Source organism: Lonchura striata, chromosome 10 (assembly GCF_050655825.1).
Source record: "Lonchura striata isolate lonStrDom1 chromosome 10, ASM5065582v1, whole genome shotgun sequence".
In the NCBI taxonomy this organism is placed as follows: Eukaryota; Metazoa; Chordata; class Aves; order Passeriformes; family Estrildidae; genus Lonchura; species Lonchura striata.
Window position 1 is genome coordinate 910,141 of NC_140712.1, and position 288,358 is coordinate 1,198,498.

The following is a 288,358-nucleotide window of genomic DNA, read 5'->3' on the forward strand; positions in this document are numbered from 1 at the left end:
AGCAAAACCTCAGAGTGGGGTCCCTGTCCCACCCCATCCCCCCAGAACTCCAGCCCACACCCGGGCAGCTGGGGGGATCCACCTCCATGGAATGGCACCGTACCTTCCTCAGGACAAATGTGAGCATCCTGCAGGGATGGATGACACAATCCAGGCCTTAGGCAGCTTTTGAGACTGATGAGATGAGGTCTCGGGGGCAGGAACAAGAAGGGTGACAGGAGCAGCAGGAGCAGCGTGCAGCGTGTGCTGAGCCCAGGGCCAACGGCTGTGTTGTGCTGCTTGCTGGCTGCTGGCAGTTCCAGATGGGACATGGATTGTGACATGACCACTGAGCTAGAGAGCCTTTGGTTCCATGCTTAGCAACGTTCCCCCAGACCATGGTGCTCAGAGCCCTGTTCCCAAGGATGGAGCATCCACAGCCTGGGCCAGTTGCTCAGCACCCTCAGTGGAAGAGAGCAGCTTCCTCAGATCCAACTTCAATCAGCCTCCTGCAGATGAAAGCCGTCCCCCCCTTGTCCTGTTGCCACAGGCCCTGTGGAACACCCTGTCCCAATCTTTCTTGTGGCACCCTTGCAGTCCTGCAGAGCTGCAGTGAGGCCTCCCCAGGGTCTCCTCTTTCCAGGCTGAGCATCCCCAGCCCCACGTGGAAAGCAGGCAGTGTGATCAGGGGGAGTCCAGGCTGGAGTCAAATGGCATCAGGAACTGAGAGACGGAAGCTTCAGGCCCAGGATTGCCTCTCAATGTACAAAATTAATAAGAGTGGAGGGCAAGATGGTGGGACACTGCTTCTGCTCTAATTGGTGAATATAGTCTCTGTTTTTTTCTTTTTTTCTCTCATGCCGTTGCAGTTTTGGCTGTTTGAAAGGAAGCTTGGCACAATATCCATTGTCTTCTCCATTTGTGAATCACCGAGCAGAGTCTGGGCAAGCTGATGTTGCAGAGCAAATCCTGCAAATGGACTGGTCATCCTGAGCCTGGAGAATGCAGTCAAACCCAGCCAAAAGTAATTTCTGGAAAGTCAAGCCTGGTGTACATTCTCTTGACTTTGGCTATGCCAACTTCACCTGAGTCTTATGAAAAAGCAAACAAAAGACTCAAACCAAAACAGACAAAACTAGAAACAAACGAACCCATGCAAACCAATCAAACAAAGAGACTAAAAAAACCCCAAATAAAACCAAAGGGAATGAAGAGTTAGTATTAGTTTTGAGTTCATCACAGCAGGTAAATGGCTGCTTTCCACAGGATCACCATAAAAAGCCACAGATAACAGCTGCTCCAAAATACACCCAACAGGAGAACCATCAAAGTGATACATAGCAAGTCTGGGGGCAGCTCCCCATGAAGGTGAGGGATGAGCACACAGTGCTACAGCTCCAGCCTTCCCCACCCTGCAGGCTGCTCTTTGCTCCTGATGTAAGAGCCTTGCAGGACTGTGGCCCCTCTCGGTGCATTATAAATCATTCCCACAGCTGTCACTTGAGCCACTGGCATGTCCAGAGCGAGATGCAGGCACAATCCTACTGCCCGCTGAGCCTCTCTGGGAGATCCTGAGCATCTTCCTGCCCAGAGCCACAAAAGAGCTCAGGCTCTGCCTGAACTGGGTTTTCAGGGGAGGTTTCCATATCCCTGCGAGATGTGCTCATCCTTCATCAGGCTGTGCCCAGCCTGGATCAGGGCAGGTTGGAGGCCACATGGGATCCCATCCTTTGCCCTGCCATGTGATCCTCCATGCAGTGGGGATAAAAAGCCCAGCACTGGGGAACCCCAGGTGCTGCAGCAGTGATATTTTTGGGAGAAACACGGAGCTGTGCATGGCCAGCTTGAAGTCTGCACTGCTGTGAGCACCAGGCCTGCCATGCTGAGCCCAGGGCCACAACCAGTGCTCACCCGGGCTGGGACATTGAGTCCCAACATGGGATCCCATGGGACAGGGCAGGCTGGGATTCGCCCCTGCAGCTCCCCAGTGTGTCCAGAGAGACAGCAAGGAGACAGTGACCTCTGTCAGCGGAACCCTCTGAGTGGGACGACCACTGCTGGGGTGGCTGTGCCAGCTCCCCCATGAACCTCCAGCCCTGGGAACCGGGAGCAAGTGGAAAACACAACTTGGCCAATACTGCCTGTGCCAGAAGCAAATGGAAAGAGAACTGGGGTGTGAAAACCCAAGGTTGTTTATTTCCATAAGAACAGCAATGAAAACACAGAACACATTTACTTTTGTAAGAATATTTGTAATAACAACAATTTATAGAAGGTATATACCTAAGAACATATCTAACAACAATATTTGAAATGTATTTACAGAAGACAAAACGAAGCCCTAAAACCTATATGCCAAAAAGAAGAACAAACTCTAAAAACTATGTACAAAAAGGTGCCATTTCAGTCCAGGATCTCCATAAGTCCGGGAAGAAAAGCAGGTGCCATGGTCACTCCAGTCAGGCACAGAGGGCTCTTCCGTGTGTCCCCAGGCTGGCACACTGGGACTCTGCTGCCAGAGCTGAGGCTGGCTGGGTCTGGGGGCTGTGCCCCAGGCACTGCCATGGGGCTTGTGTGGCCCAAAGCAAGAAGAGGACAGGCTGGGCATGGCCAGCAGAACCCAAGGCACTGGGTACCACGTTCCTGAGCAGGGACCAGCCAGCCCAATCCCGCCCCAGCCTGGCTGCAGGGAACCCACTGTGCCTGTGGGGACCACATGCCTGTCCTGCTGCTGGCATCGCTCTTCATCCCAGGACCATGGCCTCCTCTTCATCTTCCTCATCAATGTCCATCTCCTGGGTGTACTCTTCCATTTCCACGTCCATCTCCTCATCCTCATCAACCTCCATCTCTTCCTCTCCAGTCTGTTCTCCATCCACCTCCATCTCCTCCTCCGTATCCATTATGGTGCCCACCTCCATCTCTTCCTCTCCTCTCTTTTCTCCCTCCACTTCCATCTTCTCCTCTCTATCAGTCTGTCTGTCCACCTCCATCTTGTCTTCTCTACCTGCAACAGCCTGCAGAGGTAGCAAAACCTCAGAGTGGGGTCCCTGTCCCACCCCATCCCCCCAGAACTCCAGCCCACACCCGGGCAGCTGGGGGGATCCACCTCCATGGAATGGCACCGTACCTTCCTCAGGACAAATGTGAGCATCCTGCAGGGATGGATGACACAATCCAGGCCTTAGGCAGCTTTTGAGACTGATGAGATGAGGTCTCGGGGGCAGGAACAAGAAGGGTGACAGGAGCAGCAGGAGCAGCGTGCAGCGTGTGCTGAGCCCAGGGCCAACGGCTGTGTTGTGCTGCTTGCTGGCTGCTGGCAGTTCCAGATGGGACATGGATTGTGACATGACCACTGAGCTAGAGAGCCTTTGGTTCCATGCTTAGCAACGTTCCCCCAGACCATGGTGCTCAGAGCCCTGTTCCCAAGGATGGAGCATCCACAGCCTGGGCCAGTTGCTCAGCACCCTCAGTGGAAGAGAGCAGCTTCCTCAGATCCAACTTCAATCAGCCTCCTGCAGATGAAAGCCGTCCCCCCCTTGTCCTGTTGCCACAGGCCCTGTGGAACACCCTGTCCCAATCTTTCTTGTGGCACCCTTGCAGTCCTGCAGAGCTGCAGTGAGGCCTCCCCAGGGTCTCCTCTTTCCAGGCTGAGCATCCCCAGCCCCACGTGGAAAGCAGGCAGTGTGATCAGGGGGAGTCCAGGCTGGAGTCAAATGGCATCAGGAACTGAGAGACGGAAGCTTCAGGCCCAGGATTGCCTCTCAATGTACAAAATTAATAAGAGTGGAGGGCAAGATGGTGGGACACTGCTTCTGCTCTAATTGGTGAATATAGTCTCTGTTTTTTTCTTTTTTTCTCTCATGCCGTTGCAGTTTTGGCTGTTTGAAAGGAAGCTTGGCACAATATCCATTGTCTTCTCCATTTGTGAATCACCGAGCAGAGTCTGGGCAAGCTGATGTTGCAGAGCAAATCCTGCAAATGGACTGGTCATCCTGAGCCTGGAGAATGCAGTTAAACCCAGCCAAAAGTAATTTCTGGAAAGTCAAGCCTGGTGTACATTCTCTTGACTTTGGCTATGCCAACTTCACCTGAGTCTTATGAAAAAGCAAACAAAAGACTCAAACCAAAACAGACAAAACCTAGAAACAAACGAACCCATGCAAACCAATCAAACAAAGAGACTAAAAAAACCCCAAATAAAACCAAAGGGAATGAAGAGTTAGTATTAGTTTTGAGTTCATCACAGCAGGTAAATGGCTGCTTTCCACAGGATCACCATAAAAAGCCACAGATAACAGCTGCTCCAAAATACACCCAACAGGAGAACCATCAAAGTGATACATAGCAAGTCTGGGGGCAGCTCCCCATGAAGGTGAGGGATGAGCACACAGTGCTACAGCTCCAGCCTTCCCCACCCTGCAGGCTGCTCTTTGCTCCTGATGTAAGAGCCTTGCAGGACTGTGGCCCCTCTCGGTGCATTATAAATCATTCCCACAGCTGTCACTTGAGCCACTGGCATGTCCAGAGCGAGATGCAGGCACAATCCTACTGCCCGCTGAGCCTCTCTGGGAGATCCTGAGCATCTTCCTGCCCAGAGCCACAAAAGAGCTCAGGCTCTGCCTGAACTGGGTTTTCAGGGGAGGTTTCCATATCCCTGCGAGATGTGCTCATCCTTCATCAGGCTGTGCCCAGCCTGGATCAGGGCAGGTTGGAGGCCACATGGGATCCCATCCTTTGCCCTGCCATGTGATCCTCCATGCAGTGGGGATAAAAAGCCCAGCACTGGGGAACCCCAGGTGCTGCAGCAGTGATATTTTTGGGAGAAACACGGAGCTGTGCATGGCCAGCTTGAAGTCTGCACTGCTGTGAGCACCAGGCCTGCCATGCTGAGCCCAGGGCCACAACCAGTGCTCACCCGGGCTGGGACATTGAGTCCCAACATGGGATCCCATGGGACAGGGCAGGCTGGGATTCGCCCCTGCAGCTCCCCAGTGTGTCCAGAGAGACAGCAAGGAGACAGTGACCTCTGTCAGCGGAACCCTCTGAGTGGGACGACCACTGCTGGGGTGGCTGTGCCAGCTCCCCCATGAACCTCCAGCCCTGGGAACCGGGAGCAAGTGGAAAACACAACTTGGCCAATACTGCCTGTGCCAGAAGCAAATGGAAAGAGAACTGGGGTGTGAAAACCCAAGGTTGTTTATTTACATAAGAACAGCAATGAAAACACAGAACACATTTACTTTTGTAAGAATATTTGTAATAACAACAATTTATAGAAGGTATATACCTAAGAACATATCTAACAACAATATTTGAAATGTATTTACAGAAGACAAAACGAAGCCCTAAAACCTATATGCCAAAAAGAAGAACAAACTCTAAAAACTATGTACAAAAAGGTGCCATTTCAGTCCAGGATCTCCATAAGTCCGGGAAGAAAAGCAGGTGCCATGGTCACTCCAGTCAGGCACAGAGGGCTCTTCCGTGTGTCCCCAGGCTGGCACACTGGGACTCTGCTGCCAGAGCTGAGGCTGGCTGGGTCTGGGGGCTGTGCCCCAGGCACTGCCATGGGGCTTGTGTGGCCCAAAGCAAGAAGAGGACAGGCTGGGCATGGCCAGCAGAACCCAAGGCACTGGGTACCACGTTCCTGAGCAGGGACCAGCCAGCCCAATCCCGCCCCAGCCTGGCTGCAGGGAACCCACTGTGCCTGTGGGGACCACATGCCTGTCCTGCTGCTGGCATCGCTCTTCATCCCAGGACCATGGCCTCCTCTTCATCTTCCTCATCAATGTCCATCTCCTGGGTGTACTCTTCCATTTCCACGTCCATCTCCTCATCCTCATCAACATCCATCTCTTCCTCTCCAGTCTGTTCTCCATCCACCTCCATCTCCTCCTCCGTATCCATTATGGTGCCCACCTCCATCTCTTCCTCTCCTCTCTTTTCTCCCTCCACTTCCATCTTCTCCTCTCTATCAGTCTGTCTGTCCACCTCCATCTTGTCTTCTCTACCTGCAACAGCCTGCAGAGGTAGCAAAACCTCAGAGTGGGGTCCCTGTCCCACCCCATCCCCCCAGAACTCCAGCCCACACCCGGGCAGCTGGGGGGATCCACCTCCATGGAATGGCACCGTACCTTCCTCAGGACAAATGTGAGCATCCTGCAGGGATGGATGACACAATCCAGGCCTTAGGCAGCTTTTGAGACTGATGAGATGAGGTCTCGGGGGCAGGAACAAGAAGGGTGACAGGAGCAGCAGGAGCAGCGTGCAGCGTGTGCTGAGCCCAGGGCCAACGGCTGTGTTGTGCTGCTTGCTGGCTGCTGGCAGTTCCAGATGGGACATGGATTGTGACATGACCACTGAGCTAGAGAGCCTTTGGTTCCATGCTTAGCAACGTTCCCCCAGACCATGGTGCTCAGAGCCCTGTTCCCAAGGATGGAGCATCCACAGCCTGGGCCAGTGCCTCAGCACCCTCAGTGGAAGAGAGCAGCTTCCTCAGATCCAACTTCAATCAGCCTCCTGCAGCTGAAAGCCGTCCCCCCCTTGTCCTGTTGCCACAGGCCCTGTGGAACACCCTGTCCCAATCTTTCTTGTGGCACCCTTGCAGTCCTGCAGAGCTGCAGTGAGGCCTCCCCAGGGTCTCCTCTTTCCAGGCTGAGCATCCCCAGCCCCACGTGGAAAGCAGGCAGTGTGATCAGGGGGAGTCCAGGCTGGAGTCAAATGGCATCAGGAACTGAGAGACGGAAGCTTCAGGCCCAGGATTGCCTCTCAATGTACAAAATTAATAAGAGTGGAGGGCAAGATGGTGGGACACTGCTTCTGCTCTAATTGGTGAATATAGTCTCTGTTTTTTTCTTTTTTTCTCTCATGCCGTTGCAGTTTTGGCTGTTTGAAAGGAAGCTTGGCACAATATCCATTGTCTTCTCCATTTGTGAATCACCGAGCAGAGTCTGGGCAAGCTGATGTTGCAGAGCAAATCCTGCAAATGGACTGGACATCCTGAGCCTGGAGAATGCAGTTAAACCCAGCCAAAAGTAATTTCTGGAAAGTCAAGCCTGGTGTACATTCTCTTGACTTTGGCTATGCCAACTTCACCTGAGTCTTATGAAAAAGCAAACAAAAGACTCAAACCAAAACAGACAAAACCTAGAAACAAACGAACCCATGCAAACCAATCAAACAAAGAGACTAAAAAAACCCCAAATAAAACCAAAGGGAATGAAGAGTTAGTATTAGTTTTGAGTTCATCACAGCAGGTAAATGGCTGCTTTCCACAGGATCACCATAAAAAGCCACAGATAACAGCTGCTCCAAAATACACCCAACAGGAGAACCATCAAAGTGATACATAGCAAGTCTGGGGGCAGCTCCCCATGAAGGTGAGGGATGAGCACACAGTGCTACAGCTCCAGCCTTCCCCACCCTGCAGGCTGCTCTTTGCTCCTGATGTAAGAGCCTTGCAGGACTGTGGCCCCTCTCGGTGCATTATAAATCATTCCCACAGCTGTCACTTGAGCCACTGGCATGTCCAGAGCGAGATGCAGGCACAATCCTACTGCCCGCTGAGCCTCTCTGGGAGATCCTGAGCATCTTCCTGCCCAGAGCCACAAAAGAGCTCAGGCTCTGCCTGAACTGGGTTTTCAGGGGAGGTTTCCATATCCCTGCGAGATGTGCTCATCCTTCATCAGGCTGTGCCCAGCCTGGATCAGGGCAGGTTGGAGGCCACATGGGATCCCATCCTTTGCCCTGCCATGTGATCCTCCATGCAGTGAGGATAAAAAGCCCAGCACTGGGGAACCCCAGGTGCTGCAGCAGTGATATTTTTGGGAGAAACACGGAGCTGTGCATGGCCAGCTTGAAGTCTGCACTGCTGTGAGCACCAGGCCTGCCATGCTGAGCCCAGGGCCACAACCAGTGCTCACCCGGGCTGGGACATTGAGTCCCAACATGGGATCCCATGGGACAGGGCAGGCTGGGATTCGCCCCTGCAGCTCCCCAGTGTGTCCAGAGAGACAGCAAGGAGACAGTGACCTCTGTCAGCGGAACCCTCTGAGTGGGGCGACCACTGCTGGGGTGGCTGTGCCAGCTCCCCCATGAACCTCCAGCCCTGGGAACCGGGAGCAAGTGGAAAACACAACTTGGCCAATACTGCCTGTGCCGGAAGCAAATGGAAAGAGAACTGGGGTGTGAAAACCCAAGGTTGTTTATTTCCATAAGAACAGCAATGAAAACACAGAACACATTTACTTTTGTAAGAATATTTGTAATAACAACAATTTATAGAAGGTATATACCTAAGAACATATCTAACAACAATATTTGAAATGTATTTACAGAAGACAAAACGAAGCCCTAAAACCTATATGCCAAAAAGAAGAACAAACTCTAAAAACTATGTACAAAAAGGTGCCATTTCAGTCCAGGATCTCCATAAGTCCGGGAAGAAAAGCAGGTGCCATGGTCACTCCAGTCAGGCACAGAGGGCTCTTCCGTGTGTCCCCAGGCTGGCACACTGGGACTCTGCTGCCAGAGCTGAGGCTGGCTGGGTCTGGGGGCTGTGCCCCAGGCACTGCCATGGGGCTTGTGTGGCTCAAAGCAAGAACAGGACAGGCTGGGCATGGCCAGCAGAACCCAAGGCACTGGGTACCACGTTCCTGAGCAGGGACCAGCCAGCCCAATCCCGCCCCAGCCTGGCTGCAGGGAACCCACTGTGCCTGTGGGGACCACATGCCTGTCCTGCTGCTGGCATTGCTCTTCATCCCAGGACCATGGCCTCCTCCTCATCTTCCTCATCAATGTCCATCTCCTGGGTGTACTCTTCCATTTCCACGTCCATCTCCTCATCCTCATCAACCTCCATCTCTTCCTCTCCAGTCTGTTCTCCATCCACCTCCATCTCCTCCTCCGTATCCATTATGGTGCCCACCTCCATCTCTTCCTCTCCTCTCTTTTCTCCCTCCACTTCCATCTTCTCCTCTCTATCAGTCTGTCTGTCCACCTCCATCTTGTCTTCTCTACCTGCAACAGCCTGCAGAGGTAGCAAAACCTCAGAGTGGGGTCCCTGTCCCACCCCATCCCCCCAGAACTCCAGCCCACACCCGGGCAGCTGGGGGGATCCACCTCCATGGAATGGCACCGTACCTTCCTCAGGACAAATGTGAGCATCCTGCAGGGATGGATGACACAATCCAGGCCTTAGGCAGCTTTTGAGACTGATGAGATGAGGTCTCGGGGGCAGGAACAAGAAGGGTGACAGGAGCAGCAGGAGCAGCGTGCAGCGTGTGCTGAGCCCAGGGCCAACGGCTGTGTTGTGCTGCTTGCTGGCTGCTGGCAGTTCCAGATGGGACATGGATTGTGACATGACCACTGAGCTAGAGAGCCTTTGGTTCCATGCTTAGCAACGTTCCCCCAGACCATGGTGCTCAGAGCCCTGTTCCCAAGGATGGAGCATCCACAGCCTGGGCCAGTGCCTCAGCACCCTCAGTGGAAGAGAGCAGCTTCCTCAGATCCAACTTCAATCAGCCTCCTGCAGCTGAAAGCCGTCCCCCCCTTGTCCTGTTGCCACAGGCCCTGTGGAACACCCTGTCCCAATCTTTCTTGTGGCACCCTTGCAGTCCTGCAGAGCTGCAGTGAGGCCTCCCCAGGGTCTCCTCTTTCCAGGCTGAGCATCCCCAGCCCCACGTGGAAAGCAGGCAGTGTGATCAGGGGGAGTCCAGGCTGGAGTCAAATGGCATCAGGAACTGAGAGACGGAAGCTTCAGGCCCAGGATTGCCTCTCAATGTACAAAATTAATAAGAGTGGAGGGCAAGATGGTGGGACACTGTTTCTGCTCTAATTGGTGAATATAGTCTCTGTTTTTTTCTTTTTTTCTCTCATGCCGTTGCAGTTTTGGCTGTTTGAAAGGAAGCTTGGCACAATATCCATTGTCTTCTCCATTTGTGAATCACCGAGCAGAGTCTGGGCAAGCTGATGTTGCAGAGCAAATCCTGCAAATGGACTGGTCATCCTGAGCCTGGAGAATGCAGTTAAACCCAGCCAAAAGTAATTTCTGGAAAGTCAAGCCTGGTGTACATTCTCTTGACTTTGGCTATGCCAACTTCACCTGAGTCTTATGAAAAAGCAAACAAAAGACTCAAACCAAAACAGACAAAACCTAGAAACAAACGAACCCATGCAAACCAATCAAACAAAGAGACTAAAAAAACCCCAAATAAAACCAAAGGGAATGAAGAGTTAGTATTAGTTTTGAGTTCATCACAGCAGGTAAATGGCTGCTTTCCACAGGATCACCATAAAAAGCCACAGATAACAGCTGCTCCAAAATACACCCAACAGGAGAACCATCAAAGTGATACATAGCAAGTCTGGGGGCAGCTCCCCATGAAGGTGAGGGATGAGCACACAGTGCTACAGCTCCAGCCTTCCCCACCCTGCAGGCTGCTCTTTGCTCCTGATGTAAGAGCCTTGCAGGACTGTGGCCCCTCTCGGTGCATTATAAATCATTCCCACAGCTGTCACTTGAGCCACTGGCATGTCCAGAGCGAGATGCAGGCACAATCCTACTGCCCGCTGAGCCTCTCTGGGAGATCCTGAGCATCTTCCTGCCCAGAGCCACAAAAGAGCTCAGGCTCTGCCTGAACTGGGTTTTCAGGGGAGGTTTCCATATCCCTGCGAGATGTGCTCATCCTTCATCAGGCTGTGCCCAGCCTGGATCAGGGCAGGTTGGAGGCCACATGGGATCCCATCCTTTGCCCTGCCATGTGATCCTCCATGCAGTGAGGATAAAAAGCCCAGCACTGGGGAACCCCAGGTGCTGCAGCAGTGATATTTTTGGGAGAAACACGGAGCTGTGCATGGCCAGCTTGAAGTCTGCACTGCTGTGAGCACCAGGCCTGCCATGCTGAGCCCAGGGCCACAACCAGTGCTCACCCGGGCTGGGACATTGAGTCCCAACATGGGATCCCATGGGACAGGGCAGGCTGGGATTCGCCCCTGCAGCTCCCCAGTGTGTCCAGAGAGACAGCAAGGAGACAGTGACCTCTGTCAGCGGAACCCTCTGAGTGGGGCGACCACTGCTGGGGTGGCTGTGCCAGCTCCCCCATGAACCTCCAGCCCTGGGAACCGGGAGCAAGTGGAAAACACAACTTGGCCAATACTGCCTGTGCCGGAAGCAAATGGAAAGAGAACTGGGGTGTTGAAACCCAAGGTTGTTTATTTCCATAAGAACAGCAATGAAAACACAGAACACATTTACTTTTGTAAGAATATTTGTAATAACAACAATTTATAGAAGGTATATACCTAAGAACATATCTAACAACAATATTTGAAATGTATTTACAGAAGACAAAACGAAGCCCTAAAACCTATATGCCAAAAAGAAGAACAAACTCTAAAAACTATGTACAAAAAGGTGCCATTTCAGTCCAGGATCTCCATAAGTCCGGGAAGAAAAGCAGGTGCCATGGTCACTCCAGTCAGGCACAGAGGGCTCTTCCGTGTGTCCCCAGGCTGGCACACTGGGACTCTGCTGCCAGAGCTGAGGCTGGCTGGGTCTGGGGGCTGTGCCCCAGGCACTGCCATGGGGCTTGTGTGGCTCAAAGCAAGAACAGGACAGGCTGGGCATGGCCAGCAGAACCCAAGGCACTGGGTACCACGTTCCTGAGCAGGGACCAGCCAGCCCAATCCCGCCCCAGCCTGGCTGCAGGGAACCCACTGTGCCTGTGGGGACCACATGCCTGTCCTGCTGCTGGCATTGCTCTTCATCCCAGGACCATGGCCTCCTCCTCATCTTCCTCATCAATGTCCATCTCCTGGGTGTACTCTTCCATTTCCACGTCCATCTCCTCATCCTCATCAACCTCCATCTCTTCCTCTCCAGTCTGTTCTCCATCCACCTCCATCTCCTCCTCCGTATCCATTATGGTGCCCACCTCCATCTCTTCCTCTCCTCTCTTTTCTCCCTCCACTTCCATCTTCTCCTCTCTATCAGTCTGTCTGTCCACCTCCATCTTGTCTTCCCTACCTGCAACAGCCTGCAGAGGTAGCAAAACCTCAGAGTGGGGTCCCTGTCCCACCCCATCCCCCCAGAACTCCAGCCCACACCCGGGCAGCTGGGGGGATCCACCTCCATGGAATGGCACCGTACCTTCCTCAGGACAAATGTGAGCATCCTGCAGGGATGGATGACACAATCCAGGCCTTAGGCAGCTTTTGAGACTGATGAGATGAGGTCTCGGGGGCAGGAACAAGAAGGGTGACAGGAGCAGCAGGAGCAGCGTGCAGCGTGTGCTGAGCCCAGGGCCAACGGCTGAGTTGTGCTGCTTGCTGGCTGCTGGCAGTTCCAGATGGGACATGGATTGTGACATGACCACTGAGCTAGAGAGCCTTTGGTTCCATGCTTAGCAACGTTCCCCCAGACCATGGTGCTCAGAGCCCTGTTCCCAAGGATGGAGCATCCACAGCCTGGGCCAGTGCCTCAGCACCCTCAGTGGAAGAGAGCAGCTTCCTCAGATCCAACTTCAATCAGCCTCCTGCAGCTGAAAGCCGTCCCCCCCTTGTCCTGTTGCCACAGGCCCTGTGGAACACCCTGTCCCAATCTTTCTTGTGGCACCCTTGCAGTCCTGCAGAGCTGCAGTGAGGCCTCCCCAGGGTCTCCTCTTTCCAGGCTGAGCATCCCCAGCCCCACGTGGAAAGCAGGCAGTGTGATCAGGGGGAGTCCAGGCTGGAGTCAAATGGCATCAGGAACTGAGAGACGGAAGCTTTAGGCCCAGGATTGCCTCTCAATGTACAAAATTAATAAGAGTGGAGGGCAAGATGGTGGGACACTGCTTCTGCTCTAATTGGTGAATATAGTCTCTGTTTTTTTCTTTTTTTCTCTCATGCCGTTGCACTTTTGGCTGTTTGAAAGGAAGCTTGGCACAATATCCATTGTCTTCTCCATTTGTGAATCACCGAGCAGAGTCTGGGCAAGCTGATGTTGCAGAGCAAATCCTGCAAATGGACTGGTCATCCTGAGCCTGTAGAATGCAGTTAAACCCAGCCAAAAGTAATTTCTGGAAAGTCAAGCCTGGTGTCCATTCTCTTGACTTTGGCTATGCCAACTTCACCTGATTCTTATGAAAAAGCAAACAAAAGACTCAAACCAAAACAGACAAAACCTAGAAATAAAAGGAACCCATGCAAACCAATCAAACAAAGAGACTAAAAAAACCCCAAATAAAACCAAAGGGAATGAAGAGTTAGTATTAGTTTTGAGTTCATCACAGCAGGTAAATGGCTGCTTTCCACAGGATCACCATAAAAAGCCACAGATAACAGCTGCTCCAAAATACACCCAACAGGAGAACCATCAAAGTGATACATAGCAAGTCTGGGGGCAGCTCCCCATGAAGGTGAGGGATGAGCACACAGTGCTACAGCTCCAGCCTTCCCCACCCTGCAGGCTGCTCTTTGCTCCTGATGTAAGAGCCTTGCAGGACTGTGGCCCCTCTCGGTGCATTATAAATCATTCCCACAGCTGTCACTTGAGCCACTGGCATGTCCAGAGCGAGATGCAGGCACAATCCTACTGCCCGCTGAGCCTCTCTGGGAGATCCTGAGCATCTTCCTGCCCAGAGCCACAAAAGAGCTCAGGCTCTGCCTGAACTGGGTTTTCAGGGGAGGTTTCCATATCCCTGCGAGATGTGCTCATCCTTCATCAGGCTGTGCCCAGCCTGGATCAGGGCAGGTTGGAGGCCACATGGGATCCCATCCTTTGCCCTGCCATGTGATCCTCCATGCAGTGGGGATAAAAAGCCCAGCACTGGGGAACCCCAGGTGCTGCAGCAGTGATATTTTTGGGAGAAACACGGAGCTGTGCATGGCCAGCTTGAAGTCTGCACTGCTGTGAGCACCAGGCCTGCCATGCTGAGCCCAGGGCCACAACCAGTGCTCACCCGGGCTGGGACATTGAGTCCCAACATGGGATCCCATGGGACAGGGCAGGCTGGGATTCGCCCCTGCAGCTCCCCAGTGTGTCCAGAGAGACAGCAAGGAGACAGTGACCTCTGTCAGCGGAACCCTCTGAGTGGGACGACCACTGCTGGGGTGGCTGTGCCAGCTCCCCCATGAACCTCCAGCCCTGGGAACCGGGAGCAAGTGGAAAACACAACTTGGCCAATACTGCCTGTGCCAGAAGCAAATGGAAAGAGAACTGGGGTGTGAAAACCCAAGGTTGTTTATTTACATAAGAACAGCAATGAAAACACAGAACACATTTACTTTTGTAAGAATATTTGTAATAACAACAATTTATAGAAGGTATATACCTAAGAACATATCTAACAACAATATTTGAAATGTATTTACAGAAGACAAAATGAAGCCCTAAAACCTATATGCCAAAAAGAAGAACAAACTCTAAAAACTATGTACAAAAAGGTGCCATTTCAGTCCAGGATCTCCATAAGTCCGGGAAGAAAAGCAGGTGCCATGGTCACTCCAGTCAGGCACAGAGGGCTCTTCCGTGTGTCCCCAGGCTGGCACACTGGGACTCTGCTGCCAGAGCTGAGGCTGGCTGGGTCTGGGGGCTGTGCCCCAGGCACTGCCATGGGGCTTGTGTGGCCCAAAGCAAGAAGAGGACAGGCTGGGCATGGCCAGCAGAACCCAAGGCACTGGGTACCACGTTCCTGAGCAGGGACCAGCCAGCCCAATCCCGCCCCAGCCTGGCTGCAGGGAACCCACTGTGCCTGTGGGGACCACATGCCTGTCCTGCTGCTGGCATTGCTCTTCATCCCAGGACCATGGCCTCCTCTTCATCTTCCTCATCAATGTCCATCTCCTGGGTGTACTCTTCCATTTCCACGTCCATCTCCTCATCCTCATCAACCTCCATCTCTTCCTCTCCAGTCTGTTCTCCATCCACCTCCATCTCCTCCTCCGTATCCATTATGGTGCCCACCTCCATCTCTTCCTCTCCTCTCTTTTCTCCCTCCACTTCCATCTTCTCCTCTCTATCAGTCTGTCTGTCCACCTCCATCTTGTCCCCTCTGCCTGACACAGCCTGCAGAGGTAGCAAAACCTCAGAGTGGGGTCCCTGTCCCACCCCATCCCCCCAGAACTCCAGCCCACACCCGGGCAGCTGGGGGGATCCACCTCCATGGAATGGCACCGTACCTTCCTCAGGACAAATGTGAGCATCCTGCAGGGATGGATGACACAATCCAGGCCTTAGGCAGCTTTTGAGACTGATGAGATGAGGTCTCGGGGGCAGGAACAAGAAGGGTGACAGGAGCAGCAGGAGCAGCGTGCAGCGTGTGCTGAGCCCAGGGCCAACGGCTGTGTTGTGCTGCTTGCTGGCTGCTGGCAGTTCCAGATGGGACATGGATTGTGACATGACCACTGAGCTAGAGAGCCTTTGGTTCCATGCTTAGCAACGTTCCCCCAGACCATGGTGCTCAGAGCCCTGTTCCCAAGGATGGAGCATCCACAGCCTGGGCCAGTTGCTCAGCACCCTCAGTGGAAGAGAGCAGCTTCCTCAGATCCAACTTCAATCAGCCTCCTGCAGATGAAAGCCGTCCCCCCCTTGTCCTGTTGCCACAGGCCCTGTGGAACACCCTGTCCCAATCTTTCTTGTGGCACCCTTGCAGTCCTGCAGAGCTGCAGTGAGGCCTCCCCAGGGTCTCCTCTTTCCAGGCTGAGCATCCCCAGCCCCACGTGGAAAGCAGGCAGTGTGATCAGGGGGAGTCCAGGCTGGAGTCAAATGGCATCAGGAACTGAGAGACGGAAGCTTCAGGCCCAGGATTGCCTCTCAATGTACAAAATTAATAAGAGTGGAGGGCAAGATGGTGGGACACTGCTTCTGCTCTAATTGGTGAATATAGTCTCTGTTTTTTTCTTTTTTTCTCTCATGCCGTTGCAGTTTTGGCTGTTTGAAAGGAAGCTTGGCACAATATCCATTGTCTTCTCCATTTGTGAATCACCGAGCAGAGTCTGGGCAAGCTGATGTTGCAGAGCAAATCCTGCAAATGGACTGGTCATCCTGAGCCTGGAGAATGCAGTTAAACCCAGCCAAAAGTAATTTCTGGAAAGTCAAGCCTGGTGTACATTCTCTTGACTTTGGCTATGCCAACTTCACCTGAGTCTTATGAAAAAGCAAACAAAAGACTCAAACCAAAACAGACAAAACCTAGAAACAAACGAACCCATGCAAACCAATCAAACAAAGAGACTAAAAAAACCCCAAATAAAACCAAAGGGAATGAAGAGTTAGTATTAGTTTTGAGTTCATCACAGCAGGTAAATGGCTGCTTTCCACAGGATCACTATAAAAAGCCACAGATAACAGCTGCTCCAAAATACACCCAACAGGAGAACCATCAAAGTGATACATAGCAAGTCTGGGGGCAGCTCCCCATTAAGGGGAGGGATGAGCACACAGTGCTACAGCTCCAGCCTTCCCCACCCTGCAGGCTGCTCTTTGCTCCTGATGTAAGAGCCTTGCAGGACTGTGGCCCCTCTCGGTGCATTATAAATCATTCCCACAGCTGTCACTTGAGCCACTGGCATGTCCAGAGCGAGATCCAGGCACAATCCTACTGCCCGCTGAGCCTCTCTGGGAGATCCTGAGCATCTTCCTGCCCAGAGCCACAAAAGAGCTCAGGCTCTGCCTGAACTGGGTTTTCAGGGGAGGTTTCCATATCCCTGCGAGATGTGCTCATCCTTCATCAGGCTGTGCCCAGCCTGGATCAGGGCAGGTTGGAGGCCACATGGGATCCCATCCTTTGCCCTGCCATGTGATCCTCCATGCAGTGGGGATAAAAAGCCCAGCACTGGGGAACCCCAGGTGCTGCAGCAGTGATATTTTTGGGAGAAACACGGAGCTGTGCATGGCCAGCTTGAAGTCTGCACTGCTGTGAGCACCAGGCCTGCCATGCTGAGCCCAGGGCCACAACCAGTGCTCACCCGGGCTGGGACATTGAGTCCCAACATGGGATCCCATGGGACAGGGCAGGCTGGGATTCGCCCCTGCAGCTCCCCAGTGTGTCCAGAGAGACAGCAAGGAGACAGTGACCTCTGTCAGCGGAACCCTCTGAGTGGGACGACCACTGCTGGGGTGGCTGTGCCAGCTCCCCCATGAACCTCCAGCCCTGGGAACCGGGAGCAAGTGGAAAACACAACTTGGCCAATACTGCCTGTGCCAGAAGCAAATGGAAAGAGAACTGGGGTGTGAAAACCCAAGGTTGTTTATTTCCATAAGAACAGCAATGAAAACACAGAACACATTTACTTTTGTAAGAATATTTGTAATAACAACAATTTATAGAAGGTATATACCTAAGAACATATCTAACAACAATATTTGAAATGTATTTACAGAAGACAAAACGAAGCCCTAAAACCTATATGCCAAAAAGAAGAACAAACTCTAAAAACTATGTACAAAAAGGTGCCATTTCAGTCCAGGATCTCCATAAGTCCGGGAAGAAAAGCAGGTGCCATGGTCACTCCAGTCAGGCACAGAGGGCTCTTCCGTGTGTCCCCAGGCTGGCACACTGGGACTCTGCTGCCAGAGCTGAGGCTGGCTGGGTCTGGGGGCTGTGCCCCAGGCACTGCCATGGGGCTTGTGTGGCCCAAAGCAAGAAGAGGACAGGCTGGGCATGGCCAGCAGAACCCAAGGCACTGGGTACCACGTTCCTGAGCAGGGACCAGCCAGCCCAATCCCGCCCCAGCCTGGCTGCAGGGAACCCACTGTGCCTGTGGGGACCACATGCCTGTCCTGCTGCTGGCATCGCTCTTCATCCCAGGACCATGGCCTCCTCTTCATCTTCCTCATCAATGTCCATCTCCTGGGTGTACTCTTCCATTTCCACGTCCATCTCCTCATCCTCATCAACCTCCATCTCTTCCTCTCCAGTCTGTTCTCCATCCACCTCCATCTCCTCCTCCGTATCCATTATGGTGCCCACCTCCATCTCTTCCTCTCCTCTCTTTTCTCCCTCCACTTCCATCTTCTCCTCTCTATCAGTCTGTCTGTCCACCTCCATCTTGTCTTCTCTACCTGCAACAGCCTGCAGAGGTAGCAAAACCTCAGAGTGGGGTCCCTGTCCCACCCCATCCCCCCAGAACTCCAGCCCACACCCGGGCAGCTGGGGGGATCCACCTCCATGGAATGGCACCGTACCTTCCTCAGGACAAATGTGAGCATCCTGCAGGGATGGATGACACAATCCAGGCCTTAGGCAGCTTTTGAGACTGATGAGATGAGGTCTCGGGGGCAGGAACAAGAAGGGTGACAGGAGCAGCAGGAGCAGCGTGCAGCGTGTGCTGAGCCCAGGGCCAACGGCTGTGTTGTGCTGCTTGCTGGCTGCTGGCAGTTCCAGATGGGACATGGATTGTGACATGACCACTGAGCTAGAGAGCCTTTGGTTCCATGCTTAGCAACGTTCCCCCAGACCATGGTGCTCAGAGCCCTGTTCCCAAGGATGGAGCATCCACAGCCTGGGCCAGTTGCTCAGCACCCTCAGTGGAAGAGAGCAGCTTCCTCAGATCCAACTTCAATCAGCCTCCTGCAGATGAAAGCCGTCCCCCCCTTGTCCTGTTGCCACAGGCCCTGTGGAACACCCTGTCCCAATCTTTCTTGTGGCACCCTTGCAGTCCTGCAGAGCTGCAGTGAGGCCTCCCCAGGGTCTCCTCTTTCCAGGCTGAGCATCCCCAGCCCCACGTGGAAAGCAGGCAGTGTGATCAGGGGGAGTCCAGGCTGGAGTCAAATGGCATCAGGAACTGAGAGACGGAAGCTTCAGGCCCAGGATTGCCTCTCAATGTACAAAATTAATAAGAGTGGAGGGCAAGATGGTGGGACACTGCTTCTGCTCTAATTGGTGAATATAGTCTCTGTTTTTTTCTTTTTTTCTCTCATGCCGTTGCAGTTTTGGCTGTTTGAAAGGAAGCTTGGCACAATATCCATTGTCTTCTCCATTTGTGAATCACCGAGCAGAGTCTGGGCAAGCTGATGTTGCAGAGCAAATCCTGCAAATGGACTGGTCATCCTGAGCCTGGAGAATGCAGTTAAACCCAGCCAAAAGTAATTTCTGGAAAGTCAAGCCTGGTGTACATTCTCTTGACTTTGGCTATGCCAACTTCACCTGAGTCTTATGAAAAAGCAAACAAAAGACTCAAACCAAAACAGACAAAACCTAGAAACAAACGAACCCATGCAAACCAATCAAACAAAGAGACTAAAAAAACCCCAAATAAAACCAAAGGGAATGAAGAGTTAGTATTAGTTTTGAGTTCATCACAGCAGGTAAATGGCTGCTTTCCACAGGATCACCATAAAAAGCCACAGATAACAGCTGCTCCAAAATACACCCAACAGGAGAACCATCAAAGTGATACATAGCAAGTCTGGGGGCAGCTCCCCATGAAGGTGAGGGATGAGCACACAGTGCTACAGCTCCAGCCTTCCCCACCCTGCAGGCTGCTCTTTGCTCCTGATGTAAGAGCCTTGCAGGACTGTGGCCCCTCTCGGTGCATTATAAATCATTCCCACAGCTGTCACTTGAGCCACTGGCATGTCCAGAGCGAGATGCAGGCACAATCCTACTGCCCGCTGAGCCTCTCTGGGAGATCCTGAGCATCTTCCTGCCCAGAGCCACAAAAGAGCTCAGGCTCTGCCTGAACTGGGTTTTCAGGGGAGGTTTCCATATCCCTGCGAGATGTGCTCATCCTTCATCAGGCTGTGCCCAGCCTGGATCAGGGCAGGTTGGAGGCCACATGGGATCCCATCCTTTGCCCTGCCATGTGATCCTCCATGCAGTGGGGATAAAAAGCCCAGCACTGGGGAACCCCAGGTGCTGCAGCAGTGATATTTTTGGGAGAAACACGGAGCTGTGCATGGCCAGCTTGAAGTCTGCACTGCTGTGAGCACCAGGCCTGCCATGCTGAGCCCAGGGCCACAACCAGTGCTCACCCGGGCTGGGACATTGAGTCCCAACATGGGATCCCATGGGACAGGGCAGGCTGGGATTCGCCCCTGCAGCTCCCCAGTGTGTCCAGAGAGACAGCAAGGAGACAGTGACCTCTGTCAGCGGAACCCTCTGAGTGGGACGACCACTGCTGGGGTGGCTGTGCCAGCTCCCCCATGAACCTCCAGCCCTGGGAACCGGGAGCAAGTGGAAAACACAACTTGGCCAATACTGCCTGTGCCAGAAGCAAATGGAAAGAGAACTGGGGTGTGAAAACCCAAGGTTGTTTATTTCCATAAGAACAGCAATGAAAACACAGAACACATTTACTTTTGTAAGAATATTTGTAATAACAACAATTTATAGAAGGTATATACCTAAGAACATATCTAACAACAATATTTGAAATGTATTTACAGAAGACAAAACGAAGCCCTAAAACCTATATGCCAAAAAGAAGAACAAACTCTAAAAACTATGTACAAAAAGGTGCCATTTCAGTCCAGGATCTCCATAAGTCCGGGAAGAAAAGCAGGTGCCATGGTCACTCCAGTCAGGCACAGAGGGCTCTTCCGTGTGTCCCCAGGCTGGCACACTGGGACTCTGCTGCCAGAGCTGAGGCTGGCTGGGTCTGGGGGCTGTGCCCCAGGCACTGCCATGGGGCTTGTGTGGCCCAAAGCAAGAAGAGGACAGGCTGGGCATGGCCAGCAGAACCCAAGGCACTGGGTACCACGTTCCTGAGCAGGGACCAGCCAGCCCAATCCCGCCCCAGCCTGGCTGCAGGGAACCCACTGTGCCTGTGGGGACCACATGCCTGTCCTGCTGCTGGCATCGCTCTTCATCCCAGGACCATGGCCTCCTCTTCATCTTCCTCATCAATGTCCATCTCCTGGGTGTACTCTTCCATTTCCACGTCCATCTCCTCATCCTCATCAACCTCCATCTCTTCCTCTCCAGTCTGTTCTCCATCCACCTCCATCTCCTCCTCCGTATCCATTATGGTGCCCACCTCCATCTCTTCCTCTCCTCTCTTTTCTCCCTCCACTTCCATCTTCTCCTCTCTATCAGTCTGTCTGTCCACCTCCATCTTGTCTTCTCTACCTGCAACAGCCTGCAGAGGTAGCAAAACCTCAGAGTGGGGTCCCTGTCCCACCCCATCCCCCCAGAACTCCAGCCCACACCCGGGCAGCTGGGGGGATCCACCTCCATGGAATGGCACCGTACCTTCCTCAGGACAAATGTGAGCATCCTGCAGGGATGGATGACACAATCCAGGCCTTAGGCAGCTTTTGAGACTGATGAGATGAGGTCTCGGGGGCAGGAACAAGAAGGGTGACAGGAGCAGCAGGAGCAGCGTGCAGCGTGTGCTGAGCCCAGGGCCAACGGCTGTGTTGTGCTGCTTGCTGGCTGCTGGCAGTTCCAGATGGGACATGGATTGTGACATGACCACTGAGCTAGAGAGCCTTTGGTTCCATGCTTAGCAACGTTCCCCCAGACCATGGTGCTCAGAGCCCTGTTCCCAAGGATGGAGCATCCACAGCCTGGGCCAGTGCCTCAGCACCCTCAGTGGAAGAGAGCAGCTTCCTCAGATCCAACTTCAATCAGCCTCCTGCAGCTGAAAGCCGTCCCCCCTTGTCCTGTTGCCACAGGCCCTGTGGAACACCCTGTCCCAATCTTTCTTGTGGCACCCTTGCAGTCCTGCAGAGCTGCAGTGAGGCCTCCCCAGGGTCTCCTCTTTCCAGGCTGAGCATCCCCAGCCCCACGTGGAAAGCAGGCAGTGTGATCTGGGGGAGTCCAGGCTGGAGTCAAATGGCATCAGGAACTGAGAGACGGAAGCTTTAGGCCCAGGATTGCCTCTCAATGTACAAAATTAATAAGAGTGGAGGGTAAGATGGTGGGACACTGCTTCTGCTCTAATTGGTGAATATAGTCTCTGATTTTTCTTTTTTTCTCTCATGCCGTTGCACTTTTGGCTGTTTGAAAGGAAGCTTGGCACAATATCCATTGTCTTCTCCATTTGTGAATCACCGAGCAGAGTCTGGGCAAGCTGATGTTGCAGAGCAAATCCTGCAAATGGACTGGTCATCCTGAGCCTGGAGAATGCAATTAAACCCAGCCAAAAGTAATTTCTGGAAAGTCAAGCCTGGTGTACATTCTCTTGACTTTGGCTATGCCAACTTCACCTGAGTCTTATGAAAAAGCAAACAAAAGACTCAAACCAAAACAGACAAAACCTAGAAACAAACGAACCCATGCAAACCAATCAAACAAAGAGACTAAAAAAACCCCAAATAAAACCAAAGGGAATGAAGAGTTAGTATTAGTTTTGAGTTCATCACAGCAGGTAAATGGCTGCTTTCCACAGGATCACCATAAAAAGCCACAGATAACAGCTGCTCCAAAATACACCCAACAGGAGAACCATCAAAGTGATACATAGCAACTCTGGGGGCAGCTCCCCATTAAGGGGAGGGATGAGCACACAGTGCTACAGCTCCAGCCTTCCCCACCCTGCAGGCTGCTCTTTGCTCCTGATGTAAGAGCCTTGCAGGACTGTGGCCCCTCTCGGTGCATTATAAATCATTCCCACAGCTCTCACTTGAGCCACTGGCATGTCCAGAGCGAGATCCAGGCACAATCCTACTGCCCGCTGAGCCTCTCTGGGAGATCCTGAGCATCTTCCTGCCCAGAGCCACAAAAGAGCTCAGGCTCTGCCTGAACTGGGTTTTCAGGGGAGGTTTCCATATCCCTGCGAGATGTGCTCATCCTTCATCAGGCTGTGCCCAGCCTGGATCAGGGCAGGTTGGATGCCACATGGGATCCATCCTTTGCCCTGCCATGTGATCCTCCATGCAGTGGGGATAAAAAGCGCAGCACTGGGGAACCTCAGGTGCTGCAGCAGTGATATTTTTGGGAGCAACACGGAGCTGTGCATGGCCAGCTTGAAGTCTGCACTGCTGTGAGCACCAGGCCTGCCATGCTGAGCCCAGGGCCACAACCAGTGCTCACGCGGGCTGGGACATTGAGTCCCAACATGGGATCCCATGGGACAGGGCACGCTGGGATTCGCCCCTGCAGCTCCCCAGTGTGTCCAGAGAGACAGCAAGGAGACAGTGACCTCTGTCAGCGGAACCCTGTGAGTGGGACAACCGCTGCTGGGGTGGCTGTGCCAGCTCCCCCATGAACCTCCAGCCCTGGGAACCGGGCGCAAGTGGAAAACACAACTTGGCCAATACTGCCTGTGCCGGAAGCAAATGGAAAGAGAACTGGGGTGTGAAAACCCAAGGTTGTTTATTTACATAAGAACAGCAATGAAAACACAGAACACGTTTACTTTTGTAAGAATATTTGTAATAACAACAATTTATAGAATGTGTATACCTAAGAACATATCTAACAACAATATTTGAAATGTATTTACAGAAGACAAAACGAAGCCCTAAAACCTATATGACAAAAACAAGAACAAACTCTAAAAACTATGTACAAATGGGTGCCATTTCAGTCCAGGATCTCCATCAGTCCGGGAAGAAAAGCAGGTGCCGTGGTCACTCCAGTCAGGCACAGAGGGCTCTACCGTGTGTCCCCAGGCTGGCACACTGGGACTCTGCTGCCAGAGCTGAGGCTGACTGGGTCTGGGGGCTGGGCCCCAGGCACTGCCATGGGGCTTGTGTGGCCCAAAGCAAGCACAGGACAGGCTGGGCATGGCCAGCAGAACCCAAGGCACTGGGTACCACGTTCCTGAGCAGGGACCCCCCAGCCCAATCCCGCCCCAGCCTGGCTGCAGGGAACCCACTGTGCCTGTGGGGACCACATGCCTGTCCTGCTGCTGGCATTGCTCTTCATCCCAGGACCATGGCCTCCTCTTCATCTTCCTCATCAATGTCCATCTCCTCGGTGTACTCTTCCATTTCCACGTCCATCTCCTCATCCTCATCCTCATCAACCTCCATCTCTTCCTCTCCAGTCTGTTCTCCATCCACCTCCATCTCCTCCTCCGTATCCATTATTGTGTCCACCTCCATCTCTTCCTCTCTGTGAGAACCCCAGCCTTGTTTTGGGGCCACATGTGGTGGTGAAATTCCTCCTCCAACCCGTGCCTCCAAAGAAAAACTCTGCAGGCTTAGGTGTTCGGTCTCAAGGCAGTTTATTGCTAGTTATCTAACAGATTATGTTCTTGGACTGCAGCTATTTGATCAGTGGCCTGGGTAGAGGCACACACACACCCTGACATCCTCTCTATCTGCTGTCTTCTTCGTCTCTCTCCCCGCCCAGGGCTGCTGCTATCTTTTATAAGATATATTACGTATAACATGTTTACAATTATTCCCCAATACCTACTACCTACGTTGCCAAGTGTTTTTCTACTCTAAACCAATCTGTGAGTGCCAACATCACCAAGAACATGGAGGCAAGGAAGAAGAAGGAAGAAGGATGGGTTCAGCCCACTTTCCTCCATCTTAGAACTTCCGACCCCCATGTACAAAGTGAAAACCCCCCTGTACATGTGCTAAAACCCCCCTGTACAATACTAAAAAAATTTCCCCTCTACTTTGTAACTACTTTTACTATACTATCTAACCTTTTGTGATTGCTTGTTCCACCTCCAAAGTTGGTAATTCATTCCATGGCTCAAACTCAAAATCACAGTTGTTTTTCAGCTGTCTGCCAGGGTCTAGAATGCTTCTGACCAAGGCCTGGAACCTCTAAAAATGTCTGAGAGACATTTTGAGTTCCCACATCTCCCCTCCCTGTTTGAACCAGAAACACCTGCTTTGCCATGTTGTTCAAGGCTCTTTGAATGCACATGAAAATGCATGGCAGAACAAGTAGAACTATAAACGCTATAAGAATATATAACACTATTTTAAAAAGTTTTTCCACAATGGTGAAAGATTAAAAAAGCCAATGAAATCATTTCACCAGAATCTTGTAAGTTTCTTTTTTCTCAATTTGCTGATACTACTTTGCATTTGTTTCATATTTTCATGAATAGATTTTGAATGATCAAGCAAGTTCATGCAGCATGTCCCCTCAAATTTTTCACATCTGTGCCCGTGTGACAGCAGCAAATAACCAACTGCCGCCTTGTTCTGAAGCACCGCTTGTCTTGCACTGCTGATATCTGTTAACATGTCACTCAGTGCAGATGAAATGGCACGATTATGTTTACTCAATCCAGCATGCTATGTGGTCCAATTGTGTCAAGGTCACCCCCAACGCTGTTTTTGGGGTGAGAAAATCGCAACTGCAATTCTCCGAGCCTTGTCCCAAATACAGACATCATTATCACAATTTGGCTATATTGTTCAAAGGACCTTTTCTCTTTCCTGTGTGTCTGCTCCTTTAAAGTTTTCAAATCAGGTGTTATCAATGAGAGCTCCTCAATGCTGCATGGACTGCTTTTGACTTTTGCAGGGATAGCAGGCCAAATTCTGTCCCCGCAAATGAAAAAACACTCCCTTCGGTAAAGTGGCTGGGTGTTGAAGGGATAGTTTGCTCATCGCTTTGGTGTGATTGCACCAGGCATTTTTATGAAAGAACTGATTTGGAATGATATCTACTATCTGATTATCTATCTTTGCCACTCTCAATGGATTGAATTCGGTAGCAAATCCCATTTTTGTCGATCCAAAAATTTCCAACTCTGGAGGTTCAAAGTGAGCCATAGGAAGGAACTGTGTCCAGACACGCCATCCCTCCATAGGATCCGAAAAGGACTTCAGAACCTTTTTGGAAGGGTGTCCCCTGGAATTGGACATTCCTTCACTGGCACACCTACCAAGCATGTCAAAAATTGTTCCCCCAGTTCTGAATGGGTCAGGCAAATGCTGTCCAGACCCGCTGCCTTTGCCAAAGTCTCCCACACCTTTTCCCTTGGTTGTCTCATGGGAAAGCCTGTCCCATTGCCCAAGGCAACAAGCAAAGGAATGAAGCACATGAACACTATCTGTCTGAACCCCATGTCCATGTCCCCAACCTCTGTGAAAAACCCCGCAATGCAGCAACATCCAAACAACACTTGATTCCCCAGAAAAACCCCAAGTCTCTGAGTTCCCAGTCATTGTCTGATGAGACGTCTGCAGCGTTGCTGTCCATCTTTGTCTGCGTGCTTGCTTCTCTGCTTCTCTGGTCCATGTTCACTGGCATCTGTACCCGATGAGGTTTCACATGCCTTGTCGACACCCACTTCGATCCTCGTTCTATAGAAACACAAACAAAACCCTTGCCCCAAGTTATTAATGTAAATGAACTTTCAATTTGTCCTGACTCTGGGTTTTTGACCAAAACTGAAGAATTTTCCCTTAGCACTGCTCGTGCACTGTTTGTAAAATGTCTGACAATTCACATACAAAATTTTGTTCAACTGCATGTGAGATGTTGCTTCTGTCTCCTCCTTTTCTGTTTATCCAAATGGATTTCAAGGTATGATATATTCTGTGGTTTCTCCTGTATGTCATGATCCAAAAATTGCTCCTGAAAATGTGTGAACTGAAACATAAATGTGAAAACATATCAACTGAAACACAAATGTTTTCAAGGTTCTCAAAAAATGCATATTTTGTGACATCAGTTTGCCACAGCTGAAGACTTTTTTCAAACCTCTCAAATTGGTCACTCCTGTAAATACAGGACGCTGTACAAACTGACACTCTGACAAGCGTTGATGATTTCCTTTGCCTGACCTTTAGAAAGCGAAAGGATTCCATCAATGTTTGTATACTTTTGTGAAAAAATGCATGGCTCAATTTTTCTTGCTCAAAAATGTCTGGCAGTGTTTGTGAGATGGACACTGTGAATCTGTCTACATGAACATTTACTTTTACTAAAAACCTCAGAAATGAAGAATGCATTCTGATGTGCATAACAAAATATTTATGTTCTCTGTCTTTTAGGATTATTTTCATACATAATAGATACGAATATAAAACTTCATTGTCCATATGTTTTTAAAGTAATTCCTCTAATTGTTTGGCCACATTTGCAATATACACTGAATCTGTGATCAGATTGATGGCTTCTGAAATAACTGAAAAACCCTGACTATTACTACTAATTTTACAATTTGTGGTGAGTCTTTTACCATTTTTTACATATGATTCCCATTTCTCTATTTTTGGAATTTTCCATGTGATTTGTGAGTTTTCCTTGAACTATCAGTAAACACTGTCATCTTTTCTACTAATTCTTAACTTATTTTTGATTTTTCTCTAAAACTTATTTTTGCATTTAACGTATTGTGAGCTAAAAAATGAACTGTGCAAACTTCTGGGTATTCTAACAACGTGATTAAAAATCTTGTGACTTTGGATTATCCACTCAAAATATTTTTTCTTTCTTTAAATGTAAATGAATGATTAGGAAATCTCTGCCTGACATTGTCAGCAACCCAGTGTTTGCCTTAACAATGATCTGAGCCATTATCTCTATAAGAACACTTTTTGAGGGCCTGTAAGATAAAAACAAAGATCTATTTTAAACTTCATGAAAACATTACCACGATCCTTGCTCAAAGTTGTTAACTTGACTGATTTTTTCAATTTGATCCGTCCAGTGTCTGGCACTCTCCTCATATTTTCCTCGACAATCAGTGAAATCAAATCTACAAAAGAACAATCTCAAAAGATTAAAATATACAAAATTTTCATTGCTTATTCCAGCCTTATTTCAGGCACTTCTTCACTTCTCTTCTTTTCTCTCTTTACACCTTTTTTCTTTTTTCTCTCTTTCTCTTTTGAAACAAGAAGGTTAAAATATAAAACATAATATAGAACAAGACAAAATATCGTAATAATAAAATGCAGAAAACTTATCAAAATCAATAACAATTCAAAAGAGTTCAAAAGAAAGATTCTAAATAACATATATAAAATTGAACAAAGCATAATTATCAGAAACATTGTGCCAGTGGTTCAGAGTCTGCAAACAGCTGAAACACTTGTTTCAGTGAAACTTGACATTCCCTTCCTGGGCAGGGCTGACAAGTCTCACTCCAAAGCTGTGTCAGCTGTCAAATTTGTAGGATCGAATTGATGGATCAAAATGATCTATACAACATTCATTTTTGTGCAAAAACCTCTGAATTTTGCTGGCAAACTCATCCGTCCAAGTTAAAATCAGGGCCTGGCCAAAACCCAAACTTTAAATTGGAGTGATGCTCTTTATCATACTATCTTAAACAAAGCTTATACTAACATTACATATATGATACCTAAAACATAACAACTTATTATAACATTTTCATATAAAATAAACACTCAAAGTTCAAACTAATAAATTGATCAAATGACACGAGGATTCATTCTTCTTGAAACTCCTTTGAAGGAAACAGATGTTTTTTCAATTGAAAGAAACCATAAAATAAACATTGATAAAACATTGTCAGAATGCTTCAGGCATTTGTCTCTGAGATTTTCTAAAAAACATTCAAGAGTGTTAAAAAATAGAAATGCAATGATTCCACTCACGAGAAATATAAAAACAAACCAGAGAGTTCACCTAGAAAAATGCACAACATAGTTAAAGTCCAAAATGAAACTTCAGAATGACATGTAACCTGGATGAGATTACAAAAACAACAATAAAACATATGAAAATTCGCTATGAAATAACAAAGCACAGAGCTTCACCTGATATCATGATAAAATTTCTTAACAATAACATTTATAAAATACTTAAATAGTTAAACGCAAAAGAAAAATTTGGAAACAAACACTCTTTGTATCATTACACAAAGAAATATCAAAATAAACAAGTGATCATTAAACAATGAAATCAATCTCAGAAAAACTTAGAATAAATTTCCTCAAGACTCTTATACACTGATAAACTTACAATAAAACAGAAAAGACTAAAATAAAACCAAAAATCCGATAGACTGTTTTCCCTTTAACTTAATATTCATTATCATCTCATAAACTCTTTCAGTCAAAACCTTATTATTCTTAAAGAAAAACAACTAAACTTTGTTAATTAAACAAACTTAACCTTTGAAAAACTTAAAATAATTTTTTGAATTAAACACTACTTAAACTTAACATATAAAATATTGGTAAAAAAATCCCTAAATTATATTAACTTTATGAAACCTATATATATATATCAAATTAACAATATATAAATTAATTATTAATTAAACACTTATAAACTTAACTTTTTCAGGGCCCAAACTAAGATAAACTTAAAGTGATATACTCTAATTAAACAATACTTAAACTTAAATTAAACTATATATAAAATTCAATTCTATTATTAATAAAATGCTAAAATACAACTTAACTTAAACCTTAACATAATAAATTACTAAAGTTTCATGCTATTCAATTCTCTATCTCAATTCTCATTATACTATCTCTTTTTCACATTATGTTCTATAAACAATATCACTTCACCACACCGGATGGGTGCATGTGCTGATCAATTCTGTCACCTAACTAAAAAATCTGGGGTTAGCATTTAGAAACATTGGAGAAGTTAGAAGGAGACCCTTGATTTCAAGTGGCGACTTAGCTGTATCTTATTTTTTGGGTGAATGTTGGAATTCCATCTCATCATTGCTGTGGGACATTTGGTGTAATAGATGTGATTGCAAAAAGTTATTTACTTTGGCTGCTGTGGTTTCTGGGCTGTGCCGTGTATTTGTTGTTAATATTTGGATGTGCACTGCAGTGGAAAAAGCCTCAGCATCTGTCACACCGCAGCTCTGCTGTGGAGAGGCAGCAACCGAGGAAATCCCTGCCTTGGCTCTGCCCAGTCCCCGCTCACGCCCAGCGTCGGCTGTGCTGGACCCATTCCTGCAATCTGTCCCTCTCTGACACTTCTGCGTTCGCTTTAACTTCTGCAAACGCAGTGTGCATTCTGGATTCACCCGTCTCTGTCTGTGTCACCATGGGAACGAGAGAAGGAACACCAGCCCCGACTGCGCCCCGCCGCGCCGACCCCGGCCACGGCCAGGGGCTCGGGAATGTCCCCTCTCACGCCTGACTGAACCCGGCACCATTCCAGTCCCAGTCTGGGTCGTCCCGCCCAGCCCCGGTGTCTGTCCCTGTCTCAGCGTGGTTCGGCGCTCTGCTGACGTCATCAGCGCGCGACCGCCGCTTCCCGCCGCCGCCGCGCCCCGCGCCGCGTCCCGCGCTCGGGATTCCCCCCCGCGCGGTCACCACGCAGCCTGTGGGCACTTGGCTGGCTGGCGGCCGCCGCCGCCGCTGACGCTGTCAGTGCCTGTGCCGCGCTCGAGATGCGAAAGACCCCGCTCTACCGTTCGGCGCACTTCGCTCTCCAATATGTACTTCCGACAATTGATTTACATTCGCAAACCCTGTACTAATTCCTGATAAACTTTCAGTCTAACATTTCTTCTAACAACCGATTCATGTGTAACTAATTTTTGATGCAATAACTATTCTGTTCTGGCCGTGTCTGAAGCTGGCAGGGGTGGCTGTGGGTTTGTGCTGGCTGTTGCCATGGGAACCGCAACGGACCCGTGCCCTGAGTCATCCTGGCCACGCCCCGTCCCTGGCTGTGTCACCCCGGGGGTGAGGATGCTCCTGCTCTGGTCCCGGCCGTGCTTTCGCCTAACTCCGGCTCGCAGCGCCTGGTTCAGAGCCACTGCCGTCCCCCCCGGGCTGACGCAATCACACTCTCTGTTCCCATTCCGGTCCCGATGTTTCCCATCTCGCTTTGCCCCTCTCCTGACTGTCCCAGCACCCACAGCCCGTGCGCACCGGCCCCGCCCCGCCTGCGCCCGTCCCACGCGTTCCAGATGCGAGAAATTCCTTGCACCCGTGGCTCTCGGGCTTTGCTCAACCTTCACGCGTGTGCCCGCCGCCTGAGCTGCAGCAAGGGACGCCTCTCGCTGTCCCTCTGCTATTTCCTCAGCGGGACTGGCTGCCGCGGTCCGGGAGCTGCCCCCCGCCTCTTGGGTGGCCGCTCTTGCGGCTTCACGGATTCTGGACACCGAACGCGTCACGGGACGCTCGGGACGCCTGGCCGCTGCACCCGCGCCCCTGCCGCCCTGTGTCTGCACTGTTCCTGCTGTCCCCTCTCGCCTGCACCGCGGGCTGTTTTGGACTCCCAGCCCGAGCAGCCACGAGAGATTTCTCCTCTCCCCTTCTCTTCCCTCTCTGCTCTGCACTCACTCTGCACCCTCCCCCACCGGAGACGCCGCCGCCGCCGCTGCCCCTCCCGCCGCGGGTTTGGACTCGAGCAGCGCTTGGTCCCTTCCCCCACCAGGGGCTGCGGCTGTGCTTGGCTTATCTCTCTGTCTGGGGGATTTGCATTGGAGGAGCTCAGGGATTGAGGTTCGAGGGAAACTGAGGAACAGCGGGAACCCGGACACACAGGGCATGATGACAGACCATCCCCTGATTGTCCATGGAAGGCAGTCCTGCTTTCCCTGGATCTGTGGTGAGGAAAACCCCCAAGCTGCTGGCTGGACGATCTTCCCCCTTTGTGCTCCCATAGAAACCCCAGCTGTCCGGCTGTACGTGCCGTGCTGTAGAGCTGGCTATAATATTGTCCTTGTTAAAAGCAAAAGTTTTGCAGCAGTCTTATCTTTTTGTCCTTTTGTGGCTCAGTAATAAAGTTACTTATTGATCCTTTGCCAAAAATTCAATCCCAAGAAAAAATATATATCTGTGTGCGAGTGACTACACCGCACCTATGATAACAAAGCTTTCATTTCATTTGGGCTGTCTCTACCTGATGGGTAGAAGTTTTGCCCTATAGGGCTAAAAAATATCTTTGGTATGTCCTTGGGAAAATTCCTTCCCTCCCCATTTTCTTAATTTCAACCATTCTCACCAAAAGCTGAGTCAGCATGAAGTCAGTCCGGAGATGGCACTGTCCGTCGTCCAGCAGGTCACAGGCGAGGAATCCCAGGCGCGCTTCTGGTTTCTCTCCCCCTGGCTGTCCTCCAGATGAAATGCCTTGGTGAAGGTCAAGTTCTTATCTTGAGCATTCCGGCCCTCTCTTCTTGAAAATGCGGAGAGTGTGTACTGCGCTTCTTTTTTTTTTTTTTTCTTCTTTCTTTTTCTGCCGCTGAAGGTTGGAGGTTGTTTGGTTGTTTGATGTGTCTTTTTCTTCTTTTTGTTGATGGCCCACCCAGGGGACGCCAGATGTGAGAACCCCAGCCTTGTTTTGGGGCCACATGTGGTGGTGAAATTCCTCCTCCAACCCGTGCCTCCAAAGAAAAACTCTGCAGGTTTAGCTGTTCGGTCTCAAGGCAGTTTATTGCTAGTTATCTAACAGATTATGTTCTTGGACTGCAGCTATTTGATCAGTGGCCTGGGTAGAGGCACACACACACCCTGACATCCTCTCTATCTGCTGTCTTCTTCGTCTCTCTCCCCGCCCAGGGCTGCTGCTATCTTTTATAAGATATATTACGTATAACATGTTTACAATTATTCCCCAATACCTACTACCTACGTTGCCAAGTGTTTTTCTACTCTAAACCAATCTGTGAGTGCCAACATCACCAAGAACATGGAGGCAAGGAAGAAGAAGGAAGAAGGATGGGTTCAGCCCACTTTCCTCCATCTTAGAACTTCCGACCCCCATGTACAAAGTGAAAACCCCCCTGTACATGTGCTAAAACCCCCCTGTACAATACTAAAAAAAATTCCCCTCTACTTTGTAACTACTTTTACTATACTATCTAACATTTTGTGATTGCTTGTTCCACCTCCAAAGTTGGTAATTCATTCCATGGCTCAAACTCAAAATCACAGTTGTTTTACAGCTGTCTGCCAGGGTCTAGAATGCTTCTGACCAAGGCCTGGAACCTCTAAAAATGTCTGAGAGACATTTTGAGTTCCCACACCTCTCCTCTCTTTTCTCCCTCCACTTCCATCTTCTCCTCTCTATCAGTCTGTCTGTCCACCTCCATCTTGTCTTCTCTACCTGCAACAGCCTGCAGAGGTAGCAAAACCTCAGAGTGGGGTCCCTGTCCCACCCCATCCCCCCAGAACTCCAGCCCACACCCGGGCAGCTGGGGGGATCCACCTCCATGGAATGGCACCGTACCTTCCTCAGGACAAATGTGAGCATCCTGCAGGGATGGATGACACAATCCAGGCCTTAGGCAGCTTTTGAGACTGATGAGATGAGGTCTCGGGGGCAGGAACAAGAAGGGTGACAGGAGCAGCAGGAGCAGCGTGCAGCGTGTGCTGAGCGCAGGGCCAACGGTTGTGTTGTGCTGCTTGCTGGCTGCTGGCAGTTCCAGATGGGACATGGATTATGACATGACCATTGAGCTAGAGAGCCTTTGGTTCCATGCTTAGCAACGTTCCCCCAGACCATGGTGCTCAGAGCCCTGTTCCCAAGGATGGAGCATCCACAGCCTGGGCCAGTGCCTCAGCACCCTCAGTGGAAGAGAGCAGCTTCCTCAGATCCAACTTCAATCAGCCTCCTGCAGCTGAAAGCCGTCCCCCCTTGTCCTGTTGCCACAGGCCCTGTGGAACACCCTGTCCCAATCTTTCTTGTGGCACCCTTGCAGTCCTGCAGAGCTGCAGTGAGGCCTCCCCAGGGTCTCCTCTTTCCAGGCTAAGCATCCCCAGCCCCACGTGGAAAGCAGGCAGTGTGATCAGGGGGAGTCCAGGCTGGAGTCAAATGGCATCAGGAACTGAGAGACGGAAGCTTTAGGCCCAGGTTTGCCTCTCAATGTACAAAATTAATAAGAGTGGAGGGCAAGATGGTGGGACACTGCTTCTGCTCTAATTGGTGAATATAGTCTCTGTTTTTTTCTTTTTTTCTCTCATGCCGTTGCAGTTTTGGCTGTTTGAAAGGAAGCTTGGCACAATATCCATTGTCTTCTCCATTTGTGAATCACCGAGCAGAGTCTGGGCAAGCTGATGTTGCAGAGCAAATCCTGCAAATGTACTGGTCATCCTGAGCCTGGAGAATGCAGTTAAACCCAGCCAAAAGTAATTTCTGGAAAGTCAAGCCTGGTGTACATTCTCTTGACTTTGGCTATGCCAACTTCACCTGAGTCTTATGAAAAAGCAAACAAAAGACTCAAACCAAAACAGACAAAACCTAGAGACAAACAAACCCATGCACACCAATCAAACAAAGAGACTAAAAAAACCCCAAATAAAACCAACGGGAATGAAGAGTTAGTATTAGTTTTGAGTTCATCACAGCAGGTAAATGGCTGCTTTCCACAGGATCACCATAAAAAGCCACAGATAACAGCTGCTCCAAAATACACCCAACAGGAGAACCATCAAAGGGATACATAGCAACTCTGGGGGCAGCTCCCCATTAAGGGGAGGGATGAGCACACAGTGCTACAGCTCCAGCCTTCCCCACCCTGCAGGCTGCTCTTTGCTCCTGATGTAAGAGCCTTGCAGGACTGTGGCCCCTCTCGGTGCATTATAAATCATTCCCACAGCTCTCACTTGAGCCACTGGCATGTCCAGAGCGAGATCCAGGCACAATCCTACTGCCCGCTGAGCCTCTCTGGGAGATCCTGAGCATCTTCCTGCCCAGAGCCACAAAAGAGCTCAGGCTCTGCCTGAACTGGGTTTTCAGGGGAGGTTTCCATATCCCTGCGAGATGTGCTCATCCTTCATCAGGCTGTGCCCAGCCTGGATCAGGGCAGGTTGGATGCCACATGGGATCCATCCTTTGCCCTGCCATGTGATCCTCCATGCAGTGGGGATAAAAAGCCCAGCACTGGGGAACCCCAGGTGCTGCAGCAGTGATATTTTTGGGAGAAACACGGAGCTGTGCATGGCCAGCTTGAAGTCTGCACTGCTGCGAGCACCAGGCCTGCCATGCTGAGCCCAGGGCCACAACCAGTTCTCACCCGGGCTGGGACATTGAGTCCCAACATGGGATCCCATGGGACAGAGCACGCTGGGATTCGCCCCTGCAGCTCCCCAGTGTGTCCAGAGAGACAGCAAGGAGACAGTGACCTCTGTCAGCGGAACCCTCTGAGTGGGACGACCACTGCTGGGGTGGCTGTGCCAGCTCCCCCATGAACCTCCAGCCCTGGGAACCGGGAGCAAGTGGAAAACACAACTTGGCCAATACTGCCTGTGCCGGAAGCAAATGGAAAGAGAACTGGGGTGTGAAAACCCAAGGTTGTTTATTTACATAAGAACAGCAATGAAAACACAGAACACATTTACTTTTGTAAGAATATTTGTAATAACAACAATTTATAGAATGTATATACCTAAGAACATATCTAACAACAATATTTGAAATGTATTTACAGAAGACAAAACGAAGCCCTAAAACCTATATGGCAAAAACAAGAACAAACTCTAAAAACTATGTACAAAAAGGTGCCATTTCAGTCCAGGATCTCCATAAGTCCGGGAAGAAAAGCAGGTGCCATGGTCACTCCAGTCAGGCACAGAGGGCTCTTCCGTGTGTCCCCAGGCTGGCACACTGGGACTCTGCTGCCAGAGCTGAGGCTGGCTGGGTCTGGGGGCTGGGCCCAGGCACTGCCATGGGGCTTGTGTGGCCCAAAGCAAGAACAGGACAGGCTGGGCATGGCCACCAGAACCCAAGGCACTGGGTACCACGTGCCTGAGCAGTGACCACCCAGCCCAATCCCACCCCAGCCTGGCTGCAGGGAACCCACTGTGCCTGTGGGGACCACATGCCTGTCGTGCTGCTGGCATTGCTCTTCATCCCAGGACCATGGCCTCCTCTTCATCTTCCTCATCAATGTCCATCTCCTGGGTGTACTCTTCCATTTCCACGTCCATCTCCTCATCCTCATCAACCTCCATCTCTTCCTCTCCAGTCTGTTCTCCATCCACCTCCATCTCCTCCTCCGTATCCATTATTGTGCCCACCTCCATCTCTTCCTCTCCTCTCTTTTCTCCCTCCACTTCCATCTTCTCCTCTCTATCAGTCTGTCTGTCCACCTCCATCTTGTCTTCTCTACCTGCAACAGCCTGCAGAGGTAGCAAAACCTCAGAGTGGGGTCCCTGTCCCACCCCATCCCCTCAGAACTCCAGCCCACACCCGGGCAGCTGGGGGGACACACCTCCATGGAATGGCACCGTACCTTCCTCAGGACAAATGTGAGCATCCTGCAGGGATGGATGACACAATCCAGGCCTTAGGCAGCTTTTGAGACTGATGAGATGAGGTCTCGGGGACAGGAACAAGAAGGGTGACAGGAGCAGCAGGAGCAGCGTGCAGCGTGTGCTGAGCCCAGGGCCAACGGTCGTGTTGTGCTGCTTGCTGGCTGCTGGCAGTTCCAGATGGGACATGGATTATGACATGACCATTGAGCTAGAGAGCCTTTGGTTCCATGCTTAGCAACGTTCCCCCAGACCATGGTGCTCAGAGCCCTGTTCCCAAGGATGGAGCATCCACAGCCTGGGCCAGTGCCTCAGCACCCTCAGTGGAAGAGAGCAGCTTCCTCAGATCCAACTTCAATCAGCCTCCTGCAGCTGAAAGCCGTCCCCCCTTGTCCTGTTGCCACAGGCCCTGTGGAACACCCTGTCCCAATCTTTCTTGTGGCACCCTTGCAGTCCTGCAGAGCTGCAGTGAGGCCTCCCCAGGGTCTCCTCTTTCCAGGCTAAGCATCCCCAGCCCCACGTGGAAAGCAGGCAGTGTGATCAGGGGGAGTCCAGGCTGGAGTCAAATGGCATCAGGAACTGAGAGACGGAAGCTTTAGGCCCAGGTTTGCCTCTCAATGTACAAAATTAATAAGAGTGGAGGGCAAGATGGTGGGACACTGCTTCTGCTCTAATTGGTGAATATAGTCTCTGTTTTTTTCTTTTTTTCTCTCATGCCGTTGCAGTTTTGGCTGTTTGAAAGGAAGCTTGGCACAATATCCATTGTCTTCTCCATTTGTGAATCACCGAGCAGAGTCTGGGCAAGCTGATGTTGCAGAGCAAATCCTGCAAATGTACTGGTCATCCTGAGCCTGGAGAATGCAGTTAAACCCAGCCAAAAGTAATTTCTGGAAAGTCAAGCCTGGTGTACATTCTCTTGACTTTGGCTATGCCAACTTCACCTGAGTCTTATGAAAAAGCAAACAAAAGACTCAAACCAAAACAGACAAAACCTAGAGACAAACAAACCCATGCACACCAATCAAACAAAGAGACTAAAAAAACCCCAAATAAAACCAACGGGAATGAAGAGTTAGTATTAGTTTTGAGTTCATCACAGCAGGTAAATGGCTGCTTTCCACAGGATCACCATAAAAAGCCACAGATAACAGCTGCTCCAAAATACACCCAACAGGAGAACCATCAAAGGGATACATAGCAACTCTGGGGGCAGCTCCCCATTAAGGGGAGGGATGAGCACACAGTGCTACAGCTCCAGCCTTCCCCACCCTGCAGGCTGCTCTTTGCTCCTGATGTAAGAGCCTTGCAGGACTGTGGCCCCTCTCGGTGCATTATAAATCATTCCCACAGCTCTCACTTGAGCCACTGGCATGTCCAGAGCGAGATCCAGGCACAATCCTACTGCCCGCTGAGCCTCTCTGGGAGATCCTGAGCATCTTCCTGCCCAGAGCCACAAAAGAGCTCAGGCTCTGCCTGAACTGGGTTTTCAGGGGAGGTTTCCATATCCCTGCGAGATGTGCTCATCCTTCATCAGGCTGTGCCCAGCCTGGATCAGGGCAGGTTGGATGCCACATGGGATCCATCCTTTGCCCTGCCATGTGATCCTCCATGCAGTGGGGATAAAAAGCCCAGCACTGGGGAACCCCAGGTGCTGCAGCAGTGATATTTTTGGGAGAAACACGGAGCTGTGCATGGCCAGCTTGAAGTCTGCACTGCTGCGAGCACCAGGCCTGCCATGCTGAGCCCAGGGCCACAACCAGTTCTCACCCGGGCTGGGACATTGAGTCCCAACATGGGATCCCATGGGACAGAGCACGCTGGGATTCGCCCCTGCAGCTCCCCAGTGTGTCCAGAGAGACAGCAAGGAGACAGTGACCTCTGTCAGCGGAACCCTCTGAGTGGGACGACCACTGCTGGGGTGGCTGTGCCAGCTCCCCCATGAACCTCCAGCCCTGGGAACCGGGAGCAAGTGGAAAACACAACTTGGCCAATACTGCCTGTGCCGGAAGCAAATGGAAAGAGAACTGGGGTGTGAAAACCCAAGGTTGTTTATTTACATAAGAACAGCAATGAAAACACAGAACACATTTACTTTTGTAAGAATATTTGTAATAACAACAATTTATAGAATGTATATACCTAAGAACATATCTAACAACAATATTTGAAATGTATTTACAGAAGACAAAACGAAGCCCTAAAACCTATATGGCAAAAAGAAGAACAAACTCTAAAAACTATGTACAAAAAGGTGCCATTTCAGTCCAGGATCTCCATAAGTCCGGGAAGAAAAGCAGGTGCCATGGTCACTCCAGTCAGGCACAGAGGGCTCTTCCGTGTGTCCCCAGGCTGGCACACTGGGACTCTGCTGCCAGAGCTGAGGCTGGCTGGGTCTGGGGGCTGGGCCCAGGCACTGCCATGGGGCTTGTGTGGCCCAAAGCAAGAACAGGACAGGCTGGGCATGGCCACCAGAACCCAAGGCACTGGGTACCACGTGCCTGAGCAGTGACCACCCAGCCCAATCCCACCCCAGCCTGGCTGCAGGGAACCCACTGTGCCTGTGGGGACCACATGCCTGTCGTGCTGCTGGCATTGCTCTTCATCCCAGGACCATGGCCTCCTCTTCATCTTCCTCATCAATGTCCATCTCCTGGGTGTACTCTTCCATTTCCACGTCCATCTCCTCATCCTCATCAACCTCCATCTCTTCCTCTCCAGTCTGTTCTCCATCCACCTCCATCTCCTCCTCCGTATCCATTATTGTGTCCACCTCCATCTCTTCCTCTCCTCTCTTTTCTCCCTCCACTTCCATCTTCTCCTCTCTATCAGTCTGTCTGTCCACCTCCATCTTGTCTTCTCTACCTGCAACAGCCTGCAGAGGTAGCAAAACCTCAGAGTGGGGTCCCTGTCCCACCCCATCCCCTCAGAACTCCAGCCCACACCCGGGCAGCTGGGGGGACACACCTCCATGGAATGGCACCGTACCTTCCTCAGGACAAATGTGAGCATCCTGCAGGGATGGATGACACAATCCAGGCCTTAGGCAGCTTTTGAGACTGATGAGATGAGGTCTCGGGGACAGAAACAAGAAGGGTGACAGGAGCAGCAGGAGCAGCGTGCAGCGTGTGCTGAGCCCAGGGCCAACGGTCGTGTTGTGCTGCTTGCTGGCTGCTGGCAGTTCCAGATGGGACATGGATTGTGACATTACCACTGAGCTAGAGAGCCTTTGGTTCCATGCTTAGCAACGTTCCCCCAGACCATGGTGCTCAGAGCCCTGTTCCCAAGGATGGAGCATCCACAGCCTGGGCCAGTGCCTCAGCACCCTCAGTGGAAGAGAGCAGCTTCCTCAGATCCAACTTCAATCAGCCTCCTGCAGCTGAAAGCCGTCCCCCCCTTGTCCTGTTGCCACAGGCCCTGTGGAACACCCTGTCCCAATCTTTCTTGTGGCACCCTTGCCGTCCTGCAGAGCTGCAGTGAGGCCTCCCCAGGGTCTCCTCTTTCCAGGCTGAGCATCCCCAGCCCCACGTGGAAAGCAGGCAGTGTGATCTGGGGGAGTCCAGGCTGGAGTCAAATGGCATCAGGAACTGAGAGACGGAAGCTTTAGGCCCAGGATTGCCTCTCAATGTACAAAATTAATAAGAGTGGAAGGCAAGATGGTGGGACACTGCTTCTGCTCTAATTGGTGAATATAGTCTCTGTTTTTTTCTTTTTTTCTCTCATGCTCTTGCACTTTTGGCTGTTTGAAAGGAAGCTTGGCACAATATCCATTGTCTTCTCCATTTGTGAATCACCGAGCAGAGTCTGGGCAAGCTGATGTTGCAGAGCAAATCCTGCAAATGTACTGGTCATCCTGAGCCTGGAGAATGCAGTTAAACCCAGCCAAAAGTAATTTCTGGAAAGTCAAGCCTGGTGTACATTCTCTTGACTTTGGCTATGCCAACTTCACCTGAGTCTTATGAAAAAGCAAACAAAAGACTCAAACCAAAACAGACAAAACCTAGAGACAAACAAACCCATGCACACCAATCAAACAAAGAGACTAAAAAAACCCCAAATAAAACCAACGGGAATGAAGAGTTAGTATTAGTTTTGTGTTCATCACAGCAGGTAAATGGCTGCTTTCCACAGGATCACCATAAAAAGCCACAGATAACAGCTGCTCCAAAATACACCCAACAGGAGAACCATCAAAGTGATACATAGCAACTCTGGGGGCAGCTCCCCATTAAGGGGAGGGATGAGCACACAGTGCTACAGCTCCAGCCTTCCCCACCCTGCAGGCTGCTCTTTGCTCCTGATGTAAGAGCCTTGCAGGACTGTGGCCCCTCTCGGTGCATTATAAATCATTCCCACAGCTCTCACTTGAGCCACTGGCATGTCCAGAGCGAGATCCAGGCACAATCCTACTGCCCGCTGAGCCTCTCTGGGAGATCCTGAGCATCTTCCTGCCCAGAGCCACAAAAGAGCTCAGGCTCTGCCTGAACTGGGTTTTCAGGGGAGGTTTCCATATCCCTGCGAGATGTGCTCATCCTTCATCAGGCTGTGCCCAGCCTGGATCAGGGCAGGTTGGATGCCACATGGGATCCATCCTTTGCCCTGCCATGTGATCCTCCATGCAGTGGGGATAAAAAGCCCAGCACTGGGGAACCCCAGGTGCTGCAGCAGTGATATTTTTGGGAGAAACACGGAGCTGTGCATGGCCAGCTTGAAGTCTGCACTGCTGCGAGCACCAGGCCTGCCATGCTGAGCCCAGGGCCACAACCAGTTCTCACCCGGGCTGGGACATTGAGTCCCAACATGGGATCCCATGGGACAGAGCACGCTGGGATTCGCCCCTGCAGCTCCCCAGTGTGTCCAGAGAGACAGCAAGGAGACAGTGACCTCTGTCAGCGGAACCCTCTGAGTGGGACGACCACTGCTGGGGTGGCTGTGCCAGCTCCCCCATGAACCTCCAGCCCTGGGAACCGGGAGCAAGTGGAAAACACAACTTGGCCAATACTGCCTGTGCCGGAAGCAAATGGAAAGAGAACTGGGGTGTGAAAACCCAAGGTTGTTTATTTCCATAAGAACAGCAATGAAAACACAGAACACATTTACTTTTGTAAGAATATTTGTAATAACAACAATTTATAGAATGTATATACCTAAGAACATATCTAACAACAATATTTGAAATGTATTTACAGAAGACAAAACGAAGCCCTAAAACCTATATGGCAAAAACAAGAACAAACTCTAAAAACTATGTACAAAAAGGTGCCATTTCAGTCCAGGATCTCCATAAGTCCGGGAAGAAAAGCAGGTGCCATGGTCACTCCAGTCAGGCACAGAGGGCTCTTCCGTGTGTCCCCAGGCTGGCACACTGGGACTCTGCTGCCAGAGCTGAGGCTGGCTGGGCCTGGGGGCTGGGCCCAGGCACTGCCATGGGGCTTGTGTGGCCCAAAGCAAGAACAGGACAGGCTGGGCATGGCCAGCAGAACCCAAGGCACTGGGTACCACGTGCCTGAGCAGGGACCAGCCAGCCCAATCCCGCCCCAGCCTGGCTGCAGGGAACCCACTGTGCCTGTGGGGACCACATGCCTGTCGTGCTGCTGGCATCGCTCTTCATCCCAGGACCATGGCCTCCTCTTCATCTTCCTCATCAATGTCCATCTCCTGGGTGTACTCTTCCATTTCCACGTCCATCTCCTCATCCTCATCAACCTCCATCTCTTCCTCTCCAGTCTGTTCTCCATCCACCTCCATCTCCTCCTCCGTATCCATTATTGTGTCCACCTCCATCTCTTCCTCTCCTCTCTTTTCTCCCTCCACTTCCATCTTCTCCTCTCTATCAGTCTGTCTGTCCACCTCCATCTTGTCTTCTCTACCTGCAACAGCCTGCAGAGGTAGCAAAACCTCAGAGTGGGGTCCCTGTCCCACCCCATCCCCTCAGAACTCCAGCCCACACCCGGGCAGCTGGGGGGACACACCTCCATGGAATGGCACCGTACCTTCCTCAGGACAAATGTGAGCATCCTGCAGGGATGGATGATACAATCCAGGCCTTAGGCAGCTTTTGAGACTGATGAGATGAGGTCTCGGGGACAGGAACAAGAAGGGTGACAGGAGCAGCAGGAGCAGCGTGCAGCGTGTGCTGAGCCCAGGGCCAACGGCTGTGTTGTGCTGCTTGCTGGCTGCTGGCAGTTCCAGATGGGACATGGATTGTGACATGACCACTGAGCTAGAGAGCCTTTGGTTCCATGCTTAGCAACGTTCCCCCAGACCATGGTGCTCAGAGCCCTGTTCCCAAGGATGGAGCATCCACAGCCTGGGCCAGTGCCTCAGCACCCTCAGTGGAAGAGAGCAGCTTCCTCAGATCCAACTTCAATCAGCCTCCTGCAGCTGAAAGCCGTCCCCCCCTTGTCCTGTTGCCACAGGCCCTGTGGAACACCCTGTCCCAATCTTTCTTGTGGCACCCTTGCCGTCCTGCAGAGCTGCAGTGAGGCCTCCCCAGGGTCTCCTCTTTCCAGGCTGAGCATCCCCAGCCCCACGTGGAAAGCAGGCAGTGTGATCTGGGGGAGTCCAGGCTGGAGTCAAATGGCATCAGGAACTGAGAGACGGAAGCTTTAGGCCCAGGATTGCCTCTCAATGTACAAAATTAATAAGAGTGGAGGGCAAGATGGTGGGACACTGCTTCTGCTCTAATTGGTGAATATAGTCTTTGTTTTTTTTCTTTTTTTCTCTCATGCCGTTGCATTTTTTGGCTGTTTGAAAGGAAGCTTGGCACAATATCCATTGTCTTCTCCATTTGTGAATCACCGAGCAGAGTCTGGGCAAGCTGATGTTGCAGAGCAAATCCTGCAAATGTACTGGTCATCCTGAGCCTGGAGAATGCAGTTAAACCCAGCCAAAAGTAATTTCTGGAAAGTCAAGCCTGGTGTACATTCTCTTGACTTTGGCTATGCCAACTTCACCTGAGTCTTATGAAAAAGCAAACAAAAGACTCAAACCAAAACAGACAAAACCTAGAAACAAACAAACCCATGCAAACCAATCAAACAAAGAGACTAAAAAAACCCCAAATAAAACCAAAGGGAATGAAGAGTTAGTATTAGTTTTGAGTTCATCACAGCAGGTAAATGGCTGCTTTCCACAGGATCACCATAAAAAGCCACAGATAACAGCTGCTCCAAAATACACCCAACAGGAGAACCATCAAAGTGATACATAGCAACTCTGGGGGCAGCTCCCCATGAAGGTGAGGGATGAGCACACAGTGCTACAGCTCCAGCCTTCCCCACCCTGCAGGCTGCTCTTTGCTCCTGATGTAAGAGCCTTGCAGGACTGTGGCCCCTCTCGGTGCATTATAAATCATTCCCACAGCTCTCACTTGAGCCACTGGCATGTCCAGAGCGAGATCCAGGCACAATCCTACTGCCCACTGAGCCTCTCTGGGAGATCCTGAGCATCTTCCTGCCCAGAGCCACAAAAGAGCTCAGGCTCTGCCTGAACTGGGTTTTCAGGGGAGGTTTCCATATCCCTGCGAGATGTGCTCATCCTTCTTCAGGCTGTGCCCAGCCTGGATCAGGGCAGCTTGGATGCCACATGGGATCCATCCTTTGCCCTGCCATGTGATCCTCCATGCAGTGGGGATAAAAAGCCCAGCACTGGAGAACCCCAGGTGCTGCAGTAGTGATAGTTTTGGGAGAAACACGGAGCTGTGCATGGCCAGCTTGAAGTCTGCACTGCTGTGAGCACCAGGCCTGCCATGCTGAGCCCAGGGCCACAACCAGTGCTCACGTGGGCTGGGACATTGAGTCCCAACATGGGATCCCATGGGACAGGGCACGCTGGGATTCGCCCCTGCAGCTCCCCAGTGTGTCCAGAGAGACAGCAAGGAGACAGTGACCTCTGTCAGCGGAACCCTCTGAGTGGGACAACCACTGCTGGGGTGGCTGTGCCAGCTCCCCCATGAACCTCCAGCCCTGGGATCCGGGAGCAAGTGGAAAACACAACTTGGCCAATACTGCCTGTGCCGGAAGCAAATGGAAAGAGAACTGGGGTGTTGAAACCCAAGGTTGTTTATTTACATAAGAACAGCAATGAAAACACAGAACACATTTACTTTTGTAAGAATATTTGTAATAACAACAATTTATAGAATGTATATACCTAAGAACATATCTAACAACAATATTTGAAATGTATTTACAGAAGACAAAACGAAGCCCTAAAACCTACATGCCAAAAACCAGAACAAACTCTAAAAACTATGTACAAAATGGTGCCATTTCAGTCCAGGATCTCCATCAGTCCGGGAAGAAAAGCAGGTGCCATGGTCACTCCAGTCAGGCACAGAGGGCTCTTCCGTGTGTCCCCAGGCTGGCACACTGGGACTCTGCTGCCAGAGCTGAGGCTGGCTGGGTCTGGGGGCTGGTCCCCAGGCACTGCCATGGGGCTTGTGTGGCCCAAAGCAAGAACAGGACAGGCTGGGCATGGCCAGCAGAACCCAAGGCACTGGGTACCACGTGCCTGAGCAGGGACCACCCAGCCCAATCCCGCCCCAGCCTGGCTGCAGGGAACCCACTGTGCCTGTGGGGACCACATGCCTGTCGTGCTGCTGGCATTGCTCTTCATCCCAGGACCATGGCCTCCTCTTCATCTTCCTCATCAATGTCCATCTCCTGGGTGTACTCTTCCATTTCCACGTCCATCTCCTCATCCTCATCAACCTCCATCTCTTCCTCTCCAGTCTGTTCTCCATCCACCTCCATCTCCTCCTCCGTATCCATTATTGTGTCCACCTCCATCTCTTCCTCTCCTCTCTTTTCTCCCTCCACTTCCATCTTCTCCTCTCTATCAGTCTGTCTGTCCACCTCCATCTTGTCTTCTCTACCTGCAACAGCCTGCAGAGGTAGCAAAACCTCAGAGTGGGGTCCCTGTCCCACCCCATCCCCCCAGAACTCCAGCCCACACCCGGGCAGCTGGGGGGATCCACCTCCATGGAATGGCACCGTACCTTCCTCAGGACAAATGTGAGCATCCTGCAGGGATGGATGACACAATCCAGGCCTTAAGCAGCTTTTGAGACTGATGAGATGAGGTCTCGGGGGCAGGAACAAGAAGGGTGACAGGAGCAGCAGGAGCAGCGTGCAGCGTGTGCTGAGCCCAGGGCCAACGGTTGTGTTGTGCTGCTTGCTGGCTGCTGGCAGTTCCAGATGGGACATGGATTATGACATGACCATTGAGCTAGAGAGCCTTTGGTTCCATGCTTAGCAACGTCCCCCAGACCATGGTGCTCAGAGCCCTGTTCCCAAGGATGGAGCATCCACAGCCTGGGCCAGTGCCTCAGCACCCTCAATGGAAGAGAGCAGCTTCCTCAGATCCAATTTCAATCAGCCTCCTGCAGCTGAAACCGTCCCCCCTTGTCCTGTTGCCACAGGCCCTGTGGAACACCCTGTCCCAATCTTTCTTGTGGCACCCTTGCAGTCCTGCAGAGCTGCAATGAGGCCTCCCCAGGGTCTCCTCTTTCCAGGCTGAGCATCCCCAGCCCCACGTGGAAAGCAGGCAGTGTGATCTGGGGGAGTCCAGGCTGGAGTCAAATGGCATCAGGAACTGAGAGACGGAAGCTTTAGGCCCAGGTTTGCCTCTCAATGTACAAAATTAATAAGAGTGGAGGGCAAGATGGTGGGACACTGCTTCTGCTCTAATTGGTGAATATAGTCTCTGTTTTTTTCTTTTTTTCTCTCATGCTCTTGCACTTTTGGCTGTTTGAAAGGAAGCTTGGCACAATATCCATTGTCTTCTCCATTTGTGAATCACCGAGCAGAGTCTGGGCAAGCTGATGTTGCAGAGCAAATCCTGCAAATGTACTGGTCATCCTGAGCCTGGAGAATGCAGTTAAACCCAGCCAAAAGTAATTTCTGGAAAGTCAAGCCTGGTGTACATTCTCTTGACTTTGGCTATGCCAACTTCACCTGAGTCTTATGAAAAAGCAAACAAAAGACTCAAACCAAAACAGACAAAACCTAGAAACAAACAAACCCATGCAAACCAATCAAACAAAGAGACTAAAAAAACCCCAAATAAAACCAAAGGGAATGAAGAGTTAGTATTAGTTTTGAGTTCATCACAGCAGGTAAATGGCTGCTTTCCACAGGATCACCATAAAAAGCCACAGATAACAGCTGCTCCAAAATACACCCAACAGGAGAACCATCAAAGTGATACATAGCAACTCTGGGGGCAGCTCCCCATGAAGGTGAGGGATGAGCACACAGTGCTACAGCTCCAGCCTTCCCCACCCTGCAGGCTGCTCTTTGCTCCTGATGTAAGAGCCTTGCAGGACTGTGGCCCCTCTCAGTGCATTATAAATCATTCCCACAGCTCTCACTTGAGCCACTGGCATGTCCAGAGCGAGATCCAGGCACAATCCTACTGCCCACTGAGCCTCTCTGGGAGATCCTGAGCATCTTCCTGCCCAGAGCCACAAAAGAGCTCAGGCTCTGCCTGAACTGGGTTTTCAGGGGAGGTTTCCATATCCCTGCGAGATGTGCTCATCCTTCATCAGGCTGTGCCCAGCCTGGATCAGGGCAGCTTGGATGCCACATGGGATCCATCCTTTGCCCTGCCATGTGATCCTCCATGCAGTGGGGATAAAAAGCCCAGCACTGGAGAACCCCAGGTGCTGCAGTAGTGATAGTTTTGGGAGAAACACGGAGCTGTGCATGGCCAGCTTGAAGTCTGCACTGCTGTGAGCACCAGGCCTGCCATGCTGAGCCCAGGGCCACAACCAGTGCTCACCCGGGCTGGGACATTGAGTCCCAACATGGGATCCCATGGGACAGGGCACGCTGGGATTCGCCCCTGCAGCTCCCCAGTGTGTCCAGAGAGACAGCAAGGAGACAGTGACATCTGTCAGCGGGGCCCTCTGAGTGGGACAACCACTGCTGGGGTGGCTGTGCCAGCTCCCCCATGAACCTCCAGCCCTGGGAACCGGGAGCAAGTGGAAAACACAACTTGGCCAATACTGCCTGTGCCGGAAGCAAATGGAAAGAGAACTGGGGTGTGAAAACCCAAGGTTGTTTATTTACATAAGAACAGCAATGAAAACACAGAACACATTTACTTTTGTAAGAATATTTGTAATAACAACAATTTATAGAATGTATATACCTAAGAACATATCTAACAACAATATTTGAAATGTATTTACAGAAGACAAAACGAAGCCCTAAAACCTATATGGCAAAAACAAGAACAAACTTTAAAAACTATGTACAAAAGGGTGCCATTTCAGTCCAGGATCTCCATCAGTCCGGGAAGAAAAGCAGGTGCCATGGTCACTCCAGTCAGGCACAGAGGGCTCTACCGTGTGTCCCCAGGCTGGCACACTGGGACTCTGCTGCCAGAGCTGAGGCTGGCTGGGTCTGGGGGCTGGGCCCCAGGCACTGCCATGGGGCTTGTGTGGCCCAAAGCAAGAACAGGACAGGCTGGGCATGGCCAGCAGAACCCAAGGCACTGGGTACCACGTGCCTGAGCAGGGACCACCCAGCCCAATCCCGCCCCAGCCTGGCTGCAGGGAACCCACTGTGCCTGTGGGGACCACATGCCTGTCGTGCTGCTGGCATTGCTCTTCATCCCAGGACCATGGCCTCCTCTTCATCTTCCTCATCAATGTCCATCTCCTCGGTGTACTCTTCCATTTCCACGTCCATCTCCTCATCCTCATCAACCTCCATCTCTTCCTCTCCAGTCTGTTCTCCATCCACCTCCATCTCCTCCTCCGTATCCATTATTGTGTCCACCTCCATCTCTTCCTCTCCTCTCTTTTCTCCCTCCACTTCCATCTTCTCCTCTCTATCAGTCTGTCTGTCCACCTCCATCTTGTCTTCTCTACCTGCAACAGCCTGCAGAGGTAGCAAAACCTCAGAGTGGGGTCCCTGTCCCACCCCATCCCCTCAGAACTCCAGCCCACACCCGGGCAGCTGGGGGGATCCACCTCCATGGAATGGCACCGTACCTTCCTCAGGACAAATGTGAGCATCCTGCAGGGATGGATGACACAATCCAGGCCTTAGGCAGCTTTTGAGACTGATGAGATGAGGTCTCGGGGGCAGGAACAAGAAGGGTGACAGGAGCAGCAGGAGCAGCGTGCAGCGTGTGCTGAGCCCAGGGCCAACGGTCGTGTTGTGCTGCTTGCTGGCTGCTGGCAGTTCCAGATGGGACATGGATTATGACATGACCATTGAGCTAGAGAGCCTTTGGTTCCATGCTTAGCAACGTTCCCCCAGACCATGGTGCTCAGAGCCCTGTTCCCAAGGATGGAGCATCCACAGCCTGGGCCAGTGCCTCAGCACCCTCAATGGAAGAGAGCAGCTTCCTCAGATCCAACTTCAATCAGCCTCCTGCAGCTGAAAGCCGTGCCCCCTTGTCCTGTTGCCACAGGCCCTGTGGAACACCCTGTCCCAATCTTTCTTGTGGCACCCTTGCAGTCCTGCAGAGCTGCAGTGAGGCCTCCCCAGGGTCTCCTCTTTCCAGGCTGAGCATCCCCAGCCCCAGGTGGAAAGCAGGCAGTGTGATCTGGGGGAGTCCAGGCTGGAGTCAAATGGCATCAGGAACTGAGAGACGGAAGCTTTAGGCCCAGGTTTGCCTCTCAATGTACAAAATTAATAAGAGTGGAGGGCAAGATGGTGGGACACTGCTTCTGCTCTAATTGGTGAATATAGTCTCTGTTTTTTTCTTTTTTTCTCTCATGCTCTTGCACTTTTGGCTGTTTGAAAGGAAGCTTGGCACAATATCCATTGTCTTCTCCATTTGTGAATCACCGAGCAGAGTCTGGGCAAGCTGATGTTGCAGAGCAAATCCTGCAAATGTACTGGTCATCCTGAGCCTGGAGAATGCAGTTAAACCCAGCCAAAAGTAATTTCTGGAAAGTCAAGCCTGGTGTACATTCTCTTGACTTTGGCTATGCCAACTTCACCTGAGTCTTATGAAAAAGCAAACAAAAGACTCAAACCAAAACAGACAAAACCTAGAGACAAACAAACCCATGCACACCAATCAAACAAAGAGACTAAAAAAACCCCAAATAAAACCAACGGGAATGAAGAGTTAGTATTAGTTTTGTGTTCATCACAGCAGGTAAATGGCTGCTTTCCACAGGATCACCATAAAAAGCCACAGATAACAGCTGCTCCAAAATACACCCAACAGGAGAACCATCAAAGTGATACATAGCAACTCTGGGGGCAGCTCCCCATTAAGGGGAGGGATGAGCACACAGTGCTACAGCTCCAGCCTTCCCCACCCTGCAGGCTGCTCTTTGCTCCTGATGTAAGAGCCTTGCAGGACTGTGGCCCCTCTCGGTGCATTATAAATCATTCCCACAGCTCTCACTTGAGCCACTGGCATGTCCAGAGCGAGATCCAGGCACAATCCTACTGCCCGCTGAGCCTCTCTGGGAGATCCTGAGCATCTTCCTGCCCAGAGCCACAAAAGAGCTCAGGCTCTGCCTGAACTGGGTTTTCAGGGGAGGTTTCCATATCCCTGCGAGATGTGCTCATCCTTCATCAGGCTGTGCCCAGCCTGGATCAGGGCAGGTTGGATGCCACATGGGATCCATCCTTTGCCCTGCCATGTGATCCTCCATGCAGTGGGGATAAAAAGCCCAGCACTGGGGAACCCCAGGTGCTGCAGCAGTGATATTTTTGGGAGAAACATGGAGCTGTGCATGGCCAGCTTGAAGTCTGCACTGCTGCGAGCACCAGGCCTGCCATGCTGAGCCCAGGGCCACAACCAGTTCTCACCCGGGCTGGGACATTGAGTCCCAACATGGGATCCCATGGGACAGAGCACGCTGGGATTCGCCCCTGCAGCTCCCCAGTGTGTCCAGAGAGACAGCAAGGAGACAGTGACCTCTGTCAGCGGAACCCTCTGAGTGGGACGACCACTGCTGGGGTGGCTGTGCCAGCTCCCCCATGAACCTCCAGCCCTGGGAACCGGGAGCAAGTGGAAAACACAACTTGGCCAATACTGCCTGTGCCGGAAGCAAATGGAAAGAGAACTGGGGTGTGAAAACCCAAGGTTGTTTATTTACATAAGAACAGCAATGAAAACACAGAACACATTTACTTTTGTAAGAATATTTGTAATAACAACAATTTATAGAATGTATATACCTAAGAACATATCTAACAACAATATTTGAAATGTATTTACAGAAGACAAAACGAAGCCCTAAAACCTATATGGCAAAAACAAGAACAAACTCTAAAAACTATGTACAAAAAGGTGCCATTTCAGTCCAGGATCTCCATAAGTCCGGGAAGAAAAGCAGGTGCCATGGTCACTCCAGTCAGGCACAGAGGGCTCTTCCGTGTGTCCCCAGGCTGGCACACTGGGACTCTGCTGCCAGAGCTGAGGCTGGCTGGGTCTGGGGGCTGGGCCCAGGCACTGCCATGGGGCTTGTGTGGCCCAAAGCAAGAACAGGACAGGCTGGGCATGGCCAGCAGAACCCAAGGCACTGGGTACCACGTGCCTGAGCAGGGACCACCCAGCCCAATCCCGCCCCAGCCTGGCTGCAGGGAACCCACTGTGCCTGTGGGGACCACATGCCTGTCCTGCTGCTGGCATTGCTCTTCATCCCAGGACCATGGCGTCCTCTTCATCTTCCTCATCAATGTCCATCTCCTGGGTGTACTCTTCCATTTCCACGTCCATCTCCTCATCCTCATCAACCTCCATCTCTTCCTCTCCAGTCTGTTCTCCATCCACCTCCATCTCCTCCTCCGTATCCATTATTGTGTCCACCTCCATCTCTTCCTCTCCTCTCTTTTCTCCCTCCACTTCCATCTTCTCCTCTCTATCAGTCTGTCTGTCCACCTCCATCTTGTCTTCTCTACCTGCAACAGCCTGCAGAGGTAGCAAAACCTCAGAGTGGGGTCCCTGTCCCACCCCATCCCCTCAGAACTCCAGCCCACACCCGGGCAGCTGGGGGGACACACCTCCATGGAATGGCACCGTACCTTCCTCAGGACAAATGTGAGCATCCTGCAGGGATGGATGATACAATCCAGGCCTTAGGCAGCTTTTGAGACTGATGAGATGAGGTCTCGGGGGCAGGAACAAGAAGGGTGACAGGAGCAGCAGGAGCAGCGTGCAGCGTGTGCTGAGCCCAGGGCCAAGGGCTGTGTTGTGCTGCTTGCTGGCTGCTGGCAGTTCCAGATGGGACATGGATTGTGACATGACCACTGAGCTAGAGAGCCTTTGGTTCCATGCTTAGCAACGTTCCCCCAGACCATGGTGCTCAGAGCCCTGTTCCCAAGGATGGAGCATCCACAGCCTGGGCCAGTGCCTCAGCACCCTCAGTGGAAGAGAGCAGCTTCCTCAGATCCAACTTCAATCAGCCTCCTGCAGCTGAAAGCCGTCCCCCCCTTGTCCTGTTGCCACAGGCCCTGTGGAACACCCTGTCCCAATCTTTCTTGTGGCACCCTTGCCGTCCTGCAGAGCTGCAGTGAGGCCTCCCCAGGGTCTCCTCTTTCCAGGCTGAGCATCCCCAGCCCCACGTGGAAAGCAGGCAGTGTGATCTGGGGGAGTCCAGGCTGGAGTCAAATGGCATCAGGAACTGAGAGACGGAAGCTTTAGGCCCAGGATTGCCTCTCAATGTACAAAATTAATAAGAGTGGAGGGCAAGATGGTGGGACACTGCTTCTGCTCTAATTGGTGAATATAGTCTTTGTTTTTTTTCTTTTTTTCTCTCATGCCGTTGCATTTTTTGGCTGTTTGAAAGGAAGCTTGGCACAATATCCATTGTCTTCTCCATTTGTGAATCACCGAGCAGAGTCTGGGCAAGCTGATGTTGCAGAGCAAATCCTGCAAATGTACTGGTCATCCTGAGCCTGGAGAATGCAGTTAAACCCAGCCAAAAGTAATTTCTGGAAAGTCAAGCCTGGTGTACATTCTCTTGACTTTGGCTATGCCAACTTCACCTGAGTCTTATGAAAAAGCAAACAAAAGACTCAAACCAAAACAGACAAAACCTAGAAACAAACAAACCCATGCAAACCAATCAAACAAAGAGACTAAAAAAACCCCAAATAAAACCAAAGGGAATGAAGAGTTAGTATTAGTTTTGAGTTCATCACAGCAGGTAAATGGCTGCTTTCCACAGGATCACCATAAAAAGCCACAGATAACAGCTGCTCCAAAATACACCCAACAGGAGAACCATCAAAGTGATACATAGCAACTCTGGGGGCAGCTCCCCATGAAGGTGAGGGATGAGCACACAGTGCTACAGCTCCAGCCTTCCCCACCCTGCAGGCTGCTCTTTGCTCCTGATGTAAGAGCCTTGCAGGACTGTGGCCCCTCTCGGTGCATTATAAATCATTCCCACAGCTCTCACTTGAGCCACTGGCATGTCCAGAGCGAGATCCAGGCACAATCCTACTGCCCACTGAGCCTCTCTGGGAGATCCTGAGCATCTTCCTGCCCAGAGCCACAAAAGAGCTCAGGCTCTGCCTGAACTGGGTTTTCAGGGGAGGTTTCCATATCCCTGCGAGATGTGCTCATCCTTCTTCAGGCTGTGCCCAGCCTGGATCAGGGCAGCTTGGATGCCACATGGGATCCATCCTTTGCCCTGCCATGTGATCCTCCATGCAGTGGGGATAAAAAGCCCAGCACTGGAGAACCCCAGGTGCTGCAGTAGTGATAGTTTTGGGAGAAACACGGAGCTGTGCATGGCCAGCTTGAAGTCTGCACTGCTGTGAGCACCAGGCCTGCCATGCTGAGCCCAGGGCCACAACCAGTGCTCACGCGGGCTGGGACATTGAGTCCCAACATGGGATCCCATGGGACAGGGCACGCTGGGATTCGCCCCTGCAGCTCCCCAGTGTGTCCAGAGAGACAGCAAGGAGACAGTGACCTCTGTCAGCGGAACCCTCTGAGTGGGACAACCACTGCTGGGGTGGCTGTGCCAGCTCCCCCATGAACCTCCAGCCCTGGGATCCGGGAGGAAGTGGAAAACACAACTTGGCCAATACTGCCTGTGCCGGAAGCAAATGGAAAGAGAACTGGGGTGTTGAAACCCAAGGTTGTTTATTTACATAAGAACAGCAATGAAAACACAGAACACATTTACTTTTGTAAGAATATTTGTAATAACAACAATTTATAGAATGTATATACCTAAGAACATATCTAACAACAATATTTGAAATGTATTTACAGAAGACAAAACGAAGCCCTAAAACCTACATGCCAAAAACCAGAACAAACTCTAAAAACTATGTACAAAATGGTGCCATTTCAGTCCAGGATCTCCATCAGTCCGGGAAGAAAAGCAGGTGCCATGGTCACTCCAGTCAGGCACAGAGGGCTCTTCCGTGTGTCCCCAGGCTGGCACACTGGGACTCTGCTGCCAGAGCTGAGGCTGGCTGGGTCTGGGGGCTGGGCCCCAGGCACTGCCATGGGGCTTGTGTGGCCCAAAGCAAGAACAGGACAGGCTGGGCATGGCCAGCAGAACCCAAGGCACTGGGTACCACGTGCCTGAGCAGGGACCACCCAGCCCAATCCCGCCCCAGCCTGGCTGCAGGGAACCCACTGTGCCTGTGGGGACCACATGCCTGTCCTGCTGCTGGCATTGCTCTTCATCCCAGGACCATGGCGTCCTCTTCATCTTCCTCATCAATGTCCATCTCCTGGGTGTACTCTTCCATTTCCACGTCCATCTCCTCATCCTCATCAACCTCCATCTCTTCCTCTCCAGTCTGTTCTCCATCCACCTCCATCTCCTCCTCCGTATCCATTATTGTGTCCACCTCCATCTCTTCCTCTCCTCTCTTTTCTCCCTCCACTTCCATCTTCTCCTCTCTATCAGTCTGTCTGTCCACCTCCATCTTGTCTTCTCTACCTGCAACAGCCTGCAGAGGTAGCAAAACCTCAGAGTGGGGTCCCTGTCCCACCCCATCCCCTCAGAACTCCAGCCCACACCCGGGCAGCTGGGGGGACACACCTCCATGGAATGGCACCGTACCTTCCTCAGGACAAATGTGAGCATCCTGCAGGGATGGATGATACAATCCAGGCCTTAGGCAGCTTTTGAGACTGATGAGATGAGGTCTCGGGGGCAGGAACAAGAAGGGTGACAGGAGCAGCAGGAGCAGCGTGCAGCGTGTGCTGAGCCCAGGGCCAAGGGCTGTGTTGTGCTGCTTGCTGGCTGCTGGCAGTTCCAGATGGGACATGGATTGTGACATGACCACTGAGCTAGAGAGCCTTTGGTTCCATGCTTAGCAACGTTCCCCCAGACCATGGTGCTCAGAGCCCTGTTCCCAAGGATGGAGCATCCACAGCCTGGGCCAGTGCCTCAGCACCCTCAGTGGAAGAGAGCAGCTTCCTCAGATCCAACTTCAATCAGCCTCCTGCAGCTGAAAGCCGTCCCCCCCTTGTCCTGTTGCCACAGGCCCTGTGGAACACCCTGTCCCAATCTTTCTTGTGGCACCCTTGCCGTCCTGCAGAGCTGCAGTGAGGCCTCCCCAGGGTCTCCTCTTTCCAGGCTGAGCATCCCCAGCCCCACGTGGAAAGCAGGCAGTGTGATCTGGGGGAGTCCAGGCTGGAGTCAAATGGCATCAGGAACTGAGAGACGGAAGCTTTAGGCCCAGGATTGCCTCTCAATGTACAAAATTAATAAGAGTGGAGGGCAAGATGGTGGGACACTGCTTCTGCTCTAATTGGTGAATATAGTCTTTGTTTTTTTTCTTTTTTTCTCTCATGCCGTTGCATTTTTTGGCTGTTTGAAAGGAAGCTTGGCACAATATCCATTGTCTTCTCCATTTGTGAATCACCGAGCAGAGTCTGGGCAAGCTGATGTTGCAGAGCAAATCCTGCAAATGTACTGGTCATCCTGAGCCTGGAGAATGCAGTTAAACCCAGCCAAAAGTAATTTCTGGAAAGTCAAGCCTGGTGTACATTCTCTTGACTTTGGCTATGCCAACTTCACCTGAGTCTTATGAAAAAGCAAACAAAAGACTCAAACCAAAACAGACAAAACCTAGAAACAAACAAACCCATGCAAACCAATCAAACAAAGAGACTAAAAAAACCCCAAATAAAACCAAAGGGAATGAAGAGTTAGTATTAGTTTTGAGTTCATCACAGCAGGTAAATGGCTGCTTTCCACAGGATCACCATAAAAAGCCACAGATAACAGCTGCTCCAAAATACACCCAACAGGAGAACCATCAAAGTGATACATAGCAACTCTGGGGGCAGCTCCCCATGAAGGTGAGGGATGAGCACACAGTGCTACAGCTCCAGCCTTCCCCACCCTGCAGGCTGCTCTTTGCTCCTGATGTAAGAGCCTTGCAGGACTGTGGCCCCTCTCGGTGCATTATAAATCATTCCCACAGCTCTCACTTGAGCCACTGGCATGTCCAGAGCGAGATCCAGGCACAATCCTACTGCCCACTGAGCCTCTCTGGGAGATCCTGAGCATCTTCCTGCCCAGAGCCACAAAAGAGCTCAGGCTCTGCCTGAACTGGGTTTTCAGGGGAGGTTTCCATATCCCTGCGAGATGTGCTCATCCTTCTTCAGGCTGTGCCCAGCCTGGATCAGGGCAGCTTGGATGCCACATGGGATCCATCCTTTGCCCTGCCATGTGATCCTCCATGCAGTGGGGATAAAAAGCCCAGCACTGGAGAACCCCAGGTGCTGCAGTAGTGATAGTTTTGGGAGAAACACGGAGCTGTGCATGGCCAGCTTGAAGTCTGCACTGCTGTGAGCACCAGGCCTGCCATGCTGAGCCCAGGGCCACAACCAGTGCTCACGCGGGCTGGGACATTGAGTCCCAACATGGGATCCCATGGGACAGGGCACGCTGGGATTCGCCCCTGCAGCTCCCCAGTGTGTCCAGAGAGACAGCAAGGAGACAGTGACCTCTGTCAGCGGAACCCTCTGAGTGGGACAACCACTGCTGGGGTGGCTGTGCCAGCTCCCCCATGAACCTCCAGCCCTGGGATCCGGGAGGAAGTGGAAAACACAACTTGGCCAATACTGCCTGTGCCGGAAGCAAATGGAAAGAGAACTGGGGTGTTGAAACCCAAGGTTGTTTATTTACATAAGAACAGCAATGAAAACACAGAACACATTTACTTTTGTAAGAATATTTGTAATAACAACAATTTATAGAATGTATATACCTAAGAACATATCTAACAACAATATTTGAAATGTATTTACAGAAGACAAAACGAAGCCCTAAAACCTACATGCCAAAAACCAGAACAAACTCTAAAAACTATGTACAAAATGGTGCCATTTCAGTCCAGGATCTCCATCAGTCCGGGAAGAAAAGCAGGTGCCATGGTCACTCCAGTCAGGCACAGAGGGCTCTTCCGTGTGTCCCCAGGCTGGCACACTGGGACTCTGCTGCCAGAGCTGAGGCTGGCTGGGTCTGGGGGCTGGGCCCCAGGCACTGCCATGGGGCTTGTGTGGCCCAAAGCAAGAACAGGACAGGCTGGGCATGGCCAGCAGAACCCAAGGCACTGGGTACCACGTGCCTGAGCAGGGACCACCCAGCCCAATCCCGCCCCAGCCTGGCTGCAGGGAACCCACTGTGCCTGTGGGGACCACATGCCTGTCGTGCTGCTGGCATTGCTCTTCATCCCAGGACCATGGCCTCCTCTTCATCTTCCTCATCAATGTCCATCTCCTGGGTGTACTCTTCCATTTCCACGTCCATCTCCTCATCCTCATCAACCTCCATCTCTTCCTCTCCAGTCTGTTCTCCATCCACCTCCATCTCCTCCTCCGTATCCATTATTGTGTCCACCTCCATCTCTTCCTCTCCTCTCTTTTCTCCCTCCACTTCCATCTTCTCCTCTCTATCAGTCTGTCTGTCCACCTCCATCTTGTCTTCTCTACCTGCAACAGCCTGCAGAGGTAGCAAAACCTCAGAGTGGGGTCCCTGTCCCACCCCATCCCCCCAGAACTCCAGCCCACACCCGGGCAGCTGGGGGGATCCACCTCCATGGAATGGCACCGTACCTTCCTCAGGACAAATGTGAGCATCCTGCAGGGATGGATGACACAATCCAGGCCTTAAGCAGCTTTTGAGACTGATGAGATGAGGTCTCGGGGGCAGGAACAAGAAGGGTGACAGGAGCAGCAGGAGCAGCGTGCAGCGTGTGCTGAGCCCAGGGCCAACGGTTGTGTTGTGCTGCTTGCTGGCTGCTGGCAGTTCCAGATGGGACATGGATTATGACATGACCATTGAGCTAGAGAGCCTTTGGTTCCATGCTTAGCAACGTCCCCCAGACCATGGTGCTCAGAGCCCTGTTCCCAAGGATGGAGCATCCACAGCCTGGGCCAGTGCCTCAGCACCCTCAATGGAAGAGAGCAGCTTCCTCAGATCCAATTTCAATCAGCCTCCTGCAGCTGAAACCGTCCCCCCTTGTCCTGTTGCCACAGGCCCTGTGGAACACCCTGTCCCAATCTTTCTTGTGGCACCCTTGCAGTCCTGCAGAGCTGCAATGAGGCCTCCCCAGGGTCTCCTCTTTCCAGGCTGAGCATCCCCAGCCCCACGTGGAAAGCAGGCAGTGTGATCTGGGGGAGTCCAGGCTGGAGTCAAATGGCATCAGGAACTGAGAGACGGAAGCTTTAGGCCCAGGTTTGCCTCTCAATGTACAAAATTAATAAGAGTGGAGGGCAAGATGGTGGGACACTGCTTCTGCTCTAATTGGTGAATATAGTCTCTGTTTTTTTCTTTTTTTCTCTCATGCTCTTGCACTTTTGGCTGTTTGAAAGGAAGCTTGGCACAATATCCATTGTCTTCTCCATTTGTGAATCACCGAGCAGAGTCTGGGCAAGCTGATGTTGCAGAGCAAATCCTGCAAATGTACTGGTCATCCTGAGCCTGGAGAATGCAGTTAAACCCAGCCAAAAGTAATTTCTGGAAAGTCAAGCCTGGTGTACATTCTCTTGACTTTGGCTATGCCAACTTCACCTGAGTCTTATGAAAAAGCAAACAAAAGACTCAAACCAAAACAGACAAAACCTAGAAACAAACAAACCCATGCAAACCAATCAAACAAAGAGACTAAAAAAACCCCAAATAAAACCAAAGGGAATGAAGAGTTAGTATTAGTTTTGAGTTCATCACAGCAGGTAAATGGCTGCTTTCCACAGGATCACCATAAAAAGCCACAGATAACAGCTGCTCCAAAATACACCCAACAGGAGAACCATCAAAGTGATACATAGCAACTCTGGGGGCAGCTCCCCATGAAGGTGAGGGATGAGCACACAGTGCTACAGCTCCAGCCTTCCCCACCCTGCAGGCTGCTCTTTGCTCCTGATGTAAGAGCCTTGCAGGACTGTGGCCCCTCTCAGTGCATTATAAATCATTCCCACAGCTCTCACTTGAGCCACTGGCATGTCCAGAGCGAGATCCAGGCACAATCCTACTGCCCACTGAGCCTCTCTGGGAGATCCTGAGCATCTTCCTGCCCAGAGCCACAAAAGAGCTCAGGCTCTGCCTGAACTGGGTTTTCAGGGGAGGTTTCCATATCCCTGCGAGATGTGCTCATCCTTCATCAGGCTGTGCCCAGCCTGGATCAGGGCAGGTTGGATGCCACATGGGATCCATCCTTTGCCCTGCCATGTGATCCTCCATGCAGTGGGGATAAAAAGCCCAGCACTGGAGAACCCCAGGTGCTGCAGTAGTGATAGTTTTGGGAGAAACACGGAGCTGTGCATGGCCAGCTTGAAGTCTGCACTGCTGTGAGCACCAGGCCTGCCATGCTGAGCCCAGGGCCACAACCAGTGCTCACCCGGGCTGGGACATTGAGTCCCAACATGGGATCCCATGGGACAGGGCACGCTGGGATTCGCCCCTGCAGCTCCCCAGTGTGTCCAGAGAGACAGCAAGGAGACAGTGACATCTGTCAGCGGGGCCCTCTGAGTGGGACAACCACTGCTGGGGTGGCTGTGCCAGCTCCCCCATGAACCTCCAGCCCTGGGAACCGGGAGCAAGTGGAAAACACAACTTGGCCAATACTGCCTGTGCCGGAAGCAAATGGAAAGAGAACTGGGGTGTGAAAACCCAAGGTTGTTTATTTACATAAGAACAGCAATGAAAACACAGAACACATTTACTTTTGTAAGAATATTTGTAATAACAACAATTTATAGAATGTATATACCTAAGAACATATCTAACAACAATATTTGAAATGTATTTACAGAAGACAAAACGAAGCCCTAAAACCTATATGGCAAAAACAAGAACAAACTCTAAAAACTATGTACAAAAGGGTGCCATTTCAGTCCAGGATCTCCATCAGTCCGGGAAGAAAAGCAGGTGCCATGGTCACTCCAGTCAGGCACAGAGGGCTCTACCGTGTGTCCCCAGGCTGGCACACTGGGACTCTGCTGCCAGAGCTGAGGCTGGCTGGGTCTAAGGGCTGGGCCCCAGGCACTGCCATGGGGCTTGTGTGGCCCAAAGCAAGAACAGGACAGGCTGGGCATGGCCAGCAGAACCCAAGGCACTGGGTACCACGTGCCTGAGCAGGGACCACCCAGCCCAATCCCGCCCCAGCCTGGCTGCAGGGAACCCACTGTGCCTGTGGGGACCACATGCCTGTCGTGCTGCTGGCATTGCTCTTCATCCCAGGACCATGGCGTCCTCTTCATCTTCCTCATCAATGTCCATCTCCTCGGTGTACTCTTCCATTTCCACGTCCATCTCCTCATCCTCATCAACCTCCATCTCTTCCTCTCCAGTCTGTTCTCCATCCACCTCCATCTCCTCCTCCGTATCCATTATTGTGTCCACCTCCATCTCTTCCTCTCCTCTCTTTTCTCCCTCCACTTCCATCTTCTCCTCTCTATCAGTCTGTCTGTCCACCTCCATCTTGTCTTCTCTACCTGCAACAGCCTGCAGAGGTAGCAAAACCTCAGAGTGGGGTCCCTGTCCCACCCCATCCCCCCAGAACTCCAGCCCACACCCGGGCAGCTGGGGGGATCCACCTCCATGGAATGGCACCGTACCTTCCTCAGGACAAATGTGAGCATCCTGCAGGGATGGATGACACAATCCAGGCCTTAGGCAGCTTTTGAGACTGATGAGATGAGGTCTCGGGGGCAGGAACAAGAAGGGTGACAGGAGCAGCAGGAGCAGCATGCAGCGTGTGCTGAGCCCAGGGCCAACAGTTGTGTTGTGCTGCTTGCTGGCTGCTGGCAGTTCCAGATGGGACATGGATTATGACATGACCATTGAGCTAGAGAGCCTTTGGTTCCATGCTTAGCAACGTCCCCCAGACCATGGTGCTCAGAGCCCTGTTCCCAAGGATGGAGCATCCACAGCCTGGGCCAGTGCCTCAGCACCCTCAATGGAAGAGAGCAGCTTCCTCAGATCCAACTTCAATCAGCCTCCTGCAGCTGAAAGCCGTCCCCCCTTGTCCTGTTGCCACAGGCCCTGTGGAACACCCTGTCCCAATCTTTCTTGTGGCACCCTTGCAGTCCTGCAGAGCTGCAGTGAGGCCTCCCCAGGGTCTCCTCTTTCCAGGCTGAGCATCCCCAGCCCCACGTGGAAAGCAGGCAGTGTGATCAGGGGGAGTCCAGGCTGGAGTCAAATGGCATCAGGAACTGAGAGACGGAAGCTTTAGGCCCAGGTTTGCCTCTCAATGTACAAAATTAATAAGAGTGGAGGGCAAGATGGTGGGACACTGCTTCTGCTCTAATTGGTGAATATAGTCTCTGTTTTTTTTCTTTTTTTCTCTCATGCCGTTGCAGTTTTGGCTGTTTGAAAGGAAGCTTGGCACAATATCCATTGTCTTCTCCATTTGTGAATCACCGAGCAGAGTCTGGGCAAGCTGATGTTGCAGAGCAAATCCTGCAAATGTACTGGTCATCCTGAGCCTGGAGAATGCAGTTAAACCCAGCCAAAAGTAATTTCTGGAAAGTCAAGCCTGCTGTACATTCTCTTGACTTTGGCTATGCCAACTTCACCTGAGTCTTATGAAAAAGCAAACAAAAGACTCAAACCAAAACAGACAAAACCTAGAAACAAACAAACCCATGCAAACCAATCAAACAAAGAGACTAAAAAAAACCCAAATAAAACCAAAGGGAATGAAGAGTTAGTATTAGTTTTGAGTTCATCACAGCAGGTAAATGGCTGCTTTCCACAGGATCACCATAAAAAGCCACAGATAACAGCTGCTCCAAAATACACCCAACAGGAAAACCATCAAAGTGATACATAGCAACTCTGGGGGCAGCTCCCCATGAAGGTGAGGGATGAGCACACAGTGCTACAGCTCCAGCCTTCCCCACCCTGCAGGCTGCTCTTTGCTCCTGATGTAAGAGCCTTGCAGGACTGTGGCCCCTCTCGGTGCATTATAAATCATTCCCACAGCTCTCACTTGAGCCACTGGCATGTCCAGAGCGAGATCCAGGCACAATCCTACTGCCCGCTGAGCCTCTCTGGGAGATCCTGAGCATCTTCCTGCCCAGAGCCACAAAAGAGCTCAGGCTCTGCCTGAACTGGGTTTTCAGGGGAGGTTTCCATATCCCTGCGAGATGTGCTCATCCTTCATCAGGCTGTGCCCAGCCTGGATCAGGGCAGGTTGGATGCCACATGGGATCCATCCTTTGCCCTGCCATGTGATCCTCCATGCAGTGGGGATAAAAAGCCCAGCACTGGGGAACCCCAGGTGCTGCAGCAGTGATATTTTTGGGAGCAACACGGAGCTGTGCATGGCCAGCTTGAAGTCTGCACTGCTGTGAGCACCAGGCCTGCCATGCTGAGCCCAGGGCCACAACCAGTGCTCACCCGGGCTGGGACATTGAGTCCCAACATGGGATCCCATGGGACAGGGCACGCTGGGATTCGCCCCTGCAGCTCCCCAGTGTGTCCAGAGAGACAGCAAGGAGACAGTGACCTCTGTCAGCGGGGCCCTCTGAGTGGGACATCCACTGCTGGGGTGGCTGTGCCAACTCCCCCATGAACCTCCAGCCCTGGGAACCGGGAGCAAGTGGAAAACACAACTTGGCCAATACTGCCTGTGCCAGAAGCAAATGGAAAGAGAACTGGGGTGTGAAAACCCAAGGTTGTTTATTTCCATAAGAACAGCAATGAAAACACAGAACACATTTACTTTTGTAAGAATATTTGTAATAACAACAATTTATAGAATGTATATACCTAAGAACATATCTAACAACAATATTTGAAATGTATTTACAGAAGACAAAACGAAGCCCTAAAACCTATATGGCAAAAACAAGAACAAACTCTAAAAACTATGTACAAAAGGGTGCCATTTCAGTCCAGGATCTCCATCAGTCCGGGAAGAAAAGCAGGTGCTATGGTCACTCCAGTCAGGCACAGAGGGCTCTACCGTGTGTCCCCAGGCTGGCACACTGGGACTCTGCTGCCAGAGCTGAGGCTGGCTGGGTCTAAGGGCTGGGCCCCAGGCACTGCCATGGGGCTTGTGTGGCCCAAAGCAAGAACAGGACAGGCTGGGCATGGCCAGCAGAACCCAAGGCACTGGGTACCACGTGCCTGAGCAGGGACCACCCAGCCCAATCCCGCCCCAGCCTGGCTGCAGGGAACCCACTGTGCCTGTGGGGACCACATGCCTGTCCTGCTGCTGGCATTGCTCTTCATCCCAGGACCATGGCCTCCTCTTCATCTTCCTCATCAATGTCCATCTCCTGGGTGTACTCTTCCATTTCCACGTCCATCTCCTCATCCTCATCAACCTCCATCTCTTCCTCTCCAGTCTGTTCTCCATCCACCTCCATCTCCTCCTCCGTATCCATTATTGTGTCCACCTCCATCTCTTCCTCTCCTCTCTTTTCTCCCTCCACTTCCATCTTCTCCTCTCTATCAGTCTGTCTGTCCACCTCCATCTTGTCTTCTCTACCTGCAACAGCCTGCAGAGGTAGCAAAACCTCAGAGTGGGGTCCCTGTCCCACCCCATCCCCCCAGAACTCCAGCCCACACCCGGGCAGCTGGGGGGATCCACCTCCATGGAATGGCACCGTACCTTCCTCAGGACAAATGTGAGCATCCTGCAGGGATGGATGACACAATCCAGGCCTTAGGCAGCTTTTGAGACTGATGAGATGAGGTCTCGGGGGCAGGAACAAGAAGGGTGACAGGAGCAGCAGGAGCAGCATGCAGCGTGTGCTGAGCCCAGGGCCAACAGTTGTGTTGTGCTGCTTGCTGGCTGCTGGCAGTTCCAGATGGGACATGGATTATGACATGACCATTGAGCTAGAGAGCCTTTGGTTCCATGCTTAGCAACGTCCCCCAGACCATGGTGCTCAGAGCCCTGTTCCCAAGGATGGAGCATCCACAGCCTGGGCCAGTGCCTCAGCACCCTCAATGGAAGAGAGCAGCTTCCTCAGATCCAACTTCAATCAGCCTCCTGCAGCTGAAAGCCGTCCCCCCTTGTCCTGTTGCCACAGGCCCTGTGGAACACCCTGTCCCAATCTTTCTTGTGGCACCCTTGCAGTCCTGCAGAGCTGCAGTGAGGCCTCCCCAGGGTCTCCTCTTTCCAGGCTGAGCATCCCCAGCCCCACGTGGAAAGCAGGCAGTGTGATCAGGGGGAGTCCAGGCTGGAGTCAAATGGCATCAGGAACTGAGAGACGGAAGCTTTAGGCCCAGGTTTGCCTCTCAATGTACAAAATTAATAAGAGTGGAGGGCAAGATGGTGGGACACTGCTTCTGCTCTAATTGGTGAATATAGTCTCTGTTTTTTTTCTTTTTTTCTCTCATGCCGTTGCAGTTTTGGCTGTTTGAAAGGAAGCTTGGCACAATATCCATTGTCTTCTCCATTTGTGAATCACCGAGCAGAGTCTGGGCAAGCTGATGTTGCAGAGCAAATCCTGCAAATGTACTGGTCATCCTGAGCCTGGAGAATGCAGTTAAACCCAGCCAAAAGTAATTTCTGGAAAGTCAAGCCTGCTGTACATTCTCTTGACTTTGGCTATGCCAACTTCACCTGAGTCTTATGAAAAAGCAAACAAAAGACTCAAACCAAAACAGACAAAACCTAGAAACAAACGAACCCATGCAAACCAATCAAACAAAGAGACTAAAAAAACCCCAAATAAAACCAAAGGGAATGAAGAGTTAGTATTAGTTTTGAGTTCATCACAGCAGGTAAATGGCTGCTTTCCACAGGATCACCATAAAAAGCCACAGATAACAGCTGCTCCAAAATACACCCAACAGGAGAACCATCAAAGTGATACATAGCAACTCTGGGGGCAGCTCCCCATGAAGGTGAGGGATGAGCACACAGTGCTACAGCTCCAGCCTTCCCCACCCTGCAGGCTGCTCTTTGCTCCTGATGTAAGAGCCTTGCAGGACTGTGGCCCCTCTCGGTGCATTATAAATCATTCCCACAGCTCTCACTTGAGCCACTGGCATGTCCAGAGCGAGATCCAGGCACAATCCTACTGCCCGCTGAGCCTCTCTGGGAGATCCTGAGCATCTTCCTGCCCAGAGCCACAAAAGAGCTCAGGCTCTGCCTGAACTGGGTTTTCAGGGGAGGTTTCCATATCCCTGCGAGATGTGCTCATCCTTCATCAGGCTGTGCCCAGCCTGGATCAGGGCAGGTTGGATGCCACATGGGATCCATCCTTTGCCCTGCCATGTGATCCTCCATGCAGTGGGGATAAAAAGCCCAGCACTGGGGAACCCCAGGTGCTGCAGCAGTGATATTTTTGGGAGCAACACGGAGCTGTGCATGGCCAGCTTGAAGTCTGCACTGCTGTGAGCACCAGGCCTGCCATGCTGAGCCCAGGGCCACAACCAGTGCTCACCCGGGCTGGGACATTGAGTCCCAACATGGGATCCCATGGGACAGGGCACGCTGGGATTCGCCCCTGCAGCTCCCCAGTGTGTCCAGAGAGACAGCAAGGAGACAGTGACCTCTGTCAGCGGGGCCCTCTGAGTGGGACATCCACTGCTGGGGTGGCTGTGCCAACTCCCCCATGAACCTCCAGCCCTGGGAACCGGGAGCAAGTGGAAAACACAACTTGGCCAATACTGCCTGTGCCGGAAGCAAATGGAAAGAGAACTGGGGTGTGAAAACCCAAGGTTGTTTATTTACATAAGAACAGCAATGAAAACACAGAACACATTTACTTTTGTAAGAATATTTGTAATAACAACAATTTATAGAATGTATATACCTAAGAACATATCTAACAACAATATTTGAAATGTATTTACAGAAGACAAAACGAAGCCCTAAAACCTATATGGCAAAAACAAGAACAAACTCTAAAAACTATGTACAAAAGGGTGCCATTTCAGTCCAGGATCTCCATCAGTCCGGGAAGAAAAGCAGGTGCTATGGTCACTCCAGTCAGGCACAGAGGGCTCTACCGTGTGTCCCCAGGCTGGCACACTGGGACTCTGCTGCCAGAGCTGAGGCTGGCTGGGTCTAAGGGCTGGGCCCCAGGCACTGCCATGGGGCTTGTGTGGCCCAAAGCAAGAACAGGACAGGCTGGGCATGGCCAGCAGAACCCAAGGCACTGGGTACCACGTGCCTGAGCAGGGACCACCCAGCCCAATCCCGCCCCAGCCTGGCTGCAGGGAACCCACTGTGCCTGTGGGGACCACATGCCTGTCGTGCTGCTGGCATTGCTCTTCATCCCAGGACCATGGCCTCCTCTTCATCTTCCTCATCAATGTCCATCTCCTGGGTGTACTCTTCCATTTCCACGTCCATCTCCTCATCCTCATCAACCTCCATCTCTTCCTCTCCAGTCTGTTCTCCATCCACCTCCATCTCCTCCTCCGTATCCATTATTGTGTCCACCTCCATCTCTTCCTCTCCTCTCTTTTCTCCCTCCACTTCCATCTTCTCCTCTCTATCAGTCTGTCTGTCCACCTCCATCTTGTCTTCTCTACCTGCAACAGCCTGCAGAGGTAGCAAAACCTCAGAGTGGGGTCCCTGTCCCACCCCATCCCCCCAGAACTCCAGCCCACACCCGGGCAGCTGGGGGGATCCACCTCCATGGAATGGCACCGTACCTTCCTCAGGACAAATGTGAGCATCCTGCAGGGATGGATGACACAATCCAGGCCTTAGGCAGCTTTTGAGACTGATGAGATGAGGTCTCGGGGGCAGGAACAAGAAGGGTGACAGGAGCAGCAGGAGCAGCATGCAGCGTGTGCTGAGCCCAGGGCCAACAGTTGTGTTGTGCTGCTTGCTGGCTGCTGGCAGTTCCAGATGGGACATGGATTATGACATGACCATTGAGCTAGAGAGCCTTTGGTTCCATGCTTAGCAACGTCCCCCAGACCATGGTGCTCAGAGCCCTGTTCCCAAGGATGGAGCATCCACAGCCTGGGCCAGTGCCTCAGCACCCTCAATGGAAGAGAGCAGCTTCCTCAGATCCAACTTCAATCAGCCTCCTGCAGCTGAAAGCCGTCCCCCCTTGTCCTGTTGCCACAGGCCCTGTGGAACACCCTGTCCCAATCTTTCTTGTGGCACTCTTGCAGTCCTGCAGAGCTGCAGTGAGGCCTCCCCAGGGTCTCCTCTTTCCAGGCTGAGCATCCCCAGCCCCACGTGGAAAGCAGGCAGTGTGATCAGGGGGAGTCCAGGCTGGAGTCAAATGGCATCAGGAACTGAGAGACGGAAGCTTTAGGCCCAGGTTTGCCTCTCAATGTACAAAATTAATAAGAGTGGAGGGCAAGATGGTGGGACACCGCTTCAGCTCTAATTGGTGAATATAGTCTCTGTTTTTTTTCTTTTTTTCTCTCATGCCGTTGCAGTTTTGGCTGTTTGAAAGGAAGCTTGGCACAATATCCATTGTCTTCTCCATTTGTGAATCACCGAGCAGAGTCTGGGCAAGCTGATGTTGCAGAGCAAATCCTGCAAATGTACTGGTCATCCTGAGCCTGGAGAATGCAGTTAAACCCAGCCAAAAGTAATTTCTGGAAAGTCAAGCCTGCTGTACATTCTCTTGACTTTGGCTATGCCAACTTCACCTGAGTCTTATGAAAAAGCAAACAAAAGACTCAAACCAAAACAGACAAAACCTAGAAACAAACAAACCCATGCAAACCAATCAAACAAAGAGACTAAAAAAAACCCAAATAAAACCAAAGGGAATGAAGAGTTAGTATTAGTTTTGAGTTCATCACAGCAGGTAAATGGCTGCTTTCCACAGGATCACCATAAAAAGCCACAGATAACAGCTGCTCCAAAATACACCCAACAGGAAAACCATCAAAGTGATACATAGCAACTCTGGGGGCAGCTCCCCATGAAGGTGAGGGATGAGCACACAGTGCTACAGCTCCAGCCTTCCCCACCCTGCAGGCTGCTCTTTGCTCCTGATGTAAGAGCCTTGCAGGACTGTGGCCCCTCTCGGTGCATTATAAATCATTCCCACAGCTCTCACTTGAGCCACTGGCATGTCCAGAGCGAGATCCAGGCACAATCCTACTGCCCGCTGAGCCTCTCTGGGAGATCCTGAGCATCTTCCTGCCCAGAGCCACAAAAGAGCTCAGGCTCTGCCTGAACTGGGTTTTCAGGGGAGGTTTCCATATCCCTGCGAGATGTGCTCATCCTTCATCAGGCTGTGCCCAGCCTGGATCAGGGCAGGTTGGATGCCACATGGGATCCATCCTTTGCCCTGCCATGTGATCCTCCATGCAGTGGGGATAAAAAGCCCAGCACTGGGGAACCCCAGGTGCTGCAGTAGTGATATTTTTGGGAGCAACACGGAGCTGTGCATGGCCAGCTTGAAGTCTGCACTGCTGTGAGCACCAGGCCTGCCATGCTGAGCCCAGGGCCACAACCAGTGCTCACCCGGGCTGGGACATTGAGTCCCAACATGGGATCCCATGGGACAGGGCACGCTGGGATTCGCCCCTGCAGCTCCCCAGTGTGTCCAGAGAGACAGCAAGGAGACAGTGACCTCTGTCAGCGGGGCCCCCTGAGTGGGACAACCACTGCTGGGGTGGCTGTGCCAGCTCCCCCATGAACCTCCAGCCCTGGGAACCGGGAGCAAGGGGAAAACACAACTTGGCCAATACTGCCTATGCTGGAAGCAAATGGAAAGAGAACTGGGGTGTGAAAACCCAAGGTTGTTTATTTACATAAGAACAGCAATGAAAACACAGAACACATTTACTTTTGTAAGAATATTTGTAATAACAACAATTTATAGAATGTATATACCTAAGAACATATCTAACAACAATATTTGAAATGTATTTACAGAAGACAAAACGAAGCCCTAAAACCTATATGGCAAAAACAAGAACAAACTCTAAAAACTATGTACAAAAGGGTGCCATTTCAGTCCAGGATCTCCATCAGTCCGGGAAGAAAAGCAGGTGCCGTGGTCACTCCAGTCAGGCACAGAGGGCTCTACCGTGTGTCCCCAGGCTGGCACACTGGGACTCTGCTGCCAGAGCTGAGGCTGGCTGGGTCTGGGGGCTGGGCCCCAGGCACTGCCATGGGGCTTGTGTGGCCCAAAGCAAGAACAGGACAGGCTGGGCATGGCCAGCAGAACCCAAGGCACTGGGTACCATGTGCCTGAGCAGGGACCAGCCAGCCCAATCCCGCCCCAGCCTGGCTGCAGGGAACCCACTGTGCCTGTGGGGACCACATGCCTGTCGTGCTGCTGGCATTGCTCTTCATCCCAGGACCATGGCCTCCTCTTCATCTTCCTCATCAATGTCCATCTCCTGGGTGTACTCTTCCATTTCCACGTCCATCTCCTCATCCTCATCAACCTCCATCTCTTCCTCTCCAGTCTGTTCTCCATCCACCTCCATCTCCTCCTCCGTATCCATTATTGTGTCCACCTCCATCTCTTCCTCTCCTCTCTTTTCCCCCTCCACTTCCATCTTCTCCTCTCTATCAGTCTGTCTGTCCACCTCCATCTTGTCTTCTCTACCTGCAACAGCCTGCAGAGGTAGCAAAACCTCAGAGTGGGGTCCCTGTCCCACCCCATCCCCCCAGAACTCCAGCCCACACCCGGGCAGCTGGGGGGATCCACCTCCATGGAATGGCACTGTACCTTCCTCAGGACAAATGTGAGCATCCTGCAGGGATGGATGACACAATCCAGGCCTTAGGCAGCTTTTGAGACTGATGAGATGAGGTCTCGGGGGCAGGAACAAGAAGGGTGACAGGAGCAGCAGGAGCAGCATGCAGCGTGTGCTGAGCCCAGGGCCAACAGTTGTGTTGTGCTGCTTGCTGGCTGCTGGCAGTTCCAGATGGGACATGGATTATGACATGACCATTGAGCTAGAGAGCCTTTGGTTCCATGCTTAGCAACGTTCCCCCAGACCATGGTGCTCAGAGCCCTGTTCCCAAGGATGGAGCATCCACAGCCTGGGCCAGTGCCTCAGCACCCTCAATGGAAGAGAGCAGCTTCCTCAGATCCAACTTCAATCAGCCTCCTGCAGCTGAAAGCCGTCCCCCCTTGTCCTGTTGCCACAGGCCCTGTGGAACACCCTGTCCCAATCTTTCTTGTGGCACCCTTGCAGTCCTGCAGAGCTGCAGTGAGGCCTCCCCAGGGTCTCCTCTTTCCAGGCTGAGCATCCCCAGCCCCACGTGGAAAGCAGGCAGTGTGATCAGGGGGAGTCCAGGCTGGAGTCAAATGGCATCAGGAACTGAGAGACGGAAGCTTTAGGCCCAGGTTTGCCTCTCAATGTACAAAATTAATAAGAGTGGAGGGCAAGATGGTGGGACACTGCTTCTGCTCTAATTGGTGAATATAGTCTCTGTTTTTTTTCTTTTTTTCTCTCATGCCGTTGCAGTTTTGGCTGTTTGAAAGGAAGCTTGGCACAATATCCATTGTCTTCTCCATTTGTGAATCACCGAGCAGAGTCTGGGCAAGCTGATGTTGCAGAGCAAATCCTGCAAATGTACTGGTCATCCTGAGCCTGGAGAATGCAGTTAAACCCAGCCAAAAGTAATTTCTGGAAAGTCAAGCCTGCTGTACATTCTCTTGACTTTGGCTATGCCAACTTCACCTGAGTCTTATGAAAAAGCAAACAAAAGACTCAAACCAAAACAGACAAAACCTAGAAACAAACAAACCCATGCAAACCAATCAAACAAAGAGACTAAAAAAAACCCAAATAAAACCAAAGGGAATGAAGAGTTAGTATTAGTTTTGAGTTCATCACAGCAGGTAAATGGCTGCTTTCCACAGGATCACCATAAAAAGCCACAGATAACAGCTGCTCCAAAATACACCCAACAGGAAAACCATCAAAGTGATACATAGCAACTCTGGGGGCAGCTCCCCATGAAGGTGAGGGATGAGCACACAGTGCTACAGCTCCAGCCTTCCCCACCCTGCAGGCTGCTCTTTGCTCCTGATGTAAGAGCCTTGCAGGACTGTGGCCCCTCTCGGTGCATTATAAATCATTCCCACAGCTCTCACTTGAGCCACTGGCATGTCCAGAGCGAGATCCAGGCACAATCCTACTGCCCGCTGAGCCTCTCTGGGAGATCCTGAGCATCTTCCTGCCCAGAGCCACAAAAGAGCTCAGGCTCTGCCTGAACTGGGTTTTCAGGGGAGGTTTCCATATCCCTGCGAGATGTGCTCATCCTTCATCAGGCTGTGCCCAGCCTGGATCAGGGCAGGTTGGATGCCACATGGGATCCATCCTTTGCCCTGCCATGTGATCCTCCATGCAGTGGGGATAAAAAGCCCAGCACTGGGGAACCCCAGGTGCTGCAGTAGTGATATTTTTGGGAGCAACACGGAGCTGTGCATGGCCAGCTTGAAGTCTGCACTGCTGTGAGCACCAGGCCTGCCATGCTGAGCCCAGGGCCACAACCAGTGCTCACCCGGGCTGGGACATTGAGTCCCAACATGGGATCCCATGGGACAGGGCACGCTGGGATTCGCCCCTGCAGCTCCCCAGTGTGTCCAGAGAGACAGCAAGGAGACAGTGACCTCTGTCAGCGGGGCCCCCTGAGTGGGACAACCACTGCTGGGGTGGCTGTGCCAGCTCCCCCATGAACCTCCAGCCCTGGGAAGCGGGAGCAAGTGGAAAACACAACTTGGCCAATACTGCCTGTGCCGGAAGCAAATGGAAAGAGAACTGGGGTGTGAAAACCCAAGGTTGTTTATTTCCATAAGAACAGCAATGAAAACACAGAACACATTTACTTTTGTAAGAATATTTGTAATAACAACAATTTATAGAATGTATATACCTAAGAACATATCTAACAACAATATTTGAAATGTATTTACAGAAGACAAAACGAAGCCCTAAAACCTATATGGCAAAAACAAGAACAAACTCTAAAAACTATGTACAAAAGGGTGCCATTTCAGTCCAGGATCTCCATCAGTCCGGGAAGAAAAGCAGGTGCCGTGGTCACTCCAGTCAGGCACAGAGGGCTCTACCGTGTGTCCCCAGGCTGGCACACTGGGACTCTGCTGCCAGAGCTGAGGCTGGCTGGGTCTGGGGGCTGGGCCCCAGGCACTGCCATGGGGCTTGTGTGGCCCAAAGCAAGAACAGGACAGGCTGGGCATGGCCAGCAGAACCCAAGGCACTGGGTACCATGTGCCTGAGCAGGGACCAGCCAGCCCAATCCCGCCCCAGCCTGGCTGCAGGGAACCCACTGTGCCTGTGGGGACCACATGCCTGTCGTGCTGCTGGCATTGCTCTTCATCCCAGGACCATGGCCTCCTCTTCATCTTCCTCATCAATGTCCATCTCCTGGGTGTACTCTTCCATTTCCACGTCCATCTCCTCATCCTCATCAACCTCCATCTCTTCCTCTCCAGTCTGTTCTCCATCCACCTCCATCTCCTCCTCCGTATCCATTATTGTGTCCACCTCCATCTCTTCCTCTCCTCTCTTTTCCCCCTCCACTTCCATCTTCTCCTCTCTATCAGTCTGTCTGTCCACCTCCATCTTGTCTTCTCTACCTGCAACAGCCTGCAGAGGTAGCAAAACCTCAGAGTGGGGTCCCTGTCCCACCCCATCCCCCCAGAACTCCAGCCCACACCCGGGCAGCTGGGGGGATCCACCTCCATGGAATGGCACTGTACCTTCCTCAGGACAAATGTGAGCATCCTGCAGGGATGGATGACACAATCCAGGCCTTAGGCAGCTTTTGAGACTGATGAGATGAGGTCTCGGGGGCAGGAACAAGAAGGGTGACAGGAGCAGCAGGAGCAGCACGCAGCGTGTGCTGAGCCCAGGGCCAACAGTTGTGTTGTGCTGCTTGCTGGCTGCTGGCAGTTCCAGATGGGACATGGATTATGACATGACCATTGAGCTAGAGAGCCTTTGGTTCCATGCTTAGCAACGTTCCCCCAGACCATGGTGCTCAGAGCCCTGTTCCCAAGGATGGAGCATCCACAGCCTGGGCCAGTGCCTCAGCACCCTCAATGGAAGAGAGCAGCTTCCTCAGATCCAACTTCAATCAGCCTCCTGCAGCTGAAAGCCGTCCCCCCTTGTCCTGTTGCCACAGGCCCTGTGGAACACCCTGTCCCAATCTTTCTTGTGGCACTCTTGCAGTCCTGCAGAGCTGCAGTGAGGCCTCCCCAGGGTCTCCTCTTTCCAGGCTGAGCATCCCCAGCCCCACGTGGAAAGCAGGCAGTGTGATCTGGGGGAGTCCAGGCTGGAGTCAAATGGCATCAGGAACTGAGAGATGGAAGCTTTAGGCCCAGGTTTGCCTCTCAATGTACAAAATTAATAAGAGTGGAGGGTAAGATGATGGGACACTGCTTCTGCTCTAATTGGTGAATATAGTCTCTGTTTTTTTCTTTTTTTCTCTCATGCCGTTGCAGTTTTGGCTGTTTGAAAGGAAGCTTGGCACAATATCCATTGTCTTCTCCATTTGTGAATCACCGAGCAGAGTCTGGGCAAGCTGATGTTGCAGAGCAAATCCTGCAAATGTACTGGTCATCCTGAGCCTGGAGAATGCAGTTAAACCCAGCCAAAAGTAATTTCTGGAAAGTCAAGCCTGCTGTACATTCTCTTGACTTTGGCTATGCCAACTTCACCTGAGTCTTATGAAAAAGCAAACAAAAGACTCAAACCAAAACAGACAAAACCTAGAAACAAACAAACCCATGCAAACCAATCAAACAAAGAGACTAAAAAAAACCCAAATAAAACCAAAGGGAATGAAGAGTTAGTATTAGTTTTGAGTTCATCACAGCAGGTAAATGGCTGCTTTCCACAGGATCACCATAAAAAGCCACAGATAACAGCTGCTCCAAAATACACCCAACAGGAAAACCATCAAAGTGATACATAGCAACTCTGGGGGCAGCTCCCCATGAAGGTGAGGGATGAGCACACAGTGCTACAGCTCCAGCCTTCCCCACCCTGCAGGCTGCTCTTTGCTCCTGATGTAAGAGCCTTGCAGGACTGTGGCCCCTCTCGGTGCATTATAAATCATTCCCACAGCTCTCACTTGAGCCACTGGCATGTCCAGAGCGAGATCCAGGCACAATCCTACTGCCCGCTGAGCCTCTCTGGGAGATCCTGAGCATCTTCCTGCCCAGAGCCACAAAAGAGCTCAGGCTCTGCCTGAACTGGGTTTTCAGGGGAGGTTTCCATATCCCTGCGAGATGTGCTCATCCTTCATCAGGCTGTGCCCAGCCTGGATCAGGGCAGGTTGGATGCCACATGGGATCCATCCTTTGCCCTGCCATGTGATCCTCCATGCAGTGGGGATAAAAAGCCCAGCACTGGGGAACCCCAGGTGCTGCAGTAGTGATATTTTTGGGAGCAACACGGAGCTGTGCATGGCCAGCTTGAAGTCTGCACTGCTGTGAGCACCAGGCCTGCCATGCTGAGCCCAGGGCCACAACCAGTGCTCACCCGGGCTGGGACATTGAGTCCCAACATGGGATCCCATGGGACAGGGCAGGCTGGGATTCGCCCCTGCAGCTCCCCAGTGTGTCCAGAGAGACAGCAAGGAGACAGTGACCTCTGTCAGCGGGGCCCCCTGAGTGGGACAACCACTGCTGGGGTGGCTGTGCCAGCTCCCCCATGAACCTCCAGCCCTGGGAAGCGGGAGCAAGTGGAAAACACAACTTGGCCAATACTGCCTGTGCCGGAAGCAAATGGAAAGAGAACTGGGGTGTGAAAACCCAAGGTTGTTTATTTCCATAAGAACAGCAATGAAAACACAGAACACATTTACTTTTGTAAGAATATTTGTAATAACAACAATTTATAGAATGTATATACCTAAGAACATATCTAACAACAATATTTGAAATGTATTTACAGAAGACAAAACGAAGCCCTAAAACCTATATGGCAAAAACAAGAACAAACTCTAAAAACTATGTACAAAAGGGTGCCATTTCAGTCCAGGATCTCCATCAGTCCGGGAAGAAAAGCAGGTGCCGTGGTCACTCCAGTCAGGCACAGAGGGCTCTACAGTGTGTCCCCAGGCTGGCACACTGGGACTCTGCTGCCAGAGCTGAGGCTGGCTGGGTCTGGGGGCTGGGCCCCAGGCACTGCCATGGGGCTTGTGTGGCCCAAAGCAAGAACAGGACAGGCTGGGCATGGCCAGCAGAACCCAAGGCACTGGGTACCATGTGCCTGAGCAGGGACCAGCCAGCCCAATCCCGCCCCAGCCTGGCTGCAGGGAACCCACTGTGCCTGTGGGGACCACATGCCTGTCGTGCTGCTGGCATTGCTCTTCATCCCAGGACCATGGCCTCCTCTTCATCTTCCTCATCAATGTCCATCTCCTGGGTGTACTCTTCCATTTCCACGTCCATCTCCTCATCCTCATCAACCTCCATCTCTTCCTCTCCAGTCTGTTCTCCATCCACCTCCATCTCCTCCTCCGTATCCATTATTGTGTCCACCTCCATCTCTTCCTCTCCTCTCTTTTCTCCCTCCACTTCCATCTTCTCCTCTCTATCAGTCTGTCTGTCCACCTCCATCTTGTCTTCTCTACCTGCAACAGCCTGCAGAGGTAGCAAAACCTCAGAGTGGGGTCCCTGTCCCACCCCATCCCCCCAGAACTCCAGCCCACACCCGGGCACCTGGGGGGATCCACCTCCATGGAATGGCACCGTACCTTCCTCAGGACAAATGTGAGCATCCTGCAGGGATGGATGACACAATCCAGGCCTTAGGCAGCTTTTGAGACTGATGAGATGAGGTCTCGGGGGCAGGAACAAGAAGGGTGACAGGAGCAGCAGGAGCAGCATGCAGCGTGTGCTGAGCCCAGGGCCAACAGTTGTGTTGTGCTGCTTGCTGGCTGCTGGCAGTTCCAGATGGGACATGGATTATGACATGACCATTGAGCTAGAGAGCCTTTGGTTCCATGCTTAGCAACGTTCCCCCAGACCATGGTGCTCAGAGCCCTGTTCCCAAGGATGGAGCATCCACAGCCTGGGCCAGTGCCTCAGCACCCTCAATGGAAGAGAGCAGCTTCCTCAGATCCAACTTCAATCAGCCTCCTGCAGCTGAAAGCCGTCCCCCCTTGTCCTGTTGCCACAGGCCCTGTGGAACACCCTGTCCCAATCTTTCTTGTGGCACCCTTGCAGTCCTGCAGAGCTGCAGTGAGGCCTCCCCAGGGTCTCCTCTTTCCAGGCTGAGCATCCCCAGCCCCACGTGGAAAGCAGGCAGTGTGACCTGGGGGAGTCCAGGCTGGAGTCAAATGGCATCAGGAACTGAGAGACGGAAGCTTTAGGCCCAGGTTTGCCTCTCAATGTACAAAATTAATAAGAGTGGAGGGCAAGATGGTGGGACACTGCTTCTGCTCTAATTGGTGAATATAGTCTCTGTTTTTTTTCTTTTTTTCTCTCATGCCGTTGCAGTTTTGGCTGTTTGAAAGGAAGCTTGGCACAATATCCATTGTCTTCTCCATTTGTGAATCACCGAGCAGAGTCTGGGCAAGCTGATGTTGCAGAGCAAATCCTGCAAATGTACTGGTCATCCTGAGCCTGGAGAATGCAGTTAAACCCAGCCAAAAGTAATTTCTGGAAAGTCAAGCCTGGTGTACATTCTCTTGACTTTGGCTATGCCAACTTCACCTGAGTCTTATGAAAAAGCAAACAAAAGACTCAAACCAAAACAGACAAAACCTAGAAACAAACAAACCCATGCAAACCAATCAAACAAAGAGACTAAAAAAAACCCAAATAAAACCAAAGGGAATGAAGAGTTAGTATTAGTTTTGAGTTCATCACAGCAGGTAAATGGCTGCTTTCCACAGGATCACCATAAAAAGCCACAGATAACAGCTGCTCCAAAATACACCCAACAGGAAAACCATCAAAGTGATACATAGCAACTCTGGGGGCAGCTCCCCATGAAGGTGAGGGATGAGCACACAGTGCTACAGCTCCAGCCTTCCCCACCCTGCAGGCTGCTCTTTGCTCCTGATGTAAGAGCCTTGCAGGACTGTGGCCCCTCTCGGTGCATTATAAATCATTCCCACAGCTCTCACTTGAGCCACTGGCATGTCCAGAGCGAGATCCAGGCACAATCCTACTGCCCGCTGAGCCTCTCTGGGAGATCCTGAGCATCTTCCTGCCCAGAGCCACAAAAGAGCTCAGGCTCTGCCTGAACTGGGTTTTCAGGGGAGGTTTCCATATCCCTGCGAGATGTGCTCATCCTTCATCAGGCTGTGCCCAGCCTGGATCAGGGCAGGTTGGATGCCACATGGGATCCATCCTTTGCCCTGCCATGTGATCCTCCATGCAGTGGGGATAAAAAGCCCAGCACTGGGGAACCCCAGGTGCTGCAGTAGTGATATTTTTGGGAGCAACACGGAGCTGTGCATGGCCAGCTTGAAGTCTGCACTGCTGTGAGCACCAGGCCTGCCATGCTGAGCCCAGGGCCACAACCAGTGCTCACCCGGGCTGGGACATTGAGTCCCAACATGGGATCCCATGGGACAGGGCAGGCTGGGATTCGCCCCTGCAGCTCCCCAGTGTGTCCAGAGAGACAGCAAGGAGACAGTGACCTCTGTCAGCGGGGCCCCCTGAGTGGGACAACCACTGCTGGGGTGGCTGTGCCAGCTCCCCCATGAACCTCCAGCCCTGGGAACCGGGAGCAAGTGGAAAACACAACTTGGCCAATACTGCCTATGCCGGAAGCAAATGGAAAGAGAACTGGGGTGTGAAAACCCAAGGTTGTTTATTTCCATAAGAACAGCAATGAAAACACAGAACACATTTACTTTTGTAAGAATATTTGTAATAACAACAATTTATAGAATGTATATACCTAAGAACATATCTAACAACAATATTTGAAATGTATTTACAGAAGACAAAACGAAGCCCTAAAACCTATATGGCAAAAACAAGAACAAACTCTAAAAACTATGTACAAAAGGGTGCCATTTCAGTCCAGGATCTCCATCAGTCCGGGAAGAAAAGCAGGTGCCGTGGTCACTCCAGTCAGGCACAGAGGGCTCTACAGTGTGTCCCCAGGCTGGCACACTGGGACTCTGCTGCCAGAGCTGAGGCTGGCTGGGTCTGGGGGCTGGGCCCCAGGCACTGCCATGGGGCTTGTGTGGCCCAAAGCAAGAACAGGACAGGCTGGGCATGGCCAGCAGAACCCAAGGCACTGGGTACCACGTGCCTGAGCAGGGACCACCCAGCCCAATCCCGCCCCAGCCTGGCTGCAGGGAACCCACTGTGCCTGTGGGGACCACATGCCTGTCGTGCTGCTGGCATTGCTCTTCATCCCAGGACCATGGCCTCCTCTTCATCTTCCTCATCAATGTCCATCTCCTCGGTGTACTCTTCCATTTCCACGTCCATCTCCTCATCCTCATCAACCTCCATCTCTTCCTCTCCAGTCTGTTCTCCATCCACCTCCATCTCCTCCTCCGTATCCATTATTGTGTCCACCTCCATCTCTTCCTCTCCTCTCTTTTCTCCCTCCACTTCCATCTTCTCCTCTCTATCAGTCTGTCTGTCCACCTCCATCTTGTCTTCTCTACCTGCAACAGCCTGCAGAGGTAGCAAAACCTCAGAGTGGGGTCCCTGTCCCACCCCATCCCCCCAGAACTCCAGCCCACACCCGGGCACCTGGGGGGATCCACCTCCATGGAATGGCACCGTACCTTCCTCAGGACAAATGTGAGCATCCTGCAGGGATGGATGACACAATCCAGGCCTTAGGCAGCTTTTGAGACTGATGAGATGAGGTCTCGGGGGCAGGAACAAGAAGGGTGACAGGAGCAGCAGGAGCAGCGTGCAGCGTGTGCTGAGCCCAGGGCCAACGGTTGTGTTGTGCTGCTTGCTGGCTGCTGGCAGTTCCAGATGGGACATGGATTATGACATGACCATTGAGCTAGAGAGCCTTTGGTTCCATGCTTAGCAACGTCCCCCAGACCATGGTGCTCAGAGCCCTGTTCCCAAGGATGGAGCATCCACAGCCTGGGCCAGTGCCTCAGCACCCTCAATGGAAGAGAGCAGCTTCCTCAGATCCAACTTCAATCAGCCTCCTGCAGCTGAAAGCCGTCCCCCCTTGTCCTGTTGCCACAGGCCCTGTGGAACACCCTGTCCCAATCTTTCTTGTGGCACTCTTGCAGTCCTGCAGAGCTGCAGTGAGGCCTCCCCAGGGTCTCCTCTTTCCAGGCTGAGCATCCCCAGCCCCACGTGGAAAGCAGGCAGTGTGATCTGGGGGAGTCCAGGCTGGAGTCAAATGGCATCAGGAACTGAGAGATGGAAGCTTTAGGCCCAGGTTTGCCTCTCAATGTACAAAATTAATAAGAGTGGAGGGTAAGATGATGGGACACTGCTTCTGCTCTAATTGGTGAATATAGTCTCTGTTTTTTTCTTTTTTTCTCTCATGCCGTTGCAGTTTTGGCTGTTTGAAAGGAAGCTTGGCACAATATCCATTGTCTTCTCCATTTGTGAATCACCGAGCAGAGTCTGGGCAAGCTGATGTTGCAGAGCAAATCCTGCAAATGTACTGGTCATCCTGAGCCTGGAGAATGCAGTTAAACCCAGCCAAAAGTAATTTCTGGAAAGTCAAGCCTGCTGTACATTCTCTTGACTTTGGCTATGCCAACTTCACCTGAGTCTTATGAAAAAGCAAACAAAAGACTCAAACCAAAACAGACAAAACCTAGAAACAAACAAACCCATGCAAACCAATCAAACAAAGAGACTAAAAAAAACCCAAATAAAACCAAAGGGAATGAAGAGTTAGTATTAGTTTTGAGTTCATCACAGCAGGTAAATGGCTGCTTTCCACAGGATCACCATAAAAAGCCACAGATAACAGCTGCTCCAAAATACACCCAACAGGAGAACCATCAAAGTGATACATAGCAACTCTGGGGGCAGCTCCCCATTAAGGTGAGGGATGAGCACACAGTGCTACAGCTCCAGCCTTCCCCACCCTGCAGGCTGCTCTTTGCTCCTGATGTAAGAGCCTTGCAGGACTGTGGCCCCTCTCGGTGCATTATAAATCATTCCCACAGCTCTCACTTGAGCCACTGGCATGTCCAGAGCGAGATCCAGGCACAATCCTACTGCCCGCTGAGCCTCTCTGGGAGATCCTGAGCATCTTCCTGCCCAGAGCCACAAAAGAGCTCAGGCTCTGCCTGAACTGGGTTTTCAGGGGAGGTTTCCATATCCCTGCGAGATGTGCTCATCCTTCATCAGGCTGTGCCCAGCCTGGATCAGGGCAGGTTGGATGCCACATGGGATCCATCCTTTGCCCTGCCATGTGATCCTCCATGCAGTGGGGATAAAAAGCCCAGCACTGGGGAACCCCAGGTGCTGCAGTAGTGATATTTTTGGGAGCAACACGGAGCTGTGCATGGCCAGCTTGAAGTCTGCACTGCTGTGAGCACCAGGCCTGCCATGCTGAGCCCAGGGCCACAACCAGTGCTCACCCGGGCTGGGACATTGAGTCCCAACATGGGATCCCATGGGACAGGGCAGGCTGGGATTCGCCCCTGCAGCTCCCCAGTGTGTCCAGAGAGACAGCAAGGAGACAGTGACCTCTGTCAGCGGGGCCCCCTGAGTGGGACAACCACTGCTGGGGTGGCTGTGCCAGCTCCCCCATGAACCTCCAGCCCTGGGAAGCGGGAGCAAGTGGAAAACACAACTTGGCCAATACTGCCTGTGCCGGAAGCAAATGGAAAGAGAACTGGGGTGTGAAAACCCAAGGTTGTTTATTTCCATAAGAACAGCAATGAAAACACAGAACACATTTACTTTTGTAAGAATATTTGTAATAACAACAATTTATAGAATGTATATACCTAAGAACATATCTAACAACAATATTTGAAATGTATTTACAGAAGACAAAACGAAGCCCTAAAACCTATATGGCAAAAACAAGAACAAACTCTAAAAACTATGTACAAAAGGGTGCCATTTCAGTCCAGGATCTCCATCAGTCCGGGAAGAAAAGCAGGTGCCGTGGTCACTCCAGTCAGGCACAGAGGGCTCTACCGTGTGTCCCCAGGCTGGCACACTGGGACTCTGCTGCCAGAGCTGAGGCTGGCTGGGTCTGGGGGCTGGGCCCCAGGCACTGCCATGGGGCTTGTGTGGCCCAAAGCAAGAACAGGACAGGCTGGGCATGGCCAGCAGAACCCAAGGCACTGGGTACCACGTGCCTGAGCAGGGACCACCCAGCCCAATCCCGCCCCAGCCTGGCTGCAGGGAACCCACTGTGCCTGTGGGGACCACATGCCTGTCGTGCTGCTGGCATTGCTCTTCATCCCAGGACCATGGCCTCCTCTTCATCTTCCTCATCAATGTCCATCTCCTCGGTGTACTCTTCCATTTCCACGTCCATCTCCTCATCCTCATCAACCTCCATCTCTTCCTCTCCAGTCTGTTCTCCATCCACCTCCATCTCCTCCTCCGTATCCATTATTGTGTCCACCTCCATCTCTTCCTCTCCTCTCTTTTCTCCCTCCACTTCCATCTTCTCCTCTCTATCAGTCTGTCTGTCCACCTCCATCTTGTCTTCTCTACCTGCAACAGCCTGCAGAGGTAGCAAAACCTCAGAGTGGGGTCCCTGTCCCACCCCATCCCCCCAGAACTCCAGCCCACACCCGGGCAGCTGGGGGGATCCACCTCCATGGAATGGCACCGTACCTTCCTCAGGACAAATGTGAGCATCCTGCAGGGATGGATGACACAATCCAGGCCTTAGGCAGCTTTTGAGACTGATGAGATGAGGTCTCGGGGGCAGGAACAAGAAGGGTGACAGGAGCAGCAGGAGCAGCGTGCAGCGTGTGCTGAGCCCAGGGCCAACGGTCATGTTGTGCTGCTTGCTGGCTGCTGGCAGTTCCAGATGGGACATGGATTATGACATGACCATTGAGCTAGAGAGCCTTTGGTTCCATGCTTAGCAACGTCCCCCAGACCATGGTGCTCAGAGCCCTGTTCCCAAGGATGGAGCATCCACAGCCTGGGCCAGTGCCTCAGCACCCTCAATGGAAGAGAGCAGCTTCCTCAGATCCAACTTCAATCAGCCTCCTGCAGCTGAAAGCCGTCCCCCCTTGTCCTGTTGCCACAGGCCCTGTGGAACACCCTGTCCCAATCTTTCTTGTGGCACCCTTGCAGTCCTGCAGAGCTGCAATGAGGCCTCCCCAGGGTCTCCTCTTTCCAGGCTGAGCATCCCCAGCCCCACGTGGAAAGCAGGCAGTGTGATCTGGGGGAGTCCAGGCTGGAGTCAAATGGCATCAGGAACTGAGAGACGGAAGCTTTAGGCCCAGGTTTGCCTCTCAATGTACAAAATTAATAAGAGTGGAGGGCAAGATGGTGGGACACTGCTTCTGCTCTAATTGGTGAATATAGTCTCTGTTTTTTTCTTTTTTTCTCTCATGCTCTTGCACTTTTGGCTGTTTGAAAGGAAGCTTGGCACAATATCCATTGTCTTCTCCATTTGTGAATCACCGAGCAGAGTCTGGGCAAGCTGATGTTGCAGAGCAAATCCTGCAAATGTACTGGTCATCCTGAGCCTGGAGAATGCAGTTAAACCCAGCCAAAAGTAATTTCTGGAAAGTCAAGCCTGGTGTACATTCTCTTGACTTTGGCTATGCCAACTTCACCTGAGTCTTATGAAAAAGCAAACAAAAGACTCAAACCAAAACAGACAAAACCTAGAAACAAACAAACCCATGCAAACCAATCAAACAAAGAGACTAAAAAAAACCCAAATAAAACCAAAGGGAATGAAGAGTTAGTATTAGTTTTGAGTTCATCACAGCAGGTAAATGGCTGCTTTCCACAGGATCACCATAAAAAGCCACAGATAACAGCTGCTCCAAAATACACCCAACAGGAAAACCATCAAAGTGATACATAGCAACTCTGGGGGCAGCTCCCCATGAAGGTGAGGGATGAGCACACAGTGCTACAGCTCCAGCCTTCCCCACCCTGCAGGCTGCTCTTTGCTCCTGATGTAAGAGCCTTGCAGGACTGTGGCCCCTCTCGGTGCATTATAAATCATTCCCACAGCTCTCACTTGAGCCACTGGCATGTCCAGAGCGAGATCCAGGCACAATCCTACTGCCCGCTGAGCCTCTCTGGGAGATCCTGAGCATCTTCCTGCCCAGAGCCACAAAAGAGCTCAGGCTCTGCCTGAACTGGGTTTTCAGGGGAGGTTTCCATATCCCTGCGAGATGTGCTCATCCTTCATCAGGCTGTGCCCAGCCTGGATCAGGGCAGGTTGGATGCCACATGGGATCCATCCTTTGCCCTGCCATGTGATCCTCCATGCAGTGGGGATAAAAAGCCCAGCACTGGAGAACCCCAGGTGCTGCAGTAGTGATAGTTTTGGGAGAAACACGGAGCTGTGCATGGCCAGCTTGAAGTCTGCACTGCTGTGAGCACCAGGCCTGCCATGCTGAGCCCAGGGCCACAACCAGTGCTCACCCGGGCTGGGACATTGAGTCCCAACATGGGATCCCATGGGACAGGGCACGCTGGGATTCGCCCCTGCAGCTCCCCAGTGTGTCCAGAGAGACAGCAAGGAGACAGTGACCTCTGTCAGCAGGGCCCTCTGAGTGGGACAACCACTGCTGGGGTGGCTGTGCCAGCTCCCCCATGAACCTCCAGCCCTGGGAAGCGGGAGCAAGTGGAAAACACAACTTGGCCAATACTGCCTGTGCCGGAAGCAAATGGAAAGAGAACTGGGGTGTGAAAACCCAAGGTTGTTTATTTCCATAAGAACAGCAATGAAAACACAGAACACATTTACTTTTGTAAGAATATTTGTAATAACAACAATTTATAGAATGTATATACCTAAGAACATATCTAACAACAATATTTGAAATGTATTTACAGAAGACAAAACGAAGCCCTAAAACCTATATGGCAAAAACAAGAACAAACTCTAAAAACTATGTACAAAAGGGTGCCATTTCAGTCCAGGATCTCCATCAGTCCGGGAAGAAAAGCAGGTGCCATGGTCACTCCAGTCAGGCACAGAGGGCTCTTCCGTGTGTCCCCAGGCTGGCACACTGGGACTCTGCTGCCAGAGCTGAGGCTGGCTGGGTCTGGGGGCTGGGCCCCAGGCACTGCCATGGGGCTTGTGTGGCCCAAAGCAAGAACAGGACAGGCTGGGCATGGACAGCAGAACCCAAGGCACTGGGTACCACGTGCCTGAGCAGGGACCAGCCAGCCCAATCCCGCCCCAGCCTGGCTGCAGGGAACCCACTGTGCCTGTGGGGACCACATGCCTGTCGTGCTGCTGGCATTGCTCTTCATCCCAGGACCATGGCCTCCTCTTCATCTTCCTCATCAATGTCCATCTCCTCGGTGTACTCTTCCATTTCCACGTCCATCTCCTCATCCTCATCAACCTCCATCTCTTCCTCTCCAGTCTGTTCTCCATCCACCTCCATCTCCTCCTCCGTATCCATTATTGTGTCCACCTCCATCTCTTCCTCTCCTCTCTTTTCTCCCTCCACTTCCATCTTCTCCTCTCTATCAGTCTGTCTGTCCACCTCCATCTTGTCTTCTCTACCTGCAACAGCCTGCAGAGGTAGCAAAACCTCAGAGTGGGGTCCCTGTCCCACCCCATCCCCCCAGAACTCCAGCCCACACCCGGGCACCTGGGGGGATCCACCTCCATGGAATGGCACCGTACCTTCCTCAGGACAAATGTGAGCATCCTGCAGGGATGGATGACACAATCCAGGCCTTAGGCAGCTTTTGAGACTGATGAGATGAGGTCTCGGGGGCAGGAACAAGAAGGGTGACAGGAGCAGCAGGAGCAGCGTGCAGCGTTTGCTGAGCCCAGGGCCAACGGTTGTGTTGTGCTGCTTGCTGGCTGCTGGCAGTTCCAGATGGGACATGGATTATGACATGACCATTGAGCTAGAGAGTCTTTGGTTCCATGCTTAGCAACGTCCCCCAGACCATGGTGCTCAGAGCCCTGTTCCCAAGGATGGAGCATCCACAGCCTGGGCCAGTGCCTCAGCACCCTCAATGGAAGAGAGCAGCTTCCTCAGATCCAACTTCAATCAGCCTCCTGCAGCTGAAAGCCGTCCCCCCTTGTCCTGTTGCCACAGGCCCTGTGGAACACCCTGTCCCAATCTTTCTTGTGGCACCCTTGCAGTCCTGCAGAGCTGCAGTGAGGCCTCCCCAGGGTCTCCTCTTTCCAGGCTGAGCATCCCCAGCCCCACGTGGAAAGCAGGCAGTGTGATCTGGGGGAGTCCAGGCTGGAGTCAAATGGCATCAGGAACTGAGAGACGGAAGCTTTAGGCCCAGGTTTGCCTCTCAATGTACAAAATTAATAAGAGTGGAGGGCAAGATGGTGGGACACTGCTTCTGCTCTAATTGGTGAATATAGTCTCTGTTTTTTTCTTTTTTTCTCTCATGCTCTTGCACTTTTGGCTGTTTGAAAGGAAGCTTGGCACAATATCCATTGTCTTCTCCATTTGTGAATCACCGAGCAGAGTCTGGGCAAGCTGATGTTGCAGAGCAAATCCTGCAAATGTACTGGTCATCCTGAGCCTGGAGAATGCAGTTAAACCCAGCCAAAAGTAATTTCTGGAAAGTCAAGCCTGCTGTACATTCTCTTGACTTTGGCTATGCCAACTTCACCTGAGTCTTATGAAAAAGCAAACAAAAGACTCAAACCAAAACAGACAAAACCTAGAAACAAACGAACCCATGCAAACCAATCAAACAAAGAGACTAAAAAAACCCCAAATAAAACCAACGGGAATGAAGAGTTAGTATTAGTTTTGAGTTCATCACAGCAGGTAAATGGCTGCTTTCCACAGGATCACCATAAAAAGCCACAGATAACAGCTGCTCCAAAATACACCCAACAGGAGAACCATCAAAGTGATACATAGCAACTCTGGGGGCAGCTCCCCATGAAGGTGAGGGATGAGCACACAGTGCTACAGCTCCAGCCTTCCCCACCCTGCAGGCTGCTCTTTGCTCCTGATGTAAGAGCCTTGCAGGACTGTGGCCCCTCTCGGTGCATTATAAATCATTCCCACAGCTCTCACTTGAGCCACTAGCATGTCCAGAGCGAGATGCAGGCACAATCCTACTGCCCGCTGAGCCTCTCTGGGAGATCCTGAGCATCTTCCTGCCCAGAGCCACAAAAGAGCTCAGGCTCTTCCTGAACTGGGTTTTCAGGGGAGGTTTCCATATCCCTGCGAGATGTGCTCATCCTTCTTCAGGCTGTGCCCAGCCTGGATCAGGGCAGCTTGGATGCCACATGGGATCCATCCTTTGCCCTGCCATGTGATCCTCCATGCAGTGGGGATAAAAAGCCCAGCACTGGAGAACCCCAGGTGCTGCAGTAGTGATAGTTTTGGGAGCAACACGGAGCTGTGCATGGCCAGCTTGAAGTCTGCACTGCTGTGAGCACCAGGCCTGCCATGCTGAGCCCAGGGCCACAACCAGTGCTCACCCGGGCTGGGACATTGAGTCCCAACATGGGATCCCATGGGACAGGGCACGCTGGGATTCGCCCCTGCAGCTCCCCAGTGTGTCCAGAGAGACAGCAAGGAGACAGTGACCTCTGTCAGCAGGGCCCTCTGAGTGGGACAACCACTGCTGGGGTGGCTGTGCCAGCTCCCCCATGAACCTCCAGCCCTGGGAAGCGGGAGCAAGTGGAAAACACAACTTGGCCAATACTGCCTGTGCCGGAAGCAAATGGAAAGAGAACTGGGGTGTGAAAACCCAAGGTTGTTTATTTCCATAAGAACAGCAATGAAAACACAGAACACATTTACTTTTGTAAGAATATTTGTAATAACAACAATTTATAGAATGTATATACCTAAGAACATATCTAACAACAATATTTGAAATGTATTTACAGAAGACAAAACGAAGCCCTAAAACCTATATGCCAAAAACAAGAACAAACTCTAAAAACTATGTACAAAAGGGTGCCATTTCAGTCCAGGATCTCCATCAGTCCGGGAAGAAAAGCAGGTGCCATGGTCACTCCAGTCAGGCACAGAGGGCTCTACCGTGTGTCCCCAGGCTGGCACACTGGGACTCTGCTGCCAGAGCTGAGGCTGGCTGGGTCTGGGGGCTGGGCCCCAGGCACTGCCATGGGGCTTGTGTGGCCCAAAGCAAGAACAGGACAGGCTGGGCATGGCCAGCAGAACCCAAGGCACTGGGTACCACGTGCCTGAGCAGGGACCAGCCAGCCCAATCCCGCCCCAGCCTGGCTGCAGGGAACCCACTGTGCCTGTGGGGACCACATGCCTGTCCTGCTGCTGGCATTGCTCTTCATCCCAGGACCATGGCCTCCTCTTCATCTTCCTCATCAATGTCCATCTCCTCGGTGTACTCTTCCATTTCCACGTCCATCTACTCATCCTCATCAACCTCCATCTCTTCCTCTCCAGTCTGTTCTCCATCCACCTCCATCTCCTCCTCCGTATCCATTATGGTGCCCACCTCCATCTCTTCCTCTCCTCTCTTTTCTCCCTCCACTTCCATCTTCTCCTCTCTATCAGTCTGTCTGTCCACCTCCATCTTGTCTTCTCTACCTGCAACAGCCTGCAGAGGTAGCAAAACCTCAGAGTGGGGTCCCTGTCCCACCCCATCTCCCCAGAACTCCAGCCCACACCCGGGCAGCTGGGGGGATCCACCTCCATGGAATGGCACCGTACCTTCCTCAGGACAAATGTGAGCATCCTGCAGGGATGGATGACACAATCCAGGCCTTAGGCAGCTTTTGAGACTGATGAGATGAGGTCTCGGGGGCAGGAACAAGAAGGGTGACAGGAGCAGCAGGAGCAGCGTGCAGCGTGTGCTGAGCCCAGGGCCAACGGTTGTGTTGTGCTGCTTGCTGGCTGCTGGCAGTTCCAGATGGGACATGGATTATGACATGACCATTGAGCTAGAGAGCCTTTGGTTCCATGCTTAGCAACGTTCCCCCAGACCATGGTGCTCAGAGCCCTGTTCCCAAGGATGGAGCATCCACAGCCTGGGCCAGTGCCTCAGCACCCTCAATGGAAGAGAGCAGCTTCCTCAGATCCACCTTCAATCAGCCTCCTGCAGCTGAAAGCCGTGCCCCCTTGTCCTGTTGCCACAGGCCCTGTGGAACACCCTGTCCCAATCTTTCTTGTGGCACCCTTGCAGTCCTGCAGAGCTGCAGTGAGGCCTCCCCAGGGTCTCCTCTTTCCAGGCTGAGCATCCCCAGCCCCAGGTGGAAAGCAGGCAGTGTGATCAGTGGGAGTCCAGGCTGGAGTCAAATGGCATCAGGAACTGAGAGACGGAAGCTTTAGGCCCAGGTTTGCCTCTCAATGTACAAAATTAATAAGAGTGGAGGGCAAGATGGTGGGACACTGCTTCTGCTCTAATTGGTGAATATAGTCTCTGTTTTTTTCTTTTTTTCTCTCATGCTCTTGCAGTTTTGGCTGTTTGAAAGGAAGCTTGGCACAATATCCATTGTCTTCTCCATTTGTGAATCACCGAGCAGAGTCTGGGCAAGCTGATGTTGCAGAGCAAATCCTGCAAATGCACTGGTCATCCTGAGCCTGGAGAATGCAGTAAAACCCAGCCAAAAGTAATTTCTGGAAAGTCAAGCCTGGTGTACATTCTCTTGACTTTGGCTATGCCAACTTCACCTGAGTCTTATGAAAAAGCAAACAAAAGACTCAAACCAAAACAGACAAAACCTAGAAACAAACAAACCCCTGCAAACCAATCAAACAAAGAGACTAAAAAAACCCCAAATAAAACCAACGGGAATGAAGAGTTAGTATTAGTTTTGAGTTCATCACAGCAGGTAAATGGCTGCTTTCCACAGGATCACCATAAAAAGCCACAGATAACAGCTGCTCCAAAATACACCCAACAGGAGAACCATCAAAGTGATTCATAGCAACTCTGGGGGCAGCTCCCCATGAAGGTGAGGGATGAGCACACAGTGCTACAGCTCCAGCCTTCCCCACCCTGCAGGCTGCTCTTTGCTCCTGATGTAAGAGCCTTGCAGGACTGTGGCCCCTCTCGGTGCATTATAAATCATTCCCACAGCTCTCACTTGAGCCACTGGCATGTCCAGAGCGAGATCCAGGCACAATCCTACTGCCCGCTGAGCCTCTCTGGGAGATCCTGAGCATCTTCCTGCCCAGAGCCACAAAAGAGCTCAGGCTCTGCCTGAACTGGGTTTTCAGGGGAGGTTTCCATATCCCTGCGAGATGTGCTCATCCTTCTTCAGGCTGTGCCCAGCCTGGATCAGGGCAGCTTGGATGCCACATGGGATCCATCCTTTGCCCTGCCATGTGATCCTCCATGCAGTGGGGATAAAAAGCCCAGCACTGGAGAACCCCAGGTGCTGCAGTAGTGATAGTTTTGGGAGAAACACGGAGCTGTGCATGGCCAGCTTGAAGTCTGCACTGCTGTGAGCACCAGGCCTGCCATGCTGAGCCCAGGGCCACAACCAGTGCTCACCCGGGCTGGGACATTGAGTCCCAACATGGGATCCCATGGGACAGGGCACGCTGGGATTCGCCCCTGCAGCTCCCCAGTGTGTCCAGAGAGACAGCAAGGAGACAGTGACCTCTGTCAGCAGGGCCCTCTGAGTGGGACAACCACTGCTGGGGTGGCTGTGCCAGCTCCCCCATGAACCTCCAGCCCTGGGAAGCGGGAGCAAGTGGAAAACACAACTTGGCCAATACTGCCTGTGCCGGAAGCAAATGGAAAGAGAACTGGGGTGTGAAAACCCAAGGTTGTTTATTTCCATAAGAACAGCAATGAAAACACAGAACACATTTACTTTTGTAAGAATATTTGTAATAACAACAATTTATAGAATGTATATACCTAAGAACATATCTAACAACAATATTTGAAATGTATTTACAGAAGACAAAACGAAGCCCTAAAACCTATATGGCAAAAACAAGAACAAACTCTAAAAACTATGTACAAAAGGGTGCCATTTCAGTCCAGGATCTCCATCAGTCCGGGAAGAAAAGCAGGTGCCATGGTCACTCCAGTCACGCACAGAGGGCTCTTCCGTGTGTCCCCAGGCTGGCACACTGGGACTCTGCTGCCAGAGCTGAGGCTGGCTGGGTCTGGGGGCTGGGCCCCAGGCACTGCCATGGGGCTTGTGTGGCCCAAAGCAAGAACAGGACAGGCTGGGCATGGACAGCAGAACCCAAGGCACTGGGTACCACGTGCCTGAGCAGGGACCAGCCAGCCCAATCCCGCCCCAGCCTGGCTGCAGGGAACCCACTGTGCCTGTGGGGACCACATGCCTGTCGTGCTGCTGGCATTGCTCTTCATCCCAGGACCATGGCCTCCTCTTCATCTTCCTCATCAATGTCCATCTCCTGGGTGTACTCTTCCATTTCCACGTCCATCTCCTCATCCTCATCAACCTCCATCTCTTCCTCTCCAGTCTGTTCTCCATCCACCTCCATCTCCTCCTCCGTATCCATTATTGTGTCCACCTCCATCTCTTCCTCTCCTCTCTTTTCTCCCTCCACTTCCATCTTCTCCTCTCTATCAGTCTGTCTGTCCACCTCCATCTTGTCTTCTCTACCTGCAACAGCCTGCAGAGGTAGCAAAACCTCAGAGTGGGGTCCCTGTCCCACCCCATCCCCCCAGAACTCCAGCCCACACCCGGGCACCTGGGGGGATCCACCTCCATGGAATGGCACCGTACCTTCCTCAGGACAAATGTGAGCATCCTGCAGGGATGGATGACACAATCCAGGCCTTAGGCAGCTTTTGAGACTGATGAGATGAGGTCTCGGGGGCAGGAACAAGAAGGGTGACAGGAGCAGCAGGAGCAGCGTGCAGCGTTTGCTGAGCCCAGGGCCAACGGTTGTGTTGTGCTGCTTGCTGGCTGCTGGCAGTTCCAGATGGGACATGGATTATGACATGACCATTGAGCTAGAGAGTCTTTGGTTCCATGCTTAGCAACGTCCCCCAGACCATGGTGCTCAGAGCCCTGTTCCCAAGGATGGAGCATCCACAGCCTGGGCCAGTGCCTCAGCACCCTCAATGGAAGAGAGCAGCTTCCTCAGATCCAACTTCAATCAGCCTCCTGCAGCTGAAAGCCGTCCCCCCTTGTCCTGTTGCCACAGGCCCTGTGGAACACCCTGTCCCAATCTTTCTTGTGGCACCCTTGCAGTCCTGCAGAGCTGCAGTGAGGCCTCCCCAGGGTCTCCTCTTTCCAGGCTGAGCATCCCCAGCCCCACGTGGAAAGCAGGCAGTGTGATCTGGGGGAGTCCAGGCTGGAGTCAAATGGCATCAGGAACTGAGAGACGGAAGCTTTAGGCCCAGGTTTGCCTCTCAATGTACAAAATTAATAAGAGTGGAGGGCAAGATGGTGGGACACTGCTTCTGCTCTAATTGGTGAATATAGTCTCTGTTTTTTTCTTTTTTTCTCTCATGCTCTTGCACTTTTGGCTGTTTGAAAGGAAGCTTGGCACAATATCCATTGTCTTCTCCATTTGTGAATCACCGAGCAGAGTCTGGGCAAGCTGATGTTGCAGAGCAAATCCTGCAAATGTACTGGTCATCCTGAGCCTGGAGAATGCAGTTAAACCCAGCCAAAAGTAATTTCTGGAAAGTCAAGCCTGCTGTACATTCTCTTGACTTTGGCTATGCCAACTTCACCTGAGTCTTATGAAAAAGCAAACAAAAGACTCAAACCAAAACAGACAAAACCTAGAAACAAACGAACCCATGCAAACCAATCAAACAAAGAGACTAAAAAAACCCCAAATAAAACCAACGGGAATGAAGAGTTAGTATTAGTTTTGAGTTCATCACAGCAGGTAAATGGCTGCTTTCCACAGGATCACCATAAAAAGCCACAGATAACAGCTGCTCCAAAATACACCCAACAGGAGAACCATCAAAGTGATACATAGCAACTCTGGGGGCAGCTCCCCATGAAGGTGAGGGATGAGCACACAGTGCTACAGCTCCAGCCTTCCCCACCCTGCAGGCTGCTCTTTGCTCCTGATGTAAGAGCCTTGCAGGACTGTGGCCCCTCTCGGTGCATTATAAATCATTCCCACAGCTCTCACTTGAGCCACTAGCATGTCCAGAGCGAGATCCAGGCACAATCCTACTGCCCGCTGAGCCTCTCTGGGAGATCCTGAGCATCTTCCTGCCCAGAGCCACAAAAGAGCTCAGGCTCTGCCTGAACTGGGTTTTCAGGGGAGGTTTCCATATCCCTGCGAGATGTGCTCATCCTTCTTCAGGCTGTGCCCAGCCTGGATCAGGGCAGCTTGGATGCCACATGGGATCCATCCTTTGCCCTGCCATGTGATCCTCCATGCAGTGGGGATAAAAAGCCCAGCACTGGAGAACCCCAGGTGCTGCAGTAGTGATAGTTTTGGGAGCAACACGGAGCTGTGCATGGCCAGCTTGAAGTCTGCACTGCTGTGAGCACCAGGCCTGCCATGCTGAGCCCAGGGCCACAACCAGTGCTCACCCGGGCTGGGACATTGAGTCCCAACATGGGATCCCATGGGACAGGGCACGCTGGGATTCGCCCCTGCAGCTCCCCAGTGTGTCCAGAGAGACAGCAAGGAGACAGTGACCTCTGTCAGCAGGGCCCTCTGAGTGGGACAACCACTGCTGGGGTGGCTGTGCCAGCTCCCCCATGAACCTCCAGCCCTGGGAAGCGGGAGCAAGTGGAAAACACAACTTGGCCAATACTGCCTGTGCCGGAAGCAAATGGAAAGAGAACTGGGGTGTGAAAACCCAAGGTTGTTTATTTCCATAAGAACAGCAATGAAAACACAGAACACATTTACTTTTGTAAGAATATTTGTAATAACAACAATTTATAGAATGTATATACCTAAGAACATATCTAACAACAATATTTGAAATGTATTTACAGAAGACAAAACGAAGCCCTAAAACCTATATGGCAAAAACAAGAACAAACTCTAAAAACTATGTACAAAAGGGTGCCATTTCAGTCCAGGATCTCCATCAGTCCGGGAAGAAAAGCAGGTGCCATGGTCACTCCAGTCAGGCACAGAGGGCTCTACCGTGTGTCCCCAGGCTGGCACACTGGGACTCTGCTGCCAGAGCTGAGGCTGGCTGGGTCTGGGGGCTGGGCCCCAGGCACTGCCATGGGGCTTGTGTGGCCCAAAGCAAGAACAGGACAGGCTGGGCATGGCCAGCAGAACCCAAGGCACTGGGTACCACGTGCCTGAGCAGGGACCAGCCAGCCCAATCCCGCCCCAGCCTGGCTGCAGGGAACCCACTGTGCCTGTGGGGACCACATGCCTGTCCTGCTGCTGGCATTGCTCTTCATCCCAGGACCATGGCCTCCTCTTCATCTTCCTCATCAATGTCCATCTCCTCGGTGTACTCTTCCATTTCCACGTCCATCTCCTCATCCTCATCAACCTCCATCTCTTCCTCTCCAGTCTGTTCTCCATCCACCTCCATCTCCTCCTCCGTATCCATTATGGTGCCCACCTCCATCTCTTCCTCTCCTCTCTTTTCTCCCTCCACTTCCATCTTCTCCTCTCTATCAGTCTGTCTGTCCACCTCCATCTTGTCTTCTCTACCTGCAACAGCCTGCAGAGGTAGCAAAACCTCAGAGTGGGGTCCCTGTCCCACCCCATCTCCCCAGAACTCCAGCCCACACCCGGGCAGCTGGGGGGATCCACCTCCATGGAATGGCACCGTACCTTCCTCAGGACAAATGTGAGCATCCTGCAGGGATGGATGACACAATCCAGGCCTTAGGCAGCTTTTGAGACTGATGAGATGAGGTCTCGGGGGCAGGAACAAGAAGGGTGACAGGAGCAGCAGGAGCAGCGTGCAGCGTGTGCTGAGCCCAGGGCCAACGGTTGTGTTGTGCTGCTTGCTGGCTGCTGGCAGTTCCAGATGGGACATGGATTATGACATGACCATTGAGCTAGAGAGCCTTTGGTTCCATGCTTAGCAACGTTCCCCCAGACCATGGTGCTCAGAGCCCTGTTCCCAAGGATGGAGCATCCACAGCCTGGGCCAGTGCCTCAGCACCCTCAATGGAAGAGAGCAGCTTCCTCAGATCCACCTTCAATCAGCCTCCTGCAGCTGAAAGCCGTGCCCCCTTGTCCTGTTGCCACAGGCCCTGTGGAACACCCTGTCCCAATCTTTCTTGTGGCACCCTTGCAGTCCTGCAGAGCTGCAGTGAGGCCTCCCCAGGGTCTCCTCTTTCCAGGCTGAGCATCCCCAGCCCCAGGTGGAAAGCAGGCAGTGTGATCAGTGGGAGTCCAGGCTGGAGTCAAATGGCATCAGGAACTGAGAGACGGAAGCTTTAGGCCCAGGTTTGCCTCTCAATGTACAAAATTAATAAGAGTGGAGGGCAAGATGGTGGGACACTGCTTCTGCTCTAATTGGTGAATATAGTCTCTGTTTTTTTCTTTTTTTCTCTCATGCTCTTGCACTTTTGGCTGTTTGAAAGGAAGCTTGGCACAATATCCATTGTCTTCTCCATTTGTGAATCACCGAGCAGAGTCTGGGCAAGCTGATGTTGCAGAGCAAATCCTGCAAATGTACTGGTCATCCTGAGCCTGGAGAATGCAGTTAAACCCAGCCAAAAGTAATTTCTGGAAAGTCAAGCCTGCTGTACATTCTCTTGACTTTGGCTATGCCAACTTCACCTGAGTCTTATGAAAAAGCAAACAAAAGACTCAAACCAAAACAGACAAAACCTAGAAACAAACGAACCCATGCAAACCAATCAAACAAAGAGACTAAAAAAACCCCAAATAAAACCAACGGGAATGAAGAGTTAGTATTAGTTTTGAGTTCATCACAGCAGGTAAATGGCTGCTTTCCACAGGATCACCATAAAAAGCCACAGATAACAGCTGCTCCAAAATACACCCAACAGGAGAACCATCAAAGTGATTCATAGCAACTCTGGGGGCAGCTCCCCATGAAGGTGAGGGATGAGCACACAGTGCTACAGCTCCAGCCTTCCCCACCCTGCAGGCTGCTCTTTGCTCCTGATGTAAGAGCCTTGCAGGACTGTGGCCCCTCTCGGTGCATTATAAATCATTCCCACAGCTCTCACTTGAGCCACTGGCATGTCCAGAGCGAGATCCAGGCACAATCCTACTGCCCGCTGAGCCTCTCTGGGAGATCCTGAGCATCTTCCTGCCCAGAGCCACAAAAGAGCTCAGGCTCTGCCTGAACTGGGTTTTCAGGGGAGGTTTCCATATCCCTGCGAGATGTGCTCATCCTTCTTCAGGCTGTGCCCAGCCTGGATCAGGGCAGCTTGGATGCCACATGGGATCCATCCTTTGCCCTGCCATGTGATCCTCCATGCAGTGGGGATAAAAAGCCCAGCACTGGAGAACCCCAGGTGCTGCAGTAGTGATAGTTTTGGGAGAAACACGGAGCTGTGCATGGCCAGCTTGAAGTCTGCACTGCTGTGAGCACCAGGCCTGCCATGCTGAGCCCAGGGCCACAACCAGTGCTCACCCGGGCTGGGACATTGAGTCCCAACATGGGATCCCATGGGACAGGGCACGCTGGGATTCGCCCCTGCAGCTCCCCAGTGTGTCCAGAGAGACAGCAAGGAGACAGTGACCTCTGTCAGCAGGGCCCTCTGAGTGGGACAACCACTGCTGGGGTGGCTGTGCCAGCTCCCCCATGAACCTCCAGCCCTGGGAAGCGGGAGCAAGTGGAAAACACAACTTGGCCAATACTGCCTGTGCCGGAAGCAAATGGAAAGAGAACTGGGGTGTGAAAACCCAAGGTTGTTTATTTCCATAAGAACAGCAATGAAAACACAGAACACATTTACTTTTGTAAGAATATTTGTAATAACAACAATTTATAGAATGTATATACCTAAGAACATATCTAACAACAATATTTGAAATGTATTTACAGAAGACAAAACGAAGCCCTAAAACCTATATGGCAAAAACAAGAACAAACTCTAAAAACTATGTACAAAAGGGTGCCATTTCAGTCCAGGATCTCCATCAGTCCGGGAAGAAAAGCAGGTGCCATGGTCACTCCAGTCAGGCACAGAGGGCTCTACCGTGTGTCCCCAGGCTGGCACACTGGGACTCTGCTGCCAGAGCTGAGGCTGGCTGGGTCTGGGGGCTGGGCCCCAGGCACTGCCATGGGGCTTGTGTGGCCCAAAGCAAGAACAGGACAGGCTGGGCATGGCCAGCAGAACCCAAGGCACTGGGTACCACGTGCCTGAGCAGGGACCAGCCAGCCCAATCCCGCCCCAGCCTGGCTGCAGGGAACCCACTGTGCCTGTGGGGACCACATGCCTGTCCTGCTGCTGGCATTGCTCTTCATCCCAGGACCATGGCCTCCTCTTCATCTTCCTCATCAATGTCCATCTCCTCGGTGTACTCTTCCATTTCCACGTCCATCTCCTCATCCTCATCAACCTCCATCTCTTCCTCTCCAGTCTGTTCTCCATCCACCTCCATCTCCTCCTCCGTATCCATTATGGTGCCCACCTCCATCTCTTCCTCTCCTCTCTTTTCTCCCTCCACTTCCATCTTCTCCTCTCTATCAGTCTGTCTGTCCACCTCCATCTTGTCTTCTCTACCTGCAACAGCCTGCAGAGGTAGCAAAACCTCAGAGTGGGGTCCCTGTCCCACCCCATCTCCCCAGAACTCCAGCCCACACCCGGGCAGCTGGGGGGATCCACCTCCATGGAATGGCACCGTACCTTCCTCAGGACAAATGTGAGCATCCTGCAGGGATGGATGACACAATCCAGGCCTTAGGCAGCTTTTGAGACTGATGAGATGAGGTCTCGGGGGCAGGAACAAGAAGGGTGACAGGAGCAGCAGGAGCAGCGTGCAGCGTGTGCTGAGCCCAGGGCCAACGGTTGTGTTGTGCTGCTTGCTGGCTGCTGGCAGTTCCAGATGGGACATGGATTATGACATGACCATTGAGCTAGAGAGCCTTTGGTTCCATGCTTAGCAACGTTCCCCCAGACCATGGTGCTCAGAGCCCTGTTCCCAAGGATGGAGCATCCACAGCCTGGGCCAGTGCCTCAGCACCCTCAATGGAAGAGAGCAGCTTCCTCAGATCCACCTTCAATCAGCCTCCTGCAGCTGAAAGCCGTGCCCCCTTGTCCTGTTGCCACAGGCCCTGTGGAACACCCTGTCCCAATCTTTCTTGTGGCACCCTTGCAGTCCTGCAGAGCTGCAGTGAGGCCTCCCCAGGGTCTCCTCTTTCCAGGCTGAGCATCCCCAGCCCCAGGTGGAAAGCAGGCAGTGTGATCAGTGGGAGTCCAGGCTGGAGTCAAATGGCATCAGGAACTGAGAGACGGAAGCTTTAGGCCCAGGTTTGCCTCTCAATGTACAAAATTAATAAGAGTGGAGGGCAAGATGGTGGGACACTGCTTCTGCTCTAATTGGTGAATATAGTCTCTGTTTTTTTCTTTTTTTCTCTCATGCTCTTGCAGTTTTGGCTGTTTGAAAGGAAGCTTGGCACAATATCCATTGTCTTCTCCATTTGTGAATCACCGAGCAGAGTCTGGGCAAGCTGATGTTGCAGAGCAAATCCTGCAAATGGACTGGTCATCCTGAGCCTGGAGAATGCAGTAAAACCCAGCCAAAAGTAATTTCTGGAAAGTCAAGCCTGGTGTACATTCTCTTGACTTTGGCTATGCCAACTTCACCTGAGTCTTATGAAAAAGCAAACAAAAGACTCAAACCAAAACAGACAAAACCTAGAAACAAACAAACCCCTGCAAACCAATCAAACAAAGAGACTAAAAAAACCCCAAATAAAACCAACGGGAATGAAGAGTTAGTATTAGTTTTGAGTTCATCACAGCAGGTAAATGGCTGCTTTCCACAGGATCACCATAAAAAGCCACAGATAACAGCTGCTCCAAAATACACCCAAAAGGAGAACCATCAAAGTGATTCATAGCAACTCTGGGGGCAGCTCCCCATGAAGGTGAAGGATGAGCACACAGTGCTACAGCTCCAGCCTTCCCCACCCTGCAGGCTGCTCTTTGCTCCTGATGTAAGAGCCTTGCAGGACTGTGGCCCCTCTCGGTGCATTATAAATCATTCCCACAGCTCTCACTTGAGCCACTGGCATGTCCAGAGCGAGATCCAGGCACAATCCTACTGCCCGCTGAGCCTCTCTGGGAGATCCTGAGCATCTTCCTGCCCAGAGCCACAAAAGAGCTCAGGCTCTGCCTGAACTGGGTTTTCAGGGGAGGTTTCCATATCCCTGCGAGATGTGCTCATCCTTCTTCAGGCTGTGCCCAGCCTGGATCAGGGCAGCTTGGATGCCACATGGGATCCATCCTTTGCCCTGCCATGTGATCCTCCATGCAGTGGGGATAAAAAGCCCAGCACTGGAGAACCCCAGGTGCTGCAGTAGTGAAAGTTTTGGGAGAAACACGGAGCTGTGCATGGCCAGCTTGAAGTCTGCACTGCTGTGAGCACCAGGCCTGCCATGCTGAGCCCAGGGCCACAACCAGTGCTCACCCGGGCTGGGACATTGAGTCCCAACATGGGATCCCATGGGACAGGGCACGCTGGGATTCGCCCCTGCAGCTCCCCAGTGTGTCCAGAGAGACAGCAAGGAGACAGTGACCTCTGTCAGCAGGGCCCTCTGAGTGGGACAACCACTGCTGGGGTGGCTGTGCCAGCTCCCCCATGAACCTCCAGCCCTGGGAAGCGGGAGCAAGTGGAAAACACAACTTGGCCAATACTGCCTGTGCCGGAAGCAAATGGAAAGAGAACTGGGGTGTGAAAACCCAAGGTTGTTTATTTCCATAAGAACAGCAATGAAAACACAGAACACATTTACTTTTGTAAGAATATTTGTAATAACAACAATTTATAGAATGTATATACCTAAGAACATATCTAACAACAATATTTGAAATGTATTTACAGAAGACAAAACGAAGCCCTAAAACCTATATGGCAAAAACAAGAACAAACTCTAAAAACTATGTACAAAAGGGTGCCATTTCAGTCCAGGATCTCCATCAGTCCGGGAAGAAAAGCAGGTGCCATGGTCACTCCAGTCACGCACAGAGGGCTCTTCCGTGTGTCCCCAGGCTGGCACACTGGGACTCTGCTGCCAGAGCTGAGGCTGGCTGGGTCTGGGGGCTGGGCCCCAGGCACTGCCATGGGGCTTGTGTGGCCCAAAGCAAGAACAGGACAGGCTGGGCATGGACAGCAGAACCCAAGGCACTGGGTACCACGTGCCTGAGCAGGGACCAGCCAGCCCAATCCCGCCCCAGCCTGGCTGCAGGGAACCCACTGTGCCTGTGGGGACCACATGCCTGTCGTGCTGCTGGCATTGCTCTTCATCCCAGGACCATGGCCTCCTCTTCATCTTCCTCATCAATGTCCATCTCCTCGGTGTACTCTTCCATTTCCACGTCCATCTCCTCATCCTCATCAACCTCCATCTCTTCCTCTCCAGTCTGTTCTCCATCCACCTCCATCTCCTCCTCCGTATCCATTATTGTGTCCACCTCCATCTCTTCCTCTCCTCTCTTTTCTCCCTCCACTTCCATCTTCTCCTCTCTATCAGTCTGTCTGTCCACCTCCATCTTGTCTTCTCTACCTGCAACAGCCTGCAGAGGTAGCAAAACCTCAGAGTGGGGTCCCTGTCCCACCCCATCCCCCCAGAACTCCAGCCCACACCCGGGCACCTGGGGGGATCCACCTCCATGGAATGGCACCGTACCTTCCTCAGGACAAATGTGAGCATCCTGCAGGGATGGATGACACAATCCAGGCCTTAGGCAGCTTTTGAGACTGATGAGATGAGGTCTCGGGGGCAGGAACAAGAAGGGTGACAGGAGCAGCAGGAGCAGCGTGCAGCGTTTGCTGAGCCCAGGGCCAACGGTTGTGTTGTGCTGCTTGCTGGCTGCTGGCAGTTCCAGATGGGACATGGATTATGACATGACCATTGAGCTAGAGAGTCTTTGGTTCCATGCTTAGCAACGTCCCCCAGACCATGGTGCTCAGAGCCCTGTTCCCAAGGATGGAGCATCCACAGCCTGGGCCAGTGCCTCAGCACCCTCAATGGAAGAGAGCAGCTTCCTCAGATCCAACTTCAATCAGCCTCCTGCAGCTGAAAGCCGTCCCCCCTTGTCCTGTTGCCACAGGCCCTGTGGAACACCCTGTCCCAATCTTTCTTGTGGCACCCTTGCAGTCCTGCAGAGCTGCAGTGAGGCCTCCCCAGGGTCTCCTCTTTCCAGGCTGAGCATCCCCAGCCCCACGTGGAAAGCAGGCAGTGTGATCTGGGGGAGTCCAGGCTGGAGTCAAATGGCATCAGGAACTGAGAGACGGAAGCTTTAGGCCCAGGTTTGCCTCTCAATGTACAAAATTAATAAGAGTGGAGGGCAAGATGGTGGGACACTGCTTCTGCTCTAATTGGTGAATATAGTCTCTGTTTTTTTCTTTTTTTCTCTCATGCTCTTGCAGTTTTGGCTGTTTGAAAGGAAGCTTGGCACAATATCCATTGTCTTCTCCATTTGTGAATCACCGAGCAGAGTCTGGGCAAGCTGATGTTGCAGAGCAAATCCTGCAAATGTACTGGTCATCCTGAGCCTGGAGAATGCAGTTAAACCCAGCCAAAAGTAATTTCTGGAAAGTCAAGCCTGGTGTACATTCTCTTGACTTTGGCTATGCCAACTTCACCTGAGTCTTATGAAAAAGCAAACAAAAGACTCAAACCAAAACAGACAAAACCTAGAAACAAACGAACCCATGCAAACCAATCAAACAAAGAGACTAAAAAAACCCCAAATAAAACCAACGGGAATGAAGAGTTAGTATTAGTTTTGAGTTCATCACAGCAGGTAAATGGCTGCTTTCCACAGGATCACCATAAAAAGCCACAGATAACAGCTGCTCCAAAATACACCCAACAGGAGAACCATCAAAGTGATACATAGCAACTCTGGGGGCAGCTCCCCATGAAGGTGAGGGATGAGCACACAGTGCTACAGCTCCAGCCTTCCCCACCCTGCAGGCTGCTCTTTGCTCCTGATGTAAGAGCCTTGCAGGACTGTGGCCCCTCTCGGTGCATTATAAATCATTCCCACAGCTCTCACTTGAGCCACTAGCATGTCCAGAGCGAGATCCAGGCACAATCCTACTGCCCGCTGAGCCTCTCTGGGAGATCCTGAGCATCTTCCTGCCCAGAGCCACAAAAGAGCTCAGGCTCTGCCTGAACTGGGTTTTCAGGGGAGGTTTCCATATCCCTGCGAGATGTGCTCATCCTTCTTCAGGCTGTGCCCAGCCTGGATCAGGGCAGCTTGGATGCCACATGGGATCCATCCTTTGCCCTGCCATGTGATCCTCCATGCAGTGGGGATAAAAAGCCCAGCACTGGAGAACCCCAGGTGCTGCAGTAGTGATAGTTTTGGGAGCAACACGGAGCTGTGCATGGCCAGCTTGAAGTCTGCACTGCTGTGAGCACCAGGCCTGCCATGCTGAGCCCAGGGCCACAACCAGTGCTCACCCGGGCTGGGACATTGAGTCCCAACATGGGATCCCATGGGACAGGGCACGCTGGGATTCGCCCCTGCAGCTCCCCAGTGTGTCCAGAGAGACAGCAAGGAGACAGTGACCTCTGTCAGCAGGGCCCTCTGAGTGGGACAACCACTGCTGGGGTGGCTGTGCCAGCTCCCCCATGAACCTCCAGCCCTGGGAAGCGGGAGCAAGTGGAAAACACAACTTGGCCAATACTGCCTGTGCCGGAAGCAAATGGAAAGAGAACTGGGGTGTGAAAACCCAAGGTTGTTTATTTCCATAAGAACAGCAATGAAAACACAGAACACATTTACTTTTGTAAGAATATTTGTAATAACAACAATTTATAGAATGTATATACCTAAGAACATATCTAACAACAATATTTGAAATGTATTTACAGAAGACAAAACGAAGCCCTAAAACCTATATGGCAAAAACAAGAACAAACTCTAAAAACTATGTACAAAAGGGTGCCATTTCAGTCCAGGATCTCCATCAGTCCGGGAAGAAAAGCAGGTGCCATGGTCACTCCAGTCAGGCACAGAGGGCTCTACCGTGTGTCCCCAGGCTGGCACACTGGGACTCTGCTGCCAGAGCTGAGGCTGGCTGGGTCTGGGGGCTGGGCCCCAGGCACTGCCATGGGGCTTGTGTGGCCCAAAGCAAGAACAGGACAGGCTGGGCATGGCCAGCAGAACCCAAGGCACTGGGTACCACGTGCCTGAGCAGGGACCAGCCAGCCCAATCCCGCCCCAGCCTGGCTGCAGGGAACCCACTGTGCCTGTGGGGACCACATGCCTGTCCTGCTGCTGGCATTGCTCTTCATCCCAGGACCATGGCCTCCTCTTCATCTTCCTCATCAATGTCCATCTCCTCGGTGTACTCTTCCATTTCCACGTCCATCTCCTCATCCTCATCAACCTCCATCTCTTCCTCTCCAGTCTGTTCTCCATCCACCTCCATCTCCTCCTCCGTATCCATTATGGTGCCCACCTCCATCTCTTCCTCTCCTCTCTTTTCTCCCTCCACTTCCATCTTCTCCTCTCTATCAGTCTGTCTGTCCACCTCCATCTTGTCTTCTCTACCTGCAACAGCCTGCAGAGGTAGCAAAACCTCAGAGTGGGGTCCCTGTCCCACCCCATCTCCCCAGAACTCCAGCCCACACCCGGGCAGCTGGGGGGATCCACCTCCATGGAATGGCACCGTACCTTCCTCAGGACAAATGTGAGCATCCTGCAGGGATGGATGACACAATCCAGGCCTTAGGCAGCTTTTGAGACTGATGAGATGAGGTCTCGGGGGCAGGAACAAGAAGGGTGACAGGAGCAGCAGGAGCAGCGTGCAGCGTGTGCTGAGCCCAGGGCCAACGGTTGTGTTGTGCTGCTTGCTGGCTGCTGGCAGTTCCAGATGGGACATGGATTATGACATGACCATTGAGCTAGAGAGCCTTTGGTTCCATGCTTAGCAACGTTCCCCCAGACCATGGTGCTCAGAGCCCTGTTCCCAAGGATGGAGCATCCACAGCCTGGGCCAGTGCCTCAGCACCCTCAATGGAAGAGAGCAGCTTCCTCAGATCCACCTTCAATCAGCCTCCTGCAGCTGAAAGCCGTGCCCCCTTGTCCTGTTGCCACAGGCCCTGTGGAACACCCTGTCCCAATCTTTCTTGTGGCACCCTTGCAGTCCTGCAGAGCTGCAGTGAGGCCTCCCCAGGGTCTCCTCTTTCCAGGCTGAGCATCCCCAGCCCCAGGTGGAAAGCAGGCAGTGTGATCTGGGGGAGTCCAGGCTGGAGTCAAATGGCATCAGGAACTGAGAGACGGAAGCTTTAGGCCCAGGTTTGCCTCTCAATGTACAAAATTAATAAGAGTGGAGGGCAAGATGGTGGGACACTGCTTCTGCTCTAATTGGTGAATATAGTCTCTGTTTTTTTCTTTTTTTCTCTCATGCTCTTGCAGTTTTGGCTGTTTGAAAGGAAGCTTGGCACAATATCCATTGTCTTCTCCATTTGTGAATCACCGAGCAGAGTCTGGGCAAGCTGATGTTGCAGAGCAAATCCTGCAAATGTACTGGTCATCCTGAGCCTGGAGAATGCAGTAAAACCCAGCCAAAAGTAATTTCTGGAAAGTCAAGCCTGGTGTACATTCTCTTGACTTTGGCTATGCCAACTTCACCTGAGTCTTATGAAAAAGCAAACAAAAGACTCAAACCAAAACAGACAAAACCTAGAAACAAACAAACCCATGCAAACCAATCAAACAAAGAGACTAAAAAAACCCCAAATAAAACCAACGGGAATGAAGAGTTAGTATTAGTTTTGAGTTCATCACAGCAGGTAAATGGCTGCTTTCCACAGGATCACCATAAAAAGCCACAGATAACAGCTGCTCCAAAATACACCCAACAGGAGAACCATCAAAGTGATTCATAGCAACTCTGGGGGCAGCTCCCCATTAAGGTGAGGGATGAGCACACAGTGCTACAGCTCCAGCCTTCCCCACCCTGCAGGCTGCTCTTTGCTCCTGATGTAAGAGCCTTGCAGGACTGTGGCCCCTCTCAGTGCATTATAAATCATTCCCACAGCTCTCACTTGAGCCACTGGCATGTCCAGAGCGAGATGCAGGCACAATCCTACTGCCCGCTGAGCCTCTCTGGGAGATCCTGAGCATCTTCCTGCCCAGAGCCACAAAAGAGCTCAGGCTCTGCCTGAACTGGGTTTTCAGGGGAGGTTTCCATATCCCTGAGAGATGTGCTCATCCTTCATCAGGCTGTGCCCAGCCTGGATCAGGGCAGCTTGGATGCCACATGGGATCCATCCTTTGCCCTGCCATGTGATCCTCCATGCAGTGGGGATAAAAAGCCCAGCACTGGGGAACCCCAGGTGCTGCAGCAGTGATATTTTTGGGAGCAACACGGAGCTGTGCATGGCCAGCTTGAAGTCTGCACTGCTGTGAGCACCAGGCCTGCCATGCTGAGCCCAGGGCCACAACCAGTGCTCACCCGGGCTGGGACATTGAGTCCCAACATGGGATCCCATGGGACAGGGCACGCTGGGATTCGCCCCTGCAGCTCCCCAGTGTGTCCAGAGAGACAGCAAGGAGACAGTGACCTCTGTCAGCGGGGCCCCCTGAGTGGGACAACCACTGCTGGGGTGGCTGTGCCAGCTCCCCCATGAACCTCCAGCCCTGGGAAGCGGGAGCAAGTGGAAAACACAACTTGGCCAATACTGCCTGTGCCGGAAGCAAATGGAAAGAGAACTGGGGTGTGAAAACCCAAGGTTGTTTATTTCCATAAGAACAGCAATGAAAACACAGAACACATTTACTTTTGTAAGAATATTTGTAATAACAACAATTTATAGAATGTATATACCTAAGAACATATCTAACAACAATATTTGAAATGTATTTACAGAAGACAAAACGAAGCCCTAAAACCTATATGGCAAAAACAAGAACAAACTCTAAAAACTATGTACAAAAGGGTGCCATTTCAGTCCAGGATCTCCATCAGTCCGGGAAGAAAAGCAGGTGCCGTGGTCACTCCAGTCACGCATAGAGGGCTCTACAGTGTGTCCCCAGGCTGGCACACTGGGACTCTGCTGCCAGAGCTGAGGCTGGCTGGGTCTGGGGGCTGGGCCCCAGGCACTGCCATGGGGCTTGTGTGGCCCAAAGCAAGAACAGGACAGGCTGGGCATGGCCAGCAGAACTCAAGGCACTGGGTACCACGTGCCTGAGCAGGGACCACCCAGCCCAGTCCCGCCCCAGCCTGGCTGCAGGGAACCCACTGTGCCTGTGGGGACCACATGCCTGTCCTGCTGCTGGCATTGCTCTTCATCCCAGGACCATGGCCTCCTCTTCATCTTCCTCATCAATGTCCATCTCCTCGGTGTACTCTTCCATTTCCACGTCCATCTCCTCATCCTCATCAACCTCCATCTCTTCCTCTCCAGTCTGTTCTCCATCCACCTCCATCTCCTCCTCCGTATCCATTATGGTGCCCACCTCCATCTCTTCCTCTCCTCTCTTTTCTCCCTCCACTTCCATCTTCTCCTCTCTATCAGTCTGTCTGTCCACCTCCATCTTGTCTTCTCTACCTGCAACAGCCTGCAGAGGTAGCAAAACCTCAGAGTGGGGTCCCTGTCCCACCCCATCTCCCCAGAACTCCAGCCCACACCCGGGCAGCTGGGGGGATCCACCTCCATGGAATGGCACCGTACCTTCCTCAGGACAAATGTGAGCATCCTGCAGGGATGGATGACACAATCCAGGCCTTAGGCAGCTTTTGAGACTGATGAGATGAGGTCTCGGGGGCAGGAACAAGAAGGGTGACAGGAGCAGCAGGAGCAGCGTGCAGCGTGTGCTGAGCCCAGGGCCAACAGTTGTGTTGTGCTGCTTGCTGGCTGCTGGCAGTTCCAGATGGGACATGGATTATGACATGACCATTGAGCTAGAGAGCCTTTGGTTCCATGCTTAGCAACGTTCCCCCAGACCATGGTGCTCAGAGCCCTGTTCCCAAGGATGGAGCATCCACAGCCTGGGCCAGTGCCTCAGCACCCTCAATGGAAGAGAGCAGCTTCCTCAGATCCACCTTCAATCAGCCTCCTGCAGCTGAAAGCCGTGCCCCCTTGTCCTGTTGCCACAGGCCCTGTGGAACACCCTGTCCCAATCTTTCTTGTGGCACCCTTGCAGTCCTGCAGAGCTGCAGTGAGGCCTCCCCAGGGTCTCCTCTTACCAGGCTGAGCATCCCCAGCCCCACGTGGAAAGCAGGCAGTGTGATCTGGGGGAGTCCAGGCTGGAGTCAAATGGCATCAGGAACTGAGAGACGGAAGCTTTAGGCCCAGGTTTGCCTCTCAATGTACAAAATTAATAAGAGTGGAGGGCAAGATGGTGGGACACTGCTTCTGCTCTAATTGGTGAATATAGTCTCTGTTTTTTTCTTTTTTTCTCTCATGCTCTTGCAGTTTTGGCTGTTTGAAAGGAAGCTTGGCACAATATCCATTGTCTTCTCCATTTGTGAATCACCGAGCAGAGTCTGGGCAAGCTGATGTTGCAGAGCAAATCCTGCAAATGTACTGGTCATCCTGAGCCTGGAGAATGCAGTTAAACCCAGCCAAAAGGAATTTCTGGAAAGTCAAGCCTGCTGTACATTCTCTTGACTTTGGCTATGCCAACTTCACCTGAGTCTTATGAAAAAGCAAACAAAAGACTCAAACCAAAACAGACAAAACCTAGAAACAAACAAACCCATGCAAACCAATCAAACAAAGAGACTAAAAAAACCCCAAATAAAACCAACGGGAATGAAGAGTTAGTATTAGTTTTGAGTTCATCACAGCAGGTAAATGGCTGCTTTCCACAGGATCACCATAAAAAGCCACAGATAACAGCTGCTCCAAAATACACCCAACAGGAGAACCATCAAAGTGATACATAGCAACTCTGGGGGCAGCTCCCCATGAAGGTGAGGGATGAGCACACAGTGCTACAGCTCCAGCCTTCCCCACCCTGCAGGCTGCTCTTTGCTCCTGATGTAAGAGCCTTGCAGGACTGTGGCCCCTCTCGGTGCATTATAAATCATTCCCACAGCTCTCACTTGAGCCACTGGCATGTCCAGAGCGAGATCCAGGCACAATCCTACTGCCCGCTGAGCCTCTCTGGGAGATCCTGAGCATCTTCCTGCCCAGAGCCACAAAAGAGCTCAGGCTCTGCCTGAACTGGGTTTTCAGGGGAGGTTTCCATATCCCTGAGAGATGTGCTCATCCTTCATCAGGCTGTGCCCAGCCTGGATCAGGGCAGGTTGGATGCCACATGGGATCCATCCTTTGCCCTGCCATGTGATCCTCCATGCAGTGGGGATAAAAAGCCCAGCACTGGGGAACCCCAGGTGCTGCAGCAGTGATATTTTTGGGAGCAACACGGAGCTGTGCATGGCCAGCTTGAAGTCTGCACTGCTGTGAGCACCAGGCCTGCCATGCTGAGCCCAGGGCCACAACCAGTGCTCACCCGGGCTGGGACATTGAGTCCCAACATGGGATCCCATGGGACAGGGCACGCTGGGATTCGCCCCTGCAGCTCCCCAGTGTGTCCAGAGAGACAGCAAGGAGACAGTGACCTCTGTCAGCGGGGCCCCCTGAGTGGGACAACCACTGCTGGGGTGGCTGTGCCAGCTCCCCCATGAACCTCCAGCCCTGGGAAGCGGGAGCAAGTGGAAAACACAACTTGGCCAATACTGCCTGTGCCGGAAGCAAATGGAAAGAGAACTGGGGTGTGAAAACCCAAGGTTGTTTATTTCCATAAGAACAGCAATGAAAACACAGAACACATTTACTTTTGTAAGAATATTTGTAATAACAACAATTTATAGAAGGTATATACCTAAGAACATATCTAACAACAATATTTGAAATGTATTTACAGAAGACAAAACGAAGCCCTAAAACCTATATGGCAAAAACAAGAACAAACTCTAAAAACTATGTACAAAAGGGTGCCATTTCAGTCCAGGATCTCCATCAGTCCGGGAAGAAAAGCAGGTGCCATGGTCACTCCAGTCAGGCACAGAGGGCTCTACCGTGTGTCCCCAGGCTGGCACACTGGGACTCTGCTGCCAGAGCTGAGGCTGGCTGGGTCTGGGGGCTGGGCCCCAGGCACTGCCATGGGGCTTGTGTGGCCCAAAGCAAGAACAGGACAGGCTGGGCATGGCCAGCAGAACCCAAGGCACTGGGTACCACGTGCCTGAGCAGGGACCAGCCAGCCCAATCCCGCCCCAGCCTGGCTGCAGGGAACCCACTGTGCCTGTGGGGACCACATGCCTGTCGTGCTGCTGGCATTGCTCTTCATCCCAGGACCATGGCCTCCTCTTCATCTTCCTCATCAATGTCCATCTCCTCGGTGTACTCTTCCATTTCCACGTCCATCTCCTCATCCTCATCAACCTCCATCTCTTCCTCTCCAGTCTGTTCTCCATCCACCTCCATCTCCTCCTCCGTATCCATTATTGTGTCCACCTCCATCTCTTCCTCTCCTCTCTTTTCTCCCTCCACTTCCATCTTCTCCTCTCTATCAGTCTGTCTGTCCACCTCCATCTTGTCTTCTCTACCTGCAACAGCCTGCAGAGGTAGCAAAACCTCAGAGTGGGGTCCCTGTCCCACCCCATCCCCCCAGAACTCCAGCCCACACCCGGGCAGCTGGGGGGATCCACCTCCATGGAATGGCACCGTACCTTCCTCAGGACAAATGTGAGCATCCTGCAGGGATGGATGACACAATCCAGGCCTTAAGCAGCTTTTGAGACTGATGAGATGAGGTCTCGGGGGCAGGAACAAGAAGGGTGACAGGAGCAGCAGGAGCAGCGTGCAGCGTGTGCTGAGCCCAGGGCCAACGGTTGTGTTGTGCTGCTTGCTGGCTGCTGGCAGTTCCAGATGGGACATGGATTATGACATGACCATTGAGCTAGAGAGCCTTTGGTTCCATGCTTAGCAACGTCCCGCAGACCATGGTGCTCAGAGCCCTGTTCCCAAGGATGGAGCATCCACAGCCTGGGCCAGTGCCTCAGCACCCTCAATGGAAGAGAGCAGCTTCCTCAGATCCAACTTCAATCAGCCTCCTGCAGCTGAAAGCCGTCCCCCCTTGTCCTGTTGCCACAGGCCCTGTGGAACACCCTGTCCCAATCTTTCTTGTGGCACCCTTGCAGTCCTGCAGAGCTGCAGTGAGGCCTCCCCAGGGTCTCCTCTTTCCAGGCTGAGCATCCCCAGCCCCACGTGGAAAGCAGGCAGTGTGATCTGGGGGAGTCCAGGCTGGAGTCAAATGGCATCAGGAACTGAGAGACGGAAGCTTTAGGCCCAGGTTTGCCTCTCAATGTACAAAATTAATAAGAGTGGAGGGCAAGATGGTGGGACACTGCTTCTGCTCTAATTGGTGAATATAGTCTCTGTTTTCTTCTTTTTTTCTCATGCCGTTGCAGTTTTGGCTGTTTGAAAGGAAGCTTGGCACAATATCCATTGTCTTCTCCATTTGTGAATCACCGAGCAGAGTCTGGGCAAGCTGATGTTGCAGAGCAAATCCTGCAAATGTACTGGTCATCCTGAGCCTGGAGAATGCAGTTAAACCCAGCCAAAAGGAATTTCTGGAAAGTCAAGCCTGGTGTACATTCTCTTGACTTTGGCTATGCCAACTTCACCTGAGTCTTATGAAAAAGCAAACAAAAGACTCAAACCAAAACAGACAAAACCTAGAAACAAACAAACCCATGCAAACCAATCAAACAAAGAGACTAAAAAACCCCAAATAAAACCAAAGGGAATGAAGAGTTAGTATTAGTTTTGAGTTCATCACAGCAGGTAAATGGCTGCTTTCCACAGGATCACCATAAAAAGCCACAGATAACAGCTGCTCCAAAATACACCCAACAGGAGAACCATCAAAGTGATACATAGCAACTCTGGGGGCAGCTCCCCATGAAGGTGAGGGATGAGCACACAGTGCTACAGCTCCAGCCTTCCCCACCCTGCAGGCTGCTCTTTGCTCCTGATGTAAGAGCCTTGCAGGACTGTGGCCCCTCTCGGTGCATTATAAATCATTCCCACAGCTCTCACTTGAGCCACTGGCATGTCCAGAGCGAGATCCAGGCACAATCCTACTGCCCACTGAGCCTCTCTGGGAGATCCTGAGCATCTTCCTGCCCAGAGCCACAAAAGAGCTCAGGCTCTGCCTGAACTGGGTTTTCAGGGGAGGTTTCCATATCCCTGCGAGATGTGCTCATCCTTCATCAGGCTGTGCCCAGCCTGGATCAGGGCAGGTTGGATGCCACATGGGATCCATCCTTTGCCCTGCCATGTGATCCTCCATGCAGTGGGGATAAAAAGCCCAGCACTGGGGAACCCCAGGTGCTGCAGCAGTGATATTTTTGGGAGCAACACGGAGCTGTGCATGGCCAGCTTGAAGTCTGCACTGCTGTGAGCACCAGGCCTGCCATGCTGAGCCCAGGGCCACAACCAGTGCTCACCCGGGCTGGGACATTGAGTCCCAACATGGGATCCCATGGGACAGGGCACGCTGGGATTCGCCCCTGCAGCTCCCCAGTGTGTCCAGAGAGACAGCAAGGAGACAGTGACCTCTGTCAGCGGGGCCCCCAGAGTGGGACAACCACTGCTGGGGTGGCTGTGCCAGCTCCCCCATGAACCTCCAGCCCTGGGAAGCGGGAGCAAGTGGAAAACACAACTTGGCCAATACTGCCTGTGCCGGAAGCAAATGGAAAGAGAACTGGGGTGTGAAAACCCAAGGTTGTTTATTTCCATAAGAACAGCAATGAAAACACAGAACACATTTACTTTTGTAAGAATATTTGTAATAACAACAATTTATAGAAGGTATGTACCTAAGAACATATCTAACAACAATATTTGAAATGTATTTACAGAAGACAAAACGAAGCCCTAAAACCTATATGGCAAAAACAAGAACAAACTCTAAAAACTATGTACAAAAGGGTGCCATTTCAGTCCAGGATCTCCATCAGTCCGGGAAGAAAAGCAGGTGCCACGGTCACTCCAGTCAGGCACAGAGGTCTCTACCGTGTGTCCCCAGGCTGGCACACTGGGACTCTGCTGCCAGAGCTGAGGCTGGCTGGGTCTGGGGGCTGGGCCCCAGGCACTGCCATGGGGCTTGTGTGGCCCAAAGCAAGAACAGGACAGGCTGGGCATGGCCAGCAGAACCCAAGGCACTGGGTACCACGTGCCTGAGCAGGGACCAGCCAGCCCAATCCCGCCCCAGCCTGGCTGCAGGGAACCCACTGTGCCTGTGGGGACCACATGCCTGTCGTGCTGCTGGCATTGCTCTTCATCCCAGGACCATGGCCTCCTCTTCATCTTCCTCATCAATGTCCATCTCCTCGGTGTACTCTTCCATTTCCACGTCCATCTCCTCATCCTCATCAACCTCCATCTCTTCCTCTCCAGTCTGTTCTCCATCCACCTCCATCTCCTCCTCCGTATCCATTATGGTGCCCACCTCCATCTCTTCCTCTCCTCTCTTTTCTCCCTCCACTTCCATCTTCTCCTCTCTATCAGTCTGTCTGTCCACCTCCATCTTGTCTTCTCTACCTGCAACAGCCTGCAGAGGTAGCAAAACCTCAGAGTGGGGTCCCTGTCCCACCCCATCCCTCCAGAACTCCAGCCCACACCCGGGCAGCTGGGGGGATCCACCTCCATGGAATGGCACCGTACCTTCCTCAGGACAAATGTGAGCATCCTGCAGGGATGGATGACACAATCCAGGCCTTAAGCAGCTTTTGAGACTGATGAGATGAGGTCTCGGGGGCAGGAACAAGAAGGGTGACAGGAGCAGCAGGAGCAGCGTGCAGCGTGTGCTGAGCCCAGGGCCAACGGTTGTGTTGTGCTGCTTGCTGGCTGCTGGCAGTTCCAGATGGGACATGGATTATGACATGACCATTGAGCTAGAGAGCCTTTGATTCCATGCTTAGCAACGTCCCGCAGACCATGGTGCTCAGAGCCCTGTTCCCAAGGATGGAGCATCCACAGCCTGGGCCAGTGCCTCAGCACCCTCAATGGAAGAGAGCAGCTTCCTCAGATCCAACTTCAATCAGCCTCCTGCAGCTGAAAGCCGTCCCCCCCTTGTCCTGTTGCCACAGGCCCTGTGGAACACCCTGTCCCAATCTTTCTTGTGGCACCCTTGCAGTCCTGCAGAGCTGCAGTGAGGCCTCCCCAGGGTCTCCTCTTTCCAGGCTGAGCATCCCCAGCCCCACGTGGAAAGCAGGCAGTGTGATCTGGGGGAGTCCAGGCTGGAGTCAAATGGCATCAGGAACTGAGAGACGGAAGCTTTAGGCCCAGGTTTGCCTCTCATTGTACAAAATTAATAAGAGTGGAGGGCAAGATGGTGGGACACTGCTTCTGCTCTAATTGGTGAATATAGTCTCTGTTTTTTTCTTTTTTTCTCTCATGCCCTTGCAGTTTTGGCTGTTTGAAAGGAAGCTTGGCACAATATCCATTGTCTTCTCCATTTGTGAATCACCGAGCAGAGTCTGGGCAAGCTGATGTTGCAGAGCAAATCCTGCAAATGTACTGGTCATCCTGAGCCTGGAGAATGCAGTTAAACCCAGCCAAAAGGAATTTCTGGAAAGTCAAGCCTGGTGTACATTCTCTTGACTTTGGCTATGCCAACTTCACCTGAGTCTTATGAAAAAGCAAACAAAAGACTCAAACCAAAACAGACAAAACCTAGAAACAAACAAACCCATGCAAACCAATCAAACAAAGAGACTAAAAAAAACCCAAATAAAACCAAAGGGAATGAAGAGTTAGTATTAGTTTTGAGTTCATCACAGCAGGTAAATGGCTGCTTTCCACAGGATCACCATAAAAAGCCACAGATAACAGCTGCTCCAAAATACACCCAACAGGAGAACCATCAAAGTGATACATAGCAACTCTGGGGGCAGCTCCCCATGAAGGTGAGGGATGAGCACACAGTGCTACAGCTCCAGCCTTCCCCACCCTGCAGGCTGCTCTTTGCTCCTGATGTAAGAGCCTTGCAGGACTGTGGCCCCTCTCGGTGCATTATAAATCATTCCCACAGCTCTCACTTGAGCCACTGGCATGTCCAGAGCGAGATCCAGGCACAATCCTACTGCCCACTGAGCCTCTCTGGGAGATCCTGAGCATCTTCCTGCCCAGAGCCACAAAAGAGCTCAGGCTCTGCCTGAACTGGGTTTTCAGGGGAGGTTTCCATATCCCTGCGAGATGTGCTCATCCTTCATCAGGCTGTGCCCAGCCTGGATCAGGGCAGGTTGGATGCCACATGGGATCCATCCTTTGCCCTGCCATGTGATCCTCCATGCAGTGGGGATAAAAAGCCCAGCACTGGGGAACCCCAGGTGCTGCAGCAGTGATATTTTTGGGAGCAACACGGAGCTGTGCATGGCCAGCTTGAAGTCTGCACTGCTGTGAGCACCAGGCCTGCCATGCTGAGCCCAGGGCCACAACCAGTGCTCACCCGGGCTGGGACATTGAGTCCCAACATGGGATCCCATGGGACAGGGCACGCTGGGATTCGCCCCTGCAGCTCCCCAGTGTGTCCAGAGAGACAGCAAGGAGACAGTGACCTCTGTCAGCGGGGCCCCCAGAGTGGGACAACCACTGCTGGGGTGGCTGTGCCAGCTCCCCCATGAACCTCCAGCCCTGGGAAGCGGGAGCAAGTGGAAAACACAACTTGGCCAATACTGCCTGTGCCGGAAGCAAATGGAAAGAGAACTGGGGTGTGAAAACCCAAGGTTGTTTATTTCCATAAGAACAGCAATGAAAACACAGAACACATTTACTTTTGTAAGAATATTTGTAATAACAACAATTTATAGAAGGTATGTACCTAAGAACATATCTAACAACAATATTTGAAATGTATTTACAGAAGACAAAACGAAGCCCTAAAACCTATATGGCAAAAACAAGAACAAACTCTAAAAACTATGTACAAAAGGGTGCCATTTCAGTCCAGGATCTCCATCAGTCCGGGAAGAAAAGCAGGTGCCACGGTCACTCCAGTCAGGCACAGAGGTCTCTACCGTGTGTCCCCAGGCTGGCACACTGGGACTCTGCTGCCAGAGCTGAGGCTGGCTGGGTCTGGGGGCTGGGCCCCAGGCACTGCCATGGGGCTTGTGTGGCCCAAAGCAAGAACAGGACAGGCTGGGCATGGCCAGCAGAACCCAAGGCACTGGGTACCACGTGCCTGAGCAGGGACCAGCCAGCCCAATCCCGCCCCAGCCTGGCTGCAGGGAACCCACTGTGCCTGTGGGGACCACATGCCTGTCGTGCTGCTGGCATTGCTCTTCATCCCAGGACCATGGCCTCCTCTTCATCTTCCTCATCAATGTCCATCTCCTCGGTGTACTCTTCCATTTCCACGTCCATCTCCTCATCCTCATCAACCTCCATCTCTTCCTCTCCAGTCTGTTCTCCATCCACCTCCATCTCCTCCTCCGTATCCATTATGGTGCCCACCTCCATCTCTTCCTCTCCTCTCTTTTCTCCCTCCACTTCCATCTTCTCCTCTCTATCAGTCTGTCTGTCCACCTCCATCTTGTCTTCTCTACCTGCAACAGCCTGCAGAGGTAGCAAAACCTCAGAGTGGGGTCCCTGTCCCACCCCATCCCTCCAGAACTCCAGCCCACACCCGGGCAGCTGGGGGGATCCACCTCCATGGAATGGCACCGTACCTTCCTCAGGACAAATGTGAGCATCCTGCAGGGATGGATGACACAATCCAGGCCTTAAGCAGCTTTTGAGACTGATGAGATGAGGTCTCGGGGGCAGGAACAAGAAGGGTGACAGGAGCAGCAGGAGCAGCGTGCAGCGTGTGCTGAGCCCAGGGCCAACGGTTGTGTTGTGCTGCTTGCTGGCTGCTGGCAGTTCCAGATGGGACATGGATTATGACATGACCATTGAGCTAGAGAGCCTTTGATTCCATGCTTAGCAACGTCCCGCAGACCATGGTGCTCAGAGCCCTGTTCCCAAGGATGGAGCATCCACAGCCTGGGCCAGTGCCTCAGCACCCTCAATGGAAGAGAGCAGCTTCCTCAGATCCAACTTCAATCAGCCTCCTGCAGCTGAAAGCCGTCCCCCCCTTGTCCTGTTGCCACAGGCCCTGTGGAACACCCTGTCCCAATCTTTCTTGTGGCACCCTTGCAGTCCTGCAGAGCTGCAGTGAGGCCTCCCCAGGGTCTCCTCTTTCCAGGCTGAGCATCCCCAGCCCCACGTGGAAAGCAGGCAGTGTGATCTGGGGGAGTCCAGGCTGGAGTCAAATGGCATCAGGAACTGAGAGACGGAAGCTTTAGGCCCAGGTTTGCCTCTCATTGTACAAAATTAATAAGAGTGGAGGGCAAGATGGTGGGACACTGCTTCTGCTCTAATTGGTGAATATAGTCTCTGTTTTTTTCTTTTTTTCTCTCATGCCCTTGCAGTTTTGGCTGTTTGAAAGGAAGCTTGGCACAATATCCATTGTCTTCTCCATTTGTGAATCACCGAGCAGAGTCTGGGCAAGCTGATGTTGCAGAGCAAATCCTGCAAATGTACTGGTCATCCTGAGCCTGGAGAATGCAGTTAAACCCAGCCAAAAGGAATTTCTGGAAAGTCAAGCCTGGTGTACATTCTCTTGACTTTGGCTATGCCAACTTCACCTGAGTCTTATGAAAAAGCAAACAAAAGACTCAAACCAAAACAGACAAAACCTAGAAACAAACAAACCCATGCAAACCAATCAAACAAAGAGACTAAAAAAAACCCAAATAAAACCAAAGGGAATGAAGAGTTAGTATTAGTTTTGAGTTCATCACAGCAGGTAAATGGCTGCTTTCCACAGGATCACCATAAAAAGCCACAGATAACAGCTGCTCCAAAATACACCCAACAGGAGAACCATCAAAGTGATACATAGCAACTCTGGGGGCAGCTCCCCATGAAGGTGAGGGATGAGCACACAGTGCTACAGCTCCAGCCTTCCCCACCCTGCAGGCTGCTCTTTGCTCCTGATGTAAGAGCCTTGCAGGACTGTGGCCCCTCTCGGTGCATTATAAATCATTCCCACAGCTCTCACTTGAGCCACTGGCATGTCCAGAGCGAGATCCAGGCACAATCCTACTGCCCACTGAGCCTCTCTGGGAGATCCTGAGCATCTTCCTGCCCAGAGCCACAAAAGAGCTCAGGCTCTGCCTGAACTGGGTTTTCAGGGGAGGTTTCCATATCCCTGCGAGATGTGCTCATCCTTCATCAGGCTGTGCCCAGCCTGGATCAGGGCAGGTTGGATGCCACATGGGATCCATCCTTTGCCCTGCCATGTGATCCTCCATGCAGTGGGGATAAAAAGCCCAGCACTGGGGAACCCCAGGTGCTGCAGCAGTGATATTTTTGGGAGCAACACGGAGCTGTGCATGGCCAGCTTGAAGTCTGCACTGCTGTGAGCACCAGGCCTGCCATGCTGAGCCCAGGGCCACAACCAGTGCTCACCCGGGCTGGGACATTGAGTCCCAACATGGGATCCCATGGGACAGGGCACGCTGGGATTCGCCCCTGCAGCTCCCCAGTGTGTCCAGAGAGACAGCAAGGAGACAGTGACCTCTGTCAGCGGGGCCCCCTGAGTGGGACAACCACTGCTGGGGTGGCTGTGCCAGCTCCCCCATGAACCTCCAGCCCTGGGAAGCGGGAGCAAGTGGAAAACACAACTTGGCCAATACTGCCTGTGCCGGAAGCAAATGGAAAGAGAACTGGGGTGTGAAAACCCAAGGTTGTTTATTTCCATAAGAACAGCAATGAAAACACAGAACACATTTACTTTTGTAAGAATATTTGTAATAACAACAATTTATAGAAGGTATATACCTAAGAACATATCTAACAACAATATTTGAAATGTATTTACAGAAGACAAAACGAAGCCCTAAAACCTATATGGCAAAAACAAGAACAAACTCTAAAAACTATGTACAAAAGGGTGCCATTTCAGTCCAGGATCTCCATCAGTCCGGGAAGAAAAGCAGGTGCCATGGTCACTCCAGTCAGGCACAGAGGGCTCTACCGTGTGTCCCCAGGCTGGCACACTGGGACTCTGCTGCCAGAGCTGAGGCTGGCTGGGTCTGGGGGCTGGGCCCCAGGCACTGCCATGGGGCTTGTGTGGCCCAAAGCAAGAACAGGACAGGCTGGGCATGGCCAGCAGAACCCAAGGCACTGGGTACCACGTGCCTGAGCAGGGACCAGCCAGCCCAATCCCGCCCCAGCCTGGCTGCAGGGAACCCACTGTGCCTGTGGCGACCACATGCCTGTCGTGCTGCTGGCATTGCTCTTCATCCCAGGACCATGGCCTCCTCTTCATCTTCCTCATCAATGTCCATCTCCTCGGTGTACTCTTCCATTTCCACGTCCATCTCCTCATCCTCATCAACCTCCATCTCTTCCTCTCCAGTCTGTTCTCCATCCACCTCCATCTCCTCCTCCGTATCCATTATGGTGCCCACCTCCATCTCTTCCTCTCCTCTCTTTTCTCCCTCCACTTCCATCTTCTCCTCTCTATCAGTCTGTCTGTCCACCTCCATCTTGTCTTCTCTACCTGCAACAGCCTGCAGAGGTAGCAAAACCTCAGAGTGGGGTCCCTGTCCCACCCCATCCCCCCAGAACTCCAGCCCACACCCGGGCAGCTGGGGGGATCCACCTCCATGGAATGGCACCATACCTTCCTCAGGACAAATGTGAGCATCCTGCAGGGATGGATGACACAATCCAGGCCTTAAGCAGCTTTTGAGACTGATGAGATGAGGTCTCGGGGGCAGGAACAAGAAGGGTGACAGGAGCAGCAGGAGCAGCGTGCAGCGTGTGCTGAGCCCAGGGCCAACGGTTGTGTTGTGCTGCTTGCTGGCTGCTGGCAGTTCCAGATGGGACATGGATTATGACATGACCATTGAGCTAGAGAGCCTTTGATTCCATGCTTAGCAACGTCCCGCAGACCATGGTGCTCAGAGCCCTGTTCCCAAGGATGGAGCATCCACAGCCTGGGCCAGTGCCTCAGCACCCTCAATGGAAGAGAGCAGCTTCCTCAGATCCACCTTCAATCAGCCTCCTGCAGCTGAAAGCCGTCCCCCCTTGTCCTGTTGCCACAGGCCCTGTGGAACACCCTGTCCCAATCTTTCTTGTGGCACCCTTGCAGTCCTGCAGAGCTGCAGTGAGGCCTCCCCAGGGTCTCCTCTTTCCAGGCTGAGCATCCCCAGCCCCACGTGGAAAGCAGGCAGTGTGATCTGGGGGAGTCCAGGCTGGAGTCAAATGGCATCAGGAACTGAGACGGAAGCTTTAGGCCCAGGTTTGCCTCTCATTGTACAAAATTAATAAGAGTGGAGGGCAAGATGGTGGGACACTGCTTCTGCTCTAATTGGTGAATATAGTCTCTGTTTTTTTCTTTTTTTCTCTCATGCCGTTGCAGTTTTGGCTGTTTGAAAGGAAGCTTGGCACAATATCCATTGTCTTCTCCATTTGTGAATCACCGAGCAGAGTCTGGGCAAGCTGATGTTGCAGAGCAAATCCTGCAAATGTACTGGTCATCCTGAGCCTGGAGAATGCAGTTAAACCCAGCCAAAAGTAATTTCTGGAAAGTCAAGCCTGGTGTACATTCTCTTGACTTTGGCTATGCCAACTTCACCTGAGTCTTATGAAAAAGCAAACAAAAGACTCAAACCAAAACAGACAAAACCTAGAAACAAACAAACCCATGCAAACCAATCAAACAAAGAGACTAAAAAAACCCCAAATAAAACCAAAGGGAATGAAGAGTTAGTATTAGTTTTGAGTTCATCACAGCAGGTAAATGGCTGCTTTCCACAGGATCACCATAAAAAGCCACAGATAACAGCTGCTCCAAAATACACCCAACAGGAGAACCATCAAAGGGATACATAGCAACTCTGGGGGCAGCTCCCCATTAAGGGGAGGGATGAGCACACAGTGCTACAGCTCCAGCCTTCCCCACCCTGCAGGCTGCTCTTTGCTCCTGATGTAAGAGCCTTGCAGGACTGTGGCCCCTCTCGGTGCATTATAAATCATTCCCACAGCTCTCACTTGAGCCACTGGCATGTCCAGAGCGAGATCCAGGCACAATCCTACTGCCCACTGAGCCTCTCTGGGAGATCCTGAGCATCTTCCTGCCCAGAGCCACAAAAGAGCTCAGGCTCTGCCTGAACTGGGTTTTCAGGGGAGGTTTCCATATCCCTGCGAGATGTGCTCATCCTTCATCAGGCTGTGCCCAGCCTGGATCAGGGCAGGTTGGATGCCACATGGGATCCATCCTTTGCCCTGCCATGTGATCCTCCATGCAGTGGGGATAAAAAGCCCAGCACTGGGGAACCCCAGGTGCTGCAGCAGTGATATTTTTGGGAGCAACACGGAGCTGTGCATGGCCAGCTTGAAGTCTGCACTGCTGTGAGCACCAGGCCTGCCATGCTGAGCCCAGGGCCACAACCAGTGCTCACCCGGGCTGGGACATTGAGTCCCAACATGGGATCCCATGGGACAGGGCACGCTGGGATTCGCCCCTGCAGCTCCCCAGTGTGTCCAGAGAGACAGCAAGGAGACAGTGACCTCTGTCAGCGGGGCCCCCAGAGTGGGACAACCACTGCTGGGGTGGCTGTGCCAGCTCCCCCATGAACCTCCAGCCCTGGGAAGCGGGAGCAAGTGGAAAACACAACTTGGCCAATACTGCCTGTGCCGGAAGCAAATGGAAAGAGAACTGGGGTGTGAAAACCCAAGGTTGTTTATTTCCATAAGAACAGCAATGAAAACACAGAACACATTTACTTTTGTAAGAATATTTGTAATAACAACAATTTATAGAAGGTATATACCTAAGAACATACCTAACAACAATATTTGAAATGTATTTACAGAAGACAAAACGAAGCCCTAAAACCTATATGGCAAAAACAAGAACAAACTCTAAAAACTATGTACAAAAGGGTGCCATTTCAGTCCAGGATCTCCATCAGTCCGGGAAGAAAAGCAGGTGCCATGGTCACTCCAGTCAGGCACAGAGGGCTCTACCGTGTGTCCCCAGGCTGGCACACTGGGACTCTGCTGCCAGAGCTGAGGCTGGCTGGGTCTGGGGGCTGGGCCCCAGGCACTGCCATGGGGCTTGTGTGGCCCAAAGCAAGAACAGGACAGGCTGGGCATGGCCAGCAGAACCCAAGGCACTGGGTACCACGTGCCTGAGCAGGGACCAGCCAGCCCAATCCCGCCCCAGCCTGGCTGCAGGGAACCCACTGTGCCTGTGGCGACCACATGCCTGTCGTGCTGCTGGCATTGCTCTTCATCCCAGGACCATGGCCTCCTCTTCATCTTCCTCATCAATGTCCATCTCCTCGGTGTACTCTTCCATTTCCACGTCCATCTCCTCATCCTCATCAACCTCCATCTCTTCCTCTCCAGTCTGTTCTCCATCCACCTCCATCTCCTCCTCCGTATCCATTATGGTGCCCACCTCCATCTCTTCCTCTCCTCTCTTTTCTCCCTCCACTTCCATCTTCTCCTCTCTATCAGTCTGTCTGTCCACCTCCATCTTGTCTTCTCTACCTGCAACAGCCTGCAGAGGTAGCAAAACCTCAGAGTGGGGTCCCTGTCCCACCCCATCCCCCCAGAACTCCAGCCCACACCCGGGCAGCTGGGGGGATCCACCTCCATGGAATGGCACCGTACCTTCCTCAGGACAAATGTGAGCATCCTGCAGGGATGGATGACACAATCCAGGCCTTAAGCAGCTTTTGAGACTGATGAGATGAGGTCTCGGGGGCAGGAACAAGAAGGGTGACAGGAGCAGCAGGAGCAGCGTGCAGCGTGTGCTGAGCCCAGGGCCAACGGTTGTGTTGTGCTGCTTGCTGGCTGCTGGCAGTTCCAGATGGGACATGGATTATGACATGACCATTGAGCTAGAGAGCCTTTGGTTCCATGCTTAGCAACGTCCCGCAGACCATGGTGCTCAGAGCCCTGTTCCCAAGGATGGAGCATCCACAGCCTGGGCCAGTGCCTCAGCACCCTCAATGGAAGAGAGCAGCTTCCTCAGATCCAACTTCAATCAGCCTCCTGCAGCTGAAAGCCGTCCCCCCTTGTCCTGTTGCCACAGGCCCTGTGGAACACCCTGTCCCAATCTTTCTTGTGGCACCCTTGCAGTCCTGCAGAGCTGCAGTGAGGCCTCCCCAGGGTCTCCTCTTTCCAGGCTGAGCATCCCCAGCCCCACGTGGAAAGCAGGCAGTGTGATCTGGGGGAGTCCAGGCTGGAGTCAAATGGCATCAGGAACTGAGAGACGGAAGCTTTAGGCCCAGGTTTGCCTCTCAATGTACAAAATTAATAAGAGTGGAGGGCAAGATGGTGGGACACTGCTTCTGCTCTAATTGGTGAATATAGTCTCTGTTTTCTTCTTTTTTTCTCATGCCGTTGCAGTTTTGGCTGTTTGAAAGGAAGCTTGGCACAATATCCATTGTCTTCTCCATTTGTGAATCACCGAGCAGAGTCTGGGCAAGCTGATGTTGCAGAGCAAATCCTGCAAATGTACTGGTCATCCTGAGCCTGGAGAATGCAGTTAAACCCAGCCAAAAGGAATTTCTGGAAAGTCAAGCCTGGTGTACATTCTCTTGACTTTGGCTATGCCAACTTCACCTGAGTCTTATGAAAAAGCAAACAAAAGACTCAAACCAAAACAGACAAAACCTAGAAACAAACAAACCCATGCAAACCAATCAAACAAAGAGACTAAAAAACCCCAAATAAAACCAAAGGGAATGAAGAGTTAGTATTAGTTTTGAGTTCATCACAGCAGGTAAATGGCTGCTTTCCACAGGATCACCATAAAAAGCCACAGATAACAGCTGCTCCAAAATACACCCAACAGGAGAACCATCAAAGTGATACATAGCAACTCTGGGGGCAGCTCCCCATGAAGGTGAGGGATGAGCACACAGTGCTACAGCTCCAGCCTTCCCCACCCTGCAGGCTGCTCTTTGCTCCTGATGTAAGAGCCTTGCAGGACTGTGGCCCCTCTCGGTGCATTATAAATCATTCCCACAGCTCTCACTTGAGCCACTGGCATGTCCAGAGCGAGATCCAGGCACAATCCTACTGCCCACTGAGCCTCTCTGGGAGATCCTGAGCATCTTCCTGCCCAGAGCCACAAAAGAGCTCAGGCTCTGCCTGAACTGGGTTTTCAGGGGAGGTTTCCATATCCCTGCGAGATGTGCTCATCCTTCATCAGGCTGTGCCCAGCCTGGATCAGGGCAGGTTGGATGCCACATGGGATCCATCCTTTGCCCTGCCATGTGATCCTCCATGCAGTGGGGATAAAAAGCCCAGCACTGGGGAACCCCAGGTGCTGCAGCAGTGATATTTTTGGGAGCAACACGGAGCTGTGCATGGCCAGCTTGAAGTCTGCACTGCTGTGAGCACCAGGCCTGCCATGCTGAGCCCAGGGCCACAACCAGTGCTCACCCGGGCTGGGACATTGAGTCCCAACATGGGATCCCATGGGACAGGGCACGCTGGGATTCGCCCCTGCAGCTCCCCAGTGTGTCCAGAGAGACAGCAAGGAGACAGTGACCTCTGTCAGCGGGGCCCCCTGAGTGGGACAACCACTGCTGGGGTGGCTGTGCCAGCTCCCCCATGAACCTCCAGCCCTGGGAAGCGGGAGCAAGTGGAAAACACAACTTGGCCAATACTGCCTGTGCCGGAAGCAAATGGAAAGAGAACTGGGGTGTGAAAACCCAAGGTTGTTTATTTCCATAAGAACAGCAATGAAAACACAGAACACATTTACTTTTGTAAGAATATTTGTAATAACAACAATTTATAGAAGGTATATACCTAAGAACATACCTAACAACAATATTTGAAATGTATTTACAGAAGACAAAACGAAGCCCTAAAACCTATATGGCAAAAACAAGAACAAACTCTAAAAACTATGTACAAAAGGGTGCCATTTCAGTCCAGGATCTCCATCAGTCCGGGAAGAAAAGCAGGTGCCATGGTCACTCCAGTCAGGCACAGAGGGCTCTACCGTGTGTCCCCAGGCTGGCACACTGGGACTCTGCTGCCAGAGCTGAGGCTGGCTGGGTCTGGGGGCTGGGCCCCAGGCACTGCCATGGGGCTTGTGTGGCCCAAAGCAAGAACAGGACAGGCTGGGCATGGCCAGCAGAACCCAAGGCACTGGGTACCACGTGCCTGAGCAGGGACCAGCCAGCCCAATCCCGCCCCAGCCTGGCTGCAGGGAACCCACTGTGCCTGTGGGGACCACATGCCTGTCGTGCTGCTGGCATTGCTCTTCATCCCAGGACCATGGCCTCCTCTTCATCTTCCTCATCAATGTCCATCTCCTCGGTGTACTCTTCCATTTCCACGTCCATCTCCTCATCCTCATCAACCTCCATCTCTTCCTCTCCAGTCTGTTCTCCATCCACCTCCATCTCCTCCTCCGTATCCATTATTGTGTCCACCTCCATCTCTTCCTCTCCTCTCTTTTCTCCCTCCACTTCCATCTTCTCCTCTCTATCAGTCTGTCTGTCCACCTCCATCTTGTCTTCTCTACCTGCAACAGCCTGCAGAGGTAGCAAAACCTCAGAGTGGGGTCCCTGTCCCACCCCATCCCCCCAGAACTCCAGCCCACACCCGGGCAGCTGGGGGGATCCACCTCCATGGAATGGCACCGTACCTTCCTCAGGACAAATGTGAGCATCCTGCAGGGATGGATGACACAATCCAGGCCTTAAGCAGCTTTTGAGACTGATGAGATGAGGTCTCGGGGGCAGGAACAAGAAGGGTGACAGGAGCAGCAGGAGCAGCGTGCAGCGTGTGCTGAGCCCAGGGCCAACGGTTGTGTTGTGCTGCTTGCTGGCTGCTGGCAGTTCCAGATGGGACATGGATTATGACATGACCATTGAGCTAGAGAGCCTTTGGTTCCATGCTTAGCAACGTCCCGCAGACCATGGTGCTCAGAGCCCTGTTCCCAAGGATGGAGCATCCACAGCCTGGGCCAGTGCCTCAGCACCCTCAATGGAAGAGAGCAGCTTCCTCAGATCCAACTTCAATCAGCCTCCTGCAGCTGAAAGCCGTCCCCCCTTGTCCTGTTGCCACAGGCCCTGTGGAACACCCTGTCCCAATCTTTCTTGTGGCACCCTTGCAGTCCTGCAGAGCTGCAGTGAGGCCTCCCCAGGGTCTCCTCTTTCCAGGCTGAGCATCCCCAGCCCCACGTGGAAAGCAGGCAGTGTGATCTGGGGGAGTCCAGGCTGGAGTCAAATGGCATCAGGAACTGAGAGACGGAAGCTTTAGGCCCAGGTTTGCCTCTCAATGTACAAAATTAATAAGAGTGGAGGGCAAGATGGTGGGACACTGCTTCTGCTCTAATTGGTGAATATAGTCTCTGTTTTCTTCTTTTTTTCTCATGCCGTTGCAGTTTTGGCTGTTTGAAAGGAAGCTTGGCACAATATCCATTGTCTTCTCCATTTGTGAATCACCGAGCAGAGTCTGGGCAAGCTGATGTTGCAGAGCAAATCCTGCAAATGTACTGGTCATCCTGAGCCTGGAGAATGCAGTTAAACCCAGCCAAAAGGAATTTCTGGAAAGTCAAGCCTGGTGTACATTCTCTTGACTTTGGCTATGCCAACTTCACCTGAGTCTTATGAAAAAGCAAACAAAAGACTCAAACCAAAACAGACAAAACCTAGAAACAAACAAACCCATGCAAACCAATCAAACAAAGAGACTAAAAAACCCCAAATAAAACCAAAGGGAATGAAGAGTTAGTATTAGTTTTGAGTTCATCACAGCAGGTAAATGGCTGCTTTCCACAGGATCACCATAAAAAGCCACAGATAACAGCTGCTCCAAAATACACCCAACAGGAGAACCATCAAAGTGATACATAGCAACTCTGGGGGCAGCTCCCCATGAAGGTGAGGGATGAGCACACAGTGCTACAGCTCCAGCCTTCCCCACCCTGCAGGCTGCTCTTTGCTCCTGATGTAAGAGCCTTGCAGGACTGTGGCCCCTCTCGGTGCATTATAAATCATTCCCACAGCTCTCACTTGAGCCACTGGCATGTCCAGAGCGAGATCCAGGCACAATCCTACTGCCCACTGAGCCTCTCTGGGAGATCCTGAGCATCTTCCTGCCCAGAGCCACAAAAGAGCTCAGGCTCTGCCTGAACTGGGTTTTCAGGGGAGGTTTCCATATCCCTGCGAGATGTGCTCATCCTTCATCAGGCTGTGCCCAGCCTGGATCAGGGCAGGTTGGATGCCACATGGGATCCATCCTTTGCCCTGCCATGTGATCCTCCATGCAGTGGGGATAAAAAGCCCAGCACTGGGGAACCCCAGGTGCTGCAGCAGTGATATTTTTGGGAGCAACACGGAGCTGTGCATGGCCAGCTTGAAGTCTGCACTGCTGTGAGCACCAGGCCTGCCATGCTGAGCCCAGGGCCACAACCAGTGCTCACCCGGGCTGGGACATTGAGTCCCAACATGGGATCCCATGGGACAGGGCACGCTGGGATTCGCCCCTGCAGCTCCCCAGTGTGTCCAGAGAGACAGCAAGGAGACAGTGACCTCTGTCAGCGGGGCCCCCTGAGTGGGACAACCACTGCTGGGGTGGCTGTGCCAGCTCCCCCATGAACCTCCAGCCCTGGGAAGCGGGAGCAAGTGGAAAACACAACTTGGCCAATACTGCCTGTGCCGGAAGCAAATGGAAAGAGAACTGGGGTGTGAAAACCCAAGGTTGTTTATTTCCATAAGAACAGCAATGAAAACACAGAACACATTTACTTTTGTAAGAATATTTGTAATAACAACAATTTATAGAAGGTATGTACCTAAGAACATATCTAACAACAATATTTGAAATGTATTTACAGAAGACAAAACGAAGCCCTAAAACCTATATGGCAAAAACAAGAACAAACTCTAAAAACTATGTACAAAAGGGTGCCATTTCAGTCCAGGATCTCCATCAGTCCGGGAAGAAAAGCAGGTGCCACGGTCACTCCAGTCAGGCACAGAGGTCTCTACCGTGTGTCCCCAGGCTGGCACACTGGGACTCTGCTGCCAGAGCTGAGGCTGGCTGGGTCTGGGGGCTGGGCCCCAGGCACTGCCATGGGGCTTGTGTGGCCCAAAGCAAGAACAGGACAGGCTGGGCATGGCCAGCAGAACCCAAGGCACTGGGTACCACGTGCCTGAGCAGGGACCAGCCAGCCCAATCCCGCCCCAGCCTGGCTGCAGGGAACCCACTGTGCCTGTGGGGACCACATGCCTGTCGTGCTGCTGGCATTGCTCTTCATCCCAGGACCATGGCCTCCTCTTCATCTTCCTCATCAATGTCCATCTCCTCGGTGTACTCTTCCATTTCCACGTCCATCTCCTCATCCTCATCAACCTCCATCTCTTCCTCTCCAGTCTGTTCTCCATCCACCTCCATCTCCTCCTCCGTATCCATTATGGTGCCCACCTCCATCTCTTCCTCTCCTCTCTTTTCTCCCTCCACTTCCATCTTCTCCTCTCTATCAGTCTGTCTGTCCACCTCCATCTTGTCTTCTCTACCTGCAACAGCCTGCAGAGGTAGCAAAACCTCAGAGTGGGGTCCCTGTCCCACCCCATCCCTCCAGAACTCCAGCCCACACCCGGGCAGCTGGGGGGATCCACCTCCATGGAATGGCACCGTACCTTCCTCAGGACAAATGTGAGCATCCTGCAGGGATGGATGACACAATCCAGGCCTTAAGCAGCTTTTGAGACTGATGAGATGAGGTCTCGGGGGCAGGAACAAGAAGGGTGACAGGAGCAGCAGGAGCAGCGTGCAGCGTGTGCTGAGCCCAGGGCCAACGGTTGTGTTGTGCTGCTTGCTGGCTGCTGGCAGTTCCAGATGGGACATGGATTATGACATGACCATTGAGCTAGAGAGCCTTTGATTCCATGCTTAGCAACGTCCCGCAGACCATGGTGCTCAGAGCCCTGTTCCCAAGGATGGAGCATCCACAGCCTGGGCCAGTGCCTCAGCACCCTCAATGGAAGAGAGCAGCTTCCTCAGATCCAACTTCAATCAGCCTCCTGCAGCTGAAAGCCGTCCCCCCCTTGTCCTGTTGCCACAGGCCCTGTGGAACACCCTGTCCCAATCTTTCTTGTGGCACCCTTGCAGTCCTGCAGAGCTGCAGTGAGGCCTCCCCAGGGTCTCCTCTTTCCAGGCTGAGCATCCCCAGCCCCACGTGGAAAGCAGGCAGTGTGATCTGGGGGAGTCCAGGCTGGAGTCAAATGGCATCAGGAACTGAGAGACGGAAGCTTTAGGCCCAGGTTTGCCTCTCATTGTACAAAATTAATAAGAGTGGAGGGCAAGATGGTGGGACACTGCTTCTGCTCTAATTGGTGAATATAGTCTCTGTTTTTTTCTTTTTTTCTCTCATGCCCTTGCAGTTTTGGCTGTTTGAAAGGAAGCTTGGCACAATATCCATTGTCTTCTCCATTTGTGAATCACCGAGCAGAGTCTGGGCAAGCTGATGTTGCAGAGCAAATCCTGCAAATGTACTGGTCATCCTGAGCCTGGAGAATGCAGTTAAACCCAGCCAAAAGGAATTTCTGGAAAGTCAAGCCTGGTGTACATTCTCTTGACTTTGGCTATGCCAACTTCACCTGAGTCTTATGAAAAAGCAAACAAAAGACTCAAACCAAAACAGACAAAACCTAGAAACAAACAAACCCATGCAAACCAATCAAACAAAGAGACTAAAAAAAACCCAAATAAAACCAAAGGGAATGAAGAGTTAGTATTAGTTTTGAGTTCATCACAGCAGGTAAATGGCTGCTTTCCACAGGATCACCATAAAAAGCCACAGATAACAGCTGCTCCAAAATACACCCAACAGGAGAACCATCAAAGTGATACATAGCAACTCTGGGGGCAGCTCCCCATGAAGGTGAGGGATGAGCACACAGTGCTACAGCTCCAGCCTTCCCCACCCTGCAGGCTGCTCTTTGCTCCTGATGTAAGAGCCTTGCAGGACTGTGGCCCCTCTCGGTGCATTATAAATCATTCCCACAGCTCTCACTTGAGCCACTGGCATGTCCAGAGCGAGATCCAGGCACAATCCTACTGCCCACTGAGCCTCTCTGGGAGATCCTGAGCATCTTCCTGCCCAGAGCCACAAAAGAGCTCAGGCTCTGCCTGAACTGGGTTTTCAGGGGAGGTTTCCATATCCCTGCGAGATGTGCTCATCCTTCATCAGGCTGTGCCCAGCCTGGATCAGGGCAGGTTGGATGCCACATGGGATCCATCCTTTGCCCTGCCATGTGATCCTCCATGCAGTGGGGATAAAAAGCCCAGCACTGGGGAACCCCAGGTGCTGCAGCAGTGATATTTTTGGGAGCAACACGGAGCTGTGCATGGCCAGCTTGAAGTCTGCACTGCTGTGAGCACCAGGCCTGCCATGCTGAGCCCAGGGCCACAACCAGTGCTCACCCGGGCTGGGACATTGAGTCCCAACATGGGATCCCATGGGACAGGGCACGCTGGGATTCGCCCCTGCAGCTCCCCAGTGTGTCCAGAGAGACAGCAAGGAGACAGTGACCTCTGTCAGCGGGGCCCCCAGAGTGGGACAACCACTGCTGGGGTGGCTGTGCCAGCTCCCCCATGAACCTCCAGCCCTGGGAAGCGGGAGCAAGTGGAAAACACAACTTGGCCAATACTGCCTGTGCCGGAAGCAAATGGAAAGAGAACTGGGGTGTGAAAACCCAAGGTTGTTTATTTCCATAAGAACAGCAATGAAAACACAGAACACATTTACTTTTGTAAGAATATTTGTAATAACAACAATTTATAGAAGGTATGTACCTAAGAACATATCTAACAACAATATTTGAAATGTATTTACAGAAGACAAAACGAAGCCCTAAAACCTATATGGCAAAAACAAGAACAAACTCTAAAAACTATGTACAAAAGGGTGCCATTTCAGTCCAGGATCTCCATCAGTCCGGGAAGAAAAGCAGGTGCCACGGTCACTCCAGTCAGGCACAGAGGTCTCTACCGTGTGTCCCCAGGCTGGCACACTGGGACTCTGCTGCCAGAGCTGAGGCTGGCTGGGTCTGGGGGCTGGGCCCCAGGCACTGCCATGGGGCTTGTGTGGCCCAAAGCAAGAACAGGACAGGCTGGGCATGGCCAGCAGAACCCAAGGCACTGGGTACCACGTGCCTGAGCAGGGACCAGCCAGCCCAATCCCGCCCCAGCCTGGCTGCAGGGAACCCACTGTGCCTGTGGGGACCACATGCCTGTCGTGCTGCTGGCATTGCTCTTCATCCCAGGACCATGGCCTCCTCTTCATCTTCCTCATCAATGTCCATCTCCTCGGTGTACTCTTCCATTTCCACGTCCATCTCCTCATCCTCATCAACCTCCATCTCTTCCTCTCCAGTCTGTTCTCCATCCACCTCCATCTCCTCCTCCGTATCCATTATGGTGCCCACCTCCATCTCTTCCTCTCCTCTCTTTTCTCCCTCCACTTCCATCTTCTCCTCTCTATCAGTCTGTCTGTCCACCTCCATCTTGTCTTCTCTACCTGCAACAGCCTGCAGAGGTAGCAAAACCTCAGAGTGGGGTCCCTGTCCCACCCCATCCCTCCAGAACTCCAGCCCACACCCGGGCAGCTGGGGGGATCCACCTCCATGGAATGGCACCGTACCTTCCTCAGGACAAATGTGAGCATCCTGCAGGGATGGATGACACAATCCAGGCCTTAAGCAGCTTTTGAGACTGATGAGATGAGGTCTCGGGGGCAGGAACAAGAAGGGTGACAGGAGCAGCAGGAGCAGCGTGCAGCGTGTGCTGAGCCCAGGGCCAACGGTTGTGTTGTGCTGCTTGCTGGCTGCTGGCAGTTCCAGATGGGACATGGATTATGACATGACCATTGAGCTAGAGAGCCTTTGATTCCATGCTTAGCAACGTCCCGCAGACCATGGTGCTCAGAGCCCTGTTCCCAAGGATGGAGCATCCACAGCCTGGGCCAGTGCCTCAGCACCCTCAATGGAAGAGAGCAGCTTCCTCAGATCCAACTTCAATCAGCCTCCTGCAGCTGAAAGCCGTCCCCCCCTTGTCCTGTTGCCACAGGCCCTGTGGAACACCCTGTCCCAATCTTTCTTGTGGCACCCTTGCAGTCCTGCAGAGCTGCAGTGAGGCCTCCCCAGGGTCTCCTCTTTCCAGGCTGAGCATCCCCAGCCCCACGTGGAAAGCAGGCAGTGTGATCTGGGGGAGTCCAGGCTGGAGTCAAATGGCATCAGGAACTGAGAGACGGAAGCTTTAGGCCCAGGTTTGCCTCTCATTGTACAAAATTAATAAGAGTGGAGGGCAAGATGGTGGGACACTGCTTCTGCTCTAATTGGTGAATATAGTCTCTGTTTTTTTCTTTTTTTCTCTCATGCCCTTGCAGTTTTGGCTGTTTGAAAGGAAGCTTGGCACAATATCCATTGTCTTCTCCATTTGTGAATCACCGAGCAGAGTCTGGGCAAGCTGATGTTGCAGAGCAAATCCTGCAAATGTACTGGTCATCCTGAGCCTGGAGAATGCAGTTAAACCCAGCCAAAAGGAATTTCTGGAAAGTCAAGCCTGGTGTACATTCTCTTGACTTTGGCTATGCCAACTTCACCTGAGTCTTATGAAAAAGCAAACAAAAGACTCAAACCAAAACAGACAAAACCTAGAAACAAACAAACCCATGCAAACCAATCAAACAAAGAGACTAAAAAAAACCCAAATAAAACCAAAGGGAATGAAGAGTTAGTATTAGTTTTGAGTTCATCACAGCAGGTAAATGGCTGCTTTCCACAGGATCACCATAAAAAGCCACAGATAACAGCTGCTCCAAAATACACCCAACAGGAGAACCATCAAAGTGATACATAGCAACTCTGGGGGCAGCTCCCCATGAAGGTGAGGGATGAGCACACAGTGCTACAGCTCCAGCCTTCCCCACCCTGCAGGCTGCTCTTTGCTCCTGATGTAAGAGCCTTGCAGGACTGTGGCCCCTCTCGGTGCATTATAAATCATTCCCACAGCTCTCACTTGAGCCACTGGCATGTCCAGAGCGAGATCCAGGCACAATCCTACTGCCCACTGAGCCTCTCTGGGAGATCCTGAGCATCTTCCTGCCCAGAGCCACAAAAGAGCTCAGGCTCTGCCTGAACTGGGTTTTCAGGGGAGGTTTCCATATCCCTGCGAGATGTGCTCATCCTTCATCAGGCTGTGCCCAGCCTGGATCAGGGCAGGTTGGATGCCACATGGGATCCATCCTTTGCCCTGCCATGTGATCCTCCATGCAGTGGGGATAAAAAGCCCAGCACTGGGGAACCCCAGGTGCTGCAGCAGTGATATTTTTGGGAGCAACACGGAGCTGTGCATGGCCAGCTTGAAGTCTGCACTGCTGTGAGCACCAGGCCTGCCATGCTGAGCCCAGGGCCACAACCAGTGCTCACCCGGGCTGGGACATTGAGTCCCAACATGGGATCCCATGGGACAGGGCACGCTGGGATTCGCCCCTGCAGCTCCCCAGTGTGTCCAGAGAGACAGCAAGGAGACAGTGACCTCTGTCAGCGGGGCCCCCAGAGTGGGACAACCACTGCTGGGGTGGCTGTGCCAGCTCCCCCATGAACCTCCAGCCCTGGGAAGCGGGAGCAAGTGGAAAACACAACTTGGCCAATACTGCCTGTGCCGGAAGCAAATGGAAAGAGAACTGGGGTGTGAAAACCCAAGGTTGTTTATTTCCATAAGAACAGCAATGAAAACACAGAACACATTTACTTTTGTAAGAATATTTGTAATAACAACAATTTATAGAAGGTATGTACCTAAGAACATATCTAACAACAATATTTGAAATGTATTTACAGAAGACAAAACGAAGCCCTAAAACCTATATGGCAAAAACAAGAACAAACTCTAAAAACTATGTACAAAAGGGTGCCATTTCAGTCCAGGATCTCCATCAGTCCGGGAAGAAAAGCAGGTGCCACGGTCACTCCAGTCAGGCACAGAGGTCTCTACCGTGTGTCCCCAGGCTGGCACACTGGGACTCTGCTGCCAGAGCTGAGGCTGGCTGGGTCTGGGGGCTGGGCCCCAGGCACTGCCATGGGGCTTGTGTGGCCCAAAGCAAGAACAGGACAGGCTGGGCATGGCCAGCAGAACCCAAGGCACTGGGTACCACGTGCCTGAGCAGGGACCAGCCAGCCCAATCCCGCCCCAGCCTGGCTGCAGGGAACCCACTGTGCCTGTGGGGACCACATGCCTGTCGTGCTGCTGGCATTGCTCTTCATCCCAGGACCATGGCCTCCTCTTCATCTTCCTCATCAATGTCCATCTCCTCGGTGTACTCTTCCATTTCCACGTCCATCTCCTCATCCTCATCAACCTCCATCTCTTCCTCTCCAGTCTGTTCTCCATCCACCTCCATCTCCTCCTCCGTATCCATTATGGTGCCCACCTCCATCTCTTCCTCTCCTCTCTTTTCTCCCTCCACTTCCATCTTCTCCTCTCTATCAGTCTGTCTGTCCACCTCCATCTTGTCTTCTCTACCTGCAACAGCCTGCAGAGGTAGCAAAACCTCAGAGTGGGGTCCCTGTCCCACCCCATCCCTCCAGAACTCCAGCCCACACCCGGGCAGCTGGGGGGATCCACCTCCATGGAATGGCACCGTACCTTCCTCAGGACAAATGTGAGCATCCTGCAGGGATGGATGACACAATCCAGGCCTTAAGCAGCTTTTGAGACTGATGAGATGAGGTCTCGGGGGCAGGAACAAGAAGGGTGACAGGAGCAGCAGGAGCAGCGTGCAGCGTGTGCTGAGCCCAGGGCCAACGGTTGTGTTGTGCTGCTTGCTGGCTGCTGGCAGTTCCAGATGGGACATGGATTATGACATGACCATTGAGCTAGAGAGCCTTTGATTCCATGCTTAGCAACGTCCCGCAGACCATGGTGCTCAGAGCCCTGTTCCCAAGGATGGAGCATCCACAGCCTGGGCCAGTGCCTCAGCACCCTCAATGGAAGAGAGCAGCTTCCTCAGATCCAACTTCAATCAGCCTCCTGCAGCTGAAAGCCGTCCCCCCCTTGTCCTGTTGCCACAGGCCCTGTGGAACACCCTGTCCCAATCTTTCTTGTGGCACCCTTGCAGTCCTGCAGAGCTGCAGTGAGGCCTCCCCAGGGTCTCCTCTTTCCAGGCTGAGCATCCCCAGCCCCACGTGGAAAGCAGGCAGTGTGATCTGGGGGAGTCCAGGCTGGAGTCAAATGGCATCAGGAACTGAGAGACGGAAGCTTTAGGCCCAGGTTTGCCTCTCATTGTACAAAATTAATAAGAGTGGAGGGCAAGATGGTGGGACACTGCTTCTGCTCTAATTGGTGAATATAGTCTCTGTTTTTTTCTTTTTTTCTCTCATGCCCTTGCAGTTTTGGCTGTTTGAAAGGAAGCTTGGCACAATATCCATTGTCTTCTCCATTTGTGAATCACCGAGCAGAGTCTGGGCAAGCTGATGTTGCAGAGCAAATCCTGCAAATGTACTGGTCATCCTGAGCCTGGAGAATGCAGTTAAACCCAGCCAAAAGGAATTTCTGGAAAGTCAAGCCTGGTGTACATTCTCTTGACTTTGGCTATGCCAACTTCACCTGAGTCTTATGAAAAAGCAAACAAAAGACTCAAACCAAAACAGACAAAACCTAGAAACAAACAAACCCATGCAAACCAATCAAACAAAGAGACTAAAAAAAACCCAAATAAAACCAAAGGGAATGAAGAGTTAGTATTAGTTTTGAGTTCATCACAGCAGGTAAATGGCTGCTTTCCACAGGATCACCATAAAAAGCCACAGATAACAGCTGCTCCAAAATACACCCAACAGGAGAACCATCAAAGTGATACATAGCAACTCTGGGGGCAGCTCCCCATGAAGGTGAGGGATGAGCACACAGTGCTACAGCTCCAGCCTTCCCCACCCTGCAGGCTGCTCTTTGCTCCTGATGTAAGAGCCTTGCAGGACTGTGGCCCCTCTCGGTGCATTATAAATCATTCCCACAGCTCTCACTTGAGCCACTGGCATGTCCAGAGCGAGATCCAGGCACAATCCTACTGCCCGCTGAGCCTCTCTGGGAGATCCTGAGCATCTTCCTGCCCAGAGCCACAAAAGAGCTCAGGCTCTGCCTGAACTGGGTTTTCAGGGGAGGTTTCCATATCCCTGCGAGATGTGCTCATCCTTCATCAGGCTGTGCCCAGCCTGGATCAGGGCAGGTTGGATGCCACATGGGATCCATCCTTTGCCCTGCCATGTGATCCTCCATGCAGTGGGGATAAAAAGCCCAGCACTGGGGAACCCCAGGTGCTGCAGCAGTGATATTTTTGGGAGCAACACGGAGCTGTGCATGGCCAGCTTGAAGTCTGCACTGCTGTGAGCACCAGGCCTGCCATGCTGAGCCCAGGGCCACAACCAGTGCTCACCCGGGCTGGGACATTGAGTCCCAACATGGGATCCCATGGGACAGGGCACGCTGGGATTCGCCCCTGCAGCTCCCCAGTGTGTCCAGAGAGACAGCAAGGAGACAGTGACCTCTGTCAGCGGGGCCCCCTGAGTGGGACAACCACTGCTGGGGTGGCTGTGCCAGCTCCCCCATGAACCTCCAGCCCTGGGAAGCGGGAGCAAGTGGAAAACACAACTTGGCCAATACTGCCTGTGCCGGAAGCAAATGGAAAGAGAACTGGGGTGTGAAAACCCAAGGTTGTTTATTTCCATAAGAACAGCAATGAAAACACAGAACACATTTACTTTTGTAAGAATATTTGTAATAACAACAATTTATAGAAGGTATATACCTAAGAACATATCTAACAACAATATTTGAAATGTATTTACAGAAGACAAAACGAAGCCCTAAAACCTATATGGCAAAAACAAGAACAAACTCTAAAAACTATGTACAAAAGGGTGCCATTTCAGTCCAGGATCTCCATCAGTCCGGGAAGAAAAGCAGGTGCCATGGTCACTCCAGTCAGGCACAGAGGGCTCTACCGTGTGTCCCCAGGCTGGCACACTGGGACTCTGCTGCCAGAGCTGAGGCTGGCTGGGTCTGGGGGCTGGGCCCCAGGCACTGCCATGGGGCTTGTGTGGCCCAAAGCAAGAACAGGACAGGCTGGGCATGGCCAGCAGAACCCAAGGCACTGGGTACCACGTGCCTGAGCAGGGACCAGCCAGCCCAATCCCGCCCCAGCCTGGCTGCAGGGAACCCACTGTGCCTGTGGCGACCACATGCCTGTCGTGCTGCTGGCATTGCTCTTCATCCCAGGACCATGGCCTCCTCTTCATCTTCCTCATCAATGTCCATCTCCTCGGTGTACTCTTCCATTTCCACGTCCATCTCCTCATCCTCATCAACCTCCATCTCTTCCTCTCCAGTCTGTTCTCCATCCACCTCCATCTCCTCCTCCGTATCCATTATGGTGCCCACCTCCATCTCTTCCTCTCCTCTCTTTTCTCCCTCCACTTCCATCTTCTCCTCTCTATCAGTCTGTCTGTCCACCTCCATCTTGTCTTCTCTACCTGCAACAGCCTGCAGAGGTAGCAAAACCTCAGAGTGGGGTCCCTGTCCCACCCCATCCCCCCAGAACTCCAGCCCACACCCGGGCAGCTGGGGGGATCCACCTCCATGGAATGGCACCATACCTTCCTCAGGACAAATGTGAGCATCCTGCAGGGATGGATGACACAATCCAGGCCTTAAGCAGCTTTTGAGACTGATGAGATGAGGTCTCGGGGGCAGGAACAAGAAGGGTGACAGGAGCAGCAGGAGCAGCGTGCAGCGTGTGCTGAGCCCAGGGCCAACGGTTGTGTTGTGCTGCTTGCTGGCTGCTGGCAGTTCCAGATGGGACATGGATTATGACATGACCATTGAGCTAGAGAGCCTTTGATTCCATGCTTAGCAACGTCCCGCAGACCATGGTGCTCAGAGCCCTGTTCCCAAGGATGGAGCATCCACAGCCTGGGCCAGTGCCTCAGCACCCTCAATGGAAGAGAGCAGCTTCCTCAGATCCACCTTCAATCAGCCTCCTGCAGCTGAAAGCCGTCCCCCCTTGTCCTGTTGCCACAGGCCCTGTGGAACACCCTGTCCCAATCTTTCTTGTGGCACCCTTGCAGTCCTGCAGAGCTGCAGTGAGGCCTCCCCAGGGTCTCCTCTTTCCAGGCTGAGCATCCCCAGCCCCACGTGGAAAGCAGGCAGTGTGATCTGGGGGAGTCCAGGCTGGAGTCAAATGGCATCAGGAACTGAGACGGAAGCTTTAGGCCCAGGTTTGCCTCTCATTGTACAAAATTAATAAGAGTGGAGGGCAAGATGGTGGGACACTGCTTCTGCTCTAATTGGTGAATATAGTCTCTGTTTTTTTCTTTTTTTCTCTCATGCCGTTGCAGTTTTGGCTGTTTGAAAGGAAGCTTGGCACAATATCCATTGTCTTCTCCATTTGTGAATCACCGAGCAGAGTCTGGGCAAGCTGATGTTGCAGAGCAAATCCTGCAAATGTACTGGTCATCCTGAGCCTGGAGAATGCAGTTAAACCCAGCCAAAAGTAATTTCTGGAAAGTCAAGCCTGGTGTACATTCTCTTGACTTTGGCTATGCCAACTTCACCTGAGTCTTATGAAAAAGCAAACAAAAGACTCAAACCAAAACAGACAAAACCTAGAAACAAACAAACCCATGCAAACCAATCAAACAAAGAGACTAAAAAAACCCCAAATAAAACCAAAGGGAATGAAGAGTTAGTATTAGTTTTGAGTTCATCACAGCAGGTAAATGGCTGCTTTCCACAGGATCACCATAAAAAGCCACAGATAACAGCTGCTCCAAAATACACCCAACAGGAGAACCATCAAAGGGATACATAGCAACTCTGGGGGCAGCTCCCCATTAAGGGGAGGGATGAGCACACAGTGCTACAGCTCCAGCCTTCCCCACCCTGCAGGCTGCTCTTTGCTCCTGATGTAAGAGCCTTGCAGGACTGTGGCCCCTCTCGGTGCATTATAAATCATTCCCACAGCTCTCACTTGAGCCACTGGCATGTCCAGAGCGAGATCCAGGCACAATCCTACTGCCCACTGAGCCTCTCTGGGAGATCCTGAGCATCTTCCTGCCCAGAGCCACAAAAGAGCTCAGGCTCTGCCTGAACTGGGTTTTCAGGGGAGGTTTCCATATCCCTGCGAGATGTGCTCATCCTTCATCAGGCTGTGCCCAGCCTGGATCAGGGCAGGTTGGATGCCACATGGGATCCATCCTTTGCCCTGCCATGTGATCCTCCATGCAGTGGGGATAAAAAGCCCAGCACTGGGGAACCCCAGGTGCTGCAGCAGTGATATTTTTGGGAGCAACACGGAGCTGTGCATGGCCAGCTTGAAGTCTGCACTGCTGTGAGCACCAGGCCTGCCATGCTGAGCCCAGGGCCACAACCAGTGCTCACCCGGGCTGGGACATTGAGTCCCAACATGGGATCCCATGGGACAGGGCACGCTGGGATTCGCCCCTGCAGCTCCCCAGTGTGTCCAGAGAGACAGCAAGGAGACAGTGACCTCTGTCAGCGGGGCCCCCAGAGTGGGACAACCACTGCTGGGGTGGCTGTGCCAGCTCCCCCATGAACCTCCAGCCCTGGGAAGCGGGAGCAAGTGGAAAACACAACTTGGCCAATACTGCCTGTGCCGGAAGCAAATGGAAAGAGAACTGGGGTGTGAAAACCCAAGGTTGTTTATTTCCATAAGAACAGCAATGAAAACACAGAACACATTTACTTTTGTAAGAATATTTGTAATAACAACAATTTATAGAAGGTATATACCTAAGAACATACCTAACAACAATATTTGAAATGTATTTACAGAAGACAAAACGAAGCCCTAAAACCTATATGGCAAAAACAAGAACAAACTCTAAAAACTATGTACAAAAGGGTGCCATTTCAGTCCAGGATCTCCATCAGTCCGGGAAGAAAAGCAGGTGCCATGGTCACTCCAGTCAGGCACAGAGGGCTCTACCGTGTGTCCCCAGGCTGGCACACTGGGACTCTGCTGCCAGAGCTGAGGCTGGCTGGGTCTGGGGGCTGGGCCCCAGGCACTGCCATGGGGCTTGTGTGGCCCAAAGCAAGAACAGGACAGGCTGGGCATGGCCAGCAGAACCCAAGGCACTGGGTACCACGTGCCTGAGCAGGGACCAGCCAGCCCAATCCCGCCCCAGCCTGGCTGCAGGGAACCCACTGTGCCTGTGGCGACCACATGCCTGTCGTGCTGCTGGCATTGCTCTTCATCCCAGGACCATGGCCTCCTCTTCATCTTCCTCATCAATGTCCATCTCCTCGGTGTACTCTTCCATTTCCACGTCCATCTCCTCATCCTCATCAACCTCCATCTCTTCCTCTCCAGTCTGTTCTCCATCCACCTCCATCTCCTCCTCCGTATCCATTATGGTGCCCACCTCCATCTCTTCCTCTCCTCTCTTTTCTCCCTCCACTTCCATCTTCTCCTCTCTATCAGTCTGTCTGTCCACCTCCATCTTGTCTTCTCTACCTGCAACAGCCTGCAGAGGTAGCAAAACCTCAGAGTGGGGTCCCTGTCCCAACCCATCCCCCCAGAACTCCAGCCCACACCCGGGCAGCTGGGGGGATCCACCTCCATGGAATGGCACCATACCTTCCTCAGGACAAATGTGAGCATCCTGCAGGGATGGATGACACAATCCAGGCCTTAAGCAGCTTTTGAGACTGATGAGATGAGGTCTCGGGGGCAGGAACAAGAAGGGTGACAGGAGCAGCAGGAGCAGCGTGCAGCGTGTGCTGAGCCCAGGGCCAACGGTTGTGTTGTGCTGCTTGCTGGCTGCTGGCAGTTCCAGATGGGACATGGATTATGACATGACCATTGAGCTAGAGAGCCTTTGATTCCATGCTTAGCAACGTCCCGCAGACCATGGTGCTCAGAGCCCTGTTCCCAAGGATGGAGCATCCACAGCCTGGGCCAGTGCCTCAGCACCCTCAATGGAAGAGAGCAGCTTCCTCAGATCCACCTTCAATCAGCCTCCTGCAGCTGAAAGCCGTCCCCCCTTGTCCTGTTGCCACAGGCCCTGTGGAACACCCTGTCCCAGTCTTTCTTGTGGCACCCTTGCAGTCCTGCAGAGCTGCAGTGAGGCCTCCCCAGGGTCTCCTCTTTCCAGGCTGAGCATCCCCAGCCCCACGTGGAAAGCAGGCAGTGTGATCTGGGGGAGTCCAGGCTGGAGTCAAATGGCATCAGGAACTGAGAGACGGAAGCTTTAGGCCCAGGTTTGCCTCTCATTGTACAAAATTAATAAGAGTGGAGGGCAAGATGGTGGGACACTGCTTCTGCTCTAATTGGTGAATATAGTCTCTGTTTTTTTCTTTTTTTCTCTCATGCCCTTGCAGTTTTGGCTGTTTGAAAGGAAGCTTGGCACAATATCCATTGTCTTCTCCATTTGTGAATCACCGAGCAGAGTCTGGGCAAGCTGATGTTGCAGAGCAAATCCTGCAAATGTACTGGTCATCCTGAGCCTGGAGAATGCAGTTAAACCCAGCCAAAAGTAATTTCTGGAAAGTCAAGCCTGGTGTACATTCTCTTGACTTTGGCTATGCCAACTTCACCTGAGTCTTATGAAAAAGCAAACAAAAGACTCAAACCAAAACAGACAAAACCTAGAAACAAACAAACCCATGCAAACCAATCAAACAAAGAGACTAAAAAAACCCCAAATAAAACCAAAGGGAATGAAGAGTTAGTATTAGTTTTGAGTTCATCACAGCAGGTAAATGGCTGCTTTCCACAGGATCACCATAAAAAGCCACAGATAACAGCTGCTCCAAAATACACCCAACAGGAGAACCATCAAAGTGATACATAGCAACTCTGGGGGCAGCTCCCCATGAAGGTGAGGGATGAGCACACAGTGCTACAGCTCCAGCCTTCCCCACCCTGCAGGCTGCTCTTTGCTCCTGATGTAAGAGCCTTGCAGGACTGTGGCCCCTCTCGGTGCATTATAAATCATTCCCACAGCTCTCACTTGAGCCACTGGCATGTCCAGAGCGAGATCCAGGCACAATCCTACTGCCCGCTGAGCCTCTCTGGGAGATCCTGAGCATCTTCCTGCCCAGAGCCACAAAAGAGCTCAGGCTCTGCCTGAACTGGGTTTTCAGGGGAGGTTTCCATATCCCTGCGAGATGTGCTCATCCTTCATCAGGCTGTGCCCAGCCTGGATCAGGGCAGGTTGGATGCCACATGGGATCCATCCTTTGCCCTGCCATGTGATCCTCCATGCAGTGCGGATAAAAAGCCCAGCACTGGGGAACCCCAGGTGCTGCAGCAGTGATATTTTTGGGAGCAACACGGAGCTGTGCATGGCCAGCTTGAAGTCTGCACTGCTGTGAGCACCAGGCCTGCCATGCTGAGCCCAGGGCCACAACCAGTGCTCACCCGGGCTGGGACATTGAGTCCCAACATGGGATCCCATGGGACAGGGCACGCTGGGATTCGCCCCTGCAGCTCCCCAGTGTGTCCAGAGAGACAGCAAGGAGACAGTGACCTCTGTCAGCGGGGCCCCCTGAGTGGGACAACCACTGCTGGGGTGGCTGTGCCAGCTCCCCCATGAACCTCCAGCCCTGGGAACCGGGAGCAAGTGGAAAACACAACTTGGCCAATACTGCCTGTGCCGGAAGCAAATGGAAAGAGAACTGGGGTGTGAAAACCCAAGGTTGTTTATTTCCATAAGAACAGCAATGAAAACACAGAACACATTTACTTTTGTAAGAATATTTGTAATAACAACAATTTATAGAATGTATATACCTAAGAACATATCTAACAACAATATTTGAAATGTATTTACAGAAGACAAAACGAAGCCCTAAAACCTATATGGCAAAAACAAGAACAAACTCTAAAAACTATGTACAAAAGGGTGCCATTTCAGTCCAGGATCTCCATCAGTCCGGGAAGAAAAGCAGGTGCCATGGTCACTCCAGTCAGGCACAGAGGGCTCTTCCGTGTGTCCCCAGGCTGGCACACTGGGACTCTGCTGCCAGAGCTGAGGCTGGCTGGGTCTGGGGGCTGGGCCCCAGGCACTGCCATGGGGCTTGTGTGGCCCAAAGCAAGAACAGGACAGGCTGGGCATGGACAGCAGAACCCAAGGCACTGGGTACCACGTGCCTGAGCAGGGACCAGCCAGCCCAATCCCGCCCCAGCCTGGCTGCAGGGAACCCACTGTGCCTGTGGGGACCACATGCCTGTCGTGCTGCTGGCATTGCTCTTCATCCCAGGACCATGGCCTCCTCTTCATCTTCCTCATCAATGTCCATCTCCTCGGTGTACTCTTCCATTTCCACGTCCATCTCCTCATCCTCATCAACCTCCATCTCTTCCTCTCCAGTCTGTTCTCCATCCACCTCCATCTCCTCCTCCGTATCCATTATTGTGTCCACCTCCATCTCTTCCTCTCCTCTCTTTTCTCCCTCCACTTCCATCTTCTCCTCTCTATCAGTCTGTCTGTCCACCTCCATCTTGTCTTCTCTACCTGCAACAGCCTGCAGAGGTAGCAAAACCTCAGAGTGGGGTCCCTGTCCCACCCCATCCCCCCAGAACTCCAGCCCACACCCGGGCACCTGGGGGGATCCACCTCCATGGAATGGCACCGTACCTTCCTCAGGACAAATGTGAGCATCCTGCAGGGATGGATGACACAATCCAGGCCTTAGGCAGCTTTTGAGACTGATGAGATGAGGTCTCGGGGGCAGGAACAAGAAGGGTGACAGGAGCAGCAGGAGCAGCGTGCAGCGTTTGCTGAGCCCAGGGCCAACGGTTGTGTTGTGCTGCTTGCTGGCTGCTGGCAGTTCCAGATGGGACATGGATTATGACATGACCATTGAGCTAGAGAGTCTTTGGTTCCATGCTTAGCAACGTCCCCCAGACCATGGTGCTCAGAGCCCTGTTCCCAAGGATGGAGCATCCACAGCCTGGGCCAGTGCCTCAGCACCCTCAATGGAAGAGAGCAGCTTCCTCAGATCCAACTTCAATCAGCCTCCTGCAGCTGAAAGCCGTCCCCCCTTGTCCTGTTGCCACAGGCCCTGTGGAACACCCTGTCCCAATCTTTCTTGTGGCACCCTTGCAGTCCTGCAGAGCTGCAGTGAGGCCTCCCCAGGGTCTCCTCTTTCCAGGCTGAGCATCCCCAGCCCCACGTGGAAAGCAGGCAGTGTGATCTGGGGGAGTCCAGGCTGGAGTCAAATGGCATCAGGAACTGAGAGACGGAAGCTTTAGGCCCAGGTTTGCCTCTCAATGTACAAAATTAATAAGAGTGGAGGGCAAGATGGTGGGACACTGCTTCTGCTCTAATTGGTGAATATAGTCTCTGTTTTTTTCTTTTTTTCTCTCATGCTCTTGCAGTTTTGGCTGTTTGAAAGGAAGCTTGGCACAATATCCATTGTCTTCTCCATTTGTGAATCACCGAGCAGAGTCTGGGCAAGCTGATGTTGCAGAGCAAATCCTGCAAATGTACTGGTCATCCTGAGCCTGGAGAATGCAGTTAAACCCAGCCAAAAGTAATTTCTGGAAAGTCAAGCCTGGTGTACATTCTCTTGACTTTGGCTATGCCAACTTCACCTGAGTCTTATGAAAAAGCAAACAAAAGACTCAAACCAAAACAGACAAAACCTAGAAACAAACGAACCCATGCAAACCAATCAAACAAAGAGACTAAAAAAACCCCAAATAAAACCAACGGGAATGAAGAGTTAGTATTAGTTTTGAGTTCATCACAGCAGGTAAATGGCTGCTTTCCACAGGATCACCATAAAAAGCCACAGATAACAGCTGCTCCAAAATACACCCAACAGGAGAACCATCAAAGTGATACATAGCAACTCTGGGGGCAGCTCCCCATGAAGGTGAGGGATGAGCACACAGTGCTACAGCTCCAGCCTTCCCCACCCTGCAGGCTGCTCTTTGCTCCTGATGTAAGAGCCTTGCAGGACTGTGGCCCCTCTCGGTGCATTATAAATCATTCCCACAGCTCTCACTTGAGCCACTAGCATGTCCAGAGCGAGATCCAGGCACAATCCTACTGCCCGCTGAGCCTCTCTGGGAGATCCTGAGCATCTTCCTGCCCAGAGCCACAAAAGAGCTCAGGCTCTGCCTGAACTGGGTTTTCAGGGGAGGTTTCCATATCCCTGCGAGATGTGCTCATCCTTCTTCAGGCTGTGCCCAGCCTGGATCAGGGCAGCTTGGATGCCACATGGGATCCATCCTTTGCCCTGCCATGTGATCCTCCATGCAGTGGGGATAAAAAGCCCAGCACTGGAGAACCCCAGGTGCTGCAGTAGTGATAGTTTTGGGAGCAACACGGAGCTGTGCATGGCCAGCTTGAAGTCTGCACTGCTGTGAGCACCAGGCCTGCCATGCTGAGCCCAGGGCCACAACCAGTGCTCACCCGGGCTGGGACATTGAGTCCCAACATGGGATCCCATGGGACAGGGCACGCTGGGATTCGCCCCTGCAGCTCCCCAGTGTGTCCAGAGAGACAGCAAGGAGACAGTGACCTCTGTCAGCAGGGCCCTCTGAGTGGGACAACCACTGCTGGGGTGGCTGTGCCAGCTCCCCCATGAACCTCCAGCCCTGGGAAGCGGGAGCAAGTGGAAAACACAACTTGGCCAATACTGCCTGTGCCGGAAGCAAATGGAAAGAGAACTGGGGTGTGAAAACCCAAGGTTGTTTATTTCCATAAGAACAGCAATGAAAACACAGAACACATTTACTTTTGTAAGAATATTTGTAATAACAACAATTTATAGAATGTATATACCTAAGAACATATCTAACAACAATATTTGAAATGTATTTACAGAAGACAAAACGAAGCCCTAAAACCTATATGGCAAAAACAAGAACAAACTCTAAAAACTATGTACAAAAGGGTGCCATTTCAGTCCAGGATCTCCATCAGTCCGGGAAGAAAAGCAGGTGCCATGGTCACTCCAGTCAGGCACAGAGGGCTCTACCGTGTGTCCCCAGGCTGGCACACTGGGACTCTGCTGCCAGAGCTGAGGCTGGCTGGGTCTGGGGGCTGGGCCCCAGGCACTGCCATGGGGCTTGTGTGGCCCAAAGCAAGAACAGGACAGGCTGGGCATGGCCAGCAGAACCCAAGGCACTGGGTACCACGTGCCTGAGCAGGGACCAGCCAGCCCAATCCCGCCCCAGCCTGGCTGCAGGGAACCCACTGTGCCTGTGGGGACCACATGCCTGTCCTGCTGCTGGCATTGCTCTTCATCCCAGGACCATGGCCTCCTCTTCATCTTCCTCATCAATGTCCATCTCCTCGGTGTACTCTTCCATTTCCACGTCCATCTCCTCATCCTCATCAACCTCCATCTCTTCCTCTCCAGTCTGTTCTCCATCCACCTCCATCTCCTCCTCCGTATCCATTATGGTGCCCACCTCCATCTCTTCCTCTCCTCTCTTTTCTCCCTCCACTTCCATCTTCTCCTCTCTATCAGTCTGTCTGTCCACCTCCATCTTGTCTTCTCTACCTGCAACAGCCTGCAGAGGTAGCAAAACCTCAGAGTGGGGTCCCTGTCCCACCCCATCTCCCCAGAACTCCAGCCCACACCCGGGCAGCTGGGGGGATCCACCTCCATGGAATGGCACCGTACCTTCCTCAGGACAAATGTGAGCATCCTGCAGGGATGGATGACACAATCCAGGCCTTAAGCAGCTTTTGAGACTGATGAGATGAGGTCTCGGGGGCAGGAACAAGAAGGGTGACAGGAGCAGCAGGAGCAGCGTGCAGCGTGTGCTGAGCCCAGGGCCAACGGTTGTGTTGTGCTGCTTGCTGGCTGCTGGCAGTTCCAGATGGGACATGGATTATGACATGACCATTGAGCTAGAGAGCCTTTGGTTCCATGCTTAGCAACGTTCCCCCAGACCATGGTGCTCAGAGCCCTGTTCCCAAGGATGGAGCATCCACAGCCTGGGCCAGTGCCTCAGCACCCTCAATGGAAGAGAGCAGCTTCCTCAGATCCACCTTCAATCAGCCTCCTGCAGCTGAAAGCCGTGCCCCCTTGTCCTGTTGCCACAGGCCCTGTGGAACACCCTGTCCCAATCTTTCTTGTGGCACCCTTGCAGTCCTGCAGAGCTGCAGTGAGGCCTCCCCAGGGTCTCCTCTTTCCAGGCTGAGCATCCCCAGCCCCAGGTGGAAAGCAGGCAGTGTGATCTGGGGGAGTCCAGGCTGGAGTCAAATGGCATCAGGAACTGAGAGACGGAAGCTTTAGGCCCAGGTTTGCCTCTCAATGTACAAAATTAATAAGAGTGGAGGGCAAGATGGTGGGACACTGCTTCTGCTCTAATTGGTGAATATAGTCTCTGTTTTTTTCTTTTTTTCTCTCATGCTCTTGCAGTTTTGGCTGTTTGAAAGGAAGCTTGGCACAATATCCATTGTCTTCTCCATTTGTGAATCACCGAGCAGAGTCTGGGCAAGCTGATGTTGCAGAGCAAATCCTGCAAATGTACTGGTCATCCTGAGCCTGGAGAATGCAGTAAAACCCAGCCAAAAGTAATTTCTGGAAAGTCAAGCCTGGTGTACATTCTCTTGACTTTGGCTATGCCAACTTCACCTGAGTCTTATGAAAAAGCAAACAAAAGACTCAAACCAAAACAGACAAAACCTAGAAACAAACAAACCCATGCAAACCAATCAAACAAAGAGACTAAAAAAACCCCAAATAAAACCAACGGGAATGAAGAGTTAGTATTAGTTTTGAGTTCATCACAGCAGGTAAATGGCTGCTTTCCACAGGATCACCATAAAAAGCCACAGATAACAGCTGCTCCAAAATACACCCAACAGGAGAACCATCAAAGTGATTCATAGCAACTCTGGGGGCAGCTCCCCATTAAGGTGAGGGATGAGCACACAGTGCTACAGCTCCAGCCTTCCCCACCCTGCAGGCTGCTCTTTGCTCCTGATGTAAGAGCCTTGCAGGACTGTGGCCCCTCTCAGTGCATTATAAATCATTCCCACAGCTCTCACTTGAGCCACTGGCATGTCCAGAGCGAGATGCAGGCACAATCCTACTGCCCGCTGAGCCTCTCTGGGAGATCCTGAGCATCTTCCTGCCCAGAGCCACAAAAGAGCTCAGGCTCTGCCTGAACTGGGTTTTCAGGGGAGGTTTCCATATCCCTGCAAGATGTGCTCATCCTTCATCAGGCTGTGCCCAGCCTGGATCAGGGCAGGTTGGATGCCACATGGGATCCATCCTTTGCCCTGCCATGTGATCCTCCATGCAGTGGGGATAAAAAGCCCAGCACTGGGGAACCCCAGGTGCTGCAGCAGTGATATTTTTGGGAGCAACACGGAGCTGTGCATGGCCAGCTTGAAGTCTGCACTGCTGTGAGCACCAGGCCTGCCATGCTGAGCCCAGGGCCACAACCAGTGCTCACCCGGGCTGGGACATTGAGTCCCAACATGGGATCCCATGGGACAGGGCACGCTGGGATTCGCCCCTGCAGCTCCCCAGTGTGTCCAGAGAGACAGCAAGGAGACAGTGACCTCTGTCAGCGGGGCCCCCTGAGTGGGACAACCACTGCTGGGGTGGCTGTGCCAGCTCCCCCATGAACCTCCAGCCCTGGGAAGCGGGAGCAAGTGGAAAACACAACTTGGCCAATACTGCCTGTGCCGGAAGCAAATGGAAAGAGAACTGGGGTGTGAAAACCCAAGGTTGTTTATTTCCATAAGAACAGCAATGAAAACACAGAACACATTTACTTTTGTAAGAATATTTGTAATAACAACAATTTATAGAAGGTATATACCTAAGAACATACCTAACAACAATATTTGAAATGTATTTACAGAAGACAAAACGAAGCCCTAAAACCTATATGGCAAAAACAAGAACAAACTCTAAAAACTATGTACAAAAGGGTGCCATTTCAGTCCAGGATCTCCATCAGTCCGGGAAGAAAAGCAGGTGCCATGGTCACTCCAGTCAGGCACAGAGGGCTCTACCGTGTGTCCCCAGGCTGGCACACTGGGACTCTGCTGCCAGAGCTGAGGCTGGCTGGGTCTGGGGGCTGGGCCCCAGGCACTGCCATGGGGCTTGTGTGGCCCAAAGCAAGAACAGGACAGGCTGGGCATGGCCAGCAGAACCCAAGGCACTGGGTACCACGTGCCTGAGCAGGGACCAGCCAGCCCAATCCCGCCCCAGCCTGGCTGCAGGGAACCCACTGTGCCTGTGGCGACCACATGCCTGTCGTGCTGCTGGCATTGCTCTTCATCCCAGGACCATGGCCTCCTCTTCATCTTCCTCATCAATGTCCATCTCCTCGGTGTACTCTTCCATTTCCACGTCCATCTCCTCATCCTCATCAACCTCCATCTCTTCCTCTCCAGTCTGTTCTCCATCCACCTCCATCTCCTCCTCCGTATCCATTATGGTGCCCACCTCCATCTCTTCCTCTCCTCTCTTTTCTCCCTCCACTTCCATCTTCTCCTCTCTATCAGTCTGTCTGTCCACCTCCATCTTGTCTTCTCTACCTGCAACAGCCTGCAGAGGTAGCAAAACCTCAGAGTGGGGTCCCTGTCCCACCCCATCCCCCCAGAACTCCAGCCCACACCCGGGCAGCTGGGGGGATCCACCTCCATGGAATGGCACCATACCTTCCTCAGGACAAATGTGAGCATCCTGCAGGGATGGATGACACAATCCAGGCCTTAAGCAGCTTTTGAGACTGATGAGATGAGGTCTCGGGGGCAGGAACAAGAAGGGTGACAGGAGCAGCAGGAGCAGCGTGCAGCGTGTGCTGAGCCCAGGGCCAACGGTTGTGTTGTGCTGCTTGCTGGCTGCTGGCAGTTCCAGATGGGACATGGATTATGACATGACCATTGAGCTAGAGAGCCTTTGATTCCATGCTTAGCAACGTCCCGCAGACCATGGTGCTCAGAGCCCTGTTCCCAAGGATGGAGCATCCACAGCCTGGGCCAGTGCCTCAGCACCCTCAATGGAAGAGAGCAGCTTCCTCAGATCCACCTTCAATCAGCCTCCTGCAGCTGAAAGCCGTCCCCCCTTGTCCTGTTGCCACAGGCCCTGTGGAACACCCTGTCCCAATCTTTCTTGTGGCACCCTTGCAGTCCTGCAGAGCTGCAGTGAGGCCTCCCCAGGGTCTCCTCTTTCCAGGCTGAGCATCCCCAGCCCCACGTGGAAAGCAGGCAGTGTGATCTGGGGGAGTCCAGGCTGGAGTCAAATGGCATCAGGAACTGAGAGACGGAAGCTTTAGGCCCAGGTTTGCCTCTCATTGTACAAAATTAATAAGAGTGGAGGGCAAGATGGTGGGACACTGCTTCTGCTCTAATTGGTGAATATAGTCTCTGTTTTTTTCTTTTTTTCTCTCATGCCCTTGCAGTTTTGGCTGTTTGAAAGGAAGCTTGGCACAATATCCATTGTCTTCTCCATTTGTGAATCACCGAGCAGAGTCTGGGCAAGCTGATGTTGCAGAGCAAATCCTGCAAATGTACTGGTCATCCTGAGCCTGGAGAATGCAGTTAAACCCAGCCAAAAGTAATTTCTGGAAAGTCAAGCCTGGTGTACATTCTCTTGACTTTGGCTATGCCAACTTCACCTGAGTCTTATGAAAAAGCAAACAAAAGACTCAAACCAAAACAGACAAAACCTAGAAACAAACAAACCCATGCAAACCAATCAAACAAAGAGACTAAAAAAACCCCAAATAAAACCAAAGGGAATGAAGAGTTAGTATTAGTTTTGAGTTCATCACAGCAGGTAAATGGCTGCTTTCCACAGGATCACCATAAAAAGCCACAGATAACAGCTGCTCCAAAATACACCCAACAGGAGAACCATCAAAGTGATACATAGCAACTCTGGGGGCAGCTCCCCATGAAGGTGAGGGATGAGCACACAGTGCTACAGCTCCAGCCTTCCCCACCCTGCAGGCTGCTCTTTGCTCCTGATGTAAGAGCCTTGCAGGACTGTGGCCCCTCTCGGTGCATTATAAATCATTCCCACAGCTCTCACTTGAGCCACTGGCATGTCCAGAGCGAGATCCAGGCACAATCCTACTGCCCGCTGAGCCTCTCTGGGAGATCCTGAGCATCTTCCTGCCCAGAGCCACAAAAGAGCTCAGGCTCTGCCTGAACTGGGTTTTCAGGGGAGGTTTCCATATCCCTGCGAGATGTGCTCATCCTTCATCAGGCTGTGCCCAGCCTGGATCAGGGCAGGTTGGATGCCACATGGGATCCATCCTTTGCCCTGCCATGTGATCCTCCATGCAGTGCGGATAAAAAGCCCAGCACTGGGGAACCCCAGGTGCTGCAGCAGTGATATTTTTGGGAGCAACACGGAGCTGTGCATGGCCAGCTTGAAGTCTGCACTGCTGTGAGCACCAGGCCTGCCATGCTGAGCCCAGGGCCACAACCAGTGCTCACCCGGGCTGGGACATTGAGTCCCAACATGGGATCCCATGGGACAGGGCACGCTGGGATTCGCCCCTGCAGCTCCCCAGTGTGTCCAGAGAGACAGCAAGGAGACAGTGACCTCTGTCAGCGGGGCCCCCTGAGTGGGACAACCACTGCTGGGGTGGCTGTGCCAGCTCCCCCATGAACCTCCAGCCCTGGGAACCGGGAGCAAGTGGAAAACACAACTTGGCCAATACTGCCTGTGCCGGAAGCAAATGGAAAGAGAACTGGGGTGTGAAAACCCAAGGTTGTTTATTTCCATAAGAACAGCAATGAAAACACAGAACACATTTACTTTTGTAAGAATATTTGTAATAACAACAATTTATAGAATGTATATACCTAAGAACATATCTAACAACAATATTTGAAATGTATTTACAGAAGACAAAACGAAGCCCTAAAACCTATATGGCAAAAACAAGAACAAACTCTAAAAACTATGTACAAAAGGGTGCCATTTCAGTCCAGGATCTCCATCAGTCCGGGAAGAAAAGCAGGTGCCATGGTCACTCCAGTCAGGCACAGAGGGCTCTTCCGTGTGTCCCCAGGCTGGCACACTGGGACTCTGCTGCCAGAGCTGAGGCTGGCTGGGTCTGGGGGCTGGGCCCCAGGCACTGCCATGGGGCTTGTGTGGCCCAAAGCAAGAACAGGACAGGCTGGGCATGGACAGCAGAACCCAAGGCACTGGGTACCACGTGCCTGAGCAGGGACCAGCCAGCCCAATCCCGCCCCAGCCTGGCTGCAGGGAACCCACTGTGCCTGTGGGGACCACATGCCTGTCGTGCTGCTGGCATTGCTCTTCATCCCAGGACCATGGCCTCCTCTTCATCTTCCTCATCAATGTCCATCTCCTCGGTGTACTCTTCCATTTCCACGTCCATCTCCTCATCCTCATCAACCTCCATCTCTTCCTCTCCAGTCTGTTCTCCATCCACCTCCATCTCCTCCTCCGTATCCATTATTGTGTCCACCTCCATCTCTTCCTCTCCTCTCTTTTCTCCCTCCACTTCCATCTTCTCCTCTCTATCAGTCTGTCTGTCCACCTCCATCTTGTCTTCTCTACCTGCAACAGCCTGCAGAGGTAGCAAAACCTCAGAGTGGGGTCCCTGTCCCACCCCATCCCCCCAGAACTCCAGCCCACACCCGGGCAGCTGGGGGGATCCACCTCCATGGAATGGCACCGTACCTTCCTCAGGACAAATGTGAGCATCCTGCAGGGATGGATGACACAATCCAGGCCTTAGGCAGCTTTTGAGACTGATGAGATGAGGTCTCGGGGGCAGGAACAAGAAGGGTGACAGGAGCAGCAGGAGCAGCGTGCAGCGTTTGCTGAGCCCAGGGCCAACGGTTGTGTTGTGCTGCTTGCTGGCTGCTGGCAGTTCCAGATGGGACATGGATTATGACATGACCATTGAGCTAGAGAGTCTTTGGTTCCATGCTTAGCAACGTCCCGCAGACCATGGTGCTCAGAGCCCTGTTCCCAAGGATGGAGCATCCACAGCCTGGGCCAGTGCCTCAGCACCCTCAATGGAAGAGAGCAGCTTCCTCAGATCCAACTTCAATCAGCCTCCTGCAGCTGAAAGCCGTCCCCCCTTGTCCTGTTGCCACAGGCCCTGTGGAACACCCTGTCCCAATCTTTCTTGTGGCACCCTTGCAGTCCTGCAGAGCTGCAGTGAGGCCTCCCCAGGGTCTCCTCTTTCCAGGCTGAGCATCCCCAGCCCCACGTGGAAAGCAGGCAGTGTGATCTGGGGGAGTCCAGGCTGGAGTCAAATGGCATCAGGAACTGAGAGACGGAAGCTTTAGGCCCAGGTTTGCCTCTCAATGTACAAAATTAATAAGAGTGGAGGGCAAGATGGTGGGACACTGCTTCTGCTCTAATTGGTGAATATAGTCTCTGTTTTTTTCTTTTTTTCTCTCATGCTCTTGCAGTTTTGGCTGTTTGAAAGGAAGCTTGGCACAATATCCATTGTCTTCTCCATTTGTGAATCACCGAGCAGAGTCTGGGCAAGCTGATGTTGCAGAGCAAATCCTGCAAATGTACTGGTCATCCTGAGCCTGGAGAATGCAGTAAAACCCAGCCAAAAGTAATTTCTGGAAAGTCAAGCCTGGTGTACATTCTCTTGACTTTGGCTATGCCAACTTCACCTGAGTCTTATGAAAAAGCAAACAAAAGACTCAAACCAAAACAGACAAAACCTAGAAACAAACGAACCCATGCAAACCAATCAAACAAAGAGACTAAAAAAACCCCAAATAAAACCAACGGGAATGAAGAGTTAGTATTAGTTTTGAGTTCATCACAGCAGGTAAATGGCTGCTTTCCACAGGATCACCATAAAAAGCCACAGATAACAGCTGCTCCAAAATACACCCAACAGGAGAACCATCAAAGTGATTCATAGCAACTCTGGGGGCAGCTCCCCATGAAGGTGAGGGATGAGCACACAGTGCTACAGCTCCAGCCTTCCCCACCCTGCAGGCTGCTCTTTGCTCCTGATGTAAGAGCCTTGCAGGACTGTGGCCCCTCTCGGTGCATTATAAATCATTCCCACAGCTCTCACTTGAGCCACTAGCATGTCCAGAGCGAGATCCAGGCACAATCCTACTGCCCGCTGAGCCTCTCTGGGAGATCCTGAGCATCTTCCTGCCCAGAGCCACAAAAGAGCTCAGGCTCTGCCTGAACTGGGTTTTCAGGGGAGGTTTCCATATCCCTGCGAGATGTGCTCATCCTTCTTCAGGCTGTGCCCAGCCTGGATCAGGGCAGCTTGGATGCCACATGGGATCCATCCTTTGCCCTGCCATGTGATCCTCCATGCAGTGGGGATAAAAAGCCCAGCACTGGAGAACCCCAGGTGCTGCAGTAGTGATAGTTTTGGGAGCAACACGGAGCTGTGCATGGCCAGCTTGAAGTCTGCACTGCTGTGAGCACCAGGCCTGCCATGCTGAGCCCAGGGCCACAACCAGTGCTCACCCGGGCTGGGACATTGAGTCCCAACATGGGATCCCATGGGACAGGGCACGCTGGGATTCGCCCCTGCAGCTCCCCAGTGTGTCCAGAGAGACAGCAAGGAGACAGTGACCTCTGTCAGCAGGGCCCTCTGAGTGGGACAACCACTGCTGGGGTGGCTGTGCCAGCTCCCCCATGAACCTCCAGCCCTGGGAAGCGGGAGCAAGTGGAAAACACAACTTGGCCAATACTGCCTGTGCCGGAAGCAAATGGAAAGAGAACTGGGGTGTGAAAACCCAAGGTTGTTTATTTCCATAAGAACAGCAATGAAAACACAGAACACATTTACTTTTGTAAGAATATTTGTAATAACAACAATTTATAGAATGTATATACCTAAGAACATATCTAACAACAATATTTGAAATGTATTTACAGAAGACAAAACGAAGCCCTAAAACCTATATGGCAAAAACAAGAACAAACTCTAAAAACTATGTACAAAAGGGTGCCATTTCAGTCCAGGATCTCCATCAGTCCGGGAAGAAAAGCAGGTGCCATGGTCACTCCAGTCAGGCACAGAGGGCTCTACCGTGTGTCCCCAGGCTGGCACACTGGGACTCTGCTGCCAGAGCTGAGGCTGGCTGGGTCTGGGGGCTGGGCCCCAGGCACTGCCATGGGGCTTGTGTGGCCCAAAGCAAGAACAGGACAGGCTGGGCATGGCCAGCAGAACCCAAGGCACTGGGTACCACGTGCCTGAGCAGGGACCAGCCAGCCCAATCCCGCCCCAGCCTGGCTGCAGGGAACCCACTGTGCCTGTGGGGACCACATGCCTGTCCTGCTGCTGGCATTGCTCTTCATCCCAGGACCATGGCCTCCTCTTCATCTTCCTCATCAATGTCCATCTCCTCGGTGTACTCTTCCATTTCCACGTCCATCTCCTCATCCTCATCAACCTCCATCTCTTCCTCTCCAGTCTGTTCTCCATCCACCTCCATCTCCTCCTCCGTATCCATTATGGTGCCCACCTCCATCTCTTCCTCTCCTCTCTTTTCTCCCTCCACTTCCATCTTCTCCTCTCTATCAGTCTGTCTGTCCACCTCCATCTTGTCTTCTCTACCTGCAACAGCCTGCAGAGGTAGCAAAACCTCAGAGTGGGGTCCCTGTCCCACCCCATCTCCCCAGAACTCCAGCCCACACCCGGGCAGCTGGGGGGATCCACCTCCATGGAATGGCACCGTACCTTCCTCAGGACAAATGTGAGCATCCTGCAGGGATGGATGACACAATCCAGGCCTTAGGCAGCTTTTGAGACTGATGAGATGAGGTCTCGGGGGCAGGAACAAGAAGGGTGACAGGAGCAGCAGGAGCAGCGTGCAGCGTGTGCTGAGCCCAGGGCCAACGGTTGTGTTGTGCTGCTTGCTGGCTGCTGGCAGTTCCAGATGGGACATGGATTATGACATGACCATTGAGCTAGAGAGCCTTTGGTTCCATGCTTAGCAACGTTCCCCCAGACCATGGTGCTCAGAGCCCTGTTCCCAAGGATGGAGCATCCACAGCCTGGGCCAGTGCCTCAGCACCCTCAATGGAAGAGAGCAGCTTCCTCAGATCCACCTTCAATCAGCCTCCTGCAGCTGAAAGCCGTGCCCCCTTGTCCTGTTGCCACAGGCCCTGTGGAACACCCTGTCCCAATCTTTCTTGTGGCACCCTTGCAGTCCTGCAGAGCTGCAGTGAGGCCTCCCCAGGGTCTCCTCTTTCCAGGCTGAGCATCCCCAGCCCCAGGTGGAAAGCAGGCAGTGTGATCTGGGGGAGTCCAGGCTGGAGTCAAATGGCATCAGGAACTGAGAGACGGAAGCTTTAGGCCCAGGTTTGCCTCTCAATGTACAAAATTAATAAGAGTGGAGGGCAAGATGGTGGGACACTGCTTCTGCTCTAATTGGTGAATATAGTCTCTGTTTTTTTCTTTTTTTCTCTCATGCTCTTGCAGTTTTGGCTGTTTGAAAGGAAGCTTGGCACAATATCCATTGTCTTCTCCATTTGTGAATCACCGAGCAGAGTCTGGGCAAGCTGATGTTGCAGAGCAAATCCTGCAAATGTACTGGTCATCCTGAGCCTGGAGAATGCAGTAAAACCCAGCCAAAAGTAATTTCTGGAAAGTCAAGCCTGGTGTACATTCTCTTGACTTTGGCTATGCCAACTTCACCTGAGTCTTATGAAAAAGCAAACAAAAGACTCAAACCAAAACAGACAAAACCTAGAAACAAACAAACCCATGCAAACCAATCAAACAAAGAGACTAAAAAAACCCCAAATAAAACCAACGGGAATGAAGAGTTAGTATTAGTTTTGAGTTCATCACAGCAGGTAAATGGCTGCTTTCCACAGGATCACCATAAAAAGCCACAGATAACAGCTGCTCCAAAATACACCCAACAGGAGAACCATCAAAGTGATTCATAGCAACTCTGGGGGCAGCTCCCCATTAAGGTGAGGGATGAGCACACAGTGCTACAGCTCCAGCCTTCCCCACCCTGCAGGCTGCTCTTTGCTCCTGATGTAAGAGCCTTGCAGGACTGTGGCCCCTCTCAGTGCATTATAAATCATTCCCACAGCTCTCACTTGAGCCACTGGCATGTCCAGAGCGAGATGCAGGCACAATCCTACTGCCCGCTGAGCCTCTCTGGGAGATCCTGAGCATCTTCCTGCCCAGAGCCACAAAAGAGCTCAGGCTCTGCCTGAACTGGGTTTTCAGGGGAGGTTTCCATATCCCTGCAAGATGTGCTCATCCTTCATCAGGCTGTGCCCAGCCTGGATCAGGGCAGGTTGGATGCCACATGGGATCCATCCTTTGCCCTGCCATGTGATCCTCCATGCAGTGGGGATAAAAAGCCCAGCACTGGGGAACCCCAGGTGCTGCAGCAGTGATATTTTTGGGAGCAACACGGAGCTGTGCATGGCCAGCTTGAAGTCTGCACTGCTGTGAGCACCAGGCCTGCCATGCTGAGCCCAGGGCCACAACCAGTGCTCACCCGGGCTGGGACATTGAGTCCCAACATGGGATCCCATGGGACAGGGCACGCTGGGATTCGCCCCTGCAGCTCCCCAGTGTGTCCAGAGAGACAGCAAGGAGACAGTGACCTCTGTCAGCGGGGCCCCCTGAGTGGGACAACCACTGCTGGGGTGGCTGTGCCAGCTCCCCCATGAACCTCCAGCCCTGGGAAGCGGGAGCAAGTGGAAAACACAACTTGGCCAATACTGCCTGTGCCGGAAGCAAATGGAAAGAGAACTGGGGTGTGAAAACCCAAGGTTGTTTATTTCCATAAGAACAGCAATGAAAACACAGAACACATTTACTTTTGTAAGAATATTTGTAATAACAACAATTTATAGAATGTATATACCTAAGAACATATCTAACAACAATATTTGAAATGTATTTACAGAAGACAAAACAAAGCCCTAAAACCTATATGGCAAAAACAAGAACAAACTCTAAAAACTATGTACAAAAGGGTGCCATTTCAGTCCAGGATCTCCATCAGTCCGGGAAGAAAAGCAGGTGCCGTGGTCACTCCAGTCACGCATAGAGGGCTCTACAGTGTGTCCCCAGGCTGGCACACTGGGACTCTGCTGCCAGAGCTGAGGCTGGCTGGGTCTGGGGGCTGGGCCCCAGGCACTGCCATGGGGCTTGTGTGGCCCAAAGCAAGAACAGGACAGGCTGGGCATGGCCAGCAGAACTCAAGGCACTGGGTACCACGTGCCTGAGCAGGGACCACCCAGCCCAGTCCCGCCCCAGCCTGGCTGCAGGGAACCCACTGTGCCTGTGGGGACCACATGCCTGTCCTGCTGCTGGCATTGCTCTTCATCCCAGGACCATGGCCTCCTCTTCATCTTCCTCATCAATGTCCATCTCCTCGGTGTACTCTTCCATTTCCACGTCCATCTCCTCATCCTCATCAACCTCCATCTCTTCCTCTCCAGTCTGTTCTCCATCCACCTCCATCTCCTCCTCCGTATCCATTATGGTGCCCACCTCCATCTCTTCCTCTCCTCTCTTTTCTCCCTCCACTTCCATCTTCTCCTCTCTATCAGTCTGTCTGTCCACCTCCATCTTGTCTTCTCTACCTGCAACAGCCTGCAGAGGTAGCAAAACCTCAGAGTGGGGTCCCTGTCCCACCCCATCTCCCCAGAACTCCAGCCCACACCCGGGCAGCTGGGGGGATCCACCTCCATGGAATGGCACCGTACCTTCCTCAGGACAAATGTGAGCATCCTGCAGGGATGGATGACACAATCCAGGCCTTAGGCAGCTTTTGAGACTGATGAGATGAGGTCTCGGGGGCAGGAACAAGAAGGGTGACAGGAGCAGCAGGAGCAGCGTGCAGCGTGTGCTGAGCCCAGGGCCAACAGTTGTGTTGTGCTGCTTGCTGGCTGCTGGCAGTTCCAGATGGGACATGGATTATGACATGACCATTGAGCTAGAGAGCCTTTGGTTCCATGCTTAGCAACGTTCCCCCAGACCATGGTGCTCAGAGCCCTGTTCCCAAGGATGGAGCATCCACAGCCTGGGCCAGTGCCTCAGCACCCTCAATGGAAGAGAGCAGCTTCCTCAGATCCACCTTCAATCAGCCTCCTGCAGCTGAAAGCCGTGCCCCCTTGTCCTGTTGCCACAGGCCCTGTGGAACACCCTGTCCCAATCTTTCTTGTGGCACCCTTGCAGTCCTGCAGAGCTGCAGTGAGGCCTCCCCAGGGTCTCCTCTTACCAGGCTGAGCATCCCCAGCCCCACGTGGAAAGCAGGCAGTGTGATCTGGGGGAGTCCAGGCTGGAGTCAAATGGCATCAGGAACTGAGAGACGGAAGCTTTAGGCCCAGGTTTGCCTCTCAATGTACAAAATTAATAAGAGTGGAGGGCAAGATGGTGGGACACTGCTTCTGCTCTAATTGGTGAATATAGTCTCTGTTTTTTTCTTTTTTTCTCTCATGCTCTTGCAGTTTTGGCTGTTTGAAAGGAAGCTTGGCACAATATCCATTGTCTTCTCCATTTGTGAATCACCGAGCAGAGTCTGGGCAAGCTGATGTTGCAGAGCAAATCCTGCAAATGTACTGGTCATCCTGAGCCTGGAGAATGCAGTTAAACCCAGCCAAAAGGAATTTCTGGAAAGTCAAGCCTGCTGTACATTCTCTTGACTTTGGCTATGCCAACTTCACCTGAGTCTTATGAAAAAGCAAACAAAAGACTCAAACCAAAACAGACAAAACCTAGAAACAAACAAACCCATGCAAACCAATCAAACAAAGAGACTAAAAAAACCCCAAATAAAACCAACGGGAATGAAGAGTTAGTATTAGTTTTGAGTTCATCACAGCAGGTAAATGGCTGCTTTCCACAGGATCACCATAAAAAGCCACAGATAACAGCTGCTCCAAAATACACCCAACAGGAGAACCATCAAAGTGATACATAGCAACTCTGGGGGCAGCTCCCCATGAAGGTGAGGGATGAGCACACAGTGCTACAGCTCCAGCCTTCCCCACCCTGCAGGCTGCTCTTTGCTCCTGATGTAAGAGCCTTGCAGGACTGTGGCCCCTCTCGGTGCATTATAAATCATTCCCACAGCTCTCACTTGAGCCACTGGCATGTCCAGAGCGAGATCCAGGCACAATCCTACTGCCCGCTGAGCCTCTCTGGGAGATCCTGAGCATCTTCCTGCCCAGAGCCACAAAAGAGCTTAGGCTCTGCCTGAACTGGGTTTTCAGGGGAGGTTTCCATATCCCTGCGAGATGTGCTCATCCTTCATCAGGCTGTGCCCAGCCTGGATCAGGGCAGCTTGGATGCCACATGGGATCCATCCTTTGCCCTGCCATGTGATCCTCCATGCAGTGGGGATAAAAAGCCCAGCACTGGGGAACCCCAGGTGCTGCAGCAGTGATATTTTTGGGAGCAACACGGAGCTGTGCATGGCCAGCTTGAAGTCTGCACTGCTGTGAGCACCAGGCCTGCCATGCTGAGCCCAGGGCCACAACCAGTGCTCACCCGGGCTGGGACATTGAGTCCCAACATGGGATCCCATGGGACAGGGCACGCTGGGATTCGCCCCTGCAGCTCCCCAGTGTGTCCAGAGAGACAGCAAGGAGACAGTGACCTCTGTCAGCGGGGCCCCCTGAGTGGGACAACCACTGCTGGGGTGGCTGTGCCAGCTCCCCCATGAACCTCCAGCCCTGGGAAGCGGGAGCAAGTGGAAAACACAACTTGGCCAATACTGCCTGTGCCGGAAGCAAATGGAAAGAGAACTGGGGTGTGAAAACCCAAGGTTGTTTATTTCCATAAGAACAGCAATGAAAACACAGAACACATTTACTTTTGTAAGAATATTTGTAATAACAACAATTTATAGAAGGTATATACCTAAGAACATATCTAACAACAATATTTGAAATGTATTTACAGAAGACAAAACGAAGCCCTAAAACCTATATGGCAAAAACAAGAACAAACTCTAAAAACTATGTACAAAAGGGTGCCATTTCAGTCCAGGATCTCCATCAGTCCGGGAAGAAAAGCAGGTGCCATGGTCACTCCAGTCAGGCACAGAGGGCTCTACCGTGTGTCCCCAGGCTGGCACACTGGGACTCTGCTGCCAGAGCTGAGGCTGGCTGGGTCTGGGGGCTGGGCCCCAGGCACTGCCATGGGGCTTGTGTGGCCCAAAGCAAGAACAGGACAGGCTGGGCATGGCCAGCAGAACCCAAGGCACTGGGTACCACGTGCCTGAGCAGGGACCAGCCAGCCCAATCCCGCCCCAGCCTGGCTGCAGGGAACCCACTGTGCCTGTGGGGACCACATGCCTGTCGTGCTGCTGGCATTGCTCTTCATCCCAGGACCATGGCCTCCTCTTCATCTTCCTCATCAATGTCCATCTCCTCGGTGTACTCTTCCATTTCCACGTCCATCTCCTCATCCTCATCAACCTCCATCTCTTCCTCTCCAGTCTGTTCTCCATCCACCTCCATCTCCTCCTCCGTATCCATTATTGTGTCCACCTCCATCTCTTCCTCTCCTCTCTTTTCTCCCTCCACTTCCATCTTCTCCTCTCTATCAGTCTGTCTGTCCACCTCCATCTTGTCTTCTCTACCTGCAACAGCCTGCAGAGGTAGCAAAACCTCAGAGTGGGGTCCCTGTCCCACCCCATCCCCCCAGAACTCCAGCCCACACCCGGGCAGCTGGGGGGATCCACCTCCATGGAATGGCACCGTACCTTCCTCAGGACAAATGTGAGCATCCTGCAGGGATGGATGACACAATCCAGGCCTTAAGCAGCTTTTGAGACTGATGAGATGAGGTCTCGGGGGCAGGAACAAGAAGGGTGACAGGAGCAGCAGGAGCAGCGTGCAGCGTGTGCTGAGCCCAGGGCCAACGGTTGTGTTGTGCTGCTTGCTGGCTGCTGGCAGTTCCAGATGGGACATGGATTATGACATGACCATTGAGCTAGAGAGCCTTTGGTTCCATGCTTAGCAACGTCCCGCAGACCATGGTGCTCAGAGCCCTGTTCCCAAGGATGGAGCATCCACAGCCTGGGCCAGTGCCTCAGCACCCTCAATGGAAGAGAGCAGCTTCCTCAGATCCAACTTCAATCAGCCTCCTGCAGCTGAAAGCCGTCCCCCCTTGTCCTGTTGCCACAGGCCCTGTGGAACACCCTGTCCCAATCTTTCTTGTGGCACCCTTGCAGTCCTGCAGAGCTGCAGTGAGGCCTCCCCAGGGTCTCCTCTTTCCAGGCTGAGCATCCCCAGCCCCACGTGGAAAGCAGGCAGTGTGATCTGGGGGAGTCCAGGCTGGAGTCAAATGGCATCAGGAACTGAGAGACGGAAGCTTTAGGCCCAGGTTTGCCTCTCAATGTACAAAATTAATAAGAGTGGAGGGCAAGATGGTGGGACACTGCTTCTGCTCTAATTGGTGAATATAGTCTCTGTTTTCTTCTTTTTTTCTCATGCCGTTGCAGTTTTGGCTGTTTGAAAGGAAGCTTGGCACAATATCCATTGTCTTCTCCATTTGTGAATCACCGAGCAGAGTCTGGGCAAGCTGATGTTGCAGAGCAAATCCTGCAAATGTACTGGTCATCCTGAGCCTGGAGAATGCAGTTAAACCCAGCCAAAAGGAATTTCTGGAAAGTCAAGCCTGGTGTACATTCTCTTGACTTTGGCTATGCCAACTTCACCTGAGTCTTATGAAAAAGCAAACAAAAGACTCAAACCAAAACAGACAAAACCTAGAAACAAACAAACCCATGCAAACCAATCAAACAAAGAGACTAAAAAAACCCCAAATAAAACCAAAGGGAATGAAGAGTTAGTATTAGTTTTGAGTTCATCACAGCAGGTAAATGGCTGCTTTCCACAGGATCACCATAAAAAGCCACAGATAACAGCTGCTCCAAAATACACCCAACAGGAGAACCATCAAAGTGATACATAGCAACTCTGGGGGCAGCTCCCCATGAAGGTGAGGGATGAGCACACAGTGCTACAGCTCCAGCCTTCCCCACCCTGCAGGCTGCTCTTTGCTCCTGATGTAAGAGCCTTGCAGGACTGTGGCCCCTCTCGGTGCATTATAAATCATTCCCACAGCTCTCACTTGAGCCACTGGCATGTCCAGAGCGAGATCCAGGCACAATCCTACTGCCCACTGAGCCTCTCTGGGAGATCCTGAGCATCTTCCTGCCCAGAGCCACAAAAGAGCTCAGGCTCTGCCTGAACTGGGTTTTCAGGGGAGGTTTCCATATCCCTGCGAGATGTGCTCATCCTTCATCAGGCTGTGCCCAGCCTGGATCAGGGCAGGTTGGATGCCACATGGGATCCATCCTTTGCCCTGCCATGTGATCCTCCATGCAGTGCGGATAAAAAGCCCAGCACTGGGGAACCCCAGGTGCTGCAGCAGTGATATTTTTGGGAGCAACACGGAGCTGTGCATGGCCAGCTTGAAGTCTGCACTGCTGTGAGCACCAGGCCTGCCATGCTGAGCCCAGGGCCACAACCAGTGCTCACCCGGGCTGGGACATTGAGTCCCAACATGGGATCCCATGGGACAGGGCACGCTGGGATTCGCCCCTGCAGCTCCCCAGTGTGTCCAGAGAGACAGCAAGGAGACAGTGACCTCTGTCAGCGGGGCCCCCAGAGTGGGACAACCACTGCTGGGGTGGCTGTGCCAGCTCCCCCATGAACCTCCAGCCCTGGGAAGCGGGAGCAAGTGGAAAACACAACTTGGCCAATACTGCCTGTGCCGGAAGCAAATGGAAAGAGAACTGGGGTGTGAAAACCCAAGGTTGTTTATTTCCATAAGAACAGCAATGAAAACACAGAACACATTTACTTTTGTAAGAATATTTGTAATAACAACAATTTATAGAAGGTATGTACCTAAGAACATATCTAACAACAATATTTGAAATGTATTTACAGAAGACAAAACGAAGCCCTAAAACCTATATGGCAAAAACAAGAACAAACTCTAAAAACTATGTACAAAAGGGTGCCATTTCAGTCCAGGATCTCCATCAGTCCGGGAAGAAAAGCAGGTGCCACGGTCACTCCAGTCAGGCACAGAGGTCTCTACCGTGTGTCCCCAGGCTGGCACACTGGGACTCTGCTGCCAGAGCTGAGGCTGGCTGGGTCTGGGGGCTGGGCCCCAGGCACTGCCATGGGGCTTGTGTGGCCCAAAGCAAGAACAGGACAGGCTGGGCATGGCCAGCAGAACCCAAGGCACTGGGTACCACGTGCCTGAGCAGGGACCAGCCAGCCCAATCCCGCCCCAGCCTGGCTGCAGGGAACCCACTGTGCCTGTGGGGACCACATGCCTGTCGTGCTGCTGGCATTGCTCTTCATCCCAGGACCATGGCCTCCTCTTCATCTTCCTCATCAATGTCCATCTCCTCGGTGTACTCTTCCATTTCCACGTCCATCTCCTCATCCTCATCAACCTCCATCTCTTCCTCTCCAGTCTGTTCTCCATCCACCTCCATCTCCTCCTCCGTATCCATTATGGTGCCCACCTCCATCTCTTCCTCTCCTCTCTTTTCTCCCTCCACTTCCATCTTCTCCTCTCTATCAGTCTGTCTGTCCACCTCCATCTTGTCTTCTCTACCTGCAACAGCCTGCAGAGGTAGCAAAACCTCAGAGTGGGGTCCCTGTCCCACCCCATCCCTCCAGAACTCCAGCCCACACCCGGGCAGCTGGGGGGATCCACCTCCATGGAATGGCACCGTACCTTCCTCAGGACAAATGTGAGCATCCTGCAGGGATGGATGACACAATCCAGGCCTTAAGCAGCTTTTGAGACTGATGAGATGAGGTCTCGGGGGCAGGAACAAGAAGGGTGACAGGAGCAGCAGGAGCAGCGTGCAGCGTGTGCTGAGCCCAGGGCCAACGGTTGTGTTGTGCTGCTTGCTGGCTGCTGGCAGTTCCAGATGGGACATGGATTATGACATGACCATTGAGCTAGAGAGCCTTTGATTCCATGCTTAGCAACGTCCCGCAGACCATGGTGCTCAGAGCCCTGTTCCCAAGGATGGAGCATCCACAGCCTGGGCCAGTGCCTCAGCACCCTCAATGGAAGAGAGCAGCTTCCTCAGATCCAACTTCAATCAGCCTCCTGCAGCTGAAAGCCGTCCCCCCCTTGTCCTGTTGCCACAGGCCCTGTGGAACACCCTGTCCCAATCTTTCTTGTGGCACCCTTGCAGTCCTGCAGAGCTGCAGTGAGGCCTCCCCAGGGTCTCCTCTTTCCAGGCTGAGCATCCCCAGCCCCACGTGGAAAGCAGGCAGTGTGATCTGGGGGAGTCCAGGCTGGAGTCAAATGGCATCAGGAACTGAGAGACGGAAGCTTTAGGCCCAGGTTTGCCTCTCATTGTACAAAATTAATAAGAGTGGAGGGCAAGATGGTGGGACACTGCTTCTGCTCTAATTGGTGAATATAGTCTCTGTTTTTTTCTTTTTTTCTCTCATGCCCTTGCAGTTTTGGCTGTTTGAAAGGAAGCTTGGCACAATATCCATTGTCTTCTCCATTTGTGAATCACCGAGCAGAGTCTGGGCAAGCTGATGTTGCAGAGCAAATCCTGCAAATGTACTGGTCATCCTGAGCCTGGAGAATGCAGTTAAACCCAGCCAAAAGGAATTTCTGGAAAGTCAAGCCTGGTGTACATTCTCTTGACTTTGGCTATGCCAACTTCACCTGAGTCTTATGAAAAAGCAAACAAAAGACTCAAACCAAAACAGACAAAACCTAGAAACAAACAAACCCATGCAAACCAATCAAACAAAGAGACTAAAAAAAACCCAAATAAAACCAAAGGGAATGAAGAGTTAGTATTAGTTTTGAGTTCATCACAGCAGGTAAATGGCTGCTTTCCACAGGATCACCATAAAAAGCCACAGATAACAGCTGCTCCAAAATACACCCAACAGGAGAACCATCAAAGTGATACATAGCAACTCTGGGGGCAGCTCCCCATTAAGGTGAGGGATGAGCACACAGTGCTACAGCTCCAGCCTTCCCCACCCTGCAGGCTGCTCTTTGCTCCTGATGTAAGAGCCTTGCAGGACTGTGGCCCCTCTCGGTGCATTATAAATCATTCCCACAGCTCTCACTTGAGCCACTGGCATGTCCAGAGCGAGATCCAGGCACAATCCTACTGCCCACTGAGCCTCTCTGGGAGATCCTGAGCATCTTCCTGCCCAGAGCCACAAAAGAGCTCAGGCTCTGCCTGAACTGGGTTTTCAGGGGAGGTTTCCATATCCCTGCGAGATGTGCTCATCCTTCATCAGGCTGTGCCCAGCCTGGATCAGGGCAGGTTGGATGCCACATGGGATCCATCCTTTGCCCTGCCATGTGATCCTCCATGCAGTGGGGATAAAAAGCCCAGCACTGGGGAACCCCAGGTGCTGCAGCAGTGATATTTTTGGGAGCAACACGGAGCTGTGCATGGCCAGCTTGAAGTCTGCACTGCTGTGAGCACCAGGCCTGCCATGCTGAGCCCAGGGCCACAACCAGTGCTCACCCGGGCTGGGACATTGAGTCCCAACATGGGATCCCATGGGACAGGGCACGCTGGGATTCGCCCCTGCAGCTCCCCAGTGTGTCCAGAGAGACAGCAAGGAGACAGTGACCTCTGTCAGCGGGGCCCCCTGAGTGGGACAACCACTGCTGGGGTGGCTGTGCCAGCTCCCCCATGAACCTCCAGCCCTGGGAACCGGGAGCAAGTGGAAAACACAACTTGGCCAATACTGCCTGTGCCGGAAGCAAATGGAAAGAGAACTGGGGTGTGAAAACCCAAGGTTGTTTATTTCCATAAGAACAGCAATGAAAACACAGAACACATTTACTTTTGTAAGAATATTTGTAATAACAACAATTTATAGAAGGTATATACCTAAGAACATATCTAACAACAATATTTGAAATGTATTTACAGAAGACAAAACGAAGCCCTAAAACCTATATGGCAAAAACAAGAACAAACTCTAAAAACTATGTACAAAAGGGTGCCATTTCAGTCCAGGATCTCCATCAGTCCGGGAAGAAAAGCAGGTGCCATGGTCACTCCAGTCAGGCACAGAGGGCTCTACCGTGTGTCCCCAGGCTGGCACACTGGGACTCTGCTGCCAGAGCTGAGGCTGGCTGGGTCTGGGGGCTGGGCCCCAGGCACTGCCATGGGGCTTGTGTGGCCCAAAGCAAGAACAGGACAGGCTGGGCATGGCCAGCAGAACCCAAGGCACTGGGTACCACGTGCCTGAGCAGGGACCAGCCAGCCCAATCCCGCCCCAGCCTGGCTGCAGGGAACCCACTGTGCCTGTGGCGACCACATGCCTGTCGTGCTGCTGGCATTGCTCTTCATCCCAGGACCATGGCCTCCTCTTCATCTTCCTCATCAATGTCCATCTCCTCGGTGTACTCTTCCATTTCCACGTCCATCTCCTCATCCTCATCAACCTCCATCTCTTCCTCTCCAGTCTGTTCTCCATCCACCTCCATCTCCTCCTCCGTATCCATTATGGTGCCCACCTCCATCTCTTCCTCTCCTCTCTTTTCTCCCTCCACTTCCATCTTCTCCTCTCTATCAGTCTGTCTGTCCACCTCCATCTTGTCTTCTCTACCTGCAACAGCCTGCAGAGGTAGCAAAACCTCAGAGTGGGGTCCCTGTCCCACCCCATCCCCCCAGAACTCCAGCCCACACCCGGGCAGCTGGGGGGATCCACCTCCATGGAATGGCACCATACCTTCCTCAGGACAAATGTGAGCATCCTGCAGGGATGGATGACACAATCCAGGCCTTAAGCAGCTTTTGAGACTGATGAGATGAGGTCTCGGGGGCAGGAACAAGAAGGGTGACAGGAGCAGCAGGAGCAGCGTGCAGCGTGTGCTGAGCCCAGGGCCAACGGTTGTGTTGTGCTGCTTGCTGGCTGCTGGCAGTTCCAGATGGGACATGGATTATGACATGACCATTGAGCTAGAGAGCCTTTGATTCCATGCTTAGCAACGTCCCGCAGACCATGGTGCTCAGAGCCCTGTTCCCAAGGATGGAGCATCCACAGCCTGGGCCAGTGCCTCAGCACCCTCAATGGAAGAGAGCAGCTTCCTCAGATCCACCTTCAATCAGCCTCCTGCAGCTGAAAGCCGTCCCCCCTTGTCCTGTTGCCACAGGCCCTGTGGAACACCCTGTCCCAATCTTTCTTGTGGCACCCTTGCAGTCCTGCAGAGCTGCAGTGAGGCCTCCCCAGGGTCTCCTCTTTCCAGGCTGAGCATCCCCAGCCCCACGTGGAAAGCAGGCAGTGTGATCTGGGGGAGTCCAGGCTGGAGTCAAATGGCATCAGGAACTGAGAGACGGAAGCTTTAGGCCCAGGATTGCCTCTCATTGTACAAAATTAATAAGAGTGGAGGGCAAGATGGTGGGACACTGCTTCTGCTCTAATTGGTGAATATAGTCTCTGTTTTTTTCTTTTTTTCTCTCATGCCCTTGCAGTTTTGGCTGTTTGAAAGGAAGCTTGGCACAATATCCATTGTCTTCTCCATTTGTGAATCACCGAGCAGAGTCTGGGCAAGCTGATGTTGCAGAGCAAATCCTGCAAATGTACTGGTCATCCTGAGCCTGGAGAATGCAGTTAAACCCAGCCAAAAGTAATTTCTGGAAAGTCAAGCCTGGTGTACATTCTCTTGACTTTGGCTATGCCAACTTCACCTGAGTCTTATGAAAAAGCAAACAAAAGACTCAAACCAAAACAGACAAAACCTAGAAACAAACAAACCCATGCAAACCAATCAAACAAAGAGACTAAAAAAACCCCAAATAAAACCAAAGGGAATGAAGAGTTAGTATTAGTTTTGAGTTCATCACAGCAGGTAAATGGCTGCTTTCCACAGGATCACCATAAAAAGCCACAGATAACAGCTGCTCCAAAATACACCCAACAGGAGAACCATCAAAGTGATACATAGCAACTCTGGGGGCAGCTCCCCATGAAGGTGAGGGATGAGCACACAGTGCTACAGCTCCAGCCTTCCCCACCCTGCAGGCTGCTCTTTGCTCCTGATGTAAGAGCCTTGCAGGACTGTGGCCCCTCTCGGTGCATTATAAATCATTCCCACAGCTCTCACTTGAGCCACTGGCATGTCCAGAGCGAGATCCAGGCACAATCCTACTGCCCGCTGAGCCTCTCTGGGAGATCCTGAGCATCTTCCTGCCCAGAGCCACAAAAGAGCTCAGGCTCTGCCTGAACTGGGTTTTCAGGGGAGGTTTCCATATCCCTGCGAGATGTGCTCATCCTTCATCAGGCTGTGCCCAGCCTGGATCAGGGCAGGTTGGATGCCACATGGGATCCATCCTTTGCCCTGCCATGTGATCCTCCATGCAGTGGGGATAAAAAGCCCAGCACTGGGGAACCCCAGGTGCTGCAGCAGTGATATTTTTGGGAGCAACACGGAGCTGTGCATGGCCAGCTTGAAGTCTGCACTGCTGTGAGCACCAGGCCTGCCATGCTGAGCCCAGGGCCACAACCAGTGCTCACCCGGGCTGGGACATTGAGTCCCAACATGGGATCCCATGGGACAGGGCACGCTGGGATTCGCCCCTGCAGCTCCCCAGTGTGTCCAGAGAGACAGCAAGGAGACAGTGACCTCTGTCAGCGGGGCCCCCTGAGTGGGACAACCACTGCTGGGGTGGCTGTGCCAGCTCCCCCATGAACCTCCAGCCCTGGGAACCGGGAGCAAGTGGAAAACACAACTTGGCCAATACTGCCTGTGCCGGAAGCAAATGGAAAGAGAACTGGGGTGTGAAAACCCAAGGTTGTTTATTTCCATAAGAACAGCAATGAAAACACAGAACACATTTACTTTTGTAAGAATATTTGTAATAACAACAATTTATAGAAGGTATATACCTAAGAACATACCTAACAACAATATTTGAAATGTATTTACAGAAGACAAAACGAAGCCCTAAAACCTATATGGCAAAAACAAGAACAAACTCTAAAAACTATGTACAAAAGGGTGCCATTTCAGTCCAGGATCTCCATCAGTCCGGGAAGAAAAGCAGGTGCCATGGTCACTCCAGTCAGGCACAGAGGGCTCTACCGTGTGTCCCCAGGCTGGCACACTGGGACTCTGCTGCCAGAGCTGAGGCTGGCTGGGTCTGGGGGCTGGGCCCCAGGCACTGCCATGGGGCTTGTGTGGCCCAAAGCAAGAACAGGACAGGCTGGGCATGGCCAGCAGAACCCAAGGCACTGGGTACCACGTGCCTGAGCAGGGACCAGCCAGCCCAATCCCGCCCCAGCCTGGCTGCAGGGAACCCACTGTGCCTGTGGCGACCACATGCCTGTCGTGCTGCTGGCATTGCTCTTCATCCCAGGACCATGGCCTCCTCTTCATCTTCCTCATCAATGTCCATCTCCTCGGTGTACTCTTCCATTTCCACGTCCATCTCCTCATCCTCATCAACCTCCATCTCTTCCTCTCCAGTCTGTTCTCCATCCACCTCCATCTCCTCCTCCGTATCCATTATGGTGCCCACCTCCATCTCTTCCTCTCCTCTCTTTTCTCCCTCCACTTCCATCTTCTCCTCTCTATCAGTCTGTCTGTCCACCTCCATCTTGTCTTCTCTACCTGCAACAGCCTGCAGAGGTAGCAAAACCTCAGAGTGGGGTCCCTGTCCCACCCCATCCCCCCAGAACTCCAGCCCACACCCGGGCAGCTGGGGGGATCCACCTCCATGGAATGGCACCATACCTTCCTCAGGACAAATGTGAGCATCCTGCAGGGATGGATGACACAATCCAGGCCTTAAGCAGCTTTTGAGACTGATGAGATGAGGTCTCGGGGGCAGGAACAAGAAGGGTGACAGGAGCAGCAGGAGCAGCGTGCAGCGTGTGCTGAGCCCAGGGCCAACGGTTGTGTTGTGCTGCTTGCTGGCTGCTGGCAGTTCCAGATGGGACATGGATTATGACATGACCATTGAGCTAGAGAGCCTTTGATTCCATGCTTAGCAACGTCCCGCAGACCATGGTGCTCAGAGCCCTGTTCCCAAGGATGGAGCATCCACAGCCTGGGCCAGTGCCTCAGCACCCTCAATGGAAGAGAGCAGCTTCCTCAGATCCACCTTCAATCAGCCTCCTGCAGCTGAAAGCCGTCCCCCCTTGTCCTGTTGCCACAGGCCCTGTGGAACACCCTGTCCCAATCTTTCTTGTGGCACCCTTGCAGTCCTGCAGAGCTGCAGTGAGGCCTCCCCAGGGTCTCCTCTTTCCAGGCTGAGCATCCCCAGCCCCGCGTGGAAAGCAGGCAGTGTGATCTGGGGGAGTCCAGGCTGGAGTCAAATGGCATCAGGAACTGAGAGACGGAAGCTTTAGGCCCAGGTTTGCCTCTCATTGTACAAAATTAATAAGAGTGGAGGGCAAGATGGTGGGACACTGCTTCTGCTCTAATTGGTGAATATAGTCTCTGTTTTTTTCTTTTTTTCTCTCATGCCCTTGCAGTTTTGGCTGTTTGAAAGGAAGCTTGGCACAATATCCATTGTCTTCTCCATTTGTGAATCACCGAGCAGAGTCTGGGCAAGCTGATGTTGCAGAGCAAATCCTGCAAATGTACTGGTCATCCTGAGCCTGGAGAATGCAGTTAAACCCAGCCAAAAGTAATTTCTGGAAAGTCAAGCCTGGTGTACATTCTCTTGACTTTGGCTATGCCAACTTCACCTGAGTCTTATGAAAAAGCAAACAAAAGACTCAAACCAAAACAGACAAAACCTAGAAACAAACAAACCCATGCAAACCAATCAAACAAAGAGACTAAAAAAACCCCAAATAAAACCAAAGGGAATGAAGAGTTAGTATTAGTTTTGAGTTCATCACAGCAGGTAAATGGCTGCTTTCCACAGGATCACCATAAAAAGCCACAGATAACAGCTGCTCCAAAATACACCCAACAGGAGAACCATCAAAGTGATACATAGCAACTCTGGGGGCAGCTCCCCATGAAGGTGAGGGATGAGCACACAGTGCTACAGCTCCAGCCTTCCCCACCCTGCAGGCTGCTCTTTGCTCCTGATGTAAGAGCCTTGCAGGACTGTGGCCCCTCTCGGTGCATTATAAATCATTCCCACAGCTGTCACTTGAGCCACTGGCATGTCCAGAGCGAGATGCAGGCACAATCCTACTGCCCGCTGAGCCTCTCTGGGAGATCCTGAGCATCTTCCTGCCCAGAGCCACAAAAGAGCTCAGGCTCTGCCTGAACTGGGTTTTCAGGGGAGGTTTCCATATCCCTGCGAGATGTGCTCATCCTTCATCAGGCTGTGCCCAGCCTGGATCAGGGCAGGTTGGATGCCACATGGGATCCATCCTTTGCCCTGCCATGTGATCCTCCATGCAGTGCGGATAAAAAGCCCAGCACTGGGGAACCCCAGGTGCTGCAGCAGTGATATTTTTGGGAGCAACACGGAGCTGTGCATGGCCAGCTTGAAGTCTGCACTGCTGTGAGCACCAGGCCTGCCATGCTGAGCCCAGGGCCACAACCAGTGCTCACCCGGGCTGGGACATTGAGTCCCAACATGGGATCCCATGGGACAGGGCACGCTGGGATTCGCCCCTGCAGCTCCCCAGTGTGTCCAGAGAGACAGCAAGGAGACAGTGACCTCTGTCAGCGGGGCCCCCTGAGTGGGACAACCACTGCTGGGGTGGCTGTGCCAGCTCCCCCATGAACCTCCAGCCCTGGGAACCGGGAGCAAGTGGAAAACACAACTTGGCCAATACTGCCTGTGCCGGAAGCAAATGGAAAGAGAACTGGGGTGTGAAAACCCAAGGTTGTTTATTTCCATAAGAACAGCAATGAAAACACAGAACACATTTACTTTTGTAAGAATATTTGTAATAACAACAATTTATAGAAGGTATATACCTAAGAACATATTTAACAACAATATTTGAAATGTATTTACAAAAGACAAAACGAAGCCCTAAAACCTATATGGCAAAAACAAGAACAAACTCTAAAAACTATGTACAAAAGGGTGCCATTTCAGTCCAGGATCTCCATCAGTCCGGGAAGAAAAGCAGGTGCCATGGTCACTCCAGTCAGGCACAGAGGGCTCTACCGTGTGTCCCCAGGCTGGCACACTGGGACTCTGCTGCCAGAGCTGAGGCTGGCTGGGTCTGGGGGCTGGGCCCCAGGCACTGCCATGGGGCTTGTGTGGCCCAAAGCAAGAACAGGACAGGCTGGGCATGGCCAGCAGAACCCAAGGCACTGGGTACCACGTGCCTGAGCAGGGACCCCCCAGCCCAATCCCGCCCCAGCCTGGCTGCAGGGAACCCACTGTGCCCGTGGGGACCACATGCCTGTCCTGCTGCTGGCATCGCTCTTCATCCCAGGACCATGGCCTCCTCTTCATCTTCCTCATCAATGTCCATCTCCTCGGTGTACTCTTCCATTTCCACGTCCATCTCCTCATCCTCATCAACCTCCATCTCTTCCTCTCCAGTCTGTTCTCCATCCACCTCCATCTCCTCCTCCGTATCCATTATTGTGTCCACCTCCATCTCTTCCTCTCCTCTCTTTTCTCCCTCCACTTCCATCTTCTCCTCTCTATCAGTCTGTCTGTCCACCTCCATCTTGTCTTCTCTACCTGCAACAGCCTGCAGAGGTAGCAAAACCTCAGAGTGGGGTCCCTGTCCCACCCCATCCCCCCAGAACTCCAGCCCACACCCGGGCAGCTGGGGGGATCCACCTCCATGGAATGGCACCATACCTTCCTCAGGACAAATGTGAGCATCCTGCAGGGATGGATGACACAATCCAGGCCTTAAGCAGCTTTTGAGACTGATGAGATGAGGTCTCGGGGGCAGGAACAAGAAGGGTGACAGGAGCAGCAGGAGCAGCGTGCAGCGTGTGCTGAGCCCAGGACCAACGGTTGTGTTGTGCTGCTTGCTGGCTGCTGGCAGTTCCAGATGGGACATGGATTATGACATGACCATTGAGCTAGAGAGCCTTTGGTTCCATGCTTAGCAACGTTCCCCCAGACCATGGTGCTCAGAGCCCTGTTCCCAAGGATGGAGCATCCACAGCCTGGGCCAGTGCCTCAGCACCCTCAATGGAAGAGAGCAGCTTCCTCAGATCCAACTTCAATCAGCCTCCTGCAGCTGAAAGCCGTCCCCCCTTGTCCTGTTGCCACAGGCCCTGTGGAACACCCTGTCCCAATCTTTCTTGTGGCACCCTTGCAGTCCTGCAGAGCTGCAGTGAGGCCTCCCCAGGGTCTCCTCTTTCCAGGCTGAGCATCCCCAGCCCCACGTGGAAAGCAGGCAGTGTGATCTGGGGGAGTCCAGGCTGGAGTCAAATGGCATCAGGAACTGAGAGACGGAAGCTTTAGGCCCAGGTTTGCCTCTCATTGTACAAAATTAATAAGAGTGGAGGGCAAGATGGTGGGACACTGCTTCTGCTCTAATTGGTGAATATAGTCTCTGTTTTTTTCTTTTTTTCTCTCATGCCCTTGCAGTTTTGGCTGTTTGAAAGGAAGCTTGGCACAATATCCATTGTCTTCTCCATTTGTGAATCACCGAGCAGAGTCTGGGCAAGCTGATGTTGCAGAGCAAATCCTGCAAATGTACTGGTCATCCTGAGCCTGGAGAATGCAGTTAAACCCAGCCAAAAGGAATTTCTGGAAAGTCAAGCCTGGTGTACATTCTCTTGACTTTGGCTATGCCAACTTCACCTGAGTCTTATGAAAAAGCAAACAAAAGACTCAAACCAAAACAGACAAAACCTAGAAACAAACAAACCCATGCAAACCAATCAAACAAAGAGACTAAAAAAACCCCAAATAAAACCAAAGGGAATGAAGAGTTAGTATTAGTTTTGAGTTCATCACAGCAGGTAAATGGCTGCTTTCCACAGGATCACCATAAAAAGCCACAGATAACAGCTGCTCCAAAATACACCCAACAGGAGAACCATCAAAGTGATACATAGCAACTCTGGGGGCAGCTCCCCATTAAGGTGAGGGATGAGCACACAGTGCTACAGCTCCAGCCTTCCCCACCCTGCAGGCTGCTCTTTGCTCCTGATGTAAGAGCCTTGCAGGACTGTGGCCCCTCTCGGTGCATTATAAATCATTCCCACAGCTCTCACTTGAGCCACTGGCATGTCCAGAGCGAGATCCAGGCACAATCCTACTGCCCACTGAGCCTCTCTGGGAGATCCTGAGCATCTTCCTTCCCAGAGCCACAAAAGAGCTCAGGCTCTGCCTGAACTGGGTTTTCAGGGGAGGTTTCCATATCCCTGCGAGATGTGCTCATCCTTCATCAGGCTGTGCCCAGCCTGGATCAGGGCAGGTTGGATGCCACATGGGATCCATCCTTTGCCCTGCCATGTGATCCTCCATGCAGTGGGGATAAAAAGCCCAGCACTGGGGAACCCCAGGTGCTGCAGCAGTGATATTTTTGGGAGCAACACGGAGCTGTGCATGGCCAGCTTGAAGTCTGCACTGCTGTGAGCACCAGGCCTGCCATGCTGAGCCCAGGGCCACAACCAGTGCTCACCCGGGCTGGGACATTGAGTCCCAACATGGGATCCCATGGGACAGGGCACGCTGGGATTCGCCCCTGCAGCTCCCCAGTGTGTCCAGAGAGACAGCAAGGAGACAGTGACCTCTGTCAGCGGGGCCCCCTGAGTGGGACAACCACTGCTGGGGTGGCTGTGCCAGCTCCCCCATGAACCTCCAGTCCTGGGAAGCGGGAGCAAGTGGAAAACACAACTTGGCCAATACTGCCTGTGCCGGAAGCAAATGGAAAGAGAACTGGGGTGTGAAAACCCAAGGTTGTTTATTTCCATAAGAACAGCAATGAAAACACAGAACACATTTACTTTTGTAAGAATATTTGTAATAACAACAATTTATAGAAGGTATATACCTAAGAACATACCTAACAACAATATTTGAAATGTATTTACAGAAGACAAAACGAAGCCCTAAAACCTATATGGCAAAAACAAGAACAAACTCTAAAAACTATGTACAAAAGGGTGCCATTTCAGTCCAGGATCTCCATCAGTCCGGGAAGAAAAGCAGGTGCCATGGTCACTCCAGTCAGGCACAGAGGGCTCTACCGTGTGTCCCCAGGCTGGCACACTGGGACTCTGCTGCCAGAGCTGAGGCTGGCTGGGTCTGGGGGCTGGGCCCCAGGCACTGCCATGGGGCTTGTGTGGCCCAAAGCAAGAACAGGACAGGCTGGGCATGGCCAGCAGAACCCAAGGCACTGGGTACCACGTGCCTGAGCAGGGACCAGCCAGCCCAATCCCGCCCCAGCCTGGCTGCAGGGAACCCACTGTGCCTGTGGGGACCACATGCCTGTCGTGCTGCTGGCATTGCTCTTCATCCCAGGACCATGGCCTCCTCTTCATCTTCCTCATCAATGTCCATCTCCTCGGTGTACTCTTCCATTTCCACGTCCATCTCCTCATCCTCATCAACCTCCATCTCTTCCTCTCCAGTCTGTTCTCCATCCACCTCCATCTCCTCCTCCGTATCCATTATGGTGCCCACCTCCATCTCTTCCTCTCCTCTCTTTTCTCCCTCCACTTCCATCTTCTCCTCTCTATCAGTCTGTCTGTCCACCTCCATCTTGTCTTCTCTACCTGCAACAGCCTGCAGAGGTAGCAAAACCTCAGAGTGGGGTCCCTGTCCCACCCCATCCCCCCAGAACTCCAGCCCACACCCGGGCAGCTGGGGGGATCCACCTCCATGGAATGGCACCATACCTTCCTCAGGACAAATGTGAGCATCCTGCAGGGATGGATGACACAATCCAGGCCTTAAGCAGCTTTTGAGACTGATGAGATGAGGTCTCGGGGGCAGGAACAAGAAGGGTGACAGGAGCAGCAGGAGCAGCGTGCAGCGTGTGCTGAGCCCAGGGCCAACGGTTGTGTTGTGCTGCTTGCTGGCTGCTGGCAGTTCCAGATGGGACATGGATTATGACATGACCATTGAGCTAGAGAGCCTTTGATTCCATGCTTAGCAACGTCCCGCAGACCATGGTGCTCAGAGCCCTGTTCCCAAGGATGGAGCATCCACAGCCTGGGCCAGTGCCTCAGCACCCTCAATGGAAGAGAGCAGCTTCCTCAGATCCAACTTCAATCAGCCTCCTGCAGCTGAAAGCCGTCCCCCCTTGTCCTGTTGCCACAGGCCCTGTGGAACACCCTGTCCCAATCTTTCTTGTGGCACCCTTGCAGTCCTGCAGAGCTGCAGTGAGGCCTCCCCAGGGTCTCCTCTTTCCAGGCTGAGCATCCCCAGCCCCACGTGGAAAGCAGGCAGTGTGATCTGGGGGAGTCCAGGCTGGAGTCAAATGGCATCAGGAACTGAGAGACGGAAGCTTTAGGCCCAGGTTTGCCTCTCATTGTACAAAATTAATAAGAGTGGAGGGCAAGATGGTGGGACACTGCTTCTGCTCTAATTGGTGAATATAGTCTCTGTTTTTTTCTTTTTTTCTCTCATGCCGTTGCAGTTTTGGCTGTTTGAAAGGAAGCTTGGCACAATATCCATTGTCTTCTCCATTTGTGAATCACCGAGCAGAGTCTGGGCAAGCTGATGTTGCAGAGCAAATCCTGCAAATGTACTGGTCATCCTGAGCCTGGAGAATGCAGTTAAACCCAGCCAAAAGGAATTTCTGGAAAGTCAAGCCTGGTGTACATTCTCTTGACTTTGGCTATGCCAACTTCACCTGAGTCTTATGAAAAAGCAAACAAAAGACTCAAACCAAAACAGACAAAACCTAGAAACAAACAAACCCATGCAAACCAATCAAACAAAGAGACTAAAAAAACCCCAAATAAAACCAAAGGGAATGAAGAGTTAGTATTAGTTTTGAGTTCATCACAGCAGGTAAATGGCTGCTTTCCACAGGATCACCATAAAAAGCCACAGATAACAGCTGCTCCAAAATACACCCAACAGGAGAACCATCAAAGTGATACATAGCAACTCTGGGGGCAACTCCCCATGAAGGTGAGGGATGAGCACACAGTGCTACAGCTCCAGCCTTCCCCACCCTGCAGGCTGCTCTTTGCTCCTGATGTAAGAGCCTTGCAGGACTGTGGCCCCTCTCGGTGCATTATAAATCATTCCCACAGCTCTCACTTGAGCCACTGGCATGTCCAGAGCGAGATCCAGGCACAATCCTACTGCCCGCTGAGCCTCTCTGGGAGATCCTGAGCATCTTCCTGCCCAGAGCCACAAAAGAGCTCAGGCTCTGCCTGAACTGGGTTTTCAGGGGAGGTTTCCATATCCCTGCGAGATGTGCTCATCCTTCATCAGGCTGTGCCCAGCCTGGATCAGGGCAGGTTGGATGCCACATGGGATCCATCCTTTGCCCTGCCATGTGATCCTCCATGCAGTGGGGATAAAAAGCCCAGCACTGGGGAACCCCAGGTGCTGCAGCAGTGATATTTTTGGGAGCAACACGGAGCTGTGCATGGCCAGCTTGAAGTCTGCACTGCTGTGAGCACCAGGCCTGCCATGCTGAGCCCAGGGCCACAACCAGTGCTCACCCGGGCTGGGACATTGAGTCCCAACATGGGATCCCATGGGACAGGGCACGCTGGGATTCGCCCCTGCAGCTCCCCAGTGTGTCCAGAGAGACAGCAAGGAGACAGTGACCTCTGTCAGCGGGGCCCCCTGAGTGGGACAACCACTGCTGGGGTGGCTGTGCCAGCTCCCCCATGAACCTCCAGCCCTGGGAACCGGGAGCAAGTGGAAAACACAACTTGGCCAATACTGCCTGTGCCGGAAGCAAATGGAAAGAGAACTGGGGTGTGAAAACCCAAGGTTGTTTATTTCCATAAGAACAGCAATGAAAACACAGAACACATTTACTTTTGTAAGAATATTTGTAATAACAACAATTTATAGAAGGTATATACCTAAGAACATACCTAACAACAATATTTGAAATGTATTTACAGAAGACAAAACGAAGCCCTAAAACCTATATGGCAAAAACAAGAACAAACTCTAAAAACTATGTACAAAAGGGTGCCATTTCAGTCCAGGATCTCCATCAGTCCGGGAAGAAAAGCAGGTGCCATGGTCACTCCAGTCAGGCACAGAGGGCTCTACCGTGTGTCCCCAGGCTGGCACACTGGGACTCTGCTGCCAGAGCTGAGGCTGGCTGGGTCTGGGGGCTGGGCCCCAGGCACTGCCATGGGGCTTGTGTGGCCCAAAGCAAGAACAGGACAGGCTGGGCATGGCCAGCAGAACCCAAGGCACTGGGTACCACGTGCCTGAGCAGGGACCCCCCAGCCCAATCCCGCCCCAGCCTGGCTGCAGGGAACCCACTGTGCCCGTGGGGACCACATGCCTGTCCTGCTGCTGGCATCGCTCTTCATCCCAGGACCATGGCCTCCTCTTCATCTTCCTCATCAATGTCCATCTCCTCGGTGTACTCTTCCATTTCCACGTCCATCTCCTCATCCTCATCAACCTCCATCTCTTCCTCTCCAGTCTGTTCTCCATCCACCTCCATCTCCTCCTCCGTATCCATTATTGTGTCCACCTCCATCTCTTCCTCTCCTCTCTTTTCTCCCTCCACTTCCATCTTCTCCTCTCTATCAGTCTGTCTGTCCACCTCCATCTTGTCTTCTCTACCTGCAACAGCCTGCAGAGGTAGCAAAACCTCAGAGTGGGGTCCCTGTCCCACCCCATCCCCCCAGAACTCCAGCCCACACCCGGGCAGCTGGGGGGATCCACCTCCATGGAATGGCACCATACCTTCCTCAGGACAAATGTGAGCATCCTGCAGGGATGGATGACACAATCCAGGCCTTAAGCAGCTTTTGAGACTGATGAGATGAGGTCTCGGGGGCAGGAACAAGAAGGGTGACAGGAGCAGCAGGAGCAGCGTGCAGCGTGTGCTGAGCCCAGGACCAACGGTTGTGTTGTGCTGCTTGCTGGCTGCTGGCAGTTCCAGATGGGACATGGATTATGACATGACCATTGAGCTAGAGAGCCTTTGGTTCCATGCTTAGCAACGTTCCCCCAGACCATGGTGCTCAGAGCCCTGTTCCCAAGGATGGAGCATCCACAGCCTGGGCCAGTGCCTCAGCACCCTCAATGGAAGAGAGCAGCTTCCTCAGATCCAACTTCAATCAGCCTCCTGCAGCTGAAAGCCGTCCCCCCTTGTCCTGTTGCCACAGGCCCTGTGGAACACCCTGTCCCAATCTTTCTTGTGGCACCCTTGCAGTCCTGCAGAGCTGCAGTGAGGCCTCCCCAGGGTCTCCTCTTTCCAGGCTGAGCATCCCCAGCCCCACGTGGAAAGCAGGCAGTGTGATCTGGGGGAGTCCAGGCTGGAGTCAAATGGCATCAGGAACTGAGAGACGGAAGCTTTAGGCCCAGGTTTGCCTCTCATTGTACAAAATTAATAAGAGTGGAGGGCAAGATGGTGGGACACTGCTTCTGCTCTAATTGGTGAATATAGTCTCTGTTTTTTTCTTTTTTTCTCTCATGCCCTTGCAGTTTTGGCTGTTTGAAAGGAAGCTTGGCACAATATCCATTGTCTTCTCCATTTGTGAATCACCGAGCAGAGTCTGGGCAAGCTGATGTTGCAGAGCAAATCCTGCAAATGTACTGGTCATCCTGAGCCTGGAGAATGCAGTTAAACCCAGCCAAAAGGAATTTCTGGAAAGTCAAGCCTGGTGTACATTCTCTTGACTTTGGCTATGCCAACTTCACCTGAGTCTTATGAAAAAGCAAACAAAAGACTCAAACCAAAACAGACAAAACCTAGAAACAAACAAACCCATGCAAACCAATCAAACAAAGAGACTAAAAAAACCCCAAATAAAACCAAAGGGAATGAAGAGTTAGTATTAGTTTTGAGTTCATCACAGCAGGTAAATGGCTGCTTTCCACAGGATCACCATAAAAAGCCACAGATAACAGCTGCTCCAAAATACACCCAACAGGAGAACCATCAAAGTGATACATAGCAACTCTGGGGGCAGCTCCCCATGAAGGTGAGGGATGAGCACACAGTGCTACAGCTCCAGCCTTCCCCACCCTGCAGGCTGCTCTTTGCTCCTGATGTAAGAGCCTTGCAGGACTGTGGCCCCTCTCGGTGCATTATAAATCATTCCCACAGCTCTCACTTGAGCCACTGGCATGTCCAGAGCGAGATCCAGGCACAATCCTACTGCCCACTGAGCCTCTCTGGGAGATCCTGAGCATCTTCCTTCCCAGAGCCACAAAAGAGCTCAGGCTCTGCCTGAACTGGGTTTTCAGGGGAGGTTTCCATATCCCTGAGAGATGTGCTCATCCTTCATCAGGCTGTGCCCAGCCTGGATCAGGGCAGGTTGGATGCCACATGGAATCCATCCTTTGCCCTGCCATGTGATCCTCCATGCAGTGGGGATAAAAAGCCCAGCACTGGGGAACCCCAGGTGCTGCAGCAGTGATATTTTTGGGAGCAACACGGAGCTGTGCATGGCCAGCTTGAAGTCTGCACTGCTGTGAGCACCAGGCCTGCCATGCTGAGCCCAGGGCCACAACCAGTGCTCACCCGGGCTGGGACATTGAGTCCCAACATGGGATCCCATGGGACAGGGCACGCTGGGATTCGCCCCTGCAGCTCCCCAGTGTGTCCAGAGAGACAGCAAGGAGACAGTGACCTCTGTCAGCGGGGCCCCCTGAGTGGGACAACCACTGCTGGGGTGGCTGTGCCAGCTCCCCCATGAACCTCCAGTCCTGGGAAGCGGGAGCAAGTGGAAAACACAACTTGGCCAATACTGCCTGTGCCGGAAGCAAATGGAAAGAGAACTGGGGTGTGAAAACCCAAGGTTGTTTATTTCCATAAGAACAGCAATGAAAACACAGAACACATTTACTTTTGTAAGAATATTTGTAATAACAACAATTTATAGAAGGTATATACCTAAGAACATATCTAACAACAATATTTGAAATGTATTTACAGAAGACAAAACGAAGCCCTAAAACCTATATGGCAAAAACAAGAACAAACTCTAAAAACTATGTACAAAAGGGTGCCATTTCAGTCCAGGATCTCCATCAGTCCGGGAAGAAAAGCAGGTGCCATGGTCACTCCAGTCAGGCACAGAGGGCTCTACCGTGTGTCCCCAGGCTGGCACACTGGGACTCTGCTGCCAGAGCTGAGGCTGGCTGGGTCTGGGGGCTGGGCCCCAGGCACTGCCATGGGGCTTGTGTGGCCCAAAGCAAGAACAGGACAGGCTGGGCATGGCCAGCAGAACCCAAGGCACTGGGTACCACGTGCCTGAGCAGGGACCCCCCAGCCCAATCCCGCCCCAGCCTGGCTGCAGGGAACCCACTGTGCCTGTGGGGACCACATGCCTGTCATGCTGCTGGCATTGCTCTTCATCCCAGGACCATGGCCTCCTCTTCATCTTCCTCATCAATGTCCATCTCCTCGGTGTACTCTTCCATTTCCACGTCCATCTCCTCATCCTCATCAACCTCCATCTCTTCCTCTCCAGTCTGTTCTCCATCCACCTCCATCTCCTCCTCCGTATCCATTATTGTGGCCACCTCCATCTCTTCCTCTCCTCTCTTTTCTCCCTCCACTTCCATCTTCTCCTCTCTATCAGTCTGTCTGTCCACCTCCATCTTGTCTTCTCTACCTGCAACAGCCTGCAGAGGTAGCAAAACCTCAGAGTGGGGTCCCTGTCCCACCCCATCCCCCCAGAACTCCAGCCCACACCCGGGCAGCTGGGGGGATCCACCTCCATGGAATGGCACCATACCTTCCTCAGGACAAATGTGAGCATCCTGCAGGGATGGATGACACAATCCAGGCCTTAAGCAGCTTTTGAGACTGATGAGATGAGGTCTCGGGGGCAGGAACAAGAAGGGTGACAGGAGCAGCAGGAGCAGCGTGCAGCGTGTACTGAGCCCAGGACCAACGGTTGTGTTGTGCTGCTTGCTGGCTGCTGGCAGTTCCAGATGGGACATGGATTATGACATGACCATTGAGCTAGAGAGCCTTTGGTTCCATGCTTAGCAACGTCCCGCAGACCATGGTGCTCAGAGCCCTGTTCCCAAGGATGGAGCATCCACAGCCTGGGCCAGTGCCTCAGCACCCTCAATGGAAGAGAGCAGCTTCCTCAGATCCACCTTCAATCAGCCTCCTGCAGCTGAAAGCCGTCCCCCCTTGTCCTGTTGCCACAGGCCCTGTGGAACACCCTGTCCCAATATTTCTTGTGGCACCCTTGCAGTCCTGCAGAGCTGCAGTGAGGCCTCCCCAGGGTCTCCTCTTTCCAGGCTGAGCATCCCCAGCCCCACGTGGAAAGCAGGCAGTGTGATCTGGGGGAGTCCAGGCTGGAGTCAAATGGCATCAGGAACTGAGAGACGGAAGCTTTAGGCCCAGGTTTGCCTCTCATTGTACAAAATTAATAAGAGTGGAGGGCAAGATGGTGGGACACTGCTTCTGCTCTAATTGGTGAATATAGTCTCTGTTTTTTTCTTTTTTTCTCTCATGCCCTTGCAGTTTTGGCTGTTTGAAAGGAAGCTTGGCACAATATCCATTGTCTTCTCCATTTGTGAATCACCGAGCAGAGTCTGGGCAAGCTGATGTTGCAGAGCAAATCCTGCAAATGTACTGGTCATCCTGAGCCTGGAGAATGCAGTTAAACCCAGCCAAAAGTAATTTCTGGAAAGTCAAGCCTGGTGTACATTCTCTTGACTTTGGCTATGCCAACTTCACCTGAGTCTTATGAAAAAGCAAACAAAAGACTCAAACCAAAACAGACAAAACCTAGAAACAAACAAACCCATGCAAACCAATCAAACAAAGAGACTAAAAAAACCCCAAATAAAACCAAAGGGAATGAAGAGTTAGTATTAGTTTTGAGTTCATCACAGCAGGTAAATGGCTGCTTTCCACAGGATCACCATAAAAAGCCACAGATAACAGCTGCTCCAAAATACACCCAACAGGAGAACCATCAAAGTGATACATAGCAACTCTGGGGGCAGCTCCCCATGAAGGTGAGGGATGAGCACACAGTGCTACAGCTCCAGCCTTCCCCACCCTGCAGGCTGCTCTTTGCTCCTGATGTAAGAGCCTTGCAGGACTGTGGCCCCTCTCGGTGCATTATAAATCATTCCCACAGCTCTCACTTGAGCCACTGGCATGTCCAGAGCGAGATCCAGGCACAATCCTACTGCCCACTGAGCCTCTCTGGGAGATCCTGAGCATCTTCCTGCCCAGAGCCACAAAAGAGCTCAGGCTCTGCCTGAACTGGGTTTTCAGGGGAGGTTTCCATATCCCTGCGAGATGTGCTCATCCTTCATCAGGCTGTGCCCAGCCTGGATCAGGGCAGGTTGGATGCCACATGGGATCCATCCTTTGCCCTGCCATGTGATCCTCCATGCAGTGGGGATAAAAAGCCCAGCACTGGGGAACCCCAGGTGCTGCAGCAGTGATATTTTTGGGAGCAACACGGAGCTGTGCATGGCCAGCTTGAAGTCTGCACTGCTGTGAGCACCAGGCCTGCCATGCTGAGCCCAGGGCCACAACCAGTGCTCACCCGGGCTGGGACATTGAGTCCCAACATGGGATCCCATGGGACAGGGCACGCTGGGATTCGCCCCTGCAGCTCCCCAGTGTGTCCAGAGAGACAGCAAGGAGACAGTGACCTCTGTCAGCGGGGCCCCCTGAGTGGGACAACCACTGCTGGGGTGGCTGTGCCAGCTCCCCCATGAACCTCCAGCCCTGGGAAGCGGGAGCAAGTGGAAAACACAACTTGGCCAATACTGCCTGTGCCGGAAGCAAATGGAAAGAGAACTGGGGTGTGAAAACCCAAGGTTGTTTATTTCCATAAGAACAGCAATGAAAACACAGAACACATTTACTTTTGTAAGAATATTTGTAATAACAACAATTTATAGAAGGTATATACCTAAGAACATATCTAACAACAATATTTGAAATGTATTTACAGAAGACAAAACGAAGCCCTAAAACCTATATGGCAAAAACAAGAACAAACTCTAAAAACTATGTACAAAAGGGTGCCATTTCAGTCCAGGATCTCCATCAGTCCGGGAAGAAAAGCAGGTGCCATGGTCACTCCAGTCAGGCACAGAGGGCTCTACCGTGTGTCCCCAGGCTGGCACACTGGGACTCTGCTGCCAGAGCTGAGGCTGGCTGGGTCTGGGGGCTGGGCCCCAGGCACTGCCATGGGGCTTGTGTGGCCCAAAGCAAGAACAGGACAGGCTGGGCATGGCCAGCAGAACCCAAGGCACTGGGTACCACGTGCCTGAGCAGGGACCCCCCAGCCCAATCCCGCCCCAGCCTGGCTGCAGGGAACCCACTGTGCCTGTGGGGACCACATGCCTGTCATGCTGCTGGCATTGCTCTTCATCCCAGGACCATGGCCTCCTCTTCATCTTCCTCATCAATGTCCATCTCCTCGGTGTACTCTTCCATTTCCACGTCCATCTCCTCATCCTCATCAACCTCCATCTCTTCCTCTCCAGTCTGTTCTCCATCCACCTCCATCTCCTCCTCCGTATCCATTATTGTGGCCACCTCCATCTCTTCCTCTCCTCTCTTTTCTCCCTCCACTTCCATCTTCTCCTCTCTATCAGTCTGTCTGTCCACCTCCATCTTGTCTTCTCTACCTGCAACAGCCTGCAGAGGTAGCAAAACCTCAGAGTGGGGTCCCTGTCCCACCCCATCCCCCCAGAACTCCAGCCCACACCCGGGCAGCTGGGGGGATCCACCTCCATGGAATGGCACCATACCTTCCTCAGGACAAATGTGAGCATCCTGCAGGGATGGATGACACAATCCAGGCCTTAAGCAGCTTTTGAGACTGATGAGATGAGGTCTCGGGGGCAGGAACAAGAAGGGTGACAGGAGCAGCAGGAGCAGCGTGCAGCGTGTGCTGAGCCCAGGACCAACGGTTGTGTTGTGCTGCTTGCTGGCTGCTGGCAGTTCCAGATGGGACATGGATTATGACATGACCATTGAGCTAGAGAGCCTTTGGTTCCATGCTTAGCAACGTCCCGCAGACCATGGTGCTCAGAGCCCTGTTCCCAAGGATGGAGCATCCACAGCCTGGGCCAGTGCCTCAGCACCCTCAATGGAAGAGAGCAGCTTCCTCAGATCCAACTTCAATCAGCCTCCTGCAGCTGAAAGCCGTCCCCCCTTGTCCTGTTGCCACAGGCCCTGTGGAACACCCTGTCCCAATCTTTCTTGTGGCACCCTTGCAGTCCTGCAGAGCTGCAGTGAGGCCTCCCCAGGGTCTCCTCTTTCCAGGCTGAGCATCCCCAGCCCCACGTGGAAAGCAGGCAGTGTGATCTGGGGGAGTCCAGGCTGGAGTCAAATGGCATCAGGAACTGAGAGACGGAAGCTTTAGGCCCAGGTTTGCCTCTCATTGTACAAAATTAATAAGAGTGGAGGGCAAGATGGTGGGACACTGCTTCTGCTCTAATTGGTGAATATAGTCTCTGTTTTTTTCTTTTTTTCTCTCATGCCCTTGCAGTTTTGGCTGTTTGAAAGGAAGCTTGGCACAATATCCATTGTCTTCTCCATTTGTGAATCACCGAGCAGAGTCTGGGCAAGCTGATGTTGCAGAGCAAATCCTGCAAATGTACTGGTCATCCTGAGCCTGGAGAATGCAGTTAAACCCAGCCAAAAGTAATTTCTGGAAAGTCAAGCCTGGTGTACATTCTCTTGACTTTGGCTATGCCAACTTCACCTGAGTCTTATGAAAAAGCAAACAAAAGACTCAAACCAAAACAGACAAAACCTAGAAACAAACAAACCCATGCAAACCAATCAAACAAAGAGACTAAAAAAACCCCAAATAAAACCAAAGGGAATGAAGAGTTAGTATTAGTTTTGAGTTCATCACAGCAGGTAAATGGCTGCTTTCCACAGGATCACCATAAAAAGCCACAGATAACAGCTGCTCCAAAATACACCCAACAGGAGAACCATCAAAGTGATACATAGCAACTCTGGGGGCAGCTCCCCATTAAGGTGAGGGATGAGCACACATTGCTACAGCTCTAGCCTTCCCCACCCTGCAGGCTGCTCTTTGCTCCTGATGTAAGAGCCTTGCAGGACTGTGGCCCCTCTCGGTGCATTATAAATCATTCCCACAGCTGTCACTTGAGCCACTGGCATGTCCAGAGCGAGATCCAGGCACAATCCTACTGCCCGCTGAGCCTCTCTGGGAGATCCTGAGCATCTTCCTGCCCAGAGCCACAAAAGAGCTCAGGCTCTGCCTGAACTGGGTTTTCAGGGGAGGTTTCCATATCCCTGCGAGATGTGCTCATCCTTCATCAGGCTGTGCCCAGCCTGGATCAGGGCAGGTTGGATGCCACATGGGATCCATCCTTTGCCCTGCCATGTGATCCTCCATGCAGTGGGGATAAAAAGCCCAGCACTGGGGAACCCCAGGTGCTGCAGCAGTGATATTTTTGGGAGCAACACGGAGCTGTGCATGGCCAGCTTGAAGTCTGCACTGCTGTGAGCACCAGGCCTGCCATGCTGAGCCCAGGGCCACAACCAGTGCTCACCCGGGCTGGGACATTGAGTCCCAACATGGGATCCCATGGGACAGGGCACGCTGGGATTCGCCCCTGCAGCTCCCCAGTGTGTCCAGAGAGACAGCAAGGAGACAGTGACCTCTGTCAGCGGGGCCCCCTGAGTGGGACAACCACTGCTGGGGTGGCTGTGCCAGCTCCCCCATGAACCTCCAGCCCTGGGAAGCGGGAGCAAGTGGAAAACACAACTTGGCCAATACTGCCTGTGCCGGAAGCAAATGGAAAGAGAACTGGGGTGTGAAAACCCAAGGTTGTTTATTTCCATAAGAACAGCAATGAAAACACAGAACACATTTACTTTTGTAAGAATATTTGTAATAACAACAATTTATAGAAGGTATATACCTAAGAACATATTTAACAACAATATTTGAAATGTATTTACAGAAGACAAAACGAAGCCCTAAAACCTATATGGCAAAAACAAGAACAAACTCTAAAAACTATGTACAAAAGGGTGCCATTTCAGTCCAGGATCTCCATCAGTCCGGGAAGAAAAGCAGGTGCCATGGTCACTCCAGTCAGGCACAGAGGGCTCTTCCGTGTGTCCCCAGGCTGGCACACTGGGACTCTGCTGCCAGAGCTGAGGCTGGCTGGGTCTGGGGGCTGGGCCCCAGGCACTGCCATGGGGCTTGTGTGGCCCAAAGCAAGAACAGGACAGGCTGGGCATGGCCAGCAGAACCCAAGGCACTGGGTACCACGTGCCTGAGCAGGGACCCCCCAGCCCAATCCCGCCCCAGCCTGGCTGCAGGGAACCCACTGTGCCTGTGGGGACCACATGCCTGTCGTGCTGCTGGCATCGCTCTTCATCCCAGGACCATGGCCTCCTCTTCATCTTCCTCATCAATGTCCATCTCCTCGGTGTACTCTTCCATTTCCACGTCCATCTCCTCATCCTCATCAACCTCCATCTCTTCCTCTCCAGTCTGTTCTCCATCCACCTCCATCTCCTCCTCCGTATCCATTATTGTGTCCACCTCCATCTCTTCCTCTCCTCTCTTTTCTCCCTCCACTTCCATCTTCTCCTCTCTATCAGTCTGTCTGTCCACCTCCATCTTGTCTTCTCTACCTGCAACAGCCTGCAGAGGTAGCAAAACCTCAGAGTGGGGTCCCTGTCCCACCCCATCCCCCCAGAACTCCAGCCCACACCCGGGCAGCTGGGGGGATCCACCTCCATGGAATGGCACCATACCTTCCTCAGGACAAATGTGAGCATCCTGCAGGGATGGATGACACAATCCAGGCCTTAAGCAGCTTTTGAGACTGATGAGATGAGGTCTCGGGGGCAGGAACAAGAAGGGTGACAGGAGCAGCAGGAGCAGCGTGCAGCGTGTGCTGAGCCCAGGGCCAACGGTTGTGTTGTGCTGCTTGCTGGCTGCTGGCAGTTCCAGATGGGACATGGATTATGACATGACCATTGAGCTAGAGAGCCTTTGGTTCCATGCTTAGCAACGTCCCGCAGACCATGGTGCTCAGAGCCCTGTTCCCAAGGATGGAGCATCCACAGCCTGGGCCAGTGCCTCAGCACCCTCAATGGAAGAGAGCAGCTTCCTCAGATCCAACTTCAATCAGCCTCCTGCAGCTGAAAGCCGTCCCCCCTTGTCCTGTTGCCACAGGCCCTGTGGAACACCCTGTCCCAATCTTTCTTGTGGCACCCTTGCAGTCCTGCAGAGCTGCAGTGAGGCCTCCCCAGGGTCTCCTCTTTCCAGGCTGAGCATCCCCAGCCCCACGTGGAAAGCAGGCAGTGTGATCTGGGGGAGTCCAGGCTGGAGTCAAATGGCATCAGGAACTGAGAGACGGAAGCTTTAGGCCCAGGTTTGCCTCTCATTGTACAAAATTAATAAGAGTGGAGGGCAAGATGGTGGGACACTGCTTCTGCTCTAATTGGTGAATATAGTCTCTGTTTTTTTCTTTTTTTCTCTCATGCCCTTGCAGTTTTGGCTGTTTGAAAGGAAGCTTGGCACAATATCCATTGTCTTCTCCATTTGTGAATCACCGAGCAGAGTCTGGGCAAGCTGATGTTGCAGAGCAAATCCTGCAAATGTACTGGTCATCCTGAGCCTGGAGAATGCAGTTAAACCCAGCCAAAAGGAATTTCTGGAAAGTCAAGCCTGGTGTACATTCTCTTGACTTTGGCTATGCCAACTTCACCTGAGTCTTATGAAAAAGCAAACAAAAGACTCAAACCAAAACAGACAAAACCTAGAAACAAACAAACCCATGCAAACCAATCAAACAAAGAGACTAAAAAAACCCCAAATAAAACCAAAGGGAATGAAGAGTTAGTATTAGTTTTGAGTTCATCACAGCAGGTAAATGGCTGCTTTCCACAGGATCACCATAAAAAGCCACAGATAACAGCTGCTCCAAAATACACCCAACAGGAGAACCATCAAAGTGATACATAGCAACTCTGGGGGCAGCTCCCCATGAAGGTGAGGGATGAGCACACAGTGCTACAGCTCCAGCCTTCCCCACCCTGCAGGCTGCTCTTTGCTCCTGATGTAAGAGCCTTGCAGGACTGTGGCCCCTCTCGGTGCATTATAAATCATTCCCACAGCTGTCACTTGAGCCACTGGCATGTCCAGAGCGAGATGCAGGCACAATCCTACTGCCCGCTGAGCCTCTCTGGGAGATCCTGAGCATCTTCCTGCCCAGAGCCACAAAAGAGCTCAGGCTCTGCCTGAACTGGGTTTTCAGGGGAGGTTTCCATATCCCTGCGAGATGTGCTCATCCTTCATCAGGCTGTGCCCAGCCTGGATCAGGGCAGGTTGGATGCCACATGGGATCCATCCTTTGCCCTGCCATGTGATCCTCCATGCAGTGCGGATAAAAAGCCCAGCACTGGGGAACCCCAGGTGCTGCAGCAGTGATATTTTTGGGAGCAACACGGAGCTGTGCATGGCCAGCTTGAAGTCTGCACTGCTGTGAGCACCAGGCCTGCCATGCTGAGCCCAGGGCCACAACCAGTGCTCACCCGGGCTGGGACATTGAGTCCCAACATGGGATCCCATGGGACAGGGCACGCTGGGATTCGCCCCTGCAGCTCCCCAGTGTGTCCAGAGAGACAGCAAGGAGACAGTGACCTCTGTCAGCGGGGCCCCCTGAGTGGGACAACCACTGCTGGGGTGGCTGTGCCAGCTCCCCCATGAACCTCCAGCCCTGGGAAGCGGGAGCAAGTGGAAAACACAACTTGGCCAATACTGCCTGTGCCGGAAGCAAATGGAAAGAGAACTGGGGTGTGAAAACCCAAGGTTGTTTATTTCCATAAGAACAGCAATGAAAACACAGAACACATTTACTTTTGTAAGAATATTTGTAATAACAACAATTTATAGAAGGTATATACCTAAGAACATATTTAACAACAATATTTGAAATGTATTTACAGAAGACAAAACGAAGCCCTAAAACCTATATGGCAAAAACAAGAACAAACTCTAAAAACTATGTACAAAAGGGTGCCATTTCAGTCCAGGATCTCCATCAGTCCGGGAAGAAAAGCAGGTGCCATGGTCACTCCAGTCAGGCACAGAGGGCTCTACCGTGTGTCCCCAGGCTGGCACACTGGGACTCTGCTGCCAGAGCTGAGGCTGGCTGGGTCTGGGGGCTGGGCCCCAGGCACTGCCATGGGGCTTGTGTGGCCCAAAGCAAGAACAGGACAGGCTGGGCATGGCCAGCAGAACCCAAGGCACTGGGTACCACGTGCCTGAGCAGGGACCCCCCAGCCCAATCCCGCCCCAGCCTGGCTGCAGGGAACCCACTGTGCCTGTGGGGACCACATGCCTGTCGTGCTGCTGGCATCGCTCTTCATCCCAGGACCATGGCCTCCTCTTCATCTTCCTCATCAATGTCCATCTCCTCGGTGTACTCTTCCATTTCCACGTCCATCTCCTCATCCTCATCAACCTCCATCTCTTCCTCTCCAGTCTGTTCTCCATCCACCTCCATCTCCTCCTCCGTATCTATTATTGTGTCCACCTCCATCTCTTCCTCTCCTCTCTTTTCTCCCTCCACTTCCATCTTCTCCTCTCTATCAGTCTGTCTGTCCACCTCCATCTTGTCTTCTCTACCTGCAACAGCCTGCAGAGGTAGCAAAACCTCAGAGTGGGGTCCCTGTCCCACCCCATCCCCCCAGAACTCCAGCCCACACCCGGGCAGCTGGGGGGATCCACCTCCATGGAATGGCACCGTACCTTCCTCAGGACAAATGTGAGCATCCTGCAGGGATGGATGACACAATCCAGGCCTTAAGCAGCTTTTGAGACTGATGAGATGAGGTCTCGGGGGCAGGAACAAGAAGGGTGACAGGAGCAGCAGGAGCAGCGTGCAGCGTGTGCTGAGCCCAGGACCAACGGTTGTGTTGTGCTGCTTGCTGGCTGCTGGCAGTTCCAGATGGGACATGGATTATGACATGACCATTGAGCTAGAGAGCCTTTGGTTCCATGCTTAGCAACGTCCCACAGACCATGGTGCTCAGAGCCCTGTTCCCAAGGATGGAGCATCCACAGCCTGGGCCAGTGCCTCAGCACCCTCAATGGAAGAGAGCAGCTTCCTCAGATCCAACTTCAATCAGCCTCCTGCAGCTGAAAGCCGTCCCCCCTTGTCCTGTTGCCACAGGCCCTGTGGAACACCCTGTCCCAATCTTTCTTGTGGCACCCTTGCAGTCCTGCAGAGCTGCAGTGAGGCCTCCCCAGGGTCTCCTCTTTCCAGGCTGAGCATCCCCAGCCCCACGTGGAAAGCAGGCAGTGTGATCTGGGGGAGTCCAGGCTGGAGTCAAATGGCATCAGGAACTGAGAGACGGAAGCTTTAGGCCCAGGTTTGCCTCTCATTGTACAAAATTAATAAGAGTGGAGGGCAAGATGGTGGGACACTGCTTCTGCTCTAATTGGTGAATATAGTCTCTGTTTTTTTCTTTTTTTCTCTCATGCCCTTGCAGTTTTGGCTGTTTGAAAGGAAGCTTGGCACAATATCCATTGTCTTCTCCATTTGTGAATCACCGAGCAGAGTCTGGGCAAGCTGATGTTGCAGAGCAAATCCTGCAAATGTACTGGTCATCCTGAGCCTGGAGAATGCAGTTAAACCCAGCCAAAAGTAATTTCTGGAAAGTCAAGCCTGGTGTACATTCTCTTGACTTTGGCTATGCCAACTTCACCTGAGTCTTATGAAAAAGCAAACAAAAGACTCAAACCAAAACAGACAAAACCTAGAAACAAACAAACCCATGCAAACCAATCAAACAAAGAGACTAAAAAAACCCCAAATAAAACCAAAGGGAATGAAGAGTTAGTATTAGTTTTGAGTTCATCACAGCAGGTAAATGGCTGCTTTCCACAGGATCACCATAAAAAGCCACAGATAACAGCTGCTCCAAAATACACCCAACAGGAGAACCATCAAAGTGATACATAGCAACTCTGGGGGCAGCTCCCCATGAAGGTGAGGGATGAGCACACAGTGCTACAGCTCCAGCCTTCCCCACCCTGCAGGCTGCTCTTTGCTCCTGATGTAAGAGCCTTGCAGGACTGTGGCCCCTCTCGGTGCATTATAAATCATTCCCACAGCTGTCACTTGAGCCACTGGCATGTCCAGAGCGAGATCCAGGCACAATCCTACTGCCCGCTGAGCCTCTCTGGGAGATCCTGAGCATCTTCCTGCCCAGAGCCACAAAAGAGCTCAGGCTCTGCCTGAACTGGGTTTTCAGGGGAGGTTTCCATATCCCTGCGAGATGTGCTCATCCTTCATCAGGCTGTGCCCAGCCTGGATCAGGGCAGGTTGGATGCCACATGGGATCCATCCTTTGCCCTGCCATGTGATCCTCCATGCAGTGCGGATAAAAAGCCCAGCACTGGGGAACCCCAGGTGCTGCAGCAGTGATATTTTTGGGAGCAACACGGAGCTGTGCATGGCCAGCTTGAAGTCTGCACTGCTGTGAGCACCAGGCCTGCCATGCTGAGCCCAGGGCCACAACCAGTGCTCACCCGGGCTGGGACATTGAGTCCCAACATGGGATCCCATGGGACAGGGCACGCTGGGATTCGCCCCTGCAGCTCCCCAGTGTGTCCAGAGAGACAGCAAGGAGACAGTGACCTCTGTCAGCGGGGCCCCCTGAGTGGGACAACCACTGCTGGGGTGGCTGTGCCAGCTCCCCCATGAACCTCCAGCCCTGGGAAGCGGGAGCAAGTGGAAAACACAACTTGGCCAATACTGCCTGTGCCGGAAGCAAATGGAAAGAGAACTGGGGTGTGAAAACCCAAGGTTGTTTATTTCCATAAGAACAGCAATGAAAACACAGAACACATTTACTTTTGTAAGAATATTTGTAATAACAACAATTTATAGAAGGTATATACCTAAGAACATATTTAACAACAATATTTGAAATGTATTTACAGAAGACAAAACGAAGCCCTAAAACCTATATGGCAAAAACAAGAACAAACTCTAAAAACTATGTACAAAAGGGTGCCATTTCAGTCCAGGATCTCCATCAGTCCGGGAAGAAAAGCAGGTGCCATGGTCACTCCAGTCAGGCACAGAGGGCTCTACCGTGTGTCCCCAGGCTGGCACACTGGGACTCTGCTGCCAGAGCTGAGGCTGGCTGGGTCTGGGGGCTGGGCCCCAGGCACTGCCATGGGGCTTGTGTGGCCCAAAGCAAGAACAGGACAGGCTGGGCATGGCCAGCAGAACCCAAGGCACTGGGTACCACGTGCCTGAGCAGGGACCCCCCAGCCCAATCCCGCCCCAGCCTGGCTGCAGGGAACCCACTGTGCCTGTGGGGACCACATGCCTGTCGTGCTGCTGGCATCGCTCTTCATCCCAGGACCATGGCCTCCTCTTCATCTTCCTCATCAATGTCCATCTCCTCGGTGTACTCTTCCATTTCCACGTCCATCTCCTCATCCTCATCAACCTCCATCTCTTCCTCTCCAGTCTGTTCTCCATCCACCTCCATCTCCTCCTCCGTATCCATTATTGTGTCCACCTCCATCTCTTCCTCTCCTCTCTTTTCTCCCTCCACTTCCATCTTCTCCTCTCTATCAGTCTGTCTGTCCACCTCCATCTTGTCTTCTCTACCTGCAACAGCCTGCAGAGGTAGCAAAACCTCAGAGTGGGGTCCCTGTCCCACCCCATCCCCCCAGAACTCCAGCCCACACCCGGGCAGCTGGGGGGATCCACCTCCATGGAATGGCACCATACCTTCCTCAGGACAAATGTGAGCATCCTGCAGGGATGGATGACACAATCCAGGCCTTAAGCAGCTTTTGAGACTGATGAGATGAGGTCTCGGGGGCAGGAACAAGAAGGGTGACAGGAGCAGCAGGAGCAGCGTGCAGCGTGTGCTGAGCCCAGGGCCAACGGTTGTGTTGTGCTGCTTGCTGGCTGCTGGCAGTTCCAGATGGGACATGGATTATGACATGACCATTGAGCTAGAGAGCCTTTGGTTCCATGCTTAGCAACGTCCCGCAGACCATGGTGCTCAGAGCCCTGTTCCCAAGGATGGAGCATCCACAGCCTGGGCCAGTGCCTCAGCACCCTCAATGGAAGAGAGCAGCTTCCTCAGATCCAACTTCAATCAGCCTCCTGCAGCTGAAAGCCGTCCCCCCTTGTCCTGTTGCCACAGGCCCTGTGGAACACCCTGTCCCAATCTTTCTTGTGGCACCCTTGCAGTCCTGCAGAGCTGCAGTGAGGCCTCCCCAGGGTCTCCTCTTTCCAGGCTGAGCATCCCCAGCCCCACGTGGAAAGCAGGCAGTGTGATCTGGGGGAGTCCAGGCTGGAGTCAAATGGCATCAGGAACTGAGAGACGGAAGCTTTAGGCCCAGGTTTGCCTCTCATTGTACAAAATTAATAAGAGTGGAGGGCAAGATGGTGGGACACTGCTTCTGCTCTAATTGGTGAATATAGTCTCTGTTTTTTTCTTTTTTTCTCTCATGCCCTTGCAGTTTTGGCTGTTTGAAAGGAAGCTTGGCACAATATCCATTGTCTTCTCCATTTGTGAATCACCGAGCAGAGTCTGGGCAAGCTGATGTTGCAGAGCAAATCCTGCAAATGTACTGGTCATCCTGAGCCTGGAGAATGCAGTTAAACCCAGCCAAAAGGAATTTCTGGAAAGTCAAGCCTGGTGTACATTCTCTTGACTTTGGCTATGCCAACTTCACCTGAGTCTTATGAAAAAGCAAACAAAAGACTCAAACCAAAACAGACAAAACCTAGAAACAAACGAACCCATGCAAACCAATCAAACAAAGAGACTAAAAAAACCCCAAATAAAACCAACGGGAATGAAGAGTTAGTATTAGTTTTGAGTTCATCACAGCAGGTAAATGGCTGCTTTCCACAGGATCACCATAAAAAGCCACAGATAACAGCTGCTCCAAAATACACCCAACAGGAGAACCATCAAAGTGATACATAGCAACTCTGGGGGCAGCTCCCCATGAAGGTGAGGGATGAGCACACAGTGCTACAGCTCCAGCCTTCCCCACCCTGCAGGCTGCTCTTTGCTCCTGATGTAAGAGCCTTGCAGGACTGTGGCCCCTCTCGGTGCATTATAAATCATTCCCACAGCTGTCACTTGAGCCACTGGCATGTCCAGAGCGAGATGCAGGCACAATCCTACTGCCCGCTGAGCCTCTCTGGGAGATCCTGAGCATCTTCCTGCCCAGAGCCACAAAAGAGCTCAGGCTCTGCCTGAACTGGGTTTTCAGGGGAGGTTTCCATATCCCTGCGAGATGTGCTCATCCTTCATCAGGCTGTGCCCAGCCTGGATCAGGGCAGGTTGGATGCCACATGGGATCCATCCTTTGCCCTGCCATGTGATCCTCCATGCAGTGGGGATAAAAAGCCCAGCACTGGGGAACCCCAGGTGCTGCAGCAGTGATATTTTTGGGAGCAACACGGAGCTGTGCATGGCCAGCTTGAAGTGTGCACTGCTGTGAGCACCAGGCCTGCCATGCTGAGCCCAGGGCCACAACCAGTGCTCACCCGGGCTGGGACATTGAGTCCCAACATGGGATCCCATGGGACAGGGCACGCTGGGATTCGCCCCTGCAGCTCCCCAGTGTGTCCAGAGAGACAGCAAGGAGACAGTGACCTCTGTCAGCGGGACCCTCTGAGTGGGACAACCACTGCTGGGGTGGCTGTGCCAGCTCCCCCATGAACCTCCAGCCCTGGGAACCGGGAGCAAGTGGAAAACACAACTTGGCCAATACTGCCTGTGCCTGAAGCAAATGGAAAGAGAACTGGGGTGTGAAAACCCAAGGTTGTTTATTTACATAAGAACAGCAATGAAAACACAGAACACATTTACTTTTGTAAGAATATTTGTAATAACAACAATTTATAGAATGTATATACCTAAGAACATATCTAACAACAATATTTGAAATGTATTTACAGAAGACAAAACGAAGCCCTAAAACCAATATGGCAAAAAAAAGAACAAACTCTAAAAACTATGTACAAAAGGGTGCCATTTCAGTCCAGGATCTCCATCAGTCCGGGAAGAAAAGCAGGTGCCATGGTCACTCCAGTCAGGCACAGAGGGCTCTACCGTGTGTCCCCAGGCTGGCACACTGGGATTCTGCTGCCAGAGCTGAGGCTGGCTGGGTCTGGGGGCTGGGCCCCAGGCACTGCCATGGGGCTTGTGTGGCCCAAAGCAAGCACAGGACAGGCTGGGCATGGCCAGCAGAACCCAAGGCACTGGGTACCACGTGCCTGAGCAGGGACCACCCAGCCCAATCCCGCCCCAGCCTGGCTGCAGGGAACCCACTGTGCCTGTGGGGACCACATGCCTGTCCTGCTGCTGGCATCGCTCTTCATCCCAGGACTATGGCCTCCTCTGCATCTTCCTCATCAGTGTCCATCCTCTCGGTGTACTCTTCCATTTCCACGTCCATCTCCTCATCCTCATCAACCTCCATCTCTTCCTCTCCAGTCTGTTCTCCATCCACCTCCATCTCCTCCTCCGTATCCATTATTGTGTCCACCTCCATCTCTTCCTCTCCTCTCTTTTCTCCCTCCACTTCCATCTTCTCCTCTCTATCAGTCTGTCTGTCCACCTCCATCTTGTCTTCTCTACCTGCAACAGCCTGCAGAGGTAGCAAAACCTCAGAGTGGGGTCCCTGTCCCACCCCATCCCCCCAGAACTCCAGCCCACACCCGGGCAGCTGGGGGGATCCACCTCCATGGAATGGCACCATACCTTCCTCAGGACAAATGTGAGCATCCTGCAGGGATGGATGACACAATCCAGGCCTTAAGCAGCTTTTGAGACTGATGAGATGAGGTCTCGGGGGCAGGAACAAGAAGGGTGACAGGAGCAGCAGGAGCAGCGTGCAGCGTGTGCTGAGCCCAGGACCAACGGTTGTGTTGTGCTGCTTGCTGGCTGCTGGCAGTTCCAGATGGGACATGGATTATGACATGACCATTGAGCTAGAGAGCCTTTGGTTCCATGCTTAGCAACGTCCCGCAGACCATGGTGCTCAGAGCCCTGTTCCCAAGGATGGAGCATCCACAGCCTGGGCCAGTGCCTCAGCACCCTCAATGGAAGAGAGCAGCTTCCTCAGATCCAACTTCAATCAGCCTCCTGCAGCTGAAAGCCGTCCCCCCTTGTCCTGTTGCCACAGGCCCTGTGGAACACCCTGTCCCAATCTTTCTTGTGGCACCCTTGCAGTCCTGCAGAGCTGCAGTGAGGCCTCCCCAGGGTCTCCTCTTTCCAGGCTGAGCATCCCCAGCCCCACGTGGAAAGCAGGCAGTGTGATCTGGGGGAGTCCAGGCTGGAGTCAAATGGCATCAGGAACTGAGAGACGGAAGCTTTAGGCCCAGGTTTGCCTCTCATTGTACAAAATTAATAAGAGTGGAGGGCAAGATGGTGGGACACTGCTTCTGCTCTAATTGGTGAATATAGTCTCTGTTTTTTTCTTTTTTTCTCTCATGCCCTTGCAGTTTTGGCTGTTTGAAAGGAAGCTTGGCACAATATCCATTGTCTTCTCCATTTGTGAATCACCGAGCAGAGTCTGGGCAAGCTGATGTTGCAGAGCAAATCCTGCAAATGTACTGGTCATCCTGAGCCTGGAGAATGCAGTTAAACCCAGCCAAAAGTAATTTCTGGAAAGTCAAGCCTGGTGTACATTCTCTTGACTTTGGCTATGCCAACTTCACCTGAGTCTTATGAAAAAGCAAACAAAAGACTCAAACCAAAACAGACAAAACCTAGAAACAAACAAACCCATGCAAACCAATCAAACAAAGAGACTAAAAAAACCCCAAATAAAACCAAAGGGAATGAAGAGTTAGTATTAGTTTTGAGTTCATCACAGCAGGTAAATGGCTGCTTTCCACAGGATCACCATAAAAAGCCACAGATAACAGCTGCTCCAAAATACACCCAACAGGAGAACCATCAAAGTGATACATAGCAACTCTGGGGGCAGCTCCCCATGAAGGTGAGGGATGAGCACACAGTGCTACAGCTCCAGCCTTCCCCACCCTGCAGGCTGCTCTTTGCTCCTGATGTAAGAGCCTTGCAGGACTGTGGCCCCTCTCGGTGCATTATAAATCATTCCCACAGCTCTCACTTGAGCCACTGGCATGTCCAGAGCGAGATCCAGGCACAATCCTACTGCCCACTGAGCCTCTCTGGGAGATCCTGAGCATCTTCCTGCCCAGAGCCACAAAAGAGCTCAGGCTCTGCCTGAACTGGGTTTTCAGGGGAGGTTTCCATATCCCTGCGAGATGTGCTCATCCTTCATCAGGCTGTGCCCAGCCTGGATCAGGGCAGGTTGGATGCCACATGGGATCCATCCTTTGCCCTGCCATGTGATCCTCCATGCAGTGGGGATAAAAAGCCCAGCACTGGGGAACCCCAGGTGCTGCAGCAGTGATATTTTTGGGAGCAACACGGAGCTGTGCATGGCCAGCTTGAAGTCTGCACTGCTGTGAGCACCAGGCCTGCCATGCTGAGCCCAGGGCCACAACCAGTGCTCACCCGGGCTGGGACATTGAGTCCCAACATGGGATCCCATGGGACAGGGCACGCTGGGATTCGCCCCTGCAGCTCCCCAGTGTGTCCAGAGAGACAGCAAGGAGACAGTGACCTCTGTCAGCGGGGCCCCCTGAGTGGGACAACCACTGCTGGGGTGGCTGTGCCAGCTCCCCCATGAACCTCCAGCCCTGGGAAGCGGGAGCAAGTGGAAAACACAACTTGGCCAATACTGCCTGTGCCGGAAGCAAATGGAAAGAGAACTGGGGTGTGAAAACCCAAGGTTGTTTATTTCCATAAGAACAGCAATGAAAACACAGAACACATTTACTTTTGTAAGAATATTTGTAAAAACAACAATTTATAGAAGGTATATACCTAAGAACATATTTAACAACAATATTTGAAATGTATTTACAGAAGACAAAACGAAGCCCTAAAACCTAGATGGCAAAAACAAGAACAAACTCTAAAAACTATGTACAAAAGGGTGCCATTTCAGTCCAGGATCTCCATCAGTCCGGGAAGAAAAGCAGGTGCCATGGTCACTCCAGTCAGGCACAGAGGGCTCTACCGTGTGTCCCCAGGCTGGCACACTGGGACTCTGCTGCCAGAGCTGAGGCTGGCTGGGTCTGGGGGCTGGGCCCCAGGCACTGCCATGGGGCTTGTGTGGCCCAAAGCAAGAACAGGACAGGCTGGGCATGGCCAGCAGAACCCAAGGCACTGGGTACCACGTGCCTGAGCAGGGACCCCCCAGCCCAATCCCGCCCCAGCCTGGCTGCAGGGAACCCACTGTGCCTGTGGGGACCACATGCCTGTCCTGCTGCTGGCATCGCTCTTCATCCCAGGACCATGGCCTCCTCTTCATCTTCCTCATCAATGTCCATCTCCTCGGTGTACTCTTCCATTTCCACGTCCATCTCCTCATCCTCATCAACCTCCATCTCTTCCTCTCCAGTCTGTTCTCCATCCACCTCCATCTCCTCCTCCGTATCCATTATTGTGTCCACCTCCATCTCTTCCTCTCCTCTCTTTTCTCCCTCCACTTCCATCTTCTCCTCTCTATCAGTCTGTCTGTCCACCTCCATCTTGTCTTCTCTACCTGCAACAGCCTGCAGAGGTAGCAAAACCTCAGAGTGGGGTCCCTGTCCCACCCCATCCCCCCAGAACTCCAGCCCACACCCGGGCAGCTGGGGGGATCCACCTCCATGGAATGGCACCATACCTTCCTCAGGACAAATGTGAGCATCCTGCAGGGATGGATGACACAATCCAGGCCTTAAGCAGCTTTTGAGACTGATGAGATGAGGTCTCGGGGGCAGGAACAAGAAGGGTGACAGGAGCAGCAGGAGCAGCGTGCAGCGTGTGCTGAGCCCAGGGCCAACGGTTGTGTTGTGCTGCTTGCTGGCTGCTGGCAGTTCCAGATGGGACATGGATTATGACATGACCATTGAGCTAGAGAGCCTTTGGTTCCATGCTTAGCAACGTCCCGCAGACCATGGTGCTCAGAGCCCTGTTCCCAAGGATGGAGCATCCACAGCCTGGGCCAGTGCCTCAGCACCCTCAATGGAAGAGAGCAGCTTCCTCAGATCCAACTTCAATCAGCCTCCTGCAGCTGAAAGCCGTCCCCCCTTGTCCTGTTGCCACAGGCCCTGTGGAACACCCTGTCCCAATCTTTCTTGTGGCACCCTTGCAGTCCTGCAGAGCTGCAGTGAGGCCTCCCCAGGGTCTCCTCTTTCCAGGCTGAGCATCCCCAGCCCCACGTGGAAAGCAGGCAGTGTGATCTGGGGGAGTCCAGGCTGGAGTCAAATGGCATCAGGAACTGAGAGACGGAAGCTTTAGGCCCAGGTTTGCCTCTCATTGTACAAAATTAATAAGAGTGGAGGGCAAGATGGTGGGACACTGCTTCTGCTCTAATTGGTGAATATAGTCTCTGTTTTTTTCTTTTTTTCTCTCATGCCCTTGCAGTTTTGGCTGTTTGAAAGGAAGCTTGGCACAATATCCATTGTCTTCTCCATTTGTGAATCACCGAGCAGAGTCTGGGCAAGCTGATGTTGCAGAGCAAATCCTGCAAATGTACTGGTCATCCTGAGCCTGGAGAATGCAGTTAAACCCAGCCAAAAGGAATTTCTGGAAAGTCAAGCCTGGTGTACATTCTCTTGACTTTGGCTATGCCAACTTCACCTGAGTCTTATGAAAAAGCAAACAAAAGACTCAAACCAAAACAGACAAAACCTAGAAACAAACAAACCCATGCAAACCAATCAAACAAAGAGACTAAAAAAACCCCAAATAAAACCAAAGGGAATGAAGAGTTAGTATTAGTTTTGAGTTCATCACAGCAGGTAAATGGCTGCTTTCCACAGGATCACCATAAAAAGCCACAGATAACAGCTGCTCCAAAATACACCCAACAGGAGAACCATCAAAGTGATACATAGCAACTCTGGGGGCAGCTCCCCATGAAGGTGAGGGATGAGCACACAGTGCTACAGCTCCAGCCTTCCCCACCCTGCAGGCTGCTCTTTGCTCCTGATGTAAGAGCCTTGCAGGACTGTGGCCCCTCTCGGTGCATTATAAATCATTCCCACAGCTGTCACTTGAGCCACTGGCATGTCCAGAGCGAGATGCAGGCACAATCCTACTGCCCGCTGAGCCTCTCTGGGAGATCCTGAGCATCTTCCTGCCCAGAGCCACAAAAGAGCTCAGGCTCTGCCTGAACTGGGTTTTCAGGGGAGGTTTCCATATCCCTGCGAGATGTGCTCATCCTTCATCAGGCTGTGCCCAGCCTGGATCAGGGCAGGTTGGATGCCACATGGGATCCATCCTTTGCCCTGCCATGTGATCCTCCATGCAGTGCGGATAAAAAGCCCAGCACTGGGGAACCCCAGGTGCTGCAGCAGTGATATTTTTGGGAGCAACACGGAGCTGTGCATGGCCAGCTTGAAGTCTGCACTGCTGTGAGCACCAGGCCTGCCATGCTGAGCCCAGGGCCACAACCAGTGCTCACCCGGGCTGGGACATTGAGTCCCAACATGGGATCCCATGGGACAGGGCACGCTGGGATTCGCCCCTGCAGGTCCCCAGTGTGTCCAGAGAGACAGCAAGGAGACAGTGACCTCTGTCAGCGGGGCCCCCTGAGTGGGACAACCACTGCTGGGGTGGCTGTGCCAGCTCCCCCATGAACCTCCAGCCCTGGGAAGCGGGAGCAAGTGGAAAACACAACTTGGCCAATACTGCCTGTGCCGGAAGCAAATGGAAAGAGAACTGGGGTGTGAAAACCCAAGGTTGTTTATTTCCATAAGAACAGCAATGAAAACACAGAACACATTTACTTTTGTAAGAATATTTGTAATAACAACAATTTATAGAAGGTATATACCTAAGAACATATTTAACAACAATATTTGAAATGTATTTACAGAAGACAAAACGAAGCCCTAAAACCTATATGGCAAAAACAAGAACAAACTCTAAAAACTATGTACAAAAGGGTGCCATTTCAGTCCAGGATCTCCATCAGTCCGGGAAGAAAAGCAGGTGCCATGGTCACTCCAGTCAGGCACAGAGGGCTCTTCCGTGTGTCCCCAGGCTGGCACACTGGGACTCTGCTGCCAGAGCTGAGGCTGGCTGGGTCTGGGGGCTGGGCCCCAGGCACTGCCATGGGGCTTGTGTGGCCCAAAGCAAGAACAGGACAGGCTGGGCATGGCCAGCAGAACCCAAGGCACTGGGTACCACGTGCCTGAGCAGGGACCCCCCAGCCCAATCCCGCCCCAGCCTGGCTGCAGGGAACCCACTGTGCCTGTGGGGACCACATGCCTGTCGTGCTGCTGGCATTGCTCTTCATCCCAGGACCATGGCCTCCTCTTCATCTTCCTCATCAATGTCCATCTCCTCGGTGTACTCTTCCATTTCCACGTCCATCTCCTCATCCTCATCAACCTCCATCTCTTCCTCTCCAGTCTGTTCTCCATCCACCTCCATCTCCTCCTCCGTATCCATTATTGTGTCCACCTCCATCTCTTCCTCTCCTCTCTTTTCTCCCTCCACTTCCATCTTCTCCTCTCTATCAGTCTGTCTGTCCACCTCCATCTTGTCTTCTCTACCTGCAACAGCCTGCAGAGGTAGCAAAACCTCAGAGTGGGGTCCCTGTCCCACCCCATCCCCCCAGAACTCCAGCCCACACCCGGGCAGCTGGGGGGATCCACCTCCATGGAATGGCACCATACCTTCCTCAGGACAAATGTGAGCATCCTGCAGGGATGGATGACACAATCCAGGCCTTAAGCAGCTTTTGAGACTGATGAGATGAGGTCTCGGGGGCAGGAACAAGAAGGGTGACAGGAGCAGCAGGAGCAGCGTGCAGCGTGTGCTGAGCCCAGGACCAACGGTTGTGTTGTGCTGCTTGCTGGCTGCTGGCAGTTCCAGATGGGACATGGATTATGACATGACCATTGAGCTAGAGAGCCTTTGGTTCCATGCTTAGCAACGTCCCGCAGACCATGGTGCTCAGAGCCCTGTTCCCAAGGATGGAGCATCCACAGCCTGGGCCAGTGCCTCAGCACCCTCAATGGAAGAGAGCAGCTTCCTCAGATCCAACTTCAATCAGCCTCCTGCAGCTGAAAGCCGTCCCCCCTTGTCCTGTTGCCACAGGCCCTGTGGAACACCCTGTCCCAATCTTTCTTGTGGCACCCTTGCAGTCCTGCAGAGCTGCAGTGAGGCCTCCCCAGGGTCTCCTCTTTCCAGGCTGAGCATCCCCAGCCCCACGTGGAAAGCAGGCAGTGTGATCTGGGGGAGTCCAGGCTGGAGTCAAATGGCATCAGGAACTGAGAGACGGAAGCTTTAGGCCCAGGTTTGCCTCTCATTGTACAAAATTAATAAGAGTGGAGGGCAAGATGGTGGGACACTGCTTCTGCTCTAATTGGTGAATATAGTCTCTGTTTTTTTCTTTTTTTCTCTCATGCCCTTGCAGTTTTGGCTGTTTGAAAGGAAGCTTGGCACAATATCCATTGTCTTCTCCATTTGTGAATCACCGAGCAGAGTCTGGGCAAGCTGATGTTGCAGAGCAAATCCTGCAAATGTACTGGTCATCCTGAGCCTGGAGAATGCAGTTAAACCCAGCCAAAAGTAATTTCTGGAAAGTCAAGCCTGGTGTACATTCTCTTGACTTTGGCTATGCCAACTTCACCTGAGTCTTATGAAAAAGCAAACAAAAGACTCAAACCAAAACAGACAAAACCTAGAAACAAACAAACCCATGCAAACCAATCAAACAAAGAGACTAAAAAAACCCCAAATAAAACCAAAGGGAATGAAGAGTTAGTATTAGTTTTGAGTTCATCACAGCAGGTAAATGGCTGCTTTCCACAGGATCACCATAAAAAGCCACAGATAACAGCTGCTCCAAAATACACCCAACAGGAGAACCATCAAAGCGATACATAGCAACTCTGGGGGCAGCTCCCCATGAAGGTGAGGGATGAGCACACAGTGCTACAGCTCCAGCCTTCCCCACCCTGCAGGCTGCTCTTTGCTCCTGATGTAAGAGCCTTGCAGGACTGTGGCCCCTCTCGGTGCATTATAAATCATTCCCACAGCTGTCACTTGAGCCACTGGCATGTCCAGAGCGAGATGCAGGCACAATCCTACTGCCCGCTGAGCCTCTCTGGGAGATCCTGAGCATCTTCCTGCCCAGAGCCACAAAAGAGCTCAGGCTCTGCCTGAACTGGGTTTTCAGGGGAGGTTTCCATATCCCTGTGAGATGTGCTCATCCTTCATCAGGCTGTGCCCAGCCTGGATCAGGGCAGGTTGGATGCCACATGGGATCCATCCTTTGCCCTGCCATGTGATCCTCCATGCAGTGCGGATAAAAAGCCCAGCACTGGGGAACCCCAGGTGCTGCAGCAGTGATATTTTTGGGAGCAACACGGAGCTGTGCATGGCCAGCTTGAAGTCTGCACTGCTGTGAGCACCAGGCCTGCCATGCTGAGCCCAGGGCCACAACCAGTGCTCACCCGGGCTGGGACATTGAGTCCCAACATGGGATCCCATGGGACAGGGCACGCTGGGATTCGCCCCTGCAGCTCCCCAGTGTGTCCAGAGAGACAGCAAGGAGACAGTGACCTCTGTCAGCGGGGCCCCCTGAGTGGGACAACCACTGCTGGGGTGGCTGTGCCAGCTCCCCCATGAACCTCCAGCCCTGGGAAGCGGGAGCAAGTGGAAAACACAACTTGGCCAATACTGCCTGTGCCGGAAGCAAATGGAAAGAGAACTGGGGTGTGAAAACCCAAGGTTGTTTATTTACATAAGAACAGCAATGAAAACACAGAACACATTTACTTTTGTAAGAATATTTGTAATAACAACAATTTATAGAAGGTATATACCTAAGAACATATTTAACAACAATATTTGAAATGTATTTACAGAAGACAAAACGAAGCCCTAAAACCTATATGGCAAAAACAAGAACAAACTCTAAAAACTATGTACAAAAGGGTGCCATTTCAGTCCAGGATCTCCATCAGTCCGGGAAGAAAAGCAGGTGCCATGGTCACTCCAGTCAGGCACAGAGGGCTCTACCGTGTGTCCCCAGGCTGGCACACTGGGACTCTGCTGCCAGAGCTGAGGCTGGCTGGGTCTGGGGGCTGGGCCCCAGGCACTGCCATGGGGCTTGTGTGGCCCAAAGCAAGAACAGGACAGGCTGGGCATGGCCAGCAGAACCCAAGGCACTGGGTACCACGTGCCTGAGCAGGGACCCCCCAGCCCAATCCCGCCCCAGCCTGGCTGCAGGGAACCCACTGTGCCTGTGGGGACCACATGCCTGTCGTGCTGCTGGCATTGCTCTTCATCCCAGGACCATGGCCTCCTCTTCATCTTCCTCATCAATGTCCATCTCCTCGGTGTACTCTTCCATTTCCACGTCCATCTCCTCATCCTCATCAACCTCCATCTCTTCCTCTCCAGTCTGTTCTCCATCCACCTCCATCTCCTCCTCCGTATCCATTATTGTGTCCACCTCCATCTCTTCCTCTCCTCTCTTTTCTCCCTCCACTTCCATCTTCTCCTCTCTATCAGTCTGTCTGTCCACCTCCATCTTGTCTTCTCTACCTGCAACAGCCTGCAGAGGTAGCAAAACCTCAGAGTGGGGTCCCTGTCCCACCCCATCCCCCCAGAACTCCAGCCCACACCCGGGCAGCTGGGGGGATCCACCTCCATGGAATGGCACCATACCTTCCTCAGGACAAATGTGAGCATCCTGCAGGGATGGATGACACAATCCAGGCCTTAAGCAGCTTTTGAGACTGATGAGATGAGGTCTCGGGGGCAGGAACAAGAAGGGTGACAGGAGCAGCAGGAGCAGCGTGCAGCGTGTGCTGAGCCCAGGACCAACGGTTGTGTTGTGCTGCTTGCTGGCTGCTGGCAGTTCCAGATGGGACATGGATTATGACATGACCATTGAGCTAGAGAGCCTTTGGTTCCATGCTTAGCAACGTCCCGCAGACCATGGTGCTCAGAGCCCTGTTCCCAAGGATGGAGCATCCACAGCCTGGGCCAGTGCCTCAGCACCCTCAATGGAAGAGAGCAGCTTCCTCAGATCCAACTTCAATCAGCCTCCTGCAGCTGAAAGCCGTCCCCCCTTGTCCTGTTGCCACAGGCCCTGTGGAACACCCTGTCCCAATCTTTCTTGTGGCACCCTTGCAGTCCTGCAGAGCTGCAGTGAGGCCTCCCCAGGGTCTCCTCTTTCCAGGCTGAGCATCCCCAGCCCCACGTGGAAAGCAGGCAGTGTGATCTGGGGGAGTCCAGGCTGGAGTCAAATGGCATCAGGAACTGAGAGACGGAAGCTTTAGGCCCAGGTTTGCCTCTCATTGTACAAAATTAATAAGAGTGGAGGGCAAGATGGTGGGACACTGCTTCTGCTCTAATTGGTGAATATAGTCTCTGTTTTTTTCTTTTTTTCTCTCATGCCCTTGCAGTTTTGGCTGTTTGAAAGGAAGCTTGGCACAATATCCATTGTCTTCTCCATTTGTGAATCACCGAGCAGAGTCTGGGCAAGCTGATGTTGCAGAGCAAATCCTGCAAATGTACTGGTCATCCTGAGCCTGGAGAATGCAGTTAAACCCAGCCAAAAGTAATTTCTGGAAAGTCAAGCCTGGTGTACATTCTCTTGACTTTGGCTATGCCAACTTCACCTGAGTCTTATGAAAAAGCAAACAAAAGACTCAAACCAAAACAGACAAAACCTAGAAACAAACAAACCCATGCAAACCAATCAAACAAAGAGACTAAAAAAACCCCAAATAAAACCAAAGGGAATGAAGAGTTAGTATTAGTTTTGAGTTCATCACAGCAGGTAAATGGCTGCTTTCCACAGGATCACCATAAAAAGCCACAGATAACAGCTGCTCCAAAATACACCCAACAGGAGAACCATCAAAGTGATACATAGCAACTCTGGGGGCAGCTCCCCATGAAGGTGAGGGATGAGCACACAGTGCTACAGCTCCAGCCTTCCCCACCCTGCAGGCTGCTCTTTGCTCCTGATGTAAGAGCCTTGCAGGACTGTGGCCCCTCTCGGTGCATTATAAATCATTCCCACAGCTGTCACTTGAGCCACTGGCATGTCCAGAGCGAGATGCAGGCACAATCCTACTGCCCGCTGAGCCTCTCTGGGAGATCCTGAGCATCTTCCTGCCCAGAGCCACAAAAGAGCTCAGGCTCTGCCTGAACTGGGTTTTCAGGGGAGGTTTCCATATCCCTGCGAGATGTGCTCATCCTTCATCAGGCTGTGCCCAGCCTGGATCAGGGCAGGTTGGATGCCACATGGGATCCATCCTTTGCCCTGCCATGTGATCCTCCATGCAGTGGGGATAAAAAGCCCAGCACTGGGGAACCCCAGGTGCTGCAGCAGTGATATTTTTGGGAGCAACACGGAGCTGTGCATGGCCAGCTTGAAGTGTGCACTGCTGTGAGCACCAGGCCTGCCATGCTGAGCCCAGGGCCACAACCAGTGCTCACCCGGGCTGGGACATTGAGTCCCAACATGGGATCCCATGGGACAGGGCACGCTGGGATTCGCCCCTGCAGCTCCCCAGTGTGTCCAGAGAGACAGCAAGGAGACAGTGACCTCTGTCAGCGGGACCCTCTGAGTGGGACAACCACTGCTGGGGTGGCTGTGCCAGCTCCCCCATGAACCTCCAGCCCTGGGAACCGGGAGCAAGTGGAAAACACAACTTGGCCAATACTGCCTGTGCCTGAAGCAAATGGAAAGAGAACTGGGGTGTGAAAACCCAAGGTTGTTTATTTACATAAGAACAGCAATGAAAACACAGAACACATTTACTTTTGTAAGAATATTTGTAATAACAACAATTTATAGAATGTATATACCTAAGAACATATCTAACAACAATATTTGAAATGTATTTACAGAAGACAAAACGAAGCCCTAAAACCAATATGGCAAAAAAAAGAACAAACTCTAAAAACTATGTACAAAAGGGTGCCATTTCAGTCCAGGATCTCCATCAGTCCGGGAAGAAAAGCAGGTGCCATGGTCACTCCAGTCAGGCACAGAGGGCTCTACCGTGTGTCCCCAGGCTGGCACACTGGGATTCTGCTGCCAGAGCTGAGGCTGGCTGGGTCTGGGGGCTGGGCCCCAGGCACTGCCATGGGGCTTGTGTGGCCCAAAGCAAGCACAGGACAGGCTGGGCATGGCCAGCAGAACCCAAGGCACTGGGTACCACGTGCCTGAGCAGGGACCACCCAGCCCAATCCCGCCCCAGCCTGGCTGCAGGGAACCCACTGTGCCTGTGGGGACCACATGCCTGTCCTGCTGCTGGCATCGCTCTTCATCCCAGGACTATGGCCTCCTCTGCATCTTCCTCATCAGTGTCCATCCTCTCGGTGTACTCTTCCATTTCCACGTCCATCTCCTCATCCTCATCAACCTCCATCTCTTCCTCTCCAGTCTGTTCTCCATCCACCTCCATCTCCTCCTCCGTATCCATTATTGTGTCCACCTCCATCTCTTCCTCTCCTCTCTTTTCTCCCTCCACTTCCATCTTCTCCTCTCTATCAGTCTGTCTGTCCACCTCCATCTTGTCTTCTCTACCTGCAACAGCCTGCAGAGGTAGCAAAACCTCAGAGTGGGGTCCCTGTCCCACCCCATCCCCCCAGAACTCCAGCCCACACCCGGGCAGCTGGGGGGATCCACCTCCATGGAATGGCACTGTACCTTCCTCAGGACAAATGTGAGCATCCTGCAGGGATGGATGACACAATCCAGGCCTTAGGCAGCTTTTGAGACTGATGAGATGAGGTCTCGGGGGCAGGAACAAGAAGGGTGACAGGAGCAGCAGAAGCAGCGTGCAGCGTGTGCTGAGCCCAGGGCCAACGGTTGTGTTGTGCTGCTTGCTGGCTGCTGGCAGTTCCAGATGGGACATGGATTGTGACATGACCACTGAGCTAGAGAGCCTTTGGTTCCATGCTTAGCAACGTTCCCCCAGACCATGGTGCTCAGAGCCCTGTTCCCAAGGATGGAGCATCCACAGCCTGGGCCAGTGCCTCAGCACCCTCAGTGGAAGAGAGCAGCTTCCTCAGATCCAACTTCAATCAGCCTCCTGCAGCTGAAAGCCGTCCCCCCTTGTCCTGTTGCCACAGGCCCTGTGGAACACCCTGTCCCAATCTTTCTTGTGGCACCCTTGCAGTCCTGCAGATCTGCAGTGAGGCCTCCCCAGGGTCTCCTCATTCCAGGCTGAGCATCCCCAGCCCCACGTGGAAAGCAGGCAGTGTGATCTGGGGGAGTCCAGGCTGGAGTCAAATGGCATCAGGAACTGAGAGACGGAAGCTTTAGGCCCAGGTTTGCCTCTCAATGTACAAAATTAATAAGAGTGGAGGGCAAGATGGTGGGACACTGCTTCTGCTCTAATTGGTGAATATAGTCTCTGTTTTTTTTCTTTTTTTTCTCTCATGCCGTTGCAGTTTTGGCTGTTTGAAAGGAAGCTTGGCACAATATCCATTGTCTTCTCCATTTGTGAATCACCGAGCAGAGTCTGGGCAAGCTGATGTTGCAGAGCAAATCCTGCAAATGTACTGGTCATCCTGAGCCTGGAGAATGCAGTTAAACCCAGCCAAAAGTAATTTCTGGAAAGTCAAGCCTGGTGTACATTCTCTTGACTTTGGCTATGCCAACTTCACCTGAGTCTTATGAAAAAGCAAACAAAAGACTCAAACCAAAACAGACAAAACCTAGAAACAAACAAACCCATGCAAACCAATCAAACAAAGAGACTAAAAAAACCCCAAATAAAACCAAAGGGAATGAAGAGTTAGTATTAGTTTTTGAGTTCATCACAGCAGGTAAATGGCTGCTTTCCACAGGATCACCATAAAAAGCCACAGATAACAGCTGCTCCAAAATACACCCAACAGGAGAACCATCAAAGTGATACATAGCAACTCTGGGGGCAGCTCCCCATGAAGGTGAGGGATGAGCACACAGTGGTACAGCTCCAGCCTTCCCCACCCTGCAGGCTGCTCTTTGCTCCTGATGTAAGAGCCTTGCAGGACTGTGGCCCCTCTCGGTGCATTATAAATCATTCCCACAGCTCTCACTTGAGCCACTGGCATGTCCAGAGCGAGATGCAGGCACAATCCTACTGCCCGCTGAGCCTCTCTGGGAGATCCTGAGCATCTTCCTGCCCAGAGCCACAAAAGAGCTCAGGCTCTGCCTGAACTGGGTTTTCAGGGGAGGTTTCCATATCCCTGCGAGATGTGCTCATCCTTCATCAGGCTGTGCCCAGCCTGGATCAGGGCAGGTTGGATGCCACATGGGATCCATCCTTTGCCCTGCCATGTGATCCTCCATGCAGTGGGGATAAAAAGCCCAGCACTGGGGAACCCCAGGTGCTGCAGCAGTGATAGTTTTGGGAGAAACACGGAGCTGTGCATGGCCAGCTTGAAGTCTGCACTGCTGTGAGCACCAGGCCTGCCATGCTGAGCCCAGGGCCACAACCAGTGCTCACCCGGGCTGGGACATTGAGTCCCAACATGGGATCCCATGGGACAGGGCACGCTGGGATTCGCCCCTGCAGCTCCCCAGTGTGTCCAGAGAGACAGCAAGGAGACAGTGACCTCTGTCAGCGGGACCCTCTGAGTGGGACAACCACTGCTGGGGTGGCTGTGCCAGCTCCCCCATGAACCTCCAGCCCTGGGAAGCGGGAGCAAGTGGAAAACACAACTTGGCCAATACTGCCAGTGCCGGAAGCAAATGGAAAGAGAACTGGGGTGTGAAAACCCAAGGTTGTTTATTTACATAAGAACAGCAATGAAAACACAGAACACATTTACTTTTGTAAGAATATTTGTAATAACAACAATTTATAGAATGTATATACCTAAGAACATATCTAACAACAATATTTGAAATGTATTTACAGAAGACAAAACGAAGCCCTAAAACCTATATGGCAAAAACAAGAACAAACTCTAAAAACTATGTACAAAAGGGTGCCATTTCAGTCCAGGGTCTCCATCAGTCCGGGAAGAAAAGCAGGTGCCATGGTCACTCCAGTCAGGCACAGAGGGCTCTACCATGTGTCCCGAGGCTGGCACACTGGGATTCTACTGCCAGAGCTGAGGCTGGCTGGGTCTGGGGGCTGGGCCCCAGGCACTGCCATGGGGCTTGTGTGGCCCAAAGCAAGAACAGGACAGGCTGGGCATGGCCAGCAGAACCCAAGGCACTGGGTACCACGTGCCTGAGCAGGGACCACCCAGCCCAATCCCGCCCCAGCCTGGCTGCAAGGAACCCACTGTGCCTGTGGGGACCACATGCCAGTCGTGCTGCTGGCATCGCTCTTCATCCCAGGACCATGGCCTCCTCTTCATCTTCCTCATCAATGTCCATCTCCTCGGTGTACTCTTCCATTTCCACGTCCATCTCCTCATCCTCATCAACCTCCATCTCTTCCTCTCCAGTCTGTTCTCCATCCACCTCCATCTCCTCCTCCGTATCCATTATTGTGTCCACCTCCATCTCTTCCTCTCCTCTCTTTTCTCCCTCCACTTCCATCTTCTCCTCTCTATCAGTCTGTCTGTCCACCTCCATCTTGTCTTCTCTACCTGCAACAGCCTGCAGAGGTAGCAAAACCTCAGAGTGGGGTCCCTGTCCCACCCCATCCCCCCAGAACTCCAGCCCACACCCGGGCAGCTGGGGGGATCCACCTCCATGGAATGGCACTGTACCTTCCTCAGGACAAATGTGAGCATCCTGCAGGGATGGATGACACAATCCAGGCCTTAGGCAGCTTTTGAGATTGATGAGATGAGGTCTCGGGGACAGGAACAAGAAGGGTGACAGGAGCAGCAGGAGCAGCGTGCAGCGTGTGCTGAGCCCAGGGCCAACGGTTGTGTTGTGCTGCTTGCTGGCTGCTGGCAGTTCCAGATGGGACATGGATTGTGACATGACCACTGAGCGAGAGAGCCTTTGGTTCCATGCTTAGCAACGTTCCCCCAGAGCATGGTGCTCAGAGCCCTGTTCCCAAGGATGGAGCATCCACAGCCTGGGCCAGTGCCTCAGCACCCTCAGTGGAAGAGAGCAGCTTCCTCAGATCCAACTTCAATCAGCCTCCTGCAGCTGAAAGCCATCCCCCCTTGTCCTGTTGCCACAGGCCCTGTGGAACACCCTGTCCCAATCTTTCTTGTGGCACCCTTGCAGTCCTGCAGAGCTGCAGTGAGGCCTCCCCAGGGTCTCCTCTTTCCAGGCTGAGCATCCCCAGCCCCACGTGGAAAGCAGGCAGTGTGATCTGGGGGAGTCCAGGCTGGAGTCAAATGGCATCAGGAACTGAGAGACGGAAGCTTTAGGCCCAGGTTTGCCTCTCAATGTACAAAATTAATAAGAGTGGAGGGCAAGATGGTGGGACACTGCTTCTGCTCTAATTGGTGAATATAGTCTCTGTTTTTTTTCTTTTTTTTCTCTCATGCCGTTGCAGTTTTGGCTGTTTGAAAGGAAGCTTGGCACAATATCCATTGTCTTCTCCATTTGTGAATCACCAAGCAGAGTCTGGGCAAGCTGATGTTGCAGAGCAAATCCTGCAAATGTACTGGTCATCCTGAGCCTGGAGAATGCAGTTAAACCCAGCCAAAAGTAATTTCTGGAAAGTCAAGCCTGGTGTACATTCTCTTGACTTTGGCTATGCCAACTTCACCTGAGTCTTATGAAAAAGCAAACAAAAGACTCAAACCAAAACAGACAAAACCTAGAAACAAACGAACCCATGCAAACCAATCAAACAAAGAGACTAAAAAAACCCCAAATAAAACCAAAGGGAATGAAGAGTTAGTATTAGTTTTGAGTTCATCACAGCAGGTAAATGGCTGCTTTCCACAGGATCACTATAAAAAGCCACAGATAACAGCTGCTCCAAAATACACCCAACAGGAGAACCATCAAAGTGATACATAGCAACTCTGGGGGCAGCTCCCCATTAAGGTGAGGGATGAGCACACAGTGCTACAGCTCCAGCCTTCCCCACCCTGCAGGCTGCTCTTTGCTCCTGATGTAAGAGCCTTGCAGGACTGTGGCCCCTCTCGGTGCATTATAAATCATTCCCACAGCTCTCACTTGAGCCACTGGCATGTCCAGAGCGAGATCCAGGCACAATCCTACTGCCCGCTGAGCCTCTCTGGGAGATCCTGAGCATCTTCCTGCCCAGAGCCACAAAAGAGCTCAGGCTCTGCCTGAACTGGGTTTTCAGGGGAGGTTTCCATATCCCTGCGAGATGTGCTCATCCTTCATCAGGCTGTGCCCAGCCTGGATCAGGGCAGGTTGGATGCCACATGGGATCCATCCTTTGCCCTGCCATGTGATCCTCCATGCAGTGGGGATAAAAAGCCCAGCACTGGGGAACCCCAGGTGCTGCAGCAGTGATAGTTTTGGGAGAAACACGGAGCTGTGCATGGCCAGCTTGAAGTCTGCACTGCTCTGAGCACCAGGCCTGCCATGCTGAGCCCAGGGCCACAACCAGTGCTCACCCGGGCTGGGACATTGAGTCCCAACATGGGATCCCATGGGACAGGGCACGCTGGGATTCGCCCCTGCAGCTCCCCAGTGTGTCCAGAGAGACAGCAAGGAGACAGTGACCTCTGTCAGCGGGGCCCTCTGAGTGGGACAACCACTGCTGGGGTGGCTGTGCCAGCTCCCCCATGAACCTCCAGCCCTGGGATCCGGGAGCAAGTGGAAAACACAACTTGGCCAATACTGCCTGTGCCGGAAGCAAATGGAAAGAGAACTGGGGTGTGAAAACCCAAGGTTGTTTATTTCCATAAGAACAGCAATGAAAACACAGAACACATTTACTTTTGTAAGAATATTTGTAATAACAACAATTTATAGAATGTATATACCTAAGAACATATCTAACAACAATATTTGAAATGTATTTACAGAAGACAAAACGAAGCCCTAAAACCTATATGTCAAAAACAAGAACAAACTCTAAAAATTATGTACAAAAGGGTGCCATTTCAGTCCAGGATCTCCATCAGTCCGGGAAGAAAAGCAGGTGCCGTGGTCACTCCAGTCAGGCACAGAGGGCTCTTCCGTGTGTCCCCAGGCTGGCACACTGGGACTCTGCTGCCAGAGCTGAGGCTGGCTGGGTCTGGGGGCTGGGCCCCAGGCACTGCCATGGGGCTTGTGTGGCCCAAAGCAAGAACAGGACAGGCTGGGCATGGCCAGCAGAACCCAAGGCACTGGGTACCACGTGCCTGAGCAGGGACCACCCAGCCCAATCCCGCCCCAGCCTGGCTGCAGGGAACCCACTGTGCCTGTGGGGACCACATGCCTGTCGTGCTGCTGGCATTGCTCTTCATCCCAGGACCATGGCCTCCTCTTCATCTTCCTCATCAATGTCCATCTCCTCGGTGTACTCTTCCATTTCCACATCCATCTCCTCATCCTCATCAACCTCCATCTCTTCCTCTCCAGTCTGTTCTCCATCCACCTCCATCTCCTCCTCCGTATCCATTATTGTGTCCACCTCCATCTCTTCCTCTCCTCTCTTTTCTCCCTCCACTTCCATCTTCTCCTCTCTATCAGTCTGTCTGTCCACCTCCATCTTGTCTTCTCTACCTGCAACAGCCTGCAGAGGTAGCAAAACCTCAGAGTGGAGTCCCTGCCCCACCCCATCCCCCCAGAACTCCAGCCCACACCCGGGCAGCTGGGGGGATCCACCTCCATGGAATGGCACTGTACCTTCCTCAGGACAAATGTGAGCATCCTGCAGGGATGGATGACACAATCCAGGCCTTAGGCAGCTTTTGAGACTGATGAGATGATGTCTCGGGGGCAGGAACAAGAAGGGTGACAGGAGCAGCAGGAGCAGCGTGCAGCGTGTGCTGAGCCCAGGGCCAACGGCTGTGTTGTGCTGCTTGCTGGATGCTGGCAGTTCCAGATGGGACATGGATTGTGACATGACCACTGAGCTAGAGAGCCTTTGGTTCCATGCTTAGCAACGTTCCCCCAGACCATGGTGCTCAGAGCCCTGTTCCCAAGGATGGAGCATCCACAGCCTGGGCCAGTGCCTCAGCACCCTCAGTGGAAGAGAGCAGCTTCCTCAGATCCAACTTCAATCAGCCTCCTGCAGCTGAAAGCCATCCCCCCTTGTCCTGTTGCCACAGGCCCTGTGGAACACCCTGTCCCAATCTTTCTTGTGGCACCCTTGCAGTCCTGCAGAGCTGCAGTGAGGCCTCCCCAGGGTCTCCTCTTTCCAGGCTGAGCATCCCCAGCCCCACGTGGAAAGCAGGCAGTGTGATCTGGGGGAGTCCAGGCTGGAGTCAAATGGCATCAGGAACTGAGAGACGGAAGCTTTAGGCCCAGGTTTGCCTCTCAATGTACAAAATTAATAAGAGTGGAGGGCAAGATGGTGGGACACTGCTTCTGCTCTAATTGGTGAATATAGTCTCTGTTTTTTTTCTTTTTTTTCTCTCATGCCGTTGCAGTTTTGGCTGTTTGAAAGGAAGCTTGGCACAATATCCATTGTCTTCTCCATTTGTGAATCACCAAGCAGAGTCTGGGCAAGCTGATGTTGCAGAGCAAATCCTGCAAATGTACTGGTCATCCTGAGCCTGGAGAATGCAGTTAAACCCAGCCAAAAGTAATTTCTGGAAAGTCAAGCCTGGTGTACATTCTCTTGACTTTGGCTATGCCAACTTCACCTGAGTCTTATGAAAAAGCAAACAAAAGACTCAAACCAAAACAGACAAAACCTAGAAACAAACAAACCCATGCAAACCAATCAAACAAAGAGACTAAAAAAACCCCAAATAAAACCAAAGGGAATGAAGAGTTAGTATTAGTTTTGAGTTCATCACAGCAGGTAAATGGCTGCTTTCCACAGGATCACTATAAAAAGCCACAGATAACAGCTGCTCCAAAATACACCCAACAGGAGAACCATCAAAGTGATACATAGCAACTCTGGGGGCAGCTCCCCATGAAGGTGAGGGATGAGCACACAGTGCTACAGCTCCAGCCTTCCCCACCCTGCAGGCTGCTCTTTGCTCCTGATGTAAGAGCCTTGCAGGACTGTGGCCCCTCTTGGTGCATTATAAATCATTCCCACAGCTCTCACTTGAGCCACTGGCATGTCCAGAGCGAGATCCAGGCACAATCCTACTGCCCGCTGAGCCTGTCTGGGAGATCCTGAGCATCTTCCTGCCCAGAGCCACAAAAGAGCTCAGGCTCTGCCTGAACTGGGTTTTCAGGGGAGGTTTGCCTATCCCTGCGAGATGTGCTCATCCTTCATCAGGCTGTGCCCAGCCTGGATCAGGGCAGGTTGGATGCCACATGGGATCCATCCTTTGCCCTGCCATGTGATCCTCCATGCAGTGGGGATAAAAAGCCCAGCACTGGGGAACCCCAGGTGCTGCAGCAGTGATAGTTTTGGGAGAAACACGGAGCTGTGCATGGCCAGCTTGAAGTCTGCACTGCTCTGAGCACCAGGCCTGCCATGCTGAGCCCAGGGCCACAACCAGTGCTCACCCGGGCTGGGACATTGAGTCCCAACATGGGATCCCATGGGACAGGGCACGCTGGGATTCGCCCCTGCAGCTCCCCAGTGTGTCCAGAGAGACAGCAAGGAGACAGTGACCTCTGTCAGCGGGACCCTCTGAGTGGGACAACCACTGCTGGGGTGGCTGTGCCAGCTCCCCCATGAACCTCCAGCCCTGGGATCCGGGAGCAAGTGGAAAACACAACTTGGCCAATACTGCCTGTGCCGGAAGCAAATGGAAAGAGAACTGGGGTGTGAAAACCCAAGGTTGTTTATTTACATAAGAACAGCAATGAAAACACAGAACACATTTACTTTTGTAAGAATATTTGTAATAACAACAATTTATAGAATGTATATACCTAAGAACATATCTAACAAAAATATTTGAAATGTATTTACAGAAGACAAAACGAAGCCCTAAAACCTATATGGCAAAAACAAGAACAAACTCTAAAAATTATGTACAAAAGGGTGCCATTTCAGTCCAGGATCTCCATCAGTCCGGGAAGAAAAGCAGGTGCCGTGGTCACTCCAGTCAGGCACAGAGGGCTCTTCCGTGTGTCCCCAGGCTGGCACACTGGGACTCTGCTGCCAGAGCTGAGGCTGGCTGGGTCTGGGGGCTGGGCCCCAGGCACTGCCATGGGGCTTGTGTGGCCCAAAGCAAGAACAGGACAGGCTGGGAATGGCCACCAGAACCCAAGGCACTGGGTACCACGTGCCTGAGCAGGGACCACCCAGCCCAATCCCGCCCCAGCCTGGCTGCAGGGAACCCACTGTGCCTGTGGGGACCACATGCCTGTCGTGCTGCTGGCATTGCTCTTCATCCCAGGACCATGGCCTCCTCTTCATCTTCCTCATCAATGTCCATCTCCTCGGTGTACTCTTCCATTTCCACGTCCATCTCCTCATCCTCATCAACCTCCATCTCTTCCTCTCCAGTCTGTTCTCCATCCACCTCCATCTCCTCCTCCGTATCCATTATTGTGTCCACCTCCATCTCTTCCTCTCCTCTCTTTTCTCCCTCCACTTCCATCTTCTCCTCTCTATCAGTCTGTCTGTCCACCTCCATCTTGTCTTCTCTACCTGCAACAGCCTGCAGAGGTAGCAAAACCTCAGAGTGGAGTCCCTGTCCCACCCCATCCCCCCAGAACTCCAGCCCACACCCGGGCAGCTGGGGGGATCCACCTCCATGGAATGGCACCGTACCTTCCTCAGGACAAATGTGAGCATCCTGCAGGGATGGATGACACAATCCAGGCCTTAGGCAGCTTTTGAGACTGATGAGATGAGGTCTCGGGGGCAGGAACAAGAAGGGTGACAGGAGCAGCAGGAGCAGCGTGCAGTGTGTGCTGAGCCCAGGGCCAGCGGTCGTGTTGTGCTGCTTGCTGGCTGCTGGCAGTTCCAGATGGGACATGGATTGTGACATGACCACTGAGCTAGAGAGCCTTTGGTTCCATGCTTAGCAACGTTCCCCCAGACCATGGTGCTCAGAGCCCTGTTCCCAAGGATGGAGCATCCACAGCCTGGGCCAGTGCCTCAGCACCCTCAGTGGAAGAGAGCAGCTTCCTCAGATCCAACTTCAATCAGCCTCCTGCAGCTGAAAGCCGTCCCCCCTTGTCCTGTTGCCACAGGCCCTGTGGAACACCCTGTCCCAATCTTTCTTGTGGCACCCTTGCAGTCCTGCAGAGCTGCAGTGAGGCCTCCCCAGGGTCTCCTCTTTCCAGGCTGAGCATCCCCAGCCCCACGTGGAAAGCAGGCAGTGTGATCTGGGGGAGTCCAGGCTGGAGTCAAATGGCATCAGGAACTGAGAGACGGAAGCTTTAGGCCCAGGTTTGCCTCTCAATGTACAAAATTAATAAGAGTGGAGGGCAAGATGGTGGGACACTGCTTCTGCTCTAATTGGTGAATATAGTCTCTGTTTTTTTCTTTTTTTTCTCTCATGCCGTTGCAGTTTTGGCTGTTTGAAAGGAAGCTTGGCACAATATCCATTGTCTTCTCCATTTGTGAATCACCGAGCAGAGTCTGGGCAAGCTGATGTTGCAGAGCAAATCCTGCAAATGTATTGGTCATCCTGAGCCTGGAGAAAGCAGTTAAACCCAGCCAAAAGTAATTTCTGGAAAGTCAAGCCTGGTGTACATTCTCTTGACTTTGCCTATGCCAACTTCACCTGAGTCTTATGAAAAAGCAAACAAAAGACTCAAACCAAAACAGACAAAACCTAGAAACAAACAAACCCATGCAAACCAATCAAACAAAGAGACTAAAAAAACCCCAAATACAACGAAAGGGAATGAAGAGTTAGTATTAGTTTTGAATTCATCACAGCAGGTAAATGGCTGCTTTCCACAGGATCACCATAAAAAGCCACAGATAACAGCTGCTCCAAAATACACCCAACAGGAGAACCATCAAAGTGATACATAGCAACTCTGGGGGCAGCTCCCCATGAAGGTGAGGGATGAGCACACAGTGCTACAGCTCCAGCCTTCCCCACCCTGCAGGCTGCTCTTTGCTCCTGATGTAAGAGCCTTGCAGGACTGTGGCCCCTCTCGGTGCATTATAAATCATTCCCACAGCTCTCACTTGAGCCACTGGCATGTCCAGAGCGAGATGCAGGCACAATCCTACTGCCCGCTGAGCCTCTCTGGGAGATCCTGAGCATCTTCCTGCCCAGAGCCACAAAAGAGCTCAGGCTCTGCCTGAACTGGGTTTTCAGGGGAGGTTTCCATATCCCTGCGAGATGTGCTCATCCTTCATCAGGCTGTGCCCAGCCTGGATCAGGGCAGGTTGGATGCCACATGGGATCCATCCTTTGCCCTGCCATGTGATCCTCCATGCAGTGGGGATAAAAAGCCCAGCACTGGGGAACCCCAGGTGCTGCAGCAGTGATAGTTTTGGGAGAAACACGGAGCTGTGCATGGCCAGCTTGAAGTCTGCACTGCTCTGAGCACCAGGCCTGCCATGCTGAGCCCAGGGCCACAACCAGTGCTCACCCGGGCTGGGACATTGAGTCCCAACATGGGATCCCATGGGACAGGGCACGCTGGGATTCGCCCCTGCAGCTCCCCAGTGTGTCCAGAGAGACAGCAAGGAGACAGTGACCTCTGTCAGCGGGGCCCTCTGAGTGGGACAACCACTGCTGGGGTGGCTGTGCCAGCTCCCCCATGAACCTCCAGCCCTGGGATCCGGGAGCAAGTGGAAAACACAACTTGGCCAATACTGCCTATGCCGGAAGCAAATGGAAAGAGAACTGGGGTGTGAAAACCCAAGGTTGTTTATTTCCATAAGAACAGCAATGAAAACACAGAACACATTTACTTTTGTAAGAATATTTGTAATAACAACAATTTATAGAATGTATATACCTAAGAACATATCTAACAACAATATTTGAAATGTATTTACAGAAGACAAAACGAAGCCCTAAAACCTATATGGCAAAAACAAGAACAAACTCTAAAAATTATGTACAAAAGGGTGCCATTTCAGTCCAGGATCTCCATCAGTCCGGGAAGAAAAGCAGGTGCCGTGGTCACTCCAGTCAGGCACAGAGGGCTCTTCCGTGTGTCCCCAGGCTGGCACACTGGGACTCTGCTGCCAGAGCTGAGGCTGGCTGGGTCTGGGGGCTGGGCCCCAGGCACTGCCATGGGGCTTGTGTGGCCCAAAGCAAGCACAGGACAGGCTGGGCATGGCCAGCAGAACCCAAGGCACTGGGTACCACGTGCCTGAGCAGGGACCACCCAGCATAATCCCGCCCCAGCCTGGCTGCAGGGAACCCACTGTGCCTGTGGGGACCACATGCCTGTCGTGCTGCTGGCATTGCTCTTCATCCCAGGACCATGGCCTCCTCTTCATCTTCCTCATCAATGTCCATCTCCTCGGTGTACTCTTCCATTTCCACATCCATCTCCTCATCCTCATCAACCTCCATCTCTTCCTCTCCAGTCTGTTCTCCATCCACCTCCATCTCCTCCTCCGTATCCATTATTGTGTCCACCTCCATCTCTTCCTCTCCTCTCTTTTCTCCCTCCACTTCCATCTTCTCCTCTCTATCAGTCTGTCTGTCCACCTCCATCTTGTCTTCTCTACCTGCAACAGCCTGCAGAGGTAGCAAAACCTCAGAGTGGAGTCCCTGCCCCACCCCATCCCCCCAGAACTCCAGCCCACACCTGGGCAGCTGGGGGGATCCACCTCCATGGAATGGCACCGTACCTTCCTCAGGACAAATGTGAGCATCCTGCAGGGATGGATGACACAATCCAGGCCTTAGGCAGCTTTTGAGACTGATGAGATGAGGTCTCGGGGGCAGGAACAAGAAGGGTGACAGGAGCAGCAGGAGCAGCGTGCAGTGTGTGCTGAGCCCAGGGCCAGCGGTCGTGTTGTGCTGCTTGCTGGCTGCTGGCAGTTCCAGATGGGACATGGATTGTGACATGACCACTGAGCTAGAGAGCCTTTGGTTCCATGCTTAGCAACGTCCCGCAGACCATGGTGCTCAGAGCCCTGTTCCCAAGGATGGAGCATCCACAGCCTGGGCCAGTGCCTCAGCACCCTCAGTGGAAGAGAGCAGCTTCCTCAGATCCAACTTCAATCAGCCTCCTGCAGCTGAAAGCCGTCCCCCCTTGTCCTGTTGCCACAGGCCCTGTGGAACACCCTGTCCCAATCTTTCTTGTGGCACCCTTGCAGTCCTGCAGAGCTGCAGTGAGGCCTCCCCAGGGTCTCCTCTTTCCAGGCTGAGCATCCCCAGCCCCACGTGGAAAGCAGGCAGTGTGATCTGGGGGAGTCCAGGCTGGAGTCAAATGGCATCAGGAACTGAGAGACGGAAGCTTTAGGCCCAGGTTTGCCTCTCAATGTACAAAATTAATAAGAGTGGAGGGCAAGATGGTGGGACACTGCTTCTGCTCTAATTGGTGAATATAGTCTCTGTTTTTTTCTTTTTTTTCTCTCATGCCGTTGCAGTTTTGGCTGTTTGAAAGGAAGCTTGGCACAATATCCATTGTCTTCTCCATTTGTGAATCACCGAGCAGAGTCTGGGCAAGCTGATGTTGCAGAGCAAATCCTGCAAATGTATTGGTCATCCTGAGCCTGGAGAAAGCAGTTAAACCCAGCCAAAAGTAATTTCTGGAAAGTCAAGCCTGGTGTACATTCTCTTGACTTTGGCTATGCCAACTTCACCTGAGTCTTATGAAAAAGCAAACAAAAGACTCAAACCAAAACAGACAAAACCTAGAGACAAACGAACCCATGCAAACCAATCAAACAAAGAGACTAAAAAAACCCCAAATACAACGAAAGGGAATGAAGAGTTAGTATTAGTTTTGAATTCATCACAGCAGGTAAATGGCTGCTTTCCACAGGATCACCATAAAAAGCCACAGATAACAGCTGCTCCAAAATACACCCAACAGGAGAACCATCAAAGTGATACATAGCAACTCTGGGGGCAGCTCCCCATTAAGGTGAGGGATGAGCACACAGTGCTACAGCTCCAGCCTTCCCCACCCTGCAGGCTGCTCTTTGCTCCTGATGTAAGAGCCTTGCAGGACTGTGGCCCCTCTCGGTGCATTATAAATCATTCCCACAGCTCTCACTTGAGCCACTGGCATGTCCAGAGCGAGATCCAGGCACAATCCTACTGCCCGCTGAGCCTCTCTGGGAGATCCTGAGCATCTTCCTGCCCAGAGCCACAAAAGAGCTCAGGCTCTGCCTGAACTGGGTTTTCAGGGGAGGTTTCCATATCCCTGCGAGATGTGCTCATCCTTCATCAGGCTGTGCCCAGCCTGGATCAGGGCAGGTTGGATGCCACACGGGATCCATCCTTTGCCCTGCCATGTGATCCTCCATGCAGTGGGGATAAAAAGCCCAGCACTGGGGAACCCCAGGTGCTGCAGCAGTGATAGTTTTGGGAGAAACACGGAGCTGTGCATGGCCAGCTTGAAGTCTGCACTGCTCTGAGCACCAGGCCTGCCATGCTGAGCCCAGGGCCACAACCAGTGCTCACCCGGGCTGGGACATTGAGTCCCAACATGGGATCCCATGGGACAGGGCACGCTGGGATTCGCCCCTGCAGCTCCCCAGTGTGTCCAGAGAGACAGCAAGGAGACAGTGACCTCTGTCAGCGGGGCCCTCTGAGTGGGACAACCACTGCTGGGGTGGCTGTGCCAGCTCCCCCATGAACCTCCAGCCCTGGGATCCGGGAGCAAGTGGAAAACACAACTTGGCCAATACTGCCTATGCCGGAAGCAAATGGAAAGAGAACTGGGGTGTGAAAACCCAAGGTTGTTTATTTCCATAAGAACAGCAATGAAAACACAGAACACATTTACTTTTGTAAGAATATTTGTAATAACAACAATTTATAGAATGTATATACCTAAGAACATATCTAACAACAATATTTGAAATGTATTTACAGAAGACAAAACGAAGCCCTAAAACCTATATGGCAAAAACAAGAACAAACTCTAAAAATTATGTACAAAAGGGTGCCATTTCAGTCCAGGATCTCCATCAGTCCGGGAAGAAAAGCAGGTGCCGTGGTCACTCCAGTCAGGCACAGAGGGCTCTTCCGTGTGTCCCCAGGCTGGCACACTGGGACTCTGCTGCCAGAGCTGAGGCTGGCTGGGTCTGGGGGCTGGGCCCCAGGCACTGCCATGGGGCTTGTGTGGCCCAAAGCAAGCACAGGACAGGCTGGGCATGGCCAGCAGAACCCAAGGCACTGGGTACCACGTGCCTGAGCAGGGACCACCCAGCATAATCCCGCCCCAGCCTGGCTGCAGGGAACCCACTGTGCCTGTGGGGACCACATGCCTGTCGTGCTGCTGGCATTGCTCTTCATCCCAGGACCATGGCCTCCTCTTCATCTTCCTCATCAATGTCCATCTCCTCGGTGTACTCTTCCATTTCCACATCCATCTCCTCATCCTCATCAACCTCCATCTCTTCCTCTCCAGTCTGTTCTCCATCCACCTCCATCTCCTCCTCCGTATCCATTATTGTGTCCACCTCCATCTCTTCCTCTCCTCTCTTTTCTCCCTCCACTTCCATCTTCTCCTCTCTATCAGTCTGTCTGTCCACCTCCATCTTGTCTTCTCTACCTGCAACAGCCTGCAGAGGTAGCAAAACCTCAGAGTGGGGTCCCTGTCCCACCCCATCCCCCCAGAACTCCAGCCCACACCCGGGCAGCTGGGGGGATCCACCTCCATGGAATGGCACCGTACCTTCCTCAGGACAAATGTGAGCATCCTGCAGGGATGGATGACACAATCCAGGCCTTAGGCAGCTTTTGAGACTGATGAGATGATGTCTCGGGGGCAGGAACAAGAAGGGTGACAGGAGCAGCAGGAGCAGCGTGCAGCGTGTGCTGAGCCCAGGGCCAACGGCTGTGTTGTGCTGCTTGCTGGCTGCTGGCAGTTCCAGATGGGACATGGATTGTGACATGACCACTGAGCTAGAGAGCCTTTGGTTCCATGCTTAGCAACGTTCCCCCAGAGCATGGTGCTCAGAGCCCTGTTCCCAAGGATGGAGCATCCACAGCCTGGGCCAGTGCCTCAGCACCCTCAGTGGAAGAGAGCAGCTTCCTCAGATCCAACTTCAATCAGCCTCCTGCAGCTGAAAGCCGTCCCCCCTTGTCCTGTTGCCACAGGCCCTGTGGAACACCCTGTCCCAATCTTTCTTGTGGCACCCTTGCAGTCCTGCAGAGCTGCAGTGAGGCCTCCCCAGGGTCTCCTCTTTCCAGGCTGAGCATCCCCAGCCCCACGTGGAAAGCAGGCAGTGTGATCTGGGGGAGTCCAGGCTGGAGTCAAATGGCATCAGGAACTGAGAGACGGAAGCTTTAGGCCCAGGTTTGCCTCTCAATGTACAAAATTAATAAGAGTGGAGGGCAAGATGGTGGGACACTGCTTCTGCTCTAATTGGTGAATATAGTCTCTGTTTTTTTCTTTTTTTTCTCTCATGCCGTTGCAGTTTTGGCTGTTTGAAAGGAAGCTTGGCACAATATCCATTGTCTTCTCCATTTGTGAATCACCGAGCAGAGTCTGGGCAAGCTGATGTTGCAGAGCAAATCCTGCAAATGTACTGGTCATCCTGAGCCTGGAGAATGCAGTTAAACCCAGCCAAAAGTAATTTCTGGAAAGTCAAGCCTGGTGTACATTCTCTTGACTTTGGCTATGCCAACTTCACCTGAGTCTTATGAAAAAGCAAACAAAAGACTCAAACCAAAACAGACAAAACCTAGAGACAAACAAACCCATGCAAACCAATCAAACAAAGAGACTAAAAAAACCCCAAATAAAACCAAAGGGAATGAAGAGTTAGTATTAGTTTTGAGTTCATCACAGCAGGTAAATGGCTGCTTTCCACAGGATCACTATAAAAAGCCACAGATAACAGCTGCTCCAAAATACACCCAACAGGAGAACCATCAAAGTGATACATAGCAACTCTGGGGGCAGCTCCCCATTAAGGTGAGGGATGAGCACACAGTGCTACAGCTCCAGCCTTCCCCACCCTGCAGGCTGCTCTTTGCTCCTGATGTAAGAGCCTTGCAGGACTGTGGCCCCTCTCGGTGCATTATAAATCATTCCCACAGCTCTCACTTGAGCCACTGGCATGTCCAGAGCGAGATCCAGGCACAATCCTACTGCCCGCTGAGCCTGTCTGGGAGATCCTGAGCATCTTCCTGCCCAGAGCCACAAAAGAGCTCAGGCTCTGCCTGAACTGGGTTTTCAGGGGAGGTTTGCCTATCCCTGCGAGATGTGCTCATCCTTCATCAGGCTGTGCCCAGCCTGGATCAGGGCAGGTTGGATGCCACATGGGATCCATCCTTTACCCTGCCATGTGATCCTCCATGCAGTGGGGATAAAAAGCCCAGCACTGGGGAACCCCAGGTGCTGCAGCAGTGATAGTTTTGGGAGAAACACGGAGCTGTGCATGGCCAGCTTCAAGTCTGCACTGCTCTGAGCACCAGGCCTGCCATGCTGAGCCCAGGGCCACAACCAGTGCTCACCCGGGCTGGGACATTGAGTCCCAACATGGGATCCCATGGGACAGGGCACGCTGGGATTCGCCCCTGCAGCTCCCCAGTGTGTCCAGAGAGACAGCAAGGAGACAGTGACCTCTGTCAGCGGGGCCCTCTGAGTGGGACAACCACTGCTGGGGTGGCTGTGCCAGCTCCCCCATGAACCTCCAGCCCTGGGATCCGGGAGCAAGTGGAAAACACAACTTGGCCAATACTGCCTATGCCGGAAGCAAATGGAAAGAGAACTGGGGTGTGAAAACCCAAGGTTGTTTATTTCCATAAGAACAGCAATGAAAACACAGAACACATTTACTTTTGTAAGAATATTTGTAATAACAACAATTTATAGAATGTATATACCTAAGAACATATCTAACAACAATATTTGAAATGTATTTACAGAAGACAAAACGAAGCCCTAAAACCTATATGGCAAAAACAAGAACAAACTCTAAAAATTATGTACAAAAGGGTGCCATTTCAGTCCAGGATCTCCATCAGTCCGGGAAGAAAAGCAGGTGCCGTGGTCACTCCAGTCAGGCACAGAGGGCTCTTCCGTGTGTCCCCAGGCTGGCACACTGGGACTCTGCTGCCAGAGCTGAGGCTGGCTGGGTCTGGGGGCTGGGCCCCAGGCACTGCCATGGGGCTTGTGTGGCCCAAAGCAAGCACAGGACAGGCTGGGCATGGCCACCAGAACCCAAGGCACTGGGTACCACGTGCCTGAGCAGGGACCAGCCAGCCCAATCCCGCCCCAGCCTGGCTGCAGGGAACCCACTGTGCCTGTGGGGACCACATGCCTGTCGTGCTGCTGGCATCGCTCTTCATCCCAGGACCATGGCCTCCTCTTCATCTTCCTCATCAATGTCCATCTCCTCGGTGTACTCTTCCATTTCCACGTCCATCTCCTCATCCTCATCAACCTCCATCTCTTCCTCTCCAGTCTGTTCTCCATCCACCTCCATCTCCTCCTCCGTATCCATTATTGTGTCCACCTCCATCTCTTCCTCTCCTCTCTTTTCTCCCTCCACTTCCATCTTCTCCTCTCTATCAGTCTGTCTGTCCACCTCCATCTTGCCTTCTATACCTGCAACAGCCTGCAGAGGTAGCAAAACCTCAGAGTGGGGTCCCTGTCCCACCCCATCCCCCCAGAACTCCAGCCCACACCCGGGCAGCTGGGGGGATCCACCTCCATGGAATGGCACTGTACCTTCCTCAGGACAAATGTGAGCATCCTGCAGGGATGGATGACACAATCCAGGCCTTAGGCAGCTTTTGAGACTGATGAGATGATGTCTCGGGGGCAGGAACAAGAAGGGTGACAGGAGCAGCAGGAGCAGCGTGCAGCGTGTGCTGAGCCCAGGGCCAACGGCTGTGTTGTGCTGCTTGCTGGCTGCTGGCAGTTCCAGATGGGACATGGATTGTGACATGACCACTGAGCTAGAGAGCCTTTGGTTCCATGCTTAGCAACGTTCCCCCAGACCATGGTGCTCAGAGCCCTGTTCCCAAGGATGGAGCATCCACAGCCTGGGCCAGTGCCTCAGCACCCTCAGTGGAAGAGAGCAGCTTCCTCAGATCCAACTTCAATCAGCCTCCTGCAGCTGAAAGCCATCCCCCCTTGTCCTGTCGCCACAGGCCCTGTGGAACACCCTGTCCCAATCTTTCTTGTGGCACCCTTGCAGTCCTGCAGAGCTGCAGTGAGGCCTCCCCAGGGTCTCCTCTTTCCAGGCTGAGCATCCCCAGCCCCACGTGGAAAGCAGGCAGTGTGATCTGGGGGAGTCCAGGCTGGAGTCAAATGGCATCAGGAACTGAGAGACGGAAGCTTTAGGCCCAGGTTTGCCTCTCAATGTACAAAATTAATAAGAGTGGAGGGCAAGATGGTGGGACACTGCTTCTGCTCTAATTGGTGAATATAGTCTCTGTTTTTTTCTTTTTTTTCTCTCATGCCGTTGCAGTTTTGGCTGTTTGAAAGGAAGCTTGGCACAATATCCATTGTCTTCTCCATTTGTGAATCACCGAGCAGAGTCTGGGCAAGCTGATGTTGCAGAGCAAATCCTGCAAATGTACTGGTCATCCTGAGCCTGGAGAATGCAGTTAAACCCAGCCAAAAGTAATTTCTGGAAAGTCAAGCCTGGTGTACATTCTCTTGACTTTGGCTATGCCAACTTCACCTGAGTCTTATGAAAAAGCAAACAAAAGACTCAAACCAAAACAGACAAAACCTAGAAACAAACAAACCCATGCAAACCAATCAAACAAAGAGACTAAAAAAACCCCAAATACAACGAAAGGGAATGAAGAGTTAGTATTAGTTTTGAGTTCATCACAGCAGGTAAATGGCTGCTTTCCACAGGATCACTATAAAAAGCCACAGATAACAGCTGCTCCAAAATACACCCAACAGGAGAACCATCAAAGTGATACATAGCAACTCTGGGGGCAGCTCCCCATTAAGGTGAGGGATGAGCACACAGTGCTACAGCTCCAGCCTTCCCCACCCTGCAGGCTGCTCTTTGCTCCTGATGTAAGAGCCTTGCAGGACTGTGGCCCCTCTCGGTGCATTATAAATCATTCCCACAGCTCTCACTTGAGCCACTGGCATGTCCAGAGCGAGATCCAGGCACAATCCTACTGCCCGCTGAGCCTGTCTGGGAGATCCTGAGCATCTTCCTGCCCAGAGCCACAAAAGAGCTCAGGCTCTGCCTGAACTGGGTTTTCAGGGGAGGTTTGCCTATCCCTGCGAGATGTGCTCATCCTTCATCAGGCTGTGCCCAGCCTGGATCAGGGCAGGTTGGATGCCACATGGGATCCATCCTTTGCCCTGCCATGTGATCCTCCATGCAGTGGGGATAAAAAGCCCAGCACTGGGGAACCCCAGGTGCTGCAGCAGTGATAGTTTTGGGAGAAACACGGAGCTGTGCATGGCCAGCTTGAAGTCTGCACTGCTCTGAGCACCAGGCCTGCCATGCTGAGCCCAGGGCCACAACCAGTGCTCACCCGGGCTGGGACATTGAGTCCCAACATGGGATCCCATGGGACAGGGCACGCTGGGATTCGCCCCTGCAGCTCCCCAGTGTGTCCAGAGAGACAGCAAGGAGACAGTGACCTCTGTCAGCGGGACCCTCTGAGTGGGACAACCACTGCTGGGGTGGCTGTGCCAGCTCCCCCATGAACCTCCAGCCCTGGGAACCGGGAGCAAGTGGAAAACACAACTTGGCCAATACTGCCGGTGCCGGAAGCAAATGGAAAGAGAACTGGGGTGTGAAAACCCAAGGTTGTTTATTTACATAAGAACAGCAATGAAAACACAGAACACATTTACTTTTGTAAGAATATTTGTAATAACAACAATTTATAGAATGTATATACCTAAGAACATATCTAACAACAATATTTGAAATGTATTTACAGAAGACAAAACGAAGCCCTAAAACCTATATGGCAAAAACAAGAACAAACTCTAAAAACTATGTACAAAAGGGTGCCATTTCAGTCCAGGATCTCCATCAGTCCGGGAAGAAAAGCAGGTGCCATGGTCACTCCAGTCAGGCACAGAGGGCTCTACCGTGTGTCCCCAGGCTGGCACACTGGGATTCTGCTGCCAGAGCTGAGGCTGGCTGGGTCTGGGGGCTGGGCCCCAGGCACTGCCATGGGGCTTGTGTGGCCCAAAGCAAGAACAGGACAGGCTGGGCATGGCCACCAGAACCCAAGGCACTGGGTACCACGTGCCTGAGCAGGGACCACCCAGCCCAATCCCGCCCCAGCCTGGCTGCAGGGAACCCACTGTGCCTGTGGGGACCACATGCCTGTCGTGCTGCTGGCATCGCTCTTCATCCCAGGACCATGGCCTCCTCTTCATCTTCCTCATCAATGTCCATCTCCTCGGTGTACTCTTCCATTTCCACGTCCATCTCCTCATCCTCATCAACCTCCATCTCTTCCTCTCCAGTCTGTTCTCCATCCACCTCCATCTCCTCCTCCGTATCCATTATTGTGTCCACCTCCATCTCTTCCTCTCCTCTCTTTTCTCCCTCCACTTCCATCTTCTCCTCTCTATCAGTCTGTCTGTCCACCTCCATCTTGCCTTCTATACCTGCAACAGCCTGCAGAGGTAGCAAAACCTCAGAGTGGGGTCCCTGTCCCACCCCATCCCCCCAGAACTCCAGCCCACACCCGGGCAGCTGGGGGGATCCACCTCCATGGAATGGCACTGTACCTTCCTCAGGACAAATGTGAGCATCCTGCAGGGATGGATGACACAATCCAGGCCTTAGGCAGCTTTTGAGACTGATGAGATGATGTCTCGGGGGCAGGAACAAGAAGGGTGACAGGAGCAGCAGGAGCAGCGTGCAGCGTGTGCTGAGCCCAGGGCCAACGGCTGTGTTGTGCTGCTTGCTGGCTGCTGGCAGTTCCAGATGGGACATGGATTGTGACATGACCACTGAGCTAGAGAGCCTTTGGTTCCATGCTTAGCAACGTTCCCCCAGACCATGGTGCTCAGAGCCCTGTTCCCAAGGATGGAGCATCCACAGCCTGGGCCAGTGCCTCAGCACCCTCAGTGGAAGAGAGCAGCTTCCTCAGATCCAACTTCAATCAGCCTCCTGCAGCTGAAAGCCATCCCCCCTTGTCCTGTTGCCACAGGCCCTGTGGAACACCCTGTCCCAATCTTTCTTGTGGCACCCTTGCAGTCCTGCAGAGCTGCAGTGAGGCCTCCCCAGGGTCTCCTCTTTCCAGGCTGAGCATCCCCAGCCCCACGTGGAAAGCAGGCAGTGTGATCTGGGGGAGTCCAGGCTGGAGTCAAATGGCATCAGGAACTGAGAGACGGAAGCTTTAGGCCCAGGTTTGCCTCTCAATGTACAAAATTAATAAGAGTGGAGGGCAAGATGGTGGGACACTGCTTCTGCTCTAATTGGTGAATATAGTCTCTGTTTTTTTCTTTTTTTTCTCTCATGCCGTTGCAGTTTTGGCTGTTTGAAAGGAAGCTTGGCACAATATCCATTGTCTTCTCCATTTGTGAATCACCGAGCAGAGTCTGGGCAAGCTGATGTTGCAGAGCAAATCCTGCAAATGTACTGGTCATCCTGAGCCTGGAGAATGCAGTTAAACCCAGCCAAAAGTAATTTCTGGAAAGTCAAGCCTGGTGTACATTCTCTTGACTTTGGCTATGCCAACTTCACCTGAGTCTTATGAAAAAGCAAACAAAAGACTCAAACCAAAACAGACAAAACCTAGAGACAAACGAACCCATGCAAACCAATCAAACAAAGAGACTAAAAAAACCCCAAATAAAACCAAAGGGAATGAAGAGTTAGTATTAGTTTTGAGTTCATCACAGCAGGTAAATGGCTGCTTTCCACAGGATCACTATAAAAAGCCACAGATAACAGCTGCTCCAAAATACACCCAACAGGAGAACCATCAAAGTGATACATAGCAACTCTGGGGGCAGCTCCCCATTAAGGTGAGGGATGAGCACACAGTGCTACAGCTCCAGCCTTCCCCACCCTGCAGGCTGCTCTTTGCTCCTGATGTAAGAGCCTTGCAGGACTGTGGCCCCTCTCGGTGCATTATAAATCATTCCCACAGCTCTCACTTGAGCCACTGGCATGTCCAGAGCGAGATCCAGGCACAATCCTACTGCCCGCTGAGCCTGTCTGGGAGATCCTGAGCATCTTCCTGCCCAGAGCCACAAAAGAGCTCAGGCTCTGCCTGAACTGGGTTTTCAGGGGAGGTTTGCCTATCCCTGCGAGATGTGCTCATCCTTCATCAGGCTGTGCCCAGCCTGGATCAGGGCAGGTTGGATGCCACATGGGATCCATCCTTTACCCTGCCATGTGATCCTCCATGCAGTGGGGATAAAAAGCCCAGCACTGGGGAACCCCAGGTGCTGCAGCAGTGATAGTTTTGGGAGAAACACGGAGCTGTGCATGGCCAGCTTGAAGTCTGCACTGCTCTGAGCACCAGGCCTGCCATGCTGAGCCCAGGGCCACAACCAGTGCTCACCCGGGCTGGGACATTGAGTCCCAACATGGGATCCCATGGGACAGGGCACGCTGGGATTCGCCCCTGCAGCTCCCCAGTGTGTCCAGAGAGACAGCAAGGAGACAGTGACCTCTGTCAGCGGGGCCCTCTGAGTGGGACAACCACTGCTGGGGTGGCTGTGCCAGCTCCCCCATGAACCTCCAGCCCTGGGAACCGGGAGCAAGTGGAAAACACAACTTGGCCAATACTGCCGGTGCCGGAAGCAAATGGAAAGAGAACTGGGGTGTGAAAACCCAAGGTTGTTTATTTACATAAGAACAGCAATGAAAACACAGAACACATTTACTTTTGTAAGAATATTTGTAATAACAACAATTTATAGAATGTATATACCTAAGAACATATCTAACAACAATATTTGAAATGTATTTACAGAAGACAAAACGAAGCCCTAAAACCTATATGGCAAAAAAAAGAACAAACTCTAAAAACTATGTACAAAAGGGTGCCATTTCAGTCCAGGATCTCCATCAGTCCGGGAAGAAAAGCAGGTGCCGTGGTCACTCCAGTCAGGCACAGAGGGCTCTACCGTGTGTCCCCAGGCTGGCACACTGGGATTCTGCTGCCAGAGCTGAGGCTGGCTGGGTCTGGGGGCTGGGCCCCAGGCACTGCCATGGGGCTTGTGTGGCCCAAAGCAAGAACAGGACAGGCTGGGCATGGCCACCAGAACCCAAGGCACTGGGTACCACGTGCCTGAGCAGGGACCACCCAGCCCAATCCCGCCCCAGCCTGGCTGCAGGGAACCCACTGTGCCTGTGGGGACCACATGCCTGTCCTGCTGCTGGCATCGCTCTTCATCCCAGGACCATGGCCTCCTCTTCATCTTCCTCATCAATGTCCATCTCCTCGGTGTACTCTTCCATTTCCACGTCCATCTCCTCATCCTCATCAACCTCCATCTCTTCCTCTCCAGTCTGTTCTCCATCCACCTCCATCTCCTCCTCCGTATCCATTATTGTGTCCACCTCCATCTCTTCCTCTCCTCTCTTTTCTCCCTCCACTTCCATCTTCTCCTCTCTATCAGTCTGTCTGTCCACCTCCATCTTGCCTTCTATACCTGCAACAGCCTGCAGAGGTAGCAAAACCTCAGAGTGGGGTCCCTGTCCCACCCCATCCCCCCAGAACTCCAGCCCACACCCGGGCAGCTGGGGGGATCCACCTCCATGGAATGGCACTGTACCTTCCTCAGGACAAATGTGAGCATCCTGCAGGGATGGATGACACAATCCAGGCCTTAGGCAGCTTTTGAGACTGATGAGATGATGTCTCGGGGGCAGGAACAAGAAGGGTGACAGGAGCAGCAGGAGCAGCGTGCAGCGTGTGCTGAGCCCAGGGCCAACGGCTGTGTTGTGCTGCTTGCTGGCTGCTGGCAGTTCCAGATGGGACATGGATTGTGACATGACCACTGAGCTAGAGAGCCTTTGGTTCCATGCTTAGCAACGTTCCCCCAGACCATGGTGCTCAGAGCCCTGTTCCCAAGGATGGAGCATCCACAGCCTGGGCCAGTGCCTCAGCACCCTCAGTGGAAGAGAGCAGCTTCCTCAGATCCAACTTCAATCAGCCTCCTGCAGCTGAAAGCCATCCCCCCTTGTCCTGTTGCCACAGGCCCTGTGGAACACCCTGTCCCAATCTTTCTTGTGGCACCCTTGCAGTCCTGCAGAGCTGCAGTGAGGCCTCCCCAGGGTCTCCTCTTTCCAGGCTGAGCATCCCCAGCCCCACGTGGAAAGCAGGCAGTGTGATCTGGGGGAGTCCAGGCTGGAGTCAAATGGCATCAGGAACTGAGAGACGGAAGCTTTAGGCCCAGGTTTGCCTCTCAATGTACAAAATTAATAAGAGTGGAGGGCAAGATGGTGGGACACTGCTTCTGCTCTAATTGGTGAATATAGTCTCTGTTTTTTTCTTTTTTTTCTCTCATGCCGTTGCAGTTTTGGCTGTTTGAAAGGAAGCTTGGCACAATATCCATTGTCTTCTCCATTTGTGAATCACCGAGCAGAGTCTGGGCAAGCTGATGTTGCAGAGCAAATCCTGCAAATGTACTGGTCATCCTGAGCCTGGAGAATGCAGTTAAACCCAGCCAAAAGTAATTTCTGGAAAGTCAAGCCTGGTGTACATTCTCTTGACTTTGGCTATGCCAACTTCACCTGAGTCTTATGAAAAAGCAAACAAAAGACTCAAACCAAAACAGACAAAACCTAGAGACAAACGAACCCATGCAAACCAATCAAACAAAGAGACTAAAAAAACCCCAAATAAAACCAAAGGGAATGAAGAGTTAGTATTAGTTTTGAGTTCATCACAGCAGGTAAATGGCTGCTTTCCACAGGATCACTATAAAAAGCCACAGATAACAGCTGCTCCAAAATACACCCAACAGGAGAACCATCAAAGTGATACATAGCAACTCTGGGGGCAGCTCCCCATTAAGGTGAGGGATGAGCACACAGTGCTACAGCTCCAGCCTTCCCCACCCTGCAGGCTGCTCTTTGCTCCTGATGTAAGAGCCTTGCAGGACTGTGGCCCCTCTCGGTGCATTATAAATCATTCCCACAGCTCTCACTTGAGCCACTGGCATGTCCAGAGCGAGATCCAGGCACAATCCTACTGCCCGCTGAGCCTGTCTGGGAGATCCTGAGCATCTTCCTGCCCAGAGCCACAAAAGAGCTCAGGCTCTGCCTGAACTGGGTTTTCAGGGGAGGTTTGCCTATCCCTGCGAGATGTGCTCATCCTTCATCAGGCTGTGCCCAGCCTGGATCAGGGCAGGTTGGATGCCACATGGGATCCATCCTTTACCCTGCCATGTGATCCTCCATGCAGTGGGGATAAAAAGCCCAGCACTGGGGAACCCCAGGTGCTGCAGCAGTGATAGTTTTGGGAGAAACACGGAGCTGTGCATGGCCAGCTTGAAGTCTGCACTGCTCTGAGCACCAGGCCTGCCATGCTGAGCCCAGGGCCACAACCAGTGCTCACCCGGGCTGGGACATTGAGTCCCAACATGGGATCCCATGGGACAGGGCACGCTGGGATTCGCCCCTGCAGCTCCCCAGTGTGTCCAGAGAGACAGCAAGGAGACAGTGACCTCTGTCAGCGGGGCCCTCTGAGTGGGACAACCACTGCTGGGGTGGCTGTGCCAGCTCCCCCATGAACCTCCAGCCCTGGGAACCGGGAGCAAGTGGAAAACACAACTTGGCCAATACTGCCGGTGCCGGAAGCAAATGGAAAGAGAACTGGGGTGTGAAAACCCAAGGTTGTTTATTTACATAAGAACAGCAATGAAAACACAGAACACATTTACTTTTGTAAGAATATTTGTAATAACAACAATTTATAGAATGTATATACCTAAGAACATATCTAACAACAATATTTGAAATGTATTTACAGAAGACAAAACGAAGCCCTAAAACCTATATGGCAAAAAAAAGAACAAACTCTAAAAACTATGTACAAAAGGGTGCCATTTCAGTCCAGGATCTCCATCAGTCCGGGAAGAAAAGCAGGTGCCGTGGTCACTCCAGTCAGGCACAGAGGGCTCTACCGTGTGTCCCCAGGCTGGCACACTGGGATTCTGCTGCCAGAGCTGAGGCTGGCTGGGTCTGGGGGCTGGGCCCCAGGCACTGCCATGGGGCTTGTGTGGCCCAAAGCAAGAACAGGACAGGCTGGGCATGGCCACCAGAACCCAAGGCACTGGGTACCACGTGCCTGAGCAGGGACCACCCAGCCCAATCCCGCCCCAGCCTGGCTGCAGGGAACCCACTGTGCCTGTGGGGACCACATGCCTGTCCTGCTGCTGGCATCGCTCTTCATCCCAGGACCATGGCCTCCTCTTCATCTTCCTCATCAATGTCCATCTCCTCGGTGTACTCTTCCATTTCCACGTCCATCTCCTCATCCTCATCAACCTCCATCTCTTCCTCTCCAGTCTGTTCTCCATCCACCTCCATCTCCTCCTCCGTATCCATTATTGTGTCCACCTCCATCTCTTCCTCTCCTCTCTTTTCTCCCTCCACTTCCATCTTCTCCTCTCTATCAGTCTGTCTGTCCACCTCCATCTTGCCTTCTATACCTGCAACAGCCTGCAGAGGTAGCAAAACCTCAGAGTGGGGTCCCTGTCCCACCCCATCCCCCCAGAACTCCAGCCCACACCCGGGCAGCTGGGGGGATCCACCTCCATGGAATGGCACTGTACCTTCCTCAGGACAAATGTGAGCATCCTGCAGGGATGGATGACACAATCCAGGCCTTAGGCAGCTTTTGAGACTGATGAGATGATGTCTCGGGGGCAGGAACAAGAAGGGTGACAGGAGCAGCAGGAGCAGCGTGCAGCGTGTGCTGAGCCCAGGGCCAACGGCTGTGTTGTGCTGCTTGCTGGCTGCTGGCAGTTCCAGATGGGACATGGATTGTGACATGACCACTGAGCTAGAGAGCCTTTGGTTCCATGCTTAGCAACGTTCCCCCAGACCATGGTGCTCAGAGCCCTGTTCCCAAGGATGGAGCATCCACAGCCTGGGCCAGTGCCTCAGCACCCTCAGTGGAAGAGAGCAGCTTCCTCAGATCCAACTTCAATCAGCCTCCTGCAGCTGAAAGCCATCCCCCCTTGTCCTGTTGCCACAGGCCCTGTGGAACACCCTGTCCCAATCTTTCTTGTGGCACCCTTGCAGTCCTGCAGAGCTGCAGTGAGGCCTCCCCAGGGTCTCCTCTTTCCAGGCTGAGCATCCCCAGCCCCACGTGGAAAGCAGGCAGTGTGATCTGGGGGAGTCCAGGCTGGAGTCAAATGGCATCAGGAACTGAGAGACGGAAGCTTTAGGCCCAGGTTTGCCTCTCAATGTACAAAATTAATAAGAGTGGAGGGCAAGATGGTGGGACACTGCTTCTGCTCTAATTGGTGAATATAGTCTCTGTTTTTTTCTTTTTTTTCTCTCATGCCGTTGCAGTTTTGGCTGTTTGAAAGGAAGCTTGGCACAATATCCATTGTCTTCTCCATTTGTGAATCACCGAGCAGAGTCTGGGCAAGCTGATGTTGCAGAGCAAATCCTGCAAATGTACTGGTCATCCTGAGCCTGGAGAATGCAGTTAAACCCAGCCAAAAGTAATTTCTGGAAAGTCAAGCCTGGTGTACATTCTCTTGACTTTGGCTATGCCAACTTCACCTGAGTCTTATGAAAAAGCAAACAAAAGACTCAAACCAAAACAGACAAAACCTAGAGACAAACGAACCCATGCAAACCAATCAAACAAAGAGACTAAAAAAACCCCAAATACAACGAAAGGGAATGAAGAGTTAGTATTAGTTTTGAGTTCATCACAGCAGGTAAATGGCTGCTTTCCACAGGATCACTATAAAAAGCCACAGATAACAGCTGCTCCAAAATACACCCAACAGGAGAACCATCAAAGTGATACATAGCAACTCTGGGGGCAGCTCCCCATTAAGGTGAGGGATGAGCACACAGTGCTACAGCTCCAGCCTTCCCCACCCTGCAGGCTGCTCTTTGCTCCTGATGTAAGAGCCTTGCAGGACTGTGGCCCCTCTCGGTGCATTATAAATCATTCCCACAGCTCTCACTTGAGCCACTGGCATGTCCAGAGCGAGATCCAGGCACAATCCTACTGCCCGCTGAGCCTGTCTGGGAGATCCTGAGCATCTTCCTGCCCAGAGCCACAAAAGAGCTCAGGCTCTGCCTGAACTGGGTTTTCAGGGGAGGTTTGCCTATCCCTGCGAGATGTGCTCATCCTTCATCAGGCTGTGCCCAGCCTGGATCAGGGCAGGTTGGATGCCACATGGGATCCATCCTTTGCCCTGCCATGTGATCCTCCATGCAGTGGGGATAAAAAGCCCAGCACTGGGGAACCCCAGGTGCTGCAGCAGTGATAGTTTTGGGAGAAACACGGAGCTGTGCATGGCCAGCTTGAAGTCTGCACTGCTCTGAGCACCAGGCCTGCCATGCTGAGCCCAGGGCCACAACCAGTGCTCACCCGGGCTGGGACATTGAGTCCCAACATGGGATCCCATGGGACAGGGCACGCTGGGATTCGCCCCTGCAGCTCCCCAGTGTGTCCAGAGAGACAGCAAGGAGACAGTGACCTCTGTCAGCGGGACCCTCTGAGTGGGACAACCACTGCTGGGGTGGCTGTGCCAGCTCCCCCATGAACCTCCAGCCGTGGGAACCGAGAGCAAGTGGAAAACACAACTTGGCCAATACTGCCGGTGCCGGAAGCAAATGGAAAGAGAACTGGGGTGTGAAAACCCAAGGTTGTTTATTTACATAAGAACAGCAATGAAAACACAGAACACATTTACTTTTGTAAGAATATTTGTAATAACAACAATTTATAGAATGTATATACCTAAGAACATATCTAACAACAATATTTGAAATGTATTTACAGAAGACAAAACGAAGCCCTAAAACCTATATGGCAAAAAAAAGAACAAACTCTAAAAACTATGTACAAAAGGGTGCCATTTCAGTCCAGGATCTCCATCAGTCCGGGAAGAAAAGCAGGTGCCATGGTCACTCCAGTCAGGCACAGAGGGCTCTACCGTGTATCCCCAGGCTGGCACACTGGGATTCTGCTGCCAGAGCTGAGGCTGGCTGGGTCTGGGGGCTGGGCCCCAGGCACTGCCATGGGGCTTGTGTGGCCCAAAGCAAGAACAGGACAGGCTGGGCATGGCCACCAGAACCCAAGGCACTGGGTACCACGTGCCTGAGCAGGGACCAGCCAGCCCAATCCCGCCCCAGCCTGGCTGCAGGGAACCCACTGTGCCTGTGGGGACCACATGCCTGTCGTGCTGCTGGCATCGCTCTTCATCCCAGGACCATGGCCTCCTCTTCATCTTCCTCATCAATGTCCATCTCCTCGGTGTACTCTTCCATTTCCACGTCCATCTCCTCATCCTCATCAACCTCCATCTCTTCCTCTCCAGTCTGTTCTCCATCCACCTCCATCTCCTCCTCCGTATCCATTATTGTGTCCACCTCCATCTCTTCCTCTCCTCTCTTTTCTCCCTCCACTTCCATCTTCTCCTCTCTATCAGTCTGTCTGTCCACCTCCATCTTGCCTTCTATACCTGCAACAGCCTGCAGAGGTAGCAAAACCTCAGAGTGGGGTCCCTGTCCCACCCCATCCCCCCAGAACTCCAGCCCACACCCGGGCAGCTGGGGGGATCCACCTCCATGGAATGGCACTGTACCTTCCTCAGGACAAATGTGAGCATCCTGCAGGGATGGATGACACAATCCAGGCCTTAGGCAGCTTTTGAGACTGATGAGATGATGTCTCGGGGGCAGGAACAAGAAGGGTGACAGGAGCAGCAGGAGCAGCGTGCAGCGTGTGCTGAGCCCAGGGCCAACGGCTGTGTTGTGCTGCTTGCTGGCTGCTGGCAGTTCCAGATGGGACATGGATTGTGACATGACCACTGAGCTAGAGAGCCTTTGGTTCCATGCTTAGCAACGTTCCCCCAGACCATGGTGCTCAGAGCCCTGTTCCCAAGGATGGAGCATCCACAGCCTGGGCCAGTGCCTCAGCACCCTCAGTGGAAGAGAGCAGCTTCCTCAGATCCAACTTCAATCAGCCTCCTGCAGCTGAAAGCCATCCCCCCTTGTCCTGTTGCCACAGGCCCTGTGGAACACCCTGTCCCAATCTTTCTTGTGGCACCCTTGCAGTCCTGCAGAGCTGCAGTGAGGCCTCCCCAGGGTCTCCTCTTTCCAGGCTGAGCATCCCCAGCCCCACGTGGAAAGCAGGCAGTGTGATCTGGGGGAGTCCAGGCTGGAGTCAAATGGCATCAGGAACTGAGAGACGGAAGCTTTAGGCCCAGGTTTGCCTCTCAATGTACAAAATTAATAAGAGTGGAGGGCAAGATGGTGGGACACTGCTTCTGCTCTAATTGGTGAATATAGTCTCTGTTTTTTTCTTTTTTTTCTCTCATGCCGTTGCAGTTTTGGCTGTTTGAAAGGAAGCTTGGCACAATATCCATTGTCTTCTCCATTTGTGAATCACCGAGCAGAGTCTGGGCAAGCTGATGTTGCAGAGCAAATCCTGCAAATGTACTGGTCATCCTGAGCCTGGAGAATGCAGTTAAACCCAGCCAAAAGTAATTTCTGGAAAGTCAAGCCTGGTGTACATTCTCTTGACTTTGGCTATGCCAACTTCACCTGAGTCTTATGAAAAAGCAAACAAAAGACTCAAACCAAAACAGACAAAACCTAGAGACAAACGAACCCATGCAAACCAATCAAACAAAGAGACTAAAAAAACCCCAAATACAACGAAAGGGAATGAAGAGTTAGTATTAGTTTTGAGTTCATCACAGCAGGTAAATGGCTGCTTTCCACAGGATCACTATAAAAAGCCACAGATAACAGCTGCTCCAAAATACACCCAACAGGAGAACCATCAAAGTGATACATAGCAACTCTGGGGGCAGCTCCCCATTAAGGTGAGGGATGAGCACACAGTGCTACAGCTCCAGCCTTCCCCACCCTGCAGGCTGCTCTTTGCTCCTGATGTAAGAGCCTTGCAGGACTGTGGCCCCTCTTGGTGCATTATAAATCATTCCCACAGCTCTCACTTGAGCCACTGGCATGTCCAGAGCGAGATCCAGGCACAATCCTACTGCCCGCTGAGCCTGTCTGGGAGATCCTGAGCATCTTCCTGCCCAGAGCCACAAAAGAGCTCAGGCTCTGCCTGAACTGGGTTTTCAGGGGAGGTTTGCCTATCCCTGCGAGATGTGCTCATCCTTCATCAGGCTGTGCCCAGCCTGGATCAGGGCAGGTTGGATGCCACATGGGATCCATCCTTTGCCCTGCCATGTGATCCTCCATGCAGTGGGGATAAAAAGCCCAGCACTGGGGAACCCCAGGTGCTGCAGCAGTGATAGTTTTGGGAGAAACACGGAGCTGTGCATGGCCAGCTTGAAGTCTGCACTGCTCTGAGCACCAGGCCTGCCATGCTGAGCCCAGGGCCACAACCAGTGCTCACCCGGGCTGGGACATTGAGTCCCAACATGGGATCCCATGGGACAGGGCACGCTGGGATTCGCCCCTGCAGCTCCCCAGTGTGTCCAGAGAGACAGCAAGGAGACAGTGACCTCTGTCAGCGGGACCCTCTGAGTGGGACAACCACTGCTGGGGTGGCTGTGCCAGCTCCCCCATGAACCTCCAGCCCTGGGAACCGGGAGCAAGTGTAAAACACAACTTGGCCAATACTGCCGGTGCCGGAAGCAAATGGAAAGAGAACTGGGGTGTGAAAACCCAAGGTTGTTTATTTACATAAGAACAGCAATGAAAACACAGAACACATTTACTTTTGTAAGAATATTTGTAATAACAACAATTTATAGAATGTATATACCTAAGAACATATCTAACAACAATACTTGAAATGTATTTACAGAAGACAAAACGAAGCCCTAAAACCTATATGGCAAAAAAAAGAACAAACTCTAAAAACTATGTACAAAAGGGTGCCATTTCAGTCCAGGATCTCCATCAGTCCGGGAAGAAAAGCAGGTGCCATGGTCACTCCAGTCAGGCACAGAGGGCTCTACCGTGTGTCCCCAGGCTGGCACACTGGGATTCTGCTGCCAGAGCTGAGGCTGGCTGGGTCTGGGGGCTGGGCCCCAGGCACTGCCATGGGGCTTGTGTGGCCCAAAGCAAGAACAGGACAGGCTGGGCATGGCCACCAGAACCCAAGGCACTGGGTACCACGTGCCTGAGCAGGGACCACCCAGCCCAATCTCGCCCCAGCCTGGCTGCAGGGAACCCACTGTGCCTGTGGGGACCACATGCCTGTCCTGCTGCTGGCATCGCTCTTCATCCCAGGACCATGGCCTCCTCTTCATCTTCCTCATCAATGTCCATCTCCTCGGTGTACTCTTCCATTTCCACGTCCATCTCCTCATCCTCATCAACCTCCATCTCTTCCTCTCCAGTCTGTTCTCCATCCACCTCCATCTCCTCCTCCGTATCCATTATTGTGTCCACCTCCATCTCTTCCTCTCCTCTCTTTTCTCCCTCCACTTCCATCTTCTCCTCTCTATCAGTCTGTCTGTCCACCTCCATCTTGCCTTCTATACCTGCAACAGCCTGCAGAGGTAGCAAAACCTCAGAGTGGGGTCCCTGTCCCACCCCATCCCCCCAGAACTCCAGCCCACACCCGGGCAGCTGGGGGGATCCACCTCCATGGAATGGCACTGTACCTTCCTCAGGACAAATGTGAGCATCCTGCAGGGATGGATGACACAATCCAGGCCTTAGGCAGCTTTTGAGACTGATGAGATGATGTCTCGGGGGCAGGAACAAGAAGGGTGACAGGAGCAGCAGGAGCAGCGTGCAGCGTGTGCTGAGCCCAGGGCCAACGGCTGTGTTGTGCTGCTTGCTGGCTGCTGGCAGTTCCAGATGGGACATGGATTGTGACATGACCACTGAGCTAGAGAGCCTTTGGTTCCATGCTTAGCAACGTTCCCCCAGACCATGGTGCTCAGAGCCCTGTTCCCAAGGATGGAGCATCCACAGCCTGGGCCAGTGCCTCAGCACCCTCAGTGGAAGAGAGCAGCTTCCTCAGATCCAACTTCAATCAGCCTCCTGCAGCTGAAAGCCATCCCCCCTTGTCCTGTTGCCACAGGCCCTGTGGAACACCCTGTCCCAATCTTTCTTGTGGCACCCTTGCAGTCCTGCAGAGCTGCAGTGAGGCCTCCCCAGGGTCTCCTCTTTCCAGGCTGAGCATCCCCAGCCCCACGTGGAAAGCAGGCAGTGTGATCTGGGGGAGTCCAGGCTGGAGTCAAATGGCATCAGGAACTGAGAGACGGAAGCTTTAGGCCCAGGTTTGCCTCTCAATGTACAAAATTAATAAGAGTGGAGGGCAAGATGGTGGGACACTGCTTCTGCTCTAATTGGTGAATATAGTCTCTGTTTTTTTCTTTTTTTTCTCTCATGCCGTTGCAGTTTTGGCTGTTTGAAAGGAAGCTTGGCACAATATCCATTGTCTTCTCCATTTGTGAATCACCGAGCAGAGTCTGGGCAAGCTGATGTTGCAGAGCAAATCCTGCAAATGTACTGGTCATCCTGAGCCTGGAGAATGCAGTTAAACCCAGCCAAAAGTAATTTCTGGAAAGTCAAGCCTGGTGTACATTCTCTTGACTTTGGCTATGCCAACTTCACCTGAGTCTTATGAAAAAGCAAACAAAAGACTCAAACCAAAACAGACAAAACCTAGAAACAAACAAACCCATGCAAACCAATCAAACAAAGAGACTAAAAAAACCCCAAAGAAAACCAAAGGGAATGAAGAGTTAGTATTAGTTTTGAGTTCATCACAGCAGGTAAATGGCTGCTTTCCACAGGATCACTATAAAAAGCCACAGATAACAGCTGCTCCAAAATACACCCAACAGGAGAACCATCAAAGTGATACATAGCAACTCTGGGGGCAGCTCCCCATTAAGGTGAGGGATGAGCACACAGTGCTACAGCTCCAGCCTTCCCCACCCTGCAGGCTGCTCTTTGCTCCTGATGTAAGAGCCTTGCAGGACTGTGGCCCCTCTCGGTGCATTATAAATCATTCCCACAGCTCTCACTTGAGCCACTGGCATGTCCAGAGCGAGATCCAGGCACAATCCTACTGCCCGCTGAGCCTGTCTGGGAGATCCTGAGCATCTTCCTGCCCAGAGCCACAAAAGAGCTCAGGCTCTGCCTGAACTGGGTTTTCAGGGGAGGTTTGCCTATCCCTGCGAGATGTGCTCATCCTTCATCAGGCTGTGCCCAGCCTGGATCAGGGCAGGTTGGATGCCACATGGGATCCATCCTTTGCCCTGCCATGTGATCCTCCATGCAGTGGGGATAAAAAGCCCAGCACTGGGGAACCCCAGGTGCTGCAGCAGTGATAGTTTTGGGAGAAACACGGAGCTGTGCATGGCCAGCTTGAAGTCTGCACTGCTCTGAGCACCAGGCCTGCCATGCTGAGCCCAGGGCCACAACCAGTGCTCACCCGGGCTGGGACATTGAGTCCCAACATGGGATCCCATGGGACAGGGCACGCTGGGATTCGCCCCTGCAGCTCCCCAGTGTGTCCAGAGAGACAGCAAGGAGACAGTGACCTCTGTCAGCGGGGCCCTCTGAGTGGGACAACCACTGCTGGGGTGGCTGTGCCAGCTCCCCCATGAACCTCCAGCCCTGGGAACCGGGAGCAAGTGGAAAACACAACTTGGCCAATACTGCCGGTGCCGGAAGCAAATGGAAAGAGAACTGGGGTGTGAAAACCCAAGGTTGTTTATTTACATAAGAACAGCAATGAAAACACAGAACACATTTACTTTTGTAAGAATATTTGTAATAACAACAATTTATAGAATGTATATACCTAAGAACATATCTAACAACAATATTTGAAATGTATTTACAGAAGACAAAACGAAGCCCTAAAACCTATATGGCAAAAAAAAGAACAAACTCTAAAAACTATGTACAAAAGGGTGCCATTTCAGTCCAGGATCTCCATCAGTCCGGGAAGAAAAGCAGGTGCCATGGTCACTCCAGTCAGGCACAGAGGGCTCTACCGTGTGTCCCCAGGCTGGCACACTGGGATTCTGCTGCCAGAGCTGAGGCTGGCTGGGTCTGGGGGCTGGGCCCCAGGCACTGCCATGGGGCTTGTGTGGCCCAAAGCAAGAACAGGACAGGCTGGGTATGGCCAGCAGAACCCAAGGCACTGGGTACCACGTGCCTGAGCAGGGACCACCCAGCCCAATCTCGCCCCAGCCTGGCTGCAGGGAACCCACTGTGACTGTGGGGACCACATGCCTGTCCTGCTGCTGGCATCGCTCTTCATCCCAGGACCATGGCCTCCTCTTCATCTTCCTCATCAATGTCCATCTCCTCGGTGTACTCTTCCATTTCCACGTCCATCTCCTCATCCTCATCAACCTCCATCTCTTCCTCTCCAGTCTGTTCTCCATCCACCTCCATCTCCTCCTCCGTATCCATTATTGTGTCCACCTCCATCTCTTCCTCTCCTCTCTTTTCTCCCTCCACTTCCATCTTCTCCTCTCTATCAGTCTGTCTGTCCACCTCCATCTTGCCTTCTATACCTGCAACAGCCTGCAGAGGTAGCAAAACCTCAGAGTGGGGTCCCTGTCCCACCCCATCCCCCCAGAACTCCAGCCCACACCCGGGCAGCTGGGGGGATCCACCTCCATGGAATGGCACTGTACCTTCCTCAGGACAAATGTGAGCATCCTGCAGGGATGGATGACACAATCCAGGCCTTAGGCAGCTTTTGAGACTGATGAGATGATGTCTCGGGGGCAGGAACAAGAAGGGTGACAGGAGCAGCAGGAGCAGCGTGCAGCGTGTGCTGAGCCCAGGGCCAACGGCTGTGTTGTGCTGCTTGCTGGCTGCTGGCAGTTCCAGATGGGACATGGATTGTGACATGACCACTGAGCTAGAGAGCCTTTGGTTCCATGCTTAGCAACGTTCCCCCAGACCATGGTGCTCAGAGCCCTGTTCCCAAGGATGGAGCATCCACAGCCTGGGCCAGTGCCTCAGCACCCTCAGTGGAAGAGAGCAGCTTCCTCAGATCCAACTTCAATCAGCCTCCTGCAGCTGAAAGCCATCCCCCCTTGTCCTGTTGCCACAGGCCCTGTGGAACACCCTGTCCCAATCTTTCTTGTGGCACCCTTGCAGTCCTGCAGAGCTGCAGTGAGGCCTCCCCAGGGTCTCCTCTTTCCAGGCTGAGCATCCCCAGCCCCACGTGGAAAGCAGGCAGTGTGATCTGGGGGAGTCCAGGCTGGAGTCAAATGGCATCAGGAACTGAGAGACGGAAGCTTTAGGCCCAGGTTTGCCTCTCAATGTACAAAATTAATAAGAGTGGAGGGCAAGATGGTGGGACACTGCTTCTGCTCTAATTGGTGAATATAGTCTCTGTTTTTTTCTTTTTTTTCTCTCATGCCGTTGCAGTTTTGGCTGTTTGAAAGGAAGCTTGGCACAATATCCATTGTCTTCTCCATTTGTGAATCACCGAGCAGAGTCTGGGCAAGCTGATGTTGCAGAGCAAATCCTGCAAATGTACTGGTCATCCTGAGCCTGGAGAATGCAGTTAAACCCAGCCAAAAGTAATTTCTGGAAAGTCAAGCCTGGTGTACATTCTCTTGACTTTGGCTATGCCAACTTCACCTGAGTCTTATGAAAAAGCAAACAAAAGACTCAAACCAAAACAGACAAAACCTAGAGACAAACGAACCCATGCAAACCAATCAAACAAAGAGACTAAAAAAACCCCAAATACAACGAAAGGGAATGAAGAGTTAGTATTAGTTTTGAGTTCATCACAGCAGGTAAATGGCTGCTTTCCACAGGATCACTATAAAAAGCCACAGATAACAGCTGCTCCAAAATACACCCAACAGGAGAACCATCAAAGTGATACATAGCAACTCTGGGGGCAGCTCCCCATTAAGGTGAGGGATGAGCACACAGTGCTACAGCTCCAGCCTTCCCCACCCTGCAGGCTGCTCTTTGCTCCTGATGTAAGAGCCTTGCAGGACTGTGGCCCCTCTCGGTGCATTATAAATCATTCCCACAGCTCTCACTTGAGCCACTGGCATGTCCAGAGCGAGATCCAGGCACAATCCTACTGCCCGCTGAGCCTGTCTGGGAGATCCTGAGCATCTTCCTGCCCAGAGCCACAAAAGAGCTCAGGCTCTGCCTGAACTGGGTTTTCAGGGGAGGTTTGCCTATCCCTGCGAGATGTGCTCATCCTTCATCAGGCTGTGCCCAGCCTGGATCAGGGCAGGTTGGATGCCACATGGGATCCATCCTTTGCCCTGCCATGTGATCCTCCATGCAGTGGGGATAAAAAGCCCAGCACTGGGGAACCCCAGGTGCTGCAGCAGTGATAGTTTTGGGAGAAACACGGAGCTGTGCATGGCCAGCTTCAAGTCTGCACTGCTCTGAGCACCAGGCCTGCCATGCTGAGCCCAGGGCCACAACCAGTGCTCACCCGGGCTGGGACATTGAGTCCCAACATGGGATCCCATGGGACAGGGCACGCTGGGATTCGCCCCTGCAGCTCCCCAGTGTGTCCAGAGAGACAGCAAGGAGACAGTGACCTCTGTCAGCGGGGCCCTCTGAGTGGGACAACCACTGCTGGGGTGGCTGTGCCAGCTCCCCCATGAACCTCCAGCCGTGGGAACCGAGAGCAAGTGGAAAACACAACTTGGCCAATACTGCCGGTGCCGGAAGCAAATGGAAAGAGAACTGGGGTGTGAAAACCCAAGGTTGTTTATTTACATAAGAACAGCAATGAAAACACAGAACACATTTACTTTTGTAAGAATATTTGTAATAACAACAATTTATAGAATGTATATACCTAAGAACATATCTAACAACAATATTTGAAATGTATTTACAGAAGACAAAACGAAGCCCTAAAACCTATATGGCAAAAAAAAGAACAAACTCTAAAAACTATGTACAAAAGGGTGCCATTTCAGTCCAGGATCTCCATCAGTCCGGGAAGAAAAGCAGGTGCCATGGTCACTCCAGTCAGGCACAGAGGGCTCTACCGTGTGTCCCCAGGCTGGCACACTGGGATTCTGCTGCCAGAGCTGAGGCTGGCTGGGTCTGGGGGCTGGGCCCCAGGCACTGCCATGGGGCTTGTGTGGCCCAAAGCAAGAACAGGACAGGCTGGGCATGGCCACCAGAACCCAAGGCACTGGGTACCACGTGCCTGAGCAGGGACCAGCCAGCCCAATCCCGCCCCAGCCTGGCTGCAGGGAACCCACTGTGCCTGTGGGGACCACATGCCTGTCGTGCTGCTGGCATCGCTCTTCATCCCAGGACCATGGCCTCCTCTTCATCTTCCTCATCAATGTCCATCTCCTCGGTGTACTCTTCCATTTCCACGTCCATCTCCTCATCCTCATCAACCTCCATCTCTTCCTCTCCAGTCTGTTCTCCATCCACCTCCATCTCCTCCTCCGTATCCATTATTGTGTCCACCTCCATCTCTTCCTCTCCTCTCTTTTCTCCCTCCACTTCCATCTTCTCCTCTCTATCAGTCTGTCTGTCCACCTCCATCTTGCCTTCTATACCTGCAACAGCCTGCAGAGGTAGCAAAACCTCAGAGTGGGGTCCCTGTCCCACCCCATCCCCCCAGAACTCCAGCCCACACCCGGGCAGCTGGGGGGATCCACCTCCATGGAATGGCACTGTACCTTCCTCAGGACAAATGTGAGCATCCTGCAGGGATGGATGACACAATCCAGGCCTTAGGCAGCTTTTGAGACTGATGAGATGATGTCTCGGGGGCAGGAACAAGAAGGGTGACAGGAGCAGCAGGAGCAGCGTGCAGCGTGTGCTGAGCCCAGGGCCAACGGCTGTGTTGTGCTGCTTGCTGGCTGCTGGCAGTTCCAGATGGGACATGGATTGTGACATGACCACTGAGCTAGAGAGCCTTTGGTTCCATGCTTAGCAACGTTCCCCCAGACCATGGTGCTCAGAGCCCTGTTCCCAAGGATGGAGCATCCACAGCCTGGGCCAGTGCCTCAGCACCCTCAGTGGAAGAGAGCAGCTTCCTCAGATCCAACTTCAATCAGCCTCCTGCAGCTGAAAGCCATCCCCCCTTGTCCTGTTGCCACAGGCCCTGTGGAACACCCTGTCCCAATCTTTCTTGTGGCACCCTTGCAGTCCTGCAGAGCTGCAGTGAGGCCTCCCCAGGGTCTCCTCTTTCCAGGCTGAGCATCCCCAGCCCCACGTGGAAAGCAGGCAGTGTGATCTGGGGGAGTCCAGGCTGGAGTCAAATGGCATCAGGAACTGAGAGATGGAAGCTTTAGGCCCAGGTTTGCCTCTCAATGTACAAAATTAATAAGAGTGGAGGGCAAGATGGTGGGACACTGCTTCTGCTCTAATTGGTGAATATAGTCTCTGTTTTTTTCTTTTTTTTCTCTCATGCCGTTGCAGTTTTGGCTGTTTGAAAGGAAGCTTGGCACAATATCCATTGTCTTCTCCATTTGTGAATCACCGAGCAGAGTCTGGGCAAGCTGATGTTGCAGAGCAAATCCTGCAAATGTACTGGTCATCCTGAGCCTGGAGAATGCAGTTAAACCCAGCCAAAAGTAATTTCTGGAAAGTCAAGCCTGGTGTACATTCTCTTGACTTTGGCTATGCCAACTTCACCTGAGTCTTATGAAAAAGCAAACAAAAGACTCAAACCAAAACAGACAAAACCTAGAGACAAACGAACCCATGCAAACCAATCAAACAAAGAGACTAAAAAAACCCCAAATACAACGAAAGGGAATGAAGAGTTAGTATTAGTTTTGAGTTCATCACAGCAGGTAAATGGCTGCTTTCCACAGGATCACTATAAAAAGCCACAGATAACAGCTGCTCCAAAATACACCCAACAGGAGAACCATCAAAGTGATACATAGCAACTCTGGGGGCAGCTCCCCATTAAGGTGAGGGATGAGCACACAGTGCTACAGCTCCAGCCTTCCCCACCCTGCAGGCTGCTCTTTGCTCCTGATGTAAGAGCCTTGCAGGACTGTGGCCCCTCTTGGTGCATTATAAATCATTCCCACAGCTCTCACTTGAGCCACTGGCATGTCCAGAGCGAGATCCAGGCACAATCCTACTGCCCGCTGAGCCTCTCTGGGAGATCCTGAGCATCTTCCTGCCCAGAGCCACAAAAGAGCTCAGGCTCTGCCTGAACTGGGTTTTCAGGGGAGGTTTCCATATCCCTGCGAGATGTGCTCATCCTTCATCAGGCTGTGCCCAGCCTGGATCAGGGCAGGTTGGATGCCACATGGGATCCATCCTTTGCCCTGCCATGTGATCCTCCATGCAGTGGGGATAAAAAGCCCAGCACTGGGGAACCCCAGGTGCTGCAGCAGTGATAGTTTTGGGAGAAACACGGAGCTGTGCATGGCCAGCTTGAAGTCTGCACTGCTCTGAGCACCAGGCCTGCCATGCTGAGCCCAGGGCCACAACCAGTGCTCACCCGGGCTGGGACATTGAGTCCCAACATGGGATCCCATGGGACAGGGCACGCTGGGATTCGCCCCTGCAGCTCCCCAGTGTGTCCAGAGAGACAGCAAGGAGACAGTGACCTCTGTCAGCGGGACCCTCTGAGTGGGACAACCACTGCTGGGGTGGCTGTGCCAGCTCCCCCATGAACCTCCAGCCCTGGGAACCGGGAGCAAGTGGAAAACACAACTTGGCCAATACTGCCGGTGCCGGAAGCAAATGGAAAGAGAACTGGGGTGTGAAAACCCAAGGTTGTTTATTTACATAAGAACAGCAATGAAAACACAGAACACATTTACTTTTGTAAGAATATTTGTAATAACAACAATTTATAGAATGTATATACCTAAGAACATATCTAACAACAATATTTGAAATGTATTTACAGAAGACAAAACGAAGCCCTAAAACCTATATGGCAAAAAAAAGAACAAACTCTAAAAACTATGTACAAAAGGGTGCCATTTCAGTCCAGGATCTCCATCAGTCCGGGAAGAAAAGCAGGTGCCATGGTCACTCCAGTCAGGCACAGAGGGCTCTACCGTGTGTCCCCAGGCTGGCACACTGGGATTCTGCTGCCAGAGCTGAGGCTGGCTGGGTCTGGGGGCTGGGCCCCAGGCACTGCCATGGGGCTTGTGTGGCCCAAAGCAAGAACAGGACAGGCTGGGCATGGCCACCAGAACCCAAGGCACTGGGTACCACGTGCCTGAGCAGGGACCACCCAGCCCAATCCCGCCCCAGCCTGGCTGCAGGGAACCCACTGTGCCTGTGGGGACCACATGCCTGTCCTGCTGCTGGCATCGCTCTTCATCCCAGGACCATGGCCTCCTCTTCATCTTCCTCATCAATGTCCATCTCCTCGGTGTACTCTTCCATTTCCACGTCCATCTCCTCATCCTCATCAACCTCCATCTCTTCCTCTCCAGTCTGTTCTCCATCCACCTCCATCTCCTCCTCCGTATCCATTATTGTGTCCACCTCCATCTCTTCCTCTCCTCTCTTTTCTCCCTCCACTTCCATCTTCTCCTCTCTATCAGTCTGTCTGTCCACCTCCATCTTGCCTTCTATACCTGCAACAGCCTGCAGAGGTAGCAAAACCTCAGAGTGGGGTCCCTGTCCCACCCCATCCCCCCAGAACTCCAGCCCACACCCGGGCAGCTGGGGGGATCCACCTCCATGGAATGGCACTGTACCTTCCTCAGGACAAATGTGAGCATCCTGCAGGGATGGATGACACAATCCAGGCCTTAGGCAGCTTTTGAGACTGATGAGATGATGTCTCGGGGGCAGGAACAAGAAGGGTGACAGGAGCAGCAGGAGCAGCGTGCAGCGTGTGCTGAGCCCAGGGCCAACGGCTGTGTTGTGCTGCTTGCTGGCTGCTGGCAGTTCCAGATGGGACATGGATTGTGACATGACCACTGAGCTAGAGAGCCTTTGGTTCCATGCTTAGCAACGTTCCCCCAGACCATGGTGCTCAGAGCCCTGTTCCCAAGGATGGAGCATCCACAGCCTGGGCCAGTGCCTCAGCACCCTCAGTGGAAGAGAGCAGCTTCCTCAGATCCAACTTCAATCAGCCTCCTGCAGCTGAAAGCCATCCCCCCTTGTCCTGTTGCCACAGGCCCTGTGGAACACCCTGTCCCAATCTTTCTTGTGGCACCCTTGCAGTCCTGCAGAGCTGCAGTGAGGCCTCCCCAGGGTCTCCTCTTTCCAGGCTGAGCATCCCCAGCCCCACGTGGAAAGCAGGCAGTGTGATCTGGGGGAGTCCAGGCTGGAGTCAAATGGCATCAGGAACTGAGAGACGGAAGCTTTAGGCCCAGGTTTGCCTCTCAATGTACAAAATTAATAAGAGTGGAGGGCAAGATGGTGGGACACTGCTTCTGCTCTAATTGGTGAATATAGTCTCTGTTTTTTTCTTTTTTTTCTCTCATGCCGTTGCAGTTTTGGCTGTTTGAAAGGAAGCTTGGCACAATATCCATTGTCTTCTCCATTTGTGAATCACCGAGCAGAGTCTGGGCAAGCTGATGTTGCAGAGCAAATCCTGCAAATGTACTGGTCATCCTGAGCCTGGAGAATGCAGTTAAACCCAGCCAAAAGTAATTTCTGGAAAGTCAAGCCTGGTGTACATTCTCTTGACTTTGGCTATGCCAACTTCACCTGAGTCTTATGAAAAAGCAAACAAAAGACTCAAACCAAAACAGACAAAACCTAGAAACAAACAAACCCATGCAAACCAATCAAACAAAGAGACTAAAAAAACCCCAAATAAAACCAAAGGGAATGAAGAGTTAGTATTAGTTTTGAGTTCATCACAGCAGGTAAATGGCTGCTTTCCACAGGATCACTATAAAAAGCCACAGATAACAGCTGCTCCAAAATACACCCAACAGGAGAACCATCAAAGTGATACATAGCAACTCTGGGGGCAGCTCCCCATTAAGGTGAGGGATGAGCACACAGTGCTACAGCTCCAGCCTTCCCCACCCTGCAGGCTGCTCTTTGCTCCTGATGTAAGAGCCTTGCAGGACTGTGGCCCCTCTCGGTGCATTATAAATCATTCCCACAGCTCTCACTTGAGCCACTGGCATGTCCAGAGCGAGATCCAGGCACAATCCTACTGCCCGCTGAGCCTGTCTGGGAGATCCTGAGCATCTTCCTGCCCAGAGCCACAAAAGAGCTCAGGCTCTGCCTGAACTGGGTTTTCAGGGGAGGTTTGCCTATCCCTGCGAGATGTGCTCATCCTTCATCAGGCTGTGCCCAGCCTGGATCAGGGCAGGTTGGATGCCACATGGGATCCATCCTTTGCCCTGCCATGTGATCCTCCATGCAGTGGGGATAAAAAGCCCAGCACTGGGGAACCCCAGGTGCTGCAGCAGTGATAGTTTTGGGAGAAACACGGAGCTGTGCATGGCCAGCTTGAAGTCTGCACTGCTCTGAGCACCAGGCCTGCCATGCTGAGCCCAGGGCCACAACCAGTGCTCACCCGGGCTGGGACATTGAGTCCCAACATGGGATCCCATGGGACAGGGCACGCTGGGATTCGCCCCTGCAGCTCCCCAGTGTGTCCAGAGAGACAGCAAGGAGACAGTGACCTCTGTCAGCGGGGCCCTCTGAGTGGGACAACCACTGCTGGGGTGGCTGTGCCAGCTCCCCCATGAACCTCCAGCCCTGGGAACCGGGAGCAAGTGGAAAACACAACTTGGCCAATACTGCCGGTGCCGGAAGCAAATGGAAAGAGAACTGGGGTGTGAAAACCCAAGGTTGTTTATTTACATAAGAACAGCAATGAAAACACAGAACACATTTACTTTTGTAAGAATATTTGTAATAACAACAATTTATAGAATGTATATACCTAAGAACATATCTAACAACAATATTTGAAATGTATTTACAGAAGACAAAACGAAGCCCTAAAACCTATATGGCAAAAAAAAGAACAAACTCTAAAAACTATGTACAAAAGGGTGCCATTTCAGTCCAGGATCTCCATCAGTCCGGGAAGAAAAGCAGGTGCCATGGTCACTCCAGTCAGGCACAGAGGGCTCTACCGTGTGTCCCCAGGCTGGCACACTGGGATTCTGCTGCCAGAGCTGAGGCTGGCTGGGTCTGGGGGCTGGGCCCCAGGCACTGCCATGGGGCTTGTGTGGCCCAAAGCAAGAACAGGACAGGCTGGGTATGGCCAGCAGAACCCAAGGCACTGGGTACCACGTGCCTGAGCAGGGACCACCCAGCCCAATCTCGCCCCAGCCTGGCTGCAGGGAACCCACTGTGACTGTGGGGACCACATGCCTGTCCTGCTGCTGGCATCGCTCTTCATCCCAGGACCATGGCCTCCTCTTCATCTTCCTCATCAATGTCCATCTCCTCGGTGTACTCTTCCATTTCCACGTCCATCTCCTCATCCTCATCAACCTCCATCTCTTCCTCTCCAGTCTGTTCTCCATCCACCTCCATCTCCTCCTCCGTATCCATTATTGTGTCCACCTCCATCTCTTCCTCTCCTCTCTTTTCTCCCTCCACTTCCATCTTCTCCTCTCTATCAGTCTGTCTGTCCACCTCCATCTTGCCTTCTATACCTGCAACAGCCTGCAGAGGTAGCAAAACCTCAGAGTGGGGTCCCTGTCCCACCCCATCCCCCCAGAACTCCAGCCCACACCCGGGCAGCTGGGGGGATCCACCTCCATGGAATGGCACTGTACCTTCCTCAGGACAAATGTGAGCATCCTGCAGGGATGGATGACACAATCCAGGCCTTAGGCAGCTTTTGAGACTGATGAGATGATGTCTCAGGGGCAGGAACAAGAAGGGTGACAGGAGCAGCAGGAGCAGCGTGCAGCGTGTGCTGAGCCCAGGGCCAACGGCTGTGTTGTGCTGCTTGCTGGCTGCTGGCAGTTCCAGATGGGACATGGATTGTGACATGACCACTGAGCTAGAGAGCCTTTGGTTCCATGCTTAGCAACGTTCCCCCAGACCATGGTGCTCAGAGCCCTGTTCCCAAGGATGGAGCATCCACAGCCTGGGCCAGTGCCTCAGCACCCTCAGTGGAAGAGAGCAGCTTCCTCAGATCCAACTTCAATCAGCCTCCTGCAGCTGAAAGCCATCCCCCCTTGTCCTGTTGCCACAGGCCCTGTGGAACACCCTGTCCCAATCTTTCTTGTGGCACCCTTGCAGTCCTGCAGAGCTGCAGTGAGGCCTCCCCAGGGTCTCCTCTTTCCAGGCTGAGCATCCCCAGCCCCACGTGGAAAGCAGGCAGTGTGATCTGGGGGAGTCCAGGCTGGAGTCAAATGGCATCAGGAACTGAGAGACGGAAGCTTTAGGCCCAGGTTTGCCTCTCAATGTACAAAATTAATAAGAGTGGAGGGCAAGATGGTGGGACACTGCTTCTGCTCTAATTGGTGAATATAGTCTCTGTTTTTTTCTTTTTTTTCTCTCATGCCGTTGCAGTTTTGGCTGTTTGAAAGGAAGCTTGGCACAATATCCATTGTCTTCTCCATTTGTGAATCACCGAGCAGAGTCTGGGCAAGCTGATGTTGCAGAGCAAATCCTGCAAATGTACTGGTCATCCTGAGCCTGGAGAATGCAGTTAAACCCAGCCAAAAGTAATTTCTGGAAAGTCAAGCCTGGTGTACATTCTCTTGACTTTGGCTATGCCAACTTCACCTGAGTCTTATGAAAAAGCAAACAAAAGACTCAAACCAAAACAGACAAAACCTAGAGACAAACGAACCCATGCAAACCAATCAAACAAAGAGACTAAAAAAACCCCAAATACAACGAAAGGGAATGAAGAGTTAGTATTAGTTTTGAGTTCATCACAGCAGGTAAATGGCTGCTTTCCACAGGATCACTATAAAAAGCCACAGATAACAGCTGCTCCAAAATACACCCAACAGGAGAACCATCAAAGTGATACATAGCAACTCTGGGGGCAGCTCCCCATTAAGGTGAGGGATGAGCACACAGTGCTACAGCTCCAGCCTTCCCCACCCTGCAGGCTGCTCTTTGCTCCTGATGTAAGAGCCTTGCAGGACTGTGGCCCCTCTCGGTGCATTATAAATCATTCCCACAGCTCTCACTTGAGCCACTGGCATGTCCAGAGCGAGATCCAGGCACAATCCTACTGCCCGCTGAGCCTGTCTGGGAGATCCTGAGCATCTTCCTGCCCAGAGCCACAAAAGAGCTCAGGCTCTGCCTGAACTGGGTTTTCAGGGGAGGTTTGCCTATCCCTGCGAGATGTGCTCATCCTTCATCAGGCTGTGCCCAGCCTGGATCAGGGCAGGTTGGATGCCACATGGGATCCATCCTTTGCCCTGCCATGTGATCCTCCATGCAGTGGGGATAAAAAGCCCAGCACTGGGGAACCCCAGGTGCTGCAGCAGTGATAGTTTTGGGAGAAACACGGAGCTGTGCATGGCCAGCTTGAAGTCTGCACTGCTCTGAGCACCAGGCCTGCCATGCTGAGCCCAGGGCCACAACCAGTGCTCACCCGGGCTGGGACATTGAGTCCCAACATGGGATCCCATGGGACAGGGCACGCTGGGATTCGCCCCTGCAGCTCCCCAGTGTGTCCAGAGAGACAGCAAGGAGACAGTGACCTCTGTCAGCGGGGCCCTCTGAGTGGGACAACCACTGCTGGGGTGGCTGTGCCAGCTCCCCCATGAACCTCCAGCCGTGGGAACCGAGAGCAAGTGGAAAACACAACTTGGCCAATACTGCCGGTGCCGGAAGCAAATGGAAAGAGAACTGGGGTGTGAAAACCCAAGGTTGTTTATTTACATAAGAACAGCAATGAAAACACAGAACACATTTACTTTTGTAAGAATATTTGTAATAACAACAATTTATAGAATGTATATACCTAAGAACATATCTAACAACAATATTTGAAATGTATTTACAGAAGACAAAACGAAGCCCTAAAACCTATATGGCAAAAAAAAGAACAAACTCTAAAAACTATGTACAAAAGGGTGCCATTTCAGTCCAGGATCTCCATCAGTCCGGGAAGAAAAGCAGGTGCCATGGTCACTCCAGTCAGGCACAGAGGGCTCTACCGTGTGTCCCCAGGCTGGCACACTGGGATTCTGCTGCCAGAGCTGAGGCTGGCTGGGTCTGGGGGCTGGGCCCCAGGCACTGCCATGGGGCTTGTGTGGCCCAAAGCAAGAACAGGACAGGCTGGGCATGGCCACCAGAACCCAAGGCACTGGGTACCACGTGCCTGAGCAGGGACCAGCCAGCCCAATCCCGCCCCAGCCTGGCTGCAGGGAACCCACTGTGCCTGTGGGGACCACATGCCTGTCGTGCTGCTGGCATCGCTCTTCATCCCAGGACCATGGCCTCCTCTTCATCTTCCTCATCAATGTCCATCTCCTCGGTGTACTCTTCCATTTCCACGTCCATCTCCTCATCCTCATCAACCTCCATCTCTTCCTCTCCAGTCTGTTCTCCATCCACCTCCATCTCCTCCTCCGTATCCATTATTGTGTCCACCTCCATCTCTTCCTCTCCTCTCTTTTCTCCCTCCACTTCCATCTTCTCCTCTCTATCAGTCTGTCTGTCCACCTCCATCTTGCCTTCTATACCTGCAACAGCCTGCAGAGGTAGCAAAACCTCAGAGTGGGGTCCCTGTCCCACCCCATCCCCCCAGAACTCCAGCCCACACCCGGGCAGCTGGGGGGATCCACCTCCATGGAATGGCACTGTACCTTCCTCAGGACAAATGTGAGCATCCTGCAGGGATGGATGACACAATCCAGGCCTTAGGCAGCTTTTGAGACTGATGAGATGATGTCTCGGGGGCAGGAACAAGAAGGGTGACAGGAGCAGCAGGAGCAGCGTGCAGCGTGTGCTGAGCCCAGGGCCAACGGCTGTGTTGTGCTGCTTGCTGGCTGCTGGCAGTTCCAGATGGGACATGGATTGTGACATGACCACTGAGCTAGAGAGCCTTTGGTTCCATGCTTAGCAACGTTCCCCCAGACCATGGTGCTCAGAGCCCTGTTCCCAAGGATGGAGCATCCACAGCCTGGGCCAGTGCCTCAGCACCCTCAGTGGAAGAGAGCAGCTTCCTCAGATCCAACTTCAATCAGCCTCCTGCAGCTGAAAGCCATCCCCCCTTGTCCTGTTGCCACAGGCCCTGTGGAACACCCTGTCCCAATCTTTCTTGTGGCACCCTTGCAGTCCTGCAGAGCTGCAGTGAGGCCTCCCCAGGGTCTCCTCTTTCCAGGCTGAGCATCCCCAGCCCCACGTGGAAAGCAGGCAGTGTGATCTGGGGGAGTCCAGGCTGGAGTCAAATGGCATCAGGAACTGAGAGACGGAAGCTTTAGGCCCAGGTTTGCCTCTCAATGTACAAAATTAATAAGAGTGGAGGGCAAGATGGTGGGACACTGCTTCTGCTCTAATTGGTGAATATAGTCTCTGTTTTTTTCTTTTTTTTCTCTCATGCCGTTGCAGTTTTGGCTGTTTGAAAGGAAGCTTGGCACAATATCCATTGTCTTCTCCATTTGTGAATCACCGAGCAGAGTCTGGGCAAGCTGATGTTGCAGAGCAAATCCTGCAAATGTACTGGTCATCCTGAGCCTGGAGAATGCAGTTAAACCCAGCCAAAAGTAATTTCTGGAAAGTCAAGCCTGGTGTACATTCTCTTGACTTTGGCTATGCCAACTTCACCTGAGTCTTATGAAAAAGCAAACAAAAGACTCAAACCAAAACAGACAAAACCTAGAGACAAACGAACCCATGCAAACCAATCAAACAAAGAGACTAAAAAAACCCCAAATACAACGAAAGGGAATGAAGAGTTAGTATTAGTTTTGAGTTCATCACAGCAGGTAAATGGCTGCTTTCCACAGGATCACTATAAAAAGCCACAGATAACAGCTGCTCCAAAATACACCCAACAGGAGAACCATCAAAGTGATACATAGCAACTCTGGGGGCAGCTCCCCATTAAGGTGAGGGATGAGCACACAGTGCTACAGCTCCAGCCTTCCCCACCCTGCAGGCTGCTCTTTGCTCCTGATGTAAGAGCCTTGCAGGACTGTGGCCCCTCTTGGTGCATTATAAATCATTCCCACAGCTCTCACTTGAGCCACTGGCATGTCCAGAGCGAGATCCAGGCACAATCCTACTGCCCGCTGAGCCTGTCTGGGAGATCCTGAGCATCTTCCTGCCCAGAGCCACAAAAGAGCTCAGGCTCTGCCTGAACTGGGTTTTCAGGGGAGGTTTCCATATCCCTGCGAGATGTGCTCATCCTTCATCAGGCTGTGCCCAGCCTGGATCAGGGCAGGTTGGATGCCACATGGGATCCATCCTTTGCCCTGCCATGTGATCCTCCATGCAGTGGGGATAAAAAGCCCAGCACTGGGGAACCCCAGGTGCTGCAGCAGTGATAGTTTTGGGAGAAACACGGAGCTGTGCATGGCCAGCTTGAAGTCTGCACTGCTCTGAGCACCAGGCCTGCCATGCTGAGCCCAGGGCCACAACCAGTGCTCACCCGGGCTGGGACATTGAGTCCCAACATGGGATCCCATGGGACAGGGCACGCTGGGATTCGCCCCTGCAGCTCCCCAGTGTGTCCAGAGAGACAGCAAGGAGACAGTGACCTCTGTCAGCGGGACCCTCTGAGTGGGACAACCACTGCTGGGGTGGCTGTGCCAGCTCCCCCATGAACCTCCAGCCCTGGGAACCAGGAGCAAGTGGAAAACACAACTTGGCCAATACTGCCGGTGCCGGAAGCAAATGGAAAGAGAACTGGGGTGTGAAAACCCAAGGTTGTTTATTTACATAAGAACAGCAATGAAAACACAGAACACATTTACTTTTGTAAGAATATTTGTAATAACAACAATTTATAGAATGTATATACCTAAGAACATATCTAACAACAATATTTGAAATGTATTTACAGAAGACAAAACGAAGCCCTAAAACCTATATGGCAAAAAAAAGAACAAACTCTAAAAACTATGTACAAAAGGGTGCCATTTCAGTCCAGGATCTCCATCAGTCCGGGAAGAAAAGCAGGTGCCGTGGTCACTCCAGTCAGGCACAGAGGGCTCTACCGTGTGTCCCCAGGCTGGCACACTGGGATTCTGCTGCCAGAGCTGAGGCTGGCTGGGTCTGGGGGCTGGGCCCCAGGCACTGCCATGGGGCTTGTGTGGCCCAAAGCAAGAACAGGACAGGCTGGGCATGGCCACCAGAACCCAAGGCACTGGGTACCACGTGCCTGAGCAGGGACCACCCAGCCCAATCCCGCCCCAGCCTGGCTGCAGGGAACCCACTGTGCCTGTGGGGACCACATGCCTGTCCTGCTGCTGGCATCGCTCTTCATCCCAGGACCATGGCCTCCTCTTCATCTTCCTCATCAATGTCCATCTCCTCGGTGTACTCTTCCATTTCCACGTCCATCTCCTCATCCTCATCAACCTCCATCTCTTCCTCTCCAGTCTGTTCTCCATCCAACTCCATCTCCTCCTCCGTATCCATTATTGTGTCCACCTCCATCTCTTCCTCTCCTCTCTTTTCTCCCTCCACTTCCATCTTCTCCTCTCTATCAGTCTGTCTGTCCACCTCCATCTTGCCTTCTATACCTGCAACAGCCTGCAGAGGTAGCAAAACCTCAGAGTGGGGTCCCTGTCCCACCCCATCCCCCCAGAACTCCAGCCCACACCCGGGCAGCTGGGGGGATCCACCTCCATGGAATGGCACTGTACCTTCCTCAGGACAAATGTGAGCATCCTGCAGGGATGGATGACACAATCCAGGCCTTAGGCAGCTTTTGAGACTGATGAGATGATGTCTCGGGGGCAGGAACAAGAAGGGTGACAGGAGCAGCAGGAGCAGCGTGCAGCGTGTGCTGAGCCCAGGGCCAACGGCTGTGTTGTGCTGCTTGCTGGCTGCTGGCAGTTCCAGATGGGACATGGATTGTGACATGACCACTGAGCTAGAGAGCCTTTGGTTCCATGCTTAGCAACGTTCCCCCAGACCATGGTGCTCAGAGCCCTGTTCCCAAGGATGGAGCATCCACAGCCTGGGCCAGTGCCTCAGCACCCTCAGTGGAAGAGAGCAGCTTCCTCAGATCCAACTTCAATCAGCCTCCTGCAGCTGAAAGCCGTCCCCCCTTGTCCTGTTGCCACAGGCCCTGTGGAACACCCTGTCCCAATCTTTCTTGTGGCACCCTTGCAGTCCTGCAGAGCTGCAGTGAGGCCTCCCCAGGGTCTCCTCTTTCCAGGCTGAGCATCCCCAGCCCCACGTGGAAAGCAGGCAGTGTGATCTGGGGGAGTCCAGGCTGGAGTCAAATGGCATCAGGAACTGAGAGACGGAAGCTTTAGGCCCAGGTTTGCCTCTCAATGTACAAAATTAATAAGAGTGGAGGGCAAGATGGTGGGACACTGCTTCTGCTCTAATTGGTGAATATAGTCTCTGTTTTTTTCTTTTTTTTCTCTCATGCCGTTGCAGTTTTGGCTGTTTGAAAGGAAGCTTGGCACAATATCCATTGTCTTCTCCATTTGTGAATCACCGAGCAGAGTCTGGGCAAGCTGATGTTGCAGAGCAAATCCTGCAAATGTACTGGTCATCCTGAGCCTGGAGAATGCAGTTAAACCCAGCCAAAAGTAATTTCTGGAAAGTCAAGCCTGGTGTACATTCTCTTGACTTTGGCTATGCCAACTTCACCTGAGTCTTATGAAAAAGCAAACAAAAGACTCAAACCAAAACAGACAAAACCTAGAAACAAACAAACCCATGCAAACCAATCAAACAAAGAGACTAAAAAAACCCCAAATAAAACCAAAGGGAATGAAGAGTTAGTATTAGTTTTGAGTTCATCACAGCAGGTAAATGGCTGCTTTCCACAGGATCACTATAAAAAGCCACAGATAACAGCTGCTCCAAAATACACCCAACAGGAGAACCATCAAAGTGATACATAGCAACTCTGGGGGCAGCTCCCCATTAAGGTGAGGGATGAGCACACAGTGCTACAGCTCCAGCCTTCCCCACCCTGCAGGCTGCTCTTTGCTCCTGATGTAAGAGCCTTGCAGGACTGTGGCCCCTCTCGGTGCATTATAAATCATTCCCACAGCTCTCACTTGAGCCACTGGCATGTCCAGAGCGAGATCCAGGCACAATCCTACTGCCCGCTGAGCCTCTCTGGGAGATCCTGAGCATCTTCCTGCCCAGAGCCACAAAAGAGCTCAGGCTCTGCCTGAACTGGGTTTTCAGGGGAGGTTTGCCTATCCCTGCGAGATGTGCTCATCCTTCATCAGGCTGTGCCCAGCCTGGATCAGGGCAGGTTGGATGCCACATGGGATCCATCCTTTGCCCTGCCATGTGATCCTCCATGCAGTGGGGATAAAAAGCCCAGCACTGGGGAACCCCAGGTGCTGCAGCAGTGATAGTTTTGGGAGAAACACGGAGCTGTGCATGGCCAGCTTGAAGTCTGCACTGCTCTGAGCACCAGGCCTGCCATGCTGAGCCCAGGGCCACAACCAGTGCTCACCCGGGCTGGGACATTGAGTCCCAACATGGGATCCCATGGGACAGGGCACGCTGGGATTCGCCCCTGCAGCTGCCCAGTGTGTCCAGAGAGACAGCAAGGAGACAGTGACCTCTGTCAGCGGGGCCCTCTGAGTGGGACAACCACTGCTGGGGTGGCTGTGCCAGCTCCCCCATGAACCTCCAGCCCTGGGAACCGGGAGCAAGTGGAAAACACAACTTGGCCAATACTGCCGGTGCCGGAAGCAAATGGAAAGAGAACTGGGGTGTGAAAACCCAAGGTTGTTTATTTACATAAGAACAGCAATGAAAACACAGAACACATTTACTTTTGTAAGAATATTTGTAATAACAACAATTTATAGAATGTATATACCTAAGAACATATCTAACAACAATATTTGAAATGTATTTACAGAAGACAAAACGAAGCCCTAAAACCTATATGGCAAAAAAAAGAACAAACTCTAAAAACTATGTACAAAAGGGTGCCATTTCAGTCCAGGATCTCCATCAGTCCGGGAAGAAAAGCAGGTGCCATGGTCACTCCAGTCAGGCACAGAGGGCTCTACCGTGTGTCCCCAGGCTGGCACACTGGGATTCTGCTGCCAGAGCTGAGGCTGGCTGGGTCTGGGGGCTGGGCCCCAGGCACTGCCATGGGGCTTGTGTGGCCCAAAGCAAGAACAGGACAGGCTGGGCATGGCCACCAGAACCCAAGGCACTGGGTACCACGTGCCTGAGCAGGGACCAGCCAGCCCAATCCCGCCCCAGCCTGGCTGCAGGGAACCCACTGTGCCTGTGGGGACCACATGCCTGTCCTGCTGCTGGCATCGCTCTTCATCCCAGGACCATGGCCTCCTCTTCATCTTCCTCATCAATGTCCATCTCCTCGGTGTACTCTTCCATTTCCACGTCCATCTCCTCATCCTCATCAACCTCCATCTCTTCCTCTCCAGTCTGTTCTCCATCCACCTCCATCTCCTCCTCCGTATCCATTATTGTGTCCACCTCCATCTCTTCCTCTCCTCTCTTTTCTCCCTCCACTTCCATCTTCTCCTCTCTATCAGTCTGTCTGTCCACCTCCATCTTGCCTTCTATACCTGCAACAGCCTGCAGAGGTAGCAAAACCTCAGAGTGGGGTCCCTGTCCCACCCCATCCCCCCAGAACTCCAGCCCACACCCGGGCAGCTGGGGGGATCCACCTCCATGGAATGGCACTGTACCTTCCTCAGGACAAATGTGAGCATCCTGCAGGGATGGATGACACAATCCAGGCCTTAGGCAGCTTTTGAGACTGATGAGATGATGTCTCGGGGGCAGGAACAAGAAGGGTGACAGGAGCAGCAGGAGCAGCGTGCAGCGTGTGCTGAGCCCAGGGCCAACGGCTGTGTTGTGCTGCTTGCTGGCTGCTGGCAGTTCCAGATGGGACATGGATTGTGACATGACCACTGAGCTAGAGAGCCTTTGGTTCCATGCTTAGCAACGTTCCCCCAGACCATGGTGCTCAGAGCCCTGTTCCCAAGGATGGAGCATCCACAGCCTGGGCCAGTGCCTCAGCACCCTCAGTGGAAGAGAGCAGCTTCCTCAGATCCAACTTCAATCAGCCTCCTGCAGCTGAAAGCCATCCCCCCTTGTCCTGTTGCCACAGGCCCTGTGGAACACCCTGTCCCAATCTTTCTTGTGGCACCCTTGCAGTCCTGCAGAGCTGCAGTGAGGCCTCCCCAGGGTCTCCTCTTTCCAGGCTGAGCATCCCCAGCCCCACGTGGAAAGCAGGCAGTGTGATCTGGGGGAGTCCAGGCTGGAGTCAAATGGCATCAGGAACTGAGAGACGGAAGCTTTAGGCCCAGGTTTGCCTCTCAATGTACAAAATTAATAAGAGTGGAGGGCAAGATGGTGGGACACTGCTTCTGCTCTAATTGGTGAATATAGTCTCTGTTTTTTTCTTTTTTTTCTCTCATGCCGTTGCAGTTTTGGCTGTTTGAAAGGAAGCTTGGCACAATATCCATTGTCTTCTCCATTTGTGAATCACCGAGCAGAGTCTGGGCAAGCTGATGTTGCAGAGCAAATCCTGCAAATGTACTGGTCATCCTGAGCCTGGAGAATGCAGTTAAACCCAGCCAAAAGTAATTTCTGGAAAGTCAAGCCTGGTGTACATTCTCTTGACTTTGGCTATGCCAACTTCACCTGAGTCTTATGAAAAAGCAAACAAAAGACTCAAACCAAAACAGACAAAACCTAGAAACAAACAAACCCATGCAAACCAATCAAACAAAGAGACTAAAAAAACCCCAAATAAAACCAAAGGGAATGAAGAGTTAGTATTAGTTTTGAGTTCATCACAGCAGGTAAATGGCTGCTTTCCACAGGATCACTATAAAAAGCCACAGATAACAGCTGCTCCAAAATACACCCAACAGGAGAACCATCAAAGTGATACATAGCAACTCTGGGGGCAGCTCCCCATTAAGGTGAGGGATGAGCACACAGTGCTACAGCTCCAGCCTTCCCCACCCTGCAGGCTGCTCTTTGCTCCTGATGTAAGAGCCTTGCAGGACTGTGGCCCCTCTCGGTGCATTATAAATCATTCCCACAGCTCTCACTTGAGCCACTGGCATGTCCAGAGCGAGATCCAGGCACAATCCTACTGCCCGCTGAGCCTCTCTGGGAGATCCTGAGCATCTTCCTGCCCAGAGCCACAAAAGAGCTCAGGCTCTGCCTGAACTGGGTTTTCAGGGGAGGTTTGCCTATCCCTGCGAGATGTGCTCATCCTTCATCAGGCTGTGCCCAGCCTGGATCAGGGCAGGTTGGATGCCACATGGGATCCATCCTTTGCCCTGCCATGTGATCCTCCATGCAGTGGGGATAAAAAGCCCAGCACTGGGGAACCCCAGGTGCTGCAGCAGTGATAGTTTTGGGAGAAACACGGAGCTGTGCATGGCCAGCTTGAAGTCTGCACTGCTCTGAGCACCAGGCCTGCCATGCTGAGCCCAGGGCCACAACCAGTGCTCACCCGGGCTGGGACATTGAGTCCCAACATGGGATCCCATGGGACAGGGCACGCTGGGATTCGCCCCTGCAGCTCCCCAGTGTGTCCAGAGAGACAGCAAGGAGACAGTGACCTCTGTCAGCGGGACCCTCTGAGTGGGACAACCACTGCTGGGGTGGCTGTGCCAGCTCCCCCATGAACCTCCAGCCCTGGGAACTGGGAGCAAGTGGAAAACACAACTTGGCCAATACTGCCGGTGCCGGAAGCAAATGGAAAGAGAACTGGGGTGTGAAAACCCAAGGTTGTTTATTTACATAAGAACAGCAATGAAAACACAGAACACATTTACTTTTGTAAGAATATTTGTAATAACAACAATTTATAGAATGTATATACCTAAGAACATATCTAACAACAATATTTGAAATGTATTTACAGAAGACAAAACGAAGCCCTAAAACCTATATGGCAAAAAAAAGAACAAACTCTAAAAACTATGTACAAAAGGGTGCCATTTCAGTCCAGGATCTCCATCAGTCCGGGAAGAAAAGCAGGTGCCATGGTCACTCCAGTCAGGCACAGAGGGCTCTACCGTGTGTCCCCAGGCTGGCACACTGGGATTCTGCTGCCAGAGCTGAGGCTGGCTGGGTCTGGGGCCTGGGCCCCAGGAACTGCCATGGGGCTTGTGTGGCCCAAAGCAAGCACAGGACAGGCTGGGCATGGCCAGCAGAACCGAAGGCACTGGGTACCACGTGCCTGAGCAGGGACCAGCCAGCCCAATCCCGCCCCAGCCTGGCTGCAGGGAACACACTGTGCCTGTGGGGACCACATGCCTGTCCTGCTGCTGGCATTGCTCTTCATCCCAGGACCATGGCCTCCTCTTCATCTTCCTCATCAATGTCCATCTCCTCGGTGTACTCTTCCATTTCAACATCCATCTCCTCATCCTCATCAACCTCCATCTCTTCCTCTCCAGTCTGTTCTCCATCCACCTCCATCTCCTCCTCCGTATCCATTATTGTGTCCACCTCCATCTCTTCCTCTCCTCTCTTTTCTCCCTCCACTTCCATCTTCTCCTCTCTATCAGTCTGTCTGTCCACCTCCATCTTGTCTTCTCTACCTGCAACAGCCTGCAGAGGTAGCAAAACCTCAGAGTGGGGTCCCTGTCCCACCCCATCCCCCCAGAACTCCAGCCCACACCCGGGCAGCTGGGGGGATCCACCTCCATGGAATGGCACCGTACCTTCCTCAGGACAAATGTGAGCATCCTGCAGGGATGGATGACACAATCCAGGCCTTAGGCAGCTTTTGAGACTGATGAGATGAGGTCTCGGGGGCAGGAACAAGAAGGGTGACAGGAGCAGCAGGAGCAGCGTGCAGCGTGTGCTGAGCCCAGGGCCAGCGGTTGTGTTGTGCTGCTTGCTGGCTGCTGGCAGTTCCAGATGGGACATGGATTGTGACATGACCACTGAGCTAGAGAGCCTTTGGTTCCATGCTTAGCAACGTTCCCCCAGACCATGGTGCTCAGAGCCCTGTTCCCAAGGATGGAGCATCCACAGCCTGGGCCAGTGCCTCAGCACCCTCAGTGGAAGAGAGCAGCTTCCTCAGATCCAACTTCAATCAGCCTCCTGCAGCTGAAAGCCGTCCCCCCTTGTCCTGTTGCCACAGGCCCTGTGGAACACCCTGTCCCAATCTTTCTTGTGGCACCCTTGCAGTCCTGCAGAGCTGCAGTGAGGCCTCCCCAGGGTCTCCTCTTTCCAGGCTGAGCATCCCCAGCCCCACGTGGAAAGCAGGCAGTGTGATCTGGGGGAGTCCAGGCTGGAGTCAAATGGCATCAGGAACTGAGAGACGGAAGCTTTAGGCCCAGGTTTGCCTCTCAATGTACAAAATTAATAAGAGTGGAGGGCAAGATGGTGGGACACTGCTTCTGCTCTAATTGGTGAATATAGTCTCTGTTTTTTTTCTTTTTTTCTCTCATGCCCTTGCAGTTTTGGCTGTTTGAAAGGAAGCTTGGCACAATATCCATTGTCTTCTCCATTTGTGAATCACCGAGCAGAGTCTGGGCAAGCTGATGTTGCAGAGCAAATCCTGCAAATGTACTGGTCATCCTGAGCCTGGAGAATGCAGTTAAACCCAGCCAAAAGTAATTTCTGGAAAGTCAAGCCTGGTGTACATTCTCTTGACTTTGGCTATGCCAACTTCACCTGAGTCTTATGAAAAAGCAAACAAAAGACTCAAACCAAAACAGACAAAACCTAGAAACAAACGAACCCATGCAAACCAATCAAACAAAGAGACTAAAATAACCCCAAATAAAACCAAAGGGAATGAAGAGTTAGTATTAGTTTTGAGTTCATCACAGCAGGTAAATGGCTGCTTTCCACAGGATCACCATAAAAAGCCACAGATAACAGCTGCTCCAAGATACACCCAACAGGAGAACCATCAAAGTGATACATAGCAACTCTGGGGGCAGCTCCCCATTAAGGTGAGGGATGAGCACACAGTGCTACAGCTCCAGCCTTCCCCACCCTGCAGGCTGCTCTTTGCTCCTGATGTAAGAGCCTTGCAGGACTGTGGCCCCTCTCGGTGCATTATAAATCATTCCCACAGCTCTCACTTGAGCCACTGGCATGTCCAGAGCGAGATCCAGGCACAATCCTACTGCCCGCTGAGCCTCTCTGGGAGATCCTGAGCATCTTCCTGCCCAGAGCCACAAAAGAGCTCAGGCTGTGCCTGAACTGGGTTTTCAGGGGAGGTTTGCCTATCCCTGCGAGATGTGCTCATCCTTCATCAGGCTGTGCCCAGCCTGGATCAGGGCAGGTTGGATGCCACATGGGATCCATCCTTTGCCCTGCCATGTGATCCTCCATGCAGTGGGGATAAAAAGCCCAGCACTGGGGAACCCCAGGTGCTGCAGCAGTGATAGTTTTGGGAGAAACATGGAGCTGTGCATGGCCAGCTTGAAGTCTGCACTGCTGTGAGCACCAGGCCTGCCATGCTGAGCCCAGGGCCACAACCAGTGCTCACCCGGGCTGGGACATTGAGTCCCAACATGGGATCCCATGGGACAGGGCACGCTGGGATTCGCCCCTGCAGCTCCCCAGTGTGTCCAGAGAGACAGCAAGGAGACAGTGACCTCTGTCAGCGGGACCCTCTGAGTGGGACAACCACTGCTGGGGTGGCTGTGCCAGCTCCCCCATGAACCTCCAGCCCTGGGATCCAGGAGGAAGTGGAAAACACAACTTGGCCAATACTGCCTGTGCCGGAAGCAAATGGAAAGAGAACTGGGGTGTGAAAACCCAAGGTTGTTTATTTACATAAGAACAGCAATGAAAACACAGAACACATTTACTTTTGTAAGAATATTTGTAATAACAACAATTTATAGAATGTATATACCTAAGAACATATCTAACAACAATATTTGAAATGTATTTACAGAAGACAAAACGAAGCCCTAAAACCTAGATGGCAAAAACAAGAACAAACTCTAAAAACTATGTACAAAAGGGTGCCATTTCAGTCCAGGATCTCCATCAGTCCGGGAAGAAAAGCAGGTGCCATGGTCACTCCAGTCAGGCACAGAGGGCTCTTCCGTGTGTCCCCAGGCTGGCACTCTGGGACTCTGCTGCCAGAGCTGAGGCTGGCTGGGTCTGGGGGCTGGGCCCCAGGCACTGCCATGGGGCTTGTGTGGCCCAAAGCAAGAACAGGACAGGCTGGGCATGGCCAGCAGAACCCAAGGCACTGGGTACCACGTGCCTGAGCAGGGACCACCCAGCCCAATCCCGCCCCAGCCTGGCTGCAGGGAACCCACTGTGCCTGTGGGGACCACATGCCTGTCGTGCTGCTGGCATTGCTCTTCATCCCAGGACCATGGCCTCCTCTTCATCTTCCTCATCAATGTCCATCTCCTCGGTGTACTCTTCCATTTCCACGTCCATCTCCTCATCCTCATCAACCTCCATCTCTTCCTCTCCAGTCTGTTCTCCATCCACCTCCATCTCCTCCTCCGTATCCATTATTGTGTCCACCTCCATCTCTTCCTCTCCTCTCTTTTCTCCCTCCACTTCCATCTTCTCCTCTCTATCAGTCTGTCTGTCCACCTCCATCTTGTCTTCTCTACCTGCAACAGCCTGAAGAGGTAGCAAAACCTCAGAGTGGGGTCCCTGTCCCACCCCATCCCCCCAGAACTCCAGCCCACACCCGGGCAGCTGGGGGGATCCACCTCCATGGAATGGCACCGTACCTTCCTCAGGACAAATGTGAGCATCCTGCAGGGATGGATGACACAATCCAGGCCTTAGGCAGCTTTTGAGACTGATGAGATGAGGTCTCGGGGGCAGGAACAAGAAGGGTGACAGGAGCAGCAGGAGCAGCGTGCAGCGTGTGCTGAGCCCAGGGCCAGCGGTTGTGTTGTGCTGCTTGCTGGCTGCTGGCAGTTCCAGATGGGACATGGATTGTGACATGACCACTGAGCTAGAGAGCCTTTGGTTCCATGCTTAGCAACGTTCCCCCAGACCATGGTGCTCAGAGCCCTGTTCCCAAGGATGGAGCATCCACAGCCTGGGCCAGTGCCTCAGCACCCTCAGTGGAAGAGAGCAGCTTCCTCAGATCCAACTTCAATCAGCCTCTTGCAGCTGAAAGCCGTCTCCCCTTGTCCTGTTGCCACAGGCCCTGTGGAACACCCTGTCCCAATCTTTCTTGTGGCACCCTTGCAGTCCTGCAGAGCTGCAGTGAGGCCTCCCCAGGGTCTCCTCTTTCCAGGCTGAGCATCCCCAGCCCCACGTGGAAAGCAGGCAGTGTGATCTGGGGGAGTCCAGGCTGGAGTCAAATGGCATCAGGAACTGAGAGACGGAAGCTTTAGGCCCAGGTTTGCCTCTCAATGTACAAAATTAATAAGAGTGGAGGGCAAGATGGTGGGACACTGCTTCTGCTCTAATTGGTGAATATAGTCTCTGTTTTTTTTCTTTTTTTCTCTCATGCTCTTGCAGTTGTGGCTGTTTGAAAGGAAGCTTGGCACAATATCCATTGTCTTCTCCATTTGTGAATCACCGAGCAGAGTCTGGGCAAGCTGATGTTGCAAAGCAAATCCTGCAAATGTACTGGTCATCCTGAGCCTGGAGAATGCAGTTAAACCCAGCCAAAAGTAATTTCTGGAAAGTCAAGCCTGGTGTACATTCTCTTGACTTTGGCTATGCCAACTTCACCTGAGTCTTATGAAAAAGCAAACAAAAGACTCAAACCAAAACAGACAAAACCTAGAAACAAACGAACCCATGCAAACCAATCAAACAAAGAGACTAAAAAAACCCCAAATAAAACCAAAGGGAATGAAGAGTTAGTATTAGTTTTGAGTTCATCACAGCAGGTAAATGGCTGCTTTCCACAGGATCACCATAAAAAGCCACAGATAACAGCTGCTCCAAAATGCACCCAACAGGAGAACCATCAAAGTGATACATAGCAACTCTGGGGGCAGCTCCCCATTAAGGTGAGGGATGAGCACACAGTGCTACAGCTCCAGCCTTCCCCACCCTGCAGGCTGCTCTTTGCTCCTGATGTAAGAGCCTTGCAGGACTGTGGCCCCTCTCGGTGCATTATAAATCATTCCCACAGCTCTCACTTGAGCCACTGGCATGTCCAGAGCGAGATCCAGGCACAATCCTACTGCCCGCTGAGCCTCTCTGGGAGATCCTGAGCATCTTCCTGCCCAGAGCCACAAAAGAGCTCAGGCTGTGCCTGAACTGGGTTTTCAGGGGAGGTTTCCATATCCCTGCGAGATGTGCTCATCCTTCATCAGGCTGTGCCCAGCCTGGATCAGGGCAGGTTGGATGCCACATGGGATCCATCCTTTGCCCTGCCATGTGATCCTCCATGCAGTGGGGATAAAAAGCCCAGCACTGGGGAACCCCAGGTGCTGCAGCAGTGATAGTTTTGGGAGAAACACGGAGCTGTGCATGGCCAGCTTGAAGTCTGCACTGCTCTGAGCACCAGGCCTGCCATGCTGAGCCCAGGGCCACAACCAGTGCTCACCCGGGCTGGGACATTGAGTCCCAACATGGGATCCCATGGGACAGGGCACGCTGGGATTCGCCCCTGCAGCTCCCCAGTGTGTCCAGAGAGACAGCAAGGAGACAGTGACCTCTGTCAGCGGGACCCTCTGAGTGGGACAACCACTGCTGGGGTGGCTGTGCCAGCTCCCCCATGAACCTCCAGCCCTGGGATCCGGGAGGAAGTGGAAAACACAACTTGGCCAATACTGCCTGTGCCGGAAGCAAATGGAAAGAGAACTGGGGTGTGAAAACCCAAGGTTGTTTATTTACATAAGAACAGCAATGAAAACACAGAACACATTTACTTTTGTAAGAATATTTGTAATAACAACAATTTATAGAATGTATATACCTAAGAACATATCTAACAACAATATTTGAAATGTATTTACAGAAGACAAAACGAAGCCCTAAAACCTATATGGCAAAAACAAGAACAAACTCTAAAAACTATGTACAAAAGGGTGCCATTTCAGTCCAGGATCTCCATCAGTCCGGGAAGAAAAGCAGGTGCCGTGGTCACTCCAGTCAGGCACAGAGGGCTCTACCGTGTGTCCCCAGGCTGGCACACTGGGACTCTGCTGCCAGAGCTGAGGCTGGCTGGGTCTGGGGGCTGGGCCCCAGGCACTGCCATGGGGCTTGTGTGGCCCAAAGCAAGAAGAGGACAGGCTGGGCATGGCCACCAGAACCCAAGGCACTGGGTACCACGTGCCTGAGCAGGGACCACCCAGCCCAATCCCGCCCCAGCCTGGCTGCAGGGAACCCACTGTGCCTGTGGGGACCACATGCCTGTCGTGCTGCTGGCAGTGCTCTTCATCCCAGGACCATGGCCTCCTCTTCATCTTCCTCATCAATGTCCATCTCCTGGGTGTACTCTTCCATTTCCACGTCCATCTCCTCATCCTCATCAACCTCCATCTCTTCCTCTCCAGTCTGTTCTCCATCCACCTCCATCTCCTCCTCCGTATCCATTATTGTGTCCACCTCCATCTCTTCCTCTCCTCTCTTTTCTCCCTCCACTTCCATCTTCTCCTCTCTATCAGTCTGTCTGTCCACCTCCATCTTGTCTTCTCTACCTGCAACAGCCTGCAGAGGTAGCAAAACCTCAGAGTGGGGTCCCTGTCCCACCCCATCCCCCCAGAACTCCAGCCCACACCCGGGCAGCTGGGGGGATCCACCTCCATGGAATGGCACTGTACCTTCCTCAGGACAAATGTGAGCATCCTGCAGGGATGGATGACACAATCCAGGCCTTAGGCAGCTTTTGAGACTGATGAGATGAGGTCTCGGGGGCAGGAACAAGAAGGGTGACAGGAGCAGCAGGAGCAGCGTGCAGCGTGTGCTGAGTCCAGGGCCAACGGCTGTGTTGTGCTGCTTGCTGGCTGCTGGCAGTTCCAGATGGGACATGGATTGTGACATGACCACTGAGCTAGAGAGCCTTTGGTTCCATGCTTAGCAACGTTCCCCCAGACCATGGTGCTCAGAGCCCTGTTCCCAAGGATGGAGCATCCACAGCCTGGGCCAGTGCCTCAGCACCCTCAGTGGAAGAGAGCAGCTTCCTCAGATCCAACTTCAATCAGCCTCCTGCAGCTGAAAGCCATCCCCCCTTGTCCTGTTGCCACAGGCCCTGTGGAACACCCTGTCCCAATCTTTCTTGTGGCACCCTTGCAGTCCTGCAGAGCTGCAGTGAGGCCTCCCCAGGGTCTCCTCTTTCCAGGCTGAGCATCCCCAGCCCCACGTGGAAAGCAGGCAGTGTGATCTGGGGGAGTCCAGGCTGGAGTCAAATGGCATCAGGAACTGAGAGACGGAAGCTTTAGGCCCAGGTTTGCCTCTCAATGTACAAAATTAATAAGAGTGGAGGGCAAGATGGTGGGACACTGCTTCTGCTCTAATTGGTGAATATAGTCTCTGTTTTTTTCTTTTTTTCTCTCATGCCCTTGCAGTTTTGGCTGTTTGAAAGGAAGCTTGGCACAATATCCATTGTCTTCTCCATTTGTGAATCACCGAGCAGAGTCTGGGCAAGCTGATGTTGCAGAGCAAATCCTGCAAATGTACTGGTCATCCTGAGCCTGGAGAATGCAGTTAAACCCAGCCAAAAGTAATTTCTGGAAAGTCAAGCCTGGTGTACATTCTCTTGACTTTGGCTATGCCAACTTCACCTGAGTCTTATGAAAAAGCAAACAAAAGACTCAAACCAAAACAGACAAAACCTAGAAACAAACGAACCCATGCAAACCAATCAAACAAAGAGACTAAAAAAACCCCAAATAAAACCAAAGGGAATGAAGAGTTAGTATTAGTTTTGAGTTCATCACAGCAGGTAAATGGCTGCTTTCCACAGGATCACCATAAAAAGCCACAGATAACAGCTGCTCCAAAATACACCCAACAGGAGAACCATCAAAGTGATACATAGCAACTCTGGGGGCAGCTCCCCATTAAGGTGAGGGATGAGCACACAGTGCTACAGCTCCAGCCTTCCCCACCCTGCAGGCTGCTCTTTGCTCCTGATGTAAGAGCCTTGCAGGACTGTGGCCCCTCTCGGTGCATTATAAATCATTCCCACAGCTCTCACTTGAGCCACTGGCATGTCCAGAGCGAGATCCAGGCACAATCCTACTGCCCGCTGAGCCTCTCTGGGAGATCCTGAGCATCTTCCTGCCCAGAGCCACAAAAGAGCTCAGGCTCTGCCTGAACTGGGTTTTCAGGGGAGGTTTCCATATCCCTGCGAGACATGCTCATCCTTCATCAGGCTGTGCCCAGCCTGGATCAGGGCAGGTTGGATGCCACATGGGATCCATCCTTTGCCCTGCCACGTGATCCTCCATGCAGTGGGGATAAAAAGCCCAGCACTGGGGAACCCCAGGTGCTGCAGCAGTGATAGTTTTGGGAGAAACACGGAGCTGTGCATGGCCAGCTTGAAGTCTGCACTGCTCTGAGCACCAGGCCTGCCATGCTGAGCCCAGGGCCACAAACAGTGCTCACCCGGGCTGAGACATTGAGTCCCAACATGGGATCCCATGGGACAGGGCACTCTGGGATTCGCCCCTGCAGCTCCCCAGTGTGTCCAGAGAGACAGCAAGGAGACAGTGACCTCTGTCAGCGGGACCCTCTGAGTGGGACAACCACTGCTGGGGTGGCTGTGCCAGCTCCCCCATGAACCTCCAGCCCTGGGAACCGGGAGCAAGTGGAAAACACAACTTGGCCAATACTGCCTGTGCCGGAAGCAAATGGAAAGAGAACTGGGGTGTGAAAACCCAAGGTTGTTTATTTACATAAGAACAGCAATGAAAACACAGAACACATTTACTTTTGTAAGAATATTTGTAATAACAACAATTTATAGAATGTATATACCTAAGAACATATCTAACAACAATATTTGAAATGTATTTACAGAAGACAAAACGAAGCCCTAAAACCTATATGGCAAAAACAAGAACAAACTCTAAAAACTATGTACAAAAGGGTGCCATTTCAGTCCAGGATCTCCATCAGTCCGGGAAGAAAAGCAGGTGCCGTGGTCACTCCAGTCAGGCACAGAGGGCTCTACCGTGTGTCCCCAGGCTGGCACACTGGGACTCTGCTGCCAGAGCTGAGGCTGGCTGGGTCTGGGGGCTGGGCCCCAGGCACTGCCATGGGGCTTGTGTGGCCCAAAGCAAGCACAGGACAGGCTGGGCATGGCCAGCAGAACCCAAGGCACTGGGTACCACGTGCCTGAGCAGGGACCACCCAGCCCAATCCCGCCCCAGCCTGGCTGCAGGGAACCCACTGTGCCTGTGGGGACCACATGCCTGTCCTGCTGCTGGCATTGCTCTTCATCCCAGGACCATGGCCTCCTCTTCGTCTTCCTCATCAATGTCCATCTCCTCGGTGTACTCTTCCATTTCCATGTCCATCTCCTCATCCTCATCAACCTCCATCTCTTCCTCTCCAGTCTGTTCTCTATCCACCTCCATCTCCTCCTCCGTATCCATTATTGTGTCCACCTCCATCTCTTCCTCTCCTCTCTTTTCTCCCTCCACTTCCATCTTCTCCTCTCTATCAGTCTGTCTGTCCACCTCCATCTTGTCTTCTCTACCTGCAACAGCCTGCAGAGGTAGCAAAACCTCAGAGTGGGGTCCCTGTCCCACCCCATCCCCCCAGAACTCCAGCCCACACCCGGGCAGCTGGGGGGATCCACCTCCATGGAATGGCACCGTACCTTCCTCAGGACAAATGTGAGCATCCTGCAGGGATGGATGACACAATCCAGGCCTTAGGCAGCTTTTGAGACTGATGAGATGAGGTCTCGGGGGCAGGAACAAGAAGGGTGACAGGAGCAGCAGGAGCAGCGTGCAGCGTGTGCTGAGCCCAGGGCCAGCGGTTGTGTTGTGCTGCTTGCTGGCTGCTGGCAGTTCCAGATGGGACATGGATTGTGACATGACCACTGAGCTAGAGAGCCTTTGGTTCCATGCTTAGCAACGTTCCCCCAGACCATGGTGCTCAGAGCCCTGTTCCCAAGGATGGAGCATCCACAACCTGGGCCAGTGCCTCAGCACCCTCAGTGGAAGAGAGCAGCTTCCTCAGATCCAACTTCAATCAGCCTCTTGCAGCTGAAAGCCGTCTCCCCTTGTCCTGTTGCCACAGGCCCTGTGGAACACCCTGTCCCAATCTTTCTTGTGGCACCCTTGCAGTCCTGCAGAGCTGCAGTGAGGCCTCCCCAGGGTCTCCTCTTTCCAGGCTGAGCATCCCCAGCCCCACGTGGAAAGCAGGCAGTGTGATCTGGGGGAGTCCAGGCTGGAGTCAAATGGCATCAGGAACTGAGAGACGGAAGCTTTAGGCCCAGGTTTGCCTCTCAATGTACAAAATTAATAAGAGTGGAGGGCAAGATGGTGGGACACTGCTTCTGCTCTAATTGGTGAATATAGTCTCTGTTTTTTTTCTTTTTTTCTCTCATGCCCTTGCAGTTTTGGCTGTTTGAAAGGAAGCTTGGCACAATATCCATTGTCTTCTCCATTTGTGAATCACCGAGCAGAGTCTGGGCAAGCTGATGTTGCAGAGCAAATCCTGCAAATGTACTGGTCATCCTGAGCCTGGAGAATGCAGTTAAACCCAGCCAAAAGTAATTTCTGGAAAGTCAAGCCTGGTGTACATTCTCTTGACTTTGGCTATGCCAACTTCACCTGAGTCTTATGAAAAAGCAAACAAAAGACTCAAACCAAAACAGACAAATCCTAGAGACAAACGAACCCATGCAAACCAAGAAAACAAAGAGACTAAAAACACCCCAAATACAACGAAAGGGAATGAAGAGTTAGTATTAGTTTTGAGTTCATCACAGCAGGTAAATGGCTGCTTTCCACAGGATCACTATAAAAAGCCACAGATAACAGCTGCTCCAAAATACACCCAACAGGAGAACCATCAAAGTGATACATAGCAACTCTGGGGGCAGCTCCCCATTAAGGTGAGGGATGAGCACACAGTGCTACAGCTCCAGCCTTCCCCACCCTGCAGGCTGCTCTTTGCTCCTGATGTAAGAGCCTTGCAGGACTGTGGCCCCTCTCGGTGCATTATAAATCATTCCCACAGCTCTCACTTGAGCCACTGGCATGTCCAGAGCGAGATCCAGGCACAATCCTACTGCCCGCTGAGCCTCTCTGGGAGATCCTGAGCATCTTCCTGCCCAGAGCCACAAAAGAGCTCAGGCTCTGCCTGAACTGGGTTTTCAGGGGAGGTTTCCATATCCCCGCGAGATGTGCTCATCCTTCATCAGGCTGTGCCCAGCCTGGATCAGGGCAGGTTGGATGCCACATGGGATCCATCCTTTGCCCTGCCACGTGATCCTCCATGCAGTGGGGATAAAAAGCCCAGCACTGGGGAACCCCAGGTGCTGCAGCAGTGATAGTTTTGGGAGAAACACGGAGCTGTGCATGGCCAGCTTGAAGTCTGCACTGCTCTGAGCACCAGGCCTGCCATGCTGAGCCATGGGATCCCATGGGACAGGGCACGCTGGGATTCGCCCCTGCAGCTGCCCAGTGTGTCCAGAGAGACAGCAAGGAGACAGTGACCTCTGTCAGCGGGACCCTCTGAGTGGGACAACCACTGCTGGGGTGGCTGTGCCAGCTCCCCCATGAACCTCCAGCCCTGGGAACCGGGAGCAAGTGGAAAACACAACTTGGCCAATACTGCCGGTGCCGGAAGCAAATGGAAAGAGAACTGGGGTGTGAAAACCCAAGGTTGTTTATTTACATAAGAACAGCAATGAAAACACAGAACACATTTACTTTTGTAAGAATATTTGTAATAACAACAATTTATAGAATGTATATACCTAAGAACATATCTAACAACAATATTTGAAATGTATTTACAGAAGACAAAACGAAGCCCTAAAACCTATATGGCAAAAAAAAGAACAAACTCTAAAAACTATGTACAAAAGGGTGCCATTTCAGTCCAGGATCTCCATCAGTCCGGGAAGAAAAGCAGGTGCCATGGTCACTCCAGTCAGGCACAGAGGGCTCTACCGTGTGTCCCCAGGCTGGCACACTGGGATTCTGCTGCCAGAGCTGAGGCTGGCTGGGTCTGGGGGCTGGGCCCCAGGCACTGCCATGGGGCTTGTGTGGCCCAAAGCAAGCACAGGACAGGCTGGGCATGGCCACCAGAACCCAAGGCACTGGGTACCACGTGCCTGAGCAGGGACCAGCCAGCCCAATCCCGCCCCAGCCTGGCTGCAGGGAACCCACTGTGCCTGTGGGGACCACATGCCTGTCCTGCTGCTGGCATCGCTCTTCATCCCAGGACCATGGCCTCCTCTTCATCTTCCTCATCAATGTCCATCTCCTCGGTGTACTCTTCCATTTCCACGTCCATCTCCTCATCCTCATCAACCTCCATCTCTTCCTCTCCAGTCTGTTCTCCATCCACCTCCATCTCCTCCTCCGTATCCATTATTGTGTCCACCTCCATCTCTTCCTCTCCTCTCTTTTCTCCCTCCACTTCCATCTTCTCCTCTCTATCAGTCTGTCTGTCCACCTCCATCTTGCCTTCTATACCTGCAACAGCCTGCAGAGGTAGCAAAACCTCAGAGTGGGGTCCCTGTCCCACCCCATCCCCCCAGAACTCCAGCCCACACCCGGGCAGCTGGGGGGATCCACCTCCATGGAATGGCACCGTACCTTCCTCAGGACAAATGTGAGCATCCTGCAGGGATGGATGACACAATCCAGGCCTTAGGCAGCTTTTGAGACTGATGAGATGAGGTCTCGGGGGCAGGAACAAGAAGGGTGACAGGAGCAGCAGGAGCAGCGTGCAGCGTGTGCTGAGCCCAGGGCCAACGGCTGTGTTGTGCTGCTTGCTGGCTGCTGGCAGTTCCAGATGGGACATGGATTGTGACATGACCACTGAGCTAGAGAGCCTTTGGTTCCATGCTTAGCAACGTTCCCCCAGACCATGGTGCTCAGAGCCCTGTTCCCAAGGATGGAGCATCCACAGCCTGGGCCAGTGCCTCAGCACCCTCAGTGGAAGAGAGCAGCTTCCTCAGATCCAACTTCAATCAGCCTCCTGCAGCTGAAAGCCGTCCCCCCTTGTCCTGTTGCCACAGGCCCTGTGGAACACCCTGTCCCAATCTTTCTTGTGGCACCCTTGCAGTCCTGCAGAGCTGCAGTGAGGCCTCCCCAGGGTCTCCTCTTTCCAGGCTGAGCATCCCCAGCCCCACGTGGAAAGCAGGCAGTGTGATCTGGGGGAGTCCAGGCTGGAGTCAAATGGCATCAGGAACTGAGAGACGGAAGCTTTAGGCCCAGGTTTGCCTCTCAATGTACAAAATTAATAAGAGTGGAGGGCAAGATGGTGGGACACTGCTTCTGCTCTAATTGGTGAATATAGTCTCTGTTTTTTTCTTTTTTTTCTCTCATGCCGTTGCAGTTTTGGCTGTTTGAAAGGAAGCTTGGCACAATATCCATTGTCTTCTCCATTTGTGAATCACCGAGCAGAGTCTGGGCAAGCTGATGTTGCAGAGCAAATCCTGCAAATGTACTGGTCATCCTGAGCCTGGAGAATGCAGTTAAACCCAGCCAAAAGTAATTTCTGGAAAGTCAAGCCTGGTGTACATTCTCTTGACTTTGGCTATGCCAACTTCACCTGAGTCTTATGAAAAAGCAAACAAAAGACTCAAACCAAAACAGACAAAACCTAGAAACAAACAAACCCATGCAAACCAATCAAACAAAGAGACTAAAAAAACCCCAAATAAAACCAAAGGGAATGAAGAGTTAGTATTAGTTTTGAGTTCATCACAGCAGGTAAATGGCTGCTTTCCACAGGATCACTATAAAAAGCCACAGATAACAGCTGCTCCAAAATACACCCAACAGGAGAACCATCAAAGTGATACATAGCAACTCTGGGGGCAGCTCCCCATTAAGGTGAGGGATGAGCACACAGTGCTACAGCTCCAGCCTTCCCCACCCTGCAGGCTGCTCTTTGCTCCTGATGTAAGAGCCTTGCAGGACTGTGGCCCCTCTCGGTGCATTATAAATCATTCCCACAGCTCTCACTTGAGCCACTGGCATGTCCAGAGCGAGATCCAGGCACAATCCTACTGCCCGCTGAGCCTCTCTGGGAGATCCTGAGCATCTTCCTGCCCAGAGCCACAAAAGAGCTCAGGCTCTGCCTGAACTGGGTTTTCAGGGGAGGTTTCCATATCCCTGCGAGATGTGCTCATCCTTCATCAGGCTGTGCCCAGCCTGGATCAGGGCAGGTTGGATGCCACATGGGATCCATCCTTTGCCCTGCCATGTGATCCTCCATGCAGTGGGGATAAAAAGCCCAGCACTGGGGAACCCCAGGTGCTGCAGCAGTGATAGTTTTGGGAGAAACACGGAGCTGTGCATGGCCAGCTTGAAGTCTGCACTGCTCTGAGCACCAGGCCTGCCATGCTGAGCCCAGGGCCACAACCAGTGCTCACCCGGGCTGGGACATTGAGTCCCAACATGGGATCCCATGGGACAGGGCACGCTGGGATTCGCCCCTGCAGCTCCCCAGTGTGTCCAGAGAGACAGCAAGGAGACAGTGACCTCTGTCAGCGGGACCCTCTGAGTGGGACAACCACTGCTGGGGTGGCTGTGCCAGCTCCCCCATGAACCTCCAGCCCTGGGAACCGGGAGCAAGTGGAAAACACAACTTGGCCAATACTGCCGGTGCCGGAAGCAAATGGAAAGAGAACTGGGGTGTGAAAACCCAAGGTTGTTTATTTACATAAGAACAGCAATGAAAACACAGAACACATTTACTTTTGTAAGAATATTTGTAATAACAACAATTTATAGAATGTATATACCTAAGAACATATCTAACAACAATATTTGAAATGTATTTACAGAAGACAAAACGAAGCCCTAAAACCTATATGGCAAAAAAAAGAACAAACTCTAAAAACTATGTACAAAAGGGTGCCATTTCAGTCCAGGATCTCCATCAGTCCGGGAAGAAAAGCAGGTGCCATGGTCACTCCAGTCAGGCACAGAGGGCTCTACCGTGTGTCCCCAGGCTGGCACACTGGGATTCTGCTGCCAGAGCTGAGGCTGGCTGGGTCTGGGGGCTGGGCCCCAGGCACTGCCATGGGGCTTGTGTGGCCCAAAGCAAGAACAGGACAGGCTGGGCATGGCCACCAGAACCCAAGGCACTGGGTACCACGTGCCTGAGCAGGGACCACCCAGCCCAATCCCGCCCCAGCCTGGCTGCAGGGAACCCACTGTGCCTGTGGGGACCACATGCCTGTCCTGCTGCTGGCATCGCTCTTCATCCCAGGACCATGGCCTCCTCTTCATCTTCCTCATCAATGTCCATCTCCTCGGTGTACTCTTCCATTTCCACGTCCATCTCCTCATCCTCATCAACCTCCATCTCTTCCTCTCCAGTCTGTTCTCCATCCACCTCCATCTCCTCCTCCGTATCCATTATTGTGTCCACCTCCATCTCTTCCTCTCCTCTCTTTTCTCCCTCCACTTCCATCTTCTCCTCTCTATCAGTCTGTCTGTCCACCTCCATCTTGCCTTCTATACCTGCAACAGCCTGCAGAGGTAGCAAAACCTCAGAGTGGGGTCCCTGTCCCACCCCATCCCCCCAGAACTCCAGCCCACACCCGGGCAGCTGGGGGGATCCACCTCCATGGAATGGCACTGTACCTTCCTCAGGACAAATGTGAGCATCCTGCAGGGATGGATGACACAATCCAGGCCTTAGGCAGCTTTTGAGACTGATGAGATGATGTCTCGGGGGCAGGAACAAGAAGGGTGACAGGAGCAGCAGGAGCAGCGTGCAGCGTGTGCTGAGCCCAGGGCCAACGGCTGTGTTGTGCTGCTTGCTGGCTGCTGGCAGTTCCAGATGGGACATGGATTGTGACATGACCACTGAGCTAGAGAGCCTTTGGTTCCATGCTTAGCAACGTTCCCCCAGACCATGGTGCTCAGAGCCCTGTTCCCAAGGATGGAGCATCCACAGCCTGGGCCAGTGCCTCAGCACCCTCAGTGGAAGAGAGCAGCTTCCTCAGATCCAACTTCAATCAGCCTCCTGCAGCTGAAAGCCATCCCCCCTTGTCCTGTTGCCACAGGCCCTGTGGAACACCCTGTCCCAATCTTTCTTGTGGCACCCTTGCAGTCCTGCAGAGCTGCAGTGAGGCCTCCCCAGGGTCTCCTCTTTCCAGGCTGAGCATCCCCAGCCCCACGTGGAAAGCAGGCAGTGTGATCTGGGGGAGTCCAGGCTGGAGTCAAATGGCATCAGGAACTGAGAGACGGAAGCTTTAGGCCCAGGTTTGCCTCTCAATGTACAAAATTAATAAGAGTGGAGGGCAAGATGGTGGGACACTGCTTCTGCTCTAATTGGTGAATATAGTCTCTGTTTTTTTCTTTTTTTTCTCTCATGCCGTTGCAGTTTTGGCTGTTTGAAAGGAAGCTTGGCACAATATCCATTGTCTTCTCCATTTGTGAATCACCGAGCAGAGTCTGGGCAAGCTGATGTTGCAGAGCAAATCCTGCAAATGTACTGGTCATCCTGAGCCTGGAGAATGCAGTTAAACCCAGCCAAAAGTAATTTCTGGAAAGTCAAGCCTGGTGTACATTCTCTTGACTTTGGCTATGCCAACTTCACCTGAGTCTTATGAAAAAGCAAACAAAAGACTCAAACCAAAACAGACAAAACCTAGAGACAAACGAACCCATGCAAACCAATCAAACAAAGAGACTAAAAAAACCCCAAATACAACGAAAGGGAATGAAGAGTTAGTATTAGTTTTGAGTTCATCACAGCAGGTAAATGGCTGCTTTCCACAGGATCACTATAAAAAGCCACAGATAACAGCTGCTCCAAAATACACCCAACAGGAGAACCATCAAAGTGATACATAGCAACTCTGGGGGCAGCTCCCCATTAAGGTGAGGGATGAGCACACAGTGCTACAGCTCCAGCCTTCCCCACCCTGCAGGCTGCTCTTTGCTCCTGATGTAAGAGCCTTGCAGGACTGTGGCCCCTCTCGGTGCATTATAAATCATTCCCACAGCTCTCACTTGAGCCACTGGCATGTCCAGAGCGAGATCCAGGCACAATCCTACTGCCCGCTGAGCCTCTCTGGGAGATCCTGAGCATCTTCCTGCCCAGAGCCACAAAAGAGCTCAGGCTCTGCCTGAACTGGGTTTTCAGGGGAGGTTTCCATATCCCTGCGAGATGTGCTCATCCTTCATCAGGCTGTGCCCAGCCTGGATCAGGGCAGGTTGGATGCCACATGGGATCCATCCTTTGCCCTGCCATGTGATCCTCCATGCAGTGGGGATAAAAAGCCCAGCACTGGGGAACCCCAGGTGCTGCAGCAGTGATAGTTTTGGGAGAAACACGGAGCTGTGCATGGCCAGCTTGAAGTCTGCACTGCTCTGAGCACCAGGCCTGCCATGCTGAGCCCAGGGCCACAACCAGTGCTCACCCGGGCTGGGACATTGAGTCCCAACATGGGATCCCATGGGACAGGGCACGCTGGGATTCGCCCCTGCAGCTGCCCAGTGTGTCCAGAGAGACAGCAAGGAGACAGTGACCTCTGTCAGCGGGACCCTCTGAGTGGGACAACCACTGCTGGGGTGGCTGTGCCAGCTCCCCCATGAACCTCCAGCCCTGGGAACCGGGAGCAAGTGGAAAACACAACTTGGCCAATACTGCCGGTGCCGGAAGCAAATGGAAAGAGAACTGGGGTGTGAAAACCCAAGGTTGTTTATTTACATAAGAACAGCAATGAAAACACAGAACACATTTACTTTTGTAAGAATATTTGTAATAACAACAATTTATAGAATGTATATACCTAAGAACATATCTAACAACAATATTTGAAATGTATTTACAGAAGACAAAACGAAGCCCTAAAACCTATATGGCAAAAAAAAGAACAAACTCTAAAAACTATGTACAAAAGGGTGCCATTTCAGTCCAGGATCTCCATCAGTCCGGGAAGAAAAGCAGGTGCCATGGTCACTCCAGTCAGGCACAGAGGGCTCTACCGTGTGTCCCCAGGCTGGCACACTGGGATTCTACTGCCAGAGATGAGGCTGGCTGGGTCTGGGGGCTGGGCCCCAGGCACTGCCATGGGGCTTGTGTGGCCCAAAGCAAGCACAGGACAGGCTGGGCATGGCCACCAGAACCCAAGGCACTGGGTACCACGTGCCTGAGCAGGGACCAGCCAGCCCAATCCCGCCCCAGCCTGGCTGCAGGGAACCCACTGTGCCTGTGGGGACCACATGCCTGTCCTGCTGCTGGCATCGCTCTTCATCCCAGGACCATGGCCTCCTCTTCATCTTCCTCATCAATGTCCATCTCCTCGGTGTACTCTTCCATTTCCACGTCCATCTCCTCATCCTCATCAACCTCCATCTCTTCCTCTCCAGTCTGTTCTCCATCCACCTCCATCTCCTCCTCCGTATCCATTATTGTGTCCACCTCCATCTCTTCCTCTCCTCTCTTTTCTCCCTCCACTTCCATCTTCTCCTCTCTATCAGTCTGTCTGTCCACCTCCATCTTGCCTTCTATACCTGCAACAGCCTGCAGAGGTAGCAAAACCTCAGAGTGGGGTCCCTGTCCCACCCCATCCCCCCAGAACTCCAGCCCACACCCGGGCAGCTGGGGGGATCCACCTCCATGGAATGGCACCGTACCTTCCTCAGGACAAATGTGAGCATCCTGCAGGGATGGATGACACAATCCAGGCCTTAGGCAGCTTTTGAGACTGATGAGATGAGGTCTCGGGGGCAGGAACAAGAAGGGTGACAGGAGCAGCAGGAGCAGCGTGCAGCGTGTGCTGAGCCCAGGGCCAACGGCTGTGTTGTGCTGCTTGCTGGCTGCTGGCAGTTCCAGATGGGACATGGATTGTGACATGACCACTGAGCTAGAGAGCCTTTGGTTCCATGCTTAGCAACGTTCCCCCAGACCATGGTGCTCAGAGCCCTGTTCCCAAGGATGGAGCATCCACAGCCTGGGCCAGTGCCTCAGCACCCTCAGTGGAAGAGAGCAGCTTCCTCAGATCCAACTTCAATCAGCCTCCTGCAGCTGAAAGCCGTCCCCCCTTGTCCTGTTGCCACAGGCCCTGTGGAACACCCTGTCCCAATCTTTCTTGTGGCACCCTTGCAGTCCTGCAGAGCTGCAGTGAGGCCTCCCCAGGGTCTCCTCTTTCCAGGCTGAGCATCCCCAGCCCCACGTGGAAAGCAGGCAGTGTGATCTGGGGGAGTCCAGGCTGGAGTCAAATGGCATCAGGAACTGAGAGACGGAAGCTTTAGGCCCAGGTTTGCCTCTCAATGTACAAAATTAATAAGAGTGGAGGGCAAGATGGTGGGACACTGCTTCTGCTCTAATTGGTGAATATAGTCTCTGTTTTTTTCTTTTTTTTCTCTCATGCCGTTGCAGTTTTGGCTGTTTGAAAGGAAGCTTGGCACAATATCCATTGTCTTCTCCATTTGTGAATCACCGAGCAGAGTCTGGGCAAGCTGATGTTGCAGAGCAAATCCTGCAAATGTACTGGTCATCCTGAGCCTGGAGAATGCAGTTAAACCCAGCCAAAAGTAATTTCTGGAAAGTCAAGCCTGGTGTACATTCTCTTGACTTTGGCTATGCCAACTTCACCTGAGTCTTATGAAAAAGCAAACAAAAGACTCAAACCAAAACAGACAAAACCTAGAAACAAACAAACCCATGCAAACCAATCAAACAAAGAGACTAAAAAAACCCCAAATAAAACCAAAGGGAATGAAGAGTTAGTATTAGTTTTGAGTTCATCACAGCAGGTAAATGGCTGCTTTCCACAGGATCACTATAAAAAGCCACAGATAACAGCTGCTCCAAAATACACCCAACAGGAGAACCATCAAAGTGATACATAGCAACTCTGGGGGCAGCTCCCCATTAAGGTGAGGGATGAGCACACAGTGCTACAGCTCCAGCCTTCCCCACCCTGCAGGCTGCTCTTTGCTCCTGATGTAAGAGCCTTGCAGGACTGTGGCCCCTCTCGGTGCATTATAAATCATTCCCACAGCTCTCACTTGAGCCACTGGCATGTCCAGAGCGAGATCCAGGCACAATCCTACTGCCCGCTGAGCCTCTCTGGGAGATCCTGAGCATCTTCCTGCCCAGAGCCACAAAAGAGCTCAGGCTCTGCCTGAACTGGGTTTTCAGGGGAGGTTTCCATATCCCTGCGAGATGTGCTCATCCTTCATCAGGCTGTGCCCAGCCTGGATCAGGGCAGGTTGGATGCCACATGGGATCCATCCTTTGCCCTGCCATGTGATCCTCCATGCAGTGGGGATAAAAAGCCCAGCACTGGGGAACCCCAGGTGCTGCAGCAGTGATAGTTTTGGGAGAAACACGGAGCTGTGCATGGCCAGCTTGAAGTCTGCACTGCTCTGAGCACCAGGCCTGCCATGCTGAGCCCAGGGCCACAACCAGTGCTCACCCGGGCTGGGACATTGAGTCCCAACATGGGATCCCATGGGACAGGGCACGCTGGGATTCGCCCCTGCAGCTCCCCAGTGTGTCCAGAGAGACAGCAAGGAGACAGTGACCTCTGTCAGCGGGACCCTCTGAGTGGGACAACCACTGCTGGGGTGGCTGTGCCAGCTCCCCCATGAACCTCCAGCCCTGGGAACCGGGAGCAAGTGGAAAACACAACTTGGCCAATACTGCCGGTGCCGGAAGCAAATGGAAAGAGAACTGGGGTGTGAAAACCCAAGGTTGTTTATTTACATAAGAACAGCAATGAAAACACAGAACACATTTACTTTTGTAAGAATATTTGTAATAACAACAATTTATAGAATGTATATACCTAAGAACATATCTAACAACAATATTTGAAATGTATTTACAGAAGACAAAACGAAGCCCTAAAACCTATATGGCAAAAAAAAGAACAAACTCTAAAAACTATGTACAAAAGGGTGCCATTTCAGTCCAGGATCTCCATCAGTCCGGGAAGAAAAGCAGGTGCCATGGTCACTCCAGTCAGGCACAGAGGGCTCTACCGTGTGTCCCCAGGCTGGCACACTGGGATTCTGCTGCCAGAGCTGAGGCTGGCTGGGTCTGGGGGCTGGGCCCCAGGCACTGCCATGGGGCTTGTGTGGCCCAAAGCAAGAACAGGACAGGCTGGGCATGGCCACCAGAACCCAAGGCACTGGGTACCACGTGCCTGAGCAGGGACCACCCAGCCCAATCCCGCCCCAGCCTGGCTGCAGGGAACCCACTGTGCCTGTGGGGACCACATGCCTGTCCTGCTGCTGGCATCGCTCTTCATCCCAGGACCATGGCCTCCTCTTCATCTTCCTCATCAATGTCCATCTCCTCGGTGTACTCTTCCATTTCCACGTCCATCTCCTCATCCTCATCAACCTCCATCTCTTCCTCTCCAGTCTGTTCTCCATCCACCTCCATCTCCTCCTCCGTATCCATTATTGTGTCCACCTCCATCTCTTCCTCTCCTCTCTTTTCTCCCTCCACTTCCATCTTCTCCTCTCTATCAGTCTGTCTGTCCACCTCCATCTTGCCTTCTATACCTGCAACAGCCTGCAGAGGTAGCAAAACCTCAGAGTGGGGTCCCTGTCCCACCCCATCCCCCCAGAACTCCAGCCCACACCCGGGCAGCTGGGGGGATCCACCTCCATGGAATGGCACTGTACCTTCCTCAGGACAAATGTGAGCATCCTGCAGGGATGGATGACACAATCCAGGCCTTAGGCAGCTTTTGAGACTGATGAGATGATGTCTCGGGGGCAGGAACAAGAAGGGTGACAGGAGCAGCAGGAGCAGCGTGCAGCGTGTGCTGAGCCCAGGGCCAACGGCTGTGTTGTGCTGCTTGCTGGCTGCTGGCAGTTCCAGATGGGACATGGATTGTGACATGACCACTGAGCTAGAGAGCCTTTGGTTCCATGCTTAGCAACGTTCCCCCAGACCATGGTGCTCAGAGCCCTGTTCCCAAGGATGGAGCATCCACAGCCTGGGCCAGTGCCTCAGCACCCTCAGTGGAAGAGAGCAGCTTCCTCAGATCCAACTTCAATCAGCCTCCTGCAGCTGAAAGCCATCCCCCCTTGTCCTGTTGCCACAGGCCCTGTGGAACACCCTGTCCCAATCTTTCTTGTGGCACCCTTGCAGTCCTGCAGAGCTGCAGTGAGGCCTCCCCAGGGTCTCCTCTTTCCAGGCTGAGCATCCCCAGCCCCACGTGGAAAGCAGGCAGTGTGATCTGGGGGAGTCCAGGCTGGAGTCAAATGGCATCAGGAACTGAGAGACGGAAGCTTTAGGCCCAGGTTTGCCTCTCAATGTACAAAATTAATAAGAGTGGAGGGCAAGATGGTGGGACACTGCTTCTGCTCTAATTGGTGAATATAGTCTCTGTTTTTTTCTTTTTTTTCTCTCATGCCGTTGCAGTTTTGGCTGTTTGAAAGGAAGCTTGGCACAATATCCATTGTCTTCTCCATTTGTGAATCACCGAGCAGAGTCTGGGCAAGCTGATGTTGCAGAGCAAATCCTGCAAATGTACTGGTCATCCTGAGCCTGGAGAATGCAGTTAAACCCAGCCAAAAGTAATTTCTGGAAAGTCAAGCCTGGTGTACATTCTCTTGACTTTGGCTATGCCAACTTCACCTGAGTCTTATGAAAAAGCAAACAAAAGACTCAAACCAAAACAGACAAAACCTAGAGACAAACGAACCCATGCAAACCAATCAAACAAAGAGACTAAAAAAACCCCAAATACAACGAAAGGGAATGAAGAGTTAGTATTAGTTTTGAGTTCATCACAGCAGGTAAATGGCTGCTTTCCACAGGATCACTATAAAAAGCCACAGATAACAGCTGCTCCAAAATACACCCAACAGGAGAACCATCAAAGTGATACATAGCAACTCTGGGGGCAGCTCCCCATTAAGGTGAGGGATGAGCACACAGTGCTACAGCTCCAGCCTTCCCCACCCTGCAGGCTGCTCTTTGCTCCTGATGTAAGAGCCTTGCAGGACTGTGGCCCCTCTCGGTGCATTATAAATCATTCCCACAGCTCTCACTTGAGCCACTGGCATGTCCAGAGCGAGATCCAGGCACAATCCTACTGCCCGCTGAGCCTCTCTGGGAGATCCTGAGCATCTTCCTGCCCAGAGCCACAAAAGAGCTCAGGCTCTGCCTGAACTGGGTTTTCAGGGGAGGTTTCCATATCCCTGCGAGATGTGCTCATCCTTCATCAGGCTGTGCCCAGCCTGGATCAGGGCAGGTTGGATGCCACATGGGATCCATCCTTTGCCCTGCCATGTGATCCTCCATGCAGTGGGGATAAAAAGCCCAGCACTGGGGAACCCCAGGTGCTGCAGCAGTGATAGTTTTGGGAGAAACACGGAGCTGTGCATGGCCAGCTTGAAGTCTGCACTGCTCTGAGCACCAGGCCTGCCATGCTGAGCCCAGGGCCACAACCAGTGCTCACCCGGGCTGGGACATTGAGTCCCAACATGGGATCCCATGGGACAGGGCACGCTGGGATTCGCCCCTGCAGCTGCCCAGTGTGTCCAGAGAGACAGCAAGGAGACAGTGACCTCTGTCAGCGGGACCCTCTGAGTGGGACAACCACTGCTGGGGTGGCTGTGCCAGCTCCCCCATGAACCTCCAGCCCTGGGAACCGGGAGCAAGTGGAAAACACAACTTGGCCAATACTGCCGGTGCCGGAAGCAAATGGAAAGAGAACTGGGGTGTGAAAACCCAAGGTTGTTTATTTACATAAGAACAGCAATGAAAACACAGAACACATTTACTTTTGTAAGAATATTTGTAATAACAACAATTTATAGAATGTATATACCTAAGAACATATCTAACAACAATATTTGAAATGTATTTACAGAAGACAAAACGAAGCCCTAAAACCTATATGGCAAAAAAAAGAACAAACTCTAAAAACTATGTACAAAAGGGTGCCATTTCAGTCCAGGATCTCCATCAGTCCGGGAAGAAAAGCAGGTGCCATGGTCACTCCAGTCAGGCACAGAGGGCTCTACCGTGTGTCCCCAGGCTGGCACACTGGGATTCTGCTGCCAGAGCTGAGGCTGGCTGGGTCTGGGGGCTGGGCCCCAGGCACTGCCATGGGGCTTGTGTGGCCCAAAGCAAGAACAGGACAGGCTGGGCATGGCCACCAGAACCCAAGGCACTGGGTACCACGTGCCTGAGCAGGGACCACCCAGCCCAATCCCGCCCCAGCCTGGCTGCAGGGAACCCACTGTGCCTGTGGGGACCACATGCCTGTCCTGCTGCTGGCATCGCTCTTCATCCCAGGACCATGGCCTCCTCTTCATCTTCCTCATCAATGTCCATCTCCTCGGTGTACTCTTCCATTTCCACGTCCATCTCCTCATCCTCATCAACCTCCATCTCTTCCTCTCCAGTCTGTTCTCCATCCACCTCCATCTCCTCCTCCGTATCCATTATTGTGTCCACCTCCATCTCTTCCTCTCCTCTCTTTTCTCCCTCCACTTCCATCTTCTCCTCTCTATCAGTCTGTCTGTCCACCTCCATCTTGCCTTCTATACCTGCAACAGCCTGCAGAGGTAGCAAAACCTCAGAGTGGGGTCCCTGTCCCACCCCATCCCCCCAGAACTCCAGCCCACACCCGGGCAGCTGGGGGGATCCACCTCCATGGAATGGCACTGTACCTTCCTCAGGACAAATGTGAGCATCCTGCAGGGAT